The 288,358-nt window shown below is 40.3% G+C and overlaps 1 protein-coding gene across 1 annotated transcript; it reads left to right on the top strand.

Annotated features, from left to right (window-relative positions):
• Positions 1-98,763: 98,763 nt before the first annotated feature.
• TPRG1 (tumor protein p63 regulated 1) lies at positions 98,764-221,362 on the top strand. The gene is made up of 6 exons (XM_060639510.2): positions 98,764-98,888; positions 110,069-110,299; positions 120,566-120,657; positions 146,552-146,728; positions 207,075-207,228; positions 220,921-221,362. The coding sequence occupies exons 1-6, from the start codon at positions 98,853-98,855 to the stop codon at positions 221,113-221,115; spliced, it is 885 nt and encodes a 294-aa protein (XP_060495493.1). The 5' UTR covers positions 98,764-98,852; the 3' UTR covers positions 221,116-221,362.
• Positions 221,363-288,358: the final 66,996 nt, after the last annotated feature.

Here is a 288,358-nt window from a genome sequence, read left to right as displayed (position 1 = left end):
GACTTGGTCTCCAGTGGCTACTGTCTTGTTTGTCCTGGGTACCTCCAAGGCTCTGTCTGCAGTGGAACAAGACCCCTTCACCTGTTGATTGCTGGTCCAGGAGAGGCTGCCTGCTGGTGGCAGATTGGGGTACCAGCAACTGACAAGATTTGTAATAGTGGAGAAGGGGAGATTGGGGAATCCTAGGCCAGAGCATAGGAAACGTGTGGCATATTCAAAATTGGGTCTTGGGAATGGCCAACAGACACATGAAAAGATGCCAAACATCACTAATCATCAGGGACATGTAAATCAAAACCACCATGAGATGTCACCTCAAATTTTTACGATGGCTGCTGACAAAAAGATAAGAGACATCAAGTTTTGGTCAGCCTATAGAGGAAAGGGAACACTCATGCACTATTAGTGGGAGGTAAATTGGTTCAACCACTATGGAAAACAATAAGGAGGTTCCTCAAAAGATTAAAAATAGAATACCCTATGATCCAGCACTTAAGACTTCTGTATATATTCAAAGGAAATGAATCACTCTGGTAGAGCTATCTGCACCCTCGTGTTCCCTGCAGCATTATTCACAATAGCTAAGACATGGAGACAACCTAATTGTGCATAAACATATAAATGGATAAAGAAAATGTGATATATATTCACAATGGAAAATTATTCATCCATAAAAAAGAAGGATACCCTGACATTTGTGACAACACGGATGGGTGTTGAGGGCATTATGCTAAGTGAAATAGACAGAAAAAAGACAAATGTTGTCTGTTCCCCTTTACATGTAGAATCTAAAAAAATGCGAACAAGACGAAATAGAGAATACAATTATGATTTCAAGGGGCAAAGGGTGGAGGGAAATGCAGAGGTGTTGGTCATTGGGTCCAAACTCCCAGGTATAAGAGGAATAAGTTCTGGGGATCTAATGTACAACATGGTGACTACAATTAACAATACTGTGTCATATGTTTGAAAGTTGTTAGGAAAGTCGATCATAAAGTTATCACCACACACCCAAAATGGTAATTATGTGAGGGGATGGAGGTGTTAACTAACCTTATTGGGATAATTGTTTTGCATGTATATGTGTATCAGATCATCATGCCGTACACCTGAAACTTCTATATGTGACATATCAATAATATCTTAATGGAAAGGTAGAAAAAAGTGGGAAAAAGTGGAGTCTTGGCATCATATCTGTTCTTCACCCTTGCATTTAGAATAGTGCATCAGACATTTATGGAATGTCTTGCTGTGACAGGCACTGTGCTTGGTACTGGGGATCCAGAGGAAAAGAGGACTGATTCACAGATGTTCAGGAGCCTTGGAATTCATGAATGAGTGCTCTGTATCTAATCAGTCTTTATCCTTTCAAAATGTCTTGAATCACTCCCACCTTTTCCATCCCCTCTTGAAAGATTCATCATCCTTCAGATGGAGGTCTGTCTGTGCTCTGTAAGGAGGGTAGCACTATACTCTCTTAGTCATGGTCAGATGGGTCTCTCTCCCCCAAATGTCTTGTTCAAGAGACTGTGAGGATGAGAAGAGCATCATTTTCATCTCTGAATCCTTGCTCTGGTCAGGGAGTGGTGTTCAGAAGAAGTTCTTCCAACGATGAATCTCCAGGCTTGTGTCAGTCTCACCCTTATTCATTCAGTGTCACACCCAAGTTGGGGGAGAGGAATGTCAGCCAGGGCCTGACTTCAGAAGGAATTGTTTGGCAAAGGAGACCTTGAAGCCAGAAGAGGGAGTTTGATCAGGGCCCGGCTCTGCACATTAGATGATGAATCTTCTCACTTCCTTGGCCTCTATAAACTTTCTCCACAAAATTTTCTCACCTATACCGTGGAAGTGGGGGTGATAAGACACAGCCTAACCCATCCATGACCCAGGCAATCACTTATTTCATACACAGATTCATCTGGCAAGCATTTATTGAGCATCAATGGAATAGGAGGCTTCTCCCGAGAGGCTCTGCATATTGTATCTCAGTTGTGCCTAATGGAATGCTTGCTCTCCACTCAATATACCCTCTGCTCTCCCATCCCCATATTCTTCCCTCTGCTTGGCAGTCACCAAACCTTCACATCTTCTCTGCTTCCTTTTTTGGTTTTGTTTTCTGAATGCTCAGGGGTTGTTTTGTTTTGTTTTGTTTCCAGGCTTCTCAACTGTTATCTCCTCTGTAAAGACTTTTCTAGACCCTCTTACCTCCAACCCAAGTGGGGCTTTGGTGGCATTTCATTTCTTCTCTAGTGGCACTGCTGTACTCCAAGTGCACTTATTGGCCCTTGTGCCTTATCTTCCTGCTAGACTGTGGGAGCTGTAAGAGCTGGATCCCCCATAATACTTAGCATGAGTCCTACCCATACCAGATGGCCTGCAAACCAGCGTTGCACTGATTTATCTCTGCTTCCTTCTAGAACAGTCTATAGGAGTGGTGCTCAAACATTTTGGCCTCAAGATTCCATTCCACTCTTTAAAGTTATGGAATGATCCAAAGAGATTTTGCTTGTGTGGGTTATAGCTATTCCTATTTAGTGTGTTAGAAATTAAAACTAAGGAAGTTTTAAAAAATTCACAAATTGATGTTTTTACAAAAGGAAAAAAATTGATATTATCTTACATTTTTGCAAATATCTTTGAAGTATGATTTAGTTTAATTGAAGACTAGTAGCTTTTCTTATCTTCTATTACATTTGCAATAATATGTTGTTTAATTGAAGTAGATGAAAGAAATTCTGCTTTACACAGATATGCAGTTGGAAAAGAGTGGGGTATTTTAATAGGGTTTTTAGATAATTGTAGACATTTTTCTTTGCTACTACATCAAAACTCAATATGTGGTGGTTCCTTAAAGTTAAACTTTTGCATTGTGGAATTTGGAACCTATTAACGAACATTTTGTACTCAGTTATATTAAAATCCACTAGTCTATCTTGCCTTTTCAGTGGATATTTTCCTAGGCATGGTTTTGTAACACCTTGCATCAGTCATTTGGAAAATACTGGTTCACTGACTTAGACCAATCTTTCATTGACATATTCCATTCTAAAATTCAAATAATCACATTTGTCATTATCACCACTGATCTAACCAGAAAAGTTTTAAGTATGGGGAAACCATTAAGTTTATGGTGGTAGATACACATTTCCATCATTTTACTTTTTGATTGAAAACTCAGATTTATGACTGGCAAAACATATTGTCAATTTTGCCCTTGCAGTAACATTCTTACTTTGTTCATTATTAGGAAAATGTCTGCCAAATACACAGGTTTAAACAACCACAGTTTGCCATTTGGTCTTCCAGGTAAAACTGGAAAAAAGTGATTGGTTAAGCTTACATCTCAATTGCGTAACTACTTTTCCTTGAGGCAACTGTTGTACCTTACTTAATATGTAGTTGAAGTGCTTTGTGCACTTTGTTCATTTTCTCATGGAATAGAAAAAAAGTGCACTCAAGGCTTTTTTTTTTTTAATTTAGTGAAATTTAATCAAAATTTAAGAAAATAAATATTTGTATCTGCTTCTTTATGAGTATTCTTAAGGAACATGTACTTAAAAGTTTTTTTAAATGTTTATTTTTGAGTGACAGAGAGAGAGAGACAGAGCACGAGCAGTGGAAGGGCAGAGAGAGAGGGAGACACAGAAACCAAGCTGTCAGCACAGAGCCCGACATGGGGCTTGAACTCACAGACCATGAGATTATGACCTGAGCCGAAGTTGGACGCTTAACTGACTGAGCCACTCATCGCCCCAAGGAAATATTACTTTTTAAAACAACTGTTGCTCGTGGCAGTGAAGAGAAAGATGACCATGAGTCCAATTTGGTTTCAACGCCTTGACACATGCTAGGACCCCCCCATTTTTACCCACTGTGGTTTTTGTACCATTCATGCATCAAATGTTAACAGAATAAAAATGACAAATAATGTCTTAGCATTATGGTGAAAACAATTTTGGCCTTGTAGACACCCTGAAAAGGTCAATTCCCTGGAGTTCTTCAATGATACGGTGAGTACCTCTAACCTATTGGTTTCTGTATTCCTCCCCCTTTATGTATTTGTCTTTACTAGGGGTAAAAAGACCCCTTTGTACTAGATCTATACTGGAGATTTGGGGAGAGAGATGAGATTTTTCTCCTTGATTTCACCACTTTCAACAATTTTATTCTTATTCTTTTCTTGCTTTACACATTATATCCTTCCACAGGAGCCAGTGGCCTGTGCTCCAGAGGAACACAGAACTGAGACTGATCGATTGATCGGATGCTCGAGACGCAGGGCAGAGACTGAGAAGACAAGAGAGTAGGAGAAAGGAGAGCACAAAAGGAAACAGAATTTGAAGAAACAGAATAGGAGAAAGAAAGAGAGACGACCTGAGGAGAGAGAGCAGGAAGGGAAGAAACAAAGAGAAAGAGAGACATTAAGAGCAAAGAAAATAAGACAGGGAAGGGGGTCTGGAGGTGAGGGCCCTGATGCGATTTGTTAGAAAACCTCTGAATCAGAGGATCTGGGTTCAACAGGACCACATGTAGCCTTGACTTTGCAAGAGTCACTGTCCTCTGTGGGTCTCACATTTCCCCTTCTGCAAAATGAGAGGGCTGGGAAGGAAGGGAGGTGTACAGAAGGCAGAGGCACATGCACCAGGAATCCCTGCACGCCTCAAATTGTGAGCAAAATCTCAAGTGTCTGCGGCTTTTCCCCCAGGGCAGGGAGTGGCTTGTTTTCATCAGTTACTCCAGGGTCTCTTTACCAAGCTGGATGAAGAACCACCGACTTGGCCGCTTTATGATCTTTTCTAACCCTAAAACTTTCTAACCCCTAAAACTTTACGATTCTTGCATGGAAGGGGACCCTGTAAACTGATACTAAAATTGTTTCCTGGCCTTAAAGGTTCCCCTTCATTGTCTTTTGACTCTGAGCAAAATTCAGCATGAAGTCTCTGACCCCTACAACGATTTGTTCTCTTTTATGTGTGTGTGGGGGGGGGGGGGAAGAAGCAGCAATCCCTGGGCGTCCTGGACCCTGTCACACTGCAGTGCCCAGCAGGTAGGACAGGTGGGAACTCGGCGTCCTGGGGGCTGTGAGCAGAGTCGCTGCCCGTGGCATGCATGCACACAGAAATGGCTTCGCTCTGCAGGCCAGAGCCACAGCTCCTCTGGTCTCAGCTTGTTGACTAGGTCCCAGGGAAGGAACAAAGCTGGCCAAGTCCAATGAATGGCCGGCAGTGGAAAACCGGCACTGCTGTCTGCTGGCAGGCAGGGCGGCCGACACCACACTTGGTCAGCTCCCCCCAAGCGGCGCTCTCCTTCCCCCGCCATGGCTGGCTTTGGCAAGGCTGCCAGGCCTGGGAACGCAGGAAGCTTTGGGTCACGGTGACCTCTAGTTGCTGATGCCAGATGAAATATGCCCTGGAGGTTCTCCAGGGTCACATGGTGTGTGGAGCAAGCGAAGGCAGGGCTGCTCTTGTGCTGACAAAGTGGATTTTGGCTCCAAAATGGCACCCCTTGGGGAGTAGGAGGGGTTGTGGGTGGGAAGGGGGGGGCAGGCAAGGCAGTGGCGTGAGAGTGGGCAATAGGGAGACTCAGTCTTGCTTTTTTCACCCCCTGTAGCCTTCCAGGAAGCCACTTGCTCCTGGAGGTGGAGGCACACCCCCAAATCTGTGGCGCAGAAATGGAGGGAAAGGTTTCTGCGCATTTTTGTTGTTTATTCGGCAGGATGGGTGAGTTTTCTAGCTCTCCACACTCTGGGCCTCACAGCCTGATAAAGCGAGATAGTAAACGGGGTTTGACTTAATGTTCCTCAGTAGCTCAATGGCTCAAAATGGAAAGGAAGTGGGCTTTTAGCCACTGTCTGGGAAAATAAGGCTTCTGCCTTTTCCTTCCTGCTAAAATCTCTCTTCACCGTATGCTCACATGCTGAATTATCAAGCCCTGTTCTCCAGAGCCCCACACTCCTAGAGGAGGCTCAGCTGTTCCAAATAAGGCCTCTACCAGAAGGCCAAAAATGGACACCAATCTTTGGTCCCGTTAGGTTTGTGGTGCCCAAGTACCGTCCTTTTGCCTTGGCCTGGCCAGAGGGAAAGGGCTTGGCTACTTTTGCTTTCAAAAGTCAGGAACCGGGGCACCTGGGTGGCTCAGTCGTTTAAGCATCCGACTGCAGCTCAGGTCATGATCTCACAGTTCATGAGTTTGAGCCCCGCATGGGGATCTGTGCTGACAGCTCAGAGCCTGGAGCCTGCTTCAGATTCTGTGTTTCCCTCTCTCTCTGCCCTTCCTCCGCTCACGCTCTGTCTCTCTCTGTCTCTCAAAAATAAATAAAAGTTAAAAAAAATTAAAAAAAAAGTCAGGAACAGAGGCCTAAAATGGAAACAGCTGAGAAGAAAGGAGCCAAATCAAAAACAAGATCCAGCTGAAGGAGTTCAGGCCCGATAAGCAGACTGACCACAGGCTTGAAAAAGAGGTCAGGCCCCAGGAGCTGAGCTGGAGCAGTAAGGAGTGTGTCTGCCAGAGGAAGGCGATGGCCTGTGAGGTAGGTGAGCTGTGCTCCATTTCCACCCCCCCCCCCCACCGCCCCCCACGTTCGGCTTTGGCTTCAGTGAGCAGGGTGAGGCCTTGTCGCCTTCCCTCATTCTCTGCTGACCACCAAATTTCTAGGTTTCATTGAAACGGGGAGAGGAAGGGTACGCGTGAGCAGCTAGAGGCGAGGAATCTTTGGGGAAAATGTAGCACATCCAATCTCCAGCTCCTATCTCACCTCCTCCAAGAACCCCTGCCAAGTCACTCCCCATGGGTCTTGGCTCTACCTCTCTCCCCCACTCTATTGCACTTCATATTTTGTTTCTGGTATGTGTCTCAAATTGTCACGTAATAAATTACTTGGTAACGGTAGTGCCTGATCTTTGTACCGTGGATCTCTGCTTGCAGAGTTCATTGCTTTTGCAAATCTTAATTCATCTGTGCTCTATAATGACCTTGAGAAATAGCTGAATAGTTACTGATGGACTGCTTTATGTAGGGACAACCTGGTACAGGTTGAGACCACCAGGTAAGGGGTTCAATATAAGCTTTATCTCTGGCTGACTGCATGAGCTAGGACAGCTTGCTTGACCGGCTTAGGCAGCGGTTGGTGCTACCAAGAGAGATCTGGACCCCCCTCCCTTGTTACTGGAGTCACTGGTGTTTCCACCAAGGGCTACATTTTTGGTAAAAGAAAATCCTGCCCTGGCACATGCAAAAAAAAAAAAAAAAAAAAAAAAAAAAAAAAAAAGATTATTTTGGAGGCATCGTATTTTTACCAACATACTGTTTGGAACCCTGAGCAAATGCCATGGTTTTCTAGCATCAAAACAAGTTTATTCCAAAGTTTCTTTTGGAAATTTGAAAGCAGCGAACTCTGCCAGGGTTCACATCATAGCTTTCCTTGGCGACTGTGCCCTTGGGTCATTACTGCTCCTCTAGGCACATCCCTGCACCCCTGAGCTGCTTTGATTCCTTTCCCTTCTGCACACTATCCCTTCCAGCCCTTTGCATTGCCTCTTTGAAGCTTGCCTGTCCACACCAGCAAACTCTCTCATGTTATTAGTCTTTTTATAGGGTTTTTCCCTACCCTCTGCTGGAAATGGAACCTGGTCTCCCCAGTGGGTAAAATTTACCTGGAAATTCTCTTATCTGGACTGCCAAGACATTTTTCTTAAATCTTATCCTGAAGTAGAGAAATGTGACCTTTTCCTATATCCCACGTTGCTGCTTCCAAATCCTTCCTTCATCCTTTTTCCTCCAATTCCCTATTTCTCTTTAAAAAAAAAAAAAAAAAAAAAAAAAACAAAAATGAAACAAACAAACAAAAAACTCCAAAAAGAACAAAACAAAAAAACCATGGCATTTGGCTATACCATTCAAATCCTTCATGCTCCACGACCAGCCCCCATGGCCAACCATAGATCTCTTAATCTGTCTCCACATTCATTGAAGACTGAGGCACACAACTTGTTGTTCTCTTTCCTTTCCTAGGTCTGGTCATTGTTCTGTCGTTCTGAGTGATCAATAGCCAGAGGGCTGTCAGAGATTCCTTTACTTTCAGAAACTTCGAAATTTCATCCCTCTGACCACAGACCTCTAGTGGTGCCATCTCTTAACCCCTTCATCTCTTCTCTGTTGTCTTTGGGCTTCCTTGTGCTGTCCATGCCTGCTTCCCCCCACTAACAGTCCTTCTCTGTTTTCCTGTTCATCTCATCATCCTGTCCAGCCTGGATGGGCATTCTATTCTTGGTATCTTAAGTCCCTCTCTTTGGATACTGCACATCCTGAATCAGCTCCTCTCTCTGTTTCCTTTGCTCGTGCACTTAGACCAGTGAGCCAGCTGGGGGAAATCATGCCACTGCATGAATTGATACCACTATAGATTCATGGTTCCAACCTCTATCTGGCCCTCAGTGACACCTGCATAGTCTTTTCTGTATCCAGAGTTTGGTGCTTTTCCTACTTTTTACAACAGACATTTCAGACTTTTCTAGAGACTCCATGGCTCTGCCCTGTTTCTCTATCACTTTCAGCAAGGCCATATTTGCTACATCAAAATGTTGTCAATCTGTTGTCATCAGATGAGAATCACAGCTGGGACCTTTCCTTATCTTGGCTACACCTGCCTCCGTGGAATAGGTGCTGCTTCCCCTTTCTGGTCAATTTCCCTGTGAGTTTTGGAGCTCATCACCTACCCCTTCCTCCTCCAGATCTTTGATCTAGCAGTTCTGTCCTGTTCCTTGTATCTTTAACTTCTCTTCATTACTTGCTTTTCCCCTTCAGCATAGAAAATTACCCATTTTTTCCTACCTAAACAACCCACACTTATTAGAAACTACATTCTACTGACATCTCCGTTAGCCAGCATTCTCTGCTTCCTACACCTACAAATCATTTAGTGTATACTTAGCTATTACTGACTCTGCTTCTCCATCACCCACTCTTTCCTCAACCAGCCACAGCCTGGCTGCTGCCTCCACTACTCTGCATATGACCTTAAAGTGGGTAAACCGACAGATCTATTTGAGGCCCATTTTTCTTGACCGCTCTGCAATATTTGGTGCTTTGTGTATTTCCTGTCTCTTGAAGTTTCTCTTTCGCTGGCCTCTCGGACAGCACTTTCTCCCACTTTTCCGATTTTACTATTTATTTTCTGTTTCCTTTTCAAGGGAATGCTAATACAAATAGCAAATATTTTGAGTATTCACTGTTTGCCATGCTGCATGGCCAGATGTTTACATCTATCCTTTCACTTGATTGATACCAGCCTAGAGGGTCAGTGCTGTTATAATTCACACTTTGCAGAGGAGGGGGCATGAATAGAGGTGTCTAACTGACTTATTTGAATCCTGCTACAGCTAGTGAGCAACTGAGTTGGGATTTGAACCAGGCATTCTGGCTCCAGGGCAGGGACATAACCACCATGGACACTGCTGCCTGTGATTCCTATAGACTTTGTGTCTGGGGTGTCAGCTTCAATCTTTCTCCTTTCTCATCCTACAGACTCTGTGTAAATGAGATCGTTACCTGCTTCTCTGTTCAGTTAACTCCTAATTCTGTAATTCAAGTCAAGAAATAAGAAATCCAGCTGGAATTGTTGTTAAAAAACATTTCCTCTGAACTTTATCTGTTTCTTTATCTGTGAAATGAGAATAATAATAGCACCTGCCTCACAGATGTATGTAAAAAGCTGATCTACCTTCATGGCCATCTGATCAGTCTCCTGCGTCTCCACTTGAATGTCCCACAGGTATCTGACACTGAACTCAACCCTGACCCAAATATTTCAATGTTTGTGACTGCCTCCTTTTATCTGCCCAATTGTCCTAAGGGTAATCTTTTCCTTCTTCTCTTCGCCCTGCATATAACCTATCTCCAAGTTGGATTCTGTTGATTCTAATGCTTAAATTGACTTCTTTGCCCAAAAACAGGCCCTTAAGCCACTCTGATTCCAAACATTGCAGTGTTTTCCTACCTGGGATCCTTGACCATACTTTTTATGGCCCTGAAATAGTATTAAAGAGAAAAAAAAAATCAGATAATGTCTACTCTGCTTTGCCTAAAATTCTTTGATGGCTTCCTAATGCGTTGTTTTTGTGTGTTTAATACTCTCCTTGCTTTCCTGCTTTGTCTTATTTTTGACACTCTAACTTTTTACTTCTTGCCCCAGTAACAGGGAACTATTGGCAATCATTCAAATTGCGGGGTCTCTTAAGCTCATTGTATTTATAAATGCTGCTTTTCCTACCCATCTCCTCTTGCTTTAACATCACTTTGTGTTTAAAGACTCAGTTCCAGTGTCTTCTCTTGCAGAAATGTTTTGTCCTAATGCTCCCGGAGTACATTGTGTGCTTTCTCAGAGTTTCTGCTGTACCTGGTGCATACTTTTGTCAGTCAATTAACATTCTACATCATGTTTTTTTTATTTTTTATTTTTATATTTTTAAATAAATATCTTATTAAGTTGGCTAATATACTACATCATGGTTTTTTTTAATTTAATTTTTTTAATGTTTTATTTTTGAGAAAGACAGAGTGTGAGTGGGCAAGGGGTGGAGAGAGAGGGAGACACAGAATCTGAAGCAGGCTCCATGCTCCTAGCTGTCAGCCCAGAGCCCGACATGGGGCTCGAACTCATGAACTGAGAGATCATGACCTGAGCCGAAGTGGGATGCCCAATCAACTGAGCCACCCAGGTGCCCCATACATCATGTTTTCTTAAACTTCACTTTGTTCCCAGGTACCCCGCAGCTAGGGTTGGCCAACTATGGCCTGTGGATGAAATTCAGCCTCTTACCTGATTTTATAAAATAAAAAAAAAAAAAATTTTCTTGGAACACAGGCATGATCATTCATGTAAGCATTCTCTGTGGCTGCTATTGTACTATAAGAGAACTGAACAGTTGTGACAGAGTCTATGTGACCTACAAGGCCAAAATATTTATTTTCTGACCTCTTGCAAAAAATGTTTTCAGACCTCTGATCTTATATCAATTAGTGTGCATCACTACAGCCAGATTCTTAGAGATGCCAATGCCTGGAGGGAGGAAGGAGATCAAGATCTTGCAGAGAGTGAATGGCAAAGGAGAGGGTGCTTGGATGAGTCAGGTACACATCATAAGGGGTCATGTCCCTACCCAGCCCCAATGAGAACGTTGTAATGATCTATGCCCATACACATGTCCTTATGAAACACCTCGTAAGAGTGTTGTAAGTCAGGGACTGTATGTTTTTCATCTGTGTCTCCCATGCTTAGTATGGTAACAAGCTATTAGAAGTTTTGTCTTTTCTTTTCTTTCTTTTTTTTTTAAAGGGCAAGCTTAAGCAGAAAGATTTTTTTTTTTTTCCCAAGAAATCAGCACTTTATTTGAAATGGAAGCCATCAAGTGGCCCAAAGTAAGAGCTAGGTAGAAGAGATTGCTTTTGGGGAATAGTAGAAAGAAAGAATTTTTGAAGGACACTGGGATATACTCATGGAATCCAAGGGAGAGGCGAACACCCAGTCTTAGGAAGGCAAAGCAATGGAGCAGATATAGGACTGCATCCAGTCTGTCTCCTGTCTCTGCTGTTTTTCACTGTGCCAGCTTCATTTTCCCTTTTACTATGGACTTCCTCCAGCTGACAAGAATCATGGTCCTTAACAGCTCCCAAAGACTTCATCTTAGTTTTCAACCATTGACCAGACTTCATCCCAATTTTCTCTTAGCCCCAAATCCTAAAATATTAAGTCCAATGACCATCACTTGTGGTCCGGAAGTAGGGATTAGGTGACAAAAAAATGGAAGTTTTTGTGACCCATATTGGTAGACTGGAGAAAGGGGAAGATCCAACAAAAAGTTGTAATGTTCTAAAAAGAAGGGGTGTTGGACACATAAAGCAATAGGTGCCTCCTATATTAGCACCTGGTAGTTTCCCCTTTAGTAGCACTTGGTAGATGTTCCCCCATAGCAGCAAGTAAGAGGCCCTTAACCAATATATGTCAGCTCAATAAATGAATGAAGTGAATACAGGATTTCACCTCGTTGAGTCTCTTTTTTTCTTCTGTAAGATGAGGATAACACTTATTTTACAGGCCTGTGTTGAGAATAAAGTACTTATGCACTGCTTGGCAGATAATAGACACTCAGTAAGTGCTATCTAGGATTCCAATCTGTCATTGGGTTGGGATTGGGAGGGGGATATAGGAAGAATGTAACATAGTCAGTCACCTTTTAAGATTTCATCGGCATGATGGTCTGATAAAATCTCTATCAGAATCTATGTCCCATCTTGTCTCGAAATCCTACTTAAGTCAACATAAATAAAGCCCAGGGCTCTCCCTTGGCTGAGGCTCAGTTGCCATGTTCCCTAAGGGAGCTCTAGGGTATCACAGAACAAGCTCTTATTTGCACCTATAAGAGACTATATTCATATGTTCAGAAGACTAACAGAAACTCCAGATTAAGGACCCTTGACCTACTGGATCAAGGTTTATTCTTTCACGAGCAAAGCTTCTGCATACCTGTTCACAAAACTCGCTCACACAACTTACACCCAAACTGTCGATCCTTGTGCTTTCTTGGATGTGCTGTCTCTCTTGGGTCACATTTGCTCTTTATATTAAAATGCTTTCTTTCTGGGCACCTGGGTGGCTCAGTTGATTAAGCATCCAACTCCTGATTTTGGCTCAGGTTATGATTTTTTAAAGTTCATGGGATTGAACCAGAGCCTGGGTGGCTCTGTGCTGACAGCACAGAAACTGCTTGGGATTCTCTCTCTTCTCCCCTCTCTCTAAATATAAACATTAAAAATGTGCTTTTCTCTGTCTTGTTACCTTATAGCTCTTTATCCTTCAGTGTCTGCTCTGGCTCTATAACTTTCCTGACCCATGCCCATCCACCCCCAGAAGTCCTTAAACAGCTTTTCTGAGTTCTGGTACATAACATTTATGCTCAAGCTAGGTATCCTGGGGCTCTCACCTTGTACCTCAATTTCCCTTACCAAACTGTACCAAAATTCTAAACCCACGTTAGGCAATGAGAACAAAGATTTCTGATGAATGAAAATTTCTCTCCACTCATAAAAGGCTTTATAGAAACCATTGATAGCTGAAAGTTCTCAAAAACTCTCCCGTGGTGGTGTTATGAAAACCATCCCACTCTTTATTATACTTCCTATGTCCTAGATGATTAAAGTTTTGGGAGATGAAACTTCTCTTTTACTGAGAATAGTTTCTTAAATCTTTCTGTTAAGGAGGCCTTTTTCAATGGCATCTCTTAGTGCTAGAAGACACTTTAGAGGTTGTCCATTACAATAGTTCTTAAGATTTTCTCTCTGAATTTTCTCTAAGTGTCCCCAAGGGGTGATCTAATCTACACTTACATTTATGATTTCTTTGTGACTTCTAGAAGAATACCTATTTTTTCCATCTGCCAAATTAGACATATCCTACTCTTAGTAGTTCTTTTTTTACCTACTGAAGGAACATTTTGCCCTTCTTGGAACTTAAACCATGAAATCCTCTGGTATCCATTAGAGACTGTGCTGTATCCTCTCCTCCATAAGGTAGCTTGTGTCAGTATGTGGGATCTGGTTTGTGTCACTTTTGTTTTCTCTTTTCCAGCACCATCAGCCTTAAAACCTTTAACTGTTGCTTACACGTTAAGATGTTGAGTCCACTTAGCTTTTCTCAGGATAGATTCCAATCTATCAATTTTCTTTTTAAAACACTTAATTTTAACCAGCTGACTCTCTTGGAAGCCTATAGAAAAGAGGATGTCTAAAATATCCTTTAGGTATAATAAATAGTAAAAATACAGTGACTTGGAATTTTCTTTGGATATAGAGACCTTCTAAGTTGGAAACATTTGTTGAGGGTACAAAGTTTAGCCTGAGGAAAAATCAGGATGCCAATTTTCACAACTGTTCTAGTCTTGTCTCAAAAGCAGTGTGAGATTACCATCATGGTACCATGAATGAAAACCAATGGTTAGCCTGGCCTTATGCTTGTGCTTTGGATATGTCAAGTTTATTTCCCCCTCAAAACCTTTGCAAGTGTTTTTTCCCTTTGCCTGGAATACTTCCTGCAGTTCCTTTTCCTCATATTTTTACTCACCAGCTCCTCGTGTTTCATGTCTTTGAGAAACTCTTGACTCTTTTACCCACTACCCTAGTCCCCATCTAATTCAGGTCACCCATCATTAGTTTCCAACCTGCCTTTAACTTCTCCTTATGGCAAACATCGCAATTTTAAATATGTTTATTCGTATTATTTAGCACCTGTCTTCTCCATTAGACTGTAAACTCCAGAAAGATTGCAATCCTGTCTGCCTTTTTCTTTTTCTTTTTTTTTTTTTTTTTTTTTTTTAACTGTAAAATTCTCTGTACCTGGCCGAGAGCCTGGTTTATGTTGGGAATTCACATGACATTTGTTGAATGGATGAAAGATTCTTACTGTTTTCTTCTTTCCTTACATTTGTATATAACCTTGTTCTTTTAATGGTTTTTCATATTCCTGTCATTTTAGGTAAGGAAGGGTGATACTGTCCCAATTTCCATCTGATGACACAGAGGTCCAGAAAAAGGAACTAACACAAACTCACTTAGCTGGTGGCCTGTGGGCCTGTGATCAGAGCTGGGACTACATGTTGACTCGTAGTCCAGTACTCTTCACAGTAGCAATTTTTAGGAATAAAATGAAGTGTTTCTTTTAGAAATAGTTTAAAGGGCGTATGGGTGGCTCTGTTGGTTATGCGTCTGACTTCAGCTCAGGTCGTGATCTCGCAGTTTGTGGGTGTGAGCCCAGCATCGGGCTCTGCACTGACGGCTCAGAGCCTGAAGCCTGCTTCAGATTCTGTGTCTCCCTCTCTCTGCCCGTCCCCAGCTCACACTCTGTCCCTCTGTGTCTTACTCAGAAGTAAACAATAAAATGTAGAAAATTTAAATGCACATAATATGATTTTTTTTTTAATCTTGGGGAAAAAATACTATCTTCTTCTTGGAAACATCTAGGTAAAATGAAATCCTCTGACTTTTTTTTTTCTGTAGACTTAATTTTTTAGAACAGTTTTAGGTTTATGGCAAAACTGAGCAACAGGTACAGAAATTTTCCCTATGCCCCCTGCAATCACATGACTTTTATGGCTTGGTTTCCTCATGTGACCTGTGGAAAAGAATGTGAAGGAAAGCTCTCACTGACTTCATCCCACTTCTTTGGGGTTCATAGAACTTCAGACCTACTGTGTGTAATATATACCGATTAAAAGTGGGGAAACAATTTCTCCACCTGAACACAATTTCTTATGAGTGGAATTGATCAAAGTGAAATTTTTTTTGTCAAACCAGTGGCTTATATAATTGAAAATTCTCTCAAACATACCTTTTGCTTCATAGTTTGTCTATCCTAAATTACCCTATTTTTCTGTTGATTTACTTTATTAGTCATTACCTTTGCAATAACATGTAGACTTGAAAACATTGCAACATCATTGCTTTTTAGAAGTTCCATACATTAGCCTGTTTCCCCCCACTGATTCATGCTGTTCTTCTTTCCTGATTTCAAATTGGAAGGTCTGTTCTGCACTCAGAAAATCCTACAATCCCAGTGCAGTCCTACATCACAAACTTGCTGTGAGTGAAAAATTACATACATCACTACCAGTATTTTACTGAATGAACAAATAATTTTTAAAATATCCCTTAATTTGGGGCATCTGTGTGGCTCAGTTGGTTGGGCGTCCGAGTCTTGATTTCGGCTCAGGTTGTGATCTCACAGTTCTTGGGATGGAGTCCTGCCTCGGAATCTGCACTGACAGTGGGGAGCCATCTTGGGATTCTCTCTCCTCCTCTCTCTGCCCCTCTCCCACTTGCGTGTGTGCTATCTCTCTCTCTCAAAATAAGTAAATACACTTAAAAAATTCTCTAATTATATAGACTATCTCTGACTTCTCCCTCAGGTTATGCAATTCCTGCATGTGGCATCATTTCTTTTCATTTCTCTATGGAATCAGCCAGGCTTTGATTCATCAGGGAAGTGACGTTTCTTAGAACATAGTACTCTTTCCCCCCTTCTTTGGCAAAAGCATTTTATAGAATCCTAAAGTCTTATTGGTGGCAGGAGATTTTATAGGACTTTTAGACCCCACTTCCTTTGAATTGTCTCTGGGATATGACCTCCCGAACCATTTATATTCTGCCTGCAAATTCTGTGTGATGGGAAAGTTAGCACCTCACTTCTATGTGCACCGAGAGGTAAACGAAGTTAGTTGACTACCCAACTAAAGGTGGTCTTTCTAACTCCCAGCAGGTTGCTGGCTTGTGAAATACAGGGCTTCCTTTATGTCAGAACAGTAGCTTCCCCGAATTTGGAACCTCTGGAAAGTGTGCTCTACAGTTGAATCCAACATGTGATTGTTTAGACATTCTGGTAGCAAGGCAGGCTGACTTCCTTTGGGGCTGGAGACAGGTTCATGTTGACAGCAGCTCTCAGAAAAGGTAGGTCTCTGACTATCTGCTTGCTAGAAAGAGAATGTTTTAAGGGAGCTTAGGTTTCTAAATGTCTCCTTCAAAAGTACCTGATTGCCACTGGGAAGATGAAAAGAGGAGAATACGGAATATGTGCATTAATTACTCTTTTCACTGATTTTTTTTTTTCTTAACGTTTGGCAGCACACTTTTCAAAAGTTTTATTTTTTAGAATCTGTTTTTCTTTTTTTGCCTCAGAACAGCTGTCCAGAAGGCTGATAGACCGACGACTTTTCTTAGTATGATTTTATGCACATTCTTTTACACTCGTTGGCTCACACATTATTCCTTGCATTCAAAAAATCTTTGTTCCCACATTCTGTAGAACAACATAATTTCATAACATAATAACATAATTTTAATAATGTCAAATCAGGTCTTTCCATCTTCCTGTAAAGGAAACTGCAATAAAGGTGGCACCTTTAAAATTTCACATCCAAGTGAGGTGGAATAATATTTTAAGATATCAATCTTTTTTTTTTTTTTCAACTAGTGTTTCCATCTCCCCTCCCTCTCCCTGCACCCCTGTACTTAACTCTGAACTTGATTGCCTCAGGGGAGGCAGTGAAAGGGCTGAACTCAGAAATAGCCTGCTTGTCTCTCTGACATTTGTCACGGAAAAGCCTAAGCCCTCGGGGGAACTTTGAGAGTTTTGTGGAGAAGGTGAAAGGTTGGTATTTAAGGGTATAGACAAAGTATTTTGGCCAGGAGCAAGCAGAGGGAGAGAGCAGAGTATTCATCTGGGTACTGTGTACACAATGAGGGAGAAGAGGGAGGGGGGGAGACAGTGATGAGACAGACCTCATGACTCAGAGGGCTCTGTGGTCCAGAGAGAAAAAAAGTTAGGGAGGGAGGCAAACCATAAGAGACTGTTAAAAACTGAGAATAAACTGAGGGTTGATGGGGGGTGGGAGGGAGGGGAAAGCAGGTGATGGGCATTGAGGAGGGCACCTGTTGGGATGAGCACAGGGTGTTGTATGGAAACCAATTTGGCAATAAATTTCATATTAAAAAAAGAAAGAAAGATCTTGCCCCCTACTTCCCAACAGCCCTGATGGAACAGTAACTAGATAGATCCTAAACAGGAAATGGCTGCCTCATGCGTGGAACAGAATGTGAAAATTAATACGCAGCAGCCTTGTAAGAAAAGGTCCCTTTCCCCAAGAGGGACAGGAAAACAACGGGGAGTTACCAGGCATAATGGGCCATGCAGCGTGAGACCATGGATGCAGCCATGTGTGGCCCTGTGACTATGAATCCATTGCCCTGGCACTCCCACCTTGCTGCTGCAGAGAGCGTGCTAACAATGGTGTGAGTTTGGGAGAAACGGGGAAGGGGGTTAAGTCTCAGGAAGAACTGATAAGCTTGTCAATACAGCAGAGTAGAAACTCAGGATAGAAATATTACATTGAGTTATAGGTTTATAGTACACCTTAGTGTGTGGAGTGAGAGGAACAGTTGCTATAAAATCAAGAATTATTTTTCTCGGGGCGCGTGGGCCGCTCAGTTGGTTGAGCGTCTGGCTTCAGCTCAGGTCATGATCTCGAAGTCTGAGTTCAAGCACTGCATCGGGCTCTGTGCTAACAGCTCAGAGCCTGGAGCCTTGCTCTGATTCTGTGTCTCCCTTTCTCTCTGCCCCTCCCCCCCTCATGCTCTGTCTCTCTCTGTCAAAAATAAATACAAAATTCTTTTTTTTTTTTATTTTTTTTAAACGTTTATTTTTCTCACCTTAAAAAATTAAGGTAACATTAGCATACAGTAAAATTCATTCCTTTAGTACACGGTTCTGTGAGCTTTAGCAAACATCCCATCTTGTAACAACAGAGAATGGTTCTCTCACTGCCCCAGACTTGCTAGGGCTCCTCTGTTGTCAGTTCCTCTCCCCTGGCAACCAGGGATCTGTTTTCCCTCTAGTTCTGGCTTTGCAGGATTGTCCTACAAATGAAATCATCCACTATGGAGGCCCTCTTTCACTTTGAACAATGCATTTGAGATTCATCCATGCTGTGGCATATATCAGTAGTTGGCCCTTTCTATTATTGAGTAGTATTTTGATGTATGTATGTACCCTAGTTTCCAGTTTGGGGCGATTGCAAATAAAGCTGCTAGAAGCATTTACATGTTTCTGTGTGAACATAGATTTTCGTTTTAGTTGGGTAGATACCTAGGAGTACGTTTGCTGAGTTGCATGGTTTATGTTTAACTTTATAAGATACCTGCCAAATTGATTTCCAAAGTGGCTCTAACAATTTGCATTCTCATAAGCAATGTAGGAGTTTTACTGTGTCTACTTTATATTGTCAGATTCTTTTTAAAAAATTTTTATTCTAATGTAATGGTATTACATTGTGGTTTTAATTTGCATGGCCTATTTGCCATTTTTTATTTTTGGTAATTTATCCATTCAAATGTTTTGGCCACTTTAAAATTTTTATTTAATTGTTGAATTTTGAGAGTTCTTTATATATTCTGGCTACCAGTCCATAATCAAATCATTTGTGATATGATTTCACCCTGTCTGTGACTTCTATGCTTTTATCAGGTGTTTCAAAGAGCAAAAGTTCTTACACTTGATAAAGTCCGATGTATCAACTTTTCTTATACGGCTTATGCTTTATCTAAGAACTCTTCACGTGTTTTGAAGTTACAAAGGTTATCTACCCCACCCCCCATTTTCTTCTAGAAGTTTGTTTTTACATTTAGTTCTATGATTCATTTTTAAGTTATACTTGACATAAGGTACAAGGTGTGGGTCTAGGTTCTTTTTTTGATTTGTGTTTCTTTGTTGTTGTTTTTTTTGCAAATGGACCTATAGTCGTTCCAACTATTTATTGAAAAGATTTCCCTTTGTTGAATTGCCTTTGCACCTTCATTGAACTCCATTGACTACATGTGAGTCTGATCTTGACTTCTAGTTTGTTGCACTGATCTATACCTCTAACAACCTTTTTCTAACACCAAACTGTTTTTAGTATTACAGGTTTATAGCAAATCTGGAACTTAGGTAGCATAACCCCTCCAACTTGACTTTTCCTTTCAAAATTGTTTTCAGCTTTTCTAGTTTCATTACTTTTCTTTTTTTTATGTTTATTTTTTTGAGAGAGAGAGCATGTGCAAGTGAGTGGTGGAGGAACAGAGAGGAGAGAGAGAGAGAGAGAGAGAAATCACAAGCAGGCTCCATGCTGTCAGCACAGAGCCAGATGCAGGGCTCGATCCCACAAGCCATGAGATCATGACCTGAGCTAAAATCAAGAGTCAGAAGCTTAACCAACTGAGACACCCAGGCGTCCCATATCACCTTTCTTTGTAAATTTGAGAATCAGCTTGTCAGTTGCTTAAAAAAAAAAAATACTGGGATTTGAACTGAAATTACATTGACTCTATAGATCAGTTTAGAGAAAAAAATAACATTTTAACTTTCAGATAACTTGAAAATTTTATACATAAGTATTTAATGTTATTTGCTGCTATCGTAAATACTACTTTTTTGAATTTCAATTTCTTTCTTTAAAATAATTTTCTTTAATGTTTGTTCTTGAGAGACAGAGTGCACATACGTGAACAGGGGAGGGACAGAGAGAGAGGAAGACAGAGGAACGGAAGTGTGTTCTGTGCACTGACAGCAAACAGCCTGAGGTGGGGCTTGAACCCAGGAACCATGAGATCATGACCTGAGCCAATTTCAAACGCTTAACTGACTAAGCCACCCAGCTGTCCCTCAATTTCTTTTCTTTTTTAAAATGTTTATTTTGAAAGAGAGAGAGATAAGAGTGTGAGTGGGGAAGGGGGAAGGGCAGAGAGAGAGAGAGAGAGAGAGAGAGAGAGAGGGAGAGGGAGAATCCCAAGCAAGCTCTGCTCTGTCAGCCCAGATACTGATGGGGGCTCAATCTCACAAACCACTAGATCATGACCTGAGCCCAAATCAAAAGTCCGATGCTTAATTGATTGAGCCACCTAGGCATCCCCGAATTTCAATTTCTAATTATTCATTGTTGCTGTAGAGAAATATTACTGACCTTATATTTCCTGTGCACTTGCTAAACTCACATATGAGTTCTGATAACTTGTTTGAGTACCTTTTTGAGATTCTTTCTTTAGGCAATCATGTTACCTATAAATAGAGACTCATTTCTTCCTTTCCATTCTGTATGCCTCTTTTTCCCCCTTGTTGCATTGGATTGTACTTCTGGTACAAAATTGAGTAGAAGTGGGCAGAACAGACATTCTTGTCTTGATTCTCGTCTTGGGGAGAAAGCATTTAGTCTCTTACCATTAAGTATAATGTTAACATTTTAAGCTTTTCTGGGGGGTGCTATTTATTTTTTTAGAGAGAGAGAACAAGGAGGAGCAGAGAGAGAGAGAGAGAGATTTCGAAGCAGGCTCTGCACTGACAGCAGAGAGCCTGATGTGGGCTTGAACTCATAAACCATGAGATCATGACCTGAGCTGAAGTCAGTCACTTAACCAACTGAGCCACCCAGGTGCCCCATGGTGTTAGCATTTTAATTCTTTGTGAGTGCCCTTTATCATGTTGTGGAAGTTCTATTTTATTCCTACTTTACTGATAAGTTTGTTTGCTTGTTTAATCAGGAATGAATGTCAAATTTTGTCAAAAAATTTCTCTGTAGCTATTGAGAGACTGTATTGTTTTTTGTTTTTATTCTGTTGATATGATGAATTACATTGACTGATATTTGAATATTAAACCAGCCTTGAATTCTTGTGCTTAACTCTACCATGATATAACATCCTTTTCATATGCTCTTAGATTCTATTTGAAAATACTTGATAGAAATTTTTACATCTATGTTCATGAGAGATATTAGTATATAATTTTAGTCCTTCATTTTTTTTTTTCTTTTCTCTCTGGTTTCAGCATCAGAGTACTGTTGATCTCATAAAATTAGACGATTCTCCCTCCTACTATATTCTCTGGAATAATTTGTGTGTAATTGGTATTATTTCTTTCTTCACAAATATTTTTCATGATGAAAAATATCCAGATATCTCGATTTGTTAATTTTTTTCCCTTACCTGACAGCAGCTAAAATACCAAAAACCCTTTATTACATGAGGAAAATTATCTATCACAATAATTTTACTGTGACATATTTTGAGAGCTAACTAGTGAATACACCTCCACTGGCACCAACTCTAGGGCAAGTTTTGTTGATTTCTGAGAGCAGGAAATCTGCTTGTTGTGCACAGACTTTGTACCAGACACCTATGTGTTGTGTGTTCAGATTATGTTTCTCAGAATTAAGCGGTAAATACTTGCATTTCTCCAACTTCTTTATTTTTTATTTCTAAAAAAATTTTTTAACCTTTCTTTTTGAGGGACAGAGTGTGAGCAGGGGAGGAGCAGAGAGAGAGAGGGAGAGAGAGAGAGAGGGAGCAACAGAATCCAAAGCAAGCTCCAGACCCTGAGCTGTCAGCACAGAGACCGACATGGGGCTCGAACCCACACACTGTGAGATCATGACCTGAGCCGAAGTCAGACACTCAACCGACTGAGCCACTCAGGCGCCCCACATTTCTCCAACTTCTTAGATGAGAAAATAGTACCATATGAAATCTGGTAATTTTCTTCTTATGTGAATGCGTCCAAATGATAGCATTACACTCTGTTTTTAAAAAAGCTTCTAGTGTTCTTTTCTGATTTTAAAAATAATTCATGGTTGTTATAGAAAACTTAAATAAAATGTATGGATTATTTTTATTTTTTATAGAGCTTTCCAGTCTTATTTCTATATGCAGCAAAATAGTATTTGGAGATTAAATGAGAAATGTTTTTATATCCCTATGTTTTTAAGAGCCCTTTCCCAACCATCTAGGCAATAAAGATAACTTTTCTTGAAAGAAAAAGACAATACTTTGAGAAAGTTAAGTGTATGTGTTTTAATTCCAAATCTCTTCTTTAAATAGCTGGAACTAAAGTCTGGAGGATTTAGACCACTGAATTTATTCCATGAATGACACACAGAATAAGAGCTCTCCCACACCACCCAGCTTCCTCCAAATAAGAGTTTGATGAGGAAGAAGAGGACTAGTGGTGCCAATGGGAGATTCAGACTTGGCTTCTGTCATGGGGAGGGAGCCCAGCATCCTACTTTTCACTTTGTAGAAGGCTTAATTGCTGGTATTTGGTCCATCTGGTACTTGGGTGATAGAAACTCTAGCTAGACAAGGGTACGTGAGCATCCAATAAATTTTTGACTGAATTCCTCAGTTATAACCTTGAGAGGGTACAAGACTCATAGAAAATTCTCAACTACAATACAATTGTTGAGCTAAACCACAGCTGTGGCTAGGGGGAGATGTAAGGAGGAATCTATTCCTACCTAAGTTCTGTTTGTACATAAAGTAGGAATTTCTGTTTTTGCAGAAGTAAAGAGAAGAGACCACTCATCTTTGCTGCATATAAGCCACTCTTAGACTTGATTTCAGGGCACACATAGGATGCCTATATTTAGTTTAGGAGTTGAGCATGAAACTGAGGGGGAATAAAAGCCATTTCTATGTAGTAAAACTGCTATTTTGATTGTTGATAATCCTTGAATCGTTTCTCAAATAGATTGGATCTTGAGAGGAAAGAGAAGTGTTATAGATTGCCTTCCACTGCAAACTCCAACATATTGACACATGGGTTGGGACTCTTGCGAAATAGTCCCAAGGGTTAATATTTGGAGGCTGAGCCCCAGGAGAAATTGAGCCTTACACAGTAGCTAGGGCAATAGATGTAGGCTTTTATACTTTGGTAAGCCAAATTCTCTCGTTTCTTGGACTTCAGTGATTGGCATGTTTTAATCAGAGAGCTGGATTTCCACTGATACGGATCTCTACAGCTCACCTTGGCCTATATTTCCCCAATGCAACTGTGCTTCATTACACAAGCTTTAAAATATTAATGGTTGACCATTGGTTCCTTGCACTATGTACTTACTACTCCACCAGGATTGTAAGCCTGGGCTTTAAAACTACAAAAGCTAAGTGTCACAAAGTTACAGCAGGTGAGGCACGGTCTCTAAATTATATTAGGTTTTAGCAGTTAGCATTAGATAAAACTGCCTAAATGCTATTACTCTTTATTTTGTTTGGAATTGCATTCAATTGTAGGGCCAAGGAGGGGACAATAGAGTTATTTTTTAATATAAATTTATTGTTAAATTCGCTTACATACAACACCCAATGCTCATCCCAACAGGTGCCCTCCTCAATCCCCATCACCTACTTTCCCCTCTCCCCCATCCCCCATCAACCCTCAGTTTGCTCTCTGTATTCGAGAGTCTCTTATGGTTTGCCTCCCTCCCTCCCTCTCTGCCTGTAACTTTTTCCCCCCTTCCCTTCCCCCATGGTCCTCTATTAAGTTTCTCAAGATCACGTATGAGTGAAAACATATGGTATCTTTCTATGACTGACTTATTTCAGTTAGCATAATATCTTCCAGTTCCATCCACATTGCTGCAAATGGCCAGATTTCATTCTTTCTCATTGCCAAGTAGTATTCCATTGTGTATATATATAATGTCCTTCAACTGATGAATGGATAAAAATACAGTTTTAACTCTTACCATCTTTCTCTTCATCTGAGAGTGTTCCTCAGGCTCATTACCTATTTTAATCTACTAAAAATGAAAACAATTCTTTATAACTCTTGTGCAATATCAATGTGGTTTTGACTTTCATTTCCCTCTCACACTCAGTAGAGCAGCTCTTATAAAATACGTATACACAAAGAAATACAAAATAACAAGATTAGGCAAGAATGTCGAAACTTTGTGCACTGTTGGTAGGAGTGGACAATGGGGCAGCCGTATGAGAAATAGTATGACAGCTCCTCAAAAAATTAAAAAAATAGAATTAATATATGTTCTAGCAGTTCTACTTCTGGGTATATACCCCAAAGAAGTGAAAGAGGGTCTCAAATAGATACTGAAGGGTCTCAAATAGATATGAGTACACCCATGTTTATAGCAGCATTATTCACAATAGCCAAAGGGTACAAGCAACCCAAGGGTCCACTGGCAGGTGAATGAATAAGCAATATACATACAATGGAATATTATTCAACCTTTAAAAAGAAGGAAATTCTGATACACGCTGCAATGTGCATGAACCTTGAGGACACTATGCTAAGTGAACTAAGCCAGTCCTGAAAAGACAAATAATGTATGAATCCATTTATATGCGCTCTCTAGAGGAGTCAAATTCATATAGACAGTAGGTAGAATGGTGGTTGCCAGGGGCTGGGTGGGGGAGGCGGAAGGGGGAGTTGTTGTTTAAGGAGTATAGCATTTCAGTTTTGCAAGGTGAAAAGAGCTTTGGAAATTAGATGTACCACAGTGTGAACGTACTTAACACTACTGAACTGTACACTTAAAATTAGTTAGGATGGTAAATTTTATGTCATACATATTTTAACACAACTTAAAATAAAAATAATAAAAAACACTAAAAATATTCTTCTCAAAGACAAGTCAGACTTGGATGTATCCCCTTTGCCTGTCATATCCGTTTGCTTGTCCTCTGAGATATCAAACTTCCCCTTAAGGAAAACTCTCTCTCTCCAGTTTGAACTGTCTTGATTCCTTTACCTGAGACAAAGTTGAATACAAATACTTCATTGGAAGGTACAGTCGCAGTCAGGAAAGGTGACAGAAAAGACAGCAAGGAGGAAAAAGGGTAAACAAATACAAGGAGGTAGTTACTGAGCTGGCCCCTTCTTCATAAAAATCACCAGTGGTGGTTCGTTCATGTGGGTCATCTCTGGAAGGAGGTCAGAAGAAGAATTTATTTTCCAGCTCCTTACCACCATCTGTCACTCAGTAGTCAAGTTCCTTCTTATAGAGTGACACCCTTGTGCCTTTAGGTTATACAACCCGGCACCTTTAAAGGGCTAGTACCTGGGGAAGCCAAGCTCCATGCCCTGTGGGTTAGAACTGTATCCAAGTGGTAGAAGGAACCAGCGCCTTTGTGGGTCAGGTGGGGTCCCAGTCCCGTGGTCCGGCTGCTGGAGATACTCTGGTTCTGGCCACAGCAAGCACAATGGAGGCCATGCTAGCAGATGAGGAGACGCTGGGGATGGCTTCAGTATCAGAGCCCCATGAGCAAATGGCCAAGTTGCTGTGTGGGACACGGTTGAGAACCTACTAGACCTAAGAGGGCATATGAAGGGTGGCTAACACAGTAGACCTACTAAAAGAAAATATAGTAAGTCTGTAAGAGATGGTGTCCAGCCTTCTAAACATAGATCCGGTAGAGCAGCATGTTGAAAATGTGACTATCCAATGCTGGGAGATATGGACAGACCAGATTTGGTTGAAAATAAATGCAACTGGAAAACTCAGAACTCATGACTTGATGACTCTCGTGATGAAAGAGTCCCTATATTAGTAATGGTGTGTAACACTAGGTGCCGTTACAAACCCACACATATCAGTATTTGCCAGAGGCAGTGGCAATAGCCACTGCCCTAAGAATGCCTGCTTAGAGCAGGGTGTGGAGGCTATATTCCTCTTATCCAGCACTGGAGTACTAGGAACATGGGTTCAAAATAAAGCTGGATATTGTTAAGTTTCAGAGGCTGGAGAGAAGAAAGAAAACAAACAAACTCAACAATGACCTGATGACTTGGGCGCCTGCCATTGAATATTTCTAAACTTTGGGGGTGGGGGAAAAAAGCAAGGAATTCACTCTCTGAAGAAAAAAAAAAAGCTGAGAATATGTATAAGTGAATTCTCCTCACCTTCAATTAGGATAAATATCCTTATTCTTAATAAGATATCTTATTTTCACTATTTTTACGTTTCAAGATGTAGACACTGGGCAAAGATTGGTCAGGCTAAAAGGTATACATATTATTTTTTCTCTCTATTCCCTTTTACTCAGATACCCTGGCTATCTACTTGGATCTTGGCAACAGCTATGTGTGTCTTAATGTTGCAGACCTTGGGAGAGATCTAGGTGTGCCATTTTGACTGGGGTCTTGGTTCTAGGAGTTGGGGATTTGCTCCTGTTTTTATATATTTCGAGTGGGTGGAATAGGCATTGTGCTAACATTTATAAATGTTAACTCTCTGGTGTTTATAACTAGTGGGACTAGTTATAAGAAAGGCTTAGTTGGATTAATTGATTTTGGAAGGCCCTTTGAGGACCTATCCCTGCTCTGTTAGTAAAGAGCTCAGGCTGGAGGTGATGTAGGAAGTCACGCTCTGCTCAGGGTTCTGAATCAGCTGATTCTCTGGCTGAAATGAAAAGGAAATAGGAAAGATTTTGTTTCTTGGCACAAAACTTACAATAGGAAAGGATGTTAATTTGGGGGCCTCAGTTTCTCCCTGAGAATTTGATAATGTGATGAAGTTCTTATTGATCAAATCTGGGACCTTTTAACATTTTTGAGTTTTGTTGTTGGTTTTCTGTTTGTTTGTTTGTTTGTTTGTTTTTAGTAATCTTTACTTTGACAATTGATCTCATTGTCTCTTTCTATATTGGATGATGTGAACGGGAATAATTTAGAATAACAAGAGGATATTTGGTCTAGAGTATAGTATGAATTACTCTTCTTACCTATTTGAGTATTTTATAGACAAAAGCTAAATTGCTTGGTCCCAGGGGGATACACAAAGAAAGACACGGGATAGTTGACTGGGGGAAACCATCTCATGAAAGTTGGAATTAACCCAAGAATCTGTTGGTCTCTTCCCTCAAGGAGAACAGCCAATCTGCCCTCAGGTGGCATGTAATAAAGATTATAAAATGATTAAAAATCTTGCCCACATTACAAATATGACAGTAAACAATACCCAAATTGAGTTACCTAGTGTATTTGTGATTTAGCCAGGATAATGGTAGCAATTCTTCCAAAAAAAGAAAAATAAGATCTAGGGAGTAAGGATTTTCCAGAAGTCCTGTATCTACTTTTAATGCTCTGTAAACTATTTGTCATTGACATTCCTAAACAAAAATATCGAATGGAAAATAGACTGGGAACTGAGAATTTAAGATAGGATTGGAATTGACATGAACACACTGGGCAGATACTCAGATATAAAATTCTGTATGTTGTGTCTACTTTTAACTTAACATGCATTTATAGAATACAGTAGTTAGAATACATATTCAGGAGTTCTACTACACATAGGACATTGAACTAAGTATTGAGAAATATACTGAGACAGAGACCAGTCCTTATCTTCTAGAGTTCACCATCTAGTTAAAGACATAAGACAAAGATGTTATGATAAAAAGTCACATATGTGCAGTGCTTTAAGAAAGGCCTAAAGAATTATAACTATTATGATTATGAAGTATGAATGCTTCTAAGTTGAGGTGACCAGAGCAAGTTTTATTAAAAGTTAATCCTTCTGAAACTTTGTTGTTTTTTTTTTTAAGTTTATTTATTTATTTTGAGAGAGAAAGAGAGAAAAAGCACAGATGGAGGGGGGGAAGAGAGCGAGAATCCCAAGCAAAGCTGTTAGCGCGGAGCCCTACCTCATGAACTGTGAGATCATGACCTGAGCCAAAGTTGGATGCTTAACCGACTGAGCCACCCATGTGCCCCAGAAGAAAGGGTTTTATTTAAAAAAAATTTTTTTTTTAAATATTTAGTTTTGAGAGAGAGGGGGCCAATAGGGGAGGGGCAGAGAAAGAGGGCACAGAGGATCTGAAGCAGGCTCTGTGCTGACAGCGGAGAGCCAAAGGCAGGGCTTGAACTCATGAACCATGAGATCATGACCTGAGGCAAATCAGATGCCTAACTGACTGAGCCACTCAGGCACCGCTCCTCTGAAATTTTGTATTCCCATCTACATGAGCTTCAGCTATGGTCACCAACTGCCAGCATTGTTTGGTCTCCCTTATAATTACTCCAAAATTTATTTAGCTGCTTCTTTCCTGATTCATGCATATGTCCATTCATTCAGTCAACAAACATGATTTTGAAGATCTAGATGGCTTTAGATGATAGAGACACAGACAGTACTACTATGACCACGACAACTCCATTTGTGTGTCAAAGAGCTTATAGTTCATTGAGCAATTCTGAACATTCTTCCCTCCAAAATAATCATAATAATAGTTGATGCTTATTCAACACAGAATATAAGAAGAGCTGTGAGAAAGGGAAGAACAGTGCACTTTGCATTCACATAATATGGACACCCAACCAGACTTGGGAGGCCAGGAAAGTCTTCCAAAGAAAAATCATATCTAGGTTTACACCTGAGAGATAAATGAGGGTTAGTTGGCTAACTTGGGCTAGAGAAGCAAGAGGGCTAAGAGAGCTCAAGAAATTTTGTGTACATTAGAGCAGAAAAGGCAAACCTGGTCAACCTTGTCGGTGTGGGTTGAATGATTTCAGCGTTTTGAAAAATCTTCTGAATTTTTCTCCATGATCAGATATCCCCATCAGAGCCCAGGTCTGGTTGGGATGTTTATAGTTTTAAATGATTGTGGGCAGAATGGGAAAACACATGAGTTGTGAAGCATTTTATTCTGTAATCAAAAAAGAATACTTGTAGAAATGCTAAAAGTAAATTATTAGACTGTACAGTAGTGTATGAACAAAAGTATTTTATCCCAGAGTGAGGTAGGTGAGAGAAAAGACACAGCTCTATAAATTTTTATTTTCCTAGAAAATGAAACCATGGAACTTCAACTATGGTAGATTCTGTCAGTTAGGTAGAGAACCCTGAGAATCTATGGTTCTTAGTGCCTGGAAAATCTCTTTACATAGGAGAGATAATCTAATTTAGATATCAGTCTTGGTGGCAAAGATAACGCTCTGAGTTTACCAAATAATTCTCTCTTCCTGGATTCACTAAGAGACTACATTACTCAGCGTCTTTGAGGTTAGATTAGGACTGAGTTTTATTGGACTGAGTTTTGGCCAATGGGATGTGAACAGAAGAGATGTAAACCTCTTCTAAGCTTGACCATTAAAAATAGCTCTTATATTTTATTTCTCTTTGTCTTCTAATGACAAATCTGGAAGATTATACTTATTATTGTAGCTAAAAACTAGAATCAACTTGAATCATTGAGTGATGGCTTAGAAAAACCACCAAGGACAGCCAACTTACATCAGACTGTAACATGAGCAAGAGGTAAATATCTGTTGTATTAAGCCATTGATATGTCAGGGGATAGCTGCTATTGAAACAGAGCCTTATCTATTCTGATGAATGCACTCCTCTGCCTAGGGCTCTTCCCATGCCCTCCTTTGGCTTTCATGGGCATCACGTATGACAATAAGGCTTGGTAACTCATTTGGCATAGGAAAGGAGGGAGCAGGAGTCAAGAAAGGCTTTTGGTTTTTGGTGTGTGTAGATTAAGTCCTGAATTGACATGTAATCTTTCAAGATAGGCCGAATGAGGAAGAGTAGGTTTGAAGATTAAAAGTACGAAATTAATTTTGGACATGTTATGTTACAAGGCTTTTTAGCTTTATATTATGGATGATCATACAAACGTGCTTGAGGGCAAGTATTGTGGTCTTACATGTTTAATTCCCTGTGGTAGGTAGCATCTATATACCATTTATATTTGTCGATGGATTGATTCCTTCACTCGATTTGCTGAATTTTGGAGGAAATTCTCTTACTCCTTGAATCAATGAATTCCTCTGAGAGCTGTTAATAGGCTTATTCTTTCTGTGACTGGAATTGCCTTGAGCAGTCACATACTTAACAGAAGTAGTGTGTTTCTTTGAAATTTTTCGTAATGTTTATTTTTGAGAGAGAGAAAAAACACAAGTGGGAGAGGGGCAGAGAGAGAGAGCGAGAGAGGGAGACACAGAATCCAAAGCAGCTCCAGGCTCTGAGCTGTCAGCACAGAGCCTGACATGGGGCTGGAACCCACAGACCGTGAGATCATGACCTGGGCCGAAGTCAGACATTCAACCGACTGAGCCCCCCAGGCGCCCCAAGGAAGTAGTGTGTTTCAAATCACAATAACATATGTACGTTGCTGGTTCACTTCTTGGTGTCCCCTCCCCAAAATCGACATTTTCTTGAACAGTTTTAAGCAGCATGCTGTCGCTCTTTGTAAAGATATTTCTCATTAGGTAGACTGTAAAAGCCAACACCAAATGTCAAATCCAAGTTTGTTGCACAATTTGGAAGGTCAGAATGATCTCCACAAGATGCATACCAGCAGCTAACTCAATTTTTGATTTCCCCAAATGACTTTTCTTGTGAAATCTGGTTTTCACATCTTCCCATGCTTTCCCCTAATGGCCTGCTTTTATATTAGAAAAATAACCAGGCAGATTATTTTAGAAAAGTTACTGCTCTTATGTTTCTTTGAAATCTCTTAGATTATACCTTGGTGTTTTGTGTGTGTGTGTGTGTGTGTGTGTTTTCTAGAAGAGTATTTTCCATAGCATGGGTACTAAATAAGCATTCGTTGACTGGTTTACAGATATTGGTTTGAGCTGGAAGGAAATTGGGGGATTGTCTAGTCCAAGATAGATGAGAATTTGAGAATTCTAGAGAATTGAAATGTTTTGGCCAAGGTCACACAGTTGATCAGGTGCAAACCTGCTGCTATTACTAATGATGCTACTCCTTTAATTATGTGCATAACTCAACAGTTTCACAAAGCCATCATTTATCTCATCTGTGAGGTAGAAAACACAGACATAATCAACACTTTTGGTTTTTTAACAAACAAGGAGATTAAGGCCCAAGATAATCAAGTCAAACAGTTGGATTATTCATTCCACAGATTTTGATCGAGCTCCTATTATGGGCCAGGTTCTGTTCCTGTTTTGTTCTAAATAAGAAAAAGAAGAAAAAAAAAAAAAAAACAGGCCAAGTATCTGCCCTCCTTTTATCAGGAAGAAAAAGGAGAAAACGCTATAATAAATAATAGCTGAAATGAGGGAGCTTGCCTCCTGACTCCGATCCAGTGGTGTTTTTCTCTACATCTTGGTTAATTCATTAAAACCAATGAAATTTCTGATTGATTGACTAATTCTCTCTTACTAAGGAAAATGACCCCTTTAAAGAATTTATCCTGTGAAGAATGCAAAGCATTTTAGGCCTAGCAATAAAAAGAGGACTTCAGAGAGTTATATAATTTTATGTGCTCAAGAGAATATGGGGAAACATCAGTACATGTTCCCTTTCTCTCCAGCTTTGAGATTTATGATTGGCCTGCTACAATAATAATAACAACTGAATATTGGCACGAGAAATACATTTGATTCAGTGGGTAACATTTGACAGCCTTAACTTGTGAGATGTAGAACAGTTCTTGCAGGAAGCTCCCGCAGAATATGTAGTACACAAGAAGGTATTCAGGGAACAGAAAACTAAAATCAAAGGAACCTGCTACCCAATCTGTTTCATTAAATATGAAAATTAAAATGCCTTAACAAAATGCTTTCTCTTCTTCTCTCCTCCCAACAAACAAAAGCTTTGGTAGGCAGCCTGAAATTGCTCATCAAGGAAAAAGACCAGACTGATTCTAAATAGCTTCTTTTGAATGAAGCAATTAATGCTAAAAGGAACATGTTGTCTCCTCAGCATTTGTAAGGTAAAACATTCATTGTACTTCCTGGCACTCTGTCAGCCTTTCCTTGCCCTAAGTCAGTAGAGAAAGGGTTTGCTGCTTGTGCTCTTGACCTCTGGTAATCAGGAGGATTTGGCTGAGGAACTTGACAACAGTGATTCTCTTAAGGACCAGGAATGCGTCTCGGAGCTATACTCCTAGATCCCTCTTTCTCACACCCTGACTTCCTGGCTTTGGCAGGTTCATCAAGGCTGGCATCCTTTCATTTTACAAACTAGAGATGTTACCTTATGACTGTTAGGTTTTGAAAGGCATTAGAGTAATGAAACAGTATTATCTAAATTGTATCTGCTCTGGTGGTTCAGCTTTTTCAAGAACATTACCTTCCTAAAGATACTTACTGTTAATTTGCTCACTCACTAGCTCATACACTTATTTAGAACACATTAATTAGTGAGGTCCAGTGTGATGGAGACAGTATGGGGAATGTTGTGGAGTGGGGACACAGGGTAAGACATGGCGTCCATCCTCAAGGAGCGCTCAGTCCAGTGGGGAAGGCAGGCAGAGGTTCCTTATGATAACAAAAGGTGCTGGTTTAGTGGAGAAGGAGGTGCAAAGTGCACTGGGATTGTGAAGGGTGGTGGGAGCTCTCTCTGCACAGTGAAGACAGCAGTGACCTCTGTAACTGGACTCTGTGGGGCTGGAGAGGTCCATGACCAGGAGGGCTTAGGTTCCTCTTGTGCAGCCCTGATATTCACCCCCCTCAAGTGGACACTTCCTTTTTTACTTGTTTCCTAGGTACATATTTCTTTTTTTTTTTTTTAGAACAAAGAATTTTATTTAAAAAATACAGATGAACCATGCGAATGGTCTCTATTAACTCATTTAAAGCTCCAATAAATAATCCTGGTAGCAGGAGGCAACATCCTCCCATTTTACAGATGAGGACAAGATTTATCTTCGGTAAACCTTTGTTAGTGCATGGTCAGTGCTAAAAATGCTCATCATTATTTCTTCCCCATGAAACCAAACCCACCGAAGCATTTTCACATTCAGTTTGGGAAGGTCAGTAACTGGCATGAAGCAAGACAAAGGTTTGTGGAATGATGGCAGAGACTAGACCTATCTTTGTAGAGCATACTCATTTTAAAGAAATCCCAACATTTAGTTTGTTATCCTGAAAGAGAAACACACTCTCTACCAAAGTGATAATAGACCTTGGAATGAGATCCTAAGTGATTCACGTTAGTTCAGTTTAGTGGCTGGTGATCTTCAGATAGCTGCCCATACTGAATTTTCTTTATATGTTTTACTTTCCGATCTTGGATGGTAAGGTAGGTTTTATTCATTTAATTAGTTTTGATGCAACTACATGAGGAAGTTTGCTTATACTCAACCAATAAATAGGTGTTACTGTTTTCAACATTTGCTTTAGCATAATGTGGCATAATAGAAAATCTCCGGAGTCAGTGACAGATGTGCTATAGACTGTGTACCATGGGCACATTTCTTTCCTCTCCTGGCTTCAGTTTTCTCAGGTGTGAAATGGGGTACTAATCCCAGCTGACCCCCGTCATTGTGGAGGATCAAAAAAATGACCTAATTGGAAGTGTACTGTGAACTATAAAGTGCTCTGTAAATGAAGGTGCTTAATATTCGTTGAGCCCTGGGCCCGTCAGACCATATGATCTTTTTCCAGGATTGTTTGTTTACAGTTGATTAACACCCCCCTGCAACCCGCCTGCTTTTTGAGGTCTGCAGAGGGGGGGATTGGTGAAGAAATAAAAAGCTACAGCTTTCATGTCAACAGTTCCTCTCCCACTTGAGCCTTCTTTGGACTCCCTACGAATATGTCTTCTTAATCACAGGGCTCGCAGGAAGCAGTGCCTTCCAGTCCTACTTTAGGATTCCAGAAGTTTGCAGGCCACACATTTCAGGGAAGACCATCCCTCCTTTGCTGAATTCTTCACATCAGACCTCCCCCCGCCACCCCCAGTTAGAGATTTCATTGCCTGCTTAGTAAATGGAGCTACTGGCATTTTAGTTTAGTTTTGCTATATTTTGTTAGTTTTTTTTTTTTTTTTTAAATCAGTCTTTAATGATCAGCAAGGTGCTTCTGCACGAACATCACACTGATGGCGGTCCATCTTTCTCGTCTCCTATCGGATGAACTTTCCTGACCAAGTGCAAGGTAGCCTTCTCTCTGCCAGCACTTATAGGCACTGCTGATGCCTGGAACAGAGCTCGGCTCCTTTGCCTAGTTCACGGCATCATTATAGGTAATAAAAATTCTGGAAGCAGGACTCTGCTAGCAATTTTGGTTTGGGGATGATGCATGAGACAGAGAAAAGTCCATTTTGGGCTATGAGGTGCTGACACCAGGAAACATCATTGTTCCAGATAAAATAAGTCAATTTGACTCAGAAGATGCAGAGACGGTAGAGCTATCCTCTTGTAAGATAGCATGACCTCCTTCTAGTGTTGAAAATATATATACTGTTCTGCTTTCTGACAGAACTTGAAGGTTATGCTTCTATCTGTAGGTGAGGGAAGCTGGTCATGGAACCAGATGACGGGCTTGACTTTTAGTTTTGCCACTTACTAACAGCATGATAATGAAGCTGATCTCTGTCTATTTACAAAATGGGGATAAAAATACCTGCCTTATCACTTCCTGGCTTGTTTTGAGGATTAAGTGACAATGCACGTGCATAATGCTTTCTGGCTTTAAAGTATTTTCACATGAGAAGTGGGCAGTATGTAGTTAAGAACATACATCTCTGGGGCTGCGATTTGTCTGAATCCCATTCTGATTACTTGCTAGTTCTGTGACCTTGGACAATTTGCATATACTTGCTGAGCATAGGTTTCCTCATCTTTCAAATGGGAATTACAATGCCAAAGTGGCAGGGACATCAGAAGGATTAAATGATACGTGTGAAGTGCTTGGCGGAGCAACTGGCATGTGGTATGCACTCTGTTAAGTGGTTGCTAGTTATATCTTATTTGATTTCTATCGAACGCTGGAAGGAGAGAACAGCTCTTATGCGTGTGGTTTCCATTGTGAAATGGTTGGTATCTGGTGGCCCAGAAAGATGAAGTGTGTTACTCTACTGAAATACAGAAGGAATATCTTGTAAAACAGTGCATGCAACTTAGAGATTGTGACTACTGTTGGTTAGAGTAAAACTGGATCTTCCCTTCGAAGCAGCAAATATCCTTCCTGAAAGAAAGGGATGAGGTGCCCTCCGATTTCATGTTGTTGATTCATGGAAAGGCTACTACTCTTATTAAGGCATCCCTAGAGCCTGGGACATGTCCTACAAAAGATCTTCGCTTTTAATATTTCTGATATACCTCCAAGGTGGGGAAGAGGGAATGTGGGAGTCTCAACCAAAAGGGAAAATTAGGATGCCCACAAGAAGTTGTTCTCAGCAGCTGGAACGGCACTGGCAGCATGGGACCATGACTCAGACGTCCACTCTATCAAAAACCAGAGTCCCAGAGGGCAGAATGCTGGAAACAGAAGGGTCTCAGCAACCATCTGGGTGATTATATACGGGAATAAGCAGAAGCTATTTACCAATGAGAAAATTGTAGCTGCACCAGTTTGTGCTGTTACCAATATGCCAAGTCAGTGGTTAATCTGATTCAGGACTTGGGCCCCTTAACTCCCAATTTAGAAAGTGTCACCTTTGCTTTGGAGGCACTGTAGGAAATCTTGACATGAACATGACACAATCTTTACCCTCAAAGCCAAAAAGGAGATAAAATGCAAACACATGTGGCTGTAACCCCAGGTAACAGTCTTAGGTCTTTTCAAAGCAATGTGGAGAGTCAGAGAAAAACAAACCATACATGGTTTGGAGAATCAAGGGTGCTAACATCCCCAAAGAGGTGACCTTCAAGCAGAGCCTTGATGACCAGATGGTATGGAAAAGAATGAAGTTGATCTAATGAATGCCCTAAAGCAGAAGGATGATCACTTCCTTATGAGATAGAGAGAGTCTAAATTCTTCCCTCCGCCTCAGTTTCTCATCAGGAAATAGGAAAAGGCATACTTCTCCTATGTGCTCCCCTAACATACATTAAAGCATTGTGCTCAAATTCTCCCTCTTTTTCTCTTTCATTTCCTCCCTTCTAAGAGGTGATCTGTCTTCTGTGCTGTTGGTAGTTCTGATTTCTTCCTCATGGCTTAAAAATCTGCATAACACTTATATCACTGGGCTGCTGCAAGGGATGGGTAGTAAAAATACGCTAAAAATTTAAAAATAAATTTTGCACAATTGCAAGTCAGAAAGAGAGAAAATTCCTCTGAGTCATGCATTCCCCGTGAACTCACTTTGCCAGAATCAAACTCCTGTCATTGACTAACCTTCATGTTTCTTTCCTGGAGCATGGGCTGCTGTAGTGCTTAGGTGAACTTGCTATGCCAGGAGGTCCTCAGAGCTAAGAAAGTCAGCATCATATAAAGAGAGGTTCAAGGAAGGAAGGAAGGGATGTCTTAAAGAAAGGGACAGAAAATTGGAAATTGGGTAGAAGTAGGATTGCCAGATTTAGTAAATAAAAATATAGGCTACCCAGTTGATTTGAATATTAGATAGTCAAAAATACCATTTTTAATGTGTCTCGATTATTACATGGGACATATTTATAGTAGAATTATTACTTATCTGAGATTCAGATTTAACAGGGCACCCTGTATTTTATCTGGCAACCCTAAATAAATGGGGCAGGAAAGGCCAAGGTGGCTAAATAGTAATAAAAATAATACATATTTTTTATTATTTTTTAATGTTTGTTTATTTTTTAGAGAGAGCAAGCAGAGCAGGAGAGGGGCAGAGAGAGAGGGAGACAACAGAATCTGCAGGAGGCTACAGGTCTGAGCTGTCAGTACAGAACCTGATGTGGGGCTCAATCTCATAGACCATGAGGTCATGACCTGAGTGGAAGTCAGATGCTCAACTGACTGAGCCACCCAGGTGCCCTCCTTTTTTTTAATTTTAAAAATAATGTATTTTTAAAGACTTTATGGTTTTAAAAGTGCCCCCAGTTTTCTTTTTTTTTTTATCGTGACCTCACAGTAGCAAAAGGTAGGTGCTGTTCCTTTATCAGACATGATGAAAAGTGAGGTTCAGAGAGGTTAGGTGACTTACCTAAGGACATGCCACAGATGGTGGCAGCGTTAGCATTCAACCTCAGTTACTTTTTTTTTTTAAAGTTTGTTTGTTTACTTAGAGAGAGAGTGTATGAGCAGGGAAGGGGCAACAAGAGAGGGAGAGAGAATCCTAAGCAGATCTATGCCATCAGCGGGGAGCCCAATGCAGAGCTCGAACTCACAAACCCTCAGATCGTTACCGGAGCCAAAGACGGATGCTTAACCGACTGAGCCACCCAGGGGCCCCTCAACCTCAGTTACTTTATAAACTTCTTATTTTGCAATAATTCTATACTTACAAAAAAGTTGCAAAAATAGTAGAGTGCCCCTGTATACCCTTCACACAACTCCTCTTCACACTAATACCTTAAATAGCCATAGAACAATAATCAAAACTAAGGAAGTGACCTTGGTACAGTGCTATTCACTAAAGTAGGACTTTATTCCTATGTCACCGCTTTTCCCACTAGTGTCCTTTTTCTTTCCCGGGATCCAGTTCTGATCCCCACATTACTGGCAGCTGTCATGTTTCTTTAGTCTCCTACCATCTGGAATCGTTCCAGTATGTCCTTGTCTTTCATGATCTTAGCGCTTTTGAAGAGTACTGACGAGTTATTTTGTAGAATGTCCTTCAGTTTCGGTTTGTCTGATGTTTTCCCATGATTATATCAAAGGCTTTGGGAAGGAAACTACAGAGGTGATAGGTCCTTCTTGGGGCATACCACGTATATTATTATACTGACATGTTCTATTAGTGATATTAACCTTGATCACTTGGCAAAGATGACATCTGCTGGGTTTCTCTTCTGTAAATTTACTATTGTTTCTTTTGTGATTACTAAATATTTATAGAGAAGATGCTTTGAGACCATATACATGTCCTGTTACTACTTAAGCTTTCACCCATCAATTTTTAGCATCTATTGGTAGATCTTGTTTGCTGCCATGACTAGTGTGTTACAGAGGTCATTTTCTAGTTTCCTCGTCTCTTCTACATGAATTAATTAGAATTCTTCTGTAGGAAAGAGTTGTAGCTTCACCCCATAATATCATCAAAGCTCAGTTTTTGTAATTCCAAGTATATTGTTCTTTTCACTAAAACGCAGGTGAAGGAGAAAGGGAACGAATTTGGGGTGCTATAAAGGTATGATTGTTTCAGATGTGCAGTAGAAAGGAGGTAGGAATAATTTTGTTCATTTCACAAGTATTGATCACTTACTTCTGTATAAGGAACCGTATGAGGTACGGTTAAGGAAAGAGAAATGTACAAAAAATCCAAAGGAGGCTGATAAATCAAAGATTAATACTTAAGGCACTTTTTATAAAAGGGATAATGAAACCTCTCAACTGAATATCGAACTGAAAAATGGTTACATCGATGATTATGACAAGAACAAGTGTATCATAATGCAGTTATGAAGTCCTCACTGCAAGGTCAGCTGTATGTAGTGTAGAACATTCCAACAAGATGATCATGATATATGTGAAGACCCGTTGCCTTAGTTTGTAGGGCTATAAGCATTATAGCCTCTTTCTCCTGATTCAGAGAGAACCCAGCTAGAAGATAACTATTTGACTACCTTTGGAGCCCATGATTTCTTTCTTGCCTGGAAGGAGTGTGAGGCTTCAGAGATTCAAGCACGCTTCTCATTAGGAAATTGGAAATTAACTTATATATAGTATCTGGAAGATTTAAACTTCTATTTTTGGTGACCAGAACAGACCATACAGGCATAATCCCAGCACCCAAATATCATCAGAGGATAAAGGACTAGCATGGTCAAAGTTTTCCAAACTGTAGCATATTATTTTAACTAGTAGTCAATAAAGCTGAAGGACAGCTTTACAGAGAACACTAATTATCCTTTTGTGTGGAGTGTAATGAGATCCAACAAGGAGCAAATATAGATTCTCCTTGTGTGGGTCAGTGGTTTATTCTCTTATCTCCTATCGGAGTTACCATTTGCATATTCAGGCAGAATGTGAATTGTTGAGGACACCCTTGTGAAGAAAGCTGATGTGAGGGGGAGCCCAGTGCCATTACACTAATGTCATTAAAAAAATTGTCCAACAGTAGAACTTATTTCAACTACAGCAGGCTTTTTGTTTGCATTCCTCTTCAAATGCAGACAAGCCTGAGATTCAGGTAAATAGCCTGAGTTATAGAGATGAGGAAACAGGTTTAGTGCCATTATGCCACTTTTTGCTAATAATGGTGGATACCAGATCTTGGACCCAAATGCTCTGATTCTGGAAAGTGTATTTTTAGCCTTATGCCATGTTGCCTCTGGTCAGTGATATTATTAAAATTCCTTATGACTGTAAGTAGAGTGGTCATATGACCCACTTTGCTCAGAATGGTTTAGATTTATACTTTTTGTCACAGCATAATTATCAATAGTATGACTTTCTACTCTAAAAAAGAAAATGTCCTGTTTTGGACAAGAGAACATATGGTCACCCTATCCATAGTAAGGCTCAGAGAAATTCTAGCTGGGGATTCATTCAATCCTTAAGATTATGTTAAGGAAATCACTAATTAACTCCCTAAGTGTTAAAAACTAATTATGCCAGGGGCACCTAGATGGCTCTGTCAGAAGAGTATGCAACTCTTGATCTCAGGGTCCTGAGTTTGAGCCCCAAGTTGGGTGTAGAGATTACTTAAATAAAATTTTAAAAAGTGATTATGCCATTTAAATATACTATGATACATTTTGATTTTGGAATAGTATGCACATATAACACACCACACACACACACACACACACACACACACACACACACACACAGACATAATATTTAATGATCTGGAAGAAAGCTCAAAAAAGGCAAAATTATAACAACCTGATTCTAATTGTTGTTATATCTAGGTAATGAGGTTATAAATGATTTTCTTTAAAAAAAATGTTTCTGGATTTCCAAATAGTCTACATTGAAAATCTGAAAAATTTACAGCCAGAAATTATCTTCAACAATCTCTCATTTAGAATGAAGGGATTGCTTTTGAGAGGAGAATATAAAATTGTCACCTTGGAGAAAGTAAGACCCCATAGATAGGAGTCTAATCACATAGTAATAATTCTTCTCAGAAGTAATACAGAACTTTATATTACCAAGAACTTTCTGATCATATTTTCTCACTTAAACTTTATAAGAATGCTCACAGTCAGTAAGCTAATTCCCCATTTTTGCAGGTGAAGCAAAAATGCGGAGAATACACTGAATGAGGCAAATGTGGGATCATCGAGGTTGTCTCAGTAAAGACCCTCCACCACTGACTTTTATACTGATCCTATATTGTCTTTTAAAGCGATCAGTGAGACATTGAGCTAACAGAGGCTGATTCCTTTGCTTGTGCTGCCAGTGTTGCACGTGTTGAGCGTAAGGAGAACAGATCATAACGCTGCCACGGTGTAACACAGAAAAGTAAGAGAAGCGTTTCCTTTACTTAGGCAACCATCTAGCCAGCCATTCATTTTATTTTATTTTTTATTTTTTTAATAACAATGAATTTATTGTTTACTATATTTGTAACTGTCATGATATAAGATAATAGTCTTCATCCCCAGAAGGATTATAATTTCTACCATACCCATAGCACATTTAGATATAACATTCAACTGCATTTCCTTTTTTTTTTAATATGAAATTTATTGTCAAATTGGTTTCCATACAACACCCAGTGCTCATCCCAACAGGTGCCCTCCTCAATACCCATCACCCACCCACCCACCCCTCCCTCCCTCCCCCCACAAACCCTCAGTTCTCAGTTTTTAGGAGTCTCTTATGTTTTGGCTCCCTCCCTCTCTAACCATTTTTTTTCCTTCCCCTCCCCCATGGTCTTCTGTTAAGTTTCTCAGGATCCACATAGGAGTGAAAACATATGGAATCTGTCCTTCTCTGTATGATTTATTTCACTTAGCATAACACTCTCCAGTTCTATCCACATTGCTGCAAAAGGCCGTATTTGATTCTTTCTCATTGCCACGTAGTATTCCATTGTGTATATAAACCACAATTTCTTTATCCATTCATCAGTTGATGGACATTTAGGCTCTTTCCATAATTTAGCTATTTTTGAGAGTGAGCCAGCCATTCATTTTAATCTCCAGCCACTCAAAAGAATACTGACTATAACTCTGAGCCGCAGGTTCCAAGCCTGAATTTGTTGTGACTGTGTCTGCCGTATGATTTATGGTGACTTACTTTTTCCCAACTGGTCCTGGATTTCTCCATCTGCAGAATGAAAACTTGTAACCAGATCACCTCTATGGTTCGCTCTGGCTCTGATAGTGTGTGATTCCAGGCTTCTGAGCTTCAGAGGGAAAAAGTGAATTCCAAAGCTGTATTCCAGAAGCACCCTGTCTAACTTGGGCTCTACTTTTCTTTGCATTTGGAATGAGCCCAAAGAAAAGGTCATTTCTGCAGACATCTTGAGGTTGTGCTCCAATGTCCTCATTAAATAACAGGAACCCAGACTGGCAGGCCCAGGGGAATATTCAATCAAGGAGAAAAAGGCCAAGTCATTACCGGAACCCTATCATCAGAGCTGTAAACACAAGCATTCATTCGTGGGCTTTAACTGAAAGCATGTTCAATCATGCTCCTCTCCCTCCTTATACAGGTTCCGTTTGTCAAATGCGTGTGACCATTCCGATAAGTCACCAGGGGTGGAAAGGGAGAAAGAGAAAGAAAGAAAATTACAACCGTAAATAGACTCTGAACATAGAGAGATCAAAATAGACAGCCTCTGGCTTTACTGGATGAGTCATTGTCGCAGCCCAGACCGCAAAAACAAGCGTGGCTTCTCTACTTAGCGGCAGTCTTCCTGTCTGGAAAGGAAACACTGCTCTGATTGGAGATGTTGGCCATCTTACAGACTTCAAAGCAACTTAGGCAACTGAACGTACAAGAAGGGGAACAGGTAAAACAATTTTTCCAAGTGCTTCTTCAGAGAACTAGCTACCAACTCTGATTTGAAGATGCACAGAAATTCTGCCATTTTCGGTCAGCACTGGGTTTTGTTTTGTTTTGTCTTTCAGTACGGTGGCCTTCACTTCTGGCATATTGTACATATTTATTTTTCTTCAAATAATAGAAGTTCTCTTTCTGAGACTTAGGTTCTGGGTACTGAGCTGAGCGCTGTGGGGGATGGGGAGATGAATTGACATGAGGACCATCTAATGAGGAAGTGGACAAGTACACTCATCACCGTATTGTGAAAGGAGATAATGTGCTGAGAACAGGAAAAATATAAGACCACGGGAGTGTGAAGGCACTGGCAGTGGACCTTCGTGAATGGTCTGCTAGACTGAAAGACTGGTGTGAAGAAGACGTATGTGTGTATTCAGGATTTAGCAGTGAGTGCAGGTTGAGCTTCGTGCGTAGCGTATAGTAAGGGAATAGAAGACCTCAAGCTTGAAAGACAGATTGGGACCAGAGCTGGAAGGGGTTTGAATTCCAAGATGAAATTTGGGGCCTTGTGCTGTATGCCGTGGGGATGGGGAGGGGAAGAAGCGGGGACACTGTAGGAAGATAACACTGTCAACTGTAGGGAAGAAAAGATGGAGAAGCGAGGTACAGGAAGATCAGTTAGGGACTCTTGACACAGTTCAGGAAGGAAAAAAAATCATGAGCCCTGTTGGCATAATAAGAAATATATATTTGTCTTTGTCCCTGGTTCTTGGCATGGGACTCTTAAAACCCTTGTAATTTCTTGAGTGATAGGGGTGATAAGAGCATGTTTTGATCTTCTAACACAGAGCTCCTATAAATCCCTTATAATTTCCTGAGTGATAGGTTATCTTTTTTTTCTAATGAGATGACTGGTGGCCAGGGGTCCCTTGATAGCTTCGGTGTGGGGGCTTGCCCCTGGAAAGACCGAGATGTGATTAGAGGGCTGAAACTTTCAGTCCCATCTCCCAACTTCTGGAGAGGGGCAGGTAGGGATAGCTGGAGCTTGAGCTGACCACCAATGGCCAATGTGTTAATCAACCATGGCAATGTAGTAAAACCTCCACAAGCCCCTAAACATGGGGTTCAGTGAGCTTCTGGGTTGATGAACACTTAGAGGTCTGGGGAGGTAGCATGTATATCCAGATGGCATGCAAGTTCCATGCTGCTTCCCCTATACATCTCTTCCACTTGGTTGTTCCTGATTTATATCCTTTATAATAAGTCTGTAATACTGAAACCGTCTCCTGAGTTCTTTGAGATATTCTAGCAAATTATCATACCAAGGAGAGGGCTGTGGGAACCCCTGAATTTATAGCTAGTTATTCAGAAGTACAGGCATTAAGATTGGCATCTGAAGTGGGGACAGTCTTGTGGAAATGAGTTCTTAACCTGTGGGACCTGCCCTAACTCTGGGTCATTAGTGCCAGACAGCTGGAGAATCAGTTGGTGTGGGAACCCTCCTACACACATTTGGTGTCAGAAGTGTTGTGAGTAAAACCAGCTCATTGCTCCCCACCTAGGTCATTCCCTCTGGGGTAGAAAGGAGCTCTATAGGAAACAGTGGAATGAATATGTCCGAACTTCTAATTCAGTCAGTGAGGATATCAATATAAAAATGTTCACCATCATAGTGTGCGTTAAATCATTGAACTAAGGGGTCAGGAAGACTCAGCTGTGGCCAACTCAGTTTGACACAAACAAAGGAAGATTGCCCATGATAGGAATATGGGGCAGATAGTTTTACCTGGCCTACTGACACTGTAGGCTTTATTTGCTGGTTGGAGTTCTGAATACTACATATTCAACCATATTTTCTTTCCAGCCTATGATTTCATTCGTGCCATGGTATCAGCTCTCAGTCTCTAGAAGGCAGTGGTGCTTGGATGAAAGAGAACCCACCTAACCGCTGGTTTGGCCTTGCTGTCTTTCTGACCTTGGGCAAATCATCTGATCTCTCTTGGCCTTGGTTTCCCATCTGCAAAATAGGCATGTTGTGTTATTCAGTGCCCAGGGCCCCTTGTAGCTCCAATAGTTTAGAATGTATATCTAGATAAGTAGTCTCCATTACTAATGTTATCTCTCACAAAACAAACTCATATCATTGAACCTTCCTGATAACTTGGGATAAGCTGTACAGGTATCGTTATTTAAATGTATTTTATCAATGTGTAGATAAAGGCATAGAGACACATGGAAGGTAGGTTAGTTTCACAACGACATGCTGTGACTTAATGATGTGGTCAAAACTAGAACCCTGGCTACCTGACTCCCAGCCAAGTGCTCTCTTTGTTCTCCCAGGCTGCGCTGATCCCTAGAAAGGGTCAGTGAAGTACACTGCAAGGAACATGCTCAGCTTCCATGATTGTTCTTGAAATATCCTGTATTTCTAGTGTTTCTCCTCAGTGATAACCAGGCCAAAAGAAAGGGGACCATTTTACCAGAGTCACTGCAAAGTTTTACTTGTGAAAGACCTTTCTTTAAAAACCACTTCCTGGGTACTTGGGTGGCTCAGTGTGTTAAGCGTCCGACTCTTGATATCAGCTCAGGTCATGATCTCACAGTTCATGAGTTCAAGCCCCGCATCAGGCTCTGTGCTGACAGCATGGATCCTGCTTGGGATTCTTTCCCTCCTTTTCTGTGCCCCCCCACCTGCTTGTGCTCTCTCTCAAAATAAATACGTGTAAAACACACACACACACACACACACACACACACACACACACACACAGAAAAACCACTTCTAGCATGTGACCCTTGTTCTTAGGGTTATGAGTTTGAGCCCCATCTTGGGTGTAGAGGTTAGTTAAAAATAAAATCTTTGAAGTGCCTGGGTGGCTCAGTCAGTTAAATGTCTGACCTCAGGTCACGATCTCACAATCTGTGAGTTTGAGCCCTGTGTGGGGCTCTGTGCTGACAGCTCGGAGCCTGGAGCCTGCTTCGAATTCTGTGTCTCCCTATCTCTCTGCCCTTCCCCTGCTAGCACTCAGACTATCTCACAAAAATAAACATTAAGAAAAAATTTAAAGTAAAACAAATAGGGGTGCCTGTGTGGCTCAGTCAGTTAAGCATCTGACATCGGCTCAGGTCATGATCTCATAGTTTGTGAGTTTGAGCCCTGCATAGAGCTCTGTGCTGACAGCTCAGAGACTGGAGCCTGCTTCAGACTCTGTGTCCCCACCTCTCTCTGTCCTTCCCTCACCTGCCTCTCAAAAAATGAACAAATGTTAAATTAAAAAAAAAAATAAATTAAAAAATAAAATCATTAAATAACAAACAAAACAGAACAAAACACTTCCTTTCACTGGGATTTGTGCACGTGTCAAGCTTCTTTTCGCAGTCATTACTTCTGTGACCCACTATAAGAGGTTACACACTTGGATGTGGTCTGCAGGCAGAGGCTGGACCATCTGCAAGATGCAGCATGGGTCCCTGTAAGCCGTAAAATCATACTAGCTCTGGGCCAAAAGGACTTTGGAGTTCATTCAATCCAATGCCCTGTCCAGAGGTAGATATTTTGTAAAATGGTTCTAATGGTTGTTCGGCAACTTCTTAAGTGACTACATCACTTCTGTAACCTAGACCTGTATTGTCCTCCATCTGGGAACATCTTCATGTGATTGTTTATGGTCAGCTCACATTCAACGTGACTGAAGCCAAACCTATGTTATCTTCCCCGAAATACTTCTCTTTTCTTCTCAAAGCCCATTGCCTTCCATTCGGTCCAACAAGTTAAAACTGGTCCTTTCAAGTCCATTCCTCTTCTGCATTTATTAAAGTCCTGATAATGTTCCCTCTGCAATCTCTATTTCACATATCCCACTTTGAACTCCCTTCCACTGTCCCTTTTCAGGACCTCTGCCATATTTCCCAGGACTATCCATGTAACTTCCTCACTGATTTCTCAGAGGATTTGATAGGTAAATATGCATTTTAAATTTCTAAGTGCGAATAAAGGATGCATTTCCCAAACTTATTAACCATGGACTTTTGTTTCCAGGGTACGTACATTCTGGGCAATGCTAGTCTAGTCATTCCAGATGAATTATAGTCCCTTACCATTGTCACATCTGTCCACCCCTCTTTGTCTCTGCACTTGTTATTTCCATTTCTTAGAATGCCCTTCTTCCTGACTCTTGCCATCTGGGGAAATCCTACGCATGTTTCATGGTCCAATTCAAATGTCTCCTATTCTCTGAAGCTGCCTTTGATCTGATGTCCCAGGATAACCCCTGAGCTCTCTGAGGATTCTGTACTTGAATCTATTATAATATTTAAATTGTATTCTGGTTGTGTGTATTTGTGTCTATCTCCCAATACATTATAAACTCTTTAAAGGCTGGGAACTATATTTTATTCATCTTTCTGTCACAAGACTAGAATGATGATTTTGTTCTCTTTTACTTCCTTCACCAATGGTTGAGCAACTTAAGGTTGATGCTTCATGAACTTGATGCAATAAACAAGCTTACAAGTCTAGTATAGTGGTCTCTAACCTCTTTGCCTCCCCCATTACTACCTGGCTCTAAATGGGAACCAGTGGGGATTATGCTGGGTTTAGAAAGCAAGATAGGGCAAGTATGTTGGCAATTACAGTACAAGATCCATATGGGGGAGGATATCTGAGGAAGGAGAGCCACTGCTGGAGAACAGATATTAGGGATGACTCCTAAAGCTTCCGTATCAATATCCTACCTTTACTGAGCACATACTCTGTGCAAGGCATTGTGGTAGGAGCTGGGGGACACCTGATTCCCTCCAGGAACTAATAGTAGCTGGATTGCTAAAGACTCCTGGGTCCCCTGAACAAAACCAACTCTGCTAGCTGCACTACAAAGAGATACTTATTTTAAAGATGTAGGGGTATCAGAATCAAAGGGCAAGGAAATAGCTAGGTCTGGAACGGAGCTGGAACCAGGGGATGAAGAGCCACAGAGAATTCAGGAAGTATTTCTACTTTTGCTCTTATTGTTTTTTGTTTTTGTTTTTGTTTTGTGTGTGTGGGTGGGGGGGTTTGTTTTACTCCTCTTTCTTGACATAGGCCAGTGTTCTTAGTGTCTCTAGCAACGTATGGTTCAGAAAGCTGTGTTAAGGATGTGACTAGCACTGACTATCACATTAGCTGAGTTACCTTAGACACATAATTTCCCGAAGTCTCTTATCTATGGGATGGGAGATTTGACTTAAATTTGGCTTAAATGTCAGCCGTGATGGTCTGTTTTGACAAATTCTGCCTTAAGTCATTTTTCAGATTTAGCCTGTTTGTAAATAAATACAAAAAATATTAGAAAATAGTGACTCTTTGGGAAAATTCTTATCCAACTCTAGATGCCAGTGTTCTTGGCCAGCCAATAAAACTTGTTGTGTTATAACAAGTGAGCATAAGGTTCCTATCTTACTGGTAACTCTTTTCTACCTAGAAACAATCTGATGGCCTCTAACCTACACTGCCTTCTCCTTTCTTCCTCTCTGTTAAGACAGCAGTTGCCTCTCTGCCCTGCCTCCCATTTGAATTGCAACCCTGGGCCACACAAATGGTATTATGTATATGTGAAATATATTTGCCATGCGATCTCCAATATCTTAAAATAGTAAGTAATTCTTCAGTTTGGGGACAGTCCATGCATACCTTATTTGGTCTTCACGACAGTCAGTCACTCACTCAACGATCTTTATTGAAGGTCGACAATATACCATGTGCTGGGATAGGGGTAGGGATACAGTTGAACAAAAGGGACATAATCCCTGCTGATTGTCTAGAGGGACAGAGTTCATATATTTTTCCCTATTTTAGAGACAAAGAGACTAGGGTGAAATGATTTATCCCAGAAATGTAGTAAAGCGAGGACCTACCAGGAATTTCCATTCCCAATCTAAGCCTCTAATCTGGCCACCATTCCGCCTCGCTGAATATCCCTGAGCACTCTCTAGGAGTTAACCGAGAAATAGCTAATGCCAATGAGAATGTCGGAGTGGCCAATAGAGAAGCCCAAAGTATCAAATTAAAAAAAATAAGAAAATCTCATTCTGAAAATCTCAAAGTAGGGGGGAGGGAACAGATACCAAACCAAAACCATGAACAGAATGACAGTAGTCGCCACTGGAAAACAAACATTGAAATGGTTTGTTGCCTCAAAGACAAAACCCTGCATGGTGTCCTTAAGTTACACAAGAGGCGTTTGCTGTGAGCTTCCAGGTCCCGGTGTGAACAGAAGTCCACGTTTGTAGATGCAGCCCTGATTGGCTGGCTGAGCTGGACAGAGAAGGCGACAGGCCACTAGGACAGGACACTAGGAGTCCTAGTGAGATGGCAAGGGGGGTGGGGCGAGCAGGGAGAAGGAGGAGGCCTGCATTAATGGGTGCTCTTCTATGCTCACAACACATTACGCCTGGTTTTCTCAGGCCAGCACCCCTACCTTCACAAGTTTGTAAGTATCAGGTGCATGCTTTGGTTGGTAGATGCCTAAGAAGGAGAATGTGACCTTTTTTTTTTTTTTTTTTTTTTTTCCCTGAGGTATAATAAGCGGTCTTCTAAGGTTAAGCAGGCACTTGTGTTTGCCCCTGTGTCCCTCCATCTTTAAACTGGGAGATACAGCCTCGGGGCACCTAATCCCAAGGATACTCGATGAAAATAGAGGCAAAAGACAAAAGGGCACTTTCTCAGACTTGTTTATTGAATAGTAAGGGTTTGAAGAAGACAGGGTTCCTGCCTCAAGAGGAGGGAGATGTATATAGGCCATAATTCCACTATAATTGAATAAGGAGCATGTATAAGTTTGTGAAAGCTCAAAGGAGAGAGTGGTTACTTGCATCTGGGTGGTGCTTCAGAGCTGGACCCTGAAGTAGGAGTCTGCTCGGGAGACAAGTGCAGTTGTAGCTGAGGGGCAGGGGCAAAAATTGCCACGTATGCAACGGCTTGGAGGTATGAAAGTGTTCAGGGAATGTCTGAGGAGATGCTGTGTTTCTGGTAACAACATACTTTACGTAGTGAGTTAAAATAGATGATTGTTTGGATTTTAAGGTAGGCTGGCTACTTTAACAACCAGCCAATGAACCACCGGGGTTTCAGATGGTAGGCTTCATTCGTTATTCACTTCGTAGTCCAGTGTAGGTTGGAGGGAGTTCTGCTTCAGGGACCCACATGCCTTCCATGCATGGCTCTGTCCTCTCTCAGGCCCTGTCTTTGCCACTCAACTGGTGAATGGAGACAGAGACTGAGTGTGGGTCACAGATGCGCAGGTAGTTGACAGGTAAGGCTGGGAGGTTGCAGGCCGCACTCCCACTCGTGTTTCTTTGGCCAGAACGGGGCTAGATGGCCACACTTAACCACAAAGTGTTCCGGGGATTAGAAGCTAAGGGGAGAGCAGATATTGTCAAGGAGAACAGTCTCTACCACAGTTGTGTGAAGAACTGGGGGATGGAAACAAGAAGGGCACTGTGCCTACCTGACTTGACTTGCTGAAAGCCTCCAGCTTCCCCAGGGGGAAAGCATGTGATAAAGGAGCCAGGGTGGGCTGTAGGCGAGAGGTGCCCTGTGGCCAGACCCTTCAGAAGAAAGGAGATGGATATGATTCTAACTCAAAGGTGCTTATATCTGGATGAAATAATTCTGTTCCAGCCCTGAGAAAATGGACAAGAAATCATTTCAGCTCAGCCCTTAAAATGAGAACAAAAAGAAACCCAGCCAAGAAGATAACTTACAGCCCCAACATTTATAGAGAACTATGTGCTCACTGCACTCGGCTGATTTTCACACTAATCTCGGGTGAAGGACCTGGTCGAGAATTATCATTCCCATTTGAGAAGTGGAGAAGCCGATGCCTAGAGAAGTTAAATGACTTACCTGGGGTTGCACAGTAAGGGGGAGACAGACCTGCAACTCAGCCCCTATCGGGTTCTTTCCACAGCCGCACAGATCTTCCTCTGCATGGGGCAGATGCTGACCACACTTTGGGAAGCTGACCCAGATCGAGTCCTCAACATGGGGCCAGGATCCTGGGGACATTCTCCTCTCAGCCGCCCTTCTGTCTGCCTGAATTTTGGAATCAGTGAACCAACTCTTCGTTCGGAGAGCACGTACATGTTAGCTGTCAAACAGCGCATGCAGTCTCTGACAACCCTAATATCACTGTTTGTATTATCAGACAATTACCAGCCGAGCTCGTATTCATAATTTGACTAACAACTCGCGACAATGATTATTTTTCCTTTCCTGGCAAAACAAATATAGCAGCATTTTCTTTTCAGCATCAGCGCTGATGCTCCTTGGCATTCTATCAGCTGAAGGATTTTTTTTTTTCAAAAAAAAAATGTTAGTTGTACTCCCCCACATCTCGCTAACTTTACAGTCCCCCGTGGCATCTGTGTGCAGTGAACTGAGCTGTTGAGACTAAATGTAATTTGCAATCAAGCTTCTGTTAACATGGAAATGTACCGGCTGGTCTGCTGCAATATGGGTTCTCATTCTGTCTAGCATATGGTTGCATTAAATCCAGTCTCCAGAATGTCTCTTGTTACCACATTGTCAATCCGTGCAGAGCAGAGAACCCTAAAAAACCACTAAAGGAACATATTTTTGGAATTGGCTCTTCTATTGGATCTTGACAAGAGCTGTCCAAAGACATACTTGGTTACTTGAAATGAGCTAGCCCTGTCAGATCTATGCACACATATACACAGAAACACACAGTAAACTTGAAACCCAGTTAGATGCTCCGTGGCCGCAAGCATAGGAATTACATTGGAGGACAAAGGGAAAGGAGAAGGTGAAGGACTCAGCTCCGTTAGTTCCATTTGAGATGGCTTGTTGATTGTTTTCTTGATATCTCAATGTTCATAGAGTCCCAGAATATCAGATTTGCATGGGACTTTAGTAATCTTTGCAGTTAAAAACACAGGCTCTAGGGTTGGATAGACCATGGCTTGAGTCCTGATGTCACCCTTAGCTTGGTGACCTGGCACACACTCTTCAGCTTTGTGTGCCTCAGTCTGTGCATCAGTGAAATGGAAGGTAATAAGAGTACCCTCACAATTTAGGAGGTCGTGGGGGAATTAAATGCCTCTACACAGTACCTGACTCAATCAATGTTGGCCATTACCATTCATTACTTCTTTCTACCTCTCTCCGTTCCCAAATCAGATGCTTAAATATCCCCCACCGCGCAGCCCTCATTGTTCTCTTATTCTGGTCTTGTACGCGTCCAGGGTCTGAGATGTCAGTCCCTGCCATGGCAGCCCATTGTCTTTGAACAGCTCTGTTACACAGTTTTTCCTTATCCTAAAAATAAACCAACCCCCACCTTGAGACTTTCTTCTACGACATACACAACAAGTCTAACTGGGTGGTTGCCCTCAGGTCATTGGAGAGGTTATCCTGTACCCTACAAGCACTTTATATTCTCGTTCAACTCCTCGTTCTGACCACTTCCTTGTCCAATGTGGCATGGAGCCCCCTTAATAACTTGGCCCTGTTCTTGGGCTTCGTGTGGTATGGACATACCCAAGCACAGTGTTTGCACAGGGCATGGTACCAGCCTGTTCCTACCTGGAAATGAGTGACAGTTTGCCAGATTACATCAAGATTTACAGAATAGGCCTCTCCTTGGAAAATTCACCAGTGGCACTTTTTTGACAAATCATGCAATACTGTAAATTCAACAGGGGGGGAACTTCATGCCTACAGTGCTCTGCCTCATTTTGTGGAGGAAAAAAAAATTTTTTTCAAGGAAGTTAATGCCCTTGTTATGCATCTATTCTGTATATCTGAAGTTTTATAGGTTTTATTGGATGTGCTCCAAGTAGGAAACACATGCACAGAAGGTGTATGAGATACCGGAGTGCTGGGACATAACACTCTTCCAACATTTGAAGAGTACTTTGGATGGTCATGAGAAAATATGAAAAGAGATTTTATTCATTCATTCTCTTAAAAACCATTTGTGTGCTAGACACAGTGTTAGGCACCTGGGATATAATGGGAAACAATCCTTTCCTGCCATAAAAGGCTGGCAGACAGATGGACACTAATTAAAATACAGGGTGATAAGATCTATTATACTGCCAAATACAGGATGTTCTGGGGGCTGCCTCACCCAGATTTGATTAGCTCAAAAATACAGAGGTGCCAATAAGTAATTGTGTTACTATGGAATAAGTGTTACATTTAAAGATTTTACAACGTGCTCTAAGAATTTTGAGGGAAGAATTTGTTCAACAAATATTGATTGAGTACCAGTATGTGCTGGAATCTTCAATGAAGAACAAAACAGCCCTTGAAATTTATCCATTTTAGTCTTGAGCATTTGTGTGCGTGTGTACTTTAGATGAGTACATACAAATAAATATCATTTGTTTCCTACTTAAAAGCTGAGATAAGTGTTATGAAGGAAGAGAAGAGGATTCTAGTAGAAAATTAGATGATGCCCTGATTTAGATGTGGGTGAGGTATCAAGGAATGCTTCTTTAAGTTGTGTTGGAGACCTGAGAAATGACTAGGGATACGAACGAGAGAGACACTATTGCCAAGACCCGTAAGAGGGAATGTGTTTAGAGTCTGAAAATTGGGAGAAATGGAGCCATAAGAAGGGCTTCACCGCCCACATGGCCCTACAAAGGACAGTTGGCCGTGTCCAGAGGGAAAGACGAAGCCTCCCAGGCAGAAGGGACCACCCACACAAAGGGATGGGTACCCAAGAAGACATACTAGGCTTAGAGAATCTCCATCTATGCTCCTTGTGTGTGGATGAGAAGTTTGGGACATGGCCAGAAATGGAGAGGGAAGTTGGGATATGTCATAAATGGCTTCATCAACTATGTCAAGGATTGATGCCATCTGGAGGTACCAGGGAAACGCTGAGAATGTTCTAAATTGTCTTTTTATTTGGTATATCTATCTCCCTAAATTGTTTGTAAGCTTTGCAAGGACAGTGGTGGCTTGCCTTTTGTACCTCTGTGCCCCACCCCCTACCTCCATGCTCAATTATTGTTGGTTAAATTAAATTCCATCTTCTTTTTGCCAATTTTTTCCCAGCTCTGATTTGTGATCTGTGGTGGCTTCCACTTTGAGATTCTCTGTACCTCATAGTGACATGGTGCTAAGGTCCCTCGAATGGCTTCTGAAAACCCTAGAGGATCTACCTTCAACCCCCTGCAGTGCTTACGGCCTGCTCCTGCATTCTGATGGGAAGGTTTCACTCAAAGATGTGAGAGATGAATCACACCATGACACAGGTATTTTCAGCTGCCAGTTGGCCGTCCCTTATTGAGATCACAGAATCCGAGGCTTGTTAGACTGTTTAGCCCAGTGCTCGGGCTCAGTGGAGAAACTCATTAGCTCCATTTAATTAGAGAAACCAAACACTTGCAAACCTACTTTAATGTCAGTCCACTTCCCACCATCTCATTAATGTATTTAAAAAAAAATTTTTTTTTGCACCTTTAATGTGGTGATGATTTTCTTAATTTCTTTAGCATCAGAACTCCGTAGATTTAAGCTATTTAGCTAGAGAACAAGTAGAACAATTATACAAGTGGTAGCCACACTTCTTTGAACCAATACCTCTTGGTGACATTTAATAGGAGATATTTAGACTTCATCTTCTATGTACAGGATAGACAAGGGCAGTTGTCCAGCTGTAGTCCTATAACGCTGCAATTATTAAGGCCATCTATTTTTTTAAATAGCATCCTACAGTTTTCAAAAGCTTTTACATCAATCTGTTGATTCTCATAAAATGCCGAAATGAAGCGGGGCATGTGGTACCATCTCCATTTGACAGATGAAAATACTGGGGCTCGGAGCAGTTCAAGGATTTCTCAGGAATGATAGCTCTGGGCTGTCCGTCCCTTGCCTCCCCTTAGAGTGGTGGAGGAGTTGGCATAAAGACCCAGATTTCATGCCCAAGTGGCTGGAGATACTGTTCTGTCAGTACCAGAAATGAGGATGATTGGTTCTCTGCAGAAGATCATACATTCCATTTGGGATGTGCTGAGTTTAGCTGATGAGAGAGAACCTGGTGCTGGATGAATATCTGTATGGCTTCATCTCTCAGCTGCTCTGAAACTGCATCAGCGCTGTCTTCTCTACCTACCTGGTGGAGGTCAGCGTTCTTCTGAAGTCAGAAACATTTCAAGTTTGCCCGAGTCCACATTTAGGAAGCAGACTTTTAGTCCATCCTAAATGTGTTCTGGTAATCCAGTGCTCTTCTATTCGGGTCTTCTATTCAAGGTGACTCCAATGCAGATTTAGGCGTAGGTGACGTTGAGTTGATAATGTGCTTTTATATTCTTTACCATAGTTGATGCTCACAGCTCTCCTGTGAGATGCAGCTTCTTGTGTTTGTTACATCAGTTAGGAAATGGGGTTCTGTGAAGGTGTGACATTTATTCAATGGCAAACATCTAATAGGAGGACATCAGAGACTTAACCTTAGACCTCTGTGTCCAACATCATGGCTTATTCCATTGCTTCCAGGCAGCCCCATATCCCTTCTGCTTTTCTCTTGTCTTACACCTCTCTGTGGCTTTCCCAATCTCCTGTAGGAATCTTCAGGAATTCTTCCCATAGTCTTCTGACCAGATCTGTTTTCTATAAAGGTTCTCATGTCAATCATACATGTTTTAATATGAATTTAAAACTTTGAGGGGCACCTGGGTGGCTCAGTCAGTTAAGTGTCCAACTTTGGCTAAGGTCATGATCTCACAGCTCATGAGTTTGAGCCCCGCATCAGGCTACATGCTGACGGTTCAGAGCCTGGAACCTGCTTTGGGTTCTCTGTCTCTTCTCTCTCTGCCCCTCCATGGCTTGTGCTCTCTTTCTCTCTCTCTCTCAAAAATAAACAAACAAGCAAACAAACAAACATTAAGAAAAAATCTTCGAGTTTCCTCTCCTGAAGGTATACATATCTTCATTCCCATCTTCTCCCCGTTTTCTATAACAAATACTTCTGAGCACTTACCACGTTCCCAGCTCTGCGAATACAATGATGACAAGCAGATACCATCTATGTCCTCTGGATTTAACACAGTCATGGAAGAAAGCAGTTTCCTGTAAGCTGACTTCAGATCCATCTGCCTCATAGGCAACCATTTGTTCTCACAATTTTGAAGAGGTTTTAATCTTTAATTTTGGGGTTAAGAATATTTAGCCAACCACTCTGCCAGGTTGGCTCAGTGGGATTGGTGCCTTCCTGCCTGTATAGGCAATGAAGAAGAAAAGATATGTGGAATACAGAGGTGAGGTCACACTCCAAAACAAAGAAATGGAAGGTTTTGCTGCCAACCGAGCACTGGAATGCAACTGGGGGTGTGAGCGGGGTTGCTTTTCAATAGAACAGATAATATGGGCAAGTTCGTAAAGTTCTCCCCTCTTAATTAAGGGGTTTACTTTGTATCTTATCATAGGAATAAGCATCAAAGACAGGAAATTGTATGAGTTTTATCTAGGTGTCTGCTGAAATTTTGGAACCGATCATTACACAGCTGACTTGTGGGCACTTTAAAGAAAATGAACCCATCACTAGAAGGTAATGCACATTTACCACAAACAGGTCACGCTAGACACACCACATTTCCTTTTCTTATTCTGCCACTAAATTGGTAAATTGGTCCATTTCAGCAATGGACTTAACCTGACCTCCCGTGATGTGATTATACATAAGGTGGTCAAATATGAGCAGGATCGTGTCATAGTCACCGGTTGCACAGTTGGTTAACACAAGTGGCTCTTAGGGATTGCTAAACACCTCTGTGTAAGCTAGAAAGAGGTCTCTGGCAAGGACCAAAGCCTTTTTCCTGCTCAATACTTTTTATTAATGACCTGAAACGTTAACTAGAAGGAGGAACGTCCAAATCTGCAGAAGACGCCGGACTCAGATGAAAAGCAAACACTGTGGACTGACCCAAAGAGAGGGCATGGGATAGAGGAAAGGAAGCTGGCCTTGCAGGGAGGCTGAGCTGACCTGGGCTCTTGCCTCTGACACCTATTAGGAAGGTGATAAGGAACAGGGCTTGATCTCTCTGACTGTTCAGCCTCAAACCTGTTCAAGAAGCAATATGGTTGTTTTCCTTTTCAGTTTAATATGAGAATTTAAAAAGAGGCCCGGTATTATGCTTGGCACATGTTTTGATTAATGCACTATTAATAATAGTAATACAGGACTGAACTCTAAAATGATCCAGAGCTTCTAGAACACAGGGGTGAAACCAACATGATGAAGCAAGTCAAAACTTAAGGTATGCGTGTGTGGGTAATGGTCGAGGTATCAGGATTAAATTTAAGACACACGAAGCTTCTAAGAAGTACTCGGCATGTGTTAGGGGCTTTAAAAATGTATGTTAATGATGGTTTGATTAACTGTATGTGTTCGAGGGGAATAAACACCAAGGAGGGTCTTCTCTGGATATTCTATCTGTCTGATGTCTTCATATACGTGAAGGGCTGCTACATTGAAGAGAATGTGGACGCAATTATTTGGCATTGTTCTAAAGAGAAAAACTAGGAAGAAAGTGGTGTGAGTTAAAAGGAAAGACACTTTGGGTGACATTAGGATACTTTCTGTGGCAGTGGAGCTTTCCTATATGGGTCTGTGTGACGTGGGGACAGGTAACCTATCAGATCAGCTGGCTTTCCTTGTTAGTGACTCAGCCGCAGGCAACACTGTTCCCATGGGGTGAGTGTCGGGGCATCTTTCATTAGCGCGTCAGCTTTACTAAATATCCCTTTTGAGTTGGGCACTGAGTCAAGTGTTAAGGGACAAAGTACAAGTATGTGGCTTGTACCTTCAGTGAGATCACAGCCAATGGGAGAAGAAGTCCCTCTGTCTCCTTCACGGAGACAAGAAGACTCCTCACAGGAAACAACCTTTAGGCAGAGACTTGGAGGATTGGTAGGAGTTTTACCAGGCAGGAAGGTATTCCATTTAGAGAGAATTGTCAGTGCCAAGGTTAGAGGTGGGGCATCATAACGCATTCTCAAAAGGCGAGTATTTTGGGAATAGGCATTGCCAGGAAGGCAAGTGTTAGATCACAAAAGGTCTACAATGCCTTATAAGGAGTATTGGGGCTCGGGCTCCCTCTCCCTGTTGTATCTTATACATCCCATGCGAGAACACCAATCCCACTGCACGGTACTTGCTGGTGAGTGGGTCTACTGAGGGCACTGTGAGCTCCTTGAGAAGACAGACCGTGTCTAAGCATCCTTGTATCAACCTCCTCTGAGCTTGCCACGGCTTATATACCCAGTAAGTCCTACTGAATGGGAACACAAGTAAATGAAAGCAACACAGATCTCATGACATGATTTACGAAGAGGTTTGGGTTCTTAGAAGTTTCTGAAGCTGCGTTGAGTATAATACCGAGAATTACTTCTGGGAAGCCGTGCCTTCTGCAGGGAATTTCTGCTAACGCTAATAGTAATTGCTAACATGTATTTCGTACCCCATGCACCAGTGCTGCGCTAAACACTTTACATGCCTTATGATTTCATTGGCACAACATCCCTCTGAGGTATGTAAACACTTTCCCCATTTAGGATGTGACAGAACCAGAATTTGACCCACGTCTGCTGCTGACTCCAGAGCCTGTGGCTTAACCAATCTCCTATTTATCGAACAAAGCATTTTGCCTTGTGGGGAGGGGGGAACAGAGTCAGATGCCCTTAGAACTAAGACTGCCTTGTTTGGTTAAAAGAAGTAGAGGTCTTTAGGATCTTCTTGCTGGTTCTTCCACTTCTCTAGCAGTGGAGAAAGAAGTCCATGGGAATAGGACAAGGTTGGAGAAATTCGAGCATCGTGGACAGCGGTGGAGACGATGCAGATTACAAAGTACCAAGAGGGGAGAGCACCTGCGCTGCCTGACTGAAGTGAACAGAGAGACACAGAAAGAAGTAGAAAGGTAAGGCCCTCTCGCCTTTGGGCTTTTCTAGTCTGGGAGTGCTCTGAGATTTTTGTCCATTTTTCGTTTGGACTGGAGGTATCTTCCCCTTGGGAACCCTTTATTTATGAGGAGCTCCACAGTTGAATACAGGGTTCACAGGTAAGGAGGCCAGGGCTCTATGCTTAGGGCACCTGTAGTCTCCTGGCCTGTCCGGCCTGCTCTTAAGTGAGAAGGGGGCAGGGACCCAGGAAGACCCAACCTTCAAAATAAGCCAATGTGTTCTGACTTTGGCTTGCTGTCTGGTTCTGGCAGATGGGTGTGGGCAGCAGGTTGAGGAACCTCAACGGATGGCAGCAATCAGTGGGTGGTGGTAGCCATTTTCTCTAAGCGCTGAAAAGATGGTCACTTTGCGCCTTTCACGATTAAACTCAAATCCAAGTTTCTCTGTCCTAGAATACAAAATAGTATGAGCTTTTCTCAGCCTAAGGGAGGAGGAATGTTTTCAGAAAGCAGGGAGATCTAGGGAATCCAATAGTTGCCCCAGGGTCCGATTCAGCAGTGTGAATTCTACTGCCCAGTCAAAAGTCCCGATGTCTGCAGAGATTTGTCTGTCTGCAAGGACGGAAATGAAAGTCAACTTGCTATAAACCCTTCCACTCCCTTCTGATTGGTAAGGGAAAAATGTCCACACACTGCCATCTGGTGGGCACTACTGGTCACTGCAGCTTGAATGAGAAAGTTCAGTCCACAAATCATTGAAAGGGCCAGGCACTCCCCTAGTTGGTTAACAAAGCAGCAATGAACAAAACGTGGTTGCTGCCCTTGAAGGGCTCCCAGTCTAATGGCAGAAATTAACATGTCACCACGTCATTATAACTTAGCAAGCACTATTTTAGGGCAAAGTTACCAAGCGTTACCAAAACAGAAGATCCCTCTCTGGGGGTTTCGAAGACTCCTTTGGGCTGAGTCTTGAAGCATGCCTTATAGTTAACATTACCAGCAGAAACGGGAACACAGGAATGGCACAGGCAAGTACGAGGTGTAAATTGTTAGTTAGTCTGGCCGGTGAGAAAGGAACGTGGGAAGGAAGCTGTAGACAAAAACCGGAAGAAGGTTGAAGCCAGCCCCTGAAGGGCATTGGCTGCCTGGCCAGTGCAACAAGTTCACTCAAGATTAGTTCGCAGAGAAATGATGGGATCAGATTTTGATGGTAAAGTGTCTGTACACATGCTTTCATTCATTCTGAACCTTCTCATTATTCAAAATCTTCTGTGGAAACTCATTATGGGAAATAGGTGAAGCCATAACTAGTCTGATGGAAGCAGAACTGAGCCTTCAGTGCCCAAGGAATTGTCTCCCTTCCATACTCCCTCCCCATGCGCATGTGGGTGCTTTTAGACAGAACCTGCTTTGACACCTACCACTGTGCAGGATTCCTTCCTCACCTGACCATCCCTGCTCTGGTTTTAGGGGTAACCACATCCTGTCCCTCCTATGTACATGGGTGTTCTTCTCGTTTCCTTTTAATTAACCAATTGATTAAAACTCATGTTATTTATTTTTCTATTTTTGGCAAGGCTTTATTTTTTGGAGCCGTTCTGTTCACAGCAAAATTGAGAGGAAGGTACAGAGGGAGTGCATGCATCCCATGATCCCACCCATGCACAGCCTTTCCCATTATCCACGTCCCCTACCACAGGAATGCATTTGTGACACTTGATGAAGTTACATTGGCACATCATTATCATCCACCCTCCACAGTTTACATTAGGGTTGACTCTCCATGTTGTGTATTCTGTGGGTTTGGGCAAGTGTATAACGGCAGGTATCCATCGGTAAAGTATCATACGGAATATATTCACTGCCCTAAAACTCCTCTGAGTTCCATCTCGTCATCCCTTCCCTCCACTCCCTAGCAACAACTGACTTTTTTACGGTCTCCATAGTTTTGCCTTTTCCCAAATGTCATATGCTGGAATCATATAGGATGTAATCTTTTTCAATTAACATCTTTTTAACCCCTTTTGGTAGAACTGCTTCCAGTTCTGGAGACCCCATTTTATGGTAACCCCATCTTATGGGTAAATTAACTTTCCTGAACACACAGTGTGTATCCCCAGGTCACCCAGTCCCTGGCCCCCAACTTTATATTGCTGGAGGTCAAATATAGGGAGGGTGGATAGAGACCAGCCATCTCCGCATTGCCTAGAAAGCATCACTTGTCTGCTGCTTACAGTATTAATTCACATTCAGTGTCTACGGAATACCTGCCATCTTCAACCCACAGATCACCTGTGATGGAGTGTTGAGAAGGAATCCTTTAACGCTAAGTAACACAACAGCGTGCAATCTGCTGTTTTCATTCCAAGAAGGGCACTCTGGGAAAGCATTAAATAGCCTTCTTAGGGGTGTCTGAATGATCAAGATCTGCAGTCTTCTTATTCTGTGAAGATGTGCAGCCTCTAGATGGAATCTGCCACAGGGAGAGAGATTTTCATCCAAGACCCGGTCAGGAGTGGCTGGATGGCCAAGTGTGCTTTGTTCCGTCAATGTGGTTATCTGCCTGTCCTTTCAGATCCACGCTTTCTGATATAAAACGCAAATTCCACCCCCCACCCCCCAACAGCATTTCCTCTAACTCCTTCTCATGCCCCCTGTCTTCCCTCACGCCTTGCCTACTCTCTCTGTGTGATGGGGTCAATTTGCTCTCACTTTCCCACACTAACTTCTCTGTTTCAGTCCTGTGTCCGGAACTGCCTCCTTCTTGCCATCTGGCAGCTGACATCCGCCACATCTTTCCAACTCAAGCCCCCACCTTTTCTTAGAGGCCTTCACAAAAAAGATGTTAACTTTCACTCAGAGACTTTCCCAGTACTTGATTATGTACACAGCATTTCCACACGGTTGAACAACTACTTTAGCATTGATCCTTGCCTGCATTACTTAGGTTAATTGTTATTTTCCTGAGGGCACACTGACCAGTGTCCTTTTATGTTCCCAGTGCCAAGTTCAATAACCATTAGCTGAATGAATATCACACTTTAGAATGAATGGGTTGGGGCTATTCTATGTTTTATTAGAGAAAATGGAAATGTAGCTTAGCCTACTGACTTTTAATAAAGAGCAGAAAGGCAGGAGTGTCTTTGTACGCTTTGTAGACTTTGTATGGCTACCTTCTGTTCACTTACCTCTTTCAGTCGTAACTGTTGGTTTCTACACTTGTCTTCCTTCATTAAAGCTTGAACTCCTTAAAAGAGGAAACCTTCCGTGCTTGGCTTGGGACCTGGCTTATAGCACATAATCAGTAACTATTTTTCAATGGATTTTCAATATATTTATCAGGACCCATCTGGATCTGAAGATATTTGGGGCCTCAGTGAGGTGGTCACATTTTTTCTTGGGGTCATTTTTAATAAAAAATCAACAAAATGGTAAACAGAATGCATTGCTACCCATGTAGTTAGTGCCTGGGTTGTTCAGTCAGCTCCTTATCTCCCTGAGGGCATGGATGAAAGGATATTACTGTCCAGGCTGGATGTTATGATATCTGTTCTGTAGCCCTGACATTCCCAGTTCCTGCGTATGTGACCCTGAGCAAGCCACTCATCTCAGGGCCTCGGTTTTCCCATCTGTGAGATAAGGGAATTGACTCCCCAAGACCTCTCGTCTCTGACACTGCCTGGGATTTCTTTGGTTTTGTCTCGGGTGCCAAAAAAGCCCTAATCTTTTGATTGAAATTGCCAAGTAATTTTCAATTAATATAAGTCCAGTGTTGGCTCCCATTCTCTTCTAAAGATATCTGTGGAAAGATCTGCACAAACAATTAAAATGGCAAGCATATCTCCAAAGTGAGTCCCTTAGTACTACTTGTCCTTGGGGTTGAATAAGCACAGGCATTCAGAAAAGCAAACGGGCTTTGCAATTTTAAAGCGCACTATTATTAGGAACTCACTAATACAGAAAGAGTGGATCTGAGTTGGGAAAAGAGCTGATGTCTTCCACTACAAATCTAAGCACTTTGGAGGTGTATCCTGCAGAGACAAATCTGATCCTAAATAAAGCTAAAACCATGGCATTGCAGAGGGCTTTGGCAGGGGATATTACTTGGTACCTTGTTATGGAGGGCGTTAAGCAAACTTAGGTGTGAGAAAGGGAAACTCAAGTTAAATCAGGCAATAGAGGGTTTATTTTAAGGACACACTCCTATGCAAACAGGCCTCTGACTTAACCATCAGGCCTCACAGCACCTAGAATGGGAAGGTGGTCTGGATCCAACATATCTACTTGGATCTGCTCTAGGGACTGTGGAAGCCAGAGACCATGAGCTTTATTCTGTACATCAACTTCAGTGCATCTCAGCTACTCTGTCAGTTTCTGTTTCTCTTAGAATCTTTTTTCTTCCTTCTACCAGGCTGTACCATTTATTCCATATTGTAAAATCTGAAGAAGCATATTCTGATTGCTGTGGTTAATTACCATAGCCCCTAGTTGGGTACAGTTTTCCTTTAAGTTATGCTGTAGTTGCTGATTAGCCTATATTTTGGCAACCCTTGGGCCATGGTCACTTCCTGGTCCAATCAGCTTCAGCAAGAAGCAGGTTCTAGCTCATGAATGTGACTACTCCTAAGCTGGAAGAAAGCCCATCATCCAATGAAGACTGTACACGGGCAGTTTCCTTTACAAAAGTGATGTGTGGTAGTAAAATGATCATGTCTGTTCCACTGGAAATTTTTTTTTTTTTTTTTGGTGAAGGAAAAATCTAAGAAGGAGTAGGATTGCTAGTCTTTATTATAGTTAACCCTTGATCAATGTGAGGGTTAAGGATGCTGACTCCTATACAGTTGAAAATCCACGTATAACTTTTGACTCCCCAAATACTGAACTTCTAATAGCCTACTGTTGACCAGAAGTCTTACCGATAACAGAAGCAGTTGATTAACATATATTTTATATATGTAAAACATACTATATTCTTACAATAAAGGAAACTACATAGAAGAAAATCATAAGGAAGAGAAAATACATTTACAGTATTTACAGTATTGTACTGCATTTATTGAAAAAAATCCACTTATACGTGGACCTGTGTAGTTCAAACCTGTGTTACCAAAGGATCAATAGTATTTGCACAGCTGTCTTATGAAAGTGGTAACAGGCATATCTTAGATTACCCTACAGAAGAGAAATAAAACAGAGAAAACTGTTGGCTAAATCTAGACCACATGCCCATTATCTTTCTGCCTGTAAGAGCAGGGAAGGTGAGGAAACTGTTTCCTTGGATAAAAGGAAAGTGAGCTTATCAATATCTCACAGCTTGTTTCATTCTTCAAAAATAGGAAAAATTTTGGATTTTGCACAGGAAGACCTGAGGGATGTCCAGAAAAGCATGAAAAGTAGATATTGTTACTCTCATTTTATGGTTATAGAAGCAGTCTCAGAGAAATAACTTCATTCACTGATTCATTGCTTCATTGATTCATCAAATAGTTGTTGAGCACCTACTATGTGCCATGTGACAAGTGCTGAGGCTGTGAGCAGAAAAAGTAAAACTACCTGCTTTCGCACAGTGTACATTTCTGTGGTGGGGAGAGAGGCGAGGCAGAAAAATGACCAGTTAAACATTTGTATAAACACGTAGTATTAAATAAGTAGTATAGGGGCACCTGGGTGGCTCAGTCAGTTGAGCGTCTGACTTCAGCTTATGTCATGATGTCACAGTTCATGAGTTCGAGCCCCGTGTCGGGCTCTGTGCTGACAGCTCAGGGCCTGGAGCCTACTTCGGATTCTGTGTTTCCCTCTTTCTCTCTGCCCCTCCGCCACTCACTCTGTGTCTTTCTCTCAAAAATAAAGAAAAATATTAAAAAATAAAAAAAAACCCACGTGTAGTAGTATGTCAGATGTAGGTAAATACTAGAAAGAAAAATAAATCAGGGAAGGTGGCTGTATTATGGAGATGTCATTTCAAAATTTTTTAAACTTTTTTAAAATTTATTTTTGAGAGACAAAGAGAATGAGCAGGGGAGGGGCAGAGAGAAAGGGAGACACAGCATCCGAAGCAGGCTCCAGGCTTTATGCTCTCAGCACAGAGCCGGACGCGGGGTTTGAACACACAAAACCATGAGATCATGACCTGAGCCGAAGTCAGTTGCTTAACGGACTGAGCCACCCAGGCACCCCAAGAGATGTTGTCATCTTAAAGTGGGCAGACAAGATAGGTCTTGCTAAGGCAGTGATATTTAATTAAGGACCTAAAGGAGATGAGGGAATGAGCCATGTGAGCCTCTGGAGAAGGGTGTCTCAAGAAGGGGGAACAGCATGTGCCAAATGCTCTCAGGCGTTAAGTGTACCTGGCATGTCTGAGGACCCATCTAGAGCCCAGTTTGGTAGGGACAGAGTGAGAGAAAGGGAACTGGAGGAGGTAAGGGCTGCAGGTGCTGGGGCTGGATCATGGGGGTCTTGGAGGCCATAAGACATCTTGAGCAGAGGACAGACATGATCTGACTTACATTCCTAATAAACCACTCTGACTGCTGTGTCTGGAAGACCAGGGGTGGGGGTGGGTGGTGCCAGTAGAGGGATGGCAGAAGCAGGGACACTGGTCAGGAGGTTGTTCAGCAACTCAAGTGAGTGATGATGGAGGCTGGGATTAGGGGAGTAGCTATGGAGGTCCTGGGAAAATAATCACAGTTTAGATATGTGGTAGGATGGAAAAATGTCCCCAAACGTGTTCAGTCCTGATACCTGGAACCTTCGAGCAACTGGGACTTTGCAGATGTGGTTAATAATTCTTTTTTTTTTCTATTTTTTAATGTTTGTTTATTTTTGAGAGGCAGAGCATAGGTGGAGGAGGAACAGAGAGAGAGGGAGACTCAGAATCTGAAGCGGCTCCAGGCTCTGAGCTATCAGCACAGAGCCTGACAAGGGGTTCGAACCCACGAACTGTGAGATCATGACCTGAGCTGAAGTTGGACACTTGACTGAGCCACCCAGGTGCCCTGCAGATGTGGTTAAATTAAAGATCTTGAGATGGGGAGATTATTCTGGGTTATTCACATGAGCCCGGCATGACCACAGGGGTCCTTATGAGGGACACAGTAGTGTTAGAAAGAAGATACGTAGTGATGGAAGAAACAGAGAAGATGCTGCTGGCTTTGACGTCAGATGGGGTAAGGGGCCAGGAACCCAGGATTGTAGCTGGCTTCTGGAAGCTGGAAAAGTCAAGGAAAAGGTTTTCTTCTGGAGCTTCCAGAAGGAATGCAGCCTAGCAGACTTCTGAAATATAAGACAAAAACCAAACAATTGTGGCACATAATCCACTCCATTTGTGGCCAATCATTAACAGCAGCAATAGGAAGCAAACACAGGCTATATTACGGGGGTTAGAGCCAACGATGTTTACCCATAGACTGGATGCCAAGTCTACAGGAGAGAGAACGGGGATAACTGTCAGAGTTTACGGTGGAACAACTGGAAGGATGAGGTGTCCCTTAGGGTGATGGGGAAGACCTGCCTTGGGCGGCATTGAAGGTCCACGTGGCCGGGCCCTTTCTGCTCTTGTGGTGCCAAGAGGCCGAGCCAGGAAGAGGCGCACAGGATGCACACCCAGCTCAGCTGGTGGGGGCGGGGGGTGTCTGCACCGCCACCGCTCTTCTTCTGGTGTACCCCGTAGAGTCCCCCACTCTCTGCAGCCTCTCCGGCAGCACTCCCGCCCGCTTCTCTGATGGCAGAGGCAGCACAGAGCCGGATGAGATTAGACACATACATTTTATTTTAAGGCACAGCTGAGAAAGCAGTCAGGAAATAAAAGTTGTTTTGACGTAAACTGTATTATCTGGAGGCCTGTTGATGGCCTGCTGATGGGGTTCTTGGGCTGTGGGACAGATTCCTTACACTGAGCATCACGGAGACAGTCACTTACAACCACCGCATTTCTGCCCTCACCCCACTTGGCTCTCCTCAGCCAGTGATGCGAGTCATGTCAGTGTAGGAGAGGAGCTATCGGCCAGGGAGATGGGATGCCCAATTCTGACTCTGGCTCTGCTACTCAGCTGCTGTCACTCCCTCTTTCTGAGCCTCAGTTTCCTCATCTGTAAACAACAGGTGTGGGAGACATTGTTTTCCATGAACCTCCTTGACCCTGGTTCTCTGCTTCTCCTTTGTCTCAGTTGCGTGTCTTGGAGAGAAGCTTGAATGAGTGGTTGGCCAGCCAGGGTCTCAGCACCCACCATTCTGTTTGGGGTCCTGAAGAGCAGGCACTGACCTACTTCTCTCGTCTTCTCTTCCCTGCCTTTCTATTGGGTTTTGTTCTGACCCTAGAGCTGTCATTACTCATGCTGCATTGGAGAGCTTGTTTCTATTCCAACTGGTCCACGATCCACATGGCCATGGGACTTAGCAGTGAGCACAGACTCCGTTTGATAGAGTCCAAGGCAGATGGCCATGCTTCCTTTCCAGACTGAACATCAAATGCCAGGAACTCAGTGAGGGGCACTCTCCTTCTGGCTTGGAGCTTTGCGAGGTGGACACACAGGCCAGGTTCCGGCCACCTTCTGTTCTGGTTTGTCTGATGATGCTTTTGGCAAAAGACAAGGAAGAACAGAAAAAGCAAAGAAGGAAGTGAGTAGTCTGTTAAGGCAGTGTGGCAGGCATCCTTCACCCTTTGGGAGGAAGTTTCCATGAAAATACAACACACAACAAAACATCGGGCATACTGCTGCATCCCAGGAGGATGGGAAGATTTGCTTTGTGAACGTGTTCCCCAACGTCCTCCTTGGGTAAGGTTGCTGGGTTGGAACATGTGGGGTCTGCGACAGGAGTTGTCATAAGATCTGTCATCCTCTTTCCTTTCTGGCTGGAGGGAACCCGACCTGTCTAATAGCAATAAAGACTGAATTATGGTTGCCCTGTATTGTGCAATACATGTTATAGAGACTAATAAATCTTGAATAAATAAGCAAATGGATTAAAGGGACATCACCTATTTACTGTGAGACTTTGTGAATGTTACATCACGCTTTTGGTTCGCCGGGGCCACATTTACAAAACAAAAACGCAGGCCCAACCATTTATAATCAAAAAGATATTGAATATCAACATCGTAGTCATTCAGTGTCGACACTAGAGTGTCCCTCAAACCATCTTGTAGAGGAAATAGTCACCATCGTTATGGTTCTCACACCCATCTCTTATTACTCACTTTCCAAAACAGCCCCGTGAACTAGGTTTCATTATTATTCTCTTTGTTCCGCTGGAGGAACTGAGGCTCTGAGAGGTTGTGTGGATCCAGGGCTTTTTACTACCTTCAGATGGGAAGAGCCCTGTCAGCGTTCCCATGACACGGGGTTTCACGGGACTCATTCTGTTTTGTTCACTTCGTTTCCATCACAGTGGTTCTGTCTTTTTCCTCCACTTCACAGCTCTGTTGTCTTCCTTTTACACTCCCTCTTCTGAGGAATAAAACCGAATTACTCTCATTTTCCCCGTAGATATTTGCCCTCTTCTCTGTAGCTGTAGCTGTCTTCAAAAGCACATTTTCTACCCAAGAATTCATCAAGGTACTTTTTTTCTTTTTCTCTCTCTCTCTTTTTTTTTTTTTTTTTTGCCCTAGACAAAGGCAATTTTCTTCTGAAAAAGAATGATTGTAAAAGCTGTTAAGATAATAAAGTTTATTGTCTCCAGGAGTTTCTTCTGAGGAGCTGGCAGTTATTCCTGTAATGATAAAAATGTGCTCCTCTCACACCACATTCACACCCTACCGCCCTGGGTCTGTGCCATTGTGTGCTCACAGCTTTTCATTTTGATGCTAACTCATAGTATACTCTTTTAAAAAATTCAAAATGGTAGTTAATCTGAGCAATGTACTTTAAAAAAAAAAGGTAATAAAATTTCTTTCCTGTCTTTTAAATGAAGAGATAAGGGGACAGACCCAACTCTGAGAATTACCAAAGATTTCCCAGGGAGTGAGTCTCAGGAGGATGGTGTGTTCCATCAGGTGCAGGAAGAGGTGGAGGTGGTGTTGCGGGTGGAGGGAATATGGCAGACAAATGTAGAGAAGCATAAACAAGAAGCATGGTGTGTCAAGGTGACACAGAGGAGAAAGTGAAAGATGATCCTGGGGGGGGAGTAGGTTGGGAAGAGGGAAAGGTGGAGCTATACCCCCTATCCTGGTGATTTCTTAGAACTGCTGGGAGGCCCAACAGAGATGAGAGATGGGAAACTCTCATAAAGTAGAGAGCACTTTCAGGACTCTAAGGCGAGCAGTGTTTGTTCATGTCGTTGTTGTTATTTATATATTCTTGGTGCGATTACCGACAACCTGAAGTCAGCCATGGGCCTCCAGCAAGAATGATATAATTCAGTGGCTGGTATGACTTAATGATCTTCTAATGTTGTTCTTGGTCTTAGGGGTACAATGCGGGATGTGAAAGGAGAAATAGGACGTCTGCTTTTCTCAGGTGCTTCAGATGCAAAGTCACAGCCCTGAGGTAAACTCTGTTGTGGTAGGTGATGCTTTGATGGAGTGTTTCTCTGTGAGGTTCAGGAGCTGCAAAGAGCTGCCGTCATCAGTCTTGGCAAGCATTGTAAAGGAGTATGGGGGTGGCTCTCTCAGAGATTGCCTGTGTTTAATGTCATAATAAATTCTAAAATTCAAATTCCAAAGGAATGCCTCTATGGTGGATGGATAGGTGGGTGGGTGGGCGGGTGCAGGGGTCAACTGAATGCTGATGAGGAAGTGGGCAAAATTGTTAGCCTGAGCTGGGATGAGGTGAAGTGCTCATTAAGACTCATGGATGTCAGTTAGTACCTTTTGGCAGATGATCTATGAGCTGAATTCTATGAAAGGAAAGCAGAATTGAGTGGAAGAACCCAAAGTAGTCTGAGAGTTGACTCTGGGGATTTGATTGGGTGATTTCTTCTTCGTGGCGGGAGAATAATCCCACATGGAGTCAAGAGGGAAAGACCCCATACAAGGTTCTGGTAAATTGTGTAAGATAATCTTTGGCTAGGGGAATGTGATAGAATGTGGTGCTCAGTAACCCCCTTCTCTAATTACAGGTCTTGGAATCAGTCATCTATTTTGTGCTGTTGTTATTTTCTTTGTTTCCATTTGGGCTTTTCTTAGTGTTTGGTAAATTTCACATTGACTATGTCAGCCTGTCTCTGTTATGCTAAGGAAAACAAGAATGAAGATTATGTTCACCTTAAGGTGAGAAGAAAAAAAAAAAGGGAAAGTACCTCTGTTATCTTCTCCCCGTCCCCAGCCCTGAGAGATGGGGACTTAGCTTGGTGGTGGCAACAGGAATCAAAATAAAAGAACTCTAGGGAAAGATAAAAGCTCAGAGGAAGTGAGGAGAGTCAGGTGTTGCCCCACCCTCTTCACCTGCTAGACCTGTTTCTATGTATGTTTCTCTCTGAGGGATAAAGATCTCAATCACCAAATGGAAAATTCTTATTATGCTCTTCATATTCAAGGTAGCAATTTTTTCCATGGTGGTATTTTTTTGTTTTTGTTTATTTCCTTTTTTTTTTTTTTTTAAAGACTCCTCTTACTATACTACTTATGGCTAGAATCTGTGGAGAAGAGGCCAAGATGAAATTGAAAGGGTGCTTTATAAAGATCTTGGTTGGATTTTTGGCTTTGTGATGTGGCTTGACTTTGGACATATTGATGAACTTCGTTTCCTTCCTTGTAATGAGATTTATAATATCCACTTCTTGGGATGCCTGTAGAGTTTGAGACAATGTATTGAAAGAACCTATTAATTGATACATGATAGACATTTAGGAGGTATTGGCTTTCGTTGTTATTGCATCTTATTACATGTAAACTGAAGTAATCTGGTGTAAGGTCATCCTGGGGGCTAGAGTTAGAAAAGATAGTTGTAGCTTCTCTCTCTCTCTCTCTCTCTCTCTCTCTCTCTCTCTCTAAGAAGCAGTGTGCTCTGGGAAAACAGCATGGGCTGTAGAGTCAGAGGACGTGTCGAAACATGGGCAGTGCGTTCACTCTTCTTCTTCCTCAGTTTCTTCAGCCATCAAAGAAGGGATATCATGAGCATCAAATGATACAAATATATTAAGGGCCTGACAGAGTGCTTGCTCCTCCCCTCCCTCGTAGCTTAAAAATAGCAAATCTTTCTTTTTGTTCTTATGCACATCTACCTGCCTCCCCTCACCAACTACTTTTTGTCAGGTGCCAAGACTATGCACAATATTCCATTGTGTAGGCTCAAAAGCCTGGAAGTCGGTCTAAATGCAGGGGCTTTATTCATTTTTTTGCCTTTAGTCATTATATTTTATACCATTCCATTCCATGAGATACATTTTAATTGAGCTTCTGTCATACGGCAGGGATGATGGACTTACAGTGATTGTGACAATGGTTCTTGCTCTTAAAAAGCTCACAGACCAGGTGGGAATGGCACAGACTAGAAATCATTCTGTTCTGAGACAGATAGGGTCTGTGCTGTGACAGAGGGTCTGAGTCAAGGCAGGTGGCCTCTGAAAGGTGGAAGGATGGCAAGCTCTGGTGGAAGGTTCCACAGAAGAGGTAAATTTGGAATCGCCTTGGGAGCTGTGAAGGGTTTCTGTAGGCGGAGGGGTGGGAAGGGCCTTCCGGGGCAGAGGGAACATCCCGAGAAAAGGCATGGGTGTACAAGTGTGTGAGACATATTTGGGGAATGGTGACAGTTTAGTTTGGCTGGAGTATATGATATGTGAAGGAAAATAATGAGGGATGAGGGTGAGGTGTTATTGTTAAGAGTCTTTCATGACAGGACAATAATTTTGTACTCAGTTTGATTTGCAATGAGGAAACACTGAGAGCTTTCTGGAGCAAGAGGGTAGGTAATATGACAAGGAAGATACAATAAGTTGTATCAGAAGTGGGGTTTGCATCTGTCTCTAGCAACAGCCAGATAATACCATTTATTTTGATCTTTGATGGCTGATAAGGGAGAGAAAAGGTGGCAGTGTTCCAAGTTCTAAGTCAAGAGGAAAGTAAGGACACGGAGGTAGGAAAACCTCAGAAATCATTTGAAAACAGATTAATCCAGGCCGCTGAGAACATAACAGACAAGTAGGGAAATTTGGGGAGGTGACTTTAAATACCATGATGGGATCTTGAAGGTTCATATCAGTGATGCTGGTTTCTGTTTTAGAGGAGATCAGAGTACACATAGGCTATCAAACAAAGACTCCAAATGAGTTTACTGTTTCTTTAAAGTAAGGTTTCTTGGAAGATCTATGAACTACTAGGGTGTTTTGTTTTGTTTTGTTTTGTTTTATTGTGGTAACATACCCATAACATAAAATTACCATTCTAACTATTGAGTACATCCCCATGTTGTGCAATCATCACCCCTACATAGTTCCAGATCTTTTCATCACCCCAAAGGAAAACCCTAGCTACTAAGCTATCACTCTCCACTCCCTGCTCCTCCTGGCAAACACAAATTCCTGAATGGATCAACAGAATGGGGTGTCGCCCTGCAATGGAATATTATTTAGCCATAAAAAGAAGTGAAGTGCTGACACGAGCCACAACATGGATGAATCCTGAGAGCATCACGCTGTGTAAATTTGCGTTTTGTTTTTATTTCAATGTTAACAGAACATTACTAGTTGTAATCCCAGCGTCTTTGCCATGCAGGGATAATTTGCAGTAGAAGATACTTTCAGTAGGTCACAGCAATTGCGTCTTAACTTAGTGATTCTTCATAGGGCTCTGCAAATGCTCAGCAGTCTCTGATGTGTTTCAGGGGCTCATGACAGGACCAGGCTATAGATTTTTCATGGAAATCTCTCAGTGATTCGATTTTAGCATTTCTCTCCAAAAATTATTAAAACACTGTGGATAACACAAACACACCTGCAGGAACCTATTAAAGACCTCGGCTACAACATATGTAATGTAGGTAGATGAATCTGGTGCTGAACTCCAACTCTGTCCTTTAAGGGTCTCGTGATTTTCAGCATATCCCTTAACTTCTCCGAGTCTCTTCCCTCATCTGCAAAATGGGTCCAATGGCAATGTCTCCCCGATCGAATTAGCGTGTATATAAAGCATTAACACGGTGTTGGTGGAGCACAAGGCATTGATATTAGATAGTATTATCAGCTGATTGTTAATAATGAAATTAGTGGTACAGCTTTTAAGTGGTTCTGCTTTTCGGAGGTCTTGGAGTAACTCCAGGGGAGTTTGGGGAGATGATCCTGATGGTGATACAGTACCCCTTTATGTCAAATGTGACCCAGGAGAGCATCTTTTATAATTGTCACACTGAACAGTGGTGTGATGGTGGTCCAGTTAGCCTTTGGTACCCAATTTCCCCACCTGTGAAATAGCAATGATGTATAGTACCCACCCCCACATGGTTGTTGGGGGGGTTATATGATTAATATTTGTGAGGCTCTAATTGCAGTTTCTGGCACATAGTTAAGCACTACATAGGTATCTGTTAAATAATTAGAAATAAATAAATATAGGACACAAACTGATCCAACATCAGGTTCTTAGGTTTTTTTTCCTCTGAATGACTAATTCTCACTGAGGCATTGATTCAACTTGATAACGCCTTGCTTTAGTTGGTATTTTAAGTGAAATTTTGGAATGTGCTGGCCCAAGTTATCTGTGTTGTGAGTTCAAGACAGAACTGTGATCAACACTGACATTATTCAGCTGATCTGGAGACCTTTAAGAATGTCAGACTTGCTTAGGAAGCCAAGAGTTCACATCTTACCTTCAGTGTACGAGTTCGTCACCCGTTGTTCTGGTTATTTTAACGAATTACTGGTTTTAGGTTTAAGCTATAATATTTCTAGGAGATAAACAAGCTACTCTAATAAATGTAGAAGATTTCTATGGGGTAACAAAGTACAGTGGAAAGGGAAATAACTTCATCACCAGTTGTTCTGGCTATTTTAACAAATTATTGGTTTTAGGTTTAAGCCATAACAGTTCTACGAGATAAACAGGCTACTCTAATAAACGTGGAAGATTTCTGTGCAGTAACAAAGTATAGTGAAAAGGGAAATAGCTACTCTGAAACTAAAATGTAGTATATGACTTCAGGGCAGTCGTCCCTCGATGTGTCTTAGTTTTCGGAAATGCCAACTTAAGGAACGAGGTCTCTGTGTGTATTACTGGCCCCTCCCCACAACTTTGTAAAAATTAAAAGTTCCGGGAACCTCTAATGGATACCCAGGTAGCAGTGGAATTTCTCTGGTTGAATTGGCATGCATGCCCACTCGCTCTACCTGGGGATCAGCCTGTCCTTCCTGGTAGCTCAAGGGGCAACTTGGTGGTGACCATCTTTTTGCATAATAAATAAATAATACAGATATATGCAAATTTGCTTGTATTTTACACAGAACTAGGGACTCTGCTATGTAAATGGACCCTGTGCTAAAATGAAATGATAAAATGGACCCTGCTATGTAAATCACCCTGTTCTTTTGCAATATGAACGATTGCTCTTCGGCATCTCTGTTTTCTAAATTCTGTGCTTCATTTCTCCTAAAGTGGGATACTTTGGGCTGGAAACACTATCGAAAAACTTAGGACATTACTAGCTTTTTTGTCAGTTTCTACTTTTTGAGTCACTTGCAATTTGTCATTCTTTTTCCCTCTTTTCAAAAGTGGGATCATCTGAAAGAAAAAAGAAGCTTCTGTTTAAAAAAAGGTATCTGAAATTTCCCAAAGTATGCTGGCATCACCGCAATCCATGAATATTTAATCATTATCAAGACAGGAGGTTGGAGAAAAAAAATCAGGTTGTGATATTTGGGAACAGCAGGTGTGGGAAGGAGGGTGTTGACGCCCTCTGAAAACGGATATGGCATGTTGTTCCCTGTGCAGTTCCCACGTCACCTGGGGTCCCAAACGTGCTGTAAGAAAACTCTAGGGAGCAGGGGCTTGTCCTCACCGGCCCCACACCCTTCACATGGCAGAGAGCCTCCCTGGAAGTGTGGATGCCCTTCATGAAACTCCACCTAAGAACTTTCATGTCCTATCATCAGAAGCAAGGCAGAAGTAAAGGGCTTGTGGGTCACTTACATACAACTGTCCGTCCTCTGACTTTATCACATGCTCCACTTGCCCTACCACCCGATGTTCCAGTCACACAGTTTCACCATGACTTCTGTGTATTGGAAACTGATTCATCCCACAAGCTCCTGCCCCTGGGTTTTTGTGTACCTGTTTCACATTGGAGTTCTCTGTCAGTAGTTTGACAAAGTGAAACACTCTAGTTCTCAACCTTTTATGTGCATACCAGTCACTCAGCAGGATTTATCTATCTATCTATCTATCTATCTATCACACTGTCAGTAGAGTCCAACACTGGACTCAAACCCATGAATCATGAGTTCATGACCTGAGCTGAAATCAACAGTAGGATGCTCAACCGACTGAGCCACCCCAGCATACCCCCTGCCCCTGCCTCACAACAGGACTTCTTAACATGAGGATTCCTGGACCCTCCTTTAGGGGTTTGAATCTAGTAAATTGAGAATGAGGCTAGGGAATATGCAATTTTTACCACAGGTTCTCAGGCAGGTGGTCCAGGAACTGTCTGCACATCAAATGTTGCCTTCGGGCTGTGTTTCCTGGGTCTTGCACCAAAGGATTCCTTGGCATAAGGGGCCAGGCTGCGTCTGGAGTTATGAAGCCCAAACTGCGGGGCCGGCTTTGGTTCAGATGGTCACAGAGCGTTACCTGTGTGCAAATTATGATGTTTCAGGAATGTGACTGGGGCAGGGGTTGACAGGCCAAAGGAACACTCCATCCCCTTTCCCATGTGATTTGGGCAACATCTGAGTCTGTCTGCTTGCATTCTGGTCACAGCTCACAGGAATTCCTCAAATGTCAAGACTCAACAGGGTCCCCAACACGTAATGATGATGAAAATAAAGTATGAACTTCCTGGCCTAGTATTCAAGACCCTCAGTAAGATGGCCTTGGTCTGCAGCCTACCACCCCCCATTCATCACATATCCCATCAGAGCAGCACGACTATTCAAGTGGCTGTGCTTGGTGGCAGGACTCAGTCTAAATCACATCACTTGGGAGCAGGGGCCCTACTGCTCCAGGGCCCCTCCTTGGATGCCTAGTCCCCCCATCCCAATGTGTCTCTGTCACCTGGGCTGTAACCCCCTCTATCTGGCATCAGAAGAATTCTCTAGCAGCTTCCTCTCTGGGTCACCTTTTGTGGTCAGAACTCAACTTCTTGAACTGCATTTTTTGTCACTTTTGTTATTTTGTCAGGCCAACTTGGGTTCTAGAATACAATCCTACCCTAAAAACCAGTTCTTAAGTCATGACACTGAAATGGAGTTGATAACAGTTTGGTTCTTAGAAGCACAGAATGCCAGCCCTGGAAGAGACCTCACTCTGAGCACATCCAGTCCTCCTCACGTTGTTGACCAGCAAGCCAAAGTCCAGGGAAGGAAACTCTCCCAAGTCCATCTAGACAGTTGGTGAACTAGCACTCGGAAATGACTCTCCAAACCAACACAGGCGTGTAATTCATTTCCTCCTAACTAGTGACCTTCATGCTTCCCTTGGAGTCTCAGTGTTCCAAAAGCTTGTCTTACTTGCATGTAGTTTATGATAGGCTCTTTATTTACACGTTAAGTTTTGCCTCCTTCCTTTGATTTCTTCTCTACTGAGACATATGACCTGATTCAGGCTATTAGAAGAATTTTGGATGGGAGAGAAGAGCCAGTGGTAGGAGCTTCCTTGTACTGCAGTTTTAAGATATCAGGGCCATCCTCAATTTAATTTGACCAATATATGTTGAGCATCAGAATCTGCTGGTTGCTGTCCCGGGTGTGGGATTGTGTCACCTGTGTGACAGAGAAGTAGGTTCTGCCTCTGTGGATTCCAATGGTCTAGAAAAGGGAAGTAATTCAAAACAGAATTAATGCTGAGACCAGAATGGGAAACAGACTCCCAGTGTGAACATGGGTTGGTCTGTTCTTGAACCTGGAGGGGATTATTTCACTGATAAAGGGTGGCCTGTGCTGGCTGCCTGACGTCTGCTCTGAAACTTCATGTAGCTCTGTGATATCAAGTGGTGACTGGATGGTTTCCACATTGACTCCAGGGCAACCCACACTTGCTCCTGGACTCCATGAGTAGGGAGGAGCCCCGTGTGCTTAGCAGGAATGGTGAGCCACACCTTGGGCGTGAGTCAGGCCCCGAATCCATGCAAGATGGTGAAGGTTGATCGGGGTGGGGCCTGTGGCAGTTTCATGTCCCCCCCCCCCCCCACATTGCCCTTTCTCTTGTTAAATGTTTATAATGCAGGGCATCCCATGGCTGGTCTCTGCCATGTGGGGAGCCCTTTGCTCCACCACCAGCAGCTGCTTTGCTCCACCACCAGCAGCTGGCCAAGCTGCTCTGTTATCCTCCTCTTCGTGATGCTCTTCCTTCTATATTGCTTTGGGGGATTGGGTTTGTAAGACTGGCCGCACGGCTTGCAAGCCTCAGTGCAAAATGAAAATGCAGGGCTCTGTTTAAGAGTTAATTTCAACGTGGGGACAGCAGAACACAGGCAAGCAGGGGCCCTTTTATCTACAGGGCTCTGGGACACCGCGTGTGTTGTTTGCCCAGGAAGCCGCCTCGGGTGGGAGATGGATCAGGAGTGGGATGGGGATTGGGATGGAGAGTGAAGTGGGCCTTCACTAGGCCAACAGACACCAGCCCATTGCCTTGAACCAAAACTAAAAATGATGAGACATCTTCCCCAGCGGCGCCAAATGTGAAAACGTGGCACATGTGAGTGCCACTTGGTGCCCAGAGGGTTTGAAGCTATTCCACTTTGATTCTGTGGCAATCAAGAGCGGGCTTTATTTTGTGAAGGAGAAGTGGGCCAAATTGGAAAGGTGACCCACAGAATGTCATGCGTGTTGGTTATGCCTGGGTACTAAATCTTGGGCCTTGTAACTTCTGTGGCCTATCTAGCCCTCGATGGAGCTGAGTAAAAGTGGAATTGTTCTCTCTCACTGTGAGTTAAGTTGGAATTGGGGAAGAAGAGTGAGATGCAGGAAGGGAAATGAGATCAATGATAACTGAATGGAGAAAACAAAACAGTTTAGAAAGCCAAAGCAATTTGTCTGAATCCTATCTGATGCACAACATACAGCAAAACAGACAAATGTCTGCGCAGCAAAACAAAACTGGGAGAAGATATTGTCAAATAAAATACACATATTTCCAACCAGCCTTGAGCTCATCTGATAAGGGACAGATTGTCCAGAGTAAATAGAGGAAGAAAGATGCTTTGGGCTGAATTTAGTCCCCTGTCAAAATCACAGGGGAGTATAGCGATTCTCCTCCTACTTTATCGTCTCTGTGGTGGCCAGGCCTTGTAGGGCCACACAGGGGAGCAGAGTGGTGCATACACTCATGCATTTGCCTGTCTGTCTGTCCGTCCATCCACCAGTCCATCCATCCACCAGTCCGTCCGTCCGTCCATCCATCCATCCATCCATCCATCCATCCATCCATCCATCCATCTGACGTCTCTTGAGCACCTCTATTGCCACTGTCCTGTGCCAGATCCTGAAAAGAATGTTTAAGACATGGCGCCTACCTTTAGAGACAGCAGACAGGTATGGATCAGGGGAGAAGACTAGCCACAGTGATGTGTAATGCTTATGATGTACTGTGGGACTCAAGAGAAGAAGAAACTCGTACTGCCTCATTTCTCAGCGGATAACCTGCCTGCCGGTTCCTGTTTGCTTCAACAATGCCTGCTAGTGCCTGTTCTTTATCCCTGTGCTCCTCCTTCCCAGAAGACTCCTGGAGAGGGAACAGAGATGGGGAGCAGGGATGCAGGATTCTTACAGACAGAATTTATGAAGCGTCCAGGGTGCATGTCTACATAGCAATCCTTCTCTGCATGAGGGGGCATGCGGTGGTCCTGGTTAGGGCCTGAGGATGATCTGTGCTTACCTGTGCTTTCTCCTACCCATCTGCCACCACAGACGTGGATGTAAGAGAGTGGCCCTGCTGAGGTCAGGGAGAGGGCAGCTGGGTGGTCATCAGTATCACCCTGCCCCATCTGAAAAATGGCAGGAGGGGAGATCTAATAAACCAGCGTTTCCTAACCCAAATTAGCAACAGCTTACATTCTCTGGCAGTGACAGCAGGATTGAAGGAAAGGGAAATAGAATAAATTGTAAGGGCTGTCACAGAAGAGAGAAGAGGGACAAGACACCAAGAGAAATGATCTCTAGGTGCGTATCCTGCAAAATGGTTCTGTGATTCTCTGATCCTTGGCTGTGGACCATGTCATCCACCAGGAGACCCGTCCGCAGCCTTTGCTATGAGTGAAGATGGTAGCTGTGAAGTGAATCTCACATGATGTCATATGTCCTGTCATAACAGTGCTGCACATTCATGCCAGGACTTAACATTGACAAAGCTCATCTCACCTCCAGAATCTCATTTTCTTCCTTGACCGCCCGGGCAGGCAGGTGGAGGTCTGTGTTATAATTCCCATTGCACAGAAGAGGCAACGGAGGACCGAGAAAGTCTGAGCTACTTGCCAATTGATTCCAGGGAGTGGTGACAAGGGCCCAGAGCCCAGGTTTTCTGTGTGACATTCTTCCAACTGCTGTGACCCTCCTGGCTGTACTGTTGCGACCCCAGTTATGGCTGGGTAGAGAGTCACAGGAGCGTAGCACAAGTTGAGAGAAGCATCCCACGGCTGCTGGAAGCCTGGTGATGATTAGACAGTTGCCACATGGACACAGATGTCTTTTCAGAGCCTCTTGCCCTTTAAAACAACATGCTTCAAACAGCAATGCGTGGGTTGGTCCCGGGCTGGGATCACATCTCTCAGACTCCTTCTCCTTTGCCCCCATCTGATGCTAGATGGTAACAATATTAGTCTTGCAATTACTTCTAATTGCCCTGCAGTTTTGTGGTGTATAAGTGGAGTGACCTAGATACTACTTATGTGAAACTCTCTCTTCATCATCGGGTGGCATGTAAGGAGGGCATAGATCAGTTAGATAGTAAGGAGGGCATAAATCAGTTAGATCAGGGATGGCTCATTCCATCTCACAGTTAACATCTATATCCAGCTCTGCCATCTGCATTTGTCCAATGCTAGCTCTCCTAACAGCCCAGATCTAAGGCTGCCTCCTCCTCTGTGAAGCCTTCCTGGATTGCTCCCTCCTCTGGATTCCCTCAGCACTTGTACGGATTCTATTCGTGGTGCTGAGGTGCCCATCATTTTCTACCCATTTTATTTTAATGAGCTTTTTATGCCAGAGACTGGGTCTAGTTCATTTTTCTATGCTTGTCTACACGGAGAACTGACAATGGCCAAGATGGTTGCTCATTTAACTACTTGTTGAATGAAGACCTAAGTTATGTCCTCGACATGGTGAAGGCCTGTAAAAAGACAGGTGGATACATGATGTCTTTTCACTGCTCATACTTTATATTGACTCTCTATGTAGAAAAGTCTTATCTGGGTTTTGAGATCAATTCATTATGATTCGATGACATTTTCTTATAGTTGTTACTATGTCAATTCCTATCCTAAGTTCATTCTCAAATGCTTCCGTTCAAATGCAGCATCTCTGAAGGAGGAATGATATTCTCAATTTACAGATGACCAAAGAGATCAGGTCAGAATGGTAAACATATGACTTGCCATAGGTTGCAAAGCCATTAAATGGCAGATAGGATTCATTAAATAGATATTCTTTGATCATCATTCATTCAACATGTATTTAGTACTTGCTACACACTGAACAGTATGGGGAATATAGGGGAAGATAAGATGTGGTCATTGCCCTCAAGCGGCCCACAGTCTAATGAGAGGGACATACACTTAAATGGAAAACAGTGTCATGGGGCAAATACCCTAAAAGAAACACTGACCAGAGACTCTGCATGCACACGTGTTTGTGTTTGCTCTCATGGGGATACAGTGCTCTATATGTCCTCTACATTTCTGAGGCAAAAGTAGTAACAATGCTCAAAATCACAAATAGCCAACAAATCAAGTCCATCATAAAATACTAATAATAGGAGCAAAGGCTTCAGGCTTATGCTTCCTTACAGCTAAATGGGAGCATACAGATGTCATGGGGGAATGGACAGGAGGCTGTTCCTGCTTACCCCATCAGAAGATTTCAGTCAAAGAGGAAGTTGGCAGCACAACCCAGGACTTCTTAAAGAATGGGATGACAGAGAGAGAGAGAGAGAGAGAGAGGTGTGTCACCGTAGAACAAGAAAGGCCCCACCCACAAACCTGTCTCTGACAGGTTGAGTTCCACCCTGTAAACATCCTCAATCCTTTCATTTGCCCCTTTGTTTGAGGCTGAGCACGTAGCTCTCAGCCCACTTGGTGAGGCAGGGCTCAGACTGAGGGGTGGCAACACAAGGGCACCCTCAAGTTAGGCTTCATCTGAACCAACTACACTTTCACTGGCCGCTATCTATGGTCTGACCCTCTTCATCCAAGAAAAGAAAGAAAAGCGCCGAGAACCAACCACAGCCTAGACAGGTAAGGCCAGGTGGCTTGTCCCTGGTGCAAAGAAATGGGGTTTCTCTCTATGAATCAATTTCTCCTGCCCCCTGGCTTGGGTTTCTAGTCACCTCTACCACTGACTTGCAGTTCCACATAGACTTGTAGTTTTCCACGACCATTGGAAAGTCCTCCATTTGTCCTTACTGCCCAGGGTTGATGAGGTTTGTAGACCAACGTTTTTCAGCCTATAAAATCACTTGACATACTTATCTATATATTGATTTTGACCTCAACTGCCTTATAAGAGCAGTAGGATAGGTATAATTTTCTCTATTCAGTGGCTTAGTGAACTGAGGCTTAGTGAATTGAAGTGATTTGTTCAAGTATGATCAGCAGGCTAAGGCCAAGATTAGATTTGATTCCTCCTTCTCTCTCCCTCTTCTGTACCACCTAGCAGGTCATACCTTATCTCAAAAAGCCAAGACAAGTGAAAGGGCTTCCTGAACTGTCAAACGACAAACAAAAGGTGTTATTTCCTTGCAGGCGGGTTGGGAGGGGTATTTTTGGACTCATCGGAGACAGATTTTATAATGAAACATAGGCTTCCCCAAATAGGGACTATTTCTAGAGAACAAATAAGAATATGTATGTAAAGCGGCCTCGCAAACTTGAAAGTGACATGCAGATGTGGAAAATGGTTCCATACGGCCTGAAACTTGCCCTAGCTCTCTGTATGAGAAAGAAGGCTTGCATCTGGGGCTGGATGACACTCTCCTAATGTCAGCAGGAGCATTATGAGACGCAGCTCACAAAAGCCCTAGGGAAATATTTAGCTTTTCAGTCTTCCTGTGGTATGTGGAAAAACAGATCTCGACGGGGGAGAAACACCCCCAAATCCTTTCAAATTGACTCCTGCAATTTCCTCTCTTATGACAGCTATCATTATATCTCATTGTTCTATAGTTTTAAGAAAATCTCATCTTCAGTGATTATGTAGTTTATTTTTTAAGCTGCTAATTTTAGCTATAATTTTCCCTTCATGCTCAAAAGGTTGTATCATTCTTAGTTGTGGAAGGAAATGTTTCGTGTGTGTGTGTGTGTGTGTGTGTGTGTGTGTGCGCACGTGTGTGTCTGTTTGAGTTTGTTATGACAGTGCTAATATTCACCCCCATGAGCCCACCACAATGCGGTGGGTTGCATAGCTCCACCATCTCTGGCAGATTTCTATATATTCTTAATGTTTGTCTGGCTGTAAGGGTCTTGAAGAAATCATTTAATCAATTACCTTATTCAAAATAGAGAAACCAAAGCCCCAGGAAGATGACACGATGTGCCCAAGGCCACACAGCCAGTGATCATTAAAGCTGTCAGTCAAACGCACGTTCCTACCTTCTCACTGCCCACGACGCATAGGGAATGGTGGAGGGTATCCCACAGCAGAAGCAGGAGCTGTATCATTTTGGGGATTATACCCAGATGTATTTACGATGTCTTTCAGTTAAAAGTTTTAGAGTGCTTTGTCCTTTAGCATTCAGGGGAAATATAATGCCCTGTAAAGTAGCGGACTTGTCTAGAGAAGACTCTCTCCTTATTAACTTGGTTCTTGTGGAATCTTTCTTTCAGCCAAATTCTGGAACTTCTTCTTAGGTGTAATGTTAGGAGATTTGCAAGTACGGGTGGCATCTTCTTTCTCTTCAGCCAGTCTAGGTCTTTGTATCTTCTAAGGATTGTTGATCCTTCTAAAGAGGTGTCACTCCGTTCAGATGGTTGTAATGCCGGTTGATCTTTAAATCAGAATTGTAGAATCTAATGGTAGGGTTGAGCCTTAGAGTTCTTTCAGTCCGCAGGCTGAAGACCAGTGCCCACAGGCGGGCCCAGCATTCGGCTGTGTTTTGTTTGTGGTACGGTGGTAAACAAAATTGAACCAGTTGTAAATATTTAACATCCAGGAAATTCCTTGTAAAAATTCAGATTTATGTATCTGAAATTTCTTTTTTTTTTTCTTTTTTTTTCTTTTTTTTTTTTTTTTTTTTTCAGAAAGATCAGAAGGTCTGGTTATAGGGGTCCACATACTCACGTGGAAAACACATCGGCAGGGTCTGGGAAACATGTGTTTCTTGTAGATGAAGCATGTATTCTCCAATTCTCCACATCCCTGTGGGACCTGATTTCAGCTATCAGGATTTGCATTTGTCAATGCTGGTCTCTTCCAGTCTGTCATGTGCTCAAATCATTCTGTTTCAAGGGAAACCTAGTTCCGCATAATGATAGGCCAGACCACAGATCAATGTCACCAGGGAAGAGGTGAAATTAATTCTTTGGCCCTAGCCTCTTGTTATTTGAGAGGTAGGAAGAGAAATGATGACTTCAGCAGATCATGCCATTGGCCCTCATACCTACCCAGGATATTAAGCCAGATGTCGAAGCTCAGTGACTTAAGAGCTGAAGTATTCAACTACCTGACACAGTTCCAGCATAACCTCCAGGTGCCTATAAGAGAAAAATTGACAAGTGCAGGGTAATACTCTTTACTCAATAGATCAATGTCATAAACATAAGAAAAGAAATTATGATGTATGATAACACATAGAGTGCACCACAATGCCTAGCATTCCCAAAGAATACAGAGCAAATTGCTGAAATTCTGGAAACTAGCCCAATAGTATGTTTTCTATAATCCATTAACTAATAAAATAATCACTTCTTGATCACTTATGGTGTATATCGCCCTAGGCTGGGGGATTTAGGGGTGAATAGCAATGAAACTTCCCCAAAGGGGCTTACTAATAATGAAAGTGTTCACATAAATAACCATAACGCAAGATATCCTAAATGCTGCAAGAAGAAGAAAGCCAATGTTGTTGGTTTCACTGAGTAAAGAGATATTCATGGAAACTGTAGGCTGCCATCAGGATGGTTAGAAGGAGGAAATGGCATTTGCCGTGGGCTTTGGACAGATAGAGGTGGGAAGAGTTTCTAGTAAAAGAAAAATTAAAGCAAACTCATAAGTCAGTGCTCTCTGAAAAGATACTATCTGTACGAGAGAGAGAGAGAGAGAGAGCTAGAGAAAGAGAGTGCACGCACATTTGTTGTAGCTATATATAGCCCCAGTGGGCCTGGGGGAATCGAGACTAGAAATGTGGGTCTGCACCAGATCTTGGGTGCGAAGTGACAGGCTACGGGCTTAAGGTCAGACACAACACGATGGATTTGAGGAACAAAGCAACTATTGACCAGACATTTAATCCCAGTTCATGGCTATCAAAATCTATAATTTGGCAGGACAGAACATTTGTGTAGGTATCACTAACCTTAGTTTTAAGTTTTTCAAAAGAATTAAGGGGTAAAAACAGAATTGAGTGCTTCTAAACACAATGGACAGTATCAGATGCTTAGGGAGAGAGGCAAAGTAGTAATATACAGAATGATTAGAAAAATGGATGAAATTTTAAAAAAGACTCGTTGAGAAACTTGTAAGGAATATTTGGACCAAAAAAACATGGTTAAGATTTTTCTTTCTTTTCTTTTTGTAAAGCAAGTTTATTCCTCTGGGTTATCTGAAAGTTAGGAAAGTGATGTTGCATAAGTTCTTAACTTGTGGGATGTGGAGCATTATTTTTAGTTGATAGACTTTTTCCTTTGGTCTGGGAAGCAGTCACATCCTAAGGAATAGTTATAGAAAATTCTTGGATGTCCTAGCCCTACACTCTTCCATTAAAACACTGCTGGAGAATTCCACAAATATGTGAATGTTTTACTCTGGCTTACAGCATTCCTGATGGGTTGAAGGGAAGGTTTTAGTTTTGTAAAGGACTCCACTCATCACCAGAACAATGTTTCTGCACATACCACAGGTATTTGTGTAATTAACCAAACTTTTCTCATTTTATGTGCATGGTTGTGTGTGAGATTGGTTCAGAATTATCTCAAAGACCCAGGCTTCAAGGGAAGTAGGTAGGTGGTATGACACAGAGCAAAATGAGGTATCTGAAAAAAATTCATTCCTTTAAAGCTATTTATTGAATATCTGTTCCAAACAAACATCTCTTCAAGTTTCATTCATTTGAAACTATTTATTGAATATATGTTCTAGGATTTGGGAAAAACTCAGCAATGAAGAGAGAGAAATAATCTCTGGCATCAAGTAGCTTACATTTCTAATGAGACAGATGGAAAATAAACACATTAATCAGTAAAATAGACAATATATGAGATATAGAGGAAAAATAGGGAAAGGAGGTCTTGGAGAGTTGAGATTTTGGAAAGGGTGCTTAGGAAGAAATAAGTTGTTACTTAAGTGAAGATCCTAATGATACAAGGGAATGAGCCATGTAAATAACTAAGGAAACAGCATTCCAGACGTCTGGAAGAGCAAGTGCAAAGGTCCTGAAACTGGAGCCAGTCTGCTTGGCCCCTTAAAAGAAAAATGCATACAGTGAACTCAGTGGAAAAATCTTTGGAAATGAAGTAAGAAAGATGATGGTGGGAGTGGGGATGGAGACGACAATAATGCAGGCCCAGTAGGACACAATAAGGATTTTGACTTTCACTCTGAGTATGATGGGAGCCATTTGCAGAATTCGGACAGAGGAATGACATGGTTTGACTTACATTTCAAAGGGATCCCTTGGTCTGGGTGTTGAGAATAGATGAGGGTGGCGTGATGAGAAGGCGGGCAGAAGCAGGGAGATTCATTAAGGAGGAACTGTTATAAACCAGATGAGTGATGTGGAAGCTTGGACAAGTTGTTAGTGGTGGAGATGACATGTGTTTTAATTGTGTGGTTGAGATTGACTGAATGGGGAATAATGAGGCAGGAAGAAGCTAAGGATGACTCTAAGACTTTTGCTGAGCAACTCGTAGAAAGCACTGGCCTTATATCTGAGACGGAGAAGACCATGAGAGCACTGAGTTTTGAAGGAACACTGGATTACTTTTGGACAGGTTAAGTTAGAGATGTCGAGTAGTGAGTTAATATACCAATCTGGGACTCAGTGAGTATATCTGAGGTGAAGATAAAAAATGAAAGTAATCAATATACACATGATATTTACAGCAATGAAATTAAATGAGATCATCAGGGCCGCCTGAGTGGCTCAGTCGGTTAAGCGTCTGACTTCACCTCAGGTCATGATCTCACAGTTCGTGAGTTCGAGCCCCGCGTCAGGCTCTGTGCTGACAGCTCAGAACCTGGAGCCTGCTTTGGCTTCTGTGTCTCCCTCTCTCTCTGCACCTCCCCTACTCATGCTTGGTCTCTCTCTGTCTCAAAAATAAATAAAAACATTAAAATTTTTTTTAAATGAGATCATCAAAGGAGTTAGTATAGATGAGAGAGAGAGAGAGAGAGAGAGAGAGAGAGAGAGAGAGAGAGAGATAATGAGAGAGATTGATTGAGTGGCTGATTTGGATGCTGCAAGGTTTTGGGTTAGGGAGGTGAGGAGAGTCCAGTCAACAGTGTACCAAAAGGGAAAAGGCATGGCGGGAGCAGCTCTATGTCAGCAGAGAAGAGGTTTCTATCACTGAAATTATTTAGAACCCTTAGCACATGGTAATAATGAAAAGCATTTTTCATTTATATTTTCCATAGATAGTGCACCCCTATTACCATCTGCACCCTGGAGCAGACCACACCTTCTATTCCCACTACCCTCTATTTTTTCCTCTGGTTCCACAGGAACCAAGAAAAAAATGGAGAAGGGGCAGCCAGAGTGGAGGGATGACACTAGGTGAGCACCGTGTGCTCTGGGGTCCAAGTGCAGAAGCTTTCCGAGGAGAAGAGGGTGGTCAGACGGCACAGATGCTACTGAGAGGTGGAGAGAAATGATGTTAGTTATCTGAACACGTAACAAGCAGTGTGGCTGGGTAGGATCAGGAGAGAATGGAATAAGAGAAATTGGAGCTGGTGAATATAGGACGTTCTTTTCGAAGAGCTTATAGGTAGAGGGATCCAGAGAGAATGGGCACAACATGGAGGGGAAAGAGGGAGGCTTTTTTTCCCCCTTAAGATGGGAGGGAATTATAGAAATGTACTTTTATAGAACTTGTAACTTGACTGATACACATACAGTATTTTCTTTATTCTACCTCTGTGAAGTAGTCTTAGTAGGGGTAATCATCTTCAATTTTTTCAGGGAAAGAAAATAAGGCTGGGGGGTTGAAGTCATCTGCCCAAAATCATACAGCACACTGCTGAGAGATGGGACTCAAATCTGAGTTCTGCGAGTCAAATTCATTGTTCTCTTCTCTGCCACTGCCTCATACTAAACATAATTTCAAAGATCATGTATAGCCTTAGAACTCTCTAGAAAGCTCTACAAAACTTTCGCTTTGTAGTTGTTTAAACACCTTTCATACAGTCCAGGAAATTCACACTTCACAGCAATGCCTCCTGAACTGCAGGTGCTGTCATACCAGATGTAGGATGTCTGGGGGCATGGGAGGAAACAAGAGCTCAGCATCTGTATCAGTGAATACTTGTAATGTTTGGAAAGAGTCTTCCAGGTGTGGTCAACACAGGACTTCATGTTGAACCTTGCTGGAGGATAAGAATGCAATTTCATATGCCTGCAATCTTGGATGGATTCTCGTATCAATCTCTTCCTCTAATAGTGAATTTATATCTATTTACTGACACCATACATCCTTAATATTGTCTGCCGCTTTCTTTCCACTTGAAGGTCATACACTGTCAAAGTTATTCCTCTTTACACGGAGCTCCAACCATATATATCTGGGTCTTCAACACTACCTGGGTCCCAACTGGGACCTTAGTACTCTAAGCAGGGACCCATTGAAACACATATTATTTGATGCAGCCCTGGCAAATGCATGTTTAGAAGAAAAAGCTTTGCATAGCATTTGTCTTCCCCAGTGGCAGCTGTTCTTTCCCATCATTCATGGAACCAAAAGGCAACTCCTAGAGTAAAATGTAACCCTTACCTTTTAGTGGTGGGTCATACTGGGTGCTTGGTGGCTATTTAGTGTTTTGCTTTGTGTAAGAACTCTTAGATCCATATATATCCAGATGGCTCAGCATGACTCTGCACCGCCCCTAGAATGTTCCTTTGCACTTTACACAGATTACTCTCTGTCATTATCCAGCCATCTTGCAATTATCTATTGGCAGATCGGATTCTTTTATAGACAATTTACTCCTTAAGAATAGAAATCGTATTGGGGCGCCTGGGTGGCTCAGTCGGTTAAGCGTCCGACTTCAGCTCAGGTCACGATCTCACGGTCTGTGAGTCTGTGAGTTCGAGCCCCGCGTCGGGCTCTGGGCTGATGGCTCAGAGCCTGGAGCCTGCTTCCGATTCTGTGTCTCCCTCTCTCTCTGCCCCTCCCCCGTTCATGCTCTGTCTCTCTCTGTCTCAAAAATAAATAAACGTTAAAAAAAAAAAAAAAAGAATAGAAATCATATTTGCAGGTTTTCTTCTAGTCTCCATTTCTCTGTTTCCCCCAGCACAGTGCTTGGCATAGAGAAGTTTCCCCCAAATGCATTCAAATTAATTAATTAAGTGAAACATTTTGCACTATGTACAGTTCCACTATGGAGATTAATCTATGTCACACAGGAAAAAAATAGAGTACCACGTTCAAGATATTCTTATATGTAGAATTACCGAGTTAGGCAATCATACCTACAATGTTTGAAGCCAGCTGGTGTGGTTCATTTCGTTCTGTAGTCAGGGATACGCAAACCTTTATTAACTGATGTGTCTATTTTGAAAATTTTACACCATCATTACATACACCTATAACTTTCAGTAGAGCTGGTGTAATAATTAAGATCTGTTGACATTATAAACTTTTGTTTAATTATTAATGTATTTAATAAAATGAAGAATTTTGTGTTAAGACAAAAACTGTGAAGCTAATAAAACTGTCCAAACATACACAGACACACTGAACCTTTCAATCTCACCCGTAAAGCATTGCAAGTTAAAGCAAATATTGGACTCATTGAAACCATTAATTGCAAAACATATATTTTTTTAAATTACAAAGTTCTCTCCTGACATGCAGGAAAATTGGATATATGGGTTTTTTTTTTGTTATTTTTATTGAAGTATAATTGACATATTAGTTTTTGGTACACAATGTAGTGGTTCAATACTTGTATATGTTGTGAAATGACCACTAGAATGAGTCTAGTTAATGACTTTCAGCATACGTAATTACAAGATTTTTTTCTTGTGATGAGAACTTTTAAGATCTTTTAGTAACTTTCAGATATGCAATAAAGTATTATTAACTGTAGTCACCATGCTGCACATTACATCCCCATGGTTTGTTTACTTTATAACTAGAAATCTGTACCTTTGATCCTTTTCACTGATTTACCCACCCTTCAACCTCTACCTCTGGTAGCTACCAATCTCCATCTGTGAACATGGTTTTTTGTTTTTCTTTTAGGGTTTTGTTGTTGTTGTTGTTGTTGTTGTTGTTGTTGTTTTAGATTTCCCATACAAGTGAGCTTCATATTCTACAGAGACAAATTATACAACGTTTCTGGGAGGGGTAATTTGGCCACGTATACAGAACACCTTAGAGTGCAAAACTCTTAGACTCTGAAAAAAGGAAGGGTTTTGAAAAGTTTTACCTATGAGGATCATAGTCATTAAAAAAAACAAAGTAAAAAAGTAGCAACATGAATAAAAAACAATAGCGCATGATTCAAATAAATACAGGTGATTGCATAACAGAACCTACACAGCCAGTAATATCCTGTTGTAGGAAATTATTTATTAACTGAGTAGTTTAGCATAGTGGTACAAAACAGGGCCTGAGGTTTGAGAGAACTTTGATCAACTTAGAACTCTTATCACTTACTAACTGTGTGACCCTGAGCAAATTCCTCAATCTTTCTGAGTTTCAGTGTCCTAGCCTGTAAAAAGGATAATTCTAATACCTGGACCACAGGGCTGTGGTGAGCTTGAAATGAGCCAATGCAGTTAAAGACAAGTGTTTGGCACACAGTATACTCAATACTCAATATATTAAGTGTGTATGTACAATGTATTACTCCATATCTTAAGTGTAAAAGGCAGCTTTTGAAACAATATTTACAACATGTCTTCATTTTTGAAGTAAAAGAAAAGATACTATCTACAGATAAAAGTAGAAGTCTTAAAGGATATGCTTCCAAATTGTCTACTTTCATTTTCTCTGCATGGTAGACTTAGGGGAAGATTTCTTCTCCTTCCTTTGCTTTTGTGTATGACCTGCAATATAATAAGAAGAGTTCAGTGGTTCCAAATGATCATAAGCATCAGTCCCTGTAGATGAACTTCTATCAATACAGTGACTTGAACATTGTCAAGTCATCAAAATCTCTTTGAACCATTGTCATCAAGGCCATATGTGGGTGTTGGGTAGTGCTAGTCTTATTACCTTCAGTTTCCCCTTGCTCCTCTGCCCTTGTCCTACTGCCATATCCCATGTGGTATATACCATAAACATTCATTAAGCATACTTCTCTTGAGAGCATAGGGAGTTGATACTGGGGTAGAATACAAAGCAGCACAAAGGTTTCTAACCTAGAGGAGCCTATAGTGCCTCTGAGGGAAAGGAGTACTTAGCTTATGGTGCTGGTAATGCTTCATTTTGTTGACGAGACCCATATCTCAAGTGAGTTTGGATAGCCAGCGAAACTTCCTTAAAGAGGTAGGGCGGAACCATTAGAGGGACTTTAGAAGCAAGTCTATTTCCATAGCCCACAGGTATACTGATCTCTGACTAGGATGGAGCCCTTCCAAGCTCCCTATGTCACCATTACCTTTGATGAGATTTCTTGTACGATTACCTCTTTTCTTTCCCCACCGTTTTCTGAGGTCCTAGATGTTTACTCTTATATTTCAGTAAATATAAGAGTCCCTATGTCACCATTACCTTTGATGAGATTTCTTGTACGATTACCTCTTTTCTTTCCCCACTGTTTTCTGAGGTCCTAGATGTTTACTTTTATATTTCAGTAAAGTCCTTTTGACCCATAACCCTATAACTCTGACTTTTATTTACTTGGTATACATCTTGAAACATTATTTTTCACATTTTTCTTCCCTCAATCCTAAGTATAATATATGTTCAATGCAAAAAAAGAAAATTTAGAAAAATGTAAAAAGAAAGTAAAAATCATCCATAAGCCAGTCATACAGAGATAATCATTCATAACATTTTGGTGCATGTGTTTCTAATACATGTGTGGGTGATTTTTTAATGTAATATTTTATAATCTGAACTTCTGTTTCATAATAATATATCTTTTCATGTCAATTTAATATTTGACTACAGGCTTATGCTGTGACATCTTTTACAACCTCCTCCTCCTAGAGAAGCTCATTTTAACAGTTCAATGTTAATTTCTAGTATTTTTCTTTGCTTATTTATATATATTTCAGGTTTTAAAAATAAAACTGTAGTAGGGCGCCTGGGTGGCTCAGTCAGTTGAGTGTCCAACTTTGGCTCAGGTCATGAACGCATGGCTCTTGAGTTACAGCCCCACGTCAGGTTCTGTGCTGACAGCTCAGAGCCTGGAGCCTGCTTCAGATTCTGTTTTTTTCTCTCTGCCCCTCTCCCATTCCCTCTCTGTCTCTCTCTCTCTCTCTCTCTCAAAATAATAATAACAATAATAATAATATAACATTTAATTTTTTTTTTTTAAAAACATAGGTTGTATATAGCTTTGGACTCTGCTTTTTAACTCAAAATTATTCTGTGAGTTATTTTAAAGTTTATTTATTTATTTTGAGGGAATGAAGAGGAGGGGGCAGAGAGAGAATCCAAAACAGGCTCCATGCTCAGCACAGTACCTGATGTGGGGCTTGATCTCATGACCATGAGATCACAACCTGAGCTGGAATCAAGTGTCAGCCGTTTGACCAAATGAATCACGCAAGTGTCCCTATTCCGTGAATTTTTATATGTCATTTCACTGTTTTAAACATATGACTTCTAACGATTGCATTATATTCCATGATGGGTGTGTACACATATTTGATACCATAAATGTCTTTAATTTTAATCCCATCTAACTTAGAATCAATGCTTAGATCATTACCCTCTCTACGAGGCTCTAAACTTCACAAGAAGATCTAGTTTTGATTCATCTTTGAATTGTCATCGTGTGTCAACTGACAAAGATGAAATCCTTTGTTCTAAGTGAGATAAGCTCTAAATGGAAGCTTTCACAATGTGAAGGGATCCAGGAAGTTATAGCTAGGTCATCACAGAGAGTGGAGAAAAGACCATGACCCACAACATAATGGTTGGCTGGTGTGGGAGGAGAAATTGAACTTGAATGGGCCAGGTGGGCAGGAGGAAGCCCCAGCCTAGCAAGGGCATCTTCTCTGACGTGACACCCTCACTGGTTGAAGGGAACAACTACTAAAACCTGGCAAGAAGTTCTCAAGTTCCCACCAATCAGTGTTTCTTGCTTGTTGCATTAAAAACCAAAACCAACACAAGCTAGTAACTTGTTCTTCTTATTGATTTCTTATCCCTGGTGCTCTTAAAGATGTGATTCTCTATAAATAGGACTGTAAAGGACTATAAAGTTGTGATTTGTGCCGGGATAAAGGTGATCAAAATAAATATATTCCAACCTTGTTATTTTTGCTATTTGACCTGCTTTGAAAATGGCCTCTTAGCTCTCCACTTGGATTTAGAATGGGGGCTCCAAATCAGGCCTGTGTGTAGTTTTAGACTAACAGAGCTGTCGGGAACATGGGGGCCAAGTAGTTCAGTCCCCTCCTATACATGTGAAAAAAACAATGCCCGGAGAGAAGAGATGACTCACACCTGAGACAATGGACTCAGAGTTACAGTCTGAGTCTTATATGAAAGCATATAAGGCTTTCCCCACCATCATTAGTTACTTCATGCTCTGTTCCCAACTGTTCAAATGTCTCCACCATAGATTCCATTGATCATTAGACTTCTAGATTCCTTTTCCTCAAACCTTTAAACTATGTTTTAAGACTCTGCTATAGTTGAGATACCTTGCTAGGCCTTTAGAGCCATTAGTTTTTCTAATTCAGATACTGTCCTGCAAGGTAACTGTTGGACCCACTTTACATTTGAGAAAGTAGAGGCTAAGGATTCTTAAATTGCTACCCACCTTCAGGCAGCTGGCAAGTTATGGAGTCTGGATGGAAGCCCAGGGTTGTCTGACTCCAAAGTTTTCTCTACTGTGCCAGTCTATTTCCTGATACAGGAATTGATTACATGAAATGAATCAATTTATGTCTTCATGGTTCCTTGTCTATTGTCTCGTGGAAGGATTGACTTAATTAATTCTTCAAACATTTGTGCCTCTGAGTTGTGGGTCAGTGATTTCGACACATCCCCCACAAAAGTTGTGCTTAAATCAAAAGCAAAGACATCTTTCAGGCTCTGGTGGAGGAAGCTAAGTTGTGTAGCTTAGCCACTCCTACTGATTGGCCAAGTTCCCAAACAGGATTGAAGCTGAACAACTGAAAACAAACAAGAACTAAAGTTTTGCCAAAGTTGAGGGGAATAAAAAGCATGAAAGGAAAAGAAAAGAAGAACCTGTTTGATACCATATAAGTGATGTCATCTCTGCTAAGAGAGAGGATGCATTTCAGGGAGAAGCATGAAGAGTCATTGAAAAACTAGCAGGTGTGAAGGAAATTTAGGGCTGTGTTTTGGGATGTGGATTCCCCTTGGCCAGGCATTTTCTCTTGACCTCTTCTCAAAGAAAGATGAGTTGTATTATGACCTCCAAATCTGTTGGTATAATGGAGGGATAAAAAGGAAAGTATTTTTCACTGGTTTGTTTCAGACCAATGTTTTTGAATGTGATCTATGTCAAGATCAGTTGGTATGGAATGGCTCCCCTCAACAGCCTCCTCTCCGTGCTCCTCCCCAAGGCCACTCCTCACAAGGGGACTGATACCTTTTCTCCGGCTTCACATCCCATGCTGTGACCTTTTGCTGGAAACCTGTAACTTCTGCCAAATTACTCTGTCCTGTACATTTGTAACTAAGGGCTTTGTTCTCAGAGGAGCTATTCATTTTAAGTGCACGGGACCTAGCTCTCTAAGACAAATGTTTCCCCTACCATTTTCCCTTATAGATTTTTTGTAACAAGTTTGTAACTTGTGGCCTACATAGTGATTTCATAACTTCTTGTGATAAAACTCGCCCAAGAGGTATACTATCTTTCTCCATCTCTCAATTCTTTAGATCATATTACTTCCTGAATATAGCTTTTGCATATCACTGGGCAGATAAAAGCCATTGTCCAATAGTCCAACTCTCTGTGTACAGAAAATAGTCTCTATCTGTGTATGAATTTTATTCTTCTTCTGACTTTAATTTTTAGAGAATTTCTGAGAGCCAAGTTAGAATGCATTTTTTTGTATGAAACAATTTATCTTTGATGGTGGGTGCTGGAGGATGAGAGGGCTGTGATGAAAATGTGTGTGCTTAAAAAACCTTTGAGTTTTCAAATGTTTTGGCTAGAACTAATACCTTTTTTCCCATTTTGTCCTCTTAAAAATATTTTTGTTGTAGGGGTGTTTGGGTGGCTCAGTTGGTTCAGTGTCTGACTTGATTTTGGCTCAGGTCATGATCTCATGGTTTGTGAGATTAAGCCCCCCATCGGGCTCTATGCTGATAGTGCAGAGCTTGCTTGGGATTCTCTCTCTCCCTCTCTGCCCCTCTTCCCACTTCTCAAAATAAATAAATAAATACACTTAAAAAATTCTTGTTGTAGAAAATTAGAAAATGTAATTAAGGGAAAAAAATCTATAATCTCATTATTTAGAGAAAACCAATATTAGCATTTTGCTAGATATCCTTATAAACTTTCTTTTATGCACATCTATATTTTATATTTATAACAACTAAGATCATGCTCTGTCCTATTCATAGTCTTAAAAAATATACCTGGATATCTTTCTATTGTATTTTAGATAGTTTAGAGAGTTTAGATAGAATATTAGTTAGCTGATATAATATGTACTATATGTATTATATATAGTACATATTAATACATATAGTACATATTATATGTATTATAATATATATTATATATATATTATATATAGTACATATTAATACATATAGTACATATTATATTAGCTACCTAATATTCTATCTAAACTACACTAGCTGTCATAAATAAATTATGAATCAAACAGTATTGTTATTTTTTAAAAGGGGTTGGCATTGCCACTGGAAGGTGATGAGTTTAAAATATAGCTAGAAATATCAGTTATTTTAAATAATATCTCTCTTTATTTCCTTGTTCAGATATACCAGCACAGCTTCTAATGATGTACAGGTTAATCTCACTTTGTTTATCATGTGACCTAAATCTATAGATACATAACATTATCAGTGAAACAAAGTAAGAGTCTTAGAGATGACTATACTGGCCTGTGTTATGTTGAACTAGCATATGTAAGCTTCCTCCTACAATGAAGATTCTATTCAGGTACTCCCAGTGGGGGAGTTGATTTCAGCTACTCTCTAGCATTTTCTAATAATTTTATCCACTGGCTAGGCTTTGGTGGGAAAATTACTATTTCTGTACAGAATTTCAACATCACACACTAACGGCAATTAGAGCCTGACGTTGCCTATTTTTGGTGGGATGCAAGAGAAGAAGTGATAAATAATATTAACAGGGATAGTACTGGGTACTAGAGATTGTCCCCAGTTCATTAAGAAGGGAAAATAGAACTTCCCTCATGGTTAACAGGAAATATATTTTGGAGAATGTCAGACATTTCAGGAAACTCTTCAAACACCATGAAGGGTCACAGTTGAAGTTCTTAGATGCAGAGATACTGCAAAGCAGTAACATTGTGCACCAACCCACTTTTGGTGACATTTATCTCAAAAGAGATGCTCTAAGAGTGGTCAGACTTATCCATTCACTTGAATTTCTCCATTCACAGTAGGACATGTTACATAAGCCACAGAGGTTCTTTCACTGTTTTGATATTCTTAAAGGATACTCTAGAGTCAGGAATTGACACAGGAAGCGTGTGTATGGGTGACTCTGGCAGAATCAACATCAAAATCTGGCCCTGTGGGCTTCATTTTCTATCTAGTCCCCTGGCCTAGTTGGAACAATCACCTCCTGGGAAGATCTGGCACATCCCTGGTCTATACACACTGCCTCTCCTCACTATCACTCTCCACATTTTGTCGGTAGCTTTGCCTTCGTCAAGGTAGGGATCAGCTTTCCCCAAAAGCTTTGGCCAGTGTCACGTTCCTTTGGCATCTTTCGGGGGCTGCCAAAAGCCTTGCTCAGGTATCATTTCACTGCTCCCTCCTCCTTCTATGATAATACACTAATGGCTCTTCAAAAGATGCAAGATCAAGGCACACCATTATACGCTCCACACTTTCACAGTGTTTTTATTTGATCTTCACAAACAATCTCGTAGAGTAAGCAGGACAGGCATCAGCATGCAGCTTTCAACAGATAAAGAACTTGAGAGGTATTATTACAACATATATGTGTGCACTTGACATGTGAAAATGGCATCGTTGACCACACCTACTAATGACTGTTGTGATTGGTCTTTCCCTCGTCTGTGTCCCTATTCCCCACTTCATCACTTGGTGAGTGAAGTCATACATTTGCAAAAGGCTGAGCAAAACCAAAGAGCATCCCTCCCCAGCAAGTCAGCCTTGAGATACACCTTGACAGAACCAAGAAAATGTGAATATCACCTGTAGCACTTTCATTTTCTCAGTGCATTTCCTATTTATTCTGTGTCATGCTGCTTATTGCTTCAACAGTGGATGTAGCAGACCACACATAAATATACATTTATCTTTACTTTCTAACATTTGGACATAGAGTTTACTCATGTGCATATATAGATATATATTTTCTTAGATACTTAATATATTTTAATTTTCTTACTAAAATACAGAAAGAGAAAAGGCCTTTTATGATAGATGCTATTGTTCCTCACTTGTGTCTCTTATCTAATTATAATAAGCTAATACAAACTGGTTTTAAACTTTTTATTCATTAGCATTCTGAATCATCCACTTTTCTTAAATCATCTTCTAATGAGTCTGACTGTCCCTCTTGAAAAAGAACTGTTCCCATTTCTCCATACCTGTATGCTGGCCTTCATTATTTACATGGGAGAATAATGCTCTACGTTAGCTCTTTTGCCTTTTCTCTTTCTGGGTGGTGCTCTCTGGAACTTCTTGGATCCTCTTGACGTCTTGTAGAACAAGCTGAGTACCAGGTGTTAACTTTCTCACCTAGGAGGAGTGGAATTGGGTCAGAGTTGCCTTGGAATGATAATACTCTAACAATTTCTTGTAGCTAAATTATTTTGTCCAATTTGATGTCTTGTTTCGCATTCAGCATTGGACCTCAATGCACGTTTCATTATTAAAACATGGACTGTCCCTCAGTTATGGTGACCAACAAGATGAGAAGTTAGCAGTATTCATTTTTAAGATGGCAGTCTCCTTTATCTGGTCTTGTCTCAGCCCTTCCAAGTGTTTGTTCTCACATACTGCCCTTTGGTTTCAGGATAAGCTCTCCTCTACTCCTTCCATCCCTAGAAGTGCTCTCAGGAAAGGTTCTTATGTTTGTTACCTAACTGTCAGGGTAGTTTGAGGTGGAAGTGACTTTCTCCTTGCTCTGTCTCTGGTCACGCAGATGTCTTATGTGTCATCTGCTGTGACTGAGCTCACTGTCCTGCACAGAGGGCTAAGTGTCCTGTGGGCATCCAAGAGGACAAATGAGGGCATGGTTCATTCCTTCACAGAGCTCACAGTCTACTCATGAAGACCAATTACAGGAAATCACTAGAGAACTGGTTGATAAAAGATCATGGTGGCTAAAGAGCATAGGGAAAACTGCATTTCTAAATTGCCATTCCTGTTAAGCTTATGGGAACCAGTAAATCTGAGACTGATTTGGAATAAAGGCTTTCAAATCTTCCCTTTTCAGGTCTGATTCCATCATATCTGAGAAAAGAGACTTTCTAAGCTGAACTTCCTTTGCATTTTCTATCATGGGTGCTCCTTGGAATACAGATATTTATTACTGATCCATTTGTTTAGTTAATACATCTTGAATGCTTTTTATGTGCTCTGCTTGGTGCTAAGGATATCGCAGTAAGAAAACCCTGTCCCTATTGTCAAGGATCTTATGTACTAGTGAGAAGGATGTGAAAGTTCATGCACATTAACAGGTAGCTGTAATATGGTGTGATAAGTACTGTCATAATGATAAACGTGGTGTACATGGGGAAACAGTGGAGAGGCATGCAACTCATGAGACAAGATTGGTCAGGGAAGCCTCTAGCTGCTTTCTAAGTTGAGACAAGAAGGGCAATGGGAGTTATCAAATAAAGGAAATGAGAAGGAGCTTAATGGGTTTATAAGTCTAAAGATAGAGTAGTATGGCTGAAGCATAGTTTATGAGTGCTGTGGTATGGCAAGGAAGATGGGAGAAGAAGATGGAGAAAGAAAAAAGAAGGAAGAGACTTGGTGAGACATGAGCCTCCACAGGTTAGTAGGAGTTCAGATCATGCCTACCATGCTCAGGAATTCATATTTTATTTGGAGTACAGTGGAGATGCATTGAAGGGTAAGTGGCCAGTGACACAATCTGATTTGTATTTCAGAAAGATTAGTCTTCCTGCTGTATGCTGCATAAATTTGAGAGAAATATTGGAGGTAGACCAGTTAGAGGACATTTATAATGATCTGCAAGAGGTGAACTAAGGCCATGGCAATAGGAGTGGAACAAACTAAAGAATTCAGTAGATACTGAAGAATCAAGAGCTATAGTATTGGGCAAGAAGAGAAAGTCAGGCAATTTTCTGGCCTTTGCGCAACTCTATATCTGTGATCTCATTCACTGAGATTTGAATAAAAAACAGGAACAAGTTTATGGGGCATGTAAGAAGATGATGAGTTCATCTTTGGATAAAGTGAGTTTGAAGTACCTGTGAGTCAACAAAGGTGACATGTCTAGTAGGTGACATGTCTAGTTATTTAGATGGACTTGATCTTTGGAGAGAGCTCTAACTGGAGATACAGATTTGGCAGTCAGATCTATTGATTATGGTTAAACATAAGCTTGTGAGATATGAGTATGTGTTTTGTGTCTGTGGTGGGGTCTCCATGAAAGAAACTAAACACAGTGAACAAACAAGTAGAAAGAACACTGGGAATCTGTAGTTCCAAGGGACAGAAGGCAATAAGAACTTTAAGAAAGATGGTATCAACAATCAACAGTGCAAAAGAAGATCAAGGAAGATAAAGAATGGAAAGTATCTATCTATTGGATTCTGTCAGAGGAGCTTTGTTGAGAGTACTTCAAAGATATGCTGAGACTGAAAAGCAGATCTCTAGGGATTCAGGTATGAATGAGATAAAATTAAGTAGAGACACTTAATGGTGGACCATTTTTTTGAGAAGCTTGATCATGTAAAACAAGAGATTTTTCATCTTTCTTATGCTTATAGGTTCGAAAGGAAGAAATGTGTTCTTTTCCTTCTGATAATCCTTTAGATATCTGGAGATATTGAGAGTGGTCGATGTCTTCCATATTTTCTTTCTTTTCAACTAAATTTCTCCAGTTCCTTCTACTGTTCCTCATGTGACACAGTTAGTGGTCCTCACCAGTGACTACTTTAGAATAAAGGGGAAGGTCATCTCACAGGCAAAATGAGGTCTCATGGGTCAAAATGACCAGTCTGATCGTGGATATAGAAGAGGGAGAATTTGAGAAGCATCTGTTGGTACTGTGAAATCTCTTTGTTAATTCACTTAACAAATATGTTACCATGTGTCAGATATATACCAGGAGCCCCTGGCAGAGGAAATAATGGTTTGTGTGGGCTTTAGAACAGTGTCTCTGAGACAGCTCCTTGAGCTTTAGGGAGACAGGCTTTATGGAGCCAAGAGAGAGCTAACCTCAGACTCTTGGAAAAAGGAGTCATCATGAAGAACAGGTTTCTCTTCCTCATAGGTCAGCTAAGGCTTCCTAGGAATTGGAGACAATAAGACCAGGAAAGAGGAGCCTGAAACCCCGCCTCTTCCTCTAACTTGCTTTGTGACCTGAGGTGTAAGTCACTTCTCTGAATGTCTGGTTTCTTATTTGTAAAATGAGGGTGTTGTTAGATATCTAAAATGTCTGGCAGTGGTCATGGATTCCATCATATGAAACCAACTGAATATTTACTTTGAGAAAAATAATCCTGTCAATGTGCCAATAATATGGTATACCTTGACCTACATGAATGTTACATGAGTGTGTTTATTTAATGATCCTTCACTGATCTGCAGATTTATGATTTTTTGAATGCATGTCATACTTCAATAAAAATTATTATGTTAAAAATGTCGTTAAAATAATAAATGATGTAGTTTTTTTGGGGGGGGGGTAAAAATACCGTTGTCAGCATTTGGATGAATGGCTCTCCCTGAATTTCACAAACTCTTACAGGAGAAGTCACAGTTGGCCTAGCAGGAAACCCAGGTTTTGGAGCGACTTCCTTAAAGCTCCCAGCCAGGAACATCTGGTCATAGGCTCTTTGGCACTGAAACCAACAGTGGGTAGGTAGTAATCCTGGTGACATAATCCACACACTCCTTTGGGATGTCCCAATCAATGGGAAAGAGACCTGTTCTAATTGCTAAGCACTGTCACCATCTAGTTTCTGAATCAGCAGCTTCAAAATCAGGGAACCTATTTCCTTTGCAGAGGGAAGAAAAGAGGCTGCTGTAAGCCGAATTGTTGCTGTTCGTTGATTGTTTTCATTTCTCTGCTCCTTTCATTTTCACTTGCACGTGGAAAAAAAATATCTGCGAGGTTATGGGCCCCTTTAAAGTACATTGTCATGACCCAACAGCTTTTTTTCTGCTCAATTCCTTGAAGGCTGATATTTTTCTTTCTTTTGGAGGGGGTTGGAAGGCTGGTGATTTTAGCCTTAATTCTTCTCCTTCCCAGGAGGAGAATTCTACCACTTTTCTGTCCCCTCCCTACCTTCTTCATGGTCAGGCTATTTGCAAAGTAGGACACTTCTGCTACTCCCTGAGATAAGTCACTACAAGCGACTCCTGGCTTCTAGGTTGACTTCCTTCTGCTTTTTCAAGTACATCCCCAGCCAGTGCCTCCACGATTCACAAATCCATGTACAGATTTATATTAATAACTACCTCCAGAGTTTATGTTCGTGGGAGAACTCCATTTATTTGGGGTGTTGAAGGGGAGAACCTGGGTGACTTGGATATGTAGATGAAACATATATATCCTTCAAATAATAAGCACACACAAGGAAGAAGTTGTTACCCTGGAAAGAAAGACGACACAGATGAATGGTACAAAGTTGGACTGTATGCAATGTGACTCACCTCTCCATTACTTCTCTCAGTCTGTAGTGATGTTGTTAATCTCACAAAGTGTCTGGGGCAATGGAACGCTTCCCGGGCCAGCCCTGATTCTGCATTTGGGTTGGCTGTGAGGGAGTTGTCCCAACAGGGATGGAGGTGTGGTGACAGCAGAGAGGAGGTGTGAGGAAGACTTAAGACTTTCATCCTGTCAGAGACCGAAGGTTTTAACCGAGTGTTACTGGTTCCTCAAAGGGGTGTGGGCTGGAGGCGAGTAGTTGGCATCTCAGTTACAATACACCATATTACCTGCCATCTTTTGAACACACCCCTCTTCACACCTCACAGGTCTGAGAGGAATGTCCTTGCCTGTCTCAAATATGCAGTCAGCTCTGAGGCGCCTTTGTCTACACCTCTAATTTTTCACACTCTCAACCCTCTCTCCACTCACCCCTGCTAATCCCCCTTCTGTTTCCACAGTATTTGTGCACATTCTCCTAGTATAGCTCTATCACCAAAGTCTGCAATGTTCCACTAGACTATGAGCTTCTCTGAGAAAAGACTCCGGCATTTCTCTCTTTTTCTTTCTTTCTTTCTTTCTTTCTTTCTTTCTTTCTTTCTTTCTCTCTCTCTCTCTCTCTCTCTCTCTCTCTCTTTCTTTCTCTTTCTTTCTTTCTTTCTTTCTTTCTTTCTTTCTTTCTTTCCCTTCCTTCCTTCCTTCCTTCCTTCCTTCCTTCCTTCCTTCCTTTCTCTTTCATGTTTATTTTTGAGAGAACACAAGCGGGAAAGGGGCAGAGAGAGGGGGGCAGATCATCTGAAGTGGGCTCTGTGCAGACAATAGCACTGAGCCTGATATGGAGCTCAAACTCATGAACCATAAGATGATTCATGACCTGAGCCAAAGTTGGATGCTCAATGGACTGAGCCGCCCAGGCACCTCTGTGGCATGCATTTCCATGTGTGTCTTTGTATGTGTGTGTCCAGAAGATATTACCATTCATGCAGTACACAGAGCTTCATTACTGAGCCTACATTTACTGAACATTCATATATGAGGTATGAGGAATGTGCCAGCAGCAATGGATCTGATGTAAGTAAGTCTTGCCTTTCAATCTCAGACCTGACAGAGAAACAAGCAGGACATCCATTTGAGAACTTGTAATCGGTGCCTGTTCTGTACCATGAGCATGCCAAGTGCAGGCTATAACATGCAGAGGTTCACTGAGCCCCTCCCACAAGATATTAATTTTTCGACGGGGTTCTTCAAAAATGTATATGGAAAAGAAGCGATCAGAGTCGCTTACAGCCCAGGAGTAAAGGCAGAGATGTAATGGTGGGTACACAACAGTGAGATAAATGCTATGAGTCAGAAACTCAAGCCCTACCATAACGCCAGATGGAAGTGTGGTGGAAATGTTTGTGGAAGTTTGCAAGGAAGCTAATCTCAGGGACTCACAAGGGATCTGTAATCTCACAAAGTTCTCTATTCAATATCTTTGTCTTTATCGATTCTTTTCCATATACATTTTTGAAGAACCCCGTCGAAAAATTAATATCTTGTGGGAGGGGCTCAGTGAACCTCTGCATGTTTTCCTTCTGAAATGTGAGAAGACTTATTGGGGCTCAAGCATGTCTCCAGTCCTGACCTGGTTGAGGTGCCCAGTGGGTGTCCCTAGGAGCTCTGGTCAAGGTAGGTAGCCATTTGCACTAGAAGGAAGTTGGAGGACAAACACCCCAAAGTTTTCACAATGAACACCCAAATTCATGATGTCACAATTCTCTTCTTCTGACACCACAACCTGTGAATCACAAGGGAACTACCATGTTCATGGGAGTCATATAATCGAGAAGAGATGGGGGAAACCATATATGAGCAACCTCTCTAGACTTAGATCTAGAATCTAAGTCTCTCTGTCTCAGAAAGAGAGACAGAGAGACAGAATCTGGGTACTGGAGAAAAGCCCATCAAAACTTGCAGGGTGATTGAGTTGGAAGGAAACTTGGAAATAATTCCTCCTGCAGTTTTCAGACTTTAATATGTTGTTCTCCCCAGAGGAAAGTTTCAGAAGGGTCCAAAACCAGAGGAGGAGACTGCTTTGATTGAAATGGGCTAGTCATTTATGCAAATCATAAATCTGGCCTCTCATTTTATAGATGAGGAATCTGCAGTGCAGAAAGAGGAGTGACTTCCTCAGGGTTACCCAGTGAATGAGTGGCGGGGGGATGCATTCTTCATGCTGGTCCTGGGTCTCCCCCACCCCCTTGCTGAATGAAAGTACTGGCAGCAGGACACAGGGTGGGGCGGGGGCAGCCTGGAGGGAAGAGACCCTGCATCAGTTCAACTTTTCCCCAGGACACAGAACAGCCCTGCTGGCATGTTATCACTAACGTACAAAATGTGAAATTGTGAAGACGTGTTTGCCAATTCTCTTATCTCAGCTGGCACAGAGGAGGCCTCGTTGGAGTTTTGAGGTGTTAGAGTACTGTTTATCCACCGCGCATCCCTTGGCTGTTCTCGCAGAGACTCAGGAAAGCTGCACATATAAATTCACATAAATTACCTTTACAAAATGTCAGACTTAAAAGTGGATTGTTATTTTGGGGATGTGCCTCGAGAATGTTAACCCTTTCTGGTGGGTAGACATGTCACCATCAGAAAAAAAAAAAAAAGTTGACTTCTTTGAAAGCAACATAAGCCACAGGCACTTACTCCCACACTCCCTCCCCAGCTCAGGACTACGTCACCTGCAAGAGGTAGCAGTTCTTGGTAGCAAACCATGAATTTGTTTTTAATGTTTACTTATGTTGAGAGAGATGGAGAGACAGAGACAGAATGTGAGTGGGGGTCAGGGGGACCCAGAACCCATCTAGGTCTCTGATTCCTCGTTTACAGGATGCAGGAGTTAATAGATATGAGTGTTTCCTAACTAAGCATTCTGTCTTCCTGAAGATCCAGAGAGGTAGTAACACAGATACTCAAGTAGCTATTAATATTTCAAAAGCTTTGTGGAAATCAAAGACACCTGCGACAGCATTGCCTGGGGTTAAATAAAAAATCCCATGAGACTTATGGAGAGCTGTATATATATACATATATGTGTATATACATGTATACATATGTATGTATATACATGTATATATCTCATATATATGTGTATATATATGTGATATATACATGTCTCCTATATATATATATATATGGGAGAGAGAGACAGAGACAGAGAGACAGAGACAGAAGACAGGGAAAGTAGAGAAAGTAAAGGAGAAACAGCTGTTCAGCCTTGCCAGGGAGGCAGAGAGGGCCAGGAGCCAAGAAGGACTTCTTACAAGCTGATGGAAAAAGGGGAAGGCAGTGCTGGAGAGTGGTAGGCATGGCCCCTGCAAAGAGGTTCCCCATGAAACAGCTCTGAGTTTTACTGGTATCTCTATTCATTTTACTGGTATGTCTGTGATACTCTTTGTTATGTTCAACTTGTTCTTTGTTAACGCCTTTGCCTCTGGTTGAGTGGTGGCCAGTGTGGCCAGATACTTCTTTTAAGCTGATCAAAAGTTCTCCTTATAGCTATTTATCTACTTTTCTAAAAAAAAAATATTTATTGGGGTCTACTATTCTGGATCTCTCTTTGATTTTAATAAAGCAAAAATAATTATCTGAAGATTGCACAGTTTGTCCACAAGACAGAAATCTTTCAATATACTGTGAAGCAGAATCTTCCAGAATAAAGAGTTTGGAAAGCACTGGAAGGGGTGGGGCATGTTTCTAGTTCTGATGGTTTAGGACAGAGCCCCGGAATAGAATATTAAGCAGGGAATGTCAGTAGTGGGATATAGATTTGATTCAGGGCCATGTTAATATTTCGATGGGCCTAAAACTCTTGCGTTTATGAACCTCTCTACCATAATATTAGCAATATTAAAACCTACATCTCGATGACTTTAAATAGTCCCCCTTACCCCCCCCCCCATTTTTTTTTTGTTTTGGTTTTAGGCAAAACCAAATTTTTGGGTTTCTTACAAACTTCACTTCTTTTCTGACATGAGAAAAAAATTAAAACATTTCTTTTGACCATAAAATTTAATTTTTCCTCTTCTGATTTTAAAATTAAAGCATTTCCTGAACCCCTAAAAGGTTTGTGGACCCCAGGCACACACCTCACAGATCCTAATGGATAAGTCAGACTGACACCAAGTGGAGGAGAAAACTTTAGCCTGCAGGGCTGGGGGCTGGGTACCAGCTGATGCCAGAGAAGCACACGGTGAGCCCTGCTTCATAGAAGCTGTTTCTCCCATCCCAGAAGAAAGCAGGACTGACTGACCCAGACATTTGGCAAAAGTGTTTCCGGTTTACCAACGCCTAAGTGTGATCACTACTTCTCTGCTTTCTTCTAAGTGCTACAACTTGAAGCAGTGAAGGAGAATCCAGGAGTCATGTTTTGATTCTATGTAGCCATGTGTCCTTGGGCAAGTCCCTCCACTCCGTGTTCCAAAATCTGCAAAATGAAGTTGGACTAGACATTCATTCTCTAGCTACAATTTATGCCCTATATGCTTCTGAACTATTATCAGAAAACATCGCAGAGAGATAGAGTAAAGCATGTATAATTTTTTTAATTTTAATTTTTTTAATGTTTACTTTTGAGAGAAAGAGACACAGAGCGTAAATGGCAGAGGGGCAGAGAGAGACACACACACAGAATCGGAAGCAGGCTCCAGGCTCTGATCTGTCAGCGCAGAGCCTGATGCAGGGTTCGAACCCACAGGCCGTGAGATCATGACCTGAGCTGAAGTTGTACACTTAACCAACTGAGCCACCCAGGAGCCCCTAGATTAAAGCATGTATAAAGTGAGGCAGATAGACTGGGACCCAGAAGTAAGTTATTTACTTCAACACTATATTAAATTGCAGCTCTGAATTTGCAGGCAGCTGAAAAATACAGAATTCTTACTATCTGAAAGAAGAATAGCATTTCTTTAGGTATTTATTTGGCATCATGTTGGAAGAGGTCATCGAGAAGACATGACCTCTGGATGACCCACAAGCTGGCCCCAGGGCAACCCAAAGCTCCTCACCACGCTTGCCCTTGAAATATACATTCCACCCACCATTCCCACAGCGGGAGCCACTTGAAGGACATAACCTGGAGAGAGTAAAGTGTTGCTGAGTCCATGTTGATTTTGTATGTGAACGAATCCAGGTATGGCCTATATATAAACTTTTAAGATTCTGGCGGGCATATGCAGAGATATACTCATCTTGAGGTGCCCTAGACCAACCTGGCATGTAAGTTCCCTTGCTTGTTTAACCTGCCACATACCCATTTGGATTGGTCTGCTCTTTGTGTGGTCTCTCTGTCTCTCCTCGCCCTCCTTGTCCTTGCGGGAGGGGGGAACGGCACAGATTACACTGGAGAAAGCTCCACAGTGTGTGAATCAACACCTTTATTAAACATTTTATTTTTTATTGCAAAAGAAGCACTAACACAATTAAAAAAAATTAATGCAAAAATTTGCTTTCAATCCAACTACTTCAATAAATGTAAATATTTTCCTTCTGGTCCTTACCAATGTAAAAATATTCATATCATCGTATCTAGAGAAAATCTTTGTTTTTTGCTTTGGCTTATTTTTTTTTTCACCTGGGAAGGTCCATCCTTTCCTTCCACGCTGCCACAGTGCTTATGCATGTTATTTTAAATGTCTGCACAATATCACTTTGCTGGACTTCGTAATTGCTTGGCTGTTAGGTGTTCTGTTGATTTTTGGTTTTACATACAGCAATTAATATTGCAGTCTCTTCTTTAGAATAATTTTCCTTACATGAATTCCCAGGAATGAGATTAGGTCAAAAATATGGACATAATTTTTTTCTAAGCCTTGACTCTTTGCTTTCTTTAGAAATTGTGCTAGTTTGCCTCTCTTGTGTATTAGCACTTAAGTTTCAATGGAGCGTGAGGGAAAAATGATCTTTTTCAGTTATAAATGGCTTTGGATAGGTCTGTTACAAGTGGAAACCTTTGAATTTGTCTGGATTTGTTTTGTTTTAATGTGTTTTTGGTATTTCAATATATACAGTCTATTTGTGCAGGGTTCAAAGAGCATTATCTATTGAACTGGGGATAAACATTTCAGGGCAGCGGGTGGTAAGGAGATGAGTGGGTTGCTCATATGTGCGGGCTCTCATACTGGGGCGGTTGTTGAGGAAGGTACATTCATTGTCCTTGCAAAGGTGTCCCCATGACTGGAGCAGAGCCAGAAGCGTTCTGGATCGAGGCGGCTGGGCTCCATTTTCCACTACTCATGCTGTAAGCATTGAACTGGAGCTGAGTTTCCTTCTTTCCTGGATCTCAAACAGCTCCCTCTCAAAACTGCTCGGATTCTCTTCGCTCAGTGTTTCCAGAGAAGACAGCCTGAGGGAGAGGAAGTGGTGCTAATTAAGTCCTCCCCCTGTTTTCCAGGCACAGAGCCTTCTGCAGATGTCTGTTGTTAGGCAGTGTTTGCAAGAGTGTGGCAAATACAGAAGCAGGCTTGCCTTCCCCAAAGGCACAAACCTTCACAGGTCACAGGCAACTCTAGAAACACACTCTTCCAACAGCCCCTGTGATAGAGATGGCAGACCTTCCGGGGAGGCCGAAGGGCCTCACTGATTGTTCTCTGCGCTCGCTCGCTCGCACGCGCATGCGCGCGCGCACACGTGCATGCGCACAATTCCTCCTGCTTCTTCAGGTGTGCCTTGTACTTCTTACGGGCCGGTCTCTGCCTTTTACCTTTCTAATTTAAAAACATTACTGAAGACTCCGTGAAGCCTTCCTGCTGTAACCCAGCTTGCCTCACAGTGGGCCTGCTGGAATGGACTGGAAGCAGGATTAGGAGCCCTGGGTGGGCATCCAGGTGCTGCTATACGAGTGTGCCTTTGGTGGTTCCCCTAAATGCTGTGATCCCCAGAGAGAGGCAGGTACAATCATCTTTCTAGGGTTGCTGAGAGGCTCAGAGGAGGGGGAACCTGGAATATGGCCTGGGGAGGGCTTTTCTCTGGTGAGCCCCCTAACCAGCTGCGTTTTCTCCTGCATCCAGACCCCTCAGGGTGACTGTATTTGTCCACATTTGCCAGGGACAATCCTGGTTTACTCCTATCCTTCTGATATAATTGTTAATAACACCCTTTTCATGCTTAGAAGTGTCCAGCTTTAGGCAACAAATTATGTGCTCATACTATTTTTACCTCCCTTGAATACTGTAATTCCAATTTTATGAATGTAAACATACTGGTGATAGGGGCTGTTTCTCACTTTCTGGTGTTTCATAAGCACAGAGGAAACCGAATTTGTCTGATTTGGAACACTGAGGCAGCTCTGAAAATAAGAGCATTCCCAGTCACGGTGAGACTGGGCACAAAACCCCCCTTTCATGTAGCATGGACCGTGTGCTCATAGTAGGGGGTGACTATTTGGCTTCAGCTTGGAAGCGGTGACCTGGTATAGAGATACTGTTTACTAGGCTAGCGTGTGCTTTCTATTTATTTTAATTTTGCTTTATATTTACAAAATAGAAATAAATTTGTTTTTATTAAGTCATATATAATCATTGTAAGCATCGAGAAGTTTCTAAAGAAAGAAAATTGAAACCGCCTATCATCCAGAGATAACCATTATTAATATTCTATTTTACTTTTTAAAAGTTTATTTATTTTTGAGAGAGAGACAGAGCACAAGCAAGGGAGGGGCAGAGAGAGAGGGAAACAGAATCCAAAGCAGACTCAGGCTCTGAGCTGTCAGCACAGAGCCTGACGCGGGGCTTGAACTCATGAACTGTGAGATCATTACTTGAGCTAAAGTCGGATGCTTAACTGACTGAGCCACCCAGGTGCCCCCATTTTACTTTTTTTTAGACTTATTCTAATCTGTCACACAATGCATGTGTACATATTGTTATGCCCAGAATTCGTGATCCCCAAAGACCACCAGGGAGCCTAGTCTGATGCAAAAGCAAAGAGCCTTTATTCGAGCTAGCTCGAGCTCAATCCCCTACCTGCACCAACAGAAGCAGCAGTGAGATGCCGGGGAGAGAGAGCGAGTTTCAAAAGCACAAAGTTTTTATTGGGGTCTAGGGGCATTTGGTGAGGTAACTTCTCACTGGTGACCCTTCCTGATTGGCTGGGGAAGGGTCGTGGCTTTGGCCGGTTGGCTGGGGAAGGGTTGGAGTCCTGTTACCCAGGTCGCGGGGCATGTTTTGATCGGGAAGTTACTCAAGGGGAGTAGGCGTGGTCAAGGTGGAGGACACAGAACAAGATGGAGTCGGTCGGGGTAGGTCCGCCCTTTCACATATATTCAACTCCAAGTGTCCTTCCTTCTTTCTTTTTATATATTTTTTGAATTATTTTAACCAATCTGACTAAAATTATAGGTAATGTTTTATAGCTTACTGCTTTCCATTAAGAATATATTTTGGACATCTTGCCATGATAAAAATATGCACTTACATTTTTAATGACTACATTATATTTCACTTTATGGTATAACCTATTTAGCCAATTCCCTACTGACGGATCCTTAGTTTTACTCCATTCTCTTGGTATCAGATACAATGTTGTATGGGTGTCTAATGTTGCTATTACACACATTTTGCTATTAAACATAAAGTGGCATCTTTTTCTGCTATTGGACACATGTTGTGATGAACTACCTTCCATACTGATGTCTTTGGGCATTTGGCTAAATTATTTCCTTATATAAAATTTTATAATTGCATTTTTTTTCAGTTAAAAAATATGCTCAATTCTAAGTTCTTTTGTGCCCTATTACTACCCAAGCAGCACACAAGAAGGTGTGTTATCATTGCTTTTAACTGCTAAATAAGCTTACAGGCTTGGTAGGTTTTGAAGCAAAAATACTGTGAAATCTTGAAGATAAATTGTTTGGTAATTATTTCATACTACTTTCTACATACTCAGCTTCCTGTCCTGGGACAAAAGGTGGGAAAATGGACCTACTTGCAGCCTCCTTTTCTCTGTCTGGAGGGCCTTGCTTCTCTGCACTGGTAAATAGAATCTGTGTCATTGAATTACATTCATTAGTGCCTTGGTTGGTTTCAGGAACATCATTTGCACACAATAGACTTTTTGCCTTAGCCTTGACATAGGTGACTCCTCCCTTCACTGCCACTTCTCCCCCTTTCTTTTCTAATGAGAAGATTGTTTCTTCTTTTGTTTTAGGCAGAAAAAATGTCAAAGATTGGGAGTTTTGAAGGATTCCAGCCTGTGTCTCTGAAGCAAGAGGGAGATGACCAACCCTCTGAGACTGACCAACTGTCCACGGAGGAGGGGGACCCAGGCAAGGACCCAGAGCCAAGCCGTATTTCAAGGCAGCCAAGTGTGACTGAATCAACACTGTACCCCAATCCTTATCACCAACCTTATGTCTCACGGAAGTACTTTGTTACACGGGTAAATTTTTTGGTGCTCTGAAGTATTACATAAGACTTCTCTTACAGTATTCTAATATCTATCTATCTATCTATCTATCTATGTATCTATCTATCTATATCACAAGTTTTACCAGATATTTTCACATTTTTTTATTTCATCTGATAGTCATAGAAACCATGAAGTAGGTATCCGTATCCCCATTTTACAGGTGAAGGTTCTGAATTTCAGAGAAGTTAGGGGGTCTAGTTTTGATAACCAGGTCGTATGGGAGAGAAGTGGGTCATCCAGTCTCTTTCGATGGATCTTTGGTTCCTCAGTCCTGTGTTCAGGTTAAATCTGACCTCCACAGATTAATGATCTATAGAGAGAAAACCCAAGCAGCTAAAATATAAAGCTGTGTGCCTAGAGTGGGTATTTGTTCCACGTTTGAAAAAGATGTGGGTGATGGAGTGGAAAGGCTTGCTGAGAACGAGTTGAACCTCAGGGTCTACAGGGGGATGATAATATTACTCTGTGGGAGCAGGGACTTTTAAATCCCAAACCTTTGGCTGCATTCTGGAGCTGAGCTCCTTTACTGAGCTCTGAGCGTGAGCAGGGGAGAAGCAGAGAGAGAGAGAGAGAGAGAGAGAGAGAGAGAAATTCCAAGCAGGCTCCAGGCTCTGAGCTGTCAGCACAGGGCCTGACGCAGGTCTCAAACCCACAGACTACGAGATCATGACCTGAGCCTGTTGGACGCTTAACCAACTGAGCCACCCAGGCACTCCTAAAAAATGATATTTTGAACTTGTAGCATTTGGATCAAGGACATAGTGCTTCCTGGGTTTGAGTAGTTCTCTCTCTTGAACTCTCCTTCCTACTTATCAATGTTCTTTCCCAGTCCTTCAATATTCTTGTTAACACAGTAGGTATTAGCTCACAGGCTAAAGCCAATTGGCAGCAAAATTGGAGATTATACACTGTGGCAACAGAGACCATCTCATTTTTCAAGTGTACCTGGGACAAATCTTGAAAAAAAAATTCAGCTCAGTCTTACAAGTAAATGGTGGCTAAGATGTGACTATTTATAAAGCTTTAACTAATGAATCCTGATTTGGTAGCTTTTAAAACATCTTTGGTTAAGATAAAATTTTAAAGTGACTCAGTGTGTGTGTGTGTGTGTGTGTGTGTGTATGTGTGTGTGCATGCGTGTGCACGCGTGCACATGTTTGAAGGTACGATATACCCATATCATCTGTATTCTGCGACTCTTACGTGTTAAGGTGCTATGGTAGGTGCTGTACTATGTGTTTGTGTGATTTGCATATGTAAAGCATATGGTTTGTTTTCCAAAGTATGTGAACTTAATTGAATAAGCAAAATTGAGTTGTAAGATAGTCTGTGAAGGAAATCAAAGCATCCCCTAAAGTTGTCTTATCTTTGGTAATGATGATGGATCAGTCACGGTTTGGTGAGAGAACCGTGAGTGGTATGGAGTAAGATTCATGATCAGAAGGTGATGCAGTTATGAGAGCTGGTTGGGAAGTCTCTGCAAACCTGTTGTCTTTGCAATCTAGTGATGGGCCTGAAGTTGGTATAGTCTAACCGGTTCGTAGTCATGAACTGGGAATAGGGAGTACGGGAAAACTGGAACCTGGATGGACAACTCAGAATTCCTGATGAGCAAGCAAAACCCATGAGGAAAAAATGGAATCTGTATCTGTCTCCAGCCGTGTCTAAACTTGGAGGTGTGAGTCACTTTTAGGAGAGGACTTGGTGCCTTTCTACACTGAGCTGCACACTTACCAGCCCAGGGGAAGGAGGTGAGGGATGAAGTCTGACTGTCAGCAAAAGAAGCTATAGCTGTAAGTGCTGCCCCCTGGCATCAGATGAACCTGGAGGTCAGCAGCTGTGAATGTGAGTGCAGGTGGTCTGAAGTGATCTTCCACAGGGAAAAACTCCCTTCTGCCTTACAAATCTTATACTAACATCTCTTGTGGCCAACTCTAATTTGGAAACAGACATGAAAGGAAATTCTAGAAAATGTAGCTCTAACTTAGCTAAATCAGCACAGTTTAAAGCCACCATGGAGGTTTTACTTATTTGTTTGATTGATACTTTTATTTGTGTGTCTCTATGTAATTTATCAAGTGAAGTCCCCTGAAGTGACACTGTAAGGTAGGCAGGGGAGGACTCATCACTCTTGGTTTATTGTAAACATATTGAAGTTTCAGGGGAGTGAAGTTGATGCTGTTTTAGAATGATGGGCCAATAGCCAAGAAAGAATTCTTGAGATGTCTTAGGCGCAAAAAGGTGGTTTTATTAAAGTATGCGGACAGAACCCATGGGCTGGAAGAGCTGCCCCAGGATTGTGGAGTGGAGACTGATTCTGTCCTTGGGAGTTGGGGGAAGTAAAGTCAAGAGGAAGTTTCCAAAAGGATTTTCCTATGCTAAAGAAGACTTACTGGATCTTGGAGGCCTAGTTATTGTCCAGCTAAGGTGGTTTCTCCCTCTAGCAAAGCATTAGCATTAAGACAGTGGGGAGTTCCTAGAGAAATGTTCTGCCTCAAGGCAGAGGTTCTGACTGCCTCAAGTATTTGAGCCCAAGTATTTGGGCTGAGGGTGGAAGTTTAATTTTATCTGCCATTTCCTTCTGCCTTTGCTTCCTTTGTCAAAGTGACCTGACTGAACCACGTGATATTAATTGGAATAGCTCTAGCTTGAATCTGTATCTTCTGTCTGTAAGTCTAGTGCTGTTCCTACTGTAATGTACAGTGGCATTCATGGCCCTTTGAGAAGTAAGTCAGTCAATGACTGCAGTCTGTGTGAAAAAGATCTTCGGATATGTAGAAACAAACCCTACATTCTCAAGAACTTGGGAGGGAAAACTTCTAATCTTGTTAATTAATTTAAAGTAGACTTGAGGATTCTTTAAGGCTGTGAGGGCTGCATTCCCAAAGCACTCAGCATTTGCTCTCCTTCAGATCAAGAGACAGAATATAGATTTTTTTTTAGCACGTGAGTATGATGAATGTGCTTTGTGTGTGTGTGTGTGTGTGTGTGTATTTCCTCATTTGCAAAGTGTGGATAAAATATCAGTTTTACACAGAGGTTTAAATAGGCTGATTTTGTAAATATTCTTAGCACAGTGCATGACACATCTATTAACATTCCATAAGCAGCATCTCATTACTCTTATAAATGCTTTCTCCCTTTCTTGTTGATTTGACATTCTCCCTTCTGTAATTGGTCACAGAGAATGACATTAAGATGCCCATGACCTCCCCATGACCTCCAGAGTGAGATATAAATGTCAATGTATAGTGTCTATAGCAGCAAAGAGGTTTGACCAAAGGAAAATAATTCATTTTCTCGGGGAATAATTCAATAAGACCCAGGCTCTGGGTCTGAATGATTCAGATCTATGAAAGATTTATCATAAAAGATCACTTCCATAGCGCTGAAATGAGATCTACAGATGATCTGGTCCACTGATTCTCCATCTTTACCATACAAACAAATGACCTTGAGATCTTGTAAAAGTGCTGGTCTGATTCAGGAGGCCTGGAATGAGACCTTAGATTCTGCATTTATATAGATTCTATGGCAAAAATGATGCTCTCTGTCCACAGACACCTCTTGAACACCAAGGAGCTGGTCAACACTCTCATTCTCAGAAGTAACTAAGGCCCAGAGGAGGCTGTTACTTGTCCATTGTCATAGCTATTGTCCAATGTCATGAGTACTGACTTGCCCAGGAGGCTAGTAGTAAGTGGTAAAGTGAGGCTTAGAACCAAAGTTTCAACTTCCTGATTCATAGTTCTATGATCCCATGCCCAGCAATTAAAAAGAAATAAATATATTATGGTGTAAGAATCTAAAGCATATATGTTGTAAATTCAGAAGAACTGTGAGTAAATGAGTTGAGGAATTCCTTGATCAAGCATGTTATTTTATTAAATGTTTTCAAATCATTTTGCAAGAGGTAGTTTATTGGGAAAAAAATGTCGGTAAGCAAAATAAAAGTCACCATAGTTCACTACTCAATGTTAACCAAAGAAGTTTGAATGCGTGCTTATACATTTTGGTGCATATCCTGTCTTACTTTTTCCTTACATGTGCAATTTGTTGCATAAAAATATTTCCTATGGCAGTAACTCTACATCCATAACATCATTTTTAACAGTTCTAGAATATCCTACTGTGGAGATATACAACAATTTATATAACTTTTTCTGGATATTTAAGTTGTTTCCTATTTATACCTTATAAGCCAGAAAGGAAAATTACTCTTTGGCTTGCTGTGGCAGAATGACACTCAGTTTCTTAGGTGCCAGGAGTAGATACCCAATGCTATATAATAGGAAGGAGGATCAGTTATATGAGTTTCAAAGTGGATATGCAAAGATGTGACTGCTCTGGAAGTTTAAATTAATTCAGGACAAACAAGAGGCACTTTTTTTAGCACCATAACCTTATGCATTAGACCAGACCTCTGAGTACCAGATCATAAAAGAAGTCAATCTGCTTCCTTAAACCTCTTATGTTTTTTCATAGGGCATCTGGGATGTTGCTTCTTATCCACAGGCTTCCAGACTATTATTGATTTACTAAACCAAGCCCTTCCAACAAAGCAACATTCTTGCTTAGAGCCAGAAGGGGCCTGAGAGAATATCTAATCCAACCCCTAAAACACACAAAGGAGATGTGACTTCTCTAAAGTCAACCAGCAATTTAGGGGCCGTACCAGGACAAAGAGCTAGGGCTCCTAACACTTTTTACTACCCCTCCAGTGCCTTTGACCTTGGGCAATGAATGAGAGGTCACAGTAATGAATGTCTGAAGCACTTGCTATCAGTCTGGTTGGACAATTTTTTCCTCCTGTTTTTGTTCATTTGCTATTATTGCTCAGACATGTCTAAAAAAGGCCTAGTGCCTTTTCTGAACAAAAGTACCACTCAAGGCTAATAACTCGAGGTATATTATGATAATCCCTTTAGTTGTGGAGACTGATATTCAAAAGCAACTTCTTATGAAAGGAACAATACTTGATACGCATGGGGAAAGATATTTTTAAACTCCCTGTAGGACTCTGTATTTGCAGATACCTTATCAGAAAGTTGAAAGCGATTAGGGATGGGGAATTATCTCTAAATTTATACTTGAGAATGTAAATTACATACAAACTAATGGGACTAAAACTATTTGATCTTTTAATATTTAATTAATGGTTCCCCATGGCCTTTTTATAGCCTGTGTTCTATTGTGAGGAACGAGACTTTAATAAGCAGGTTTGGGACTTCCCATTGTGTAGCACGATGTCATTGCTTTCATGACACTAATTTGGCTTTCATACTCTCTCCTTTCCCCTCTTCTCTTACTATAGGGTTCCCTATGTCTTGCTCTTGCATTGGGAACAACTAAATAAATATATTAGTTGTATTGTTATTTTATGAGCTGCTTTCTGGTCTAGAAATTACATATCTCACTGGGCAAAAGATTTCTCAACTCCCCTCCTTAGACTGAAATCCCTTGAAGAGTGTAATAAAGTTGATATTTCTTCTGAGGACAGATACTTAACAATAACAAAATAAGAGGCGTTTCCTTTATTTTCAAGGAGAGACAGATTTGCCCTGAACTTTACAAATCACATCCAATTTAGAGCAGTTTTTCTTCCCTTATGTGTTTACCACAAAGTGATTTCTATCTGGGCATGATGACACTCACAAGAACGATCTTACTGTGTCTGAGTCCCTGGGAGCATTCCTTTCTTTTTTTTTTTTTTTTTTTTAATTTTTTTTTTAACGTTTATTTATTTTTGAGACAGGGAGAGACACAGCATGAACGGGGGAGGGGCAGAGAGAGAGGGAGACACAGAATGGGAAGCAGGCTCCAGGCTCGGAGCCATCAGCCCAGAGCCCGACGCGGGGCTCGAACTCGCGGACCGCGAGATCGTGACCTGAGCTGAAGTCGGACGCTTAACCGACTGAGCCACCCAGGCGCCCCAGGAGCATTCCTTTCTATACTGCCCCCACCTCTTACTGTCTAGTTAAGGAGTCCAGTACATGGGAAACTATTACCAGCAGATGTGAGTATTGTTTGTGTGACAACTGGCTCCTGGCTAGTCTAGCTTAAGGAAATGTAAGGAAACACATGTCTTTGTTTTGACTGAGGATGTTTGGTGCTGAACTATTAGAAAAGATGTTGCCGGCTCTGCTGTATAGCTTGTAAATAAGAATTCTCCCTAATGATTTTTCTTAAAATTTAGCATTAGAAATATATGTATATTGGATGAGTGCTTATTATTCCATCATACTTTCCTATTAGTCTTAGGAGTCTTTGAGCTAATTATTCTGTTACAGAACCAGGTTGGATCGCTGACGGAAAAAACAGGCGGTACTTGGAGATCTTGGTGGATCGGAGTTTTATTTTACACCAGCAGGCTCAGAGGAGATCCTTCTCCACAGATCTGAGTCCTGAGCACAAGCATGGGGGACAATTTATCATCTGTTACTTCTGCAGTCTGCATTAGTAGCAATTAGGCATGCATGGCAAACAGGACAGGAAAGAAGAGCCTGGAAGAGGAGTCTCTAAGCTAGGAACTGGAGCTTATGTTAGTCCTGTCAGCCGTCTTGTGCATAACTTTACTTATTTTCCCAACAGTTCCATTGCAGTAACCATTTGACCTCTAAATCATGGTACGACTATTTTCCTTCCATGTAATATTAATAATAAGAATGAAAATTCAGTGTTCCCAAATATTTTTGGCATTTCCTAACAGCTCTGTTATAGTTAATATTGTCTTATCCACCTTCCACCTAGAAAATGAATAAACTGATATCTGGAATGATGAGGACATAATATGGGTCACAAAGTGGGCAGAAAGGCTGAGATCTAAACATTGCCCCAGATGCAAGTCCGAGTGTTCACACATTATTTAATTTTCTACACTAAATGGCTGAAGTTAATTTAGTTCAGTAGCCATTGATGACAAATAGAAGGGTGTAAATAAAATACTCTAACAGGATACAATGATTAACTGTTCTGTAAAGGCATGACCACTGTTACTGCTGAAGATAAGAACACCATGCTCAGTGAGGACATTGACAGAACTCTGGAGACTTCCCAAATGTTCTATTAAAAAAAAAAACAAACATACTTCTGGGGCACATGGGTGGCTCATCGGTTAAGCGTCTGACTCTTGATTTCAGCTCAGGTCAAGATCTCACGGTTCATGAGAGCAAGCCCCACATCGGGCTCTGCACTGACAGTAGGGAGCCTGCTTAGGATCCTCTGTGTCCCTCTCTCTCTGCCCCTCCCCTGCTCATGCTCTTTCTCCTTCTCTACTCTCCCTCAAAAGAAATAAACTTAAAACACACACACACACACACACACACACACACCCACACACACACTCTCTTTTGTTTAATGTTTAACTTTTGAAAAGGTATAGAGTGAAACACCACCTCCATCCACTGCCCCATCAAGTTCCTTCCTGACTGCAGGGGACCACTGTTAACACATTTTAGGTATCCTTCTAGAGTTGCTTTAGGATATTCAGGCACATGAAAATATTTATTCTTATCCCTTCTCCACTTTTTTTATACAAAAATGTGGCCTATTTACCCTTCTGAATGCTTTTTTTCTTTCACTTAATACGTTTTGAAAATTTTCTGTATTATCCCAGAATGCCTCTTTTTTTTTGCATATGCATCATATTCCATTGAATGGCTCTGTCCTATAATGTATCTAACAAGTCCCCTATTGACAGATATTTGCATTGTTTCCAAAATTTTGCTATCCACAAACAAGGCTGCAAAGAACACTGGATATACAGCTGTTACTTTGCACAAATGCAAGAACATCCATAGTATAACTTCACAGAAGTGGAATGTGTCGATCAAAGAATAGATCATTTCGATAGATTTTTTCCAATTGCTTTCCATAGGGAAGACAAGTAAGGTTTTGAAAAAGTCTACAGTTTTATATTCATCTTCACATGTTTTGGCAAAGTGCCTGGTGTAAAAGCATTCAACAAAATGCTTATTTTAGGACTATTTCATTATTCTCCAATTTCCCTTACAGTCTTTTTTTCTTCTTCTGAAAAGTCTTAGTTTCACTACTGAGTTATATTAGCTGAGGAAGAAATCATGTAAGTATAAGAGAGACAGGAAAAATCACCTGATGAGTCGTCAAAGAAAGTATGATTTTGAGCACTGGGCCTGGGGCAATCAGGCTGCATTGTGGGAAGAATGGCATGGGGGGTGGGCACTGTCATGGGATCATAGGGAATTTCCCTCCAGCATTATTTGGTCCTGCCAGTAGGGTCACTGGGACCAGTGATGCTGGTGCAGTCTTCTTTGTCAGTGGGTGTTCAAGGCATGCTTGATTAATGCTCCAGAATTCACTGATTTTATGACTCACAGCTTCCAGCAGGCACGGTCTGCCTTGTTCGCTTTCTGACAACGGTGAACCAGCAGCAGAGGAGTCAGAAATCATTCAGTCCACTGGCTGACTGTTCAATTCAACAGGAAATGTGTTAAAATGAGAAAATCAGAATGTCTCGGTGTAAGGGCCGTGATCTTATTTTCTTAAAGACTTCCAGGAGGCTTTCATCATCAGCTTGGCTCAGAAAGCTTTGGTTCTGTCGCCTCAGTTGTCTTTATAGATAAGGAAATGGAGGCCAAGAAAACTCAAATAATTGCCTAGAGGTTACAGAACTCATTTATGACAGATATGGAATAGGATCCGTGGTCACTCGACTCTGTTCAGTGGACATTTCCTGGATGACGTGGGCTGTGCTGAGTGAATCGTAGGGGAGGGGTAGAGCTCTGCATCATTTTCTACCACTTTATCTGAAGCAGCGTCATTCTTTTCCTGTTTTTCCTATATGGATTCTCATAAGTTTTTTTTTGTTTTTTTTTGTTTTTTTGACCAATGGACTTTGTAGCCAAAATGTTTCACAGTGTTTTATCATACACTGAGAAAGCAAGCAAACCCAAATCCTACCACCACCCTAGCTCTGAGAGGAAAAGACATTTGAACGGATCCTAGGCCAGACTAGTGTCCCTGTTTCCTTTTGTGAGAGAACAGTCTCAGGCTGGGAGGATTAGGACTGTTAATATTTAGAGAAGATTAGGTGGTTAGTATTAAAGCCCTATTATATAGAGAATATTCAAGAACCGAGAACCTACTTGTCAGTAGCTCAGGGCTGGGATGAGGCCAGAACTACATTTGTAGGTGGAGCGATGGAATGTTTGTTTTCTCGTCTTGTCTCCACCCCTTCTTAGCTGAGTGAACTTGACAGGTTGGTTCCCCACACTAGCCTGTTTCCACACCTATAAAAAAGCCGAGATAATTCCTGGGCTGCAGTGGTTCTCAACGTTTGCTGCACATTGGAGTCACCTGGGATGCCTGCAAAACTCCTGAGGTACTGATATGTGGGTCCCACATGGCAGATATCCACTGAGTATCTTCTGTAATGGCCCTGGTATGCAGCCTGGGCACTAGGAGTTTTAAAGGCTCTCCTCACAATTTGATATGTAGCCAAGGTTGAGAATAACTGTCTAGAGAACAGTAGTTCTCAGTGCAGTCCTGCATCAACAGCATCACCTGGGAACCTGTTGGAAATGCAAGTTCTCAGGCCCACTTCAGACCTCCTAAATCATAAACTCTGGGAACAGAGCCCATAAATCTGTGTTTTTGATTCTGATGTGTACTGAAGTTTAGGAATCACTGAGATAGAGGTCTATGAATTTCTTATCATGAAAAGGGTTAATCAAATTTTAAGCTAGAGGTAGGCCCATAAGTAGAAGCACCTGCTTGGAGAAGGGTGAAGAAAGCAAGGTAAGGAGACAAAAAAGTTAATTTCCCAGAATCATCTAAAATTATGGTCAGAATATTAGAAAAAGATTTCTCTTAGGTATTTTATTGCCAGGTGCTCTTTAAAGAGAGAAAGATTTGATTTTAAAAATGTACATATTGCTAAATCCTTTGAACTTTCTGATAAACATGTTTGGGAAAACTGGCATTCTGAAAATGGGTGTCTTCCTTTCTGTGAGAAGGTATGAGTAAGATCATGGAAGACAGGACTTGGATTACTTTGGTCCCACCTAAGGAGAACAGCTTAGTAAATACCAGAGTTCAAGACTAAGCTCTCCGGCATGCTATGCCTAGAGCAAACAGACAAATGCGAGAACTATCTTTCCCATCAGCTTTTTGGAGAAGGCTATGGGTTATACTCATTAATCATAAGCACAAAGAGGGCTCAGTTTTCTGTAAACTAGATATTTTCTTTTTCCCACTCAGCCAGGGGCCATTGAGACTGCCATGGAAGACTTGAAAGGCCACATGGCGAAGACTCCTGGAGAGACAATTCAAGGCTTCTGGCTCTTGACAGAGTGAGTAGTTATGGCTAAGTGAGGGGCCATGGGAATCTAACATTTTCCTTGACACCACTGTCACAGAATGGGAGATAGATCTATGGCAGAATTTCTTCTGGATGCCATGCAAAATAATTGGTTGGCATTACCCCCAGTTAGCGAGTCAAGTTTTGTGGTGCCCTATGGCTGATACATGACTAGGGTTGACTCCTACAACAATTTTCTGGGTATAGTCAGCTATCACTATGACTCCTTAGGTCTTCATAGCTCTCAAGGACTGTTGCACTGGACTCTTCTCTCTGATCTTTTTGGTTCGAGTCTCTGTCTCTTACAACTACTCTCATTCTAGCTACATGAGGCTACTAACCATCCCACTCTGGGTACAGTGGAAAGGAAGGTTAGAAAAGACAAATGAGGTCAATATATACAGTTTGAATTTTATGTACAATAACATGAGCTGTACATAACATCCCTACAAAATCATGCGGGATAGAAAAGACAAGCCACCAGTCCAGAGTTAGGTTAAAAACCGAGTGTAACACTTGAGACTTTATTCCTTCCAGAAGTTCTCCATTCATCCCTGAGGCTTATCTTAGCTCTAAGGGCTTTCATTGAAAATGACACCATGAAGAGAGTTACCTTGTGTCTTGCCCCGAAATTCTAGTGTCTATGACTTTTTCTCCACCCGCCAGTAGAATATCAAGAATGCCATGGTCTTTACAATAATAAGTAATATATTCACATAATAAGAGAAAGAGGCGCCTCTTTTCTGCTACAGAATACATAACACTAAATGGAGAATATAGTGAGAACTCCATTTTGGATACTCACTAAGTTTTCTGTCTCCAAAGGCTCTAGCCGAAAAGCTCAGTAATTCCTATACCTTGAGTAAAGAAGCATTTAATCTTTCACTCCTGGGCCGGACATTTTCTTTGACTAAGTTTTGGGAGGGTGGGGTTGGTACAGACAATACTTAAATGTCCAGTCTTCTAGTCCAGCAGAACAAAATCTCTCCATCAATGGAGTGTAGAACCAGGTCACCTGTGGATCCATCTGCCTGATGGCCATGTTACATTCTTGTTTCAAATGGGTTCTAAGAATTGAGTGAAAATGAAATTAGAAAGACAACCTGACCATGTCTAAGCATTTGTTTCTTCATGTATAAACTGGAGATAGTGATAAGTACCTGAGGAGTTGTTACGAGGGCTAAATGAGACAGCATGGTAAAACTCTTAGCAAAGTCCCCAGCACATGGTGGATTTTTATCAGACATCAGTGTCCCTCCTCTGTTCACAAGTGATGTCTATTGGTAAAGGCCTTTTGTTTGTGTTTGTTTGGTAGCCTCTGCCTTTATTTTTGTCCTATCCATCTCTATATCTTTCATCTCTGGGTTATCTCTATGAAAAAAAAAGTGTATAATTGAGGCTTTTTGCTTATTCACTTTTACCAACCCCTTTCCAACACCACCTGCCATCTGCAAAGTAAAATTTGACTTGTGCAAATAAAAAAGTCTGCCTTGATTAGGACAGATGTCTCCTTGAATTCTGAAGGTCTAATCAGAAGTAGATACTTAACCTGTTGTGTTCCTACAGTGCATTTCATTTATAAGAAAGAATGCCCAAATATGGTCTTTCAAAATCCAGTAGTAGCTTTTTGAATTAATTCTCAAATAATAGAATCAGCAGTTTTTTTTTTTGTTTGTTTGTTTGTTTTTTTTTTAATAGTACATGCTTTAATTGCTTGGTCTTTTTTGTATAGAAATGTGGCTTATTTTTGTTTGGAATGTTTTTGTTTCATGATTAAAAGGTCTTTAGATATCAGTTTGACCCAAGATAAATCAGACTGTGTGATCTGTATTAAGACTTAGCACCATAATTCTGTCAGTTTGATTTATCGTCAACTGGGATGATTGATAAAACCAGCAGTTTTCAGATAAATCTGAACAGGTGTGCCCCAAGACCCAAGTTTTGCATGTAGCTCTGAATCTAATAGGAAGCTCAAAGGGTTGGTGAAGACTATCTGGCATCTAGTTTTCTATGTCTCTTTTGCTTTGTGGTATATACATTTATGTTACAGACAGTAATGAGGGATGTATCATGTGCGTGTGGAATTTTAAGCAATAATTTTCATTTGCTGTCAGACTTTTCTCCTTTGCACTTTGGAACCATTTCTTCTCTTTCAACGGTAGTTCTTTTGTGTTCTTTTTGGTCTTCCTCTCTGCCAAAATCCTTTCATACCTCTTCCTACTCTCCATCTAAAGCTACTTTTAAGAAAGATTTGAATCCAGTCATTTCTACCATAGTAAGAATTTGCCAGTTGCTTTTCTTTTCCTGTTAAACCTTAAAGCTGGTTCAGACTGTCTTCTTGTAGTGGAAAAAGCTGCCAGTTGCAAAGAAGATGGTCCAGGCATGTGGGCTAAATAAATAGGCTCCCAGTCACTGTGACTGTTCAAGAAGAAGATTGGAGGCATTTGTCAAAGGAAGGGCATGCATGGAGGTTTTGAATGACCTTTCACACTTAAGTCTTTGTAGTGCACCAATGTAGGAAAGGCAAAAGCAACGATAAAAGCAATCAATATCAGCACGAAATCCCCAAAATAACAACAGCAAAACAGAACAAAAGAAAGAACTAAATAAACCAGTAAACATATAGGCCCAGAGAAGTACGAGCCTGGGGCTATGCTTTTCCCTTTCTCTTTTTTTCTAATGGGATAAGACCTATCCATCCATTCAGTTTTTATGAGTTACAGAGGCTGTACTATACACCAGCTTCCCCAACTGTGCCAACCATACATAACTCTTTTCAAGTGTAACACTTTTTTGTGTGTGTGACAGCAATGACTGGGCTTTATGCACATCAATGGTTAGCTCCTTTTATGGAGATGAGAAACCCCTAGTTACTCATCCAACAGTTGAAAGAATGTTTGCTTTCAAACAAGTATTCCAGTTTCAGAATGATAAGAGTGAAAAACCCTTCCAATGATATATATATATAGCACATTAAAAAATAACTTTATGACCATGAACTTGCTTTATGTTCACTACAACCTTGCTGGTTTTGTGATTGTCATGTGACAGATGAGAAATGGAGATGTGGGACGAGGAAGTGGACAGCTGAGATCACATAAGGGGTAAAGCAAGGAAGGCAGACTGCTCTCCTGTACTAGCTTGGTTCCAATTCTTTCCCAAAGGGTGTAAGGTATAGGTGCGGGGTCACTCATCACAGCTCAACCTTTAGTCATGGTTGGTCAGAGCCCCAGAAATGGTTTGATATAGGAGTGTGATGTGGGGAGTATCGTGAGCTTAAGGGCCTTGTGTATCTTATTTAAGAACTTAGATTCTACCCTGTAGGCGATGGGGAGGCACTGATTGGTGAGAAAGTGTGACTATATTTCAATTTAAAAAGATCACTGAAGGCTCACAATCCCTTATCTAAAACCCCTGGAATCCGATATGAATCAGATTGAGAATTTTTCAGATTTTAGAAAGGTAAAACAATACATATGCATTTTATGCTCCAAGTGGAGGCCTGCGACAGCCCCCCATAATCAAACACACTAAAATTTTTGCAGGAAAACCTGTCATATTCAACATAGAATAGATGACTGCATGTTGGATCAGATCTGGCTTACCATAAAGTGCGTCTGAGCCACAGCTGCGCCATTTTCAGGGCTTTATTGAATTTGGAATTATGGATGAGGGTGTATGGCCTGTACATGTTTGAAATGTGAAGGATCAATGGATGGCTGGAAGGCTGGCTGCCACACTAGATGCTTGTGCAATATCAGCGAGGGTCTGATCCAGTGGCGTGCTGGAGCTGGTTCACACTGGCTTATGAGAGGTCAACATTACAATTTCAGGAATTTTGAGAGTTGGTTGTTAATTATTAAAACATAAAATATCACACCAAGTGAATTAAACTTAAAGGTGATGTAGTCAAAACTCCTTACTTTCTTATTTTTTTTTTTTTTTTACTTTGTTTTGCTGTTGATTTGCTGTTGGGGTGATTTATGCCTATTATGCTTGCGTAGTGGAAATACTACATGATAACTTGCTACTGTACCTCTTTTCTCCGCTACACATTCAGTGGTGTCATGTACATGGCTTGGAATTGACCCTGGGGGCAGTGATTCCATCATGGAAGTCAGCAAACACTAGATATCAGAGTTCAATTTATTGCTTTATTGATTGTCTAAACTTTAGAAAGCAACAGGGAATATGTTAATGCAGAATAAGCTTCCAGGTATGCCATGTCTGTGGCTGTGATATTGTAAATACATAGAAAAAAACTTGAGGAAATATAGTTCCAGCATTTAAAAACTATTGTCCAGTTCCACAAAAGTCACCTTCTTTATTGAAGAATAGGTTTAACTCTGGACAGGCAGCTGAGGGAAGCTTCATGCCAAGCAGAGGCTGCTGAGGGTCTGTATTCTGTATTCTGGCTAGGGCAGAAGACATTGGGGTTCTCACACCTACACTGCTGACCCCCAGCCCAAGCTGGAAATTATAAAAAGCCCCTTCTTTCTGTTACAACCCTCTTGTGCTCTTTTCTGCAAAAACATAACATGGTGCACACTTGAAAGAAAAATGCATGACAGGATTCTGTTGTTAATCATAGAGCATATACTGAAGGGTGCATATGGGACTGAGAGGCAAACTAACAATTGACAGAGCAAGGCTTTGTGGATCTCTCTGTTTAATTGTCTGTGAGGCAGGAGTTCAGGCCAATTCTTGGGCTTTGGCCTGGGAAACTGATGGGTTCCCTGTGTCGCCATTCCAGGCTTAGAAGGAAACGATAACTCTACTTTATTGAGAAACCGCCATATGCCAAACAATGCAGAAGAAACTTTGTGCTTGCAGTGTTATTTAATTATCCCAACAATCTTGTCATTCCCTTCTTATAGAACTTGCTGAGTACAGTTTTGGGGAAAAAAATGTGTCTGAGGTGTCCATAGGACATCGACATGGAGATGTTGAATGGATGGATTTACATATGCATCCAGATACTTTCTTAAGTAGTGTGCTCAAAAGGGACAGTAATCTTGACATATTTGTTTCTTATAGCCTTCTATAGAATCTAAGGGTGTAAAGTAACATTAAATCGGTAAAAGCATTTTTCAAGTGATGTCACCCAAACTCGGGTGAGCTGTTTTGCAATGTTCTAAATTTATACTGGTATATTATTCAGTTAAATTAGAAAGATTAGTTTGAAGGCACTTGGGTATAGGCTATGAGGAGATGGAGAGAGAGGCCGACAGGAGAACTAGAGAGATGCAACCATCAACTCCAGTTAGATCCCAATTAGCTGAAACCATTAAGAATAGTACCCTGAGAAGATGCCACTTAGGACCCAGACCTCTAGTCCAGTCCATCCTGGAGCTTTATATGCCTCTACAGCTCTAAAGACAACACGGTGTCTATCTTAACTTTATCTCCTCCTCTTATTGCCCTTCTTGGTCCTTCTGGGAAACTACTTTTTGAAGAAATTGTGTGTATACTTTCAGAAGTGATCCATTAAGCCAGCACCAAGGAGAACATCTTGACACTTCCCAAAGTCTCAAAAATTGTGTTATAATGGCACTGAAGTGGCTCTTCAGTAGAATGTACTCAAGATGTCTTTGTGTATGGTGCTTAAAGAGGCGGGAGGAGATGGGATCTTCCTTTAAGCACATTAGTCTGAAATGGTTGGGGGGATGTTCTCATTCCTCTTGTTGCTACATGGGAAGACTTGCCTCTGGTGGTTGGGGTGGGGGGGTGGGGGAGTCAAGTAACTCTCAGTCTTTATCTTGTGGAAAATACTTACAGTGTTTCTCATTGCCTACCTTCCCCTAAACCCAGCCAGGTTTCTATCCTTGCACTTTGGTATAAAAAATATGTGAAATCCGATTAACTGGCTACGTTGAACATATAGACAATAGAACGGAAGTAAAGTCAAGGAGGCAGCCTGGCATCCTAGAAAGAGTCTTGAATTTGGAGTCAGAAGCCTTGGGTCTGAATCCTGGTTCTGCTACTCACGATCAGTGTACCTCAGTAAACTTAAGTAGGTTTTGCCTTTTTTTTTTTTTAATTAGGGCATTTGTTTTAATGTAGTCTTTAGTCCATTAGAAATTCACTTTTCTTGAAAGAAGCACAGCCATTGTTAATTTTTGTAGTATTTTTTCATTCCAGCTTTTCTTCATGCATGTTTGCCAAAGATTATTATAATATTAATAAATAACATTTAAATTGTACCAAGTGTTCTGCTAAGTGATTTTCCTCCATTTGCCATTAGATTGGTATAATACATATGGTTTTGATGATTTCTAAATGGCACTTCCCTTAGGTTTTTTCTTGTTATCATGTAGGTTTTGTGAAGTTACTTGATCATTCACCTATTGTTAGATGATTACTTCCCAAAATGTCAGTGGTTATGTAAATGTAAGGATTTATATATTTAAAAAAATTGTTTAACGTTTGTTTGTTTGTTTATTTATTTACATTTATTTATATTTTTGAGAGACAGAGCACTGGTTGGGGAGGGATAGAGAGAGAGGGAGATAGAATCCGAAGCAGGTTCCAGGTTCTGAGCTGTCAGCACAGAGCCCAATGTGGGGCTTGAACTCACAAACCGTGAGCTCATGACCTGAGCCGAAGTCAGATGCTTAACTGACTGAGCCACCCAGGCACCCCATAATGTTTATTTATTTTTGAGAGAAAGAATACAAGTGGGGAAGGAGCAGAGAGAGAAGGAGAGAGAGGATCCAAAGCAGGCTCCACACTGTCAGTGCAAAGCCTGATGTGGGGCTCAAACCCACGAACCACGGGATCATGACTTGAGCTGAAGTCAGATGCTCAACTGACTCAGCCACCCAGCTGCCCCTAAGGATATATATTATTCTTTAAAAACTGAAGCCCTCAGTAAGGGATATATACCAGTAGTGCAGAGTAAGACTACACAGTTGGAAAGAGAAATGAAAATACATTAAGGCATTCTCCATTTATTTTTTGATGAAGAAAATAATATTCTACAGCACTTTGTAGTTAAAAATGTTCTTCTTCAGTTAATCCAATCTTCAGAGCAATTATCTGAGGTAGGAAACATTACTTCCAGTTTGCAGGTGAAGAAATCAAGGCTAGGAAGTGTCCCAGGGCCGCAAAGTAGCAGAGGTAGGGCCCCGAAGCATTATGCTTCCCCCAGTTTTGCGAAAATGGTCTTTTTGCTATTGTGGCCAGATTCCATGTGTACCCCTTATTGGATTGTAGTCTGTTATTCCTCTGGCAGAAAAATGTTGGATAAACTCAGAATTCTGTTCCTTGGGCTTTGTGGGGTACATGGAAGTATGCAGGGCATCTCTGATTAATTTTAAAAGATTTCACAGAAGAAAGAGCTATCCTAGAAGTTTAAATGAAAAGAAAGGCATCCCAAGACAGAAAGGGATGTTGAGGAGCAGACGACTGGGCAGTATCTCTCAGGCACAGAGTGCCCCTGGAGCACACTGATCCCCAAAGCAGCGCTGTGGGTGATCACTTTCACACCTGCCCTCACATGTGATCCTCAGACAGACCCATGGGAGGAGGCCAGGAGGAACTATTGGCTTTATTTTATGGATGAAGAAACCCAGAGATTAAATGACCTGCCTAAGGGCAACCACTTATTAAGGGTCACAGGAGGGCTTGACTTCACAGGACCCCTCTCCCAGCCTTGTTGTCTTCTCATCACATGGCTCGTGCTGCTTTTGTGAATTTTCATCTCCTGATACAGCGATGGCCGCAGTTTCAATTGCGTAAATGATCTTTGCGCCTGTGTCTGGTTTCTTTGTTGATCGTCTATTGTTTGCAGGGAGGAGGGCAGACATTCATTGAGTAGGTTCAGAGACCTTTTCCTCTTTTCCTCTCCAGATCTTACTCTGCCTGTGCTGTGCATCTGACATTATTTAGTCTTTTCCCAGAATCAGCTAAAAAGTCAAATACTTATAGGGGCTGGTGGGTGCCACTGATGGACTAAGGCCAATCACACTTTATCTTGTCACTGTCTGATTCTAAGGCGTGCTGAACTACCATTGTAATGAAAAATACTGCTACTTATAATTTAAAAATAAGTAGAAAGACCCCCCAAAACCTGGAAATCAGGGATTTCTAACCGTCTTAGTCATGAATAATAAATGTACTATGCAAAATAACATTCTGAAATGTATCTCCCCCCAGCCCCATCCATTTTTGTGTACATTCATCTATTCTAGACCCTTGCTACTCAAAGGGTGGTCTTGGAATGAGCAGTATCAGCATTCCTAAGGATTTGTTAGCAGGGCTAATCCTCAGGGGCCACCCCAGACATGCTGAGCCTGAATCCCCAGTTAATTCTGATGTTCATTAAAATTTGGGAAGTACTGGTCCAGATCACTTTCATGCTTATGGACTGAGGACTTCAGTGGCTCCTCACTGCCTAAATACTCTTCTGCTGCATCTTTCAAACCCTGCACGCCATGGAATGAATTTTCTTCTCTAGCCTTATTTACCGTTATACCCCTTTACAAATTATCAAATTGGACTGTCCACCGGTCTCCAAATGTTCCTGACACAGTGCTTTGACATCATGATTGTACTCACTCACTCACTCACTCTGCTTATTTGGTATGTCTTTCTTCCTTTCTGTTTGTTCAGACCTTTCCTGTCCTTCAGAGATGTTATGTCTATAAAGCCTTTCCATCTTAATTCAACCAGAAGAATCTTCTCTCTTATTTCTGTTATGTTATACTACATGGCGTAGTTCACTGCGCACTTTGTGAGGAAAGCATTCCTCGAGACAGGGCCTGACTCTGATTCATGTTTTGTCAAAGCCCATCTCTGCCCACCTCCCAGTGGTGTCTGGCATGTGGGAGGGGCTCAGAACCCACCATGGACTTGACTTGAATTTAATTCTGATTGAGTCGTCTACTGTTTGAAGCCCTTCACTGACACTAGCAGGGTCCACCCATTGAGTCCTGCCTCTGTTTCCCTGGGCCTTCAAGCAGCCCACAGCCCAAGGAGACTTCTTGCATCCTTTGTGCACTCAAGCTGGAAAGTACCTCAAATCCATTAAGATGTTAATGACCTGTGGCAGGACTCTGGCAGCAACAAATTCACCTCTGTTGCCAGAAACCATTTATACTGGGTGGGTGTTTTCGACAACCACTTAATTAAACACATTGCTTTTCTCTATAAATTCCCCATGGCAGCAGATGTATCCAGATAGCTAATGGTCCCTGAGTGACCTGAATTATAGGACAGCGAGGGCATTTAGTTACTGCAGTCAGAAATGTACCTCGAAATGTTTGTTTTCCCAAGACTGCTACTAATTAGGGAGGAGTCAAAAAGAGCCAAGAGGTGAAAAAAGTCTGATGCAGCGAAATGCCCAGTTCCATCACTTACTAGCCATGTGACCTTGGCATACAAATCTCTTGTATCCTCCGGACCTCAGTTTTATCATTGATAAAATGGGGGTGTAAAACGGGATATCAATTGAAGAGTTAAATTACTTAAAATATGTAAAATGCTCACAATTTTTGCCACATGGTCTGTGCCACAGGAGAGTTGACTCTTATTGTTATTGTCATCATTGTTGCTATTTATTTATATTCACTCATTCATACGTTCATTTGTGTGTTCACCAAACTCCTCCCATAAGCCAGACTCCACCCTGAGTGATGAAAATACAGAAGCAACAAGACAAGATTTTCATGTTCAGGGAGTTCTGAGTCTTGAGGGAAGGAGGATATGTAAATGAAGTCAAAACACAGTATGATGTATGCTGATATACAGTCCTGCAAATGATCTTTTGGGAGGATAGAACTTGTTGCATTTGTACTGTAGGCTCTGGTGAAGGCGATATCCAGGATTAAAGAAGGAAGAGAAATTTCCAAAAATATATTATGAGGAATTAAATCCCAGAAAGAGGGAAGAATATTTGTAGAATAACAGACAGAGGCTCAGGGATCCACAAACTGTCAAGGTGTCTGGATTATAGTGATCAAGAGTAAGAGAGCTATAAATAAGCTAGAAAAGTAGAAAGGAACCAGAAAATCCGGAATTTTGAATGCCAGGGTAAGGAGTTTTCATGTTATTTTTTCCTGCAGTGACAAGCTGGAGATCCATAGGTCATTCAAATGCTTTTATTATTTTTATTTATTTTAAATGTATGTTTATTTATTTTGAGAGAGAGAGAGTGAGTGAGTAAGTGCAGGAGAGGGGCAGAGAAAAAGGGAGAGAGCATCCCAAGTAGAGTGTGACATGGGGATTGATCCCACAAACTGTGAGATCATGACTGAGTTGAAATCAAGAGTCAGACACTTAATCGACTGAGCCACTCAGAGGCCCCTCAAATGCTTTTCAATAGGGTATATATTTCCAGTTTGCCAACATCTTGTCATTCCGCATTACCTTGCACTGACCTCTCTTTGTTCCCTTTACAGCGATGTGTGGTAGGCTCTCCCAGTCATGACAGACACTGTGTGCATCTCTTCCAACTACATGTTCAGTGACCTTACCTTGGTTTCTTGAAATCATTTGTAGTAGGATAATTCTTTTTAAGTTTATTTGTTTTGAGAGAGAGAGAGAGAGAGAGAGAGAGAGAGAGAGAGAAAGAAAGAAAGCATGGGAGGGGCAGAGAGAAAGGGAGAGAGAGAATCCCAAGCATGGGACTTAAACCCATGAACCATGAGATCATGGCCTGAGCTACAATCAAGAGTTGGTCGCTTAATGGACTGAGCCACCCAGGTGCCCCTGTGGTAGGATAATTTATACCAAGGAAATGAAATGAAGGCATTATCATTATCATTATTTTAGAAAGTGTTTACTGTTTACAGCATCCTACTGCTGTTCTGTTTCCTTCGTGACCATGATAGGCATTTCTTGTTTGAGTTACTGAAAGATATGAAATAAGGAGTTTTAGAAAAATAATTTTTAGAAAGGTAATAGGTTCTGGAGATAATTTACCAATAATTTAAACTTCATCTTTATTATTTAGGGGCCTGCCAGTGTGTGTTTTAGTAAAAAATAAATAAATAAGACCTCTATCTTAATATTGAGGCTATCAACGCATTTGGGCCACTACAGCTGTTATACAAACAACTATTATAGACTCTTATGAATAAACATGCGGTCTGATTAGCAAACAGTAAATTGTGTTTACTCTCTGAGGTATCCAGGTTGTCCCCAGATGCCCTGTTTTAGGTAAGATAGGGTAGGTCTAAGAAGAGTAAACCGTGTGAAGAAGAAGGAGTCTCTGCTTCCACTTGTCTTTTAGTAGAAAGAACTATAAAGTTTAAGAATTAAAATGCTGTGCTCTGTGAATTAATAAAAAAGTAGATGTCCAAGGAAGGAAAATTACAAGGGACAGAAAGAGAATTGTGTAATGATAAAATGATCAATCCACCAAGAAGACAGAACAATCCTAAATCTGTATGCACTAAACAAGAGAGCTGCAAAATATGTGAAATGAAAACTGATAGAATGGGAAGGAGAAATAGACAAATCCATGATGATAGTCTTCAACACCATTGTCTTAATAATTTGTATCATAAATAGGCAGGAAGTCAGCAAGGATTTAGAACTCAACATACCGACAGAACCCAATCAGCATTTATAGAACACTCCACCCAGGAAAAGCAGAATACATGTTCTTTTTAAGCACCCACAGAACATCTACCAAGATCCAACATATCCTGAGCCACAAAACAAACTTCACCAAATTTAAAAGAATTGAAATAATTCAGAGGATGTTCTCTTACTGCAGTGGGATCACACAAGAAATTAATAACTGGAAGATAAAAGGGAAATCTCTGAACACTTAGAAACAACACAACATGTTTCTAAATAATCCAGTAGTCAAAGAGGAACTTTCAATGGAAATCAAAAGTACATTGAGCCGAATCCAAATAAAAATACAACATATCAAAATGTGTGAGATTCAGCTAAAGCAGTCCTGAGAAAGAAATTTACAGCACCAAAGGAAGAATGCTAACATCATATGAGGAAAAGTCTCAAACCAGTGACCCAAAATCCTGTTTCAAGAACAATAAGAAAGCAAGTTTAATGGGAACAGAAGGAAGGAAATGATAAGAGTAGAAGCCAATAAAAATAAAAATTAGAGAAAATTAATGAAGCAAAGTTCTCTGAAAAGTTCAATGAAATTTTAGGGTGTCTGGGTGGTTCAGTTGGTTGAGCGTCCAACTCTTGATTTTGGCTCAGGTCATGATCTCACGGTTTGTGGGATCAAGCCCCACATTGGGCTCTGTGCTGACAGCATGGAGCCTGCTCGGGATTCTCTCTTTCTCCCTCTCTCTCTGTACCTCGTCTGCTTACATGCATGCTTGCTGTCTCTCTCCCTTTCTCAAAATAAATAAACGTTAACATGTTTTTAAAAAGTTCAATAAAATTGAGAAACTTTTAGCAAGGCTGACAAAAAAAAGAAGATACAGATTACCAATATCAGAAATGAAATGGGATATCCCTACAGACCCTGCAAACTACAAAATAATAAGTACAAAAAAATAAGTGATTACAGCTAAAAATTCTACACATATACATTTGCCAACTGAGATGAAATGGCCCAATTCCTCAAAACACTCAAATGACCACAACTCACTCAACATGAAATAGATAATTTGAATAGCCCTATAACAATTAGGAAACTGAATTTGTAATTAAAGCCTCCGAAAAAAGAAATCTCTAGGCCCAGATGGTTTCACTGGAGAATTCTATGAAATGCTTAGAGATGAATGAACACCAATTTACATAATCTTCTTCAGAAAATAGAAGAGGAAATAGCAATTCCCAGTGCATTCTATGAAGCCAGTATTAATCTGATACTAAATCCAGACAAAGACATTCAAAAATAAAACTACAAACCAATATCTCTCATGAATATAAATGCAAAAATTCTTATGAAAATGTTAGCAAATAGAATTCAGCAATACATACAAACAATTATTTACCATAACCAAGAGGGTTTAGTCTAGAGATGGAAGACTGGTTCAATGTTAGAAAATTAATCAGTGTAATATGCCATATTAACTGGCTAAAGAAGAAAAATTACATGATCAGGTCAATTAATGCTGCTAGAGCATTTGATGAAATTTAACACACCCATTTATGATAAAAGCTCTTAGAAAAATAATAGAGGGGAACTTTTTCAATTTGATAAAGAATATCTACATAAAACCTGTAATTAACATGCTAGTGGAAAAAGACCAGTGCTTTCTTCTTGAGATTGTGAAGAAAGCAAAAGAGTACACTCTCACTACAAGTATTCAACATAGTACTGGGAGATCTAGCCTATACAATAAGGCAAGAAAAGGAAATAAAAGACACACAGATCAGAAAGGAAGAAAGAAAAACTGTCCCTAATTGTAGATAGCATGACAATTTTTGTAGAAAACTCTAAGAAATCTACAAAAAATTCCCAGAATTAATTACTTTAAGAAAGTTTCAGGATACAGGATCAACGTATGAAAATCAGTTATATTTCTAGAAGCTAGCATTAAAGAATTGAAAACAAATTAAAAATAAAACATTTATGATCAAGAAAAAAATCCATAAATATCAATCTAATACAATATATATGGGACTTGCATGCTGAAAGCTACCAAATACTGATGAAAGAAATCAAAGAAGATATAAATAAATGGAGACGTACTATATTCATAGATTGGAAGACAATATAGTAAAGATATCAATTCTCCAATATTTGACATATAGATTTAACATAATTCCTTTCAAAATCTCAGCAAGATTTTTTGCAAGCATAGACAATATTATTTTAAAATTTGTATGGGAATACAAAGGAATTAGAATAGCTTAAACAGTTCTGAAAAAGAAGAATAAAATGCCGCTCACTGGCAGTTCCTGTTTTCTATTGCGTGACTTTAGCCCCTGGCCATAGCTGATAGGATAAAGAGGAGTTAATCAGAGTGCCTGGGTGGCTCAGTTGGTTAAGTGTCTGACTTCCACTCAGTTCATGATCTTGCAGTTCGTGGGTTCGAGCCCCGCATTGGGCTCTGTGCTTACAGCTCAGAACCTGGAACCTGCTTTGGATCCATTCATTCTTATTCTCTCTCTCTCTCTCTCTCTCTCTCTGCCCCCCCCACCCCCGTGCTCTGCCCCTCCCCCTGCTTGCTCTCTGTCTCTCTCAAAAATAAACATTAAAAAAAAAAAAAAAAGAGGAGCTAATCCATTAACTGGCCTGTGACCCAAAAAGACAGCTCAAAGGTATGATTTGGACTAAAAGAATTCCTGATCTTGAGGATTTAAAGTGGGAGAAACAGCTATAGAGACTAGTTGGCTGTGAAAGTAGATCTGGAAGTTCATGTACAGTCAGGATGAAGGAAACAAAGTTCATGGGCAAGGTGGAATTAAAGAGGAGCAAACACTGGTAGGAAGCAGAGGGAGCCTGACGGTCAAGAGGAAGAAGATGCCATGTGTGGAGAGACATAGAAATCGTGATAGAGACAGCCTCTGAGGGAGTAGTTTTCATTCCTTGTGGTTTTCCAGCTTTCATAAAGCCCAACTGTGCAATAGTTCCTGCTCTTGGATTTCTGTGGGATTCCTCAGAGTATTTATTTATCTCTTCTTTTTGGGTTTGCCTGATCTGGGCTGTGTCTCCTGTACCCAAGGAGCTGAACTAACATAGTTCAGTATACAGACAGCTCTTCCATTAAAATATGATAACAACAACAACAAAACAAAAAACAAAATAAACACGAAAACAAAAAAACAGTGGAGGTGGCAAGAAGTGAGCATTTGTTGTATCTTATCCCACTGTTTTTTCCTCTCTGCTGCCTTCTCAAAATTAGGCCTTGTTCTCCTGCCAGCTTCTTTGGCTTCTGATCAAGTGAATACCCCAAAGTCAATTCAGGGGAGGAGAGAGCTCCTCAGGGGGTGGGCCTCCTGTTAGCCCCTGGTGTGCTGTGGGGGACTTGAGCTATTCAATAGCAATTCAGTTCTTTTGTGGAAAAGAGAGAAGGATGGGGTGTGCCCAGAGTCTTGTCTTTTGTGTAGCTTTTCAAATATCCTCTTACTGATAGTACTATGACACAGAGACAAAGTTGCCTGGCTGTGTAGGAAAAATAAGTGTGAGAAGCAGCTAGATGGGAAGTTATGGCCTGGGCTGGGGGTCCAAAGAGCTGGATTCTGGTCTTGCCTCTGTCACTTAGTACTAGATGCATGTCACTTTACTGGGGCTTGGTTTCTCCATCTGTGAAGTGGAGAATAACAACCACTTAATATGAAAAACATCCGTAAATCGCAAAGAAATTGTGGTGGTTCTAGCATGTGATATGGCTTCTGCTTATATCTCCCTCAACTAGCCTCCTTGTTCCCTTTGCTTGGTCATGCCTGCTTCCTTGCTGTTTTATGAAACATGATGGATCCCACCTCAAGGCCTTTGTACTAGCTGTTCACTTTATCTAGATACTATTCCCACAGATATTCCCATCTCCCTTTTATCTAGATCTCTATAATGTGCCCATATCCTTTGTTGGTGTGCCTTCCTCTATAGAATGCAAGAATGGGAGGAACAGGAACTTAGCTCACCACTATACCCTTAGAGCCTGGAGCATAATAATGGCTCAATAAATATTTGTCAGGTCATTAGGGGAGATTATTTCTGGACTGGATACCTGGTATTGTTTCTGTAAAGAAACACCTTCCTTATGTCACACAGAAGAAAATTGATTCGAAATCAGTGACTTTGAGCACAATCCTTAGTGCCTGCCCTTGTGACTCCTTACTTGGGTTCATATCTGAATTTGCTATATTGGTTACTCTGTCCAGGAATCCTAAATGAGTGTAACATGACTCCTGCATTGACACGCTCATAGGTTTCCTGTTGGGTCTTTGATTCTACTATTCCTGGTCCTTATCTTCTAAGGTCTCCTATGGCAGCTGTCTACAAAGGGAACTTCATATAAAATGCTTAGTCTGTATTTTAAGTAAGTCAGGGTAACTTAACTATAATTTCCAATATAATGAAGTATACCCAGCTGTGTCAGACAAGCAAACGGGCAAATAGACAAAAACTTGTGTTATATATATGGAATTAATGACTACTTTATTAAGTTTTAGGAAATTGGAATGGAAAGATTTTGTATATTTGAAAACTGTAATAGTTTTGAGGAGCTGTCTTTGAGTGGATTTACTTCTAACCACCTATTCATGAATTTATTTGTTAATTCAATCAATGTTGCAAAAATGTTTAAAGGGAATTTAAAAGAATTCTTCTTCACTGTTGTTTTATCCTCCTCCCCCTTCTCTTCCTCCTTTTTCATCATCACCACCACCATCATAACCTTTGTATTAATAGCTAATAACAATTGAGTACTTTATTTTGTTTATTTTTATTTTTATTTATTTTGAGACAGCGTACAAGTGGGAGAGGGGCAGAGAGAGGGAGAGAGAGAGAATCCCAAAGCAGGGTTTGCAACATCAGAGCAGTGCCTAACACAGGGCTTGATTCCATGAACTGTGAAATCATGACCTGAGCTGAAATCAAGGGTCGGGTGCTTAACTGACTGAGCCACCAAGGCACAACTTAGTATTTTACGTGTGCTTTGTATTTTACTAAGTGCTGTATAGTATATTTAAAAAAAAATTAACGTTTATTCATTTTTGAGAGACAGAGCAGAGTGCAAGCGGGGGAGCGGCAGAGAGAGAGGGAGACACAGAATCTACAGTAGGCTCCAGGCTCTGAGGTATCAGCACAGACCCAGATGCGGGGCTTGAACCCACAGACTGTGAGATCATGACCTGAGCTGAAGTTGGCTGCTTAACTGACTGAGTCACCCAGGCACCCCTATAGTACTATTTTTAAAATTCACAACAATACTATGAGGTATAGATGCATTATTATTATTTTCATTTTAGAGATGTGGAAAATGAGTCTTAGAAAAGATAAGTAATTTTTGTAAGATTGCACAGCTAGTAAGGGGCAGAATGACATCTCTAACTCCTAGCCTGTGTGATAGGAAGCCCAGTGCTGCTCAGGAATCTAGCACTTAAAATTTAAGAGGAAATTAAGACCCAGTTGTGGTTAAAATGAGTCTTAAGCTCACAGGAGTATTGACAGAACTCCTGGTCAAGCGCAGTTTGTCTTCAGGAAAGGGGTATAAAAACCGGAATTAACATTCACAAAGCAATTTCTCTGCGAGGACCCGGTTGGGACTGTGACATAATGCAATGATGCTCTCTTATCTCAGTTATCTTGGTTGAGAGACCAAGAAGCAGAAGTTCATCTCTGGAGGTTAAAGATTTTGATAAACTGAGGGAGGGTGTGATTAATTATTTGGACTGGACAAGCATGCCTTAGAAATACTTTGAGGCATTCCAGTCTGAAATGTTGGGTAAATCTGCAAATCTTCCAGCACCGCCTACAAATTCTTCGAGTATAGGCTCAAAACGGTTCCACCTCAGTGCCTGGGAATTCGTAGGTCTGATTCAAATTCCTAGATCAGCTCCTGAAAATGTCTTGGTCTTTCAAAACCTTGGTTCTGCATCTGGACAGCTTTTAAAAGGAGAGATGCCTGGAATTCATCTCCACAATCCTGAGTCAGAATCTTCGTGGGTGCTATCCTCCCTTTTTATGGTAATTCTGTTTTCATGATTTCCATTTACATACTGTGCAAACACATGTCTTCCAAGAAGTCATTCTGTACATGTCTCTGTGCGTGTTTGCACATGCTGTTCCCTCTGTCTAAAATTAATTAATCTGCCTTCTGCATCAAGCCGTCTCCTGATCATCCTTTAAAAGCTTCGAGAAACACACTTTATCCAGAGCCTTGCCTCACTTCCTAGGTGGCTTTAAATGCCTTTCAAGAGCAGAGTGGTTAATCAAAAACATTGGCTCTAGAGACAGGCACCTCAGTTTGAATTCCAATTCCAGAACTGGGAAAGTTATGTAACCTTTTTTATGTTTTTGTTCCTCATCTGTAAAATGGGGATAATGATACTACCTTCTTCACAGGATTACTGTGAGCATAAAAAAAAGTAACTTAGATGAGATACGTATACCAAAAACTCATACAAAGTAAGCATTAAATCAATGTTAGACATTAGCTGGGATTTCCATGGCACTGTATACAAATTTCCATGTTATTGTTTATCACTCTGTACCATAATACTTGATTTATTTATATTCTCCTACATTAAATTATAATCTCTTAAGGATAGGGATAATTATAGAGGGCTTTATAGTCTGAGAACCTACATAATGTCTTTAATATAGTAGAATTGGCCCTTGAACAACAAAGGGGTTAAGGGTTACAGAGCCCCCACTATTTTTAATTGTAGTCAAATTCAATTCAATTTTGAATTGTAGTCAAATTCTTTGTGTAGCTCTCAACTCCCCAAACTTTTACTAAGAGCCTACTGTTGACTAGAAACCCTACCAGTAACACAGTCAATTAACACCTATTTTGTATATATATTAAGTACTTTATTCTTACAATAAAATAAGCTAGAGAAAAGAAAATGTTATAAGAAAATCAAAACACATTTACAGTACTGTATTATATTTACAAAAAAAAAATCTGCATATATGTGGACCTACACAGTTCAAACCTATGTTGTTCAAGGGTCAATTTTATAGACACTCAGCAATGTTAATTGATTAAATGAAGACATTTCATTGCCTTGCTAATGAATGGTGGTTTGGTAAAGAGGAGAGCTCAAGGGTTTAAGGTGAAGCATACCTTGGATGAATCCTGACTATGTTTTTTTGGAACAAGTTAACTTCCTGTATTAGTCAGCTTGGGATGTTATAGCAAAATACCCATAGACTGGGTGGCTTAAACAACAGTTCTCTCACAGTTCTGGAGGCTGGGAAGTCTAAGATCAAGATGCCTACCTACAGGTTTGGTTCTCAGCGAGGGCTCTTTTCCTGGCTTGCCTTCTCGTTGCATCCTCACATCCTGGAGAGAAGAAGTTCTCCTGTCACTTCCTCTTCTTATAAGGGAACTAATCGCATCATGGGCACTCCATCCCTATGACCTTATCAAACCCTAATCCCCTCCCAATGGCCCCACCTCTTAGTACCTTCATTTTGGGTGTTAGGGCTTCCACATATGCATTTTGAGGGCAAACAAAGTCATTTATCCTTCCCCAAGCCTCAGTTTCCTCACCTGTATTTATCAGGATTGTTTGATGAAGATTAAAAAGGGTGTGTAATATCTAGCCCAGTACCTGATTCAGAGAAGACCACAATAGATGAGTGCTTTTTATTTTAACCTAAGAAAAATATGTGGCAGAATTATTCTTATGTGCATATAGGTCTAAGAAGCTTCAGAATTGGCATGTGTATACATATACATACACGTGTATGTATATATATGCATATGTATATAACATATATGTGTATACACATATACATACATATATGTATATGTATGTATATGTGTGTGTATATATATATATACACACACACACATCACACACATGTCCATATACACATACACACATGTGTATAATTTCCTAACTAAAACTTCTTGTTTATTGTTTTATTATATTTTTTTAGAACTCAAAAACTCCTTTGTTTCCTGGGGCAGGGGGAAAGACCATTGTTTTTCCTTTGATGAAGTAGAACCATATGAAGCCCTAAGAGTGGATTTCTCTTACTTCAGGAAAAATTAGTCTTTGTAGATACATGAATGGATGTTTCCAGATCCATCCTGTCTATGTTTTATGGGGGCACTTGGTCTGTCCTACACTGGCATACATTAAAAAGTATTGAAAAAAGTAATACTCCTGAAAACTCTTTTTGTGTGTTTGTTCCAAAAAATCATTCATGCTTTGCAACTTGTGATTTTCAACACTGAGATTTTACACCAAGTAGCAGGAAATGAAGTGTTCATGGAAGAACATTCTTCAAGAGCATCAAACAGATAGATGTCAGGGGTTCCTTTTCCTTAACCCTGTGGGCAGTGGGCTGGGAATCTGGAGACCTGAGTCTGTGAACTTGTGTTAAAATGGTAAAATCTCATCACAACTTTGGGTGCCATATTAGCTCTTCTCTACATGATTTCACCTTACATCTTAAAGAATTGTGTATTCCTTAAGAGCAGAATATTCTTCTCAGTATTCCCAGTAGCTAGCACAGACCTTGGTACATACCAGGCTCCATGGGGGTAGGGGGAGAAAAACTGAACCACAGGAAGTCAAGTCAGGGGATCTGAGAACAGAGAAGATTTGTGGACATTGGGTTTTTATTAGAATACTGTGTTTACTTGGAGGGTCCCCTATTTTAAACAAATTGGAGAGGCCCCAGGAAAGAATAACCAAATTATTGAAAGAATTTAATGTGGATTATTTAGCTAAAGGTTTTTTAAGACTTCACTTAACTCAGGGGGAGGGAAATTGCTTTGCTTCAATGCCATGCATTTTTCATCTGTTTGTGTTTGAAGAGCAAACCCAAACTGGATTCTCTTCAGGGCCTGGAACCCAGTGGGTGCTCAGGGAATATGTTTGGAATGAATGATTCAGTGTTTCCCTCCTGGTTGCCGATTTCTGGCCGGCCAAGAAACTGCCTTCCTCTTTCAAGGGCTGGGCTATGCTAAGCGGCTTGAGGGACACATGAAGGAAGGTTGATTTGTAAACCAGGTATAGTCACTCTATTCATTATTAGAGAAGATGTTTCTACTGAATGGAGTGTGTGTGTGTGTGTGTGTGTGTGTGTGTGTGTGTGTGTGTCAGTGTAGTGGAAGAATGTTCGAAAAAAAATCTTTTTGGAGGAAAATTCTTTCTAATTCACAAATTGATTTGACACAGCTTTGAGAGAGCAGCCGAAAGTGTTGTTAGGTGTAGGGCAGGGGCCGCTGAGAAGGCATCTGGAATGGTTTGAATAACTGGGTGGGGGCCCTGGAAACTTGTTCTGACGGGTCGCCTGTCATTGTTAGTTCGCTGTTGCCCTCTGCTGGCAAAACTGTTGTCATCCCGGGAAACCACAAATCTCATGGAGTTTTGAAATTCCCTTTTACATTGGGGTGTCCAGGCCCTTCTTCATCAAGCAGGGACATGACACAGTGCTGAGGAACAGCAGTGGCAAAGGAGATGTGGAAAATCCTCTGCGAGGAGAGTCTGGCTTACACAACTAAGATGATAAATTGTATGGTTTTAGTTTTTCAAGCTCTGCTCACTTGCCAAGTTCTCTCTCAGCTCTGTGTTGGGCATAGTGAGGGGACACAGACAGGACTGAAACAACTCTCTACATTGGAGGGTCTCTCATCAAATGTGGGGCATGATGAGGACATTCTGGGGATAGAAATCACTAATATGGAGAAGATTGTGACTTGAACCACAGCAGAGGTACTGATAATAGAAAGCTTATATGTATTTAATGAAAAGAAGGAGGACATCTACTTGGCAGGGTGTGGGATGGAGATTGGTAAGGGTTAGTCTCCATGAAATAGCGTTTAAACTGGGAGTTTGAAGGATGGGTGAGATTTATTATTTTTAAAAATCTCTCTTTATCGTGAAAGTAGAATATGTTCAGCATAAAAAGAAATTAAGCTCTGACTAATAAAAGCATGGAAAGAAATGAAAGTCATCTGAAATCCCAACACTCAGAAATAATCAGTGTTACCATTTTGATCTATGTATTTGTTGTTGTTGCAAAGTTGGAAGTACACTGAAGGTGACGTTTTGTATCCAGCTCTTTCTGACTTTTATGGCACAAACATTTTCCCACTGTTACTGATTAGTTTTTAAAACTGTGCTACTTTATGGGGGAGTATTTCAGTGTGTAAACGTGAGGATAGGATTCCCAAACAGCATGAGCCAAGGCATATGGCTTGCACAGCGCAAGGATTGTTCATTCTTTACTAATTGATGTCAGAAATATATTTTGGATGCATACAACCTTTGGAGACAAAATGCAAAGAACTGATTCTGTCTTTGTGGAATTTATAGTATAGGAGAGGAGACAGACATTAATTAGGTTATCATAGAAATAACTGTAAAAGTGCATCTGGGATAAGTACTGTGAAGGAGAAATACATAGTATTATGAAAGTGTACATTAGAAAGAACAGAAGTAGTTACAGAGGTCTGGGTAAGTTTGCCTCAGTAAGGGGTAATTGAACTCAGCACTAGAGCAGTTAGGGAAATAACATCAGGTGGGAGCAGCATATGCAAAGGTCCCCTTAGTAGCAGTGGGCATGGTGAATACAAGAAACTGAAAGATCAAGAAGAGTGAGTGGAGAGACTTGGCCTGTGATGAGGATGAATAGGTAGATAGGGCCTGACTGTGGACAGCCTCTTAGGTCAGATGAAGAACTTCTATTATTTCTTGTGAGAGCTCTGGGGGACTGTTGAAATGTTTGCAGCCAAAGTGAAGACGTGAAGGCCAATCTGTTTTTTTTCCCCCAAAAGATCTGCCTCACTACAGTATGGTGGAGAGGTTAGGAGGGAACTGGAGCAGTTCCCTCCAGTAGGTAAACTGGGTCTAGGTGACTAGTAGCCTAAACCTAGTGAGAAGGTGATCGCAGTAGTCTAAGCAGGAGATGAGGGGGACCACATCAGGTTGGTGAAAGTTCAGATGGAGGTAAGTAGGTGGTTTTCGGAGATTTTTTGGGGAGTCAAATGTTTAGGACCTGGCATGTGAGCTGAGGAAAAGGTGGAGTCCAGAATGACTCCCTCCGAAGTCTCCAGCTTGCATAAACGGGTAGAAGCAGGGTTCTTCTCCCAGATAAGGAACACTGCAAGAGGATGAAGTTTGAAAGGCATGGCGATGCGTGTTTTCTCAGGGGAGAGGTTTCCCAGAGACAGCAGCCCCAATGTGGTATATATCATCACATCAGCTCCTTCCAGAAGTTGGTTTTACTGTATTCTCATACCACACTGAAGGGTCCTCTATTTGGAGGTGGATGGTGCTGGGGAGAAAGCCAATACCATGGCTGGGTTTCATGTCTCTACCTTGTCTTTAAGATAAGGGTAATAACTTCTGGTCCAAAGGGTTGCTGTGAGGTTCATAGGACCATCAGTATCCAAGGACTTTGTAAATCTTCACAATATCCTATTGCTACTTCTACCCCTATATTTGTTGTGGATATTGTTGCCAACCCAAGTTCAATTATGTTAATGTCGGGAATATGAAATTCAATGTTTTTTCCATGAGTTATTTGGGAAAAAAAGGTGTGATTGAAGTCTAAATAAATACATATACCACCCAGGAGCTAGAGATGTGGCCCCAAACTATTTATAACCCCATGTGTTTACTTGAATTCAGACTTTCCCGACATGTAAATTATGCAGAATCTGTGTCACAGCAGAGCACTCTGTGTTCCTAAAAAGAATTCTTTTTTCCCAAATCCTTTACCTTTTAAAATAAATCTCATTATGGAGTGCTGACATTTTCAGCAAAACCATTCAACCAAAAGCTGTAGTTTTTTTAGACTAAAACCAAGTCTGGTTTATTAGGCAGCAGCTTTTAACTTACTGCTAAGTAGATGCAAGCTATTTAGAGAAATTTATGTAGATATCTGATAAGACATTTCAGAGTCCCCTGGTCTCTTTCTGACTAAGATTGAGAGTATAAAACAGATGATCTAGAATTCTTTCCTTCTCTCAGTGGAACAGGGGTTGAGTATGGCAGTGTTGTTGGGGTGGATGGAAACCATAGAACCAGGGTTTATTTATTTGAGAGAGAGAGAGAGAGAGAGAATATGAATACGAGTGGGGGAGGGGCGGAGAGAGGGGAACAGAGGCTACAAAAAGCACTCTGTGCTGACAGCAGAAAGCCCAATGCAGGGCTTGAACTCACAAACTGTGAGATCATGACCTGAGCTGAAGTTGGAAGCTTAACTGACTGAACCACCCAGTGCCTCAGTAGAACCAGGATTTAAACCACATCTCTCAGACTCTACACCACTGACTCTAGTATCATATTCTAGTTGACTGACTTCAGATGTGACTTTCTTCAAAGGGTTGTGGGGGATGTAAAGCTAATACTTATACCACATAATGGCTGCCATGATCAATGCTCTTACCCTTCTTGTTTTTCCTTCATCATCTTTTCTGTCTTTTCTTCGCTTTCATCCTTTTTTTTCTCTCTTTCACACATCCACCTTTTCCTTGCAGTGACTTAACCCCTGACTCGTCTCGCCTGTCTCTGTTTAGATTATGCTATACTGAGGAATGGCATATATTTGGGCTGCCCAAAATTCCTTAGACACTTAGGCCCCTGCCAGCGATAATAACCGCTGATTTATAGAGCACTGATTGAGAGTCGTTTCCCTTAATCCTCTCCACAAACTCAGGAGATGAGTGCTAGTATTGTCTCCATTTCACAGATAAGGAACATGAGTCGAAAGCATGTGAAGTGTCCTATCTTACAGAGTAAGTAAGTGATAGAGCTGGCAACTTTCATACTGGCCCTCATCCAGCCCAGCAACCTCCAAAAGTTTTGATTGGCACTCATTTATTCACCAGAAAGATATTTATTTAGTGTGGGCTATTTGACAGGAGCTGGATAGAGTGAGTAGCCCAATGGCCATGGTCTCTGCCTTTGTGGAACATACACGCATACATGATACTGAGCTCACCTTGACTGACATTGTCCAACCCTCTGTATTTTCATGTCTATTCTGATCGTCAATGTCCACATGGTACTTACTTCTAAACATTTTTATCTACCATTCCTTCTTACAAAAAGCAATAGGTCCACAAAAGAAGAAGGATCAGGATGCTTTGAGAGAGCATGATAAAGGGCCAAGTTGGTATAGGACTTTAAGAAATGCCTTGAATGAGGCATTTGAACCATGATTTGGACAGTGAGGGTTCTTAGCCTGCTATGAGATAATGTTGGGCAATGGCCTGACCATACAAGGACTTGTAGTTCCATTTATGTGAGTTGGGTTTGCTCCTAGGATCAAAAAGATGCTATTTAACAAACAGGGGAATGATGTCATTCTGTTTGTATTAAAAAAAAAAAATAGCACTGTGTTTGCTGTGTGAGAATGCATGGGAGTGGACTACCTAGTCTATCTTTACATTAGATTGATTCTGTGTAGTGAGAATTCAGGCATGAACCAGTCACAGATCATCCTTTCCAGTCTCTTGGGGAAAATAAAACATGTACTGAAATAATTGTAATACAAGTCATGAGTGCTATAGTAGATAGACAGCAAAAGTGCTGTGGGTGAGAGCATTTATAGACCATGCTCACTTTCTTCTAGCCAGACACCACTGTTCAGATCTCTTCTTGTTTTCTCTGTTGGAGATTCTGTTAGAGTTAGAATTTTCTATGCATGCCCTAAAAGGCTCTCAAGTCCAAAGCAAATCAATTTGGTGAAAACTTATCTAGTGTCTACTTTGTCGTTGGCCCACTTCACTTGTTTGGCTGTATTTCTACCACAAGGATATGATAGGATGAGTAGATGTTGTGTTGGCTTGGAGGTCAGTGCACCTTTGTGTAAGTCTCCATTTTTTTCCTCCACTCAGCAATGCGACTTTTGGAGATTAGCATAACCTAGTGTGTAGTGAGTAAAGTCTGTGGTAAGAATTGAGTTAGAAAAATTGATGTTTTGGTGTCCTTGGAGGAAGATAAAGGTTTTCTGATGAACAGGGAAGATGTGAAGGAACATGAGTCAGGTGACTGCCAACATGATACCATATTGTCATTCCCCCCATGGATCCCTTCATGGGTAATCATCTCTGAACTCTGTGGCTGTGGAACATTTTTTTGTTTGTTTGTTAGCGATCTTCCATCTTCCCCCCTCCCTTGGTCATGGGGCTGGACTGAAAGAGAGAGAGAGAAAGAAGGAGAGAGGAAGGATAGTTATTCCTCAGCACCTCTTCTGAGGTGATCAAACCTCCCTGCCTTCTGTGTTAGTAGAGATGTTTCAATGAGTACTGTTATCTTTAACTTGAAAAGACCATGCCATTAACTTTTATTCTCTGTGATGATTCCCACAGGATAGATCATTGGAACAATGAGAAGGAGAGGATTTTGCTGGTCACAGACAAGACTCTCTTGATCTGCAAATATGACTTCATCATGCTCAGCTGTGTGCAGTTGCAGCGGATTCCCCTGAGCACTGTCTATCGCATCTGCCTGGGCAAGTTTGTCTTCCCTGGGATGTCACTGGACAAGTGAGTGTGGTGTCTTAGACTTGGAAAATGGTGCAGTGGAGGGCATGCCATGCAGGGAAATCAGTCACAAAGTTCAGTTTAGTATAGTAAGCCAAGTACACCCAGGGGAGAAAAGTGAAGTTGTACAGTTGAATTCATCAAATAATCTTTGCGTTACTATTCTATGTCAGACACCAGGCGTGCAACTGTAAGTAAACTGGGACTTTACCAAGGGCACATGAGAAATAAATGGTTGACTATAAGGGGGAAAGAGCTGTGGGATCATGGAAGAAAGATTCTCTATACAATTTGTGTGGCAGGGAACCAGAGAAGCTCTATTGGAGAAGGACTTGAGCCTGTATTTGACGTTGGGTAAGAATTAGCCAAAGATGGAGAACAGAAATTTAACATTCCAAGCTGAAGGGAACAGCACAGCCAAAGGAGTGGAGGTGGGAAACAGTATAATGCCTTTGGAAATTGAAATTATTCTGTAAAGCTGAGTGGACAGGATTTATGATGGTCAATAGCTCTTCTTGAAAGAGGTCTCTTTGAGATCTTCCCTGGACGCTTAGTAGAAAGGACCTCAACTATCTCAGAGATGTTGACATTTACCAAGATACCTGGTGAGCTCTACAGAGCAGGGTTGCTGAACTAAGTTCTTGTTATGGTCTTGGAAGGAATTGTCTTTCTTAAACATTTTAAAGTTTATTTATTTATTTGAGAGAGAGAGGGAGAGTGTGTGTGTGTGCGTGCCCTAGCGAGAGAGGGGTGGAGAGAAAGCTAGAGAGAGAATCCCAAGCAGGCTCTGTGCTGACAGTGGGCTCAATCCTGTGGAACCGTGAAATCAGAACCTGAGCCGAAGCCGAGTTGGATGCTTAACTGACTGAGCCACCCAGGTGCCCCCTTTCCTAAACATTTTAGATCTAAGCCAGGACAGCAATCTCCCTCTGAGCCTTTGACTGTGAGCTTTTCCCATCTCCTGGTGAGCTCCTTGAGGGAAAATACCTTTTTGTTTGTTTGTTTGTTTGGCACCTGGCATTGGGCCTGGCACACAGTGAGAGCAGAAAAACTTTTCTAAAATGTTGGAAAAAAGCACAGTTTGATCAAGTGATCGGTTTCCTTACAAAAAGCATACCATATCAAAGATCTATGCTTTAATTTATTCTTTTCATGGATGCATGATGTGACAAATTGATTTAGCTCACTAGCTTTCTGAACTGGTGGGTTTTCAATAATATAAGCAATCATAAATATTTTTATAATATCACGGAATGTTTATTTTCAGGAAATATCTCTTCCACCCCATACTCTAAGTTCTCAGGATTTATTACCCTAGGTGATAGTCAATAGTTACATGTTGTTATTTTTTTTCTTTTTTTAAGGAAATAGAAATAGAAAATGCACAGGAGTATAGATGTCTTTGTATTTCTTTGTATGTAATTGGTTTATACACATTTGTAAGTACATCTGCACAGGCACATTTATCATAAACTGTTTTACTCAATGGGAGCACGTGTTGTAAACTATTCTGCCTCGAGTTATTTGACCCAATGAGATTTTATTATATAATTGGAGATTTTATTACATAATTATTTATAGATCAACCTCAGTTTTTTAAATAGTGCAGAATATTTATTTTAAAAAGTAATCTATTTATCCAGCCCCTCATTAATGGCTATTTATTTTTACCTTTGCTACTATAAGCAATTCTGCTATAAATATTCTTGTGTATAGGACTTGGGATAGATGTCTAAATGTATCTATAATGTAAATTTCTGTAAGTGGAATTATTAGGTCAAAAGTCATGTGCATTTTAACTGATAGATATTGCCAAATTGCCTTCTGAACAGGTGACACCAGCTTACACTCCCACAAAGTGTAAGAGTGTCCTTTTCTACACATCTTCACCAATATCGCACATTATGAATCTTTTTTGCTTTGCCAGTGAGATAAAGAAAAACAACTCATTTTTGTTAATTTGTTTTATAAATATTGAGTTACTCACAATTCTTTGATTTTGTGTCAATTTTGGTAAATTGTATTTTTCAAGGGATTTGTTACATTTATTTACAGTGCTGTATTTGAAAGCATAAAGTTTTTGATAATATTCCATTATTATACCATTAATGTCTATAAGACATTTAGTGATATCCCCTTTCTTTCCTGATTTTGATGACCTGTGTTTTCTCTCTTTTTCTGTCAGTGGACCTATTGATTTTGTTGGTTTTTACAAGAATATACTTTTAAATGCTAATTTTCACTTTTGTCTGATTTTTATTTAGTTGATTTCTGCTTTTTTATTTATTTATTTTTTCCATTCTTCTACTTACTTTTGGTTTACTTTTATTTCCTTTTTTAAAACTTTTTAATTTGAAACCCAGGGTCATTGATTTTAGGCCTTTTCTTCTTTTCTGATATGACTATTTAAATCTATAAATTTTCTTCTAAGCACTGCCTTTACTGCATCTCATAAAGCTTGATATGTTGTGCTTCTATTCTCATTTAGCTTGAAGTATTCTCTAATTTTTCTTGTGATTACTTCTTTGAACCATGGATACTTTAGAAGTTGTACTGGCTAATTTCCAAATATTTTTCTTGAGATTTTAATATTCTTTCATTTTAATTTAGAGAACATATGGCCTTGATTTTAATCCTTGTAAATAAATAAAGACTTGTTTTATTGACTGAACTATAGTATATTTTTGTGAATGTATCATATTCATTGTAACAAAATTTTGTGTGTGATTGTCTGTAAATATCAACTAGTTTATTGTGTTTGACAGTATTGTTTAGGTTATCTATATTTTTACTGATTTTTGTCCATTTTTGTATTAGTGATTGAGAAAGGAATGTTAAAATCTATCATTGTGGAGTTTTCTTCTCTCTTTATTCTTTGCTTAATGTATTTTGAGGATCTATTATGTACATTATATTTATGATTAATATGCCTTCCTGAAAAATTGAGCCTTTTTTTCATTATGGATTGGTTATCATTTTTATACTTAGTTTTTTTACATAGTAAATCTTTTTTTAATACATTTACTGTCCATGTTTTTGTATTCAAAGTATATTTCTTATCGAGATCACATAATCGAGTTATACTTTTAATCCATTCTGATAATCTCTGCCTTTTAATTGGAGTGTTTAGTCCCTTTACATTTTATATAATTTTGATTTGATTGAAGTTGAGTCTACCTATTATTTAATTTTTTTTTACATTTATTTATTTTTGAGAGACAGAGTGAGCAGGGGAGGAGCAGAGAGAGAGGGAGACACAGAATTAGAAGCAGGCTCCAGGCTCCGAGCTGTCAGCACAGAGCCTGATGCAGGGCTCGAACCCACGAACTGTGAGATCATGACCTGGGCCAAAGTTGGATGCTTTAACGGACTGAGCCACCCAGGCGCCCTGAGTCTACCTATTATTTGTTTTCCATTTTCCCTTTTTAGATTTATTTCTTAGTCCTCTTTTTCAACCTTATTTTTAATTATTTAAATACTTTTCATAATTTAATTTTAATATTTCTGTTGGCTTTTTAGCTATAACATTTTATATAATTTTGTGGTTGCTTTAGAGCAGAGTTTCTCAACATGAAGACTGTTTGCATTTTGGGTAGGACAATTCTTTGGTATGGGAAGCTGGTCTGTGCGTTGTAGGATGTTTAGCAGCAACTTTGGCTTATACCCAGTAGGTGCCAGTAACACCCTGCTTCTGTTAAGACAATCAAAATATGTCCCCAGATATCACCAAATGTACCCTAAGGGCAAAATCACTCCATATTGAGAACCACTGCTGAAGGAATTATAATATAGGTACTTAACGTTTCACAGTCTACTTAAATTTAATATCGTAATACTACACTTTTAACATAGAAACCTTGTAAACTTATTATTCTACGACTGTAAATGTTAGATATAGTATGATAAAGTCAGTGTAGCCATAGGAGGATATGAGAAGGAGGCTTGGAAGAAAGTTTATTGTACTCACAGGTCTAAGAAAGGGAGTCCCCATATACCATAGAGGGCCTCAGAGGAAGTCACCAGTGTTGGTCAGGAGGCTGAAAGGACAGGAGCTATACGAGAACTTAGGCCATGGCTGTTACTAGAGTTTCTACCGGAAAGGCAAGGCATGACAGGGTACTCAATTTGGGATTGGGTAGTTTAAATAATTTTGGTAGACTTTAAGCTGTAGGGGAGATCCACTGTTGCTTAGTACCTGAACCTGGATTGATCAAGGCAGAAGAATATTGCCTCATGGGGTGTATGGGCCAAATAGAAGACGTATGGTTCAGGATTGTTTTCTATGAATATCAAAGGTGTACTTTAGGCTGAGTCCTTTGCTATCTCTAAAAATTGGCTAGCCCCAAGAGGGGCAGTCTCTCCCCAGACAGAAAGCTTCCTTAGTATGTTAAAATATCATAAGGTACATTAAATAAGTAAATACATATTTACATACACATACATACTATACATGTACTATTTACACCACCTCCTTACTGACCTTTATGTTGCAGTTGTCATGCATATTACTTCTATATGCATTTTAATCTAAACAGGATAATGTTATAAATTTTGTTTTAAGAAATTGTACATATTCCCAAAAAATTAGGATATATAATTGTATTATATATTTAAATACATGGTTTTATTTACTTTTATTTTTTTAATGTTTGTTTATATTTGAGGGAGAGAGAGAGAGCTAGCACATGGGGGAGGGGCAGAGAGAAAAGGAGACACAGAATCTGAAGCAGGCTTCAAGCTCTGAGCTGTCAGCACAGAGCCCGATGCAGGGCTTGAACACATGAGCTGTGAGATCATGTCCTGAGGCAAAGTCAGATGCTCAACCAACTGAACCACCCAGGTGATCCCATGTTTTCATTTCTGATACACTTCTGATAATCTTTATTTGTTCCAGGAGATTCAGATTTCCCTTTGATGCCATTTTACATGAAAAATTCCTTTTTAGTATTTCTTGTACTGTAGTATATTGGTGATGTATTTTTAAAAACATCTTTATTTAGCCTTCATTCCTTTTTATTAATTTTTATTATTTTGAGAGAGTACGAGTCAGGGAGAGGGGCAGAAATATGCATATAAAACGAGGGAGGGAGGGAGGGAGAGAGAGAGAGAGAGAGAGAAAGAAAGAAAGAAAGAATGAATCTTAAGCAGATTCCATGTTCAATGTCGAGCCCAACCCGGGATTATGACCTGAACCCAAATCAAGAGTCGGACACTCAATCTACTGAGCCACCCAGGTGCCCCTTCATTTCTGAAGAGTTTTCTCTAGTTAGAGAATTCTGTCTTGACATTTTTTTTTCAGTACTCACAAAATGTTGTTCCACTGTCTTTGGCCTCCATAATTTCTGAAGAGAAATTCACAGTTATTTGAACTGCTATTCTGTGTATTCTCTAGCTGCTTTCACATGTTAACATTATCTTTAGTTTTCAGAAGTTTGACTGTGATGTGCATAGGGGTATATGTATGTGTGTATGTTTAATCTTCCTTGGGATTCCCTGTGTTTCTTGCATTTGTAAGTTTTTATGTTTCAACAAATTCAGGAAATCTGAGCTTATTGCTTTTTGAAACTTTTTTTTGTAGTTCCATTCTCTTTTTTTCCCCTGATATTTCAATTACATGTATAAGAGAAATTTTGCTATTATTCTACAGGTATCTCAGTTTCTATTTTTTTCCAGTCTCTATCTCATCTTCAGATTGGCAGTTTCTATTGATCCAACTTCACACCTTATTGACATTTTCTTTTGTCATTTCATTCTGCTGTTAAGTGTATCAAGTATTTCTTTTATTTCAATTATTGTTCTTTTGTTTTAAAACATCCATTTAGTACTCTTTTCTATTTTCTATTTCTCTTAAAAGATTTCACATATTTTCTGAATGAGTGTATTGTCCTTACTTAGCATAATTTACTTAGTATTTACCTTACTTAGCATAATTATAATAATTACTTTAAAGTTATTCCTGATAATTTCAAATTATGGATCATCTCAAGATTTCCTGCATTGACTGTCTTTTTTCTTAAGAATAGGTCATATTTTGTTGGCTCTTGGTATATTGTTTACTTTCAAATTTATTCCTCCTGGACTTTGTGTAGACTTCCTTTATTCTTTAAATCCATAGGTAGAAGTTTTATGGGTAAGAAGATGGCTCTTTGTTTTTTTCTGTTTTGTTTTTTGTTTTTTGTTTTTTGTGTGTGTGTGTGTTTTGTGTAGAATTTCTAGTTATTTTCAGAATAGGCAGTCTGCTGGGCTAGATATTGAGTTTTTTTATGCCTAGATTGAATTTTTGCAAATAATTTTATGTCATCTTTGGAGATAATTGTGTATTTTTCTCTGTAAATCTAATTAATATAATGGGTTCTGTCACACATTTCTTAAAACTGAGACATTTTTGCACATTCAAGGTACAAAGCCACGTGGTATAATTATATTTAATATAATATTCCATTGAATATTCTTTATAATTTTTGAAAGTGTTTTTTTATCAATATTCATAAATTTGATTGATGTTTAGTTTTCTTCTATTGGGCTATCTTTGCAGATTTTGGTATTAATATTAGCTAACTTTTAAAAGACTGGTTTTTGGGTCACCTGGGTGGCTCAGTTGATTAAGCATCTGACTCTTGGTTTCAGCTCAGGTCATGATCTCACAGTTTTGTGAGTTTGAGCCCTATATTGAATTCTGTGTTCACAGTGTGAAGCCAGATTCTCTCTCTGTCTCTCTCGCTCGCTCACTCTCTGCCCCCCCCACTTGCACTGTCTCTGTCTCTCTCAAAATAAATAAACTTAAAAAAAAGTGTTTTTGTTTTGTTTTGTCTTTTCCTCCCTCTCTTGACTTTACCAGATATAGAAATGGCTTTATCTTTTACATAGATGATTAGTGTATTTCACCTATCAACATGCCTGGACCTGATGCTTTGAAAGGAGGAGTAGCACTACAACTTTCTTAATTTTTTCCATGGTATTGGCATGTTTAGACTTCTCTGTCTTTATAGTTAGTTTCTGTAGTTTATAGTTTACTAGAAAAATTACTCCGTTTTTTTCAGATTTCTAAATTTTCATTGGACTGAGAAAAGTAAGAAAACAGATGATTAAAAGAATAATAAAAGTTTATTTTATATATAATACTTTTTTCCTTGTGTCAGGATTTACGTAACTAATAGTTGACTGATTGATTTCAAAGTACCACCTGTTGAGTTTATTTGTTCATTATAGAAGAATCAATTTTCCCATTTATTATCTTTTACATTTTTCCATATCTCCTATTGCACTATTTGTGTATATTCTTTCTTGCATTTTGTAACTTCTTTAAAGTTTAATTAATGAATGAATTAATAATTTTAGACAGTGTGTGAGCAAAGGAGAGGGGCAGAGGGAGACAGAATTTTTTTTAATGTTTTACTTATTTTTGAAAGAGAGAGTGCAAGCTGGGAGGGGCAGAGAGAGGGAGGGGGACAGAGGCTCCAAAGAAAGCTCTGTCCTGACAGCAGTGAGCCTGATGTAAGGCTCGAACTCATAAATCATGAGATCATGACCCAAGCCAAAGTTGGAGGTTCAACCACCTGCACCCCTCAGGAGCCCTGAGTGAGAGGGAATCTTAAGAAGACTCCATGATCAGTTCTGTAACATTACAGGGCTCAATTCTACAACACTGGGATCATGACTTGAGCCAAAATCATGAGTTGGATGCTCAAATGATTGAACCGCCCAGGCGGTTTTCCAGATCTTTTCCAGGTGCTTTTCCAGATCTATCGTACCATTTTATTATATTTCCCATTCCCTGTTATTTCTTTTTTATCTTTGATTCAAGAATATGATTGAGGTAACTTTTTAAGTTGGAAGGATTTTTACTCCTTTGACATATATTATTAATTTCTAATTTTATACATTGTGTTTAGAGAATGTCTTCTCTAATATTTCTGTGTTTTTGGATTTACTGAATAAGTTTATACTTAAATAGTTATTTTTTAATCAATATTTCACAAATATTTGAATGTGCAGTTTCTATTTCTGTGTGTAGAATTTGGTAACTAGTGTTTAGATACATTATCATTATGTTTCATATGTCTTCTCTGTCTTTGCCTATTAATTAATTAATATTTTTTGGCTACTTGATCTGTCATAGACTGAGAGGAGAATTAAATTTTCCTTAATTGTTTTTTTTACTTTTGTGACTTTACATTGTGAATATTGGTATTACCTTGTTTGATGTAGAAACACAGAATTTGAATATTTATTTTAGATTATAATGTTTTTCGTTATAAACTTTAACCTTCGTTAGTGCCTTGTCTGTTTTTGGTCTTGTTTGGGGTGAATGTTATAAACCTTATGTTGTTTTTTTTTAACTTTTCTTCATATGTATTTGCCTAGTTCTTACTTTAAGCCTGAATCTCTTTGTTTTTCATGTGTTGTTATATACAGCATATAATTGAATTTTGTTTTGTGATCCAACCTGGAAATCTTTTCTTCAAATTGGTAAGATTAACCTATTTACATATATTGATATGACAGTTTTGATTTTCATCCTTCCCTCTTGATTTTTGTATTATTATGTTATTCTAAATATATTACCATATTTTCTAGATTTCCTTTGCTTTCTATTGAGTATAGTTTCCTTTTAACAAGAAAGTTTATAGTCTTTTTCTACTAATGACTGTAAATGTAATTTAGAAGAGTATTTTTAGAATGGGGAAGGGGCAGAGAGAGAGCGAGGCACAGAATCTGAATCCGGCTCCAGGCTCTGAACTATCGGCACAGAGCTCAACTTGGGGCTGGAACTTGTGAGTTGAGAGATCATGGCCTGAGCCGAAGCCTGATGCTTAATCGGCTGAGTCACCCAGATGCCCCTGTCCTAGCCTTTTTGACTGTTATCTATTCACTTGCTAATATAAGCCCATGTATTTTAACAAATAAGAACCTGTTTCTTTCATCGTCTTTTGTACTTCTCCGTCATTCATTTTTTAACAATTTTATTTATTTATTTTGAGAGAGAAAGTGCAAGCAGGGGAGAGAGAGAGAGAGAGAGAGAGAGAGAGAGAGAGAGAGAGAGAGAGAATCCCAAGTAGGCTCCACATCCACATTATTAGCAGGGAGCCTGATGCAGGGCATGAACTCATGAACAGTGAAGTCATGACCTGAGTGGAAATCAAGAGTCAGACGCTCAACTGACTGAGCCACCCAGGTGCTCCTCCCCTGCTGTCATTCAATTTTTTTAAAGATGCTTATGGGGGGTAGGGAGGGGCACCTGGGTGGCTCAGTCAGTTGAGTGAACTCTTGATTTTGGCTCAAGTCATGATCCCAGGGTCTGGGATCGAGAAGTGCGTTGGGCTCTGTGCTGAGTGTGGAGCCTGCTTAAGATTCTCCTCTCTCTCTCTCTCTCTCTCTCTCTCTCTCTCTCTCTCTCTCTCTGCCTCTCTCTCCCACTTGAGCACTCTCTCTGTATCTCTAAAAAATAAAAAAGTAAAAATAAAATGAAAATATACTGATTATTTTCAGTTACTTCAGTGACTATTTAAATAATGTTTCCACTTGATGTGTCATCTTCAATAGCATATATTGAACCTCCATTTTGAAAGATAAGAAATCTGTATTTTCATACTATTCCCACATTCTCTCATCTTTCATTTCCCTTCTTTCATTAGTTTTGCCAGACAAATTTCATTTTTTATGGCACATTATATTTTATTTCCCATGAGGCACTCAATTATTAACACAGGGAGTTGATGTAATTCCAGCCCTCCTAATTAACTTGTGCGGCTTTTTCCAGATTTGCATTCTGGGGTTGAGGAGAGAAAGCCTGTGCCAGCAGCTGGCATGCTGGTAAATGTAAAGGGCTTTCTCCAGGCCCCGAGAAGTAGGAACATAGTGTGATGAAGGGGCCGTGTTTACAGTTCTGCTCAGTTTTCTAGCAGACCTCCATTGACGATTCCTGGACTAGGAGTGGAGTCCTAGATTTTAGCCCCAATTTTACAGCTGTTAACTTTGTTTCCTCATCTCTCAAAAGGTGACATTAATTATCATTCCGCTTCATTAATAGTCTATTGTAAGGTTCTAATGAGATAGCTTAAAAGCATTTTGTAATATGCCTCATAGATATCAGCTGTTAACAAGTTCTGATTTTTCTCCCAGATAAAAGCTTTTGTTAACATGGAACTCAATAGGTTGATTTGATTGTTATCTTTGTTTCCAAGTCAGTTGGCCCTCCTTGGTTGGGCACTGAGTCACCCTTATAAGGTCAGAGTTCAGGCAGCAACAGGCAGAGAAAGGGGAAGAGGCAAGGGGAAATCAGCTGCTGAATAATTATAAACTGATTCCAGAGGAAACCTTGGACAGAGAGCAAATTCCCTTGTCACAGGAAAATGCAGTGATTTAACATTAACATCCTCTGCCTGTAGGTAGTAATGCTGACCTTGTTTCCCTAGAGCTTTTACCTCCCCTGTGCCATTTGACGTTCAACCCCCAAGAATAAATAGGGCTGAGTGAATACATTTTAGAGATATAACAAGACAAAAGGGGTTCAGGGATTCAGGCACCCTCAGCTATTTAGTATTAGAGCTGGGTTTTGAAATAAGTTCTCCCAACTCCCTGTCCAGTATTCTTTTCTTTGGTTAAATAATATTTTTTTTGCTTTTTTTTTTCTCTTCCTCTCCCTTCTCTCCCCCTTCCCTTCTCTTCCTTTCTTCTCTTGTTTCTCTCCCTGTGATCTCACTTCTGTGTTTTTCATCCTCTCTCCTCACCTTTCCTCTTCTCTGTCCCTCTGGGGGAAGACAATCACCAGCTGCTAATGAAGCTCTCCTTCTCTTAAGAAGCCACAAAGAGGACTATTGGAACTTAAAACATGTGCCAGCGAATCCCACATACTGGTGCTTACAAAACAAAGTTGTTTTGTTTTGTACACTGTTTGCCTTTTGGCTTCATGTGAAGAAGGAGAGAGCAATGACAATAAATGACTAAAGGCTAAGGATCAGTTATTTGTGAGACGAAGGCCTGTTCTCTTTGGATCAGAACATTAACCAGAGACAAACCAGGACAGGGTAAAAGGCCTGGTTTGTCCTCTAGGGTAACTAGTTGCTGCTACTACACAGCTTTTGTTATTCTTTCTTACCTGAGACAGGGACCCTAAACACTATTTCTATCATAATTGGGTTTATTTTCAGATTTTAATTAAAAATCAACCTGCACAATCCCATTGTGTCTGTAACCTTTCAGAGAAGTGGGGGAGAGAGGAGAAGACTAGACTTCTATGAACGTAACCATAGGTTAAAGCTTTGACTCACCTTAACCATGCCAATTTTTTTGCTGTTCAAATTTGGACAATGCACTTTAATACCTGGGCTTTCAATTTCCATTCTATAAAATGTCAGTAATAAAAATCCTTTCCAGGCCTAACTCATAGGTCATTGTCAATTTAAATGATGAATGTGAAAGTGTTTGGTAAATTAAAAGGTGCTAAAATAAAGTAAGGTGTCACTTAAAGAATTTTAGAAATCCATACTTACTTGTTAACTCTCCCATTTTTTTTTATTAATATGCCCACAGGAGCTAATGATGAGGAAACGGTGACTTTGAATGGTCAGGTGACTTGTATGTAATCATGTAAATAGATGATGGTGGGGTTGGAAACATGAGATCCTCTGATTTCAAATCCTCAGGCACCTAATTCCTACTAGACCTCAAGTGTATTGTCATTTTTGAAGATAAATGGACTCCATTTCATTGTCTCTATTCCTATCTGAACTTTGTAATGGGCAGATTGAGTACAGACAGTCTAGAGCTTAGAGGGCAGGTTCTGAAGTCAGGCTGCCTGGGAACCCATCCTAGATCTGCTTATGAGTGACTGAGGGCAAGTCCCACAACAGTCTGTGCCTCAGTCTCCTCATTTGTAAACTGGAGAGGGAAATAGTATCTATCTCACTGGTGTGTGTTGAGAACTAAATGAGATCATACATTTAAAATGCTCAGAAAAATATTTGATAGGAGTGGACACTCTGGTACATGGTATGAAGAGGCAAAGCTATTGCTTCTCTAATAGATTTGGTGGAAAGATAGTAGTTTAGGATTCAGGGACCTGGGTCTTGATCCACTTTCATGATATGTCTCCTCCTTTTGCTAAGTCGCACTTTCCTCATTGATAAAGTCTATAGGGCGTTTTGTTTTTTTGCTTGCATTTTTTGTTTTGTTTTACTGTTTGTTTGATCTTGAAATTCTGTGCTTTTTGTGGTCCTCTATTTGTGTAGCGGTTTTCCAAAAGTCATTCGTCTCATAGGGCCAGATGACTTTACCTAATCAATTACTCCTGTGAAAAATGTCTCCAAAGAGGTTTTCTGCTGGAAAATATTGTTGCTGTCACATTGATATGCCAACAAAAGCTGAGCAGGAAGGTCATGCCAAGAAATGTCTTCCTGCAAGAGTAGGCATCACACATTTCTCTCTCCATGCTGTTTAAAATCTGCATTCGGCATAATATAAGGGACAGGCGGTGCAGCAGAAGCAAGGCTTGGGAAACTCCTTGCAGAGGTCACCACCACTCATCCTGACTGTAGAGATGCTGGTGGAAGCAGGGCTTGGAAGCCGCCCCTGTTGACTTAGTATCAGCCCATGCAGGGTGGCAAGAAGGCATCCCGGACATGACTCCATCAGCTCACCAGTGCTCCCTGGGAACAAAGGCCAGTGAACTGCTCTGTGCCCCCAGAGTTCTAATTGGGCATCTTTTTTCCAGACAAGGGCTTCAAAGTGCCTCTGCTCTGCTCTAGGTGAAACCAGCTCGTGGCCCAGGCCAATTCTGCTGTCTCTGCGTCTGTCAGTGTGTTCTAATCACTGTTATAAGTGTGGTTCTGCGGAACACCTTGTAAAATATTTTCCTATTGCTCCAGCAACATCTCCTGTCTAGACAATCTAATTATGAGCACAGAGCAAACAGCTGAAGTCTATTCCGCCCCCAAGGGTTGCCTAATTCTAGGAGTGGGGGCGGAGGATGGGGGGGGGGGGGCGTGGTGTGAAAGGTATTGGTTACGTTTTGTTGACCTGACCAGAAAATTGAGTGCTCCTGAAGAATCCTGCTAACTTTTAATTAAAAAGAAATGATCTGCTGGAAGCTGGCATTTTGTTGTTTTTCCAAACTCAGTGGAGGATTAAAGGTACCGATTTATTTCCCTCCAATTGCATCTTTTTCTTGGCTTCAGAGGTGGTTTGTGGTCTTTGCTTTAAAAAAAAAAATGCACTGATTTAATAATCTGCCCTCCTAGCAGCATTTTGCAAATAGAAAGCAGCCCCCTAGAGGTATATTCTTTCCAAGTAGTAATTCAGTTACATTCAGTGAGTCTTTCCTGAGCCCTGGCCAGGTGGCAGGCACTGAGCATGACAAAGTGACGAGAGCTGGACTTTGTCCCCAAGATGTTCACAGGCTCACAAGAAGGCAGATAGACACATTATGTGCTCATGCTTTAAGCAGGCTTTGTTTAGTGTTCCAGTGGAGAGGCAACAGGGTCACCGACATAGGAGAGGGAGAAAGAATTTCTACTGAAAATTATGGGGAAGTCTAATGGAGGGGATATAATCTGAGCGGGTCTTTGTAGGATGGGAGAGAGAGAAGGGAGCACTACAGTCCAGGCATGAGTAGATGAATGCCCAAATGGTGAGATCATGACAAGCATTCCCATAGGGCTAGGTCGTGGCTGTTGGGAAATTATCATGGAAGCTTCTGAATGGTTTTGGGTAATAACATGCGGGGTTTGGGTTTTAGTCATATTAGGATGTAAGATGACGAAGGTTTGGGGGGAGGAGCCTGACACTGACATTCTACTCAGGAAGATAAAGGTGGCAACAATATAAGAGATGCTTTGGAAGAAACAGAAACTGGAGAAAGGGGCCGGCTGTGGGATGATGGGTAAACTAGTCACGTGACTGGTATTTATTGAGAACTCGCCATCGCCAATTGCTGTGCTGGGTACTGTGATACCATTGTGATAAACAGAGTTTCTGCTCTATCAGACAGCAATCAATCCTAGCAAGAAGCTTAAAATTACAACAGTGATCTGCTTTGAAGGAGAGCTTTGCAGGGTGTGTGAATTATCTATTGCCATGTAATGATTTACCTTTAAAACTTAGCAGTGTAAAATAACAAACATTTATTTTTCCTGGTTCAGGGATATGGGTGTGGCTTAGCTGGGTCCTCTGATTCAGGATGTCTCCAAAACTTCAGTCAAGATCACTTGGGCCACGGCATCTCAAGGCTCAATGGGGGAGAATGACTCTCGAGCTTACTCATGTGGTTGTCAGCAGGCTCAGGTCCTAGCTGGCAGTTGATCAAAGATATCAGTTCCTGCCCTAAGGCCACTGACATCGTGGCTGCTGGCTTCCCTCAGAGGCAGTAAGGGAAGAGAGTGAGAGAGAGAGAGCAGGAGAGGTTGAGCAAGATGGAAGGCACTGTCTTTAAATAACCTAATCTCGGATGGGATATCTATTACCAGATTATCTCTGCCACCTTCTACTCATTGGAAGCAAGTCAGTAAATCCAGTTACAATCCAAAGGAGGCTGTCACAGAAGGACATGCATATCAGGAAGTAGGCATTTTTGGAGGCCATCTGAGAGGTAGCTGACCATATGAAGGCTACCAGAGCATTTATTACGGGATTTGGACTTAACATTGGAGGGTGAAGATCAGGGAAGGATGCTCTGAGGAAGGGATTCTGGAGCTGGGATCGGAAGGATGAAAAGGAGTTGACAAACTGAAGGGGGTTATGGAGAGAGCGTTCCAGGCAGTGAGATGAATATGTGCAAAGGAGGAGAGAAACTGGTGCTTCTGAGAAACTGTCAACAGGCCACCATGGCCTGCTAAGCAGCTATGAGGGGCCTGAGGGACACCAACATGGAGATGAGTTTTGTATTTAGATGTTGATGAGCTATGTTATTTTGGAGGAGCTAGCACAATTCTACTTTTATCTGTGATTTGCGCTGGCATTCAGTAGAGAGTGAAGGGGTTCACAGTTAAAGCTAGTTTGAAAGCCCTCGCTCTGAACTGTGGGGCTGTTTCTGGATTGCTGGGAAATGGGTCTGATTCAGTGTGCAAAATGAATAAAATTGCCCACTTATCTCTTAGGATAATTACTTATTATGTAATGAGATAATGTTCATAAATCACCCTGGGCTTCTTGGGGGAAGGTATTATATAAACACAAGGCTTTATCAGTGATGATGGAAACAGATTTGGGAGATTAAAATCAGATGTGCATCTTGATGCTATGGCATTTTGGTTCAAACCAAGAGATCTGTGAGGTTCACCTGAGTTCTTAGGAAATGTTTTGGGTTCAGAAATGGAGGCAGCAGGGTACTGGGAGGTGATTGCAACGTGTGTAACATGGAGAGGCAGGTGGGAGTTGGGGGTTTGCTCTTTTTAGCTCATTCACCCTCATAAGGCAGAGCATTGCCCTTGTTATTCTTAGTTAAAGGAATGTGACTACTTAGATATGCAATCTGAAGTCTCTGCTTCTGGGACAAAGACAAATCTGCCTGAATTCTCCATCCCTATTCAATCTTCAGTTTGCTGTGTGTCCTTGAAAGATGCTTGTTTCCCTTCTCAGAGCATTAATTTACAAACATGTCACACGAAAGGGGTTAGTTATATTAGATGATCTTCAGGGTCTCTGCTGTCTCTTCGGCCAGTGATTAACCACTATTTTGTGATATTCATTCTAGTTTTGCTTCCATGACATGATAACTTAAGAACTTTATTGTCAGCAATCAAAAAAAGCTCTGTCCAATGACGGTTGTTTGCTTTGGGAAAGTTTAACATTGGCGGCGCAGCTGGAACATCTGTGCATTAATTTGGCTGACCTATTGGAAGGATGGAGCAGGAGAAGAGAAAATGGGCCAGAGTTGGTGTTTGATCCACTTTTCTTCAGCTTCAGTAGATGTATTCCTCTCTCCTCTCTCTCACCCCTACTCTTCTTAGTCCAGAGTCCCTCAACCCACCCCTATGGTTCATATTTTTATTTCATTATTCCTCATTTATCTCTTTATTAAAAAAGACCCAGTTGAGTATGAAACAGTTATTCTTCATTTAAACATGTGTGAATACTAGATTATCCATCCAACAGAGTGTTTACCTCACCTAAGAAGGTATTAAAAAACCCCAGAAAGCATAGTCTTTCCACTAGGTGCAAATGAAGTGAGAGGCAATTGAACCAGGGTGTAGTCTGTTGTCTTTTCCTGAGAAGTAAGTACCTGGATTCTTGTTCTCTCCTCCAAATACTCTCCATGAGTAAGATAAAGTAGAACAGGACTTTTCTCCCCAAATTAATCATTATTTTCAGAAATGGTTCTACACTCCATGGGACTCAGGATAAGAAAGCCTGGGAGCAACTGAAATCCAAGAAAAATTATAAATAGCACCAGATGACCCAACAGGAAGACCAGCACAGGCATAGGGCAGCAACAAAGTACAGCCACCAGTGACAGAAGTTTAATCCTGATGTACTTACTCAAAATTTTAAATCTGCAAATCTTGAAAGAAACTATTTTAATTTCAGCGTTCGTGAACATACTCTCCTCTTTGATTCCATGTTGCTTTTAGTATGACTTACACATGGGTAGAGGAGACCATAATCTTTACAGGGCTTCAGGCCACAAAATCTTTAGTGTGGTTGTCAGTGTGAGTAATGGCACTGGAAGCCACATGAGTCCTCTCTTCCGAAGAGTGGCGTCACACTAAGAGGCCTGACATGGTTGGCTCATCTGATCCTTCCAGTAAGGCAAAAAGCAACAACTTGTACCGTTTTTGTAGAGTATGTCTAAAGATGGATAAAAATGACCCAGTTTTCTTTTTCTACTTTTTCCCATCTACATTAGAATCCTGAATGTTCTGTCTTTAAAACCGTAAATTAACCTTCAGAGTAGGAGAAATATCTGTGCAATACAAATGTCATGGTGCTGGTTCTCCATAACATTCTATTTCTCCCCCTGAAAGGATCACTAAGTTATTGGGAACAGCCATATATCTAACAGAAGCATGACATTTTTTTCAGACTGTCTTAAAGCTTAGTATGTCCATTTGGCCAAGTTCTGGCTAATGAAATGTAAGCAGAAGAAATGGGAAGGCCTTCTGGGAAGACTCCTCAAAAGGCAAGGCAACACTCTTCTCTGTACTTTTCCATTTCCCCTTCTTTCTACCTGTAACATGGGTGTAATGCTCCAGCGCCCATCCTGGACCATGGATCCGAGGATCCAACCTAAGGGTGGCAAAAGGGGATGCTGGAAGGAGCCTGGCTTCTGAATGACTCTGTGGAACTGCCCTTCCACTCTACATTGCCCATCTCTGATCTTCTTTTACCAAGAGAGAATGTTTTATCATTAGTTGGGATTTTTTATGTTCTATACAGCCAGACCTCATCCTAATAGAGTCATAGGACAGGAGAAGGGATTCTGCCAACTCCTGAAGGTTGGCAATGATGGGGTTGGCAGTTTCATGTGGTAGAATGTTCATATGGTTCAAGATGCCACTGACTGTGGTTCCAATCTGAGATCTGACACTTATTGGCTTGGATACCTAACTTTTCTCAGTGTTTTCTCTCTAAAATAGGGTTGATAATATCCACCCCAAGGAGTTGTGAAGATGAGATGAGAACACCCGAGAAGTGCCAGGGTGGTGACTGCTGTAGGTGCTCCAAACATATTAGCTCCCTTTCACTTTCCAGTTTGTTCTGCTTTTATTAGGAAGATGGCACTCTACATGTATCCTTCCAGGTATTGCAAAATGCTAATGGACAACTACTCCCTGAGAAGCTACTGAGCCACTGAGTGGGGCGGTTAGGACTATGGGTCTGGGTTGAAAGTCCAGGAAAGGAGTGTTAATCACTCACTCAGCTCTAGGCCTGTTACTCAGTGGCAAACTAATGGAGGCTGGTGCAAGTTTTCTGGTGGGAATAGAAACTTGATGAGTTGGTTTGGGAGCATGTAAGCCATATTAATGGGAAGTCAGGCATCTGTTTCTATGAGGAGGGAAAGCACACGTTAAAATACTCCTAAGAATAACATGGTGGCCCCCAATTCAGACTTAGCAGGAAGTGTGTATAAGAAGGGTCAACTCTACAGGTGTGACCAGAGAACTGACCTGCAATCCAATGTATGCCCACCTAAAACATCTAGAATTATATTTTGTACCATTTGATGATGGGGCAGCAGGCAGAGGAAGCTGGTTTTGGTCCAGACCCAACTTGTAATTAAGAAGGAATGATAGGTCATTAATATTCCTTGATTTTTTTTTTCTAGTTACAAAATTGTTTCTGTTATTTTGTATAGTTACCATCATCGTGTTCTTTCCCTCATGGTAAATTGGATATTGCTGCACCCAGATCCTGGAGAAAAGGTTTACTTGCAACAGTTCTAATGTGGTGATTCAACAAATGGAGAACAGTGGTGTAGTAGTCTCTGTAAGGAAAGGAGATAAATTATATATTGGCCTTGCCTTCAAATAGCTTGAGATCTAATTTGGGACTGGGAGAGTACATGCATACTCACATATGCATATAATCCTCATATAACACACATAAATGACAAACTCTAAATGAATGATAGAAGCAACGCATTATGGGAGCACAGATCAGGCAATTTTTTCTAAGGGTTGAAATTATTGCTAAAGATACAATGGACTAATGAACTTTGATAGTGAAGAGTAATTGCTTCATGGGCTGGGGGAAGAGTATTATCAAAAGACATGATGATACAAAGTGTGGAAAGTTGTTTCAGAAACCATGACTAGTTTCCTAGGCAACTGGAGGACAAGGAGAGTAGAGGGAGAGAGAAATGGGAGGAAGGGAAACCTGTTCATGGACAGTGTTAATGGCAGGATGGGCAGGTTTTGGGTATTTTGATTGGCCAGAAAGAGTCATAAAAGCTGTAGAGTAGAGAGGCTTTATGCCTCTTGGTGTCTCCACAGCTGGTAACACATTTCGTATGTGGCAGGCACAGAGCTATGTACTCAATGGGTGGTGCACAAATGATTCACGTGGTGGTATGTGGCATGGATTAGAGCCCTGAGCAAAGTTTGATCAGATCTTTAAGTCAGTCTTGATGAGAGGTGTTGGATGCTTAACCTAGGTGTGGAAACAAGAGGTTATATGTGAGATTCTGAGTATCACCCCATTGTGGGCAACATTGATGAATCTCCCCGGCTTCCAATGGAGCCAAGTCGCTTGATATTTGCTTGGATGGAGATAAGTCTGAATACATTGCCTTGGGGCTTTATGGAGCTACCATCCTCAGCAAGGATCATGTTACATGGCATACTATGATGAACCGGGCAGGAGGCAAGGATTTTGTCACGCATGCTCGCAACTTTGCCTTTAAGGGTCTGTGCCAAGAATGCCCTGGATTTGATCTTGGGTGCGGTGCTGTCCACTCACTCATAATGCCTGGGGAGGCGTGTTGACAAGGATGGGTGGATGGTGGGGGGGTGGCTGAGCTATTTCTTGGCGAAGCCCTGGGAGGAGGCGTTCCTCAAATGCCATGATCCTGTTATTTTTGAGTAATTGGCTGAACCCAGGTGCCTGATTGGACAGAGCCACTCCTAATTTTTTCTAGATAAATATTTGGTTGCCAGGAGGTTATATTTAAATGAGAAATACCTCCTGGGGAAGTAGTTGCCTAGGGGTTCCTGCAGAGGGCAGGATCCCCTCCCTGCTGGGAAATGCTTGCAAACCACCCCAAAACTTATTCTCATATACTTACTCATTATGTACTTAGTGTGAGGGCATCCAGATTGAGGTTCTACAAAAGTCTGTTGCTCTGAATAGCAAGAAAACCCGTCAGTGTTAGAGGCACTGTATTTCTTTAGGGAAGTGCTTGCAGTCTTTAGTGGCGTAATGGCAGAATTCTGAAGCACAAATGGAATCCAAGTCAGGGATTTGGCTTTAAAGAGAGAAATGAGTTCCCTGAAAAAGAGCCTGATCCTTGCTACAATCCAAAGCACAGAGTTTGGGAAGCTAGAGAATTTGGATCTTTCAAACATAGGACACTTTTGACTTTGTTCTTATTAGTTGTAATCAATACTTAAATGTAGGCTTTTCAAGCCCCATCAATTTAGATTTTCTATTCTTTTGATGGGGAAAATTCTCTTATTTTATGTATTTTTCTTCCATTTTCACCAAATGAGACTATGGAGAATCAGCAATTAAATCTTATAACTGGTTTTTGGATCGTCTATCTTCAGAAATACCCCAGTTAACATCCTCATTTTGTTTTCTGAAGAAAAGAACACAGAACAAAACACAAATAAAAACACATAGCAGAAAGCAAGGCAGAAGGCAAAAACACAGGTAAAAGCCTATTAATTTAGCCTTCTGAGTCCAAGTTCAGTGTTTTTTATCCTTCTATCAAGATCCATCCTAATCATACATTTTCCATAAGAACATGCGGCATCAAGGTCACATGCTGTGACACCCCCCATGATTTTCTGAATCCTGTCTTAATCACCAGCCATATATTACTTTGTTTTTGTTTTTAAGCCTTTGGATCCCTTTTCATCAGGGGTGGCACTGATGTTCCCTGACTAATCGCCTCAGAAAGGAGAGACCCTACCCATGCGTACCAGCTTACGTACAAATGAGAACAGTCATGTTCAGCAGATTGGGCTGAGCCCCAGGGCTACGTAGGGTATGTCTCAGTGAGACCCCATCTGGAAGAATGATAGGGAAACCTGGGGATGCTTGGCAGAGAGTCAGAGTTCAGGGTTTGGTTTTTGGTTTTAATTTATTGCAGAAAGAAACTGTTAATTTTGATGTGTTTAAATTATTCCAAGGTGCTATTATGATAATTCATTAAATGAGAATGAGTGATAAGAAACACAGGCTTTTGGAGCTTGAAGGAATTTTAGAGTGTCTGGTTCAGTCTCCCTTGTTTTATAAATACAAACTGTAGACCCCCAATGCAAGGCTGAGAGAACTTAAAGATGGGTAATTGACTAAGGAGGTTGTTCATTGACTAAATCTATAAGTCCCCACATTTTTAGGTGTTCTTCTCTTTACGTCATCAGGAACAGAGAATCTGCTCTCTAGAAGCATCTAGGGAGTGGAGCATCAGCCAGGTAGACAGTTGATGTGGAATTAGCATTTTGACCTTCTATAAATGAGCTCCCTGACATTGGCTATTATTGGCTATCTGCTCTCTTCCCTGGACTTTTTTTTTTTTTTTTTTTTTTTTTTTTTTTTTTTTTTTTAACATCTATAGAGTAATAGAAGCATAGACTGTGATCTTCCAGGTGCCCTTCAGAACTAAAATTTTATAATTTGAAATTTTGGCACTCTTAAATAATAATGATAATGATAATAATAAGCTGAGGAGATAAAAACTCCAACTGGTTTTAGAGAAACCATACCTATCAGGAGTTTTAAATGTGACCCAATACTAACATTTAATTTCTCATGCCTTTTTAAGTTGTCATGGTTGGGGAAGGGGCTTTCTAAACAGGATTCCCCTCATTGCTTCTTAGCCTTCTCAAATAACTATCCCTTTCAGTTCTACTCATATGAAATTCATGCAGTTCCCCTGGGCAGTTGCTGGGTGGCAGTAGAAGTGCTTATGTGGTGGCCCATGGAACAAGGAGAATGACAAGGCGTGAGTATTCCTATATGCATTCAGCACTCAGTGTGTGCCCTGGTCCCCACAGCAGGGGAGTGACACGGCCAGAATGGGTGTTAGGGTTGGGATTGGCAGGTGAGGGTGAGGATGGGGGGTGTGGTGATCTTGCCTGGTGTTTGTCACTGGCCATTTGAAAAGGGTGGAAAATAATTATAGTAACCACTACAATTTATTGAACAGCCACTGTAGACCAGACACTGTGTTAGGCTCTTTCAGTATTTCCTTGTGAATTCAAATATCACCACTGGCAAGGTATTAGTATCCCTATCTTACAGATCAGGAAACTCAAGAAGAGAAAGATTAGCAAAAATACCCAAAGCAACAAAAAGCCAGCCAGTGGTTTACCTGGGATGAAACTGAAGACAAAACCCATACTTTTCCTACCATGGGACTGCGGAAACAAAACAAAACAAAAAACAAAACACAAAAACCCAGAATCTAAACAAAAGTCTACAACAAAAATCTCATCTCTGTTTTTGAGGGGAGTGAATCAATGGAGGTGAAAGTATCAGGCAAAATTTTGGCTGGAGAGAGAAGGATAATGTCAGCTCTCAGTACTTTAGTGTCCCAGAATCTTCAAGACACTGCACTTATTATTTGGATACAGACACACACACACACACACACACACACACCCAATCCTATAATAAATGCAGGAGGGAGGTTATTTTTAAATTCTGTAAATGAAGAAACTAAGGCTCACTTGAAGGTAAAGTCACCTTCCCAAAGTCCTCAGTATGGAGGTAGGTCTCCTGATCCCTAGGGTAGGACGTTTTCACAACAGCACAGTGCCTTGAAGAGATGGGCTCTTTTCTCTAAATTAGTTAGTTAGTCCTCTAAGATCTGTAGGCTTACAGGCAGAGGGACAGTCTTAGGCCTTCGTGCACAGTGTTGACTGTCCCCACCAACTTGATGGCCCTTGTCTTTCAGCACTAGCTAATTCCTGCCTACATTTACAATGATGCTGTTTAAGCTGCAGCTGTTTACAGATCTCTGCACGCAGTAGATGCCTCACTTAAGCCCACACACCATGCATATAAAGAAACTGTGAATATGTTGCGTCAATACTGAGGGTCTTCATTTGGTGCCGACGTTCAGAGAACTCTAGCTAAATATGCCGTAGCAGAAAGTAGAAAAGAAAGCAATCCAGATGAATATCGTGCAGGCTTATGTTTCACATTATTTTTTTGATAGAATATATATATATTTCCATTTCAAAGCTTGGATATTTGAGATTGCACCAGAGAACTTCTATAACTAGAATGGACCTTTGAGATTACCTAAGACCCTAAGAGAAAGTTGCTTATGTAAAGTCCCATTCATTTACAGGGGAATGGATGGCTCAGGTGTCCTGATCCCTTGGGGAGGAGCTCCGGCTTGGGAACCGAACAAATGTGGATTTGAATCCAGACTCTGTCATTTACTGGTAATATAACCACAGGTTAAACACTTGATGTCTCTGAGCCCCAGTCTCATCTTTAAAAATAGAGATAATTATAACGACTTTGCAGGTTAGTTGGCCAGTCTAAATGAGGTAGTAAATTCAAAAGCCTCATGTACTGCTTGTGTATTTTGCCTTTGCTATACACCCTGATGCCCCAGTGACCCTTGTTTGGTTTGGATTCTAATGAAATCATGTGTATTAGCGTTTACAGCACAGATGACCCACATGATAGAGGAGTACAGCTCAGTCTTTGATGGGAAAAATACAGTACAATCAATCCCTTTATAATTTATTTACGTCATAGGTTAACCATGTTATAGCATGCTTTTCCCATATGTAGTTTTAGCATCTATTATTACATTTGGGATCTGCTTTGACTTGTATTCCTGAACCTGTATAATTAAGTGTTATATTATAGTGGGCTTCACAACATTGGGTAATGAAAAGAATTCTGGCCTTGTAATCAGCGGAATTTTGTGCCAACTCTACCAGGCGCTAGCAATGTGGTTATAGATGTCTCCCTCTGAGGCCTAAATATGAGCATTTTAGTTCAGGGAAGCTATAAGGTTCTGATCGTTTTTCAGATTTGATTTGTCTATGTTTTCCTCTACTAGCATATATTGAGACCTTGTTTATTACGTCTATATAATGCTTCTCGTGGGATAGGAGCAAGGTCATTCTTGCTCAGTAGTGGAAGATTAACCTGACTTCCCAATCATAGAGCTCACCTGCTAAATTCAGTGTTTTTTTTTTTTTTGTTTTTGTTTTTTAGCTGCAAAGCCTCAATACTAAATAAGAGCAGCAAGGCCACTAGTCAGCTCTAGCAAGGACAGACCTTTATAAAGTACCCCAGGTTACAGGAAGGTGGCGCTAGAGACTTCTCTGAGATAAGTCTTGAAACCTAGGGGCTGGAATGGAATAGTCATAAAATCACTAAATTGGAGACCACCCAAAGCAGGTTTCTTGTCTCCAGTAACTGTGACAGGTGGTTGGTTATCCAGCCTCCCCGTTTGAAGGGTTCTGGTAAAAGAGAATTTACTACTTCCTGCCTTGCCTCTCGCACTCTTGGGAGGCTCTGGTAAGAATGATCTTTCCTGTATTGAGTTGAAGTGAAGATCTTCTTATTTGAAGCTGTCATCTATTGGTCCTAGTATTTTTCACTGTAGCTGCACAGAATCAAGAGTGATTTTATTAATTCAACAACTATTTAGTTCCTTATGCCACACACTGTGCTGAGCTCTGGAGAGGTCAAATAAGACATCTTTCTTTTCAAGGGCTTACAGAGCGGTTGGAAAGGCAGACAAGTAAAATGTCAGTTGCAGTATGATGTGAAAAGTGCTGCTATGTGTAAACATGGAGTACTGAAAGGCACAGAGGAGTTCTTCTTACTCACATAAGGGGGCAGGAAGGATACCCCGAAGGGTTTGAAAATCAAGTCTTCACGTCTTCCTCCATTTCTATCCTCCCTAGGCTAACTACCTCTAGGACGTGACAGGCAGTGTAATTTTGGAAGTCATAGAAAGATTCAAGAGACTTGGGTTCTAGTCCCAGTTTTGTTGCCATTGTCCCTATGAGACATTGAACGAGTCAATTCATTTCCCATAGTAGATGATGTAAATGGCATCTTTTTGTGTTATTTGTCCTTGACATTTTAAAACAAATAGCTGATGCACTTACCTGATGAGTCTGGTCTACGCTTCAGATGACAGGTTATTTTCTTCCTCTATTTCTGTTCATCAGTGGTCAGCCTAGAGTAGATAATCAGTACTTAATTCTCCCTGCATCTGGGTCTTATCAAATCCCTGTGAGCTCTCTCTTCCACATTATGACTGTATTAGGGTGACCCTTAGCTTGTGCTTAAGATGTTTTTAGCAATCATTAAATTAAAACCCACAGAAATTTTGGACATGCCCAGGCAAATTGGAAGTTGCCCCCGGGATCTTTCCATTGACCAGCACAAAAAAAGGTGACTAAGGCAGTGTCTGCCCACTCCTATGTGGAAATAATGTTGTGTTTGTCTGGAAGCCAGTGAAAAAATGTATGTTGAAAATGGCTTGATGACAGATTATTTTGTACCCCAAATGCCTTGATACCTTAAATCCTTTATTTTTAAAATTTGTGTACTTCAATTTTTTTTTTCATTGATCCCTGGAAAGATTTTTAGGGAAAGAATGAATGGCTCAGGGTCTGGGGAGTCTGGTAGAACTAAGATAGGCATTACTCTCACCTGCTTCAGCCAAGCTCTGATAATTTTCTTGGAGCTCAAATGAAATGAAAATATTAGGTGAATGGGGCATCTCACGATCACTGGAGGGAAATCCCTTAATGATGGGATATAGAATCCAGTCTCTAAGTGCTGTTACACAAAATATTATTTTCTTTGGAATAGGAAAAAATGTAATTGCCATTTGCTCAGCCAGTCTGGATAAATATCAAGGTCCATGCCAATCTTTCTTGGGAGTTTTTTTTTTTTTTTTTTTATATTATACAGAACTTAAGTCAGTACATGGACTCACAGGACAATAAATTCACTGATTTTTGGACTTTGAATGCCTCTCATGTGTGTGGTAGAAAGAGTACTAATTGAGGCATGGGGCCCACTGAGAATTCTCTAAGACCATGATGTCAGAGTAAAGATTTTGTAAGTTAATTTCGGTAAGCTTTCATCACTGATTCCAATTTTTTGCAAAAGAATCCCCAGGACTTGCCATCTCCTATCTTTTTCCTAGACTAAAGGAAATGAGGCTTGTCACTCAACCTGGCAATAAAATTCCTCCTAGGTGGCTCCGTTGGTTAAGCATCTGATTCTTGATTTCGACTCAGGTCATGATCTCATGAGATCGAGTCCGCTGTGGAGCTCTGCACTGACAGCATGGGGCCTGCTGGATTCTCTCTCTCTCTCTCTCTCTCTCTCTCTCTCTCTCTCTCTCTCTCTCCCCCCCCCCCCCCTCCCGGCTTGTGTATTCTTGCTCTCTCCCTCTCTCTCTCTCAAATAAATAAACATTAAAAAAAAAGAAAGTGGGCTTTGAAACTCACTTAAAGAAAAAAGAAATACCTCAGCAGTTTAAGAAATTTGGAGAGTTGATGGTTTTGATCATTTTTGAAAGCATATGAACAGTTCTCAGTTCCTACTTTAAATTTAATCTTGATCAGTGCTTTTGTAAAACAAATAATAGCCACTGAGTTTCTCTAAGAGCATATCTTAGGAATTTAGTGAATTTTGATGTATGTGTAAAAGCGAGGTCATAATTTACTGTAATAATTATAATCCACAAAACTACTCATTTATGAAATATTTATTAATGTTAAGGCACTGCACATATTTGTGCTTTTTGATTGCTCTAGGAAGAAGAGAATGGAAAATGCATTGCCTGTAGGGAGGTCTGAGGCCTTTTCCTCCTTGACTGAGCTTCTCCAAATCAAGCTTCTACTTGACAGCTTGGCTCAGACACCAAGCAGCATACATAAAGGCAATATTTCAAGCCAGGTTCAAACAGTCTGCTCAAATGCAATACGAATGCATTGGGTGAGAATATGTGCACATCACTGTGTTAGGTGTTGTGGTGATATAGAGCTAAGTAATACAGTCCCTGCTATAAATAATGCATATTTTTTTATAAAAAATATTTATTTTTTTTTTAAGAGAGAGAGAGAGTGAGTCGGGGAGGAACAGAGAGAAAGGGAGACACAGAATATGAAGTAGGCTTCAGGCTCTGAGCTGTCAGCACAGGGCCCGATGCGGGGCTCAAACTCACGAACCGTGAGATCATGACCTGAGACAAAGTCGAACGCTTAACCAACTGAGCCACCCAGGTGCCCCAAAAATAGTGCATATTCTAATAGCAGAGATAAGTTAAGTCAAGTATATGGACAGCTTGGCTTTAAGGCACAGTAAGGTTATGCCATTGAAGAGGGTTGACACTGGAAAGAAGATTCATGTAGCATGGCTCCATCTGAGGAACATAACAAAAAGTTGTATATAACATCTTTGAAGGATGGAACCAGGTTATTTGTAGAAATAGGATGTAAAGAGAGAGTTAGAGGTAAATGGTGGTCCAGATTGAAGGGATAGCAAAAATAAAGCTACAGAGACTAATGAGTAGGTACACTTTTGCTTGAGCATAATGAATGTACAGTGGATGATAAGGCTCGAATGGTTCCAGATGAAGAAGGGAGGCTTTGAATGTCATTATAAAATGCATGTACTTTCTCCATGGCAATGAAGCTATTGCTAAGTATTAAGTGAGGGAATACATCCATTAACAAATTTTTTTTTGTCTTTTTTTGACATGCCCTCTCCAGGTTGGGCATGTAAACTGTTGAGTATTCAAAGAAAAAAATAGACAATCTCATACTTCAGAGTCTTCATTTGGGGCTAATAGGAGAGGCAAATACAACTATTTTCATATAGTTATGAGTAGTGAGGGGGTGTCTTTGCTCAGGTAAGTCGGAGATCATGGAAAGTTGGTTACAGGAAGTGGACCTTAAGCATTGGATAAGGGCTGTTGAGGTGCAGAAAACGTGAAGTGCTGCCATAGTTTGCATGATTGCTAACACAAGGAGCACGAGGAGGGGGGCGGGGAGATTTGCATGGGAAGATGGGGAAGCGGGGAGATTGGTTAGGTTAGGTGGCTGCCACAGCAGAATCAGAATAGGAAAGAGGAAGAGAGCGTGAGTGAGTGAAATGCCCATGAAGATGAAGAGGCAGCATCTGAGGATCTTGACTCCACGCTGGAGAGGGGAGATGGGGCTAGGAAGTGCACAAGTGGAAGAACAGGAGAATAGCAGTTGCAAATGGCTACGGTTGGAAGTCTGGGAGGCAAGGAAAAGGATGCTACCGTTGATAGGGATGCAGGAGTCAGGAGAATCTGGTTTCAAGGGAAATGAGTGGAATTCAGTGTTGGGTTACTGCTAGAAAGTCAAATAAGCAAATCTCCATAAAACTGGGCAATGAGCAAAATCTCTTAGGCTATGATGCCATAATTTCTCTCTGTTCTCTCCTGAGAACGTCAAGACCACAGGACTAGTGCCCAAATACTGCCTGAAGCACACTTTGAAATACTGGTCTTTAAGGCAACAAGATCATGTGTATGGACTATAAAGTATGAAACCAGACATTGTTAAGAATTCCTAGATTCTTCCTTGGCTTGGCTTATGGAAATTCTAAATAATGCCTTGGGATTACTTGTGCTGACTGCTTTAGTACTCCTATTGGAACATACACATGCCCCCTTGAGCAAGGTGCTTCCTGAGGAAGAGACCAACAGAGATCTCTTCATGTAACAGAGGCATAGTTTTGTCAAAACGCCTAATTTTTATTTCTTCTTCCTTTTTTTTTTAGTTAGTGGATAATAACTGGTGATTACTGGACTCTGTGTGTGTGTGTGTGTATATATATATATATATATATATACACATATATATATATATTTGTGTGTATACACATATATACACATATATGTATATAATAAATAAATATATCTATGTATCTATATCTATAAACCTAAATCTCTATCTATCTATGTATCATCTATTTAATGACCCAATACGCTATCGGGATGAATCACAGTGGTCTCCTTATTACTTAACTTACAAGTAAATTTCTGTCTCCACTGTAATTGCAGCACTGGGTGAGATGCTGCTTGGGGAAGAATTAGCTGAACTATGGTGGTTTGGCAACAGAAGGGTAGAGAGGAAATAACACAGAACAGGAGGTCTGTGTGAAACATGTAGCCTTGTGGCGTTCTGCCCAACCAAGGCAGCTTCCTCTATAATCTCTAGCCCTCCTAGGGATTTTAAGGAATGGAGTATGAGATGAGGGTAAGTCCCTAGGCTGCATTTGCCCCAGATAAAATTCTCCAGCTCTCCGAGGTCACCGTTAGCACACACATATGCACCTCATACCCTGAGATCCCAGGGGAATTTCAAGACCACAAACATTTATCAGAAAATAATACATTCACAGTAAGGAGAATAATTGATTGAGCAATCTGACAGTTCAGTGGAGAAAAGAATGCAGATGGTAGGATAAAGTGAAGAAGGGAAATGTAACACAGCTCTATTCTATTTGAAGCAGTTTTTTTAATGTGCTTTTTTTTTTTCATTTGTGACTCCAGCCTCCCCAAATCAAAATGTGCCATTCAGTAGGACTTTGCAGTCAACCCATATTTGACTGGTGTACAGAACAGAGAAGACAGGATGAAAGTTTATGACCTTGAAGTACTGAATGCCAATTAATTGAGTAGCAAGGTCAAGTTAGAAAATTATGTATGTTATAGGCAACTTCAAAATAGCCATATGAGCGGCATCAGTGGCATCAATCCATGAACCAGAATGTGTTTTTCAGCTCTGCTAGTCCAACTGAATGCTCCATGTTGGAATCACTATTCTCTGGTGAAGGGGAAAGTAGTGTCTGCTCTGAATGCTCAGAAATGGGGAACTCACTACCTCCTCTGGCAGCCTGTTCCACTTTTTATTGAGCTATAACTCTTAGAAGCCTCTTGTATTTTTTTTTAATTTTTTTTAACGTTTATTTATTTTTGAGACAGAGAGACAGAGCATGAACAGAGGAGGGGCAGAGAGAGAGGGAGACACAGAATCTGAAACGGGCTCCAGGCTCTGAGCTGTCAGCACAGAGCCTGACGCGGGGCTCGAACTCACGGACCGCGAGATCATGACCTGAGCCGAAGTCGGCCGCCCAACCGACTGAGCCACCCAGGCGCCCCAGAAGCCTCTTGTATTTTACCAAATATGCCATATCAGTGCTTTTTTCTTTTCTTTTCTTTTTTCTTTTCTTTTCTTTTCTTTTCTTTTCTTTTCTTTTCTTTTCTTTTCTTTTCTTTTCATCTTTGGCCACAGAAAAGCTGAATTCTTCATATCTATCCACCTGCTTTAGATCTGTGAACATGTGCTTTCTCAGGCTGTGTGTCTCCTGGCTAATTGACCCTTTTCACAGGGTACATCCATTTACACCAAAGACCTTTATCACTATATGCTTGCACATATCCTTGGTTGCTTGAATTAGCCTTGGTGACTTTTCTTTCCATGGCATTCTGTCTTAATGGAGTTAAAATGGTGCTGTGGCCCCAAGGCTCAGGAGCAGTGAAGGACATGGGTGACCTATAGCCTGGATTATCCCTTCAGGTGTTCCCAAAGTGAGCATTTGGATAGTGACTACTGCCCAAGTTGGGGGGAGAGCAGTAGGGGTCCAGAGGTCAGAAGGGCTATCATAGTTCTTGGTCCCATGGATCAGTGTGGGTTGCTGGAAGCTGGGGCTGGGAAGCAGACTAGTTTGCAGACAGAGCGGATTGCTCATCCAGATCCAAAATGTTTCGTCTCAGTAATGTGGTAAATGATGTTATGAACAATCCTGTTTCTCTCCATCACACTAAAGTCCATGTGCTCATTAAATAGTTTAGATATAGATACGAAAGGAGAAAAGTGCCTAGCACTTATGCCTAGTGTCCTTAGGAGATCTGTACAGAGTATAAAATAATAAAATGCCACAAGTCAAGACTTCTTAGACTGTATTTGAAGTCAGGTATATTCAAGACTAGAGGTCAGCAAAACTTTTTCTGTAAAAGATAGAAAAAGTATTAGACTTTATGGACCATGCAGTATCTATCACAACTACTCAATTCTGGTTATACAGAGTGAAAGCAATCATAGACAATATAAATGAATGGATGTGGCTCAGGGCTCTGTTCCAATATTTTTTTTTTTTTTAACTAGGAAGTGGGCCAGATTTGGCCACACACCCTTGTTTGCCAACCCCTGCTTCAGAAGTGGACAGTTAGCATACTGGAGGACAGAGCTTGGCGGCTTATAGCAAGGGCCCTGTTCTGTCCTGTCCAACATTCCTGTGCATGATTCAGTTGAAGGCAGAAGACACACCTGGTAAATCTGCAGATTTCACAAAATCTAGAATATTCTCTAATATATTTTGCAACATGATTAGGACGCAGAATGAGGCAGATATAGCCTAGTGACTAAAAGCATTGCCTTTAGAGTTAAATACATCTACATTGAAATTGTAGCTCTGCCATTTTCTGTTTGGAGCAATTCTTAGTAACTTGTGTAACTTGTATTCAGCCTTTCTGAGTTTTATTTTCCTTACCTGTAAAATGGACATAATTTTACTTGTCTCAGAGGCTATTGTAAAGATTAAACTAGATGACATATATGTATGTATGGCATATTATACAAAGTCTGACGCATAGTAAGCCCTCAGTGAAAGGTAGTATAAAAAACTAAACCAAACTAAAGAAAGTCATCTGATTTGGAGGAAAGCTGACATGAGCTGATTCATCACACAGAGGCAGAATCCCCTGATGACTGCTCCATGTTGCATCTAGAGACTCATTACCAACTTGTAGATTGTGACTTTGGATGGAATAGCACAGAGAGGTGATTTCCTCTAGCAAGGTGTCTAAGCAAAGTCACAGAGGGGGATATATGAATGAAAGGTAAGCAGGATCCATTCCTTCAGAAAGGCAGAGAAATTAGAGGAATAGTTCTCTAAACAAGGAGTTAGAATATTCTGGTAGGCCATGGTTCTTTATCTGGAAGATCTCTGAGCTGGCTCTGTAGCCACTTTCTGTTATCTCTCGGGTTACAGAGGACAGAAGGGGTAGTGATACTATTATATGTTCTCTTTTGCTACTCAGAGATTTTGCTGTTAACAAAATCCCATATCAGCATCAGCCATTCACAGGACTATCTATTACCGTGCTGGACTAGAAGGTATTTCAGATGATGAACCGGGTCTTACTTTTAGCTTTATCCCTCCAGTCTAGCAGAACATAGGAGAAGATACATTTTTAAAAGTATGAGTGTCGTGAGTGAGAAGAGATGCAAACACAGTTCATTTAAATACATGTATCAATAATGAGAACTAAAGAACCTGTAGATCCTCTTAACTACTTCCTCTTTCATCTCCCTCCTCTAAGCTGTCGAATAGAGATAACCATAAACCCTTTCTGCATGTGCCTCTATAGGGCTAAAGGGAAGCTATGTTAATGGAGACTTGGAGAAGCCTTACATCTTCCATTAAAGTGAAGCTGATTACCATTATGGAGAGAACATAGGACTAGCAAACATTCTGGTTTCTGGTTTCAAGTACCAACCCTACCATTGCTATTTCCATTACCTTAGGCAAGTTAACCTCTCTGAGTCTTAGATTTTCTCTGTAATATGAGGATGATGCTATCTGTGTCTCAGGGCTATAATAAGGATTCATGACTCTAATACATGTAGGAGCCAATGTTGATTGCCTACCCAACAACCACTTACCCCCTTCCTCCATTCTAACCAGATCCACTTTCATTTATGTATCAACCCTCCTGTCCTCTGAGAAGTCATGTGATTCACGGAAGGTGGATCTCCAGCCCCAGGAGATGAGTGATTGGTTAAGCTCCCTCCCTTGTCAGTCAATGCTTTAGGCATGAGTGTAACCTAGTTCAAGCTCATTAGCTAACATGTAATAAGATTTACTATGAACCAGGTGCTGTCATAAGGTCTTTATATAAACCAACTCAGTTAATGTCCTATGAGGTAAATGTTATGAACTTCATTTTACAAATGAGGAAACAGAAGATCAGAGAGGTTAAGTACCTGGTCCAAGGAAACGCAGCTAATAAGTGGTAGAACTGTGTTTAAACCCAGGAGTTCGGCCTCAAAGTCTGTGCTCCTAGCCATTAAGCAATACTACTACTCACAAAAGTAAAAGTCTGCTAAAGACTTCAAGGAAAAATGTTCTTCATTGGTTTAGAAAAAAAAAAAAAAAAATGGGAAGAAATACCTCTACATTGTTGGGTCTGCATGTGAGACCAGGTATAGCTTTAGCTATCTTACTACCATGAAGGAACGGACATGAAGAAAAAGGATTGTAAGAACCTGGTTTTTAAAAATGACACTTAGCTCCTGAGCCAAACAACCCCGGAGCTGTATTCATGTAGCATCGTATGCATGCGTGTTTGTGTGTGATATTGGTACTCTTTCTATGTTATCTTAATTATGCAGCACATATAATCTTATAAATATAAAAGTCAAATGTAATTGGTATTTTTCCAGTGTCCTTAATTTTTAAATACAAAGTAAACAATCATTGTCATCTTGGGGTTCACAAGGATTGAATTCTAGTTGTCCTCGACGACTTTAGCTTTCTGATTTGACTCTTTCCAGCTTAAGTACCTGTGAGTTTCACATTTTCTCCTCTTACCCCTGGGTCCAAACTAGCACCCAGGAAAGACCTTGAAAGGCATCCACAAGGAGAATATAAATGGCTGCAAAAGACTGAAAGTTTCCTAACCCAGGGCAATGTCAGTGGGCATCACAGCCCTTTCCAAAATAAATGAAGCAGGAAGCGTGGAATCTTAGGCATCAGCCAATGCATGAAGTGGTGTTATTTTGGGCAGTGGGTCATCTAGGTGCACCTGAAGTCATAGCTGGTAGGCGTTTGTTCTTTTCAGCATGCCAGGCCAACTCTGGTGACTGCTTCCACACACTCTTCTAACACCTTTATCTGCCCAGACATGCAGTTCGAAAGGCAGAGGGAGTTGGGGAGAGGGCATTAAACACGTGGTTTGTGTCTCATTATGTTTTGGTCTCATTTCTCCTTCCATATCCCTCCTCTCTCTTGTTTTCTCACTGCAGTTCTGTTAGCTTCCGCCAGTCCCTAGTCCCTGTCTTCTCTCCCTTTCCCCTCTTTCTCTCTGCCTTTCTTTTGTAGCTGATTTAATGGAGTAATATTTTCTGGGTTTTTCTATACAAATGCCTAGGGGCGCTTCAAGGAATACCTTTCCCAACTCCTTGTTTTGATTACTTCTAGTAGGCATACACAGCTGGCCCCTTTTCTTTTTGAGTAAAACCACAATCCACTCGGCAAATCACTGCTTTTCATTTTGCTGGCTGGAGGGAGAAAGGATCAGATAGGCAAGACGAGGATGTGGAGGGGGGATGGGAAGATAATGACAGATTTGATGATAATTAATATTTTCTGTGTCTGAATAGTGAAAGTCTCGTCCAAGCCCCCCAGCCAAGCTCAAGTTAAACTCTTGGTGTGTGGGTTTAAGTGCTCTGCAGCCTGGCATGCCAGGGCTGGTCGAGAGTGAGTGATGCTGTAGATGTGGAATTTTGTGGTTCTCTTTTATTATGATTACTGAGTAAACCATGCATATCTAAAAAGGAAACTTTAAGTCAACTTCTCTCAAGGTGAATTAATGTATTGGGTCTGAGTTACCTCGCCCATAATTTAAATTACCAGGAGGTTTATGTATTAATTATTAAAGGCTTTGGAGTTCCTCGATCATTCATTTTAATTTTTATATCAAACTTCAGTTTTTTTGTGCACCACGCTTGTGCCTAGTTTTTTACAGTAATGGGTCAATAGATCTGATGGACTAGTAATAATTTTCAGATTCATTAAATTGGCATTTAGCTTCTTTCAGAGTTCAGGGCTGGAATGCCTCCTTTGTGACTGCCAGGCTCTATTCTGAGTCTTCTCTCAACAAGCCAAATAATCATTTCTTTTAGATCATTAATATAAATTAACAAACAAAATAAGATTTTCTTGTAATATGATTTGTTGGAAATCCTCAGTGCTGTGTTTTGTATGAATACGTCTTAATAGAGAGTAACTGAATGCAGTTAGGTTACTTACTATGAAATTGATATTTTTAGCACTGTTATTAAAAATAACATTGGATGGAATCATGGAAGCCAAGAGAGAGGGTACTTTTATGATGCGGAAGGGTCAGCCCTACCAGTTAGTCATTCCACAAACTTTCGGTAAAACTGAGCATGGCGAGAGATGGTCACCCTGGTTTCATATAATACTTGTGATAACCTTGAGAGGTAAAACTTGGTTTCTTCTTTTTAAAAACAGAAAACGTAAGGCATGGGGAGATTAAGTTACTTGTCTAGATCCCAGAGTTAGTAACTAGCAGGGCCAGGACCCAAATCTGATTGTCAGTTAAAGAAACCAAAGATCTGGAGAGAAGAGCGAATACTTTAAATTTACTTTGCTCTTTTCATGTTTGGCAGCAGACAATATCACTGGAGACTCCTCCTCTTCTCCTATGATCAGAATTGTATTAAAAGTGGGGGCAGATCAAGGACATTTGATAAAAAAAAAAAAATAGGTACACAGATGTAATAGAGATGGGCATCCAATGTAGTCCTGTTCGTGTTTCCTGACTCTTAACAATGTTTCTCCATTAACTTTAGGGAGAAAACTTCCTGCCAGTCCCCTCCCCCATTTTTCTTTAGCTTTCAAATTCCTCACTTTTTCTTAAGAATTCACTTTGTTATTTTCTGGAAGCCCCATTGTTGGGAGAAGAAAGGTGCTCCCAGCAGTTTGGCAAGTGTCGGGGGACTGGACTTGTGAGTCTTTCTTGCCAGCTCCTGCCAGGCCTCTGGAAAGTGGGCCCTTGGTGCTGCAGGGTTCACTGAGAGACATAACTGCAGCTTCTCCGTCCCATGAGGACATCAGGCCCAAAGTGCTCCACGGAATCACACACATCAAAAGGGTGTTCAGTGCCCCAAGTAAGTGAAGAGGTATCAGACTGTGCGAGGTCAAATAGGTCTCCGATGAATGCCGTTCCAGAGTACTAACAGACTAATGTGCATTGTGGATGTCTAAAAGAGGGGTTTCACCAAAGTTCTCTTTTTTTCCACAGTGCCTTTCTGTGTATAAATAACCCAGACACTGTGCCTAATTTAACATAGCTCTTTCTCACAACAATCTTTGAAGGTATGCATTAACTCTCTTTGACCTGGGAATTAAAGGGGCTAATCTCTTGTCGAAGAACCTGCAATTCTAGTGGTCCTGGTAGGATTTGAACTCAGGTCCTTCTGACTCCAAAACCCATGGTCTTCTCTCATGCAATCCTGCCTTGTGCTTTCTCCATAGAAACTTCTCTGACATTCCACACACAATGATTTCTCTTTTCCAAGTACATATTCTAGGCCACTTATATCAGTTGGTAGTAGGCATTTTCGAGAAATATGTTCCAGCTTATCTTGGATTTGCATGAGTAGAGGTACTGCTCTCAAAAGTGGAGACCCAGAAGACATGGTCTGACCCTTCGCTTGACTTATCTGCTGTAACTTGCCCACTAGCTTTTGCTGCGAAAGATATGTTGTCTTCCGTGGTGTTTCTTGAAAAATTGCCAAGCAAATGTTCTAGCTTTAGGGTCCTTGCGTTTGCTCTTCTCTCTGCCTAGAATGTTATTCCCCAGATATCTATCCCATGGATTACTCCCTCATTTTCTTCAGATCTCTGTTTAAATGTCACCTTCCCAGAACCCTGACCACCTTATAGAAAACAGTAATTTTCCCTGTCATATCAGTCTTTTGATTTGCCCTACTTCTTTTTCTCTATATCACATATTTCCACCACCTGTTATATGTTTGCTTGTTTCTTACCTGAGTCCATGAACCAGAAGCTGAAGTCCAAAAGAGCTGGGACTCGTTTTGGTTCACTGCTGTGTCCCCAGTTTCTAGGACAGTACCAGTCCAGACCAGGAGCTCAACACATAGCTATTGGTTACAAGTAAGTGAATAAATGTTTATTCTGTGTTACCCCGCTCCCTGCCCCGTTACACACAGCCAGACCATGGAAGCAGATTGTTCTCCCTCAAAGGATCAGTCATATTCTCCTGCCTGGGGATGTGGAATTGAGATTCAGAGACACTAGTTGGGAATTGGGAATTGGAGTTGAGGTAGGATGGGCGAAGATGTGCAACTCCAGGTTTGTAGGCTAGCCATGAACCTATGGGGACAGAGAAAAAGATTTCGTTCTCTTTCCAAAGAGAGAATAATGATATAGCTGCACAGAGAAGTTCAGTCATAAGAGACCATGTGACCTGGGATAGAAAGAAGGAATAGCTGTCTGGGTTCCTGGGCAGATTTACACTTTCTGTTTTCTGCTGGGAAGTTAGACTGTAATTCTCTATTAAGTTTTGGGAGACATCTGCGTATCCTTATAAGGAACTCGCCTTTTTCACTTGGGTGAGCTTAAGTGGTTTTGTTATAAGGATTGTATGCAGCTGTTAAGACTAACAGTGGTTTAAACACTTGCTTATGAAAAAGTTCAGAGCTGGCATCCAGTGATGGCTCACCAAGGCCATCAGGAATTCAGCCTCCCATTCTGCTGTCCTTCTCTTGGAGACCGCAGTATTCGTGCTGTCACCTCATGGTTACAAGACAGTGCTGTATCTTTTGACCTCGGTTCTACACATCAAACAGGTGGAAAGGGAGAGAAAGGGAAGAAGGACAAGGCAAGGAGTTTTTTTGGTTTTTTGTTTTTTTTTCTGGTGAGGCCTTTCCTTGTCATTTCAGAGAGAGAATCTTCCTATATCTCACTGTCTGGAACGGTGTCCCTACCCTAAGTAGAGAAATCAAGTATTTTAGCTTTTTTCATTTCTGTATGAGAATGGCAAAGGAAAAGAAGGTTGTAGATGGTTAGCTACTTCAACGGAATTTGATGCAAAGAGCAGGCAAAAGTACCTGCTACGTAGCCCAGGGTTTAGCTCTACTTCCTCTCAACTATTTTCTCTTTCCAGTTTGAACGTAGTGCATTTGAGAGAGCGACTGTGTCTCATGGTTTTTCTGTGGCCTTCAAAACACGCTGCACATATAGTCTCTATCTGTGTGCAGATGTGACTATGGACTTTAATTTGGTCTGAGAATCTTCATTTCCACAAAACAAGGCTCAGCTCCAACTCCTATTAATTGCCATCTTTTCTGACTCCAATAGCATTATTTGTACAACTGCATGTCCTAACAGTTCCACAATTCCATTGTAAACACGTGCTGGTTACCCTGGGCCTTAACTTTCCTGATGAGCGGCTAACACAGACTGTCTTCATAGTCAGGGCTCATTGAATCCCTGATAAAGGAATCCACATGTCATTGAATGCTCTACCTCAGAAGTCTGTCAGAGGGTCAGTTGTTTACTATTTATTGGTAATATTTAATTTGTCTGCATATTTTCTAGAATTCAAATGGAAGTAATTGGTATAATTCCCCTGTAAATACTACTGTACACTTATGATCCTCCAAAAGGAGCAAGATTATAAACTTCACTGAGAGCTATTAGAAAGCTTGTTTTAGGTTGTAATCTGAAAATGTGATGATGGTAGACTTTGGATATGAGCACAAATGAGAGGGGAAGTAGAAGCCAATGGATTAGAGGAGAAAAGACACAAGAAATACTCGATAGCCCCAAGCAGTTCGAAGGGCATTGTGATTTTTTTTTTTCAGGAAAGTGCCTATACTATCGGAGCAATTTGCTCTGGCCACTGATATTCTAGAGAAGAAGTACTCAGAAGTCCTGGTGTTGCTTTACTGTTCTAAGTGCTATGGACATCACAATATCTGTTGGTACAGATGTTAGCATGGTTGAGGATGCTAAGTTAATGTTGCCCAGAAAACTCACTGGGCTTTTGTAATGACTATTTAAATACTTAATAGCTATTGTGTATTCAAATATTTAATGACTATTTACAATTTTCAACAAAAAGACAGCTCTTGAAGCATAACTCAAATGCATTCATCTTTGTATGTTTTCCCCCCAATTTAAGGTATGATAACTTTATCTTCCTTCCTTCCTTCCTTCCTTCCTTCCTTCCTTCCTTCCTTCTTAAATGTTTATTTATTTTTGAGATAAAGAGAAAGCACACACATGGACAAGAGGCAGAGAGAGAGAGGGAGACAGAGGATTTGAAGCAGGCTCTATACTAATAGCAGAGAGCCTGACGCCAGGCTCCAACTCACAAACCCTCAGATCATGACCTGAGCTGAAGTCCGATGCTTAACTGAGCCACCCAGGTGCCCTGGTAAGATACATTTTTAAAGGAAAAAATCTCTTAGGTGACAGTGTGGGAAAAGATTTAGAGGACTAAGTCCACAATGGTAGGACTTTATCAACCAGTGTTATAATCATGGAAATGAGCATTTTGATTTTTAATAGAAAGCTTATATCAAAAATAGCAAGAGAAGAGAGAATGTATATGTGTGTGTACACATTGAAAATTTAGCCAAAAAAATAAAATTCTCAAAATTTTTTGAATTTAGACCAATAAGGTAGCTGCTTCACTTTTTTTTTTTTTTGTTAATAATATATTGTCTGTAACCAGCAGATGCTGCTATTTATGAAAAACTGATACAGCAAAGTTTATATATTCTGTTTAGTTCTTTCTGGAATCTATAGTGAGATTGCAGTGCGAAGTAAGAGCAAGCTCCAGAGGTCAATATATATTGCAGGAGGAAAGGAATGGCTCATATAGCATATAGCACCAGTATAAAAAGTTTTATACTACTCACTGTTTACTTTTGGGGTGATGCACTTATTTTTATAAAGGGCAAGCCCAATCAATCCCATGCTCCTAAGTCCCTAGTAACTGAAACACAGAATCTACCTTTTTTTTAAGTTTATTTATTTTTAGTATTCTCTACACCCCATGTGGGGCTTGAACTCCTAACCCCAAGACCAAGAGTCCTGTGCTCTTCCGACTGAGCCAGCCAGGTACCCACAGAGTCAGCTTTTTAAAGGACCCTGTGGCTTCTGTATTCCATCTCTTGTTTCCTGTGCCAACCTTGGACTTCTCCAATGTCCCCTTCATTGTTTTTCTCTTCCCACCTCAGCCTGGTTGGGGGCCCTCTTAGGTCTAACCCTAGGCAGAGGAAATCATTTGGAGCCAAATTGCACTTTGAAAACTCTTAAAGAGGCTTCATGTTCATATAGGAGGCAATTCACCTTCTGCAAGGGCAGCTTGCTGCAGGGAAGAAAGGAATTACTCAGCTGTTGCTACATGTATCCTCAAGCCACTGATTGGGCACCTAATATTTTGAGTTTGGAAAATGACCAGCTTCAGATGGTCTTGCAAAAACGTCCAGCTTATTATGAGGTGGCTGAGTTTATGGGTGCTTGTATCTGTGTGTGAGTAGGTTTTTTTTTTCTTTTCCGATTCCAAGCATTTATGGAAAAGTCTCTCCTGTGTCACTCACTAATGTTCAGGGGGAGTTTAAGACTGAAAATAGGCTGAAAATAGCTGATTGAAACTTTAGCAAGTCTGGGGGCCCAGTGGTGGGAAGCACTCCACACCTGCATTTCTTCCCCTTGGCTGTCTCCACCTGTATGCCCCACAGGCATCTCAAACTCAACACATCATCTTCCCCCTATCTCATGCTTCCCCAACAAACCCGCTTCTCTTCTGTAGGCCTTTATTTATGAAGATGGCCTCATTATCGTCCCAATTATCCAGGTTTCACAAATCAGTCATCTCTGACTCTTTCTTATTTTCCTCCAAATCTAACCAGGTTGTCAAATTCTGTCAAGTCTATCTTTGCCACAGTTCTCAAACCTAACCCCTTCCATTTCTACTGTCATGATGTTACTTTGGGTCTTTATTACCTCTCATTTCGATGATTAGGGTGGTTTCGAGTGCACTTTAATGGGGTGGTTAAGAGCCTGGACTCTCCAGACTTGTGCTGGTTTAGTTGAGGTTCAGGCACTTGCTGACTATATTCTCTTCAGAATGTCTCTTACATTCTCTTTCCTTTGGTTTCTTTATCTGTAAAATGGAGATGATGATAGTTTGCCCTTCATAGGATTATGAAGATTAGTTGAGACTATTTATCTTAAGTGTCTGATACAGCACTAAATAAATATTGAGTACTATGAGGTTATTAGATCTTCCTGCCTCCAGTGTCCACCAGTCCTCACATTCATCCAATTTAACACTATGGGATTATCTTCTTAAAGTATCACTTTGATCAATTCATCTCTGTGCTCAAAATTCCACTAGTGATACCCCCTTATCTCCTTATGCTTCACAAACTGGTATCCAGAAAATCTCAAGTAATGGAGTTGTGCTAGGACCTTTGAGAGGCCACAGCCTTATCTACCTAAAGTCTAAACTGTGTCCAGTGTTAAGTGGCTTGGATTTTAAAATATTTTTTATTAAAGTCAATCCATATAAATGAAATACAGTAGGAAACATAGTTACATCATGGTAAGGATAAAGCAAGAATTTGCAAATGAATTGGGTCTTTAAAGCAAGTGGCCTTGGCCCTACAGTGGTAGTAGGGATATTCCACTGGCAGAGTATGAGAAGAAGTAACAAACAGCTTCATATCTTGGCTTATAAGACTTTTGCAATATGGTCCCAACCTACTTTTCTAGCCTGTCCATTTCTAGATTTGCTTTATGTAATTCAGAACCTCATCAAATCAGACATATCAGTGTTTGCCATATGTGTCCCTTCATTCTACTGCCAGTGAATGAATTCACATGGTTTCTTCCTCTTGAATTGCTTTAAAGCATCCAACCACTGCCCCTCTCGTGCATACTGTGTGTACTTTCCTTTGCTCTAAATTCATCCATATTTAAAGTGCAAGTCTTCGGGATGATGAATTAATAGAGCTGATGAGGTAAAGAGAAGTGTTCAAGATGAAAGTTTCTTCCATGGTGTACCCTAACACAGAAAGCTGTCTTCAGCCCTGTTAGGGATCAGTAAAATGGATATTGTTTGTCATCAACAAAATCAGAAATTCAGGGGGAGCGTTTATCAGAGAGCCATTGGATCTCTTTGGAAGGAACAAGATTTTGTTAAGGAAAAATCTCTGAATGGTTCCAGGGCAGAGAGGCTTGGCTGTGTTTGACGGTAAACTGTTGTAGATGAAGAAGAGGCTTGGGATGAGACCATTCTGGAGAACCTCTGCAGATATCTTTTAAGTTACATAGGCCAAAACTAAAGTAAATTCCCTCTCAAAATAGGGATCATAGGTACTGACTTTGGGTTATTTAAGAGCTAACTGAATGGGGAAGCTTTCTGTGACTACGTGCCTGAATACAGAGACAGTGGCAGTTTAGTTAAAAACAAAAACAAAAACAAAAAATAACCTAGGCAGACCAAGTTCTAGACCAAATCTGACCTCTGCAAATTTTGTGAACTTGGCAAATTGACTTTCTGGGTCATAATTTCATCATCTAACAAAATAGAAACTAATAAGGATATATGAATCAAATGAGGTTATCGGTTTATATGTAAAAACACTTTGTAAATTTTAATGGAGCTACCTTATCTGTGAAACAGAGATAATATGTCTCCATGTTGGGTTATTCTGAGCATTAAATGAGAAAGCCATGCAAATCACTTACAAAATGTTGAAAATAGAAGGTCAAAGGGAATAATTATTAGCCATCATTATCATCATCATCATCATCATCATCATCATCATCATTATTACTGTTTGTATTCTACGCCTTTGAAAATGTATGATTTTTCTTATGGTAGCATTTTGATTATGGTTTTGCCACTAATTTAAGGTTTAGGGTTATAAAGGGATAGTATCATGATTTCCTTTACCCCTTGGCGAAATCTTTATTTCAGAAGTTGGGTCCTTAATTATTAGACATTTTGGCAGTTAACTTTCATTTGCATAGTGCTTTGTTTATTTCAAAGTGCTTTCATAAATATTTATGTCATTAACTCCTGACAACAATCCTGATAATTAAGGAGAGTAAGAGTGATAAACACCCTTGGGAAATGGACAGACTGAAGCTGGGGGCATTGTTTTTTGTCCATAGTCACACAACAAGCTTAAGGGAAATACAGTGGACCCCTCTGGCTGCTGTTTCAGCGATCTCCCAGAGCTCTGGCCAGACCTGTGCTTATCCATGGCTGCCATTTTAGGTGAGCTTCTAGGGGACAGGTACTAACAATACAGATGCCTTCTAACTCTCCGGACACCAGCGGCATTCAAGCATGGAGTAGGACTTGATGACCACTTCTCCCACTCAACTTTTTAAAAACTTGAAAATATTTTTCCTGTTTTTTCTTGATGATCCTGAAGATGACAAGAAGTTGTAATTTGTTTGAAAGCTTTTGCAGCATCGGTGTAGGAGCTCCAGAAAGGGAGTTAAAACGTTCGCAGTTGCAGGATTTACAACAGAATATTAGGAGTGATTATCTCTGGGTGGTGAGATTAAATGTAATTTTCCTAATTTTTTTTTTTTTTTTTTTTTTTGCTTATCCATACTTGCTACCTTTTTTTTTCTCCCCATTAAATTTTATGTAAAAATAGCAATTAAATTAGGTTGGCAACAGTGCCACACTTTGGAACTAGTAGGTTTCCTTGACTTGCTACCTGGGTAATCTTGGAAAACCTCCTTCACCTCCTTGTTTCTCAATTTCCCTTCTATGAAGGAAGATTCACCTCCCTGTTTCTCAGTTTCTATGAGATAAGAATAATGACAATCATAACAATACACGACTCACAGGGTCGTGGAGAGATTAAAAATAACATAATGTAAGGATCTTGGCATGTGATTGGTGATCAGTTAATGTATGTCTACCACCACCTGTATCTCTCCTTCCCTCCTCTTCAAACTTATAATAGTTACAGGCTAGGAAAAGAATTTAAGTGGTAACCCTAAATTCTATATGGAATTAAACATACTCTTTTGCAAAAACAGCCAAGCGACAGCTTTAGGGTGTGAATTATCCTAAGTCTTCATTCTTTCCCACACGTCCTTTGGTAATGGGCTCTTGCCAGACATGGCAGTTAAATGCCACATGGCAATGAGCAAAGAAACCTGGCCAGATTATCATGGAAGGGAAATCAGGGAGCATCGTTTGTAAAGACATCCTTAACCGTGAGGAAACAGATGAGAGCAACCTGTACTGTGTGGAGTATTCGGCTGCCTTCCAGACGGGCCAGAATTCAGGGATCTCAGGGCCCCGTGTCTCACTTGTATTGGCCCTTGTTCAGATCACTGTGCCTAATAAGAACCTGCAGCCTCCATTTCAGAGCTTTGGCTTGGTTTAGGCAGCTCTCTAATTGGTTTATTTCATTCATTAGGAATTTCTTTTCTTTAAAGTTGGCGACTTGAAGCCAGATTGTGAGGAGAGATTCCATGCCACCCGTATCTGTTTTGTTATTCCCTGGGTTATAAATGAAGTGATGTGGGGGTTCCTCTGACAGTGACCTTAGCTTAGCTCCCAATTTCCAAAGAGTTGGAGGCCTGGTCTGTTTGGACGGGAGGACCTCACCTTGCACCTCCACCTTCCCAAACTGGGAAGGGCTGTGGTGGCAACATGCCTGCGGGGGGGGCAGCCACTTTCTTCTTTCCTGCCTCACTTAACACTGCGGGCTTCCTGATCAGGGATGTGGATAAGTAAAGAGCTCTTTCACCCCTGGAGAGGGTTTGGCAGAGTTTCTGGAAAGTGGGGAAAGATGTGGCAGGAAAGGGAGCAAAGAAACGTCAAGAATGGCATTGCTACACCACAGACTCTTCAAATTCAGCTGGCCCAGGAGTGAACCTCTCTCCCTTTCATACCTGTAGTGACTGCTCTGGGCAAGGGCATCACTGTCTGCTCACTTACTCGGGATGCAAACCTCAGGGCCGTAGAATGGTTGTGAAAAGGGTACACTGAACAGTTTTTCAAGGATATTTTCAACCGGAGCTCCAGATTCTGTTATCTTTAACCTTGAATTCTACCTCATTCTCCTCTGTATTCTTCTTGGCACTGCCCTGCTCCAGATCTCATGATTTCTCCACATTGAGGCTCCTAACTGGTCTCCTTTACATTATACCAACTCCAAAGTCATTCTACCCTTAAAGTTCTGACCATTTAATCTTTATAAATCAAAGTCATGGTCAAGTTCCTATCTCTCCCCCTATTAGAAGCTTTCTTGGGGCACCCGGGTGGCTCAATCAGTTGAACATTTGAGTCTTGATTTTGGCTCAGGTCATGATCTCATGGTTCATGAGTTTGAGCCCCACGTCAAGTTCTGCACTGATAGCACAGAGCCTGCTTGGGATTTTCTCTCTCTCCCCATCTGGCCCTCCCCCGCTTGTGTCCTCTCTCTCTCTCAAAATAAATAAATATATTTTTTAAAGCTTTCCTCAGCCTGCAGTTGCTTACAGGATAATGTCTTACAGGATAAAGATGAACTCCTCTGCTGAGTTTTCACTGTCTTCTATTAACTGACTCCAATCTATCTGTCCAACCCCTTGGTTAACTTCTCGAGTACAGTAGGTTTAAGTTACCTTGGAACATTCAACAGTCTCTGTACATGCTTTTACAGTTTCTCGGAATACTATATAAAGTTCTCAGAATAAGAGATAACTGGGTGTATAAAACAATGTGAATGTCTCCTTATAAGTTTACCTTTCCCACCAGATGGTTCTGTCCATGGGGGACTGATCAGTGATTTTTGAAGACTGGAGTTTAAGTTTACGGAGAATGATAAAAGTGAAGATTTGGGATCCAGTGTTCAGACACTGTGTTACCTCTCCAGTGATATGTAAGATCCTATAGGTGGGAAGAAAGAGAAAAAGTAAAGGAAGAGAAAAAAAGCTATTTCTTGGAACCGATTCTAAATTATGTAATAGCCGGATTGAAAGCATAATGTCACAATATGATATTGTAAAATTTGTGTTTGGGCCCACTTGGCTTCTTAGGTGTAGGAGAATGAGCAAAGGCAGAGTGGAATGATAAACTAACATTGCTGAGATGCTCTGTATCCTGCAAGACTTTTGTGAAGAGTCTGGCTGGAAAAAACATACTACCAGCCACTTCCTTCCTCTTCGGAGAGACGGAGAGTGGCCTGTGTACCGTAGGAGGGAGTACATAGGGCTTGAGGTCAAACAAGCCAAAGAGAATATTTCACTACTTTTAGGTAGGCTTTTTGAATAGTCTGAATTGCAATTTTTTCAGAAATACAGACAATAATATCTGTTCTGTAAGATGGCCATAAGATGTGCAGATGAGGAGTATAAAGGGTCTGATTGATAAATAGCAGCTAGGTTTCTTATTGTACCATACCAAGACTTAACCAGAGAGAGCCTACTGTGTGCAAACTATGTGCTTCTCTACTATATCCCTAATTGCTCAACACATACACAGGTGGTGGTGAGAAAATTTCTCTCTCATTCTAGAGCAGGAACTGGTTAAAGACTTTAAGCTCACAGACAACACTCAGTAGTTACCTGGCCTAGGGTAAGAAGTAGAAAAACTCCCAATACTTCCCCACATTTCATGCCTTTGCATTATGTCCTTCTATTTGGAACATCCTTCCTCTGCGTCTTTGGGGCTAGAACTGACGAACTGTCAGCACAGAGCTTGATGTGGGGCTGCAACTCATGAACTGTGAGATCATGACCTGAGCCAAAGTCAGATGCTCAACCAGCTGAGCCACCCAGGTGCCCCATTCTCCGGGTCTTTGAATATTCACTTCTTATTATCTTTGCATGTTCTTATTGCCACCTCTTTCAGGATTCACTGATCCTTAAGTCAGTTGTGAAAACTTCCTGTCTGTAATGATAGCTTCTCTTTTCATGGTTTTCTCCTTTCTTAGGACAATTATGTCCTTTCTAGTAGACTTTGAGCAACATGCATGCAAAGGAATCTCCTTGTTTATCATCGATGAATGCTGCCTGGGGCAGTGTTTTGAGCATAGTTTCACTGAGTACACATTTATTGAATGAATAACATTGCCACTAAGGTAAATTTCAATACTTTACATCTTTAAAATGATATTGTCTCTGTGGCTTTAAACCAGAATTCCTTTTTGTTTATATTCAATAAGGTAATAAACTCTATGGGGCATCACTCAAATTGCAAAAAAAAAAAAAAAAAAAAAAGTCTGCTCTCTTTGACCTTTAAATTATTATGAAGAAGCTGCTTTGGTATTCTGAGACTCGTTTCTTCTCAGCTCTCTGAAGAAATATGTGGGGATATGGTAGAAGAAAGCTGTCATACTCAAAAGCATCTTTGGGGAATTGTTTGTGCATTCAAATTTTAATTTCAAAGATCAGAATTTCCCAAGGGTGCATGCTGCTGTAGTATGATGCATGATGCAAGATTAATTAAAGACCATGCTCAGATTTTGTCTTTGTGGCTCTTACAGCCATTTGGATAATGCTTATAATGCAAAAAGAATTAACTTTTCCAGGTACTGAAATGTCCTATCACTTCCTAATTATGTTGTGGAAAGATGATTTATTCGGTTTCATTTTTAAACAATTTTTTTTCTTCATTTTTTAAACACTTAAGCCATTTCTTAAGCTTTGGCCAAGGAAGGCTATCTCTCTCTCTCTCTCTCTCTCTCTCTCTCTCTCTCTCTCCATCCATCTGTCCATCAATTTCTTTATTATCTATTTGGGCTCTACCTCCCTTAATTCTAAAATAGGAATTCTAATTCTAAAATGGAAATACATTTTATGATGAGCTGGTGATTTAATGCCTGTCCTACCAGGATATAACACATTAAATTCCTTTTGCTTTTGCCTTGAGCATTTAGCCTAAATAAGTCATCGGGAGGATTTGTTTGTTCTGCCTTTTAGTTTCTGATCAAAAGCTTCCTTATGAAAGATCAGGTGCCAAAGGTGGAAATTAACTATGAGCTGTATTTTCCATGTCTACTTTCTCCAAAGTCAGTTTAAAAAATCAACTCTTCATAATGTATTTTAGCAGTAACAGGTGTGAAAAAGACAGAAATTAGAAACTGTATTTGATGGTGAACTCCAGGTGAGTCAGCAGTGTGGTAAGTTACCTGCACAGCTAATGTTGTTGTTGGCTAAATTCACTGATGTACAGCTTCTGGAAGGAAGGAAGGAGTTGTCATGATATATTCCACAGTGACTGGGTCACTCTTGGTGTATTGTCTTCCTTTCTTGGCTACATACTTTAATTACAACATTGAAAAACTGGAACATATTCAGGAGAGGGTGACCTGGCTGGTCAGGGAATTTTTACTTTGTCAGATGGTCAAATGAGGAATGGCTGAAGCAACTAGGTGTCTGTTGTTATTGTTTCTCTCTGTCTTTGTCTCTGTCTCTCTCTCGTGAGCAGGAGAGAGCAAACGGAGAGAGAATCTTAAGCAGACTTCATACTCAGTGTGGAGCCGGACTCAGGGCTTGATTCCATGACCCTATGGTCTGAGCTGAAATCAAGGTCTGACACTCAACCAACTGATCACTCCCCCCACCCCACCCCCAGGTACCCCATTAGTCTGTTTCTTAATGAAAAATAATTTTTTGAGAACTTTTATGTTGTAATTCCATTATATGATAGGAAAACTATCTTAATTGCAGGCTTTGGATTTTGCCTTTAACCATAGATCATTGACAGAACCCTCTTCTCTTAGATTCTTGCCTTGCAATCAAATAAAAACCACTAGGCCTTCCCCTAGTGAATCATGACTCCTGCCTTAGTCCAACACCATAGACAGCCCTCTTTTGATCCTTATCTTGCTCTGACCATTCCCACAGGCTAAGGAGCCCCCAGGAACATGGGGATATGCCTACCCACAGCATGTGCCCCTCCCCACTGAGCTACTTGTTACTGGGACCAGTGACATCAAGATCACCTAGGAGTTGGGGCGCCTGGGTGGCGCAGTCGGTTAAGCGTCCGACTTCAGCCAGGTCACGATCTCGCGGTCCGTGAGTTCGAGCCCCGCGTCAGGCTCTGGGCTGATGGCTCGGAGCCTGGAGCCTGTTTCCGATTCTGTGTCTCCCTCTCTCTCTGCCCCTCCCCCATTCATGCTCTGTCTCTCTCTGTCCCAAAAATAAATTAAAAAAAAACATTGAAAAAAAAAAAAATTTAAGATCACCTAGGAGCTTGTTACAAGTACAGGATCCAGAACCTTAGAAACCACCCCACGAACTGAATCAGAATCTGTGTTTTAACAGAGTCCCCAAGTGATTCAAGCACACATTGAAGTTTGCCAAGCATTGTTTGAGGCCATGCTTTGGGTACCTGAGACCCTAGAATTCCTGGCCTAAATGGCCCTGCATTTGCTTCCAGGGCCTGTCCTTCCCAGGGCATGCCCTGCTGCCAGTGGACATATACTTAAGCCTGAAGGGTGACCGAGAGTGACCATTTAGGAAGTCGGTCTGGGGTGGAACTTAGAGATATGGGCTGGTTGTTCTCACTCATGTATGCAAAGCTGCCACATTGAGGGACTAGATGCCAGGATTGAAAAATAAGAGTGGGGATCCCAGGTCTCTATCTGTATTGTTGCTCTGGGCCTGGGTGGAAAAGTAAAGCTCTGTGGTAGAAGTAAATCTTAAGTGAAAACAAAGTCATAAAAAACGAAGCTCATATGTATGCAAAGTAATACAACTGCAACGTGAAGATTAAGCGCACACACACACACACACACACCCCTAGCTCCTGTATCCCAAAGCAAGTATACGTGGTGGAATGTAGGTAAATCAGTTCTATTTCATGAAATGTCTGGAATTATTAACTTTGTACATAGCTTATTATGTTATCCCATGTTCCTTCTTTGTCCCTCTTTCTCACCCCACCCCCAAGTGTATGATTTGGCAGTTTTTGGTGGATGCAAAAGGAACTAGCAAGAGTGCAAGAGAATTCGGAATTTTTTTGTCTTCTGATTTACTTTTCAGAGCTCTGCAAAAAGCGTGCTCGAAGCCTCTGATGAGAGGTGCCATGCACACTGCATCCAGCCCTATGATAGTTCTGCTGAGTAGGTATCTGTATCTTCATTGCAAAAGAGAAAACAGACTATGAGGGCCGATGTGCTTTTCCCAAGGCACCTAGTAAATGAAGGCCCTACATTCAAACCCAGGTGCATCGTCTAAAGTCCATGACTTGTTTATTTTATCAAAGTACCTCATAAATCATACGGGCATTTTTGTTGTCTGAATGTGACCTGTTATGGAGCATAATCACTTTGGGCAGGGATGGAGGGGGGCACCACTGAACACACAGTTCTTGCTGAACTGTTTGAATGGCTCATGTTGACCGTAACCAAGAGAGAAAGTGATGCTGATTGTGAACTATGTCTGTGTATGGAAGTTAGAGATTGATATATTTAAAATTTTTTTTAATGTTTATTTATTTTTGAGAGAGAGAGAGAGAGAGAAAGAGAGAGAGAGAGACGGCATGAATGGGGGAGGGGCTGAGAGAGAGATAGGGAGACACAGAATCCAAAGGAGGCTCCAGGCTCTGAGCTGTCAGCACAAAGCCCGATGTGGGGCTCGAACTCACGAACCGCGAGAACATGACCTGACCTGAAGTCATATGCTTAACCGACTGAACCACTCAGGCACCCCTGGACATTTTTCGTTTATTGCCTACATAACCTACTATATGGAATACCACAAATAAACTTCCCCATGAAATGTTTCTTTAAGCATAAAGGGGAAAATAAATAAGTATATCACACATAATCTCTTGAAATTTGTTCCATTTCAAATTCTTCCAAAGTGGAGAAAGCAAAATGTTTGCCGCCTCGAGGAGCAGGATCAAGGGGAAGTGTTAGGGAGAAGATTCGAGTTTCTTTTGTCAGTCAGAGCTCTCTGTGCCTGTTGCCTTTCTGGGAAGCCAGCCCCGGCTATTTCCCAAAGGCCCCTGAGAGCTGGGCCACAAGTCTGTGGAAACTGGTCTCTCTAGTTGTCTGTGTATTTATTATAGACAATCTACTCTCGATCTCCCTTGAGAGAAAAATGTTTTTCTTAGAAGCCTTTTTTTTTTTTTAACTTAGCTACTCTGTGCCTGTTGAAACTTGGTTTTTTGGGGTGCTCAAAAGTAACTTCCTTTTAAGAGAGAAGACCAAAACTTACACAAACCTGAGGCTAAGGCGATTTGCCAAATATCCCAATTTATAATAGAGGGAGTTTCCTCAGAATTGCTTCCTTTATAATGTGGCGTTTTCCTTGGTAGCTTTGCAAGAGTTGCCCTCCCTTCTCTATACACGGAAGCCTCTTGGCATGGAAGGGCCTCGGTATAGACCTGGCCTGCCAGCCTCTGCGACACGGTGCTTTCAGGGCACGATTGTAGACACCCTGCCACCAAAGGTACAGCCCCTTCTGTCCTGGGCATTTCTCTGAAATATGCCATTTTACGTACACCTCCCTTAAACAAACAGAAAACAGTTTAAGAGCTCAGTTTTAAGTGATACAATTCAGAAATGTAGGTTAATGAAAGACAAAAGCAGCAGCCTGATCAATCTGGTCTGAGGGAATATTTTCTGTTTGATGTATACTTTTTACAGTAAAGACCGTGGGTTTACTTATTTAAAAAAATGAACATTACTGGAAGATCTCATGGGAGGAACATATATGATGTAGGCATGGACCCCATTCTTGGACAGCTCACAGTTCATTTGATGATATGAGGCAAATATACAGGATAATTTCATTTTGGGAAAATGATCACAAATGCTGAGAGCTCAGCTAGTTGAATTGTTTGGATGGATCATTGAGGACTTGTGGCTTTGAGTTTTGGAAATGAGTGCTGGAGCTGTAGTGCAAAAGCCTTGAATGACAGGCTGGGCAAGGGTTTCTGGATTTTAAAAGTAACAGGAAGCCCTTTTAGTTTTCTGAACTCTTTGAATCAGCATGGTGGTGAAAGGTAGAAGGTAGATTATTTCAGGTGAGGAGAAACTACAAATAAAAATGTAAGCTCTATAATGATTGTCTTTACTCAGGCTCACAAGGGGAACACACAGCTGGTCGGTGTAAATGTTTGTTTTTGTCTCTGCCCTGTACATCCACAGGGTTCCATGGAATTATGGGGGGCTGTGGAACCAGAGAGATCTGAATGTGAACCCTAGTTCTACCACTTACTACTTGATGGCTTTAGACCTCTCTGTGAAACAGAGATAATAAGCCAAACTTGTGAGTTTGTGTAAGGACTGAAATGTAGAGGTCTCAGCCTGCTGCTGCTACTAATTATTCTGGGCTCTGGTTGTGATGGATGGCAACATCTTAAATATGTAGTTCTTCATTTCCATGTAAAAATAATACATGCTCATTCCAGAAAGTAAGAAGCTTAAAAGAAGGAAAATAATCCTGTGGTGGCAACAATGTTAATATTCTAGTGTGTTTCTTTCCATCCGTTTTCTGGAAAGGAACAGGCTTACTGTTGTCCTTGAGACCGCTCCTGATTTGCTTTGCTGTTTACAAGAGGAAGAACACAAGCTAGACCAGACAGGTCCTCACTGCCTTTCTCTTCCATCACTATACACACAGTCCTGCTTCACACCTTTACTCTGAGTACTTCTAGGAATAGGCAGACCCTACCAGCTATGTCACTGAATGTCCTCTATGTCAGTCCACGCTCTGACCTCCTAAACATGTCCTGAATGAATGAAGCCTTCTTTGGTTCAACCTTCAGCTCTAAGGGGTTGTTCCTGCCTCTGAGTCCTCATTACAATTTTATCTAGAGCATTTTCTCTAGACTCTATTGAGAAATACTAGCAGGGATTTGCTGATGATGTTGCTACTCAGAGTGATTGTTATGTATTGTGAGAGTTATATTCTAAACAGTTTGAAGGAGAAATCAGAATTTAAGACTCCTTGTACAGAATATGACAGTGCTAGCCTAGCAGAGTATGAACTTAAGGATGGCAAAATTTCATGTCCTCTCCATTGGTGGATAGGTGATGGTCATTATTGATTCTGGGATCTGATTTATTTCATTCTAACAGATAATAGGACTCCAAATGGACTTTCTCAAACATGAGCCATTTAGATGCCCATATAAAAGTTATTCACCATCAACCTTATTGGATTAACTGTCCACTTAAATGTCATCTGTGACACCAAAGCTTTTGCTATAAATTTCCCTTACAGGAAAGGGCAGGGGAAAGAGCATTGTTTTGTTTAATTATTTGTCCATGACTCCCAAAGTAAGGCATCCTGGGTTCCCTGTCAATAGAAGTTTAGAAAAAGCAAATTAGAAGACGAGCCGCTAGAGTCAGGAATGTTGATAGCAGAAAAAATGACAGCCTGACAATGAGGGAAGAGACAGCCAGTATACGAACTAAAAAACTTGGCAGTTAAGGGTCTTTTAGAGCTTGGGTAAATAGCCTTACTCTTCATGTACAACAGTTGGCTTTCATATAGGATAGGAAAATATTAGGATTGAGTGTAACTTTTTAGACTTTTTAGACTTCATTCTTAATTTTAGTAAAATTAGGGGATCAAGGACATAAAATATAAATTATTAGTAATATATCCCTTTTAGGTCTTAAAATTCGGTTTGTGATGACTTTTATTTTTTTAATGTTTATTTTTGAGAGAGCGAGAGAGTGAGTGCACGCGCATAAGCAGGGGAGGGGCAGAGAGAGAGAGAGGGAGACACAGAATCTGAAGAAGGCTCCAGGCTCTGAGCTATCTGCACAGAGCTGGACATGGGGCTCGATCTGATGAACTGTGAGATCATGACCTGAGCTGAAGTTGGATGCTTAACAGAGTGAGCCACCCAGGCGCCCCTGGGATGACTTTTATTAAGCTATAAAGGAATTCATTATTTTTAATATAATCTGTTTGAAAAATTAAGTATGTAAGTTTTAGAATGATTTCTATCCAGAGGTGCCTGGGTGGCTCAGTTGGCTGTGTGTCCAGCTTCAGCTCGGGTCATGGTTTTGCAGTTCACAAGTTCGAGACCCGCATCCAGCTCTCTGCTGTCATCATGGAGTAGCAGAGAGCCTGCTTGAGATCCTCTGTCCCCTTCTCTCTCTGCCCCTTCCTGCTTGCACTGTCTCTCAAAAATAAATAAATGTTAAAAAATAGAATGATTTCTATCCAAATAATCCATTCATACCAGTTCTAGAAAATAAAATATCTTTGTATGTTATTTTACACACACACACACACACACACACACACACACACACACACACACAGTGAGTCCCAGAATCTTAGGTTGTACCTTTGGTTTGGACCTTAGTCTTCTTCACCTCGGCCCTTAACATGGCCCACCTCTCGGACAAACACATTTATGTTCCCAAGCAAATTGGGGTTCCTGGGTGGCTCAATTGGTTAAGCATCTGGCTTCGGCTCAGGTCATGATCTCACAGTTTGTGAGTTCGAGCCCTGCGTTGGGCTTTGTGCTGACAGCTCAGAACCTGCAGGCTTCTTCAGATTCTGTGTCTCCTTCTCTCTCTGCCCCTTCCCTGCTCACACTCTGTCTCTCTATCTCAAAAATAAATAAACATTAAAAAAAAAGTTTTCCAACCAAATAAACATTTCTTTTAAGGACTTTCATCCTGGGAGATTCCATAGCCTTTTTCTGTAGTCCTTTTTATAAGTATTCATCCTACTTTCTCTGGGTTCTGCTTTTGGTTTAACTCTAGGTCTTTTATACTGTAATTTAAAATCCTTTCTTCTTCTAGGAGAAGAAAGATGGGGTCTCAGCAGCCATTTGAGAATTTCTCCATCACTCATTTATCCTTTGGCTTTTTGTCCAACTGGTATAATACAAATTATTTTGGTTCTTTTTTTTCAGCATAGATATTAATTTATTGGGGGCAGAAAAGGAGATTAAAGATGACCTAATTCAACTACCTGGTTTTGTATATGGTCCTCTGGATCCCAGAGTGAAGAAATGGTTCAAATTATCCAGCAAGTTAGTGGTAGATTTAGCCTTTGGACCCAGGCCTCCTATCTGTCATCCAAGGTTTTTACTACTGTACCACATTGCCCCAGAATTTTCTCTTTAGGGACAATGCTGCTCTGTTTTATTTTATCACTTACTTCTTCCTAAAGTAATGAAACCCACAGAATTTCTTGGTTACTTATGCCAGTAAATGGTTAATCTCACTGAGCCCAAGGCCCTGGAAACTTCTGGGAGGGAGCCAGGTGAGCAAAGAGAGCAGATAAAGGCACCACCTGCCTATGGGTTAGAACAGCCTGGGGACACAGAGAGAATGTAAACACATTCTGCAAATCTTATTGTCTGACACTGTGCCAGCGTCTTTTGGGTTCTTGTCATGGAAAATATTTCGTCTGAGGTCATTCAATAAGCAGAAAGGAGCATTGAATACCCTCCAGGGTGCCAACTCAGTGCCCCCCCCCCCCTTTTGTCCAGATTAAATAAGCAAGGGACTAACATTTCATGGTTCTAGAAGGCCCGCCTTTCAACAATACAGGCTGTAAGGTAGAGAGAAAGGAGACATTAAGAAAATATATTGTGTTGTTCTGAACAGCTCTCTCCCCCTGGCGGCCTGCCCTCCTCCCCCGCGCGGCCTCCCTCTGTTTGCTCACCCATACTTACAAGCACACGCCCTGAGTTTAGAGCAAGAGTTAATGTCTGTGCTTCCTCATAAATCTCGGTTTGGTGCCTCGAGCTATGTTTTTAATTCTGTGGTGGAACTTTGAGATTTGAGATGAGTAGAAAGGAGGGGCAGCTGGTGGAGGTAATAATGGAAGCTGCCATTTCTGCTTCTGGAGACTTGCATCCTCATTCATGTCTCCTATCAGGTGGTTTAAAGCCTTAGCTCAGCATCTTTGAGGGCCAGGATGGGAGACAAGTGGGAAGTCATGAGAAAGAATACCTATGTTGTGCTATGGCTGCGTTGTGCTATGCAGAAGGTTGCACGGCTTCTCTCTGAAGGAAGTAGAATGTGTGGAATGAGCAAATTAACCAAAACTGGTGACTGGTTGGCATAATTATCTGGTTCAGCTGAAAATTACTTCAAAGAGAGGTGTATTTCCTGTCAAAAATAATGTATTGTCTTCCTAAACTTGTTGTTGAAGAAAGTTTTTCCTCCATTCAGTTTGGAGCTCCTCTTTTTGGTGTTGCTCAAACATTTATTTTTCATGATTGATCCTTTGGTCCTTGGATGATAGTTTCTTCTGTATAAACCTCATTTCTTCAAGATGCCTTTGCTTTTTGTGGTGTAGAAGGCAAATCTGTTTGGCTGCTCTGATGGTTTAAAGTAGTAATTGCTTAAGTTTCCACCCTGGCAACAACCATATTTGACTCAAATTCTGAGTCTGAGTCACTGAGTAGAACCCATAATTAACAAGACTAAGGGAAGAACTCTGATCTTTGAAAATTCTGGTCTTTGGTTTATATATCTATAAAATGAAGGAATTGGAACCACATCTCTTAAAGGGCCTTCCAACTCAAGACAGTCTAGGATCCTAAAAATCTCCAGCTGTTATAAACCCTCTTCTTCCACCAAGTTCTTAGGAGTCCTTATGGAGAATCTCCTTTACTTCTAGAACTTTCTAGGAGGTTTTTTGATTTAGCAGAAGTGAAGGGTACATTGATCTTCTTGCTTCTATTACTGTGGGAATGGAGGGCAGAACAAACTGGTTTCCTTGAGGGGAGAAAAATGGGAACAAAATAAATTGTAATAGGTAAACTTCTAATTCTATAATGAGGCTTGCGGTTTTCTATTTGTACCTGTTTGAGGTGTGCGAAAGAGATGATAGTAAAATAGGCCCAGAGATGATCAGCCCATGGGCTTCCAGAATTCAGAGACTGAGTCTTATTCATTTCTCTACCTGTGACAACACACTGCACAGAGAATATGTTGATTAAATACTGGAATTGAAGATAGACATCTTAGGACTGTTTCAGGGAATCACCTGTGAGGTGATTTAAAAGATTGTTCTTAACCTATTAGAAAACTTGTGCAGAGCTATGCTGATTCAGTCTGAAGAAAAAAGAGCTGTAGGGGTGTTTTAAGCTAAATGAAAGTCTCTCTGATGGATTTAAATAGGAAATTATATACACCGAAACATGATAAAGCGGAAGCCAAACACAAAAGTTTTCTGCGACTCAGAATCAGGCGGGGGAGGAGGGATCAATAGGTGAAGAAAACTGTAGAAGATTCCAACACCTTCTCTGTGCTAGGTATTTGCTTTTCTTGTTTTGTCTATGCAGGGATCATGGTATTTTTCCTCCCCTTTGTAATTCTGTTCTTCCAGTGGTTTGTTGACTTGGTGATCTGATTAAGCCTGGTCATATTCTTTATCTTATTTCCTGTTAGCTTCATTTATTTCTACCAAAGAAGTTGAAAAAACTGTTGTAATAGTTAAAAAAAATTAAAAATATAAAGTTTCTATCAGGACAAGTAAGCATTATAATGCACACTAGGAACTCAACATTTGATAGCTGCTACTATGCCTTACAGCATACAAAACACTTGCTCATCCATTATCCTCTTTTTCCTCGTGAAATGGTTATTACCCAAAGATCAGAAAGGTGCTGTGAAATGCCCAAAGCTAAGGTTTCCACTCAGTATGATTTGGAGAAGAAAGCTACCAAATTGTCCTTTGCTTAATAATTTGGTGTTGGCATTATTTACCTAGGACTGTACCCCCACTTTGATTAACTTGACCATAGTGCTTAGTGAGAAAGATCAGTCTTCTTACCCTGATGACCTAAGTTTTTTGTAATTTCCCTCTTCACTTCCAGGGCTACCTTATTTTCCTACAATCTCATAATTGATAATATCGAGCTTATATAAAAATCTACAGTTCCTTTTGAGACTGAGATTTCATTTCTGACCTTTAGCTAAGATCTCTAGACGGGCTTTTTGCCCACAGATGATGATGGTCTTCTTAGGGCAACTCTTTCAACTCTGTGTCGATTGGAAGTAAGGCTCTGTTGTGGAATAGCAGGACCATAACTTGGAATGTACTTTGTAGTGAGAGTCCAGAATGGTGAAAAGACCCCTAAATGAAGTCTTGGGAGACTAAGGCTCTCACCAGCTCACCTCTGTGTGTAGTGATGCTTTGGGAAAACCCTATTCCTTCTGTGTGCCAGTTTTCTCATCTCCAGAAAGACAGCACTGGGCTTTAGGTTCCAGGAGCCCTTCTAGCTCTCACGTTCTATAGTTTATAAACATTAAAATGTTATTCCATCATATGGTGGCTGATTTGGCTTTTACATGTTTGCGAAGGATCACAATAGGTGCTAAAGTTCCCTAGGAGTGATGGGACAATGCTTGGTATAGTCTTTGCAGCAGAAGGTGTGGTCAGGGGGCTAATTTGATGCCTCTAAACTACAAAAGCCATAACCAGAGTCTTCTTTTATATACTGTATGTCCTTGACTGAATGCATGTTAGTAGTGTCATGACCACAGCCATCTATGTCATTTACACAGTTACCGAGGTCCTGAGATGTCACATGGAGACATGTTAAAGAACATGTGGTGAAATGGATTCAGAAAATGAAATGAGCTTGTCCATAGCGCCACAGCATTAAGTGTCAGAAGTAAGACTCTAATGCAAGACTATCTGACATCCTATTTTTTTGCATTTTTCACTTCACCGTTACCTCCCACAACATCTTGCATGGTGAGCATAAGTAACTAATGAAGCACTCCTGGTCATAAAGGCACCTGCGTTCTCCACAATTGTCCTAATGACACGGGATGGAAGAGGAGATGGTAGGTTTTCATAATCCTATGGTACTAAGGTCTTTGCCGAGAATACCTTTTTACCTTTGGAGAGACTTTTTAGTTGTAGATTTATCTTCTTAGGTATCACCATTGGAGCTCAGGAGAGAAAGTTGGCTGAACTTGTATATTTAGAAGTATGCTACATCTCTGAGAAATGTCATTGCCATGCTCAAATTGACTGGTTATTTAGAAATAGGGTCCCTCTTGAATTTCATGGTCAAACTTCATTTGAGGCTTCCCTAAGGTAAAATAATATAAAGTGTACTTCTTAGAGAAGCTATCTTGGCAGCTTTTCATCGCCTTTGGATAAAAGCAAAATTGCACCCAGCACATAAATTGACATATGAAGTAGTAAATGATTCCATTGTGCAAGTTGTCTTAATGGACTAAAGCCAGAATGCTCCATTAACCAGCATGCATAGAATAGTAATTGAGCTTAGAGTTTATTACCAGGCCAGGAAAAGAGAGAGAGAAAGAAAGAAAGAAAGAGAGAGAGAGAGAGAGAGAGACAGAGAGAAAGAGAGAGAGAAAGAAAGGAAAGAGAAAGAAAGAGAAAGAAAAAGAAAGAAAGGAAGGAAGGAAGAAAGAAAAAGAAAGAAAAGGAGGGAGGGAGAGAGAAAGAGAAGAAAGAAAGAAAGAAAGAAAGAAAGAAAGAAAGAAAGAAAGAAAGAAAAGAAAGAAAAGAAATGAAACAGAAGGAACATATTGGGGGGATGATAAATGTCAGAATAACAGCTGGGAAGGTGAGAGGTTAGAAAGAGAACTTTAGAGGTATATACAATATGTTTCTTTTCCACTTGTTTTTCTTTGTGGGTAAAGGATTAAGTACAAAAAAGGTTGGGTGTCAGCTTTCAAACATAATGATAAAAAATCTGAGAACAGAGCAGTAGAATGTGCCAGGTTCTTTTCTTACTTTCATTTTAGAAGAAGAATCTCAGAGATCAGCCAACCGGGAAGAAGGGTGGCATATGCATATGTGTGAGATTGTGTTTATACACATATCTACTTGGATAAACACACGGAAGCCACAATAGCATTCCCAAAGGAATTCCTTAATACAGGAAGTAACAGCTTTATGCAGGCACCACAATTAAGCTCTGGGTTTTCATTCTAGATCCCAGGATTTAATTTCTAGAAGAAATGAGAGCTCTGTGATGTTCCATGGGGCTGTTTAGAATTACAGGCAACTTAGTTTTAAAGCTCATTGAATGCAAAGCACCTGAGCTTGGCTTAACCTCCAGGGATCTCTTTGCATTCAGAGATGTCTAAAACCACAAACCATAAATTCTGATGGGCACATGTAAAAGAAGAGACCACAGGAATTACAATTTTGTTATTCAATGTGGCCACACTCTACTGCCACGACTTCCCTCCCATCATTCCCAAGCTTCCTCTTGCTTTGCACTTGGATTTACCAGATATCCAGGCCTGGGCTATACCCGATAGTGTGGGAAAAGGCAGACACAATTTCTTTACGAGCTATGGTATGTATGTTGCTGCAATTTAGCTGGATTGAATGTGTACAGATAATAGAGAACCATGAGATATAAAAGCTGTGGCCACAGGCATTTTTTGAATTGGTCATTATCAATCTTAAGTCATTATCGCTCTTAAGGATCATCTATACACTACTATTCTTGAAGTCCCAGATCTTTTCTTGTGTTAACTGCTTTGTGGAAAATGAAGGTGCTGTCATTTCTCTTCTCCTTGAAACTGCCTGCCACCTTGACACATCCACTTCCTGACCCACCACCTTGACTCTTCCCTTTCCCTTTTTCTTCTAACCCTTACCATCAGAATATTGGCATGAGAGCAATATCCATGTTTCCATCCCTGGCCCCAGTCCTCAGCACCAGAGTCACATTTCCAAGTAGACATTTCCACATAGGATTCTCAATGACACCTTGAACTCATCATGTTTGAAACCAAATTTATCCTTTTATTCTTACCTCCCGAGTTTCTGGAACAATCAGTTAGTAGGCAAGTCACTCAGCATCATTATAAATCTGACTGAGACATCACATGACTTTCCCATCCTTTTCTTTTTGTTTTCATCTAGTGCACATGGCTAATCTAAGGAAACTTGTTTCTTGTAGGAGACAAGGAGAAGGCCTTAGGATCTACTGGGGGAGTCTGGAACAGCAGTCCCTCTTATCTCGCTGGAACCCATGGTCCACTGAGGTGCCTTACGCGACCTTCACTGAGCACCCTATGAAGTACACCAGTGAGAAGTTCCTCGAAATTTGTAAGGTAGGCAGTTTGAGCCTCATTAGACTAGCTTTGATGGTGAAGTTATCTGCTTCTAAAATATGTACTACTCAAAAAAAAAGAAAAGTTAAGATACAGCCTGGGTTTATACAGATACAAATTTTAAAAGGTTTATAGGAATTTTTTAGTAAACAGTGGAGCTGTTTTATATATAAATATGTGTATAATATTTATGTTAATCATATTGTGATGTTTCCACCTTGCTAATTTCTTATAAAAAATTATAGTGTAATATTATTTAAAAATGGCAATACTTGTGTCTGTTTTTTGCCATACGTATAAATTTCTGTATGGGTACTTATAATTTTCTGTATGTAATTAAATTCTAATTATTTCATTCAAAAGAAAGAGTATGGGTGGGATAGCGTGAAATATGAAGTCAGATATGGCTCTTGGTTATGTTTGTTACTTTTCTTTCTGGGGCCTTGGTAGTCTTATCTCTAAAATGGACATAATCAACACTGCCCTTCCTCCTAACTTCATTGGACCATTGTAAGGTTAAATTGAATATTGTGAATGTAAATGGTCCATAAACAGTAAAGCAATTAAGAGTATTTTTATGTCTTTCAATCTCATCTCCCCAAATAGATTTTATCAGTGACAGGGAAAGTCCTTCTACTATTTTTTTTTTTTTTTTTTTCATCTCCCCTAGGGAAACATAGGCAGTGCTAGGATACTAGGTAGGCAGGCAGTGCTAGGATACTAGGTAGGCAGGAAGTAAAATGGTTGGAGCTGTAGATGCAGAGAAAGATTAAACTTTATATTTTCAACACATATACACACAGGAGTGTGTGTATAGGCCTAGAAATTCTTGCCTTCTCTGTCCTTTCTATGTTTACCTTTATATGCTGTCATTTACTTCCAAATATCATAACTCTCTGTTTCTTGTAAATTCAAAAGATAACAATATATACCTAAAATCTTTCTGTGGTTGGATGGCATGCATTGCAGTGGCTGCATGATTTTAAACACACTATTCATGCAAATATGTATATGTATAAAAATATTTTTAATCGGTAAGTCTCCTATTTTAAAAATGATTTGAGGCAAAACGTGACTAGAAGATAAATGGAGTCTTAATTTCACCTAATGTATACTTGAAGTTGGATTAAATCCCTTCTGCTATCAGAAAGGACAGTGGTCTTCTCAAGATTTATGTAAACATCCTCAGGGGCTTATGGTCTCAAGGTTTACTTACCTCTGGCTCGAGGCTATTGCAGGCACTAAATTAGTTCATTGTATGGATCTTGTGATAGCCCAATTTTATAATGCTGCAGCCCAGGGTCCAACTTCAGCCCCTAGCCTGACTCTACCACCCAAAAGCAACAAAAGAGAACAAAATGAAAACCAATGACAATAATACAACACTTACACAAAGGCATTGATGTGAGAGTAGACTCCATGAGGCCTTTGAGGAGATGGAGTGAGAATTTTTTAAATCATGATAATGGGCCCAAATTTCACATGGAATATCAGCTCTCTCTGTTTGTAAAAGACCTTATTAATAATAATGCATTATTAATGCATTGCTTTATAATCCTCTCTCTGCTCCTCTGGATCCTGTCGTGCTCCTCCCCAAATATTTTGTCTCCCTCCCCTCCTCCTCCTCCTCCTCCTTCTCCTTCTTCACAGTTCAGAGTATTTTATCTGTTTGTGTGTGTGTGTGTGTGTGTGTGTTTTTCTTTCAGACACCTGGTAATAGAACTCAAAATGCTTGACAATGTATTTTTTCTAAAGCCATTTCCCTCCTCTAAAGGAAGTCTTGTTTTTCCCATTAAAATAACATATATTTTTGCATTAATAGTAATTGTATCATATTGTAAGGTAAAATAAATACCAAGTGACTTGGTTATTACACCCATCACTTCCTGAGCCAAGTCCCCTCTTCCTTATACTTGATGCATTAAGTACTTATTCCCTGAGTGTCCTTGGCTGGAAGATATTCAGAGTAAGGGATTAAAGAACAAATTCTATTAGCTACAGAGAAATGGCACTGCATTACTCTTAATTCTTGATGGTACTTTGTTTTATTCTGATACATATAAATACAACCAAATAAATTTATTTGTTTATTTAGGTATGTATGTATGTATGTATGTATTTATTTATTTATTTTTATTATTATTATTCTTTTTTACATTTATTTTTGAGAGACAGAGAGAGACAGAGTGTGAGCAGGGGAGGGGTAGAGAGAAAAGGAGACACAGAATCCGAAGCAGGGTCCAGGCTCTGAGCTGTCAGCACAGAGCCCAACAAGGGGCTCGAACCCACGAACTGTGAGATCATGACCTGGGCAGAAATTGGATGCTTAACCGACTGAGCCACCCAGGTGCCCCAATACAATCAAATAATTTTAAAAGGAAGATAAGAAATAAAATGTTGAAAGGAGGATAGAATCATTATTCCCCCAAAACCATGACTGTGGTTAATAGAACATAGAATTAATTAATGTAGAAAGGTAAAAGGAAAACTCAGTGTTTGTACTGCTCTTGTTGGATGGGAGTAAGAATATCTTGCGTGCGTGTGTGCATATGTGTGTGTGTGTGTCACAACAAGTGTGGATGTGAGCATAATGAATGCTTGTTCAGTTGGTTAGTGATTTTAAGTCAATAAAACTGTTTTGTGGATCTGTTAAGTATATTTCCTTCATGGCTTTTCTCCTTAAACTATTTTTCCAAAGCTTCCCCCCCCCACCCCACCCCGGCAACAGTCTGGCCAAACTATTTGGCCAAATAGTTTGCCAAACTATTTCTTATTAAAGGCCACCCCAAGTCCCAACTCTTTCTGAAAACAAGTGATCTCCATCTGTGATGTGAGATGATGAGTACTCTGATCCATTTCTTTGAGTCTTAATTTCTCTTTTGTTGTTCAGTTTTATGTCACAATATTATTTGTGTTTATGATATTTTCCAAAATTGGCTTTGATTAATACTCAGTTATATTAATTTAAAAGAATAAATAAGAAGAAAGACAATTCTGTGGATATAGAATTCCTTTTATATGGGTATTTTGGCATAACATAAGATTTTAAAAGGATGATACAAAACTAGTTTTTCCATTTCCCTTATAAATGAAATGGGAAAAAAGTAGAAAATATGGGGAAAATGCATAACTAAATCAAATACCTGAAGCAATTTAATTCAGTTTAGCAAATCTATTATGGTATAGGAAAATAAATCCTGTAGAGCTGGGTTACACATAGTAAAAATTTCCAAATTATTTACAATCTGATGCCATAACTTATTTTTAAAAATATACTTAAAATCCAAATTTATTCTGACTCAGAGTCTTTTCTTATAAAGCACCTGGAATCTCTTTATTCAACAAATATCTTCTGACACCTACAAAGTAGAGGTTTATTGTTCAGGATACAAACATAAATGAGATAAAATTTATGTCTTTGTGGAAGGCACTGTTGAATAGAGGAATAGATAAAAATGCAAAGATTTTAAAATGAGCACTAAATTGACTAAATCAGAAGTTAAATCCAATGAAGAGATGTGGAGGTACATGAAGGTACAAGGAGTGTTCTTAGACACAGAGTAATTTATTGTAGCTGGAGTTTAATCTTACATATTCCCCTTCATGATCATAATGACTCAAATAATAGGTATAAGGGCTTAAGGGCAGTAGGAATGGAGAGAAGATAAAGATATGTTGAGATACTCAAGATACAGGATTAATGGGAGCAGGTAATTTACAGGATATAGTAGGTGGAGGAGAAAAAGATGTTGAAGATGGTGTGGTTTTTGGCTTGGGAAGATGGTGACTCCATTGATTTGAGTGGGGAAAACTGAAAGAAGAATAGGTTTGGACATGTTGGTTTGACATGTCCATGGAACATGAGATTGGGTTAGTTGTCAGGCAGTTAGAAATTTAGGTCTGAAGCTCAGGAGAGAAAGCTTAGCTGCTGATAGAGGTTTCAGACCATACACCTTTGGATCAAAGCTGAGTCATGGGATTGGTTGGTCAGGCACGTACCATAGGAAAGAGTATTAATAAACACATTAATTGCATTCAAATTCAAATTCGTATTATCTTCAAGTCTCCTAAAGTAATCTAAAAATTACTATCAAATTTATGCAATACAGTATCAAAATACATTATTTTTTCCTTTTATTCTTCTCACTAACTCTATAGCACTTTACGTCTGGCAAATATGATGGTCAAATGGCCTCTTTCCAGACATTCTTGCTTATCTCTCAGCCTCACCAACCTATTCCAATCTCTGTATGCATATACTTTGCATTACTCATATAAAACAGTTGTGAGAATAGGAAATAATCATTTTTTGGCATTGACTTTCTTGTTACAAGACATAAAAATAATCTCATGTAATATTATGTAATCAGACTATATTTATTGATTACAGTTTACATGTTTTCATGTAATTCAACTAACAAAAACCCTGTGAGGTCAAGATAGCTATCTCTGTTTTTAAAATGAGGGTACTTAGAGTGATTAAGTGAATTGACTAAGGTATTAAAATAAACTAGCTCCCTTTCCACACCCAAATAATTTGTAAATAAGCAGGAAAATGGACATGAGCTTGAAGAAATTGTGTGTGTGTGTGTGTGTATTCATTGATGTGATATGTAATGTGATATATTTCTGACAAAACTTGATTATCCTCAATTGTTTCACACACTTTTTATTTATAATTTGTAGTCTCATCTCCCCTGTTTTAACCATTTTCTTGCTGGGTTCTTAGGATGTGTGGAGAGTCTTGCTGGAAGGGACTAATGACTGAGCCCAGAGCTGGTAAATAACAGTGAATGGTCATGAATGCTTTATAACCAAATCAAAATGATCTACAGTCCAATCCTTTTTACTCTTTTCTGGCATATTTACCCTTTTTTTCAAGGGAATTATGAAAGTGAACCAACGTGTTAGCAATTAAATGTAACTTTCGTTTCCCTTCACATCATTTTGACAAATACTCATTGAATACCCACCTAGCTACATGCTGAGCAACGTGCTAGTAAACTGGGATACTGAGAAGAATAAAACAGATTTTGCCCTCCAGACACTTACAGAGTACAGGGAGAAGGTAAAAAAAAAAGTAATTAACAAATTATAATTTAATATGCTAAGACTGTTAATAGAGTGGGATTCACAAGGTTCTATGGGAGCCCAGAAGAGGGAACAAGAAAGTCCAAAAGCTAACAGGTATAATGATATCTGAAGTGAAACTCAAAGTATGAGTGATTTAAGCATCAAAGGAGGTGGGGGAAATACATTTTAAATAAAAGAAAGATGGTTGGAACCTGCAAATTACAAAAGTACATGAAATGTTCTTGAATAAAGAATAATTCATTTTAGCTAGAATTCAAAGCATGTGTATGTACGCATATGTGTTGGCAGGGGAGAGTTGGGGAATGGAATAGGAAGAGGGTGCGGATTAGGATATATAGGAACCTCTCTTGGAGGAAAGAAGTTTCTGCCTCATCCTCCTTTTTCTCTCTACATACCTGAACATACCACAATCAAGGTGTCTCCATAAAGATAATTCCAGGTAAAATATGTCAGGATGATATAAACATTCTATCCAGCTGTGTGACTGTTCAAGTGGTTTCCAGTACTGGGTATTGGATGGATTTATTCTTTATCTCCGCATGCTTCATTTCCTATAGAGCAACACTGAAACCTATAGCCTGAAGGTTTGGAAAACCTGCTCAGCTGAGGAATGCACGCCTGCAGGCATGAAACCTGGTCTCTTTACCCAGTGTAAACAGGAAGCAAGTTATGGTTGTAATAAGGAAAACTGAGACTCTGGGCAGTGAACTGCTGGCAGACAGCACCTGAAGTAAACCAGGAGTGCAGTCACTCAGGTGGTAAATACTTTCTGTAAAGTCCATAAGAACGTTCAGCACTCCCCCCTACCTCCAACGAACGCACCCACCCACCCACACACACCACTATACTTTACCCTAACCAGCACACAGCTCCTATGTAATCAGAGTTGTTAAAACTTGACCCTCTGTTTTTGAGACTGGAATAAAAGAAGGAGCCAGGGGTGGGTGTATAAAAGCTTTTAGAGAAAAGTATGTGGCTGGTGGCATTCATATCAGATGACACCGCGTTCCTGTCACACAGACTGAGTTCAGGTGCTTGAAATGCTCAAGAGCCAGTTTGGGGACTTGGCCTTTTGTCTGCCTTTCCTTCAATGCACTGCTTGTCACTTTGTCTTCATGGTCCCTCCTCCTTTTAGAGGGAGCACTGAAATGACTAGAAATAAAGTGGCATCTGACTCTAATGAGATGCCAAGTTCATTGGGTATGAAATAGCATCGACTCTTTCTTTCCAGCACTCAGATTCTGAGGCCACGGAGGATTCTCATCAAATGAAGCTTATGATGAGGACTGGAGAAGCAGTCAGTAATCTAATCTAAAAGCATTTATTTATCTATGAAAAGGTATCCCGGCAGTCCAGAGGGTGTTGGCAATGGGAATGCTGTGGTGAATTACAGCTTGGTCTTTAAGAAGTCCTAGTTTGATGGCGATATTGTCAAAGATTTGTTGATAGTATTTTTGATTATTGGTAATAGGCTTCCTTAATGGCCTTTGCACTCTTACTCCAAATTCCAGCCTCATTTCATTCCACTTCCCCAACTCTTCCTAAAATACATGAATATGTGTACCTGCACATGTGAGCTTATGGACAAACTCTCCATTCATTAAAGTTGGTTTAATCTTTACAGCCACCCTCTGTACTTGATGCTATTAATATTCTTTTTTGTGTGGAAAAGAACTATAAAATTTAGAGAGGTTGGATAACTTGCCCAGAGTCACACAGCTAATGAGTGCCATATCTGCAACTTAAGACCAGATCTGTTTGATCTCAATACCCATGTTATATCATACATACTTCCTTCAGTTCAGTGCTTTTCAACAGGGGATGATTTTACCACCCTCCCATCCCCCTGCCGGGGTGGCATTTGGCAATGTCTCAAGACATTTTTGATTCTCACACTTAGGGTGAGGATACTATTGGTATATGGTGGGTAGAGGCTAGTGAGGCTGCTTAACATCCTAAAATACAGAGGACATTGTCCCCTGTCGCAAAGAATTATATGGCACAAGATAGCAATAGTCCTAAGGTAAGGAAACTTTGGTTCACTTACATAGACAAACAGCCACAATTGTGACTCTAATTCTTAGAAAACTGGATGAAATATTTAAATGGAGATAAAAGTGAAATGCAATAGAATAAAATATTAATTTTTGCCTTGAGTATACAAGAAAGCATTGTGAGAGAGAGGGTATTTGAGCTTGGTTTGGAAGGATGAATAGGAGTATAGACAATATAGATCTTTGCGGATTGAGTAGGCCCTATGCATCTTACACCAAGTCAGAGCTAGAGGTTGCTAGGCAAGCTTAGTACGGTGTTTTTCAAAAAAATTTTTTAGAAGCATAAGACTTTTAAAAATAAAATCTTGAAATTGAAATATGTAAAATGGTTAAAAATAGAGCAGATCTAATTGGTATGATTGCAGGGACTGGAGGATGTTACCTGCTTGGCTTCCATATCTTCTCCCCAAACCCTCAGGAATATCTGTCATCCCAACATTGTTAATAACAGCATTTCCTTTCTTTTGAAAAGAATCTTTGTCTGGATGATAAATTATATGGTCATCCAACCTATGAAGAAATCTAGTGTTCAAAGGAACATGTTTTGAAAATCACTGAGTATAATTTTTTCCTATCCCTTCTTAAAAATAAGGAACACAAATCCTTTTCTAAATAGTATAATTTTACTGCTCATAATAGCAGTATATTATAGAAAGAGGACTTTAACACACTTAAGTCAGGAGACTGGGATTCCAAGACTTTGCTCAGTTGCTTATTAGTGATTAGCCATTGGACAAATCTCTGAAACACTTGGACCCTCAGTTTACCTATTAGATCCCCTATGCATTGTCCCCGATGCCTAGCATCTTGTCCAACAAAGCTTTCTGAATTTGTGGATTTCTAACCCCTGCCCTATAGTCTATCTTGTTTATACTTTATGAATATTGTTCTTGACTATAGGATCTATAATTACTATTTTGGAATTGTTAACTATACATGTGGTCTTATCATCTCTTTATTTCCTCATGTCCCATGCTCATGTATCCAATTGGCCATTAGAAATTACTAAGAGGCTTACTGGTTAGGCACATCAACCACATCTGGAACAGAATCCTTGCCCCTTGCACCTCACCACTTCCAAGTCCTTCTGCCCCAGGCTTTCCCAACCCAGTAATGATATCACTTTCTATCCAGTTGCTCAGACCAAAAATCTAGGTGTCATCTTTGAGTCCTCTGTTCTTTTCATCCCTTATATTTACTCATGCCAGCAAGTTGTATGGCTCTACCTCCAAATAATATCCCTAATTTAACCAGTTATGTTCTCCACTTCTCTCCTGATCCAAGCCACCATCATCTCTTGCCTGGACTACTGAAGTGATCTTCAAACTCCTCTTATCTTCTGGCTTCTAATCTTGACCCTAACAGTAAATTTTCCATACAACTGTCAGGATTATTAAAAACAACAACAACAGCAACAACAAAACATACATCACTGAACTTATTTTTAAAATCACTTCAATCCAGAGTCCTTAATATGGCCGACAGGATGCTTTGGGCCTAAGATTTCATTTCGATCTCTTTTGATCACTATATTCTAACTACACAGGCTCTTCCTCTGTTTTCCTCAGAAGAAAACTGAACAATGGCTAAATTTGCAATGGACAAAAATCAACTTTTTACAGATCTTTTTTTTTTTTAATCTTTATTTTTGAGAGACAGAGCATGAGCGGGGGAGGGGTAGAGAGAGAGGGAGACACAGACTCTGAGGCAGGCTCTAGGCTCTGCGCTGTCAGCACAGAGCCCGACATGGGGCTCAAACTTATGAAATGTGAGATCATGACCTGAGCCGAAGTCTGATGGTTAACTGACTAAGCCACCCAGGTGCCCCCAAAAATCAACTTTTTGATTTAATTTAATTATATGGACGTGAATTCATTCAATGACAATTTTTTCAGAAAAAAAAATAGACAGTAATACTTGTATTACTTTGATATAGGTTCATATAAAAAATATAGAGATAAGAGAAACAAAGTAAAGGTGTCATCTTGTACCTGTTTTTCTTTTGCATTTATCTCCTTGATCAATTGAAAACTTCAAGAATCTTGGGGAACTAATATTTAGGATTTTCTTTCAATCTAGAGTTTAAAGGCTTTTTATTTTGAAATAATTTTAGGCTTACAGGAAAATTGCAAAGATAGTAAAGTTTCCATGTACCTGACATTCAAATTATTCTAACAACTTACATAATAACTATAGTAGAGTTATCAAAACCTGAAAATTAAACATCACTACAATAATATTAAGTAAACTACAGGCCTTATTCAAGTTTCACTGGTTTTTTGTTTTGTTTTTCCTAATGCCTCTGTCTGTCCCAGGATCCAGTTCAGGATTATGTATTACATTGAGTTGTTCTGTCTCTTTATTCTCCTCCGAACTGTGACAGTTTCTCAGTCTTTCTTCTGTGTTCATGATCTTGGCACTTCTCATGAATACTGGTCGGTGTTTTTGTAGAATGCTTCTCAATTTGGGTTTGCCTGATGTTTTCTCATGATTAAATTGAGGTGTTTTGTTTTGTTTTTTTTTTTTTTTTGGAGCAGATACTACAGAAATGATTTATGTCTTCACTGCATCATATTGTAGGCTTATGATGCCTGTGTGTCTTATTACTAGCAGTATTAACATTGATCACTTGTTTAAGATAGATTTAAGATGTATGCTGGATTTCCCCTCTGCAAAGTTAGGATTTTTCCCTTTATAATTGATAAATATCTTGGGGGAGATACTTTGATACTCAACCCATGTTTTTTGAAATTATAGTGTCTGAGTGGAACTTAATGTATCTGTTGGCATCCAGGGAACTCTGTTACTTTTAAAAAGCTCATATCAGAGTCAAAAAAATGTTTTCTGGAGTCTGTGATTTGTATTAAGGAAATTGGCATTCCAAATATGGAATTGAAGGGAATAGAACTAAGAAAGTTAAAGTCTTGGGGCATGTGGGTGGCTCAGTAGGTTAAGTGTTTGACTCCTGATTTTGGCTCACGTCATGATCTTGTGGTTCATGAGTTCATGCCCCCCATTGGGCTGTCACCACAGAGCCTGCTTGGGATTCTGTCTCCCTCTCTCTCTGCTCCTCCCCCGCTTGCTCTCTATCTCTCAGAATAAATAAAAATAAACTTGAAAGAAAAAAGTTAAAGTGTTTTTGCCTATAAATAATGAAAATATTTGTACCTATAAATAATATGCTTTATAAAATGCTTTTGAATAATTCACTTAAATTCATGCAACAATCTCCTGAGGCTGACATTCAGGGAACTCTGTTACTTTTAAAAAGCTCATATTAGAGTTAAAAAATTATATGAATGATACAAATGATAAAAATTGTACAAATCTCATGAGGTTGGCTTTTACTATCACTATCATCACCATTATTAGTTTCCCTTTTCAGATCTAGAAACTAAGGCTCAGTGAGATTGTATGGTTTTTCCAAACTCTAACCGTTAGTAACTGATAGGGCAAGGAAGCATACCTGGCCCTATGCATCTATGCCAAGCATTTTCCCACTATACACAGTGATGGAATATATGTGGTTAGATAGCAGTGAGTTCCCCATCATTGGATATGTCCATGTCCAGGGATGTAGTTTTTTGGTGAGGATGTGTCAAGGCAAAAACAACAGATGAGTGGCTAGAATTGATAAGCTTAAGGTCACTTCTAACCTTGAGATTCCATGATTTTCAACCATAATGATTCAATGCCTATGTTATTAACTTATTCTGTCCTTTTTGATTTTCTCTTTTGGAAGTTGAAGAAAAACCACTTCTTTCTGCTTTTCTTATTCAATCAGCTAAAGCACTGGTGGAAGTAGCTGAAAGGAAGGATGTCTTTCCTTCCAGAATCCCCAGGCTGTTATGACTACAGTTTGTATCACTCAATGACAGCAATGTTTAGATCTCCAAAAGGATGCTGGGACTGCAAACGAGTAATAAGAAGTGTCTTCTGTCTGTCTTCGCTTCTACAGACTGAAGCTCAAGCAAAACCCTACTTCTGTGTTGGTTTACATTATTTAGCCTCAGTGAAGTGAGTTTATTTATTTTTTAAGCTTTTTTTTTTTTTTTTTTTTTGAGAGAGAGAGAGAGAGAGAGACTGTGTGTGTGTGGGGGCGGGGGGTAGGGGCAGGGAGGGAGAGAGAGAGAATCCCAAGTAGGCTCTGTGTTGTCAGTGTGGAACCTGTTGTGGGGCTTTATCTCTCAAACTGCGAGATCATGACCTGAGCTGAAATCAAGAGTCAGATGCTTAACTGACTGAGCCATCCAGGTGCCCTCTGAGTTTATTTATTTATTTATTTATTTGATGTTTTGATAATATTCAATTAGGTAAATATTACTTTAAAGAAAAGTAGAGAAATACATCTGTTTATTTTGAAAACCTAGAGATATTGAGGTACTCCAGCAAACTATATTATTTTCTCATCATAGCCACTAATTTTTGTTACTTATGACATTATCTAAAAAAAACCTCATAGATTTCAATGCTTTTCAAAAGAAGAAACTAAGACTCAAAAAGAGGAAATGAATTTACAATGCCACACAGGTATAAAATTATAGAAGTTTTATTTGCATGGCTTTTTTTCTTTTTCTTATTTCTTTCTTTCTTTCTTTCTTTCTTTCTTTCTTTCTTTCTTTCCTTTTTTTTTTTTTTTTTTGTAGGGTTGCCAACTGCCAATAGTTGATACATTCTAATTTGTAAATGTTTTTTCCTTACTAATAAGGAAACTGAAACTGGAATGAAAAAGTAGTTTGCCCAGGGGCAATTTGGTATAAAATTAAGTATCCAGGATAAAATCTCTATGGAAAATTGTTATGGGGAAAGACTACAGGCTTCTCTTTCTTCACTGAAAGATCACTCTTATGTTAGTCCCTTAAAGCAAAGATTGGTCTCCTCTTGGAATCATGGGAAGAATAATGGACACTTTATAGAGGATGCTTAATAATTTGAATTGATATTGGAATATACTCTAATAGGAGTCTTAATTTAGGTTCACTAGTGAGCCAGTTGCCTAGGAAACAGATTTGGATCTCACTGTGAATAAGATTTTATTCCTAATGTTCTTTTTTACCATACTGCAGAAAGTGGAGTGACTGTGGGTAAGTCATTTACCTTCTATGAGCCTTGGTTTTCTAATATGGAAATGGTGATACCTTCTTTTACATACCTAATACATTTATGTTAGAAAGAGATCATGGATATAAAAGAGCTTGTTGGAAATAGAAACATGAACTTTTGTTTCATTTCCTTGCTTATATATGTTTATTTTTTTAATTAAAATTTCTTTACATTTATTTATTTTTGAGAGACAGAGAAAGACAGTGTGAGCAGGGGAGGGGCAGAGAGAGAGGGAGACACAGAATCTGAAACAGGATCCAGGCTCTGAGCTGTCAGCACAGAGCCTGATGCGGGGCTCGAACCCATGAACTGTGAATTCATGACCTGAGCCAAAGTCGGATGCTTAACCGACTGGGCCACCCAGGCGCCCCTATATCTCTGTTCAGAATGCTCCCTGAATTACCCTCCCCTTAACCCAATTCAACTTGGCTTGACCAAAATAAGGATTTTTTTTCCCTCATTTAACTTAAAAGTTCAGGATAGGCTGACCTAATAATTTGAATGATTTTGTCAATAATTCATCTCTCTCTGTATCTTACTTCTTCCACCTTCGTTGGCTTCATTCTCAGGTTCTCACTATGCATGGTAAAATGACCTCGAAAACCTCCAGGCTTTCTATCAGTTTTGCAACAACATTGGTCATGTGCCCTTACCTGCACCAATCTCTGTGACCAGAGAAATGGACTCCTCTGATTGCTTAGACCTGAGCCATATGCTAAAGTAGACTCCTCTTATACTATTTGGGCTAAACTGGAAGAGGGTGGTCCTCCAAAGAAATAAAGAGGTACTCGTATTGGAAGAAGAATCTTAAATGATTGAAAGGATGCTGGGTTGAATAGAAAAAACAGCTGCCAACCAAGCCCTCCCTAATTCCATTTCACCTATTGAAACTCTAGGAACCCTTTGATGATTGTCTCAAGAGTTTTCTTTTGAAGTCATTTCTGATCCTCTTCCTATGTATGATTTCCCCCTCTTTTGCATTCCTTTACCATCTTATTATGCCTGCTGTTCATTTTCATGAACTTTGTATAATGATTTACCAAGTTCATTTCTTAGATTATTAGAGTGTTACTCCTTTGGACACAGAGACTATATCTTACTTGTATTTAAATCTTCAGCAGCCAGCAGGCATCTGATTCATAATAGACTATCAGCAAATATTTATTAAGCTGACTACTAAATGCTGTACAAATTACGAAGGATGAAAAACAAACAAGATGAGGCAGATAATTTCATTATGTACATAATTTATTGACTGATTGATTTATTAAAAGACTAACAGAAGCAATGTTGACAATTCTGAGAAATGACATCTATGTAAGGAAGTAAGGATAGCTACAGCCCCAGGACAGTGGTCAACTTTTGTGAGGACTGGCTAGGGAGGAAGTGTGTCTGGACCAACTCTGCATTTACTAACTCTGTGCCTTCTTTTCCTCTTCAGTTGTCTGGGTTCACGTCTAAACTTGTTGCAGCGATCCAGAATGCCCACAAGAATTCCACTGGATCTGGAAGAAGAAAGGGACTGATGGTGTTAACTGAACCCATTTTGATTGAAACCTACATGGGGCTGATGTCATTCATTGGAAACCGCAACAAACTCGGCTATTCCCTTGCCCGTGGGAGTATTGGTTTTTGAGACTCCTTCTGGCATTATAAGTATGCCATCCATTGATCTACCTTCATTGAAGATTCTGTTTCAGACCACCATATATTTGGACTGACTTAGTTCCTTTTAAATACTATTACATGGTATTGAACACTTAGTATCTTAGGAAATCTATAATCTTGATTAGACTGATAGATGCACACTTCAGACCTCATATAAGAACAATCAAATTTCCTAACCAGAAAATAAATGCTCTTAAGCTTATCAAATAATATTATCATTGAATACCTGATCATAAACTGAGGGCAGAGTCTCTGGCTTCTTGCTCCTCTGTCCTCCAAATGTAGGCATTTTTTGGATCTTGAGCTTGAGCCGTTTGATTCTGATGTCTTTCACTGGGGTCTGACTATACTATTTTAGCTACTCTTTTTATGAGAATGCCTTCCAAATCCGTATTTCCATCCCTGATACTTCTTCAAGATTTAGTTTTGTATTTCTGTCTGCTGATCATATATATGATTCAATGGCCACTCATATTCAGCATCTTCCAAATCCTGGGTTTCTCTGTGGCATTTTTAGGGTCCCAGTCATCATTCGTGAAATCCATCAGTTTTGATATATCTAAATTCCTTGCCAGATAATTTCATCTAGTATCTTTCTTAGTCGGTTTGGGCTGCTACTCCAAAATACCACAGACTGGGTGGCTTATCAACAAGAGAAATTCATATCCCACAGTTCTGGAGGCTTGAATGCACAGTTCAGGGTGCTGGCGCCTGGTCAGGTGAGGGCCCTGTTCCCAGGTGCAGACTTCTCGTTATATCCTCAGACAGTAAAGGGGCAAGAGGGTTCTCTTGATCTTCTTTTATAAGGGCATTAGTCTTATTCATGAAGACCCTGCTTTCATGACCTAATCACCTCCCAGAGGCCCTACCTCTTAATACCATCATATTTGGCCTCAAGATTTCAGCACATGAATGTTGGAGCACACAAACTGTCAGACCATGGCAGGACCAAATGTATGTGTGGCTTAGCATAGTACCCCAATGCCCAGATGTCAACCTTAAAGTTCATTCTTCTTTGAAAGTTTTTCGTGAACTCCTTTTCCTTTCCATATCCGCAGGTATATATTATTCGATCAAGTCTTTAATTCTGTTCACCTGGATGATTGTCATTGCCTTTTACTTGGAATCTTTGATCCGAGGCTGACACTGTTCTAATCCATCCTGCATTTGGTTGCCAGATTTCTAAAGCATAGTTTGGCCCTATCAATCCCTGCTCAAGAACTTTTAATGGCTCACTTTGTTTTGCATTTTTTTTGTTCAAACATTTATTTCATTTTGTTTTCCAATAGCAGACCCTTTCCTTCTATTGAAATCTGTTTTGGATGCCCAGTATGTGAAACAGATAGAAGTGAGGCCACCGAGATTGAGGGGGATATTGGAATGCTCCTGGCTTCTTCTTTTTTGGGTCTCAGAGGTACCTTCTGTGGAATGTCTCTGGGTCCCAGAAGGTATAGAGGAGCACATTTTCAAAAACACTGTCCTACCTTATTCTCTTTCCTTTGCTCTTTTATCTCATATTTTCTCTTTTTTTTTCTCCCTGACATGTCTCATTTTGAACACAACTCAGGAGATATCTTAACTGTTTTCATCTCTTCAAGTTTCTTTTCTTTTTTAATTTTTTCAGTTTTATTTTCTATTTATTTTGAAAAGAAGCTTTGAATGATCAACACCATAAATATTATGATAATCAGCTTTTTAAGCATGTCCCAGGACCCAAAGTTGAGACACCTTGGTTGGTATTCACGTTAAAAATTCTACCTTTTTTTTTTTTTTTTTTGGTGGAGGGAGGGGTTGTGCAGAGTGTTTTTAAAGTCTTCTCTTCTAAAAACTTCCTCAATTTCAAAGATTTGTCCTCTGTTTCATTCACAAACATCAATTTGATGCAGGCATTCAAAACCCACACCTTGAATAACCATCATTTTATTTCGTCTTTGTCTTTGTTTACTTCCATTAGTGTTTCTCTCCCTTTCCCTCTTTCCCCTTCCCAGCACCCACTCCCCCCTCCCCATTGATGGCAAATATTGTTACAGTCCCCAAGGCAGGGAACTTCTATTCAGACTGTAAAAGGAAATGTTGAAATTCTTAGCTGTCCTGTCAACAGTAGTGGAATGAAAAGTCGTTGGATTGTTTTGGCAGTGGTTCTAAAGCAGGCATAATTGGCAAATTATTATAACACTGCTGCCCGAAAATCTCTGTTTGCCTCAAGATAGTGGCATTTGTTGGCAGAAGCATCTGAAATGTCCAGCACATTCTTTTCCATTACCATTTAAGGATCAACCTGACAATAGACTTCTTTCTGCACATTTGCCCCCCTTGTAACCGAGGACAGACTGTGTTTCCAAGTGACTCTCTAAAGGACACAGTGCAGCATCACCAGTGCAGAAGATGAGAGGAAGGAGGTATCTCTCAGCCCTGAGGTCCAGCCTCTAACAATAGGATAAGCATTTAATAATACCAAAGCTGTTTAATATGGAGAAGAACGAGCTCAAAGATAACAAGGGAATGCTTTTAACATTTCACAAAAACTGTCTAGTGGATAGCCCATAAACTGATACATAGGGCCTCGGCAGCAGGTTATGACCAGAGGGTGAGAAGATTTAGGAATTTGGAAGGCAGTTCAAGATAAGAGAGAACTTCTTATAGGTAGGAATGTAAAAAATGGAATGGGTTGCTCCTTGGAATAGTGAGTCCTTCATCCCTTGATGTGTTCAAGTCAGGACTAGATAAAGTAGATAGAATTGTGTATGGGATTGATAGATGGGTGATTGATATAATACTTTAAGGCTAGAGACCTTATGATTTTCCAAATAACTGTTGCTAATGGTTAGACAATTAAATCAATTTGATTTTTTTTTCCTTTGGAAATAACTGAATCAGCCATATGAGACCTTAGAAAATTACCTCAACTTTCCCAGGATTTAATTTGCTCCTCTGTAGAATGGAGACAATGTTACCTTTTCTTCCCACTTCATAAAGATCTTGTGAGAAGAACTCAATGAAATAAGGTTAAGTTATTGTATTAAATAAAAAGCATTGAGCACATGCCTGTAGAGTGATATGACTTGGAAGCAGAACGTAGGACATCTTAAGGCAACTATATTTAGTTATCTCAGAATTTTTTTGGTCACTATGGACCTACTGCCCACCATTCTTGCATTTGACGCTTGGTGTTCTCACTTGGGTTTTAAGCTCAACAGGACATACAAACTGCAAACAAGGGGACCTAATATATGCTTGGGCTTTTCATTCAGACTGGCATCTGAGCTACACCAATAAAGTTTCCAAAAGGGACATCATACATTTGGTTGGGAATAGGATAATTTACAAGAGGCATGAAGTACCAGGTATATCATCATAAAAATTTTATGGTTGGTCATCCTGTTTATCTGATCTTTATCTCATTCAGGAAATCCCACTAGAAAATACCCAATATGTCACCTTTCAAAAACTGCTTGAGCATCTTTATTGACAGATTGTTCAAGGTCTCCTGTCATCCTGTTTATCTGATCTTTATCTCATTCAGGAAATCCCACTAGAAAATACCCAATATGTCACCTTTCAAAAACTGCTTGAGCATCTTTATTGACAGATTGTTCAAGGTCTCCTGATACGTCTTGGGCAGTTCTGATGGTTAGAACATTCTCTTTATGTTGATTTAGACTCTGTAACCTCCTCTCAGTAAAAGAAAAAAAAATTCTGGAGTGGGTTTAGTCTGAATTTTCACACCAGGATGTTGGACATTTGGGTACAGAGGCAAGGTTAATGAAATCTCTAATGTTTCCAAGAAGGGGAGCTGTAACTAACTGCTAAGCCTGACCTTCAAGTGGGCAACTGGGCCTCTTTGGAAGCCTGACCTTTGGCCATTCTCTAAGGCAGAAAAGAGAAGCCAGTTTGCATGATTTGGATTTTTTTGCCTTGAGACCTGTTCTCCCAGTCCCTGTGCTGAAACATTACTAAGAAAGCCGATTTACAGAGCCTGGGGGCTAAGGAAGCATAGAAATCATCCAATGCTTTCATTTCACAGAATATGAAGCAAAGGTCTGGAAACTGGAAAGAAATTGTTTAAAAAGCAGATGGTGGATTTTTGGTACTGGGATTAAATTCTAAAGCTTATAATTTCCTACTTCTGGCCCACTGCTCTTTGCATATATCTCTATTCCCAGGGAAAGGCATATTATCTAAATCATGGCATCATAGTTGCTGGGTTAATGCTGAGGTGAGAAAACAATAGATCACCGTTGTTTAGGGGGGAATTTCCAGAAATTACCTGTCTTAAAGGCTAAGGTCACTCATAGAACTCTCTGATTTCCTATCTGATCAAAAAGCCCAAACAAAGCTGCGGAAGCAGGCAGAGCCAGCAGATATTTTGTAAGGCAGCTTTACCTCTGCCTGGCATTTTGTAGGGCAGGACAGAGGAGGGCAAGAGTATTAAATTTAGGCTTAAAAGCTCCTCAAAAATTCTTTACACACAAGAGACCAAGTTGGAGAAAAGAAGATGACTCATGCCAAGGGGAAGAAAGAGAGACTAATGCCTGTGGTTTTCAAAGGTTAACAACAAAAAAAAAAAGCCCAAGTATTTGCACAGGGATGAATGCTCATTGGCTCTTGGCCAACAATTATACAAGGGCTTGTGCCCACATCCTGTAGCTGTGGTTTAGGGACGCTGCTCATGAGTGACTTCTTATGCTTAGTGGCAGGAAACTTTAGTCACTGATGTGTAAACTCACCTTTGGTCTGCGCCTCCCACAACGTGCTCCTAAGGCAGTTAGGGGGCTAGGCCTACAGATTTCCTTGCAGATACCTGCTTCCCAGAGGCTAGGGAAGAACTCCTTTTGAGGCCTTGGAAGTGACTGAGACCTGATCAATACATAGCTTATTCCACTCGATTGTAGCAACCCCTTAGAATAATTCTGTGGCCACAGGGAAGAATTTATGATATCTTCTGCTAAACTCTCGCTTTAGCTTCAAATCCCAAGACAAAAAAAATGCATGACCTAGATTTCATTTCAGGGCTGTAACCAATGGGAAATATGAGAGGCAAAGTCGTAAGGTTGCTCCTGAGACTAGATCTTGTATCTGATGGGGTATTTTGCACTCAGTCTTAACAAGTTCTTAGCAAACATCTTACAAGTCTCCTCCTTGGTGAAACCAAATGGAATTTGCAAAGAATTGCTCAGAAAGCGGATGGTGAATTTTTGGCAATACTGGGATTAGATCCTAGAGTTTCCAATTTCTTATTCCTGGTCTGCTGTTTTGTTTTGTTTTGTTTTTTCCCCAGGTACCTCCATTCCCAGGGAAAGGATGACTTCTAAATCAGTGTATCGTAGTTGGGGAGGGGGGTGGTTAAATTGAAGTCACAAAACAATGGGTCCAATGTAATGAACTCTTGTAGTTTTAGGTAGGAAGGGTCAGGATGCTACATTATAGATAGAGAATATGTCAAGATCATGTCAAGAATGCCCTCAACCCAAACATGCATAGCAGCTGCAGGCTGAGCTTCTGCAAAAATATTTCCAGAGCAGAGAATCTCTGACTTTCTATGGCAGCTAATTCTGCAAAGCAGCTGCAGCAAGTAGAAAGTTTTTCTGAATATTGCACCCAAATCTTCCTCTCTAGAAATTTATCTATTTAATCCTAGATCTTCCTCTTAAATTACTCAAAATAAATCAATTTTGTATTCCATGTGGTCACACTTCAAATAAAGGCAGCTAATTGGTACTCTCCCCAAAGAAATGCTTTTGTGTTTGTGTGTGTGTGTGTGTGTGTGTGTGTGTGTGTGTGTGTTTTGATGCAAAACCCCCAGTTCCTATAACCGTTCTTTATAGGATGAGTTATATAGAGCCCTTATTGCCCTTGTCTCATTTGTGGTATTCTGTTTGGTTAACAACTCTTCAAAAATATTGTATTCAACACTGGCCCAGCAATTCAAATATAGCCTGACCAGTGCAGATTAGAGTGTGGTTTTTCTTCATTTGTCATCACACTACTGTTAATGAAATTTACATTTTCTCTATCATACTGCATTTACATGAAACCTGTCAATTTCATACTGTATATAACATACTTTTTTTGATTTAGTAATCTCATTTAAGAAACAAATGAGACCACTTTAGTATGGATTACTCATAGTAAACCTATGCTACTTCCTAGGAATCACTGCTTTTCCTTTTTGGCTTTTAAATTTATTTGTTAATTTCTGTCGCTACAGTATGTTTTATCCTCAGTCAGTGACAAATTTCCTGGCAACCAACATTATTTTTAAGTGGGATTGTCTTTTTTTTTTTTTTTTATGTCTTCAATCTAGAGGACAAGGTGAGCATGGCTACCGTGCTGGGCAGCTAAGCCAAAGCAATAGTCAGAATGGTTTGATCCACAGATGTCTTTGGTATTGGTTAGTTGATTGTTTTGTTCCTAGAGCAAAAATAGATGAGCAGCTCACTCAAGTCTTATTTGCTCTGTATACACAGGAGTGAATGGAAGCATGACTGGAATCAGCACGTGTTACCCCAGGATACCATTATCCTCACTGAATTCAAATTGCCCAGTTCAATGGCAACAATTCCCATGGTCATTTCTGACCTAGAAAGAATGGTCACAATGGAGCCATGTCCTCAGCATGTTGAGATTCCCCTCACAAATGTATTTCTCATGGCTTTGGTGAAGAAAGTGTCAAGGGATGTTCAGAGGGAACATAGAGGGGAGGTGGGATCCTATATAATCATCCATTTTAGGCTTTAGATGCTTTCCTTGAGAATTTCAGCTTCATTCAGTATATACATCCTTTGGCCCCATGTTTTATACAATTCACCACGCAAACGAATTGAGCCATTTTTAGTGGCTCTTATACCTTGAATCTAGAATTGTGGCCTTGGTGCACTGTAATCAATAAACTTTGCTCCAGTATTATATTTCTTCTACTCTGCTCTGATATCCTTAGCATTGGTTTCCATTCATGTTCTCCAGTTTTTTTGTTGGTATAAATTAGCAAAACCTATAATTATTTGAGGGCATATTTTACCTACTCATGAATCACACATTTTTTACTTGTTAGAAACTGAATGTGGTTATAAGTCTTCAAACAGTGAGAATGGATTATGGTACACTGTAATCAAGTGCTGACTCCAGCTACAATTTGAATCCAGATGTGTGGAGGTTTCTTCTCCTCCTCCTCCTCCTTCATTATGTATGTGTGTGTGTGTGTGTGTGTGTATATATATATATATATATATATATATATATATATATATATATATATTTTTTTTTTTTTTTTTTTTTTTTTTTTTTTTTGCTTGAGCAGAACAATACATTCCCTGACACCTGGCATACTGTTTTCGTTTTTTTTTCTTTTCACCTATTATTAAAGATCATCAGAGTCAGTTTGCTTTCAGCTGTTGAGACTACCAGTACTCTCAGGATTATATCAACCTTCTAAACCTATGTCATATTTTAGTCAAAGGGAAACTGATCACGTCTCTGTTCTGTAAGACATCACAACGGTCTATTTCACTGATGATACCATATTGATTTAACCAGGTGAACAGGGAATAGAAACTATTCTAACAATTGTGTACCACGTGTGGAAATATATCCCCCCCTCCCCCCGATTTTGTCACCAAAAGTCACACTGGTGACTTTTCTAGAGGATCAATGGTCTGGGACATGTTAAGATACACGTCCAAAGGCAAATTGCAAAATTTTGCCCTCCTTGTACAAAGGAAGAGCCACAGTGCCTAAAGGGGTTCTTTAGATTTTGGAGGCAACATATATCTCATTTGCGTCTGCTACTTGAACTCATTGTACGTTGAGTGCAAAAGGTTGCTAGTTTTGAATGGGGCACAGAATAGGAGAAGGACCTGGAACAGGCCTAGGGTGAGTGCAAGCTGTTTTATCATTTGGCTTATACACTCAGCTGATCCAGTGTTGCTTGAAGTATCTGTGTCAGATTGAGATACTGCATGGAACCTTTGGCCAGCCCCTGTAGATGAATCACTGAGTAGACCTTAGGATTTTGAGCAAAGATATTCCATTCTCTTAGATAGCAATTTTCCTTTTGAATTGCTACTGGGTCCTAGTAGAGACTTGAACACTTGACCATAAGCTGCCAAGTTGCAGCACAGATTTAGCTACCCATAATGAACTTGATTTTGTCTGACCCAAGTCAAAAATGTGGACATGTGCAGCAGCACTCTGTATTAATTGGAGGTGTCATATACATGGTAAGTCTCAAGCAGGTTCTGAAGTCATGTGTAAGTTGCATGAATAAGCATCCCAGAAAACCATGATACCTAATCCTACTACATTTTCTTCTCTTTCTCACCCCACACCTGGCTTCATGGAGATTTCCCTATAACCAATGGGTCAGGGAAATTTTTTGAACTGGATTTATAAATGATTTTGTATGATAACTGCACATATGATATGCTGATAATGCTGAAAATGTAAAGTTGTAGCATCTACTTCATTGGGGATCTTGAAAGACTGTGGTCTTTGAAAATTCCTCATAGTGAGCAGAATAAATCAAATGACATTTTCATGTCCTACTTCAGTACTACTTTCCATTTTATAAATAAGGAAACGGAGACCTGGAATAATGATATGATCCGGTTACTGCCACACAGACCTCACACAGCCACCACAGCTTGTTAATGGCAGAGACATGATGACACTACTTCCATTCTGCCCATCTCAGGTTGGATTCATTTTACATGATATAAACCATTTCATATTTTAAACAAAAGGGTTTTAATAAAGGGAATTAAGTACTTACAGCATTGTTAGAAAGCCTGGAGGCACAAGCTCTAGATTGGAACTCTAGAAGTGATTTTCAGAACAACACTACAAAATTTGTCCACTAAAGGATTAGTTATCTCTGCCATATGTAGGAAGCTAAGCAATTAGAAAGTTGCTATCCCAACAAGAGGCATCAGAATCACACCCCTTAAATACAATCTAATGATCAGGGGCTTCCATTAGACCTGCTGGCTCCAGAACTACATTGCGTCTGCTAGGTCTGCACGAGAAAAGTAAATGTGACACTTTCTTCCCCCTTCTTCCTAATTTGTCCTGAAGCAGGACACGGGAAGGATGTTCCATTTCTTCTGCTTATTAATAATTGCAATAATTTACTGAGTGTTTATGAGTACCAGGCAGTGTGCTAAGGTCTTTTCATATACTGTATCAATGAATATGTCAAGAATATATTAATTTACAACCTCCATCTTGAAATGAAGAAAGAAAAGCATGAAGAGGCAAAGAAACGTATCCAGGATTGTGTATTTGTAGATAGAAGGCCTGGATTAAATTAGAAATCTAGCTATGAAGGAACTTGAGACTATAATATATAGCTATCTAACTTCTGCAGTACAAAAGGCCCACTAGAACAAAGTTAGTTGTTGAATTGACCATCCTACCGGATCCTCGCTTATATTAAACATAACCACTAGACTGCTTTCTTGCCTGATTGTGAAGTCCTTGAAGCACCCTGATTTCTCCTTTAACATAGACCTTTAAATATCATGTAATCAGTAGATATGTTTTTATGATACTGATGCCATAGGCATCTTGGGTTCAACCCATCTCAGTAGCATGTGTTTAAGCTTCTGTGAAACCACTGCCTTTTTGTGATCTGGTTTTACAGAGCAGTTGCTCAACTTGGGCTTTCTCCCTGACTTTAGAAAGAAATGATGTTTTGATTTTAGCAAAACCCTGTTAATGCTCCAGATTTTGTTGTGGTTACATCAAGAAAACATACCAATACTCCGAATGTATTATAAGTATGGAAAGTGAGAAATGGCATTTTGCTGGGGTTAAAAAAAAAAACAAAAAAACAACCCTAAGACCAGCTGAGTGGAGGGCCAGTCAGGAGCTTGATGGTTTTAGCACATAGCTCAATTAGTAGAAGTATAGGCCACACCTAGAATAAGCAGGACATGATGACCTGGCAGATACTATAGCCACAAGAGGGGTATCCAGAAGAAGTGATGAACAGAGGCTCTCCCAGACTGCCATTGGTTTCAGGGAAAATGACCTGCAAGCAGTGAATACCAGCCATCTGATTCTAATGACTTCTCATGAGGTGATGGTTCCAATGCTACAGGTAATGAATGTAGAAAATAAAAGTGACTTTCACGAAAATACAACGTGTCCAGATTTGGGTAAGTTGAGCATGAAAGGCTATGGGACATCAAATGAAAATACTCCTGTCTACCCATCAGGTACATGTTGAAGGCATGTTGCTCAAGAGAGAGGATCTTTGGCTAGCAATAAAGATTGAGGAGTCATCCAAGAATGAGTGGTCATTAAAACTACATGTGGATGAGATTGCTTAGAGTGGGGATGTACAGCTTTCTGTAATAATGGAACTTCCACAATTCTATGCTAACACAGTAGCCACGAGGCATTTAATGTGGCAGATGAGACTTAGAAGTCGAAATTTTTACTTTATTTTCATTAATTAAATTCCATTTAGCCACCTGTGCCCAATGGCTATTCTTTTGAATAACACATATAGAATGATGAACAAAGATGGCTGAAAATTAAATCCTTAATAACATAAATGTTGAATATCTGAGGTTACCTTGATGTCACCAAAGACAAACCAGAACGCATGCCTTTTTGAATTGTTTATGTTTTTCTTCCATATTTCATCCAATGTTAAAGAAAATAAAATGATACAGAAGAGCTTCTGTTGGAAACCAGCAGCTTCCCAACTCATCTCCAACTTCCAGTTTAATGGCAACTTATTTTTAGAGCTTTTCTGGTTCTGCTGGTAGTTACCCTGAAAACTCTGACAATATGCTTATATTTCTATGTATTGATGTATCAACATCAGGTATTATCTATTGACTTCCCTCTATGGAAGAACATGACTTACATACACTACTCACACTTCCCTTTCCTCCTTAAATGTGTATTATTTTCACCTTTCCTTTGATTATATTTCTTACTTAAATGATATGTGTTCACTTTGATCTATCAACTTTAGTTTCTATCTCATCTGCACTCTGTGACAAGAAAGATGTTGGTGAAATTTTCTTGGACAACTCTTATTTTTTGCCTTTTGTCAAGTACATGTTTGCTTTTACGTTATCCATTAACATTCTGTTCTGGAATCATATTAAGTGTGTCACTCTCATCAGTATACTTAGTAATTCTGAGGAAAGTGGAAGGAGGGAGGTGAGACAAATTACCTGCTTCTCAACATTAGTTCTCCATCTTTGCTGTACAAAAATAACAACTCATTATCTATACATCTTCAAATGTATCATATATTTTATTTTTGTGATTCTCTCACAGGCCCATAAATTATTAATATCCTTGTTTTGCAGAGAAAGAAATCAAAGTGGTAATAAATAGAATGATTTGATGAATACCGTGTAACTGGAAAGTAGGTACGTTGAGAATCAATTAGCTTGTCTGACAAGATATCACCTCACAAATCTGTTCTCTTTAAGGTTTTCTAACCATTCAAGTTTTCAAAAAGTTTATAGGTTGGGTTTCTTGCTTCAGGTTTACAATCCATGGTTCATGTTGGAGCAGAGAAATTTAAAGCTTGCATACGATGACCACATTTTCTTTCAAGGAACTGTAGAAATGCCTCCAGGCATCTGGGTGCTTCATGAACTCAAGCTGGCAAAGAATGGGTAAAGAATCATCTAACATTAAACTAACATTTACCAAGCACTCATGCTCTAGTGTCAGGACTTGGATATTTCATATATGTTATCTTGTTTAACCTTCACAGCAAGTCTCTTAATAGAGAATATTTCAGAGACAGAATTGAGTAGTTGAAATTTGAATAATTCATTACTGTGATTGAGTCTTCTCTTTCTGTAAAAAAGGCTAGAATAACTTATCTCCCAGAGATATTTCACAAATGTGCCCATTTGGAAGATGAATTGAATTTGGTAAAATCAAGTGAGATTAAATGGTTTGGTTGCTTGGGAGATCAGCAATATACAAACATAACCCTGATGAGTAACAGTGATGTGTTAAAAGGCACTGTTACCAGCAATGGAATTGACATAGATTGGCATTGGGAGACTGTTCCTATGCACAGAGTAAAATGCTCTGAACGCTCTTCTAAACTGCTTAATTCCCATGAGAGTAGTGCTAGAGTGATTGTACAGTAAATATGGGTTTCTGACCCATAAACCCCACCCAGGACAGGTCCTGTCATTTGGAGTAATCCTATGGTTAATGCAACCTTATTAAAGAGGCATTGCAGACAGAGGACAGATCCAGATTTCATTCAGTTTATATGACATATGGACACTCTTTGAGAAAAAATAATATCATTATAATACAAAATTGGGCACAAAAATGAATATTTTTGCATGACAAAATACATCTCAGTCAATTACAAAAAAATGTAGCGATTACAAATCTGACAAATACTACAAAATAAATTCAGAAAATAACATAATACTTTTATTAATTAACACATCTATCCATATATTGTACAGTTGAAACTAATATAACATTTTATGTCAATTATACTTCAATTTAAAAACACCTTTAACACTTTTTTCAAACCCATTGTTGAATATATATTGGTTGATTACTTCTTCCTATGACAATATGTTTTAAAATTACTTTTTGTAAAGAGAACAGATAATTCTATTTTTCTTCACTTGATTGAAATGCTTTGTATAAAATTATTTCTAGTTTAGAAAAGTTTCATATAGCTTCATGGTTTATTATCGATATTGAAAAATATCTATCAAGTTTCTTCCACGTGTAAGACATGAGATTTGGAAGAATTTTCACAGACTGCCTCCTGAATCTATCAGTTTTAAACCTTGCTCTGTATTATCCTCATGTTTCTTGTGCTAGATGCCTTAGGACCCATTTGTGTCACCAGGAAACTGAACTTTGGCCATGCCCTTCTTTTGAATCTTGGTGCTAGTTAGTTGTAGAAATGTTCTTTGAGACCAGTCCTTATCAAGGTAAACAATAACTTCACTCTTCATGAAAGTGACTGGGAACCACATAATTATATTTTACTAACCCCCCAAATAAATGTTAACCTACTTCATCTTATCTTTAGCCACATGCCCATGGCCATTCTAGCTCCCAACTGGAGGGGAAGGTGACAATGGAGAGACAGAATTCTGCATTTGTTTTTTTTTTTTTTTTTTAATGTTCATTTATTTTGAGAGGGACAGATAGAGAGCAGATGAGGGACAGAGAGAAAGGGAGACAGAATCCCAAGCAGGCTCTGTATTGTTAACATGGAGCCCGATACGGGGCTCGAACCCACAAACTGCGAGATCATGGCCTGAGCCAAAATCAAGTCAGTCACTTAAACAATTGAGCCACCCAGCCACCCCTAGAAAGGAGAAGTGTTTTTAACCAATTTCAGTTAAAATATTTTACTTCTTAAAATTGAAAAGAAAGAAAGGGGAGAAAGGAAAAAAAGAAAAGAAAAAGTCCATGGAATTCATTGCTAAGATCCCTCTCACAACCTTGAAAGGGACCCATTAAAGGAAGTATTTTGAATATAATCTTTATTAGCTTCACAGTAAAATCCATTCTGATCCCAGGATGGTGGAAGGAGTAACAGATTTGCAGTGCAAGGCCTTGATGTAGTCCTGGGTCTCCTACTGATTCACTGTGTGGTCCTTGGACAAGTTATTCACCCCCTGATCCCTTCAGTTATTTCTTTAAGAAATGAGAATTTTGATTAGATAATACCCAAAGTTTTCTTCTCCCTCTGCCATTGAGTTGTGTCAAATAGAACTAGATGCAACAGCAACATCCACACAGATGGGGCTTTCCTGCCTTCACAGACTCAGGGAACATAGCATCTAGGCCTAAATTCAGGAGACAGAAGCAACCCTAGCCATTTCCACTTTGTTCTGGAAATGGCTGCTTGGTTTTTCAAGAATGCAGCGTGATAGCTCTTTTTAAGGAAAAAGGTGTTGTCTTTCAGGGACTCTAGTCCCCTTTGCATCTCAGTGGTCCCCTTGTGAGTCACTAAATGATTGATGAGGGTCTTGTTTCCATGGTGACCGCTTCAGCCCTTCCCAGCAGCTGGAGAGCTTAACCCAACCCTGACACAGCTTCCTCAGTTGGGCTGGGCATCCACTTAACCAAAGCATTCAGGGCAGGACTTGACAGCCCTGCACTTTGGGCCTTGGAAGGGATTCCAGAAGGGAGAAGGGTGGGAGTATGGTGAAACCACTCATCTGTGCTTTCATTTTTTCCATGGGTTAAGGTCTTAAGGGTTATGTCCTAGCTAGAAAGGAACGTTAATGGCAGAGAAGTCTGGAGAGCCTCTCGATTGCTGAATGAAACATTTCTTGGTAGGAGGGGCTGTCCAGCGAGGCTCCCTATACTATTTGCTTCTGACCTTCATAGAGGAGTCTTCTATCTTTCATGGTTCATTGGGCTAAATTTGCTGCATCTCGATCTCAGCTAATTCCATGTCTTTGCCATCAGTTGACTCTCTGATGGTTTTTGGGTTTGAACCCCTCTAGCTGCCTTTTCCCCAGGTCTGTCAAAATAAACCCAAGAGCCATCTGCTTGAATGGAGAATCGTGCTGAAAAGTTAACAGACGGTCACAGCTGTGCTAGACGATTCAGGCGTGAGTACATTCTAAAATAGAACTCGGCCACAGAGGGCATGGAAACATGCCGTGCTCAACACTGCCAGAGAATGTGGTCCTGAAGCTTGGGTTTTTCACGCCTCAAACTCATTAAACCCCCATCCTGCATTTTCACACATCATGTCCCTTCAGAATCTCTGGCTTCCTTCCTTTAAACAGGACACCCTTTTTTCATCAAGTAGCTTCAACCAGTCCTTTCCCAATTTGTTATTGATATTACTATTAATCCTGAATTTGATGAATGTCAAGGCTGTAGAGAGAACAGAATGTCTCTATGGAGGGAAGGATTGCCCTAATTATTAGAATTAATGAATTATAGGCATGTAGAGCTGGAGGGGATCCTACAAATAATGTAATTCTACCACCGTCCTACCGTTTGGGCAAAAGGAGAACCAAAGGTCACACCATGAGTTTGGATTATTACCAAGAAAGTCGAAACTGATTCCTTGCCCTGTATTTATTCTATTAAACCATTTCAAAACCATTATTCTTAACACCAAGTAATTTTCTGAAATATTTAAGAAAACTTGTATAGAAGTAGGTACCTAATGCAATCAACTAGCCTTAATTAATCTTTTGCTTTAGTTTTAGAGTAGAGTCTGGTCTAGAAGTGCCAAATAAATTCCCCCCTGATGTATACAAAAATCCTGGACATTTGTTTTCATTATCCAAATTTCCATGTACATCCACCATAGTTCATAACTAAACACACTGATACATTCACATAGTCATTCAATAAGCCATCTGACTGAACTACTGACTACTGACTGTGTGAAGGTGCTATTTTTTGTACTGGAGGGTAGTGGGAAACAGAATGTGATAAGACCTTGGTGGGGTTTCCAACACAGAAAGAGAGCCAAGCGCGACTTCCTCCTGTTTCTGCTCTCTGAGACTCTAGAATAAGGTGAGTCAGGATACCTATCTTAAAAAGGTAAAGGGTTTTTAGGGAAAGAAGATAGAATACTTAAGCCAGGATATTCACAGAAGGTTTTTATGGAAGGTAGTATTCGAACTGTTCTTAAAGGATGGGTAAGAATTTTATACGTGCACAACAGTAGAGGCGCAAAAATCTAAGATGGGGAAATAGTGTGGACAGAGCACGGAGGTGGGGTGTAGGCTCAGTTTGTGGCCAGTTGATTCTTTATCTCTTGGCTAAGTGGAAAGGAGGAGGGAGCACAAATCTCTACTCATAAAGAGGAATTTCCAGATGTAAATGTTCATATCTGGAAAAAAACCTAAAAAGGTACGATTTTCATATTTGTTGGGCTTGCCTGGGTTCAAATCCTGGCACTCCCACTTGCTAACTCTGACACTTTATGCAACTGACCCAATCCTCTCTGATATTTTCTTCTTTTTTTTTTTTTTTTTTAATCTATTAGTAGGGAATAGAAAGTCCCTATGGAGGGAAGAATTGCTCCAATTATTAGAATTAATGGATTATAAGCATGTAGAGCTGGAGGGAATCCTTATCCAAGGTGCATGTGAGATTTCAGGTGACATAAATCATGAAAATTTTTCAGTATAGTACTTGGCACATATTAATATTTAAGTTCTCCTCTCTGGCCACAGCCTACCAAAGGGAATGAAGACAGGTATGGCAACCTGACTAATTGGGTCACTTCTTAAGGCTTGGGTTTAGTTTTTGACACACAAAAGAGTTAGTGTAGTTATGTGTAACATGATCAACTGTCCCGGTTTCTCAAGGGCCAAGGGGTTTCCGGGGATAGTCCCAAGCAAATCAGGATGGTTGGTCACCCCACTCCTTAGTTAAGTGTGGAGATTCCAGGGCCAGACCATCTACCAGACCATCTAGAAGCTTTAGTTCTGCTATTGCCGTATGTATAACCTTGAGCAAGTTAGCCAACACTCTGTGCTTCAGTTTCTTTATGTGTAAAATAAAGACTAAAATAATAATGCTGACCTCATAAAGTTGTTATGAAGATTAAATAAGTTAATATACATAATGTTAGCTATTATTTGTAGTACAAGATGCCAAACTCTCTGTCTCTACATACCCAAGTCTAACTTCCTTAAACTTACAAAACAGTTTGTTGAAAGGAATTAAATTAATTTCTACCTGTGTCCCTATATACTGTCTTCCCAAGAGATCTGAGGTGCAATGAGGCTCTCCTCTAGGTGTCCCTGGCATCCAGGGCTTGCCCTGTCTTCACACTCATTATACTTGTTGCTTGGTCTTTTGCACCATTAGGTGCAAATGGAAATCTGTAAGAGTGTTTGGCGTGGGAGGAGAATGCATCTCATTTCCCAGGTTCCTTCTGCCCCTCACCCCACCCTGCAGAGGAGTGTGGTGAGGTGGAAAGAGCACAGGGCCGGGAGTCAGGACACTGTGTTCTGTCACATGTTCAACCTTAGCCTGGTCTTGCCCTGTCAGGTCTCAGTTTCCTAACCCTTTAAATGAGGGGGTTGGGCGGCATGATCCCCAGGGTCCTTTGAATTTGAGTGCAAACACTGCATGGATGCATTCTTTTCTGTTCCTTTCTGTAGTTCAGGAAATGGAGAAGGGAGAAGCAGACAATAGTCTCTCCTTGCATTTCCCAAAATGTCTCCCAATCCTCAAGAGCAGAATTCTGAAGCCTTACACAAAGGCTAGCAGTCTCTGCCCCCTCTAATTATGGCCCATTAAGGCCCTAGATCCCTCCTGTCTGCAGAATGTGCTATTTAACATTCTCCCTGGCAGTGCCTTAGCCAAGGACGCAAGCCATTGCACTCACTTCTGTTGATGTTTATGTTGAGAAAGTAGATAATCCTCACTGCAGTGACAAGTTGATTGAAGCAAGTAAAAACCGAATAGGGTTTAGAATTCTAATTGCTGACAGATTCATAATGGTTTCTGAGCCTGGTGTCTGCCTGGCTGCCTTGCTGTTGAGAACAAAGTGTGAAGTTAAAGAGTATATTGTTTCTGGTACGAGATTTCTCAACCCCAGAATTGTTTCTTTTTTGAATGGAGGTGTGAGAGAGAAATGTGGCTTTCCAGAAATGATGAAGCAAAACATCCACAGCACTTGAAATAGGGGGGAAAAGACAACCAGGTGGGGTTTCCTAGGGAAAAGGTAATGTAGAGATGGGCATAGGGGGAGGACATCTGGGTTCTCACCAAATGGTGACACTCGGGGAAAGTCACTTACTATATCTGACCTTGTCTGTTAAATGGATGTGTTAGATTGAAATAGTCTACAATTTTGTTATGTTATGGTAGTTTTCTACTGAATATTTCTAGGAAAAATAATGTACAAGTGGACAAAATCAGAATAGTTTTGACTGAAGGATCTTTAAACCCCTGGAACTAGTGGAGAATGTGTATTATCCATTTGTATCTCTATGTGCATATGTGATTTTATACACAGTAGATTACAGGGATTTACAAAAATTTTTCTAATACTGGCTATCCCTGGGTTGACAAGGAAGGCAGTGAGAATTGGGGTTGGGGGGAAACCCAATTATATCTGCATAGTTTTATCTCTTAAAATAAAAAAAATGTTTGAAATAAATATGACAAAATATGAACAGTTGTCAAATATGGCTAGTAGGAAGCATAGGTGTGACGATAGTTAAATACTTTTTGTACATCTCTTTTTCCAAATTAAACATAAAGTTGACTAAATATTATCCCTTCAAATTCTAATATTTTTCTGATTTGTAAGACTCTCTCCTTGAACCTCAACTCTGATTCATCATATAAGAAAGTAGGCCCAGACTATCTCTAAGATCCTTTGAATCCCTGAATCCCTAAATTCTACTTCTGGTAAGAAATAATAACAGGATGGCCAATTGACAGGGCAGGCAGAACCTATTATTTTTAGCCAGTGTGCTGGAAGACTGTATTGAGAGCCTCTTGGAAAGAAACATGATGATTTTGTCATCCTCCCACTTTCCAGTAATTCTATATAGATACATAGTTCCCCATCGCTAATTTTAGCATGTAACATTTGGCAATTACCTGCAGTATTTCTCTGCCTTTGCAGAAATCACCACTTTGATGAAGAGGAAAGGGGTGATTATTTGAGAGGAGAAATGGGCTCTTGGAAGGAAGTGTGGTTTGGGCGTTAGAAGATCCAGGGTTTTGGTCTTGTTTGTGGTACTCTCTACTTGGGCGACTTTGAACAATTCACTTTAACCTCTTGGGGCTCTGGTTTCCTCATCTGTAAAGTGAATTACTTGAACCAGGTAATCTTCAAGGTCTCTTCTGTAAGGGGGAAAAAAGTAAACATTGTACTTGAGAATAAAACAACTCTGGGAAGAGATACGAGACAAATAGCAACTAACAGATCAGGAATCTGGTAGGTAGAGTACAGTGAGTCTCATGATTAGGCCAGCTGAGACCGATCTTTAGGTCCCATCTGGAAGCCAAGGATACTGCCATTCTTTCAGTCCTTTGTCTCCAGACTCCTTTATGTCACCTTCTTTTTAGCATTTCCCCATGACTGACTCTTTTGGTCTTATACTATGTTGGCTCCTATATCATAAATATTATTTTTCTTGATGCTCTGATTATTTATATACGTACATATATGTATGGTGCTGAAAATCTTTTAGGTAGTGGCTGGAGTTAAAAAGAAAATAAAGGTCTACCTCCATTTAAAATATAGAATGCTTCTTCCCCAAAATAAAATTTAGTTTTCTACCATAATTGTTATATTATTTTGTCTTTTTTAAATCTTACTTTCACATCAATCTGACTTTTTTAGAATCATCTTTTGAATTTATACTAGTCTTTCTCCAGTAGGATGGTGAGAAGCTTCAGGCACATTACGAGCTAATAAATTGACAGTTTCTAGATTAAAGCAAATGCAGAGACAATGATTAAAGAGCTTCTACACTAGTAAAGTGAATAATAAGCACTCAGAGATTGTCCTTGGATAAAGGCTCCCTGTGGGCATATTTCAAAGTCCATTCAGTGGCCAGGGGTTGGAGAGCTCTTCTAGAAGAAGAACCTACAATAAATCACTTGCTCTTCAAATTTTTTTCTAAGGAAACAGAGACTGAAGCTTGCCAAGACTTTAAACCTGTGGTTCCAGGAAGTCTAAAAATTTTGAAGCTGAGACCACTGAGTTATGTTTCCAGTATCAAAAGCCAACCAAACATTGATGGTGCCCCAGTGACCTTAGTACACTAAAATGGGATGGTTCTCTACCCCTCTCTAGATCTTCCTTCTTCCCTTCCTTCCTTCCTCCCTCCCTCTCTCCCTGCCCTTCCTTCCTTCTTTCCTTCCTTCTTCCCTCCCTCTCTCCCTTCCTTCCTTCTTTCCTTCCTTCCTTCCTTCCTTCCTTCCCCTCTCTCTTTTTTCTTTCTTTCTTTCTTTCTTTCTTTCTTTCTTTCTTTCTTTCTTTCTTCTTCCAACCATGACTTCAGTTCTATACTATGGATTTATAATGGTATAAACTCAGGAAAGGGCACCTATTGGCCCCTCCAAATTTAGCAAACATATTAGCCATTTTTAACATTGAATCCTTTTGTTAGCTTTAACACCTGCCTTTTCAGAGCTGTTGATTTTTCTTTAATGAAACGTCTCACCCTGATCAACTTAAAGTGTAATTGACAGAGAGAAAACATAGCCTGGATTATTGTCACTGCTTATGGACCATAAAGAAGACAAAACCTGATGACAGTGACATGGGGGGAGAAGTCACAGAGGTATTATATTTTCTGATCCACTTACAGTCAACATGTGTTTATGGAAATCACTCTGTCACTGGATTTCCAACCCAATCCTTGGAAAGAAGGCTTAGATGGTGAGGGAGAGGAGGAGAGAGATTTGGAATTATCCCTGAGAGAGATTGCATGTCTTCTATAAGGTTGATTTCTTGTAACTCTGTTTCTTGCCTTAGGGACAGCAAGAGTCCAATTGCTATGCTGAACTCCTGTTTTTCTGCAGACATTTATGAGAAATAAAATATCTTGATATTAGACTTAAGGAAGAGGGTTATTAACCCATCCTTCTCATTTAAATGCAAGGAAAGCTCTAGCCAGCAAAATTTTGCCCATGATTACAGTTGCTGAGAATCAAAGTTGGAAGTTACTTTTGATTTTTTTTTTTTTTTTTTTTTTTTTTTTTTTTTTTTACTTTCCAGGCCCATGCTCAGCTTGAGCTCTGGAGGCAGACTGCATTGATTTAAATTACAGCTCCTTGTCTTAAGAATTGTGCATTTTGGGGCACCTGGGTAGCTTAGTCAGTTGAGCATCTGACTTCAGCTCAGGTCATGATCTCGCTGTTCATGGGTTAGAACTCTGCATCAGGCTCTGTGTTGACAGCTCAGAGCCTGGAGCCTAATTCAAGTTCTGTGTCTCCCTCTTTCTCTGCCCTTCTTCTGCTCACATTCTGTCTCTCTCAAAAATAAACATTAAAAAAAATAAAAAGAAAGAATTGTACATTTTGAGGCATGCTGTTTAACCCCCGTGCCTCAGTTTCCTCATCTGTCAGAGATGATAATACTCTTTATTTCATAGGATTACTTTAAGGATTAAATGATTTAAATTCAAGTTAAGTGCTTAGCACAGTGCCAGGAACATGTTAACACAATATGTACTGGCTATCATTACTATGTTTACACCATGCAACTGAGGGCATAACGGGTCAAAATATGTAGCCCTTAACTAGGGAGAGGTGTTTGACGGTAACAAAAAGAGGCAAATGTCATCTGATCACCTGCTGTCATTAAGAAACTCTTGAGGCTCTGCATTGTCCTCAGATTTGAAAGATGCATTCCTTATCCTCCTGATTCACATTGGCTGATGTTCCTAGCCCCATCCTTTGGCCTTCTCCCTCCTAATTTACCTGCCTCTTCTTCCCCTTCCCAAGGTTTGATCATTCTCACCCTAGTTTTCTGAACAACCCATGTTCTCCCTCCTCTGCATGCCTTCACATGGGACTGACATATGCCTTCTCTAATTTCTTCTCCTAGTTAATTCAGCGGACTCTTCAAATTGCTTAGCTCCACCAAGGCAGCCCCTGAATAATCTGTACTTACTTTTCTTGTATACTTCATGACATGTTTGAATTTTCTACTTCTTTGTCTATCTGGCTTGACTAGACATAGGCCCTTAAGGTCAGGGACTATACTTTTTCCAGTTTTATCCCCCAGCTTCTAGAAGAATGTCTGCCATGGGGAAGCTGCTCAATACATATTTGTTAAATTGAGCAAATGAGCCACAGAATCCCTTTCCCTACACAAAGAATCTTGCAGCCTGAACATAATGAAAGGTTTCCTTCTACTCCCAGTTGCTGGTAAGTGGGAGCTTACATAGGTCAGGATCAAAGTCACTGAGGTAGCACTTTCCCAAGAGGGGCCATCCAAATCTCTGACTTCACATGAACAGGGTTTAGGAGACAGCATTGCCTTTCCCTGAGAGACATCTGGAATATCAACAATAAGGCCATGGGAAAGAGGGGAGAATAGTGATTAGGTCTCTCTGCTAAGCAAGCGACTTGAAGAAGTATGATTTCCATTGTCTCTCCAGGTAATCCTCCCTTACATTTTCTCATGATTGCCCGCAATAAGATTTCTTAATCGTTCAAGGGGTTTAGAGTGTGATCCCTTGAGTGTATAATTATCTCCATTATTCAAAACAAAGAAGACACGTGCCAGTCAGAAAAAAAATAGTAAAAATAAAAATGTAGCCTCCAGCAGAAAACCAAGTTCGACTCCCCCCAGCTCCCAGAGTCCCTCTTTTGTGTTTTCCCAGCGCCCTTCTTCACGTGAAGTGTTCCACCTCCCCACTTGGTGGCTCTTAGATTGCAGCAAGGTGGGATGGGTACAGAGGGCAGAAGGGTACTCCCACCAAAGGGTGTGAAGCATCAATTCACACCAGAGGATTACATACATGGCCATGTCAAACAATAGGGCATGTGCAAGGGCGAAATGAATTTGCTAGAGCACCTTCATAATTAGTTGCAGTATTTTTGTTTTGTCTAGTTTTTTTTTTTTTTTTTCTTTCTTCTCCTTAGGAAACATTCATTTATGCTCCTGAAACCCTGCAACAGTGGCTCTTGGTACCATGGCTTGCTCAGTTGCTGGCTTGCACCCTATGATCCCTGGGACTCTGGGCCAAGGAATACAATGAGAAAAGACCCTACATGATGAGATTCGGTGACAGATAATTTTTTCCATAAAGGCTCACTGGTGCATACTTCAGGCCAGGTGATCTGTGCTGTACATATTCTATACCATTGCCATGTGAGAAAGCAAGCCACAGACGGTTCTGGAGAGCATGGCTGGGCTCCAAATGAAACTTCGCTTATGGACACAAACTTGAATTTCATATAAGTTTTACACATCATGAAGTATTATTCTTCTTTGTATTTTTTCCAACCATTTAGACATTTAAAAACTATTCTCAGCCCATGGGCCGTTTAAAAACAGGTGGCAGGCCATACTTTGCCAATTCCTGATCTATACCTTAGTTCTTAAAGGAGGGTCTATAAAAGTTCGAGGGAAATGTGTGGTATATATAAACAGGATAACACTTTGTTCTGTTGATCTGAATTGCCTTTTTGTCACAATATTTAATTTACTTTGAATTTCAAATGCAATTAAGTATGGGTGTAGGAATTTTTGTTTATCAACGGGAGTTTGTAAAGACTGTGGAAGTCTTTTGATTTTGATTTTGATTATCTTCAAGGCCTTCACATTCACACTCTGTGAGCCCTTGGAATGGGTTGCAGCTGATCTTCAGCTTCTAGAGTGATTCTGGGCCACCGTGGACCAAACAACATTGGTTAAGTTTCATTTATTCATGGCCATGGCAGGGAGCTGAGGCATGAATAATACAGGAGAGTAGACAAAAAAAAAATCATTTATATTGCTTGCAACTCTAAAAGACATCATGGATATTTTTTTCCTCTGAAGATTTACTTTCCTAATCCCTTTTGCTGATGTGAAAATGAGTTTGCATTACTTGAGCTCATAGTGGGATATGGAGAACTGGGGTGCAGAGGAGAGATGGGCTAGAAATGCAGTAAAAGCAACACCCCTGGATAAATCTTCCTCCTTGCTGTCTTTTGTCTCTCCTAGTTGCTGAGAGTTTTTTGTTTTTTCCACCGGCTCTTTCATTGTACCCTCTCATTGGAGTCATAATAATGATCTTTCCTGTTCTGACTATGCACCCTTGGCTTGTCCCCAGTCCTGGGACTTTCCTGATGTTTCCCCAGTGGCTACACACCCTCTCACTCACCTGATTTTGAGGCCAGGACCTAGAAAACACTACTACATCATTTCAATATCAATCAATAAAGATATTACTAACAGTGATGTTTCATTTCAGTACTTTCATATTTTTAAGATTCACTTGTAGTGGAAATCTCCTTTGGCTTATACACAAGTAGAGGTGGAATAGCCTTCTACTCTGGCATGCATTTTTTCAGAGCATCCTCGTTTTTTATCCAGGAGAATGTCCACACATTCAAGTTAGACTGCTACAACACATGAGTGCATTTTGCAGTGACCTAGACTCCCTTTTCCTCACCATCATGGGCCTGCCAGAATACCCACTGAGTGTGCATCCCTAGAAGATCCCATCCATATGGTGATCCAGTTCTGTGCAGGGCCAGTAATTACTATCTGAGATCTTAGGGGCCAAGAGGAGTTCTTATAAATTACACATGAGTATCTCAACTCACCCAGATAGGAGGTAAGTCAGACAGGAGTAATGAGTCCTGTGATTTCACCTGGATGGGAGATTAATAATATAGGAATAGGTATCATGTAGGGTCTTCTGAGCATGTCTTTTGTAATTCTGTAGCAAGAGCACCTGGATGATTTAAAGGTTGGGGGATATGAGAATTCTAGATTATAAATGCTTGCTAGCCCCTCCTTTCTGGCAAGGAATTCAACCTTCCTGTTTTCTGGAAAGCTGAATAAGATTTTATTTATTTTTGTTAATTTTTTTAACATTTTTATTTTATTTTTTGAGAAACAGAGAAAGACAGAGCATGAGCAGGGGAGGGGCAGAAAGAGGGAGACCCAGAATCCAAAGCAGGCTCCAGGCTCTGTGCTGTCAGCACAGGGGCTCGAACACATGAACATGAGATCATGACGTGAGCCAACGTTGGACGCTTAACTGACTGAGCCACCCAAGTTCCCCGTGAATAAGATTTTAAATATTAACTGATGAATTCATCTCTTTCCAATACTTGGATCCTGGGGCTATTCTCTTGAGTCTTGTGACCTCAGGATAAATGGTTGCTGAAGAAGCTCAGACACAAGAAAGGAGAAAAGCCTCATCTTTTTAGTTTCAAAGCAGGCTTTCTGAAGCCTATGATAGAGATTTAAAAAAAAAAAAAGTCAGAGAAAAATCCTGTGAGACGAGTATGAGCCTGGGTCTTTTAGAAATTAATAATGAAGGGCCTGGCATGGATTAGTTTTGGCATAGAAGTGTCTCCATGTTGACCATGAAGAGGTACAAATCTGGGCATGAGGAAGAGAGGTGGCCAGACTAGTGAGAAGCTCAGGGAGGTTTCTGAGGAAATGACTTCCCTACTCAGCGGTTAACTTGAAAAAGTTGAGAGGTGAGTAGGTAAATATTACACTTCCCTCAGATGACGTGATACAGATCTCAGAGGCAGGTGACCAGGAGCCTAACTTCTGAGAGGATTCTGGCAGGTTTCAGAGTCCAGCACAGGGGAACAGAACTGATAAGGAAGGGTGCTGCTTCATGTCTGGACAAAGAAGACTGAAGATGTGCCTCAGAAGTGTCTGCGACTCTGGAGTGGCATGGAAAGTATCAAGAAATCATTGATGCATACTTTTGGAAGGAAGTTTCCTGGTCAGTAAAAGATGATGTCAAAGCAGTATGTGATGTGAAACCAGGTTAAGAGACCTGTGGGATTTCAGTTAGTGAATATTTATTGAGTGCCGACCAAATGTCAGGTACTGTTCGAGCCACTTACAGTAATTAAAAAAAACAACAAGAAAGAAAGAAAAGAAAGAAAAGAGAAAGAAAGAAAGAAAGAAAGAAAGAAAGAAAGAAAGAAAGAAAGAAAGAGAAAGAAAAGAAAATAGATTAAAATCCCTGTCTTCATTGAGCATTTTGGTGATGGGACCAGAGGGAGAAGAAGAGAAAATCTACACAATAAAGGAATACTTAAGAAATCGAAAAGTGCAATGGAAAAAATAATAAAGTCTGATGAAGGGTCCTGAAGAAAGGTAGTTCATTTTAAATATGCTAATCAGGGAATGTGCCATTAGGCAATGACCTGAAGAGGGTGAGAGACAGGATGGTGGCTTGGATCAGGGTGCTTCAGTATAGACCAATATCAGTGGTTGGACTCGACACATTTGGAAGACAAAAGCAACAGGATTTTATGACAGAATAAATGCTGGCTATGAGGAAAAGGGAAAAAGTCAAAGATTAGTCCACCATTTTTGGTCTGAGTAACTAAACGATAGGGTTGCCTTTTCCGGAGCTTGGAGAGACTGAAAAAGGAGGTTTGAGGTTGTCAGATGGCAGGAAATGATGTGAGATATGTTAAGGGTTGGATGTCTGTTTTACTTTCAGGAGGAGGTGGGATCCTGTGTACAGGTGGAGGGGTTGGTAAGGAGGAAAGGCAGTGGAGGCCAAGGGCATTGATGTTGGTAGAGACAAATGGAAATGTCTTGGCTGGTACCAGCTCGCACTGACACAGCATAGGCCCCGAGTTTTTCTGCATGATGAATGTAAATCTTCTCAGAGCTTCAACACACTCAGGGAAAGAAGACAGAAGGCAAATCATGAATGGGTAGAGTTAAAATTTAAAGTGACTAATATCACCCAGAATGGCAAGTATCAAGTTGTTTTTTGCCACCAGGCAAAACAGGAGCTTCAGGGAAGATTATGTATGAATGCATTGCAATTTTCTGTATTGGAAATATCTTATGTGCCACACATTTTATAGCACGGGTGAAGAAAAGGCAATAGGATGAGTGTATGACCTTGAAGAATGAACTGGAAGGTCAAACTGAAGGCAGAATGGGAAATACAAGATCAAGGAGAGAGATGTGGGGGTCATGTTCATCGATGAGGGAAGTAGAAAATTTTCCTGCTCTTTTTTTTTGTCAGAAAAGATGTGGATGGCAGCTCTTAGATCTAGGGACCAGACTTTTGACTGACATTGACAATCAGAGGAATCCTCAGAGAAGCATGACTCACACCACCTTTGGTGAGGAAGTCACTTGCAGAAGACTCAGTGGAATTATCTTTATCATCTTCATATATCTGAAGAGCTGGTGTGGAGGACAGATGATATTTGTGCTCTGTAGCCCTAAGGGACAAATTAAGACTAATGGTATAGAACATCAAGACAAAATGATTTCACAGGGTGATATAGCCAGTGTGGTTCAAAGATGGGTGAGCTCTGCTCCCAGGAGTGAGTGGGTCAGTGTGTGAGTTAGCTAGTTAGTTAGTTCTCTGTCAAGCGTGTTTTCAAACAGAAATTCCATACCCATTTGGCAGAGAACTATATAGAAAGGATCCAACATCAGGTTCCTGCCCAAACCTGAGATTCTCTTAGCCAGTAATGGCACTGTGAAAACACTGAAACAAATGCTTTCTGTAAAGGCTCAGCAAGATAGGGGCAAGGCCAAAAATGAGGACAAAACTCATGACATAATTTTCTGTTTATACGTATTTGGCAAAGAAAGAATAATGGCTGACTACATAATCTAGCATAGAATTCATTGGCTGGTTCTATATAGAAAGATTTTAGGTTTATTTTAAATACAGAGATTTGAATATTGCCTAAATAAATACTGGATAATTCGGCAGGTAAAGGTAGTTTCAGATGACAGTTCTTATTCGTGCCTTTTTATAAACATGCAAAAGAAAAGGGAAAAAAATGTTTCTAAAGGAGGTGTTAAAGGATCAGAAGGTGGGATTGAAGAAGCGGCCACAAAGCTCCATTTTACTGTGAGGTGTCATTTTTCAAATGGCTCCTAATCACATTCTCGAGCCTGTCTGGAAAGACCAAAATATTAGTGTTCTTAGTAGCAAGGCAGTTAAGTGATTACTGTCTCATGCAAATGCACCTTGGTTTCAGCTAAGATCGACACAGCAAAATTACAGTCTCTGTGTACTTAAGTTGGCCTCAGACATTCTTTTGACAAACAAAGACTATAGTGAGGCCACTCGGGCATGCATACAACTTCATGTAGAATGTAGAATCAGGCTCTTATAGTTGCATGCCATCCTCTTTGAGTTTCCAAACCAGAGTTTAGAAGTTGGGTAGTCATTATTACTATTTTTTTCCCAGAAATTCAGCAAATGATATTTTAGTACTTCCTATGTATTGGCTGCTGTTAGTCACTGCGGGGTTTGAAGTTAATGTGGGCAAAGCTCTGGCCTCCAGGAGCTCTTAATAGGAGTGAAAGTCCAGGAAACCAGTGAGAAGAATGTGGTGCCATGTGCTACAATAGAGGTGGGAGAGGAAGAGATAGTGGCAGTCAACCTCAGAGATGACTTTTAGAGGTAATTAGGTTGTAGGCAAGAAGGCAATGATGGAAGATTGTGTTTAGCAGAAAGAGGAACATGTTTTAATGTCTAGGAGCATGGAAGAATAGGAATAGTTAGTATTTCAGGCTGGCTGGAGGGGCAAGAAGACACCCGAATGTCTTCCAATATCCAGAATCTACTGTGGACATTCTGTAGGAACGAGTATTTCAATATGTACAGAATGTGACTCCTTTAAATTTTCATTGCGTGTAACAGATTACAGACCAACAGAATTTATGGTCTTGGCAATCCTGGAAGAGCCTAGATGAGGCCTGGTGATTGATGTTTCAGCTCTTAGAAAAGTAAGAAGGAGTAGGATGCCTGCAAGACTCAGTCAGTTTGGCGTCCAACTCTTGATCTCAGCTCAGGCCATGATCTCACAGTTCTTGGGACTGCACTCTGTGTTGGACTCCGGGCTAACAGCACAGAGCCTGCTTGGGATTCTCTCTCTCCCTCTTTCTGTGCCTCCCCCAATCGTGCATGCTCTCGCTCTCTCTCTCTCTCTCTCTCTCTCAATTAAACAAACATTTTTTAAGAAGTAAGAAGGGGTAATAAAATAAGAGAAGCTATTGCAATAAAAGGAAATACTAGAATCCAGGGTCAGATGTAATGTGAAACACATTTGAATCCTGGTGACACACCCTCCCCCCTTCTTTTATATTTCCATTGACTTTACTGAGATATGATTAGAGTTGTGACAAATATATTTGCACATGTAACCACCACCCAGTCAAGATGGGGAGGATGGCCAACTTTTGGCCCCAAAAGTTTCTTCATGTCACTTTGTGTACAATCTTCTCTCACATCCATAGAAATGGTGTGTGTGTGTGTGTGTGTGTGTGTGTATACACACACATATATATGTTTACATATTTTATGATATGTATTCATTTTTTTTTAATCTGGTCTCTTTCACTCAGCATATTTTGGGGAATTTATCTATGATGCTGTGTACATCAGTACTGTTTTTTTTCTTTTTATTGTGGAGGAGTAGTCCATCACGTGGTTATACTAAAATTTGTTGATCCATTAACATTGATGGATGGATGGATTGTTTCCACTTTGTGGCTTATTCTTTTTCTAAAGAGAATGGCTTAAAATCCAGTAGATTCTGTGCACCTGGGTATCAGAGATAGGCCCCCTGTGCAGTCATGAAGTGTGAGTGTAACTTGCTACTTGAAACACTGAGGTTTTTTTTGTTTTGTTTTGTTTTTTTTACTTAGCAGTTCTACTGTTTAAGATCTGTCATACAGAAATATTCACACACATTTTCTTTTTAAAAATTTTTTTAATGTTTTATTTTTAAGAGAGAGAGAGAGAGAGAGAGAGAGAGAGCACGAGCAGGGGAGGGGCAAAGAAAGAAGGAGACACAGAATCCAAAGCAGGCTCCAGGCTCTGAGCTGTCAGCACAGAGCCCCACGCGAGGCTCGAACCCACGAACTGTGAGATCATGACCTGACCCGAGGTTGGATGCCCAACTGACTGAGCTACCCAGGTGCCCCCCTTTATTTTTTAGCTTTTCTTTTTCTAATTCACACATTTTCAAAGCCATTAGCACAAGGATATTTGTCACAACATTTAAAAAAATAATTCTCTTTATTTGTTCCTCTGAAAATTTCCATCCATTCTATACAGGGTTTAGTTTTTGCATCCTAACCTTTTGCTCTTCCCAGGGGTTGAACTGTTTTAGCTGGCCTGCATGGAAATTTAGAAAGGAGTGCATGTTTTCATGCAACCCATTACTTATCCAGAAGAACTAGTTATCTATATATTCTGAGTATTCCAATGTAAATTATAAACATCTGAAAGTTTTGATTACCGCATAGCTGCTGATGTTGACCTTGCTTTTTCATCTCTGATTCTGAGTCTGTCCAGAATGCAAGAAATCACACAGGAGTTTGTGAAAGTGGCTTATTTACAATGTTAATGTTTCTTTCAATTCTCTGTGGCATCCTGGGACACTTCATTATCCCGCTGAGTTTTAGTCAAATGCCTTTTCAAAGGTTTTTTGTTGCTGTTGTTTGTCCGTTTGTTTTTGGAGTCATTTAAAAAGTTCACCCTGTTAAGTGGTCACTGTAATTGTTTTTATTTTACAGTTAGAATCTAGCCACAGATCAAGCATGCATCCTCCAGAGAGAAAGGCCAGGCAGTGGAGTTGTAGCAGGTCTAAGGACGCCCTACCTATGTCTGCGTGCTCGAGGTGTTTCCCTGCGCACCCCTAACCACAAGCATTATGCCTGCTAGCACTCGTAAAACAGAAAAGCTTTAACATAGTTGTGTAGTTAAATGATGTGAGTCCATCAAATCCCAATAATAGGAGAATCTTGATCTGAAATTTGCTCTCTTCACTTCTTATTAATTAGCTCATTCATTCATTTAAGCGTTTATAGAAATCCTATTTTTGTGTAAAGCATTATTCTAAATTCTGGGCCAATAGGGTAAACTAAGAATAGATGGTGCTTTAGATTTTAGGAATATTTATGTAATAAGGGAAATAAAACAGGAAAATACTGACAAAAATTGTACCATTGGATCCTTACCATGTGCCAGGCACTGTGCCAAGCGTTTTACCTTACTTTTATTTTTAAACTCACAACAGAGAGTGTTATTATCCCCTTTTTATAGAAGAGGGACCCAAGGTTGAGAGCTTAGCCGGCTTGCTCAGAGTAACACAAGCGGTAAGTGGCAGAACCAGCACTTGAACCCAGACAGCTAGACCAAGGGCCTGTGCTTTTAACCTCTTCGCTATGCTGCTCTCAAAAAGATGGTGCTATTGAAGGCAGTTTGCAAGTGGGAGCAGAATCCTTCTGGAGGATTGGAAAGGTGTGGTCCGCAACCCATATGACCTCAAGACTAATTTGTCACTGTTTTCCACATGTGTCACATGTATTTTCATGCTTTTCCATACTTCTGTTCCTTCTTTGACTTCAGCTTGAAATGAGCTCACTCCCATACTATCCCTATCAAAACCTGCCTGTCCCTTAAGGGTCAGGTCCAGTGGCACCAACTTCATGAAGGCCTTTTTGAAACCTACAACTGGAATTAATTATTTGTGTTTTTTCTACATTCCTTCCCCATCACCTGTTACTTATACCTGTATTTTATTTTGCTTGATATGAGGTTATTATTATTTTTTTAGCCTATTTATTTTCTCTGTGCCTTTTCTGAGTTCAAAATGTTGATTTGTATTATGCCCTAGACAGGGCAATTGTTGGTGATTGCTGAAAAATTGAATGAATTGATTCAGTTTGTCTGGAAGTAGGCATACTACAGCCTATGGTTTAAATGCCCCCAAGAAGGAGTTGGACATGAAGTGGCATGATTGTTTTTTTTAATGTTTATGTATTTTGAGAGAGAGAGAGAAAGAGAGTGTATGTGTGTGTGTGTGTGTGTGTGTGTGTACATGTGTGGGTGAGGGGCAGAGGGAGAGGAGCGAATCCCAAGCAGGCTCTGAGCTGTCAGTGCAGGTCCTGACATAGGACTCGAACCCTTGAACTGTGAGATCATGACCTGAACAGAAATTGAGTTGGACACTTAACCAACTGAGCTACCCGGGCACCACTGTTTTGTTTTGTTTTGTTTTTTTGAAACAGTTATGATGAAGTCACCCATCTTTAGGTCCAGTGCTTCTCCATCTGGCATGTCCAGAAGAAGAACATTTCTCCTGGGCCCAGCTTCCCTTCTTCTCTCTACTAAGGAAAGAAGAGCTGAGTTGAAGCAGGTTGTGCAGAGTCAGACGAGACCTGTTCATAAATACCACGGGTCCATTTGTCCCTCCTTTAACTCTGAGAGCTCAGGAACCAGCTCAGGGCCTGGTGTGTAAAGATTCCTTTCTCTGTCAGTCTGTTCCTATCACATTAAACAACAAAGGCGCTGAGATTCTTCCTAGTTCTGTACTCTCCGCTGGGGAGATTCAGAGATCTCTGGAGCTGGAACGTGCAAGGCTCACGCAACCTTCCTACTCCAGGGGCCTTGTCGTCCACTCCAGGGGCCTTGTCGTGTCTCCTCTGAGCATTCACACAGGTTCACAGACTTTAATTGATTTGTCTGAGATCACAGAGCCACTTATTATGACTTTTAAAAATGAACTTCCCCAAATCGCATGGAGCTAAAATGATGTTACAAGGCATGGACAATTATTTTATAATTTGAATCATAATCAGTTTCTTCTTTCTCTCATATACGAGAACATATCTGAACTTCTAAAAATACAGGTGCTGTAGGAAAAAAGAGGCGGGGGGGGGCAATTTTTATGAACCAAGGGGTTAAGACAATAAAAGGAGGCACAGTTTCTGGTTTCCCTATCACCTCAAGCCCTGTTGGATCAGGCTGTCTCCCATCCCAGCTAGAGTATCAAGTTAACTGCAAGCTGCTGGGAACGCTATATCTATTTCAAGGTCACAGCCCTGGCTGGCTGTGCCTTTTTCTTTCTTTCTTTCTTTCTTTCTTTCTTTCTTTTTTTTTAATCTGAACTCTTGGGCTGGGGAGGGGTCCAGGAGGGTAGAGACACAGAGGTAGAAGAGAAGTGGGGGTTATTTCAGGCCTTGCTTCTCTAAGCCTTCAGTGTCTGAGCTCCAGGACAGAGCTTCCTGTTGTGAAACACTGGACCAGTTGTTGCGGTCTGAAGATAAACAACATTCCAGTAGTTCCCCTGGAGGCTACCCGAGGCCTTGTGCTTTTCAACATTTCCCTGGCCCTGTGATGATCCAGAAGCCGGGGATCACGGCAATACCTGCTGTGGCACACACAGCAATAGTTTTGTGGTCTCTGTGCTCTTGAACTGGGTTATGGGAATGAGCCCAGGGTGAATCTGTATGCTTCTGCTTGGTTGTTAAATGGTGAAACACTAGTACCTTTCGAATAGCTTTGAATGCCCAAGCTATGCTGATTGAAGGTTGGTAAGAACCGGGGCTCTTGGCCCTGCTGTGCGAGGTTTCTGTCTTTACTAAAGTTTGAGGCTGAATTAGGACTCACTGGGGTTATGTAAGGGCTGGTTTGGAAACCAGATGCAAGCCGTTAACAAAATCAACTCGAGCTTATCATGAAAGGGTTGGACCTAACATTGCTATACCCAATAAAACAAGCATTTCAAATGAATTTCTCATAAGTTCTTGGTTCTTATATAGGTAGGCGTGGCTTGAAAGGGCATAAAACCACAACAAATAAAAGAACAGCCCAGTCTTGCCTTTCACGTTGTGACTGAGGGCTTGAGTGATGATTCATGGACTGTGAATGCCGGCCCTGGGCCCTGACTGACTGAGGTCTACCTGCAAACACCATCAGCACCGAAGAGTGCACGAAAACACACTCGTTCTCTCCTGGGCCGCTTTCTTCAGGTTGTCAATTGCGCTCATACCCATGGTTACAATTGTTCCTAATAGTCACCTATAAGGCACATAAAGGGTATTATTAACCCCATTTTAGTGATAAGAAACTGAGGCTCAGAGAGAAGAAATGTCTTTCTCAAAATCTTACAGCTGCCACCATCGTATAAGTAAAACAATTAAAATTTTGGTTGGCACTAGGTATTGTCTTGCCTTGTGTGTGTGTCCATGTGTAATTGCTAATTGAGTAGGTTTAAGTTGGCTGTGGTAGGCAGACACCTCAAGTGGCCCCAGTGATTGCTGCCTCCTTTACTCTTTATGAAAAGAAAAATAATAATAATGTATATATATTTTTTTGGTGTGGCAACCAATTAGGCTACTTGACGAAACATTCAGATGAAAATATTGAACGTGATATTTTCTAGTAAAACCATTTAAAAAGCATAGGTTAATGGGAAGGTGAATAAAAAAAATGATTCTCTTTAATCATAAATAAATAAATAAATATAATATTATGATCTGCACGTCTTTAATAAAGCTTGACCATTAGCATACCCAGTTGTTCAGACAATGGCATAGCAGTAACAAATTACAGGTAACTGAGAGAATAAGCAATAAAAATAAAAAGATTCATGCAACAAGATTAAATAGTCATATATTCCTAAGACATAAAAAAATGGTCAAAGAGCAATATTGATGATAGGATGATAGACTAACATTATGTGGAGCAAGGTTGGGGAGGAGGTTAAAAAGAGAGGTAAATATAGTAAAAATGCTCACATGTACAATGTCATATTATTTTCAAAATTGTTTCATAGAAATGATTCGCTTTGATCTTTACAAAAATTCCGTGACGTAGTGTGGGAGGCAGCGTGAAGATTATTATTTCCATTTTGCAGGCAATGTTAAAAATGTTAAAAATCTTGCCTGAGCTCCTATCAACAGAAAAAAGGTTAATAATCACCTCTTCTTGCATTTGGGGCTTTTTATCAGTGCTTATGCATTTAGAGCTTAGCATTCTATGACAGTATGTATGTCGAAATGTTGTGTGTGTTTACAAATATGTGTAATATAGAGTTTTGATGGCCGCTAAGTATGGGCATACCCCTCAAAAGGAAAAAGATGAACTCCTGATATTTTAGGATAGCAGTGGAGTGATTGCAAAAGAATTTTACTGTCTATTAAAGTTCAGTGAAAAATTTTCAAGTTAATCAGCATTTGAATAGTTCAAGAACTCTGTTCATATAAATCGTTTCCCCCCTCTACTTAAATATTATATGTTTGTTTTTTTTTTAGGGATAAGAAGTTCAGGATCTATAACATTTTCCTGTAAAACGGGGGACATTTCATATAAAAAATCAATGTTGGTGAAGGAGTAAATTTAATATAATTATTTATATTCTGTCTTTGAAATGTACTGTAATGTGTGATGTGGACTCATCAGACCACAAGGCACTTTGCCAAGAAGTGTGAGGAGAACGCTTTCTGCAGAAATGGCTAGGAGAGTGTGCTCTTCCTTGTCAACTGACCACCCAAGGCCAGTGGAATCAGCAAATGTCAGAGCTCAAAGATTCCTTGGTCCATTTATAGATAGAAAAACAAGAAGCCAACTACTTGCAGATTATCAGGAAGATCAGCCATCTTCTGTGATTTTTTTTTCCCTCTTGTTTACCCCTTTATATTTAGAGGAATGACTAGGGTCTCACTGCCTGTGAGAACTCAGTGGGGAGAAGAGAGAGCACTGAGTATTACACTACCATGTCCAGTGGAACTCAGTAGTGAGAAGAGTATTACAGTGCCATGACCTCAGAGGACTACCGTGTCCTGTTCTCATTTTCCCCAGGGGCCAGTGGAGAGTAGTTCCATGTGTAGTGACTCTGGCTGAGGCTTGACCATGACTCATCTCTGTGATCTCCACTTGGTTAGCCTGGCCTGCCATTGTGGCGTAAGGGAACATGTAGTGTCCTCAGGGTCAAGAAGTTCTCTTTCTGTGGTTTCCACCTAAAGCCCAGGACCAGATCCTTGGCCTTTCATGGCCTCAGTGTTTTCATCTCCTGCATGGGGTTTAATGATTCCTAACATGACACCTCCCCTCATTTTTACAGGAATTAAATAAGGTGGATGTATTAAGATTTATAAACCCTGAAGGACAGCATGTGTATTAACTATCACCATCTGTTTTCTTTTTTTTTTTAATGTTTATTTATTTTTGAGAGAGACAGAGACAGAATGCGAGTGGGTTAGGGGCAGAGAGAGAGGGAGACACAGAATCTGAAGCAGGCTCCAGGCTCCGTGCTCTCAGCACAGTGCCCGATGCAGGGCTCGAACTCACAAGCCATGAGATCATGACCTGAACCAAAGTCGGATGCCCAACTGACCGAGACACCCAGGCGCCCTCGCCATCTGTTTTCTTTTTTTTTTTTTTTTATTAAAATTTTTTTTTTTTCAACGTTTTTTATTTATTTTTGGGACAGAGAGAGACAGAGCATGAACGGGGGAGGGGCAGAGAGAGAGGGAGACACAGAATCGGAAACAGGCTCCAGGCTCCGAGCCATCAGCCCAGAGCCCGATGCGGGGCTCGAACTCACGGACCGCGAGATCGTGACCTGGCTGAAGTCGGATGCTTAACCGACTGCGCCACCCAGGCGCCCCTCGCCATCTGTTTTCAAGGGGAGAACAAAATAGTGGTGAGAAGGTCAGGATTGACTATTAAACAAAGTTGGTCCAAATGCTGCTTTTGGCACTTATAAGCTGTTTGCATTCCAGTGTGTTGTGTAACTTTGCTAAATCTCAGTTTCCCCAATCTGAAATAGCAAAGATAACAGTCCCTATCTCCCTTTAATGGGTTACTTTGAGGGTTGAGTTAAGCAGTGTCACAGTGGTTGACACATCGTAGGCAACAGACACATTTTTCTATCGCTATTATTCAGCATCTCTAAACTGTGGCTTGTGTGATCCCTGAGTCCGGAAGAGCAGAGTTTTTCTGGAGGTCCACACCTGAATTCCTGCCACTGACATAATGGCCTGGGTGCTCTTTAGAGCTAATCCTTAACTATCCTCAGAGGTTTTTTATTATTCCCAAGTTTTAAAATGCAGTTATTTTTATAGTGGGCAGTAGCAGTGGAAAATCAAAAGGACTTTTTTTTTTTTTCCTTTCGATATTTTTCTCACTCTGTATCACCTCTAATTTTTCTGGAAAGGTAATATGCCTTTGGAAGTGAGTGAGTTGAGGGGCGGGGTATATCAGGAAAGAGAACAAAGCAGATTGGAAAGACCCCAGGATTGGGAGTCTGGTCCTGGGTCTGCTCTTAAGTCCTCATGGGACCCTCTACTTTAGTTTTATTTTCTGAGAATTCTGGTTTCCCATCAGTGAACTGAGAAGGGTAAGCCTAGATTTTTTCAATGTAGTAAAATAGTCATGGGAAAGCAGGTAACATAGCTTCTGGCACAGGATTAGGACTAAGTAGTCATTCTCTCCTACTCTCCGTTTTAAGGAATCTCTAGTTCTGACATTCTTTGATTTTAGAATTGCATCTTTTGACAAAGTGAGAACCAACTTGGTTATGTTGAGGTGTTTAACACAAGGGCAGAACCTAGTGGAAAATGTCCTGAAAAATCAGGAGATGGTTTCCTGGGCTTATAAACTCTTTTCTAGTCTGCCTCTAAGATAGCTTCTTTGATAATAATTGTATGATTTTCTTCCAGTTGAGGCCATAACACTGTTGGGTACAAAGCAGTATGTACTTTGAGTCATTTTCTCCTAAGTGGTGACTGATATCTTGGTGCCATGCCATACACTGAACCACCAGAGTCCTTTAGAAACCAATGTTCATTAAAGGAGGATGGACCATACCGAGCCAAACTCTACAGACCACCCAGAGAACTGAACTTAGAAACTTCACCTAATTAATTGCTCTAATTGGCTCTACTACCCAGCCAGCTCCACTACAGATATTATCTGTTAAAGCTGAAAAAAAGACCTTGAGTATCTTCTGTAATCAAGCTCCTCATTTTATAGGAGGGGAAAGTCAGGATGAGAAAATAAGAGTTACTCTCCAGGGGTCAGAGATCATAGAAAAGGTAGCACGAAAAGTTAGATGCCTTGATTCCTAGCCACTGTATCCATAACACCTAAAAATAATGTCAAGGGTTAGCAAATAAGTTTTTCTTCGTGTTAAACTGAACTTCCTATTGCCAGATTTTCCAAATCTCTAGACACTGATATGCTCAGTTTCGGTAAATTAATGGAAAATGTATTCCTTTAATGAAAGGCACTGCCAAAGACTGTGGCCTTCAGACTGAGGTGCTGCCCTTGCAGTAGGCCATCTCCGGTGTGTGTGGGGGGTGTTGGACACCATTTACTAAATGGAATCCCAATGCACGGATTTCGGGTTTTTGTCCTATGGGTTTAGTTGGTCTGTTGCTCTAACTGCTGAAGGTACTTGGAGTAGAGTCTCCTGCCTCTGTTTCTCCTATGGGAGATTTGTGCTTGGTAATGTCAGGGCATGGGTCCCACAGATCCCAGATAGACCAAGGTGCAGGGTTGAGTGGAGGCCTGTTGCCTGGGGGCGATGGGTTTATGGAGAAGCCTGAGAAAGCTGGAAGGTATCATGCAAAGAGAACAAGGGTTCCCAATCTTGAGTATGTATCAGACTCACCTGGGAGGTTTGTTAAAACACACCTTTGAGGCCCTACCCCCAGTATTTCTGATTCAGTAGGTCTGAATGGACCCAGGAAATTTGCTTTTCTGTCACTTTCTTTGGTGATGCTGATGCTACTTGTGGGGACCACACCTTGAGATCCTCTGGCATAAGGCCTAATGTGTTGATGCATACAGCTGATATCCAGCAACACACAGCTGATATCCAGTATTTGAATGGAATATAAAGAATTCAGGAGGCTTTCTCTGTAATGGGCTCCCTGGGCAAGGACTTCAGCTTTTTCCCTTGGGTCAACTTGGGTCTTTAATGATCTGGCTAGCATTCAGGAAGGCATTTGATATTCTGGTTTTAATGTAAACACTTCCCACCTGTCCCAAGTATGTGCATCCCTTTCCAAGTGCTTCAGCATTTCTGACATTGGCAGAACCCTAATCTTCTCTCTCCTCCCTTCTCCCTCTCTCCCTCTCTCCTGGCCAGCATCTGTTCTTTTCACAGCTGTGCTGTGTTCATTCTGTCTGCCCCTTTCTCCTCTTGTCCCCAACCTCTCACTACCCCTCCCCCCTCCATTAGGATCAAAATACTCTGTTTTTATTTATTTACCCCACAGCTGTCAGTGTTGTGTCTGGGTCACTGCAGTGCAACTTGCAGGGAAATGCGATCCACAGAGAGTTCTTAAAACTGTAGATACTTGTAGTAACCAATGTACACACACTCCATAACACAGACCCCTTCCTAGTCCCTGGGTTGGCCTACAAATGGCTGGCTTAGGGTTGTGTGTCACAGTGACCCCAGGAGGAATGAGCCTAATGGCCCTTGGAATTTACACCAGGCCATTTAAAGGTATTGAACAATTCTGAGTATTTCAAACTTTAGTACTAGAAAAGGAGACAGAATCGTTCGGTGGAAAGAGCTCTAAATTAGGAGTTGAGAAACTAAAGTTCTAATTTCAGCTCTGCCACTAATAAACTACGTGACCTTCAACAGTGCCCTTCCTCTGTCTCTTTCTCTTTCTCTTGCTCTTCTCTCTCATCCTTACATTGAAAATAGCGGACTTGATCATTTCCACTGTCCTCAGTGGCTCTAAGTTATAGAAATGTGAAGACTCCATCGAGCATTTGATTCCTATCTGGTGGTGCCGCATGCTGTACATAGTGATCCCAGGCTGGGCTCTAGGGAGCTTTCGATTGTTTGCCAGGATAACTGTGAAAGTAGAAAGGGTGGGATTTTGAGGCAGAGACCAGGACAGTGAAAGTAATATAAGTTCATCAGTCAATCAATGCAGATTTATTCAGCAAGTAACATGTCCAAAGGAGATCTGAGAGAGGCAATCTCATAGAAAGGCACTAATTCCACTAGGCATGGAGAGGCATTAGACTGGAACATATCTGGGAAAGGTAACCATTGTGAGAGAAGAATCAGTGTGAAACAGAATGAAAGTGACCAGACTCTGTGAGTCTGTGCAGTGTTCTATCCTTCACCTCCATGTTCTGAGCTACACCAGCCTGAAGGATAAATAGCACAGGCTCACAGAAAGCACGATTAATAATTCACTTTATAGGGCCAATTACAATTAAAATACACAAGCAGGCTTCTTTTTCCTTTAATGAATACAATAACCCTATGAGCTAGCCAAGTAATCACTGCTATTCCCATGCTTCATGCTTGAGATCTGGGATCAGAGAGGGTAGTGGACTTTGCTAACTTCACACAGAGAGTATGTATGATAATACCACCAAAATATATAACTTGCTTTTTATTCATTCATTAAAGGAAATTTCATATGTCTTGGAAACAGGACTTTCTGGAGTATGTGAAGATAGATGAGATGGTTTCTGTCCTCAAAGGCAATCAAAGGCAAGTTCAGTGGACAAAGTCAAGGGTGTAACGAGAAGTTACAGTAATGAGTTACAAGGGCTCTGATCAAAGACTTAAAGTAGGTGCACAAGGCTGGAGCCTTCAGAAGAGGGAGTCAAACTTTTTTCTGTTAATCTCTAAGTTATGAAAGTTTCCTGTCTGACAGATATTTAGACTGCATTTTATTATACCTCTATTTCTTAATATCAAACAATTCAATATTTAGGATGAATACCAATTAGGATTTGTATAGAATAAATACCATCTAGAAATATTGACAATGATGCCCATTTCTGTAAAACAAATGTGATTTACCATGTCACATAATTTATAAACCAAACACACTTCCATGGTGATAAACATCTCAAAATACGATTTTGAAAAGGATTTGCTGAGGAAAGAGTAAGGAAGTGGACTGTTGAAGACATTCTGTGCAGTATTAAGATACTAGCCTATAGCAAGCAGGTCTCTTTTCCTTCACAGGACTTTGACTCCGTGGCAGAAGCTTTTCAACTGAAAGATTTCCCCAACATTGTAGTCATCCCCACACCTTTATTTCTTATCTTTCATTTTATGTTTCCCATGTTGGTAAATTCCTAGCCTAAAATTTTTACTATGAATAGAAACCATTTCAATAGGGCAGTTACTTACTTTTTACATTATTTTTCAAGTCTTTGACTTTTTCAGAACTAAGTGCATGTATTTATTATTCTCGAACATTAAGGCATGACCTCACAAAGATTATATAGAGTATAGTTGCTTGTAAAATAAATCAATATGCCTGGTTAACATTCCCTCATTAATTTCTTCCAATGAAAGACATGCTCTGAACTTTATATGATGAAAGAATCTTTCACTGACATATGTGCAAAATTCCTTTAATAAGTATTTATTGAGCGAGAACATCTATGCTGGGTAAACTAGTGGAGCTTGCAGAGGGGCCTTAGGAATGATTTCATTAAATCCTTTCATTTTAGAGAAGTTCAGTAATTACCAAAACTCACACCCAACAATTCAGAGGGAGGGATGGCACTAAAACATCACATTGTTGATTTCCATCCTCAGAGGCTATTTTCCTGTCAGGTCAAGGCATTTTCAAGTAGGTCATTTTCCCAGGCCCAACCATTTCACCACAAACTCAATGTAATCATAGGTTCTTTAGAGACTTCTAATACACCAGATGTTGTACCAAATCCTGCTGAAGCTATCTGGTAGCAATGATACTTGGAAACTTCAGTCAGATATTTACAGAGTTTCTAAGCAATTAACTGACAGTAGTATTCTATAGTGCAGAGACCCCTGGTTTGTGAGTTGCTAAAGAATCCCACTAATGATTTTCTGGGAGCTCTTAAGCAACTTCCTTCATTTCTGTAGGTCCTTGTTTTATCGTAAGTAAAATTATGAGACTAGTTTAAAGGTCTCACTTTTTTTTTTTTTTGCCTGACATTCTGACTAAATAGCTCGAATTTGGCTCTTGTATAGATATTCAGAGTGATAATGACAAGATGAATCCCATTATTTTATTAAAAAAATTTTTTTTAATGTTTATTTATTTTTGAGACAGAGCGAGACAGAAAATGAACGGGGGAGGGTCAGAGAGAGAGGGAGACACAGAATCGGAAGAAGGCTCCAGGCTCTGAGCCATCATCAGCCCAGAGCCCGACGCAGGGCTCGAACTCACGGACCGTGAGATCGTGACCTGAGCTGAAGTCGGACGCTTAACCGACTGAGCCACCCAGGTGCCCCTAATCCCATTATTTTAAAGGGTGAGGACTCTGTGTCACCTATATTTTGACTGGTGTCTCATTGTTCATTGATTTAAGTACTTTACATCAAATTTTTGTTTTATTTAATTTTTAACATGTATGTATTTTCATCAGTATGTGGCGATTTTGGGTTTTATTCACCAAAACATGACTGTCTTGTAAAAGAAAATGGCTGTAGGAATGCGTGGGTGTCTCGGTTAAGCATCCGACTTTGGCTCAGGTCATGATCTCATGGTTCATGAGTTCAAGCCCCACATCAAGCTCAGTGCTGACAGCCCAGAGCCTGGAGCCTGCTTCAGATTCTATGTCTTCCCCTCTCTCTGACCCTCACCTGCTCAGACTCTGTCTGTCTGTCTCTCTCTCTCAAAAATAAACAAACATTAACATAATAAAAAAATAATAAAAGAAAATGGCTGTAGAAATGTAGTCTCTTTCATGGAAAGCCATCTATTTAAATGGAACTGTGAGTAGACTGTTAACACCTCCCTGCTGTTGTTTATGAAATTGACAGAATTGTAGCCTTGGGTGAAATCAGCTCAGTGCACAGAGAGAGGAATGTGGTGGCTACAACAAGGAAGAGCAGACTAAAAATTCTTCTTAAGTGGCCTGAAGTTGGAATGGATTGCTTCGTGAATTCTTTCCATATCCAATTCTCATGATTCTGCAATAACTCTACTTCCTGAACGTAAAAATAGGCTGTTAGCAGAGCAGTGGAATGGTGACTCCCTTTTACCCAAGGAAGGAAGGTTCTCTGGGAGGAGAGTAACCCTCAAAGCCGGCCAGGTCCAATTCCCAGCCAGATTCACCTTTTTATCACCTCAAACGAAACAACGCGTCTCACTTTTTTGGTTTTTTTTAAATCCACCTAAGGTTTGAGGGGCAGATGTGACTGGGAATACTGAGATATAGTGGACACATTCTTGGACGTGAAAGGTACTCTAAAAATATAGATATCATTGACCTGGCATCAATAGGCCTTTACTCCATCGTTTCCTTCCCCTCCCCCACCCTTGCAGCCTACCTTCGGTAAAAGTAACATCCAAATATAAAGTAGATGGGTCGTGTCCCATTCCATGGGGTCTTGAAATGTCTGTACTTAAAACAGGATAAAGCTGAAGCTGTGTTTGAAGTGTCTTAAACTAGGGCACCAAGAGCAGCTGCTCTTATTTCCAGCTGGATCCCTCAGGCTGGCAGTGGAGAAGGGCAAGGCAAGAGTTACCTTGACAAATTCTCATTTTCAGGCCTTTGGAGCTTCAGCTGCGTAGATTGCAGCAGGCAAATAGCTGACAAGTTCAAAGTAAAACAAACTATAACAAAACAAAGAGAGAACAAGAATCAGAACAATGATAAAAAGTATTCTAATGGAATTCCTTTTCCAAAGGAAATAATCCATTTAAAAGTGTGAATAATACACATAATACAATCTGCGGTATTCAAAATAACAACTTTTTATGTCACTTTGTAGCTCAATTAACTCTGCTACTTCTGATTTTTGTCATTGTTCATACTTAGGATGAGGAGACAAGTATTCAAATCTTTTTGGGTAGATTTTGATGACCAAATGCAGCAATTAGATATACCTATATAGAGGCTTGGTCTATAATACCAGGCTTAATGTAAAGGGGAATGACTTACCAGTTTGAGAAAATTCATTATTTGCTTTACTATTACTAGCTACCATTCATTGATATTCTACCTTATATCATGCATTATATTAAAACCTTTGCTTATTTTATTTTGTTTTATTTTTACTTCAGTCTTATGAAATAAAGCATGATTAGTATTATAAATGTGGGAAGCAAAGCTCAGAGAAGTTAAAGTAACCAAGTTTACACAACTAGATAATTTTAATGGTAGATCAAGGATTCAAGCTCAACCCAAGTATATCACAAGCCTGTCTTAAAACAATACTATAGGGGCGCCTGGGTGGCTTGGTCGGTTGAGCGTCCGACTTTGGCTCAGGTCATGATCTCACGGTCCGTGAGTTCGAGCCCCGCGTCAGGCTCTGTGCTGACAGCTCAGAGCCTGGAGCCTGTTTCAAATTCTGTGTCTCCCTCTCTCTCTGCTTCTCCCCTGTTCATGCTCTGTCTCTCTCTGTCTCAAAAATAAATAAACGTCAAAAAAAATTAAAAAAAAAACAAAAGAAAACAAAACTATAGTGCGGGGTGCCTGGGTGGCTCAGTTGGTTAAGCATCCGACTCTTGATTTGGGCTTAGTTCATGATCTCATGGTTCATGAGATCTACCCCTGTGTTGGTTGGGCTCTATGGTGATGGCATGGAGCCTCCTTGGGATATTCTCTCTCTCTCTCTCTCTCCCTCAAAATAAATAAACTTAAAAAAAAAATGCTACATCGCATGGAGGGAAAAAGTTTGAAGTTATACCTGATATTATTTTTCTTCAACCCTAATACTTCCTTTAACATCATGATGCTACCTGGCCAAACTAGATAAATCTAAGTTTATTAATTGGGAAAGAGATAATAGCAGAATGAGGGGAAAAAAAATAAAGGCTATTATATTGGATTTTGAACTTCAAAACAATAGCCTTTGGAGAAAAGCAGAGACTGCCCAATGTGAGACAAACCCCATTTCTTTTCCTCCCAGCACAAAACCAAATGTGAAAGCCCAACCTTCTATCAGTGAAGAGTGGCTCTAGGGCCTGTGCGGAAGTGGTGTGCAGCATATCCAGGCTGGGCGCATTAAAAAATGTATATATATATACCACCTCCAGATGGGATAAAGCATGCTCCTTTTCCCTCTCCGCTGGCTGGCTGGCTGGCTGGAATGAGACACCTGCTTGGCAAACTCAACAGGCTTATGTTAGACGTGGTGGAGACACAAAAGATCCCAGGCGCCTGTATCACTGTATGAAGGGGAGCTGCTGTTCAGAAACTGAGCAACACCTGTTTTAAGCTTTACTTGGAGACGTGCGTTTGTCTTGTGTTAAAACACACCAATCTGGGCTTAATGTGCCATACACAAATACAAGGAGTGATGGAAAGGAGTTTGAAAAGTAGATCGAGGAGGATGTGTGATGAAATGTTGAATGTGTACATGTGGGAGTGGAGATGGGGGAGTTTCCCCACCTAGGGTTCAGATGAGGATTTCTCAAAAATGTACAAGATAAGTGACCTGGTTTCTTTAAGGAAAAGGTTTTTAGGTTTTTTGTTGTTTCTTTCATTTTTTCTTTTTTTGTATTTTCCTGAGAGGAGGCACAGAGATTGTTTATGGAGCCATTACTGGTAGATAAAAACACATTTGCAAGACCTATTAGTCACTAGAAATGTGGTATTCTTATTTGGATCCAATTCAAACAAATTGTTTAAAAAACAAAATATTCCGGGGCACCTGGGTGGCTCAGTCAGTTGAGCGTCCGACTTCCGCTCAAGTCATGATCTCACCATTTGTGGGTTCAAGCCCCGTGTCGGGCTCTGTGCTGACACCTCGGAACCTGGAGCTTGCTCCGGATTCTGTCTCCCTCTCTCTCTGCCCCTCCCCCATTCATGCTCTGTGTCTCTCAAAAATGAAAATAGCCATTAAAAATTAAAAAAAAAAAAACATATTTTGTAGGGTCTTAAGTAAGTGTAAAATATGTGAACACCAAATAGATATTTAATATTAAAAATTTCTTCTGCTGTTCTGTAATAGTAGTATTATGCTTTTCTTTTTGAAATAATCCTATCGTCAAGAAATTACCCAAACGTTTACAAATGGAACGGTATTATACCTGGGATTTTCTTCAAAATACCACTGCTGGGATTGGGTTGGGGTATAAATAAAACAAAATTGGCTTTGAGTCGTTTGAGACTGTCGAACCTGGGGGACAGGTCCATGGGGTTCAGTATATTTTCTCTACTTTTGCATATGTTTCAAATTTTCTGTAACCAAAAGTTAAAAAAAAAAAAAAAGAAAGAAAGAAAATATTTCCTCATGTGAGGAGAGAACTGAGTACCAAGCAAAGACTATGTAGATATTTTGAAACCTGCAAAAGCTACTCTTGTGGCTTTCTCTGCCCCAGACCCAGAAGCTGGGAAGGACAACTGAATTTTCAGACAGCTTCTTTGGATTGGAGAGGAGAGAGGCCTATGTCCTGCTTTTCAGGAAATCCTAGGTGAGAGGCACAACCCAACATGGAAAGAACTGCATGATGTGTTATCATGAGCACGCTATGAAGTCGCACGCATGAGCTGTGCCTTTCCACGATGCCAGCTTTATTCAGTCAAAAAGCAAGGTGAACATAATTATAAATCCGGTTCAGGATTCCAAACTCAGTGACATTTCACCACTTGTTTAACTTGGCTTCTTAACCGCATCACAGAAAGCGAAGCACAAAGCAAGTCACACAACATACAAGAGAGAACAGGGGGAAGGTAGATAACAAACCATATGCAGAGTCAGTCTGTGAGCACAAGCTTGGAAAGAGGCCTCAGTCAGGTCGGGGTCAGCTCCCTGAGCTTACTGCTTACTATGGTTCCACAGTGGAGGATTTCTGTTCTTCTCACAGATCCATCGGGCAGCTGCCTTTTTGAAGTGGTCAGAGGTAGAGGGGCCAGTGTCTGAAAAGTCTGACATTTTGAGCAAAATTCCTCCATTTTTAAAGGGATTTAATCAGTCTTGGGCCTTTGCAGACCTCCTCTGTTTTGACTAGTTACCACTTCTGTGTGTGTCATCAGCCAGTTCTGGTCTTAGCGATACCTGCCCTTCGCTGCCTGTGTCACTCACTGTTTGACGCAGGCCATTGCTTGACAAGAGTGACTCCATCTTGCTCTCTCCACATATGTCAATAGGGCCTCAGCCTCACAGAGTCTCCTAAGCTCCATGTGGCCCAGGAGGAGCAAAGGGGCAAGGCAACATACAGAGAGAAGCAGGCCTCTTGGCTATGAGAATGACAGATGACAGTAGGGACCAGCATGGACCTGGGGACATGAATCAGATTCATGGTGGATGTTTCGGTAGATGATTAGATGCCAGCAGAGGATCAGATGCTTCCTGGTGCAACAGCATAAATGGGATCCTTTGGGGCTTACCTGAAAGCCTGGGAAGAGGAAAGGAACCCTAAAGTGACCGAGATTACATTTCCACCACCTGGTAGAATGGGAATTCAATATATACAATAGATTGAATTATATAAAAATAAAGAAAATTAAAAGTCTTTCCCACCTGCATGTTTGAACTACAATTCATAGATACTACAATTATAGTGCCTTTCAAAAACCCAGTGATTACTTCCACCACGGTTAAGTACCCCAGATGAGGCTCTAAACACATCCTTGTTTCTTTGCTTTTCCTCTTCATTAACTTTATCTCAGCCATTTAAGTCAGTTAAATATTTTAATTCTTAGTTCCTATGGAAAAAAGCTCTTCCTGGTTGGTGACAGCTCAGGGTTAGAGTCTGTGTTCTGTTAGTAACTATTTGTGTGACAGGAGAGAACAATTTACCTCTTTGGACCTGAGTTTTTTCTCTGGTGAAATGAGGCTTCAGTTCAGAATCTGCATTCAAAGCCTCTTTAAAAAAGAGGGTTTTTGTTGGTGGTTTTGGTGTTATTGTCTTCATAGTTGCCAAAAAATGCCAGGGAATGTCAGGCTATACTGTGTAGATCCATTAGGGACCTTGGATGACAAGGTTTCGTGGATCAGAGTCTAAGACTTTTTCAAGCTGGATTAGGTGTTGGGATAGAAGTAATCAGTGTTGTGTGTGCATTATAGTAGTCGAGAAATCATAGAATGGCAAATTCTAAATATTATAAGGGACCTTAGAAATGATCTAATTCTCCCGTGACTCAGAGACAGAATTATAGTGGTAAAGCCAGGCTTTGAATCCAAGTGTTATTGTTGTTGTTGTTGTTGTGGGTGGGTGTCCTTTTGGCTATCTCCTCGCTATTCCTTCTAGCCTCAAATATAAAACTGTACATTTCAACACATCTATTTTGTTTTTCAATTCCAGATACAATTACTGAGCGTCTGCTCTATACAGAGCACTGTGAAAGCTTTGGTATGGATTAGGTGTATCACCGTCAGGGGGCTCATGTTTGGAAAGGCGAGGGACACCTCTGGTAAGTACTAATACAAGGTAATACAGTTCCAAGTGGGTTTGATGAATGCTTTCTCAGAGGCCTTACAAAGGCATTTTGGATGTAAAGCTGAGAAAGAGCACAGTTCCAGGAGAAGAATGGTATTCGAGAGAGGCCTTGCTATTAGGGTGGAATTTTGGAAAATTTGGGGTGAGGAGAATGGGCAAAGATATTTCAGAGGGGCAAAACAGTACATTAATAAAATATGAAAAAAAAAAAAGAGAGAGAGGGAGAATGTGGAGGACCTGGGGAGAATCTCCAGTATACTGATGTACCCAGAATCATGGAAAGGCTGGAAATGAGACCTGGGTTTGGACTTGAGTTATCAGCAAAGTGGCCAAAGGAAACAGTCAATGATGTGAGCTCTGGCACAGAGTCTCTGAAAATCAACTTTGGAGTTTTAAAGAGGCTTCAGGTTGACAAGGTTAACGAGACCCCTATTTGGAAAGATATGTTTGCATTTTTCACTACAGTGCATTTAAGCATGGGGGAGTTAAAGGGTCAGGCCCTTCCCAAGTCCCTAAGGATGTAAATGAAATTGGAGTGAGCTTCACTGGGAACAGACCATTTAAAATTTGAATTCAACTAGGGACCAAATTAGGACTGGGAAGATCTTGGCCGTAGGCCAGAACTCAAGAATACAATGGTAAATTAAGTTAAAGTGGGTTTAAATTGTTTTAAATAAAACCATTCGCCCCTAAGAGCTTTAGGGCTGTGTAAGGGCTGAAATAATTCACAAGTTTGCATTTGCACAGTGACAGGAGCAGCTGACAAGGCCTACTCTGGGGTTCCTCCCAAGGGCTTATTTTAACAGTCTCTTTCACAGCATGTAAGGTTAGCTTTTCATAATGAAAACCAATAATCCATTCTAAAAAATGACAATAAATTAGTCAGGTTTTAGGGTTCTTGTCAGCTCCCATCTGGGTTTCCCTACCTTTGTATCTGGATGGTTCCTATAAATCACTATTATCCCAAGGGAATCATTTATGCCAAAGGAATGGAAAAATAAATGAAATCTTCATGTTCTCCTCTGATAGCAGCTGATCCTGTAAAAATTCCCTCTGTGTGCAGTTACTTGCAATACTGTGTAGGTCTTTAAGAGTTCTGGCTCTGGAGCCCAATACCTAGATTTTAATTCCACTTCTATTACTCTCTAGTTCTGAGACCTTGGGAGGTGTTTGGCTTCTCTCTACTCTAGTCCCTTCATCTGTAATATGGACATAATGACAGTAGCTATTGCACAGAGTCATTTTGAGGCTTAAACAAATTATCATATGTAAAGAATTCAGAATAGTGCCTGGCAGACAGTAAGCATCATAAAAAGTGTTAGACAAAATACTGATAAATTATTCTTTAAAAAAAATGTTTATTTTTGAGGGAAAGTGCAAGTGGGGGAGGGGCAGAGAGAGGGTGATAGAGGATCTGAAGCAGGCTCTGCTCTGACAGCAGAGAGCCTGATACGGGGCTTGAACTCGCTACCCATGAGATCATGACCTGAGCTGAAGTCCGATGCTCAACTGACTGAGCCCCCCAGGCACCCTGATAATTACTCTTAATTAATGTATTTATTTGCATCAGTCACTGTTCTTGCTCTGCCCCTCATAATCCAGCTACACCGGGCACAGGCATGTTCCCCACTCTTCACTTCTGGTCACATAGTTCATTCTAATGAAACAAACTTGCTTCACTTAACCTCTCTCTGAAATTTTCTGATTCGTTAATTTGAATCCTATGACATTTCATTTGCAAGCCCTTTTTCTAGCAACCCCTGGCAGGATTTAACTCCAACCTTGTCTGTGCTTCCATACCATTCTTCACATGGGACCATTATTATTTGCTTGTCTTTACTATCAAAGTGTGAGATTCTTTTTCTTTTTTTTTTTAATTTCTTTTTTTAACATTTATTGATTTTTGAGAGAGAGACAGAGTGTGAGTGGGGGAGGAGCTGAGAGTGAATCAGAAGTAGGCTCCAGGCTTTGAGCTGTCAGCACAGAGCCTGATGCAGGACTCGAACCCACAAGCAGTGAGATCATGACCTGAGCCAAAGTCGGATGCTCAACCGACTGAGCCACCCAGGACCCCCCAAAGTGTGAGCTTCTTAAGTCCATAAATATTGCTCTTTACTCTCCTCTTTCCAGAGCCTTAAAGAGGGTTGTTTCAAATAAACCCTTTATTCATAATCATTCAACTAATTAATTAGATGTCACTGTACATATTGATACCAGAAAAAGTAAAAGTAAATTTATCAGAAATCATGAGAATTCCAACAAGCATATCACTGACGTTTGTAGAACTCTCTAGAAGTAAGAATTTAAGTAAAATCACATTCAAGATTATGATGGAAAGGTTTAACTTGGATAAGAAAGAATTTTAATCTTTTCATGATTGTTATATTAGTTAATTGTTATGGAATATGAAAATTTTCTAAAATTATGAAGACTTATAGCATGGCTTCCTCACCATACTTCAAAAGCTTTTAGGTCTACCAAGTTTTACTTATCTAATCCTAAATTATGTCAGTTATATAATATTTATGCACCCATGCCATGCATGTATATACATACATCATTAACACCCCTGCCACCACCCCACTAATTCAATGCAATCTCTCATGGATTCCCACAGTTAATTATTTTCATGATATGGGACTGCTGAGCACCTTTGGGAAATACATGAAATAAGAGTACTTTTTAAAAAATGTTTATTTATTTTTATTTTATTTTTGAGAGAGAGAGAGAGAGGGAGCACAAGTTGGAGAGAGAGAAGGGGAGACACAGAATTGGAAACAGGCTCCAAGCTGTCAGCGCAGAGCCCGACTCAGGGCTTGAACTCACGAACCATGAGATCATGACCTGAGCTGAAGTCAGATGCATAACCAACTGAGCCAGCCAGGTGCCCCTGAAACAAGAGTACTTTTAATACAAATGAGTCTGCAACCTAAAATATGTCCGATAATTCAGTAGATATTTCCTAAAAGACAAACTGTAGCTCATTATCCTAGTTTAAAAGAAAGTCACAACACCACCATAATAATGATAATGATGGTGATAAACACAACAACTTATCAAGAAAAGAGTGCAATCATCAGCTTGTAGTTTCTGAACAATATTGCCTGAAAATATTTAATTCACAAGAGGAATTGGACAAATTCATAATGGCTATGGGTGATTTTTAGCACACATGTATCAGCAACAAATCTAGCAATCAGACAAAATTTAGCCCTAAACATAGCAGACTTAGAGACAAAATTAACTAGTTTATTTAAACTAGTTTTTTCATTACTATATAAGCAGTTAGTCAGAAAGGAAGCTGCATCAACTTTCAAGGAATCAACATCATGTTTTTGAACCAAAGTGGATTTAAATTAGAAATCATTTACTTAAGAAAATGCCTGCACCCACACACAACAGTAACATTTTGCAAATGAAGAAACACAGTTGGAAATAAGTTATGAGTTAATGAGCAAATCACATTTAATTCAAGAAACTACAAAAGAGAAACCGTGTAAAACTGCAGAATTTTAGAGGAAGCAAATACAAATGGTAAAGATCAAAAGTAATTTAAGACACAAAAATAAACAAAAAAATCCTAGGCCAATTCTTTAAAAAAAAAAAAGAAAAAACAAAAATTAGCTAATATAAATTAGATCTCTATCCAAACTAGTCAAGGAAAAGAGAGAAAAGTCAATGAATAAATGTACTAAATATTCAATAATCAATATTAAAAAGGTATTAAAGATTAAGTTTTCAAATATTAGGAATAAAAAGAGGAGATGACTATTTTTTTAATGTTTTTAAATTTATTTTCAAGAGAGAGAGACACAGAGTATGAACAGGGGAGGGGCAGAGAGAGAGAAAGGGAGACACAGAATCCGAAGCTTTAGAGACTCCAGTCTCTGAGCTGTCAGCCCAGAGCCGGACACAGGATTTTAACTCATGAACCGAGAGATCATGAGCTGAGCTGAAGTTGGATGCTTAACCAACTGAGCCACCCAGCACCCCAAGAAGATGACTATTTTCTAGAAGAAAATGTTAATTATAAATTTGGCTCAAAAAAAAAAAAAAAAGAATAAGCATGAATTAATAGCAATGATAATAATTGAATTGATAATCAAATACTTCCTTCAGAATGTGCAGGACCTGTGTTTTTATGATAATTTTTACCAAAACTTGAAAAAATATATCGTGCATATAGTAACCAATGTATAAAGAAAAAGTAACTCAACACATGCTATGAGGTAGATATTACTTCAATCAAAATAACAGTAAAACCTATGTGATACTTTGCTGTGTGTCACATACTATTTTAAGAGTAAGTGGTAAAATGGGAATTCTTCTACACCGCTGGTGGAAAAATAAGATGGTGAAACTACTTTAGAAATCTCTAATAAAGCTGAAGGTAAACATATGTTTTGACTTGTCGGCTTTTCCCCAAGAGATGCCCTTGTATTTGTGCACTAAGGGACATATACTATAATATTTACTGCAGCACTGCATTAGTGAAGACTTGGAAACAACATAATATCTATTAAAAGAATGTACAGTTAAAACTTATAAACAAAAGCCACGTACAGAAATATGGATACATCTCAAAAACATAATGTGGGATTTCAGCAGTAAAAGTGGAGGAACCGACAGAGAGTTGATAAACACAAAGTCAAAAAACAGAGGTTCCATGGAGATCGGGTGTGGGAATCGAATCAGGAAGGGATACAGGAGCAGCTAAATTGGATCTGTAATATTTTATCTTTTTGAAAAAGAACAAAGACAATAAACAATCTGCAGGAAAATAATGAGGGAACTGTTCCAGCATCCAGTTAGAGAAAGAGAAATCTACAAGGGATAAAAGACCAGGCCAAAATCAGACACTGATCCAATGACATTCAATTCTGGATTACGATGGAGCAGTGTCTTCAGGTTTCTAAGAAAAGAAAGTGTGACTAAAGAATATTCTCTTAGCCAAAATACCAGCCGTGTATAAAGACACTTACAGGCCGGCATTCTCACACGTGAAAGAATCCAGGGAGCGTAGCACACATGAATCCTTTTGGAAAACACTTCTTGACCATATCTAGCCAGTTAAAGGATGAATCAAAGAGCTCAGAAATGAAGCAGGCATGATTAAAACAAAACAAAACAAAACATAACTGCTGGTAAGTAGTGACTCCACTTAAAAAGAGAATGAATGCCAAATAATTTTGCTAATTATGATAGAAGAACAGAATATATAGTTCATAAACATTAGCAATGTAAAACTAATAGAAACCACAAGCTGGGAGGAAGGATGAAATCGTAATTGTCAGAGAAATCAAATGCTCATATTTTTAGCTAAAGGTTCACAATCCTGTCTATATTCAAATATGTAGTTAAAACATAATGACTTCACTTCTTTTTTTTTTGTCATAATTAATTTTTTAAAACTAGAATAATCTTTAACAAAATAATATTTGCAGGGGCGCCTGGGTAGCTTAGTCGGTTAAGCATCCAACTTCCGCGAGGTCATGATCTCATGGTTCGTGAGTTCGAGCCCTGCGTTGGGCTCTGTGCTGACAGCTTGGAGCCTGGAGCCTGCTTTGGATTCTGTGTCTCCCTCGCTCTCTGCCCCTCCCCCTTCTCTCAAAAATGAATGAACATTAAAAAAAATGTTCTTGAGCTACACAAGAACTTAGTTTCCTTCCATTTTTCCCCTTTCCCTAGCCCCAATTTTCTGACACATCTGTTATTGAACATCTTAGGTTTTACTTTCAAATATGGATTAATGTTTGTGATAATAAATGGTTGTTTAGACTCTAAGTTTATTGACTTCTGTGCTCATCCATATTCCTTGTACCTAGAATCTTCCTTTTGGTTTTATTATTTTTTAAAAATTTGTGGACTATATCATCCAATTCTTTTTAGAGAGGTTTTGCGATGCTAACCTCCAAGTTCTTGCATGCTAGAAGTGAATTTATTTGGTTCTTACATTTAGATAATAGTTTAGACGGTTAATGAATTAGAAGATCAGGGGGTCCTGAGTGGCTCAATTGGTTAATCCTCTGACTTCAGCTCAGGTCATGATCTCACGGGATCGTGAGTTCAAGCCCCATTACGGGCTTTGCGCTGACAGTGAGGAGCTTGCTGTGGATTCTCTTGTCTTCCTCTTTCTCTGTCTCTCCCCTGCTAGCATGCTCTCTCTCTTTCTCAAAAAATAAACATTAAAAAAAAAAGAAAACACACACACATCAAAGTAGCTTTTCTTCAGATTGTGAAGACATTACTTAACTGTATTCTATTATCCAGGATTGATGATCTGACTCTTATTTCTAGGATGGCAGTTTCTTCCCCACTCTCACTTTTCATGTATCAAGATTGGGGACATCTTTCTTCATCCTGCTTCATAATTGGTAGACTTTTCAAATGCAAAATCATATCTTCAGTTCTCAGAATTTGTATCATTAGTAGTGGTAGCAATAATAGTGTTGTTACCAAGCTATAACCTCCATTACATTTTCTTCCACTTATCTTTACAAATTTCTTTTTTTTAAGGTTTGTTTATTATTATTATTTTTTTCGGATCTCTACACTCAAAGTGGGGCTCCAACTCACAAACCCAAGATCAAGAGTTGCATGCTCTTCTGACAAAGCCAGCCAGGTGCTCCTCTCTTTCTAAATTTCTTTTGAGATGATTATTAAAATTTTGGAACTATTTTCTTTATCTTTTAACTTTTCTTATATACCTTGTTTCCCCTGTATTTTGGAAGAGTTTATCAAATTTGTCTTCATCTGTGGTTATTCTATTCAGTCCACTTATTGTGATTTTGATTTTGGCAATCACATTTCATTTTCAAGATATTTAATTGGTAGTTTTTCACAACAGAGCTATTGATCCATCAACGGGGTAAACTCTAGGTACTTTGAAGATACGAATTATGATTTTCAGAGTATGCTTTTACACTAAGAACTCTATTTCCTTGAGTGTTTGTTCTCATGTTTATTGAAGTCGGTGACTCTCATGTTATTGGTTTTCCTGAAATGTTGATTCTAGCTTGTCTCTTCATTTTTATATTTAAGAATGTTAACCTTTTTGAGCATAGGATTTCTGTGTCCCCCAGCCTGTCTTCAAATTGTAAAAGAGAGAGAGAAATGTGCTGTTTGTCAGATTGTGCCAATATCTAGCATTGCAGATACGAGGATTTCCTCTTCCTTTTAAATGTGACCATCATCCAAGGTCCTACACCGTGTGCCACAGGTCTAAGCTAGTACTTTTGCTTAGAGCACAAACCTATTTTACTGCATAATCTATTGCCTGGGCAGTGAGAGATGTGGACAGGTCTCTCTCTCTCTATTATCCTAAAAGTTGCCTCTGGAGACTTCCTTTCTAAGGGTCTATTACCTTCAAACTTGGCAAATACATATCTAGAGCCACTTCTACTTTTTATGGTAGTACTTCCTTTTATGTGCACCGAGTTGTGATTTTCTCAGCAATCAAATCCTGTGAGTGGGTATTTTATATATATACATACACATACGAATATATTATAATTTCTGGTCAACAGAGTTCGATCTTATTTTTTGGCATTGTAACTCATTTTTATTGATCCAAAGTCTGTGTATATAATAGATATAAGTACTTCATATACAATTCTATGCTTGTAATTTTGTGTATATAGACACACTTGCATATGTGCATAGAGTGATTCCTAAAGGTGTCAAACGTGAGAAGGAGGTGGGTACGTGCACTAAGTTCACCATTTAATTGACTCTTACTCAATATCCATTAACTTGAGAACATAATCACTTTTCTGGTTTAAAAAAAAATTATACTTAACGTGAAGAAAAGAAAGCCTACGTGTATTTGCCATTCCAGGAATTCAAAATAGCACAGACCAAGCTTGAGTGTATGTGGGTTAAGGATTTAAAATAATCTTTATAGGATAAATATCACTAATTAGTACTCTTTTTATTAAACAAGTAAAGTTCTGAAATGTACTCTTCATAATCTTGTTATCAATATTAGGACAATTGAAATTAGACTTGTTTAATTTTTTAGAAGTACATTTTTTAATTTTAGAAATCTAATGAGAGTTTGGCATTTCATAAATACTTTATGACATGCACAGTAATGAAAATATACATAAGCTATTTAATATCTTATCATGGATACAATTACAACTTAAAATATTAAATTACCTATGTAAACCACATTACTGATCATTTCCCATTGACTTTATTTTATTTTTGAAAAAAATTTTTGAAGTTTATTTATTTTGAGGAAGAGAAAGGGAGAGAGAGAGCACGCAGGGTAGGGACAGAGAGAGAGGGAAGGAGACTTGCAAGCAGGCTGTGCACAATGTCAGCCCAATGAGGGGCTCGAACTCACAAATTGTGAGATAATGACCTGAGCCAAAATCAAGAGTTGGATGCCTGTCTGACTGAGCCACCCAGGCACCCCTCATATTGACTTTATATCTGGCTTTCTTTTTAATGTCAGTGGTGTCAGTGGTCGAATATTATATGGGTTTACCCCATAGAACTACTAGATTTCCCTGGAACTGCTGACCTCAAGACTCCCTTGGAGAGATAGAAAACCCCTTATTGTTTGAATTGCAGATGGTCCCTCACTTAATAATGGCTCAATTTAGGATTTGCCAACTTCACAATGGTAAAGAAAGGGGTACACCATTGAGTAGAGACCGTACTTCGAGCTTTGCTGTTTGATCTTTTCCCAGGCTAGCTAGCATATGTGGTCCAAGTACTCTGGTGATGCTGTTGGGTGGCCGAGAATGACATCTCCCAGTCAGCCAGGCAATCGTGAGGGCAAATGGCCAGTGCACTTACAACCATTCTGTACCCATCCAGGCATTCTGCTTTTCACTTTCAGTACAGTGTTTAGTAGATTACATGAGATATTTAACACTTTAATATAGAATATGCTTTGTGTTAGGTGATTCTGCCCACTAATGTCGGCTAATATAAGTGTTTTCAGCACATTCAAGGCAGACTAGGCTAAGCTAGGACGTTCTGTAGGTAAGGTGTATTAAGAACAATTTTGACTTTAAGGTATTTTCAACTTTCCGTAGGTTTATCAAGTGCTAACCCCATCGTGAGTCAAAGAAGATCTCTACTATTCTTTTTTTTTTTTTTAAGATCTGTGCATTTGATGGGCTTTTTGTTATTTGCAAAGAAAAACATCCTAACAAGAAAAAATAATTTTTTTTAAGTTACTGATAAAAATACAGTTTTCCTTTTTTTTCTTTTAAGGAGATAAGTTTTTAAGCCTAGAAGTTGGTTGGTTTTGTTTTATTGAAGTTAAATTTCATTCATAAATATTGTTTGTTTTGTCTTTTACTGGTGCCTAATGATGATCAAAAATGAGTTCTGAGTGCTATATTAGTTTCCCTGATTCTGAGAGCGGTTCCAGAATGGAGTTAAATGTCGACCTTCCCAAAACAACCTCCCCTAGCTCTCAGTCACAGAGGCTGAAACAAACTACAGTGTTCAACATTCGTAAGGTATTTTTTGAGCTATGTAACAATGGGTTGCTATCAGATTCATCATGTCCCAGGAAGATAAAAGTGCTCTGGCTGTTATTATCTATTACATATAGGACTTGTCCAGAGATACATCTGCTCAGACAACTGAAAATAAACCTACTTGCTTGGAACCCGGGTGGGAGGGGTGGGATTTATTTTCTGCACTAAATTAGGTTAAGCATGGACTTTTAAAAATCAAATTTAACAAAACCTTACACTAAGTAAAAGGGAATAATAATAATAAAATAGGTTTTAAAAGGGGCAGTAAACTCTTTGGAGAGTTTTAGATACAATATTTTTTTTCTATCATCTCTTCTTTTTTATCTTTGTTGTCCAGAGGAACATACACAAATTTACACATTTAATTTTTTTTCAATATAATTCATGTTTAACTGAGGAACATATTGAAATTGGAAAAATATCTGGAAACTTGTATTTGGTAGATGAGGACTTATGAATACATTTTGGAAACCAATTTTCAGCTGTAGTATTCATGACAAAAGCCTTCATTATCTAGCACACAATGATCCGATGGTCTCAAATCTGTAGGGCCACTGTTTACCTAGAAGCAAATTGATATGCACACATACAAGTGCCGTATAGGAGTGTAGTTGCCAAAACGTGTTTGTCTATGAGACTTACGCAAATAAAACCAGAGATTGTTTAAATGTTCCAGTAGTAATATTTAACCTATTGGCTTTAGAATCAGAAAATCTAGACTTATGCTCGCCTTTCTTACCTTTGAGATTTGGAGCTTCTGTTTCTTATCTCCAATGAGGAGGTGATAATAGTAATGGTAATAGCAAGAACAAGGGCAACAATTTGTTCCAAAGAAGAGTCAAACCAAATGAGTTAATGTATGTGAGAATTTATTTTTAATTAAAATGTTATAGAAAGCCACATTATTTTTAGGACTTCCAGTGGCATGATGATCTAAAACGAACAACAAAATCGTCGAAACGTTATGGAATCACAGTTCTTTACACGAGGCAGAGAAAGTCATTCTTGATTCTTGACTTTCTAGGCCCTGTGTCTCAATAAAGGCAGGCTAAAGTTTAAAGTTCTGAATTGCTATGTGATGGGCTATGCACAATTTTGCCTGTTTAAAGAACTAAAACCAGATGAATCATTTAGCATTCATTCCGAGAAGAGTTGTGTTTACACTTTTGATTTGGGGGCTTTCTTCTTTGCTATCTGGGACTACCCAAAAGAGAAATTTTCTGCACTGATGATTTATTGTCAGCGTATCCCATGAGTTAAATGTTTTCTGGGGAATCCCACAAAGCCATTTTTACAGTTCTGTAAGCATTGAAATTGGAATCTGAGAGACCAGGGTTCTGTTTATTTGACTGTGTGGCTTTAGGCAAATCACTTTAACCAATCTGATGTGGGACAAACCTAGAGTTTTGTGAGTAACAAATAATGAAGCTTAACGAATAAGAAAGTGCTCCATTGACTGCAAAGTTCAGTGGAAGTATGACGCTGCAAAGGGGTTTTATCTGGGACAAGCAGACTAGGAGTTCTGGTTCTGAATACCCCTCTAGTTACCTTCATGAACCTGAAACAATTGAATTATCTTTGTGTGTCTTAGTTTTCTTATCTGTAGGATGAATAAATTGCACTGGATTATCTCTGAGATTTCTTCCCAGTATAGATGTTGAATTAATCCAAAATTCACACTTAAGAACTATATAAGTTTTTTTTTTTTAAGTCCTTAAACGTTTTTGGAAAATGCTAAAGCATAAGATGAATATATGTTAGAGCAGGAAGATAAGATTGGTGAAAGGACAGTAATATCATGGCCAGCCAGGTCTTTGGTGTTTTCCCCTCTCTCTCCCATTTTCTGTCTCTGAGCACCCAGGACTATGGCAACAGCACTCCTCAGGAATACAGACACAGAGAAGCACCCACACGCTGGCTTTGTCTCACTCTGTTGTTTGTATTTAATAAGTTTAAAGTAGGGGTGCCTGAGTGGCCAGCAGATTAAGCATCTGACTCTTGGTTTCAGCTCAGGTCATGATCTCACGGTTCAAGTTTGAGCCCCGTATCCGGCTCTGCACTGACAGTACAGAGCCTGCTTGGGATTCTCTCTCTTTCCCTCTTTCTCTGCTGCCCCTGCTCTCTCTGTCTCAAGATAAATAAATAAACTTAACAAAAAAAGTTCAAAGTAAATATGAGACAAAACCTACTAAACACTTTTGTACTGGGCACTAAAATTAAACTGGCCCAAGATCCTTAGCCAAAATGTGGCTCTATCATAAGTGTGGACCTGATTACACACTTTTAACTTTCTCCAAAAGATCTGCTGGAAAAAAAAAAATGTATGGGTGGAAGGGGCATGAGAGGTCTTTTCATTCCTTAATTTCTTACAGTTTCTGACAAAAATTCCCTTTACGAGAATTCCAAAGTTTGAGGGGCTTGTTTCAGGAGGAAGAGGAACTGTGAGGCATTAAAGAGGAGAAACATGCCATACTTTAAGTGACATCATGGAAGAGTTTCCTGAGAAAGGAAGGGATGGGATGATTATAGAGACTGCAGAGCTGAGAGGTATCCTTGGGGAATTGGTTCTGGAAAAGATGTTCTGCTCTACACTTTCTGGGACCTCATTGCCCCTGGCTATATTCTTCCTTTGCATTCTCACGCCCCATCCCCCTGGACCCTGCCAGTAGGATCTTGAGGACTCCATCTCACACATCAGGCAGGTGAGCATGAGGTTTCCAGAGCATTCCATATTGAGGCACATTTTCCCACACAGACTTGGTTACTTTTGACAGTCAGTTACTGCTAATTATTTTGGTACAGTGTTATAAGTGCATTATGGATGAAGTAACTTTTTCTGGGATAAACCTGGATCTCTAGCAGACATATAGGCCACGGTTTCCATAAGAAAATAAGATTCCGGTTCCAAAATACTGCTCCGTTTCTAAGTTAAGGGAGACTTGAAGATAACCTTCTTCAAATTTGCCCATCAGAGTCTTCAGAGTCTAGGATAAGAGGCACGTGAGAAATGAAGGTCCAGTCTAATCATGGTTTGGTGCTTGGTGTCTCCTGAGTCGGGAGAATGGCTTAATCTCTGTAAGCTTCCATTTGCTCAGTAGCAAGGTGAGATGGAACACTCGTACGATGAGTTGATAGTGACATGCCAAGTGTCATCTAACAATCCTTATCTTTGATTCTGTGCTCCACATGTACTGAATGACTAATTCCCCAAAACAGCCTAGTCATACCTCTGATGATGATGATACAGATACTCCTCTGTATCTTTAACGATTCAGCTCAAACATCATTTCCAGGAAAATCTTCCTCAGCTCTGCACACATGGCCACCGTGAACACACGCAATGTAGTGCCCCCTGGAGCTTCTGCACATCTTGGGTGTAGCACTGCCACAGCACATTCTCACTATATAAAATTGGGCTCTTACTGGCCATCTCTCATTTCTTTTGAGAAAAAGGCTCATGTTACTTGCCTTTGTGGACCTGAACATTTACTTGTACACCTCCTGGCATGAGGCAGGTAACCCATAAATATCTCTTGCATACATGAGTGAATGTAAGCATAATTATAAGGTTTTTTTCCCCACAACAGCAAAGCTCTCTTCCAGTTCTTTCATACAGAGTGATGCTCCCCTAGTTTACTGCTCAGCTTCCCTGGTCTAAGCATATCCTCAGGTGGGTGGGTAATCAAATCTGCTCTATATATACCAGAACTCATTAGCAGGAGCCCTGCAGGGTGAGACCACACTCCTTCTCCATCACGTACCCAGCCACTCTGACAAAATTCAGAGCTATGGGGAAGTGCCCAGGGCCCACACCCTCCTTTCAGACTATACCTTGGCCCCTTCGGCACAAAGTGTTCCGAAGTCTGAGTCAGCCACCCTTACCCATCCCCATGCCTGGCTGCCTTCCAGGACTCAGATAAGAAACCACCCAAGTGCTCAGCCTCAGAAACCCAACAACAAGGTGGTCTGGGCCAATAGAGACTAAATTAACTGAATGTGGGATGGAAAAGGAAACAAGCGCTAGCTGGAAGTCAGAAGATGGTCCTGGTTTCTCCATTGATAAGCTGTACCACCTTAGCAAGTCACTTCTCTCTGGGCCTAATCTCACCGTCTAGGCAGTAAATGGATTACGCTCAATGGTGTCTAAGGACATGCCCAATTCTCAGGCTCTAGGATCTGAACTCAAGGGAAGGCAAAACAGTTCCCACACCTGAAAAGATCACGATACCTGTCTCTAGCGACCCTATCCCCCATCCCCAGGGGAAGGGCCAGAAGGGACAGCTCAAGCTCACTGCCAGTGAAAGACACACACGATGGTCTCTCAGCCCTCATTCCAAGAGGCTTGATTCTAAACAAAAGCTAAGCCTCGCTTTTTCGCCAAGCCCTATTACTAGCGGTGGGCAATGAGGTACTAGTAGCAAGCAAGGGCCACGGCCTGGGGTGCACCTACCACTTAGGCAACACACTCCTACCTCCCACACACCATGTGGGATCGCAGCATCCCTTCTGTATGGTCCTCATCTGTAGCCGGTAGGTTGGCTAGGATCATGTACTGATTACTTTGGAGGAGCAGGTCTAATAATAGCAACAGTTCTACCAAGAGTAGCACCTCTCATTCATTGTCCCATGTTTTCATGGCTTGTGCAATATGCTGTCCACGTCTGCTCATTTTGTCCCCCCAACCTTTCTGTGAAGGCAGTATTTGTATCCACATCACGCAGAAGAAGAAACTGCAGTTTGCTCTGAATGTCATTCAGACAAAATAGATAAGCCGGATGAGGCAGGCCAGATGATAATGCTAACTCCTCACGTTTGGGTAGCGCTTCAGTTTACAAAGACCATTTTATAACATCATCCTCTTTGGTTTGCACTCTACATGTAGTAGTATAGTTAGTGGCTGAGTCATGACTGTTTCCACTTTAGGGAACAGAAACTAGAAGTGAGGTGAGGTTAAGAGATGGTGGCTTAGGTCTCTTGATCCTCAGTCCTGGGAATTCCCAGTAAACTACCAATCTGTGCTAGTATTCCTCAGAGGTAAACAGGGGCCCCGGGGCAGGGAGTTTCCTCAAAAGCAGTGGCCCAACATAGGGTATGAAGCTGGATTTCCAGTGCTTACTTGAGATCATGAATGGGGTCAGGGTAGGAACAGAGGTAGAAGGGGAAGGAAGACAAGAAAGGGAACATCACTTTGTGCATAGTATCCTGGACAATGTGCAAATAATGCCAACAGTGTCAAGTCATATAAGTACTTGGCTCATTTTCAGCAGCACAGAGTAAGACCCCTAGGTTGTGGTAAGAGGAGAGAGCATTCTGGGTGGGCGGGTTTCTGTTTCCGCAGGGGATTTTGTACTCATTCAACCTGAAACTTCTAAATAAAATAACTTACTACAGGTGGAATAGCAGGGGTTCACGTTCGACACGCTTGTTTGGCCTCACCTTCATCTCTTCTATGGCAATTTCTCCTTTCTTTCTTTCTTTCTTTCTTTCTTTCTTTCTTTCTTTCTTTTCTTCTTTCTCTCTCTTTCTTTATCTCTCTTTCTTTATCTCTCTTTCTTCTTTTTTTCTTTCTTTCTTTCTCTCTCTCTTTCATTCTCTCTTTTCTTCTTTCTCTTCTTTCTTTCTTTCTTTCTTTCTTCTTTCCTTCCTTCCTTCTTTCTTTGTTTCTTTCTCTTTCTTTCTTCTTTCTTTCTTTCTTCCTCTCTCTCTTTTTCTCTCTCTCTTCTTTTTTTCTTTCTTTCTCTCTCTCTCTTTCTCTCTTTCATTCTCTCTTCTTTCTTCTCTTTCTTTCTTTCTTTCTTTCTTTCTTTTTCTTTTCTTCTTTTTTTTTAACCTACTGTCAGATCATTAGACAGTGAATCACAAACAATGTTTAGAAAGGAATTACATGCCTGGGTCTTTATGACAAAGCAAATTGACATCTCAGGTTCCGGGTAAAGTTAAAAATGCCGAATAAAGTTGGTGGTGGGTCATTCTGTCATTTGATAAAAGTCAAAGCTTAGAAAAGTCAGGGTTCTTAGGTTATCAAAGCTTAATTTGCAAAAGAAGTGTGGGTGAAATCCCCACTAAGAAACTAGCGGTTCTACTTCTCTTATGCTCTGGCCTCTCTTAATTTAGGTCTAGAAGTCTACAATTTGAAGGATGATCAAGGGTTTAACAAGGTTTATGTTCATTTAGTTACTGTGCCACAGTCCCTGAATCAGCCCTGTTTCTCTCCTGCAGTCCCTGCACTTTCATAATTAACTAAATTAATGATTTGCTCATTTCTGTTGACTCTGCCCCCTGAGTATCCTCACATTCACTTTGCAGTCTCACTTCTGTTTCTTTAGATTTGGTCGGCATCATATTTCCTGTGAACTGTTACGTTAGCCTTTTAATTATCACCCAGACTCCAACCTGGGCCAGATTATGATCTCTTACCAATACATTACCCCAACGGTTCCGTACCTTCAGGATAAAACTCCAGATCCTGCACGTTTTGCCTGCTGAGCCCCATTGCCTGTCCAACTACCACATCTTCCTTTAGCCATATTGAATCACTTGTAATTCCCTTAATGTGCTGGATGCTTATAAGCCACCATGTCTCTGATTATGGTGATCCCTTATCCAGAATGCATTTCTTCTTCTTGCCCTGCCATTGATTTATCATGCTGTCTTCATAACTGTCGTCTCCTTCTCCATCTCTGACTGTAGTCTTTCTTAGTCCTCCACAGTCCATTTATTCTTTGGCAATTTACATAGTCATCCCTTAGCCCTTTTTCACTGTAATTTCAGTTTTTGCCGTGTACATTTTTTTTTCTCTCCCTAAACTGTAAATTCCTCAAATGCAAGAGCTGAGTTTTCATAGCTTTTTTTTTTCCCTTTAGGAAGGCTGGATGAATATTCTTAGAATGAATATTTAATAACATGTTTGTTTCTCAGTGCAAATAAGGAAATTGATCTTTTTCTTTTCCTTTTTTGTTTTACTAACACAGGAAAAGCCTATTGACATTTTTATTTTCTGAGGATGATCCTCATACAATAGTAAAAGTTGATTCTTTCAAAATTCTTTAATATATGGACTCACATTGCTGTAATGAATGGAAGTCTGAGAAAGTCCATGTCTGTCCTTTTTACTGAATAACTGCTGGTCATAATCACTTGGGATTTCATCTGGCCCTAGCAGAATTTTTTTTTTTTTTAATTAAAAAAAAATTTTTTTTTTTAACGTTTATTTATTTTTGAGACAGAGAGAGACAGAGCATGAACGGGGGACGGTCAGAGAGAGAGGGAGACACAGAATCTGAAACAGGCTCCAGGCTCTGAGCCATCAGCACAGAGCCCAAAGCGGGGCTGGAACTCATGGACCATGAGATCATGACCTGAGCCGAAGTCGGACGCTCAACCGACTGAGCCACCCAGGCGCCCCTTTAAATTTTTTTTTTAAATAATATTTATTTTATTTTTGAGAGAGGGAGAGACAGAGCACAAGCTGGGAAGGGCAGAGAGAGAGGGAGACACAGAATTCAAAGTAGGCTCCAGGCTCTGAGCTGTCAGCACAGAGCCTAACGTGGGGCTCGAACTCATGAACTGCGAGATCATGGCCTGAGCCCAAGTCAGACGCTCAACTGTCTGAGCCACCTAGGTGCCTTTATCTTAGTAGCATATTGTATTTCTACTTTTAAATTTTTATTCAATCTTTCCATAAAAATATTGTTCATTCAACCATTTTGAAAGATTTTGGAAACATATTTGTAGTCTATACACTGAAGAGCAAGGTGTCACTTTATAATGAAACAGCATCTCTTATTTAGAGATACTGGTAATACATTGGGAAGGTGAAGATGTTTCAGCTTGTTTATATGGGTATGGAATGTAAATGCCGTCTTTATCTGTTTCTTTCCTATTATGGATACTATCTGGATCTGGAAGCCCTTATTCTGTATTCTGACTGTCATCTAATAGATTTATGACTTTAGCCAAGTTACTTAACTGTTTCTTTACCTGTAAAAGAGAGGTACTAATTCTACCTGCCTTACAGGGTTATTGTGAGGACAAAAAGATATAATACACACCAAGTACCTAAATAATGTCTAGGACATAGTAAGCACATAGCGAGTATATGAATCTTTACTTTTGAATTTCTCTTTTTGGATTTCGTTCCTCTGGGTTACTCTGTTATTGTGGCAACTGTCACTTCCTGATTCAGGAATCTTACAGATGCTACAGGATACAAATTTAAAATTGTTTGGCTGACCCGGATCCTTTACATTCCTCTATACATTTTAGAATTACCATATTAATTTCTGCAAAGATCCTGCTGAGATTTTGATTGGAATTTCAGTGAATTAAGAGATTGCTTTGGGGAGGGATGATGTTAACAATACTGTCTTCCAATCCATATATATTGTATATCTCTCTGATATTTTTAGGTTTTATTTATTTCAGCAATATTCTATGGTTTTCAGCAATGATAATGGTTCTCATCTTTTGCTGGCTTTGTTCCAAGATATTTGGTATGCTTGATGATATACTGAATGTTATTTTAAGTTTCATTTTTCAATTTTTCTTTGCTTACATGTAGAAAGACAATTGATTTTGAATAGTAACTTTGTGTCTTGTGAACTTGGTAAATAATTAATTCTAGAAGTATTTTTTTTGCATGTGAATTTTACTGGTTCTTAATGTTAACACTTATGTTATCTATGAATAGTTAACAGTTTTACTTCCCATTTTTCCATCTTTATCTTTTATTTTTATTTTTTGCCTTATTGCAGTTAAGACTCCCACTAAGAATTTGAAGGCAAGTTTGAGGAGAGACACCACTGCCTTGTTCCTACTTTTAGAGAGAAAGCATTCAGTCCTTTGCAATTAAAAATAATGCTAACTGTAGGTTACCTTGTAGATACCCAGAGTCAGATTGAAGAATATTTCCTTCTGTTCCTGGTTTATTCAGAGTTCTATCCTGAATGACTTTTTGCACCTACTGAGAAGGAAGGTAGGTTCAGTAAATAATTTTATGATTTTTCTCCCTGGTCTTATTTATATGGTAAGATACATTGATTGACTTTTTATTAAGTGAGGCGTATAGTCCTAGGTTAAAAATCACTTAGTCATGATAGATTGTTTTTAAAAATATTTCTAGATTTTATTTGCCAAAATTTTATTAGAGATTTTTGGTCATGAGTTATATCAATCTATAATTATCTTTTCCTATCACATCTTTGTCAGATTTTGGTATCAGGATTATGCTGATCTCATTAAATAATTTGGGAAGTGTTTTCCCCTTCTCTATATTCTGAAAAATTGATATTATTTCTTCCTCAGTTGTTTGCTAGAATTCCTCACAAAGCCATCTATGACCAGATCTCTGTTTCTGGGAAGGTTTTTGATCAAGAACTCAATTTCCTTAATAAATATATGGCATTCAGATTTTCTATTTCTTCTTATATTCATATTAGTAATTTGTGTTTATCAAGGAATCTCTCCTTTTTATATAATTTGTCAAATTTATTGGCATAATATTATTCATAATATCACCTAATTATTCTTTTACTGTCTGTAGTGGTATCCCCTCTTTTATCACTGATATTGCTAATTAGTGTTCTTTCTCTCTCTCTTTTTTCTTTTTTTTTTTTTAGCAGTCTTACTAAAGTGTTTATCAAAGAGCCAACTTTTGCTTTTATTGATTTTTGCCCCATTTATACAATTTCTGTTTTACTGATTTCCACACTTACTTTTTTTTAGTATTTCCATTCTTTTAATTTGCTGTTCTTTTTTTAGATGTTTCTTATGATTGAAAATTAGTTCATTGATTTTGTACCTACCTTTTATAATATAGACATTTAAAATAATAAGGAAATTGTTCTCTTATTTCTCTCTCTCTTCCTTTGCTTCAGTCCAAAGCAAGTTTAATGTCCATATCAGGAACAGAGAAAAAAATACGGTGCCCTTGAAAG

This window comes from Panthera onca, chromosome C2, assembly GCF_046562875.1.
Source record: "Panthera onca isolate mPanOnc1 chromosome C2, mPanOnc1 haplotype 2, whole genome shotgun sequence".
Lineage (NCBI taxonomy): Eukaryota > Metazoa > Chordata > Mammalia > Carnivora > Felidae > Panthera > Panthera onca.
Note: the sequence above shows the minus strand (reverse complement) of the source record. Positions and strands in the feature narration are given on the sequence as shown.

Coding starts and splice junctions, on each gene's coding strand:
- TPRG1 (XM_060639510.2), top strand. CDS start 98,853: ATGCTGAGACTGAAAAGCAGATCTCTAGGGATTCAG. Junction 110,300..120,565: donor GGAAGTACTTTGTTACACGG/GTAAATTTTTTG, acceptor TTTCCCACTCAG/CCAGGGGCCATTGAGACTGC. Junction 120,658..146,551: donor GGCTTCTGGCTCTTGACAGA/GTGAGTAGTTAT, acceptor TGATTCCCACAG/GATAGATCATTGGAACAATG.